Source organism: Odontesthes bonariensis, chromosome 15 (assembly GCF_027942865.1).
Source record: "Odontesthes bonariensis isolate fOdoBon6 chromosome 15, fOdoBon6.hap1, whole genome shotgun sequence".
Classification (NCBI taxonomy): domain Eukaryota; kingdom Metazoa; phylum Chordata; class Actinopteri; order Atheriniformes; family Atherinopsidae; genus Odontesthes; species Odontesthes bonariensis.
In genome coordinates, this window is record NC_134520.1 from 11,959,454 (window position 1) to 12,247,811 (window position 288,358).

General features: G+C 42.5%; 5 protein-coding genes and 1 long non-coding RNA gene across 11 annotated transcripts; 3 read left to right on the forward strand and 3 right to left on the reverse strand.

Annotated features, from left to right (window-relative positions):
* Positions 1 to 35,585: 35,585 nt before the first annotated feature.
* hyi (hydroxypyruvate isomerase) lies at positions 35,586 to 40,090 on the forward strand. Its single transcript, XM_075484998.1, has 8 exons — positions 35,586 to 35,834; positions 35,952 to 36,063; positions 36,278 to 36,392; positions 37,275 to 37,353; positions 37,854 to 37,903; positions 37,972 to 38,041; positions 39,132 to 39,266; positions 39,339 to 40,090. The coding sequence occupies exons 1-8, from the start codon at positions 35,636 to 35,638 to the stop codon at positions 39,395 to 39,397; spliced, it is 819 nt and encodes a 272-aa protein (XP_075341113.1). The 5' UTR covers positions 35,586 to 35,635; the 3' UTR covers positions 39,398 to 40,090.
* A 3,075-nt stretch (positions 40,091 to 43,165) lies between these two features.
* Positions 43,166 to 147,166, reverse strand: szt2 (SZT2 subunit of KICSTOR complex). Of its 5 annotated transcripts, XM_075484999.1 has the most exons (76): positions 147,004 to 147,166; positions 145,614 to 145,739; positions 141,983 to 142,156; positions 138,540 to 138,710; positions 138,020 to 138,142; positions 137,654 to 137,816; positions 136,991 to 137,097; positions 136,550 to 136,760; positions 136,025 to 136,195; positions 135,684 to 135,915; positions 135,458 to 135,587; positions 132,364 to 132,509; positions 132,081 to 132,233; positions 131,437 to 131,551; positions 130,780 to 130,985; positions 130,356 to 130,592; positions 129,118 to 129,196; positions 128,902 to 128,990; positions 127,684 to 127,852; positions 127,405 to 127,522; positions 127,017 to 127,130; positions 126,112 to 126,315; positions 125,803 to 125,900; positions 122,528 to 122,666; positions 122,101 to 122,424; positions 121,744 to 121,951; positions 120,341 to 120,388; positions 117,520 to 117,647; positions 116,576 to 116,843; positions 113,313 to 113,478; positions 112,132 to 112,224; positions 111,741 to 111,819; positions 110,812 to 111,102; positions 110,500 to 110,635; positions 109,171 to 109,287; positions 109,010 to 109,079; positions 107,137 to 107,322; positions 106,484 to 106,702; positions 105,689 to 105,926; positions 104,852 to 104,926; positions 102,940 to 103,078; positions 102,460 to 102,595; positions 100,040 to 100,160; positions 99,750 to 99,902; positions 97,119 to 97,221; positions 95,699 to 95,813; positions 95,105 to 95,192; positions 92,336 to 92,454; positions 92,085 to 92,249; positions 91,448 to 91,532; positions 87,274 to 87,324; positions 80,015 to 80,194; positions 77,998 to 78,183; positions 77,309 to 77,517; positions 77,054 to 77,220; positions 76,559 to 76,656; positions 76,289 to 76,421; positions 74,844 to 74,974; positions 73,473 to 73,520; positions 72,418 to 72,539; positions 71,400 to 71,585; positions 67,780 to 68,035; positions 67,598 to 67,677; positions 66,310 to 66,435; positions 62,514 to 62,716; positions 62,046 to 62,142; positions 60,546 to 60,626; positions 59,567 to 59,641; positions 54,556 to 54,621; positions 51,188 to 51,401; positions 50,655 to 50,832; positions 50,438 to 50,560; positions 47,146 to 47,662; positions 45,728 to 45,838; positions 45,160 to 45,228; positions 43,166 to 45,076 (listed from the first exon to the last, which is right to left on the reverse strand). In XM_075484999.1, exons 1-76 carry the CDS (start codon positions 147,025 to 147,027, stop codon positions 44,933 to 44,935), a joined length of 11,220 nt encoding a protein of 3,739 aa, XP_075341114.1. In that variant the 5' UTR covers positions 147,028 to 147,166; the 3' UTR covers positions 43,166 to 44,932. The 5 variants fall into 5 exon arrangements, with proteins under 5 accessions (XP_075341114.1, XP_075341117.1, XP_075341116.1 ...); XM_075485002.1 differs by lacking the exon at positions 87,274 to 87,324 and having other exon boundaries at positions 113,313 to 113,475; XM_075485001.1 differs by lacking the exon at positions 87,274 to 87,324.
* Positions 147,167 to 149,971: 2,805 nt separating this feature from the next.
* ddx10 (DEAD (Asp-Glu-Ala-Asp) box polypeptide 10) lies at positions 149,972 to 153,916 on the forward strand. The gene is made up of 2 exons (XM_075485004.1): positions 149,972 to 151,400; positions 152,181 to 153,916. The coding sequence occupies exons 1-2, from the start codon at positions 150,048 to 150,050 to the stop codon at positions 153,372 to 153,374; spliced, it is 2,547 nt and encodes an 848-aa protein (XP_075341119.1). The 5' UTR covers positions 149,972 to 150,047; the 3' UTR covers positions 153,375 to 153,916.
* A 4,062-nt stretch (positions 153,917 to 157,978) lies between these two features.
* On the forward strand, positions 157,979 to 182,308 carry LOC142400927 (transcription initiation factor TFIID subunit 4-like). Its single transcript, XM_075486171.1, has 15 exons — positions 157,979 to 158,450; positions 160,069 to 160,190; positions 160,293 to 160,409; positions 162,897 to 163,025; positions 164,712 to 164,834; positions 165,168 to 165,257; positions 166,958 to 167,111; positions 168,750 to 168,872; positions 169,479 to 169,563; positions 169,708 to 169,868; positions 170,884 to 171,014; positions 171,307 to 171,432; positions 174,541 to 174,597; positions 176,381 to 176,488; positions 182,174 to 182,308. Exons 1-15 carry the CDS (start codon positions 157,979 to 157,981, stop codon positions 182,306 to 182,308), a joined length of 2,133 nt encoding a protein of 710 aa, XP_075342286.1.
* An 8,716-nt stretch (positions 182,309 to 191,024) lies between these two features.
* LOC142400244 (BTB/POZ domain-containing protein KCTD1-like) lies at positions 191,025 to 212,244 on the reverse strand. 2 transcript variants are annotated; one of them, XM_075485005.1, is made up of 5 exons: positions 210,828 to 212,244; positions 200,337 to 200,506; positions 195,534 to 195,678; positions 194,938 to 195,243; positions 191,025 to 191,724 (listed from the first exon to the last, which is right to left on the reverse strand). In XM_075485005.1, the coding sequence occupies exons 1-5, from the start codon at positions 212,124 to 212,126 to the stop codon at positions 191,566 to 191,568; spliced, it is 2,079 nt and encodes a 692-aa protein (XP_075341120.1). In that variant the 5' UTR covers positions 212,127 to 212,244; the 3' UTR covers positions 191,025 to 191,565. The 2 variants fall into 2 exon arrangements, with proteins under 2 accessions (XP_075341120.1, XP_075341121.1); XM_075485006.1 differs by lacking the exon at positions 210,828 to 212,244 and adding an exon at positions 204,612 to 204,676.
* Positions 212,245 to 216,735: 4,491 nt separating this feature from the next.
* On the reverse strand, positions 216,736 to 217,420 carry LOC142401019 (uncharacterized). The gene is made up of 3 exons (XR_012773038.1): positions 217,351 to 217,420; positions 217,132 to 217,243; positions 216,736 to 217,030 (listed from the first exon to the last, which is right to left on the reverse strand). It is a non-coding gene; the product is annotated as an uncharacterized LOC142401019 (long non-coding RNA).
* Between the last annotated feature and the right edge of the window lie 70,938 nt (positions 217,421 to 288,358).

Here is a 288,358-nt window from a genome sequence, read left to right on the forward strand (position 1 = left end):
CCCACACCGGGGCCTCCCCCTGGAGTCAGGCCCGGAGGCGAGGCCCTGCAGTGAGCGCCTGGCGGCCAGGCCTGTGCCCATGGGGCTCAGTCGGGCACAGCCCGTAGACATGACACGGGTCCCCCTTTCGACGGGCTCACCACCCGTGGGAGGGGCCAACGGGGTCAGGTGCAGTGTGAGCTGGGTGGCAGCCGAAGTCGGAGACCTTGGTGGTCTGATCCTCGGCTACTGAAACTGGCTCTTAGGACGTGGAACGTCACCTCTACGAGAGGGTAGCCTCCCTCCAGCTTCGGGTGGGGAGACGGGTCCTGACTGTTGTTTGTGCTCACGCACCGAACAGCAGTTCAGAGTACCCACCCTTTTTGGAGTCCCTGGAGGAGGCACTGGAGAGTGCTCCTGTAGGAGACTCCCTCGTTCTGCTGGGGGACTTCAATGCTCACGTGGGCAATGACAGCGAGACCTGGAAGGGGGTGATTGGGAGGAACGGCCCCCCCGATCTGAATCGGAGGGGTGTTCTGTTGTTGGACTTCTGTGCTCGTCATGGACTATCCATAACGAACACCATGTTCAGGCATAAGGGTGTCCATATGTGCACTTGGCACCAGGACACCCTAGGCCGCAGTTTGATGATCAACTTTGTGGTTGTATCATCAGACTTGCGGCCGTATGTCCTGGACACTCGGGTGAAGAGAGGGGCGGAGCTGTCAACTGATCACCACCTGGTGGTGAGTTGGCTCCGCTGGTGGATCACCCTCAATACCTTTGAGACCAGGCTTAAAACTTTCCGTTCTGATAAAGCTTATAGTTAGGGATGGCTCAGGTGAGCCTGGAACATCCCATAGTTAAGCTGCTATAGGCCCAGACTGCTGGGGGAGCTCCCATGATGCACCTCTCCTCCCTCTGCTCTTTCCTCTCATGTACAGATGGCCTCATTGTTGTCATTAGCTTGTGTTTCTCAGCAGGTATCCCTGGCCTGGTGCTATGGTGGATGGACATTTGGAAAGTTTCAACTGTATTATTTGAGAAAAGAAATGCAAAAAATTCTGCTATGTTGTAAATCAGTGCTCGCCAGCTGTTCAACAGAATACAGAGAAAAGACCTTTTTGATCTGGTTCCCAGGTATGGATCAGGTCAAATGTTTCCCATATGGATTGGATTGCAATATACAAACCTAACAGCAGAAATATTAACTGATAATAACATTGCTAAAATCTTTAGTTTATAATTGTTCAAAAAGACAAGAAGATGGAATGAAGAAATGATGTAAAAAAAATAAATATTAATGTGAAAATACTTTTATGAACTAGTTTCATCATATTTATGTAGTATCCATCTAATTTCATTTGAAATTATTATTTTACACATTGTTTTTGCAATTGTATTTGCTCCAAATGACTTTTACTATTTCCCTCCTGTGTGTTTGTGTATGTATGTGCGAGCACTACCCTAAAATATTAAAAGGGCACTCGGCTGCTCCTGGTTGGGAACTTACATTTCAAAGCCTTCAAGTCAGTAAAGCTCACTACCAGACTATGACTACAAAGAGATAACCGACCGAGGTTGACTGTTAATTCACTGTTCACAACCGTTCTTCCTCCTGGCAAGAATTGGAGGTAACTGCTTGGAGTGTCCCACTTTGCTTGCAGCTTATAAGACAGTCTTACATTCTATTTTGCCGAGGTTACCCGACAGAGGAAACAGGGTTCACATTAACAGAAATTTAAGAGCCTACCTACTTTAAGACGGAACATGCCTTTATTCCACAGATGTTTTACATAATTATGCTTTCGGCCTTATGGGGGAAATCTAAATTAGAAGGATCTCACCACCCATTTTACGGGCATCTGCCTTCTTTCTGTTGGCTGAGTAGAAGTCTGTGTTAGTTTTAATGAATTATTTAACAGAATATGATATAGATGAGAAGACATAGTTTGTGTGTGAAAACAGCATTATGTTGAGGATAAAATAACAGCACAGTGAAATAGCCACTTAATATTTACTTTACAGTGTAAAACATGATCAGAATGAGGTACCTCCATGCCGAGGTCTCACCTGTTTGAACAATGTTTTTATATTTCATCTTAAGCTGCTGCCAAGTGCGCTTCTCCCCCGCGAGATTGCACCTAAATGAAATAAATGAATGGGCTACCATTCAAGCAGTTTCCCCTGTAATATTATTGTGATTGCAAAGGACTACATTTAAGCTTACGCTTTTGCTGATGCAGTGGTGGTGCACTTATTTCTAAAAACGTATTGAAACTCGCCGTATGAGCGCATTAAAGCAATACAATGTAACTTCTCAAAAAGCCCATTATGCAGCTCCCCCTACAGGCTTGGAAGTAATGTACGGTTACACTGTCGTAAATACAACACCCTTTCGCTTCCACGTTTCACGTTTGTTGACGAACCGGCAAGGAGTCAGAAGGTGCAAGCTATGTCGACCGAGAAGGTAAGAGTAATCAAATGTACCTGGGAGCGTGAGAGGGGTCTATTTGTTTTTGCGGTAGGTGTGCCAGAAAGCAAGTCGAAGTACTTCCGCTTAGCTCCCGGGCCGGTCCAGCAAAGTTACATAGCGCAGTTTTTCCAACTCAGAACCCCGAAGGGCATAGGGGACAGGCCAATCGTAATATTAAAACTCATTCTAGCCGCACAATTTTTTTCAAGCTGTTATTTTAAGGTAGAAATGTTACATAGTATTGCTTTAAGATTTCCAATTCGAGGTTGGTGAAAAACGTAGCCCCTCCTCTTCCCCGTTGCCATGGTGACTCGTCGAATCGGGGCTCCATTGATGCTGGCTTTTTAAAGTTGTGGTGCACGCGCAAAACTCAAGGTGAACCTACTCAGAGTTGATTAAACTCACTCAAATCAGCGTTTCTGGAACCGAAAACTCAGAATTTTCTATCTCAGAGTAGATCAACTCAGAGTTCAGGAATAGACTCAGAGTTTGTTGAACCTGCTTTGTGAAACGGACCCCAGGAGAAACTCATCCATGCATTCATCTCCAGTAGACTCGATTACTGTAATGCTCTTTTAACTGGACTTCCCAAAAAGAGCATTAAACATCTGAAGCTCATCCAGAATGCTACTTCTAGAGTTTTAACCAGGACTAAGAAATCTGAACACATCACACCAGTTTTAAAATCTTTACACTGGCTTCCAGTCAGTCACAGAATAGATTTTAAAAGCCTGCTGATGGTTTTCAAATCCCAGAACAGTTTAGGCCCAAAATACATCTGTGATATGTTCAGAGAATATAAACCTAGCAGAGCTCTTAGGTCCAAGGACTCAGGTCAGCTGGTCCAGTCCAGAGTCCAGACTAAACATGGAGAAGCAGCATTTAGCTGTTATGCTGCCAACAAGTGGAACAAACTGCCAGTGAAGATTAAACTTTCACCAAATGGAGACATTTTTAAATCCAGGTTAAAACATTTCTTTTCTCATGTGTCTATGCAAGAAATCTGCACGCTGTCTTTGAACTTATCTAGACTGTTAATTGTTTTTAAATTAATTTAAGTGATTTTATTTGTTTCTCTTTACATTCTTTTATGTATTTTTAATGCTTCTTCCACTCCCTGCTGCAATGCTTTTATTTTATGTAAAGCACTTTGAATTGTTTTGCACATGAAATGTGCTATACAAATAAATTTGATTTGATTTGATTTAATAGTGAGCATTTAAAATTGAAGGGCAGGCAATTGAGGGAGCGCGGCTCTCCGGGTAGCCTACATACCCAAAGAGCCCCGCCCAGCAGATACCACTCAGTGCTACCACCCCCCAAGACCTAATGTGTGTGTGTGTGTGTGTGTGTGGGTGTGTGTGTGTGTGTGTGTGTGTGTGTGTGTGTGTGTGTCTGATGAGTAGTGATGTCTAAGGTGTAATTAAAACGGGCGGGGGGCTGCAGAGTACAGCAAAGGGGACCACCTTCGTGGTCCCCTTTGCTTCACCCCGCAGAAAACACACACCCTCAAAACCCTATGTGTGTGTATGTGTGCTGTGTACAGGAGCCAGAAGGGAGAGGGGCATGGGGATCTAATAGACCGGGGGAGAGAGGCTCCCCCGGAGAAGGCAGCCAAATATTGCCCGCAATAGGCACCCCCGTTTCCCGGGACCTGCCACAGGGCAGGAGGGCCCGATGTTCCGCAGAGGGCCCGAGGCCCGCAGCGTATTCGGGGAGCTACTTGGTAACCAGAAGGCACCCACCCACCCCACCCCAGACGGCCCCTACAAATAAAGAAAAGAACAAAAAAAAAGCTGGAGTGCGACAGAGGCCAGTGCTATCACCTGCTTGCAGCTTCCTCGTCCCCACTGGCCACACAACATATTGCTCTGACACACAGATACACAATTGCTCACTTACACAAAATCTGTGTGCTACTTGCGGCCACGCATGAGCCACCAATACATCCATAATGTCTTTGGCCTTCATTACCGTCACTGTGCCCGAAGGTTCATTAGTGACACTGAGGCCAATTCAATGGGAACAGCACTTTCAAAGCATAGTCCACACACACAAACTCTCTCACACACACACACACACACACACACACACAGAACCTCATACACAGTTTGCTGATTCTATTTAAGTACACACATCTTCATACCCATACTGTGTATACACATATCTGTGCCTTTGAGTTAACATGTGTACCAGGATAAAAGAGTACTTGTTTCTGGCCCTTCATTGCAAAGTCCATGTGACTGCAGTAACATGCAAAACTTCATACTGTAAAAAATGATGTCAGAATCAACAATTCAGAAACTAATTACTTCAAGGTCAATTAAAACGGCACTCTGCTTTGAAATTTTGCAATGGAACATCAAAGGTGTTGTTTTTCTTTCCTTCTTTTTTTTTCACCACATTCATTTAAAGCAGCAAGAAGCCATGGACTGATGTTACAAAAAACAAGGACATGAATATGGGGCTATACATTTTGGTCAGGTGATTTTAGTGCATAACTAAGGAAGGGGGAACTGGAGAAATGTTTTTGATTAAATATTCCATGCGAAATGTTCAACACAATGAATGAGGTTTATGTCGGTTTCAACACCAACTGCTTATAGACTTTTCTCAAGAACAGGCAAACGGTGTAATCCTGTCTGAGCAAAGGCACAATTGGAAGTTGTGAAGATGGATTAAATTACCCTGCTGTGATCAATTATGACATAAGAGCCTTAAGTAACATTGCTTTTTGAGTTTTGGTTTGTAGTACTCCGCTGATGCCTCACTGAGGACTTTGAAAAAGGAACTGCGAACCTCACAATTTGGAGTTATTCAGTAAAACACATAATGAACCATGTAAATGACTGCAATTCGGAACAAGAATTCATTACCATAAGACCTATTAAGGAACTGGATTTGTACAAGTCCTTGACTTTGGACACTTCCCCTTTTATTAAGACTGAAATATAATTTGTCGAATAGCTTGTGAGACACAGTTACCACACCAAACACAATAGGAAGTAACCCAATTGCTGTGACTCTCCACGCACACAACTCAAACAGCGTGTGATGAAAGAAGTTAGTGTCCTTGTGAACATCATTTCAGTCTGAAATATTCAGTTCTTCTGTGTGCTGAGGGCCAAATATTAACTTTATATTCCTAATATCGTCCAAGCTTAATGAAAAAATATTCGCTATTGTGCAGTAAATTACAAGTGGTGTTGTAACGTCTTCATCCATCGTCTAATAAAGTATTTTTCTATTCTTCTTCTATTCTATTCTATTCTATTCTACTCACCTAATCCAAGTCTGGGTCAAGGGGGAGGGGGTGGAGCCTATCCAGCTGTCGTCGCGTGAGAGGGAGGGTACATCAGGCAGGTCAAATATCAGAATGTAACATTTTGATAAGAAAGGGGGATTCAAATCTTCCTAAGATTGCTAGTATATACATTTAATTGAAGTCATTTTGATATTTGATCACTTGCTTGCATATTACAAATATCTGTAATTCTGTTCTTCCTCATTAAAATGAGCATCTCAGATAGCCACAGTCTCATTTTTCCTAGAACACATTTTTATCATTTTATGCACGCATGCGCATGCGATTTCTCATTACAGACATCTGAAATTACCTTCCAATTGTCCTCAACTGGCAGTGGTGATAGCTGCAAATGAATTATGACTAAATGTAATTTCAGTTGACCAGATCATTGATTCCACTAAATTCAAGATATTTACAGAAACCTTTGTATTGATCTTAAACATTAAAGTTTCTTTCTTAATGGGTCAGAGTGGCATAAATCTTCTAACTTTCATTCAGAAAAGTTCACATTTATTTACAGAAATCCCTGCTTAGAATTTAGGGAGAGTTACACTAAGGAGGAACTGGTAAGAAACAGGAATAAAAGAAACATATGTACTGCGGGAGCTAATGATAAATACAAAAAGTAAACTAAGAACAGGTAACCGGAGTACAGAAAAAATAACTTCCCATCATATGTTCTTAAGCCCCCTCTCCTTGAAATCGTTGGAAAATGCCATGGAGTTAAAGAAAAGTACATCATGGTGCAATAAGAATCTAATTACACTAAAACTAAACTGTGATGTGGGTCAGCAGCATGAAACTACAGCTGTTCAGTAAATATTCTTAAAATGGTGCAGTGGATATTTCATCCAATGCAAGTTTACCACATAGACACTAAATCTTGATAGTAGTATGATATATAATTGTATCTTAAAGTCCATACTTAAGAAAGAAAAGAAAAAGGCACAAAAGTGAAAGATGTTGGATGCTCACTCTCACTGTTCTGCCCTGTTATATATTGATATGAATCACAGTTTAAAAAGAAAAAAGAAAAAACACAGTAAGTAAATATCATCGAGCATGAATCCGAAAGTTGTTGTCGCAAGGAACTGTGTGAGAAAATTGCCTCAAAATGTTTTGATTCATAAAGGATGGCCCAGTGTTTCCTTTAGTAAAGGAAATATTAATGGGAGCTCTGAAGCTGCGTTTTTGCTATTCAGGGAATTCAAACCTCTCTTATTATGGCTGCTACTTATACTTTTGGGTAATTTCATTCAGTTAGAAAGTATCTAAGCAAAACAGACTAGTCAACCAGATCCCATGTGATCAACTATGATGGGAAACAAAAGTAAGGAGAATGCACAGTTGAACAAGCAAAAGCTAACAAAATAAAACAACTAACCAAGGTGCAAAAGGAAAACCAATAAAGGTTAAACAGAAATAAAGTATCTGGGCATATAAAAAAAAATCCAAACAATGAGATTATCACGAAAATAAAGGAAAGATAAACATAATAAAAATCTTTGCATGAACAAAGCAGCTGTGTACACAGCAAAACAAGGCCTTGCAGGCCTTTTGAATGATAATGTGCTCATTGGAGAAGCCAAGCTAAACATCCTACTCTGATGCAGAATTATGGTTCATGTTTTGTATAATAACTGCAATTAAATTATTTAGTTGCTCGAGTCAAATGTCAAATCTGAGTATTAAGCTTAATGATTTATCTTGAGTATGTTTTCAGGGACAGCCAATTATGTAATTTGTGATTTATTTGTATCATGTTTTTTTATTGGCTGATAGGATATGAAGCTAATCAAAGTGTGTGAACGCAATACACATTTTCTCCTTAAAATCTTTGGCATTATTCATCATATGTGTAATGAATACCAGGTCAATGTAGCCACCGCTTAATGTGTAGGGGATGTCTGTAGCTAGGAGGCTTTATGCTTCACCCCACCCCCACCACGCACACACACACACACACACACACACACACACACACACACACACACACACACACAGACGCATAAATACACACATACAATGATGAATGTCAATGAAGAACAGCCAACTGCTTTGTTACCCTCTTCATTAGCAATCACACAGAGAGCAAAGGAAAAAGAACTGTACGCTGCATCTGGTTGTGAATATGTGTTTCTGTGCTGTGTACTGTACGATCTTATTTATGCAGCACGGTAACCATATGGGTCTGTGAGGGCTTGTGTGTGTACAGGATAGTGATGAGTTCCAGTGCTGTTTATTAGAATGCAGCTGCTAAATAAAGTTGGGGGGGCTATGCATCCTTTACATGACGATGCAGATGAGACACCCTTGGAAGCCAGCAGCACTTTTCTGACTTTCCCTTTTTGCCCTTGTGTGTGAGGTCTTCAGGGTCTCACTACAGGTTCCCGAAGCTCATGCTATCATACCTAGTGGTGCACAGTAACACGATCCCAGAAAGCCCAGATTGTCGCCTCTTTTCTGACCGCTCTCGTGTTTTCCAGTATCCATCACCCCTGACCCTCCAATTGGCACTTTAAAGCACCTTCCCACAATGCAGCAGGCCTTGATGAATAAGAATGTGTCATAACACTGCATATGGTGGCTGATATCCAGTGAGCCACCACACTTGTGCAGATCCTTGGCTGGAAAATTCTAAAGAGATACGTATACGATTTCAAGAACAGTGAATTCTTGATGTCGCAACACGGTCAAAAATTTGGCATTGATTTCTTGTTGGGTGAAAAATGTATGAACATTTTTTGTTTGTTTTAAATGATTACATAGAAAAAGAGCAAAAGAAGTGAACATGGACAAAGTCTTTTTCTGGGAAGTCTTTGCACACATCTGCAAAACAATTCTAAACGCTATACTGCATCTATTACAACACTTAAGCAATCTGCATATAATTGGGAAGACTTTGAACACTCCACCATCTACAGTACATATTGTGCGTAATAGATTCAGAGAATCAATACCGGATGCCTGTGACCTTCCGGCCCTCAGGCAGCATTGCATTATTAACAGATAGGATTTTGTCAAGGAAATAACTGTATGTCCTCACAAACCCTTCGAGAAATCACTGCATGTGAACACAGTTCACCATGTCTTCCACAAATGTAGGTTAAAGCTCTATCATGCAGAGAAAAAGATCTATGTGAACACAATCCAGAAACGCTGTCTTCTTCTCTGTGCCAAAGCTTATTTACAATGGACTGAGACAAAATGGAAAACTGTGCTGTTGTCATACGAAGCACTCAAAACTGTTATCTGTTCATAAGCCTGCATCTCTGATGGAATGGGGATGCATTCGTGGCTATGAAATAGGCAACTTGCATCCCTGGACAGAAGATGTCAGCAATGAAAGGTATATGCAGGTTTTAGAGTGACATATGTACGGTGGCCGACACGTGCAAACGCGCTGCAAACGCCGAAACAAATCCAACAGTAAAATGCTGCAAGAGAAAAATGCGGCAATCACAAAAACGACCGGAGCACACGCGCTGCAAATCCCAAAACACATGCAAGAGAGAAACGCTGCAAACTTCTAAACACATGCAAGAGAGAAACGCTGCAAACTTCTAAACACATGCAAGAGAGAAACGCTGCAAACTTCTAAACACATGCAAGAGAGAAACGCTGCAAACTTCTAAACACATGCAAGAGAGAAACGCTGCAAACTTCAAAACACATGCAAGAGAGAAACGCTGCAAACTTCTAAACACATGCAAGAGAGAAACGCTGCAAACTTCTAAACACATGCAAGAGAGAAACGCTGCAAACTTCTAAACACATGCAAGAGAGAAACGCTGCAAACTTCTAAACACATGCAAGAGAGAAACGCTGCAAACTTCTAAACACATGCAAGAGAGAAACGCTGCAAACTTCAAAACACATGCAAGAGAGAAACGCTGCAAACTTCTAAACACATGCAAGAGAGAAACGCTGCAAACTTGTTGACATTTTCCCTCCCGAAAGCTACACCAACTAATTAAAAATGTTTTATTTCAAAGTTTTAATGCCTTAATGATACATGTAGTGGTTAACCAGAATTAACTGTGGCCACCAACAGACATATATTACTTTCAGAACTTTAAAAAAAATATATATATTTTGTGAAACCAACTATTCATCCTGCATTATTTGTTATTTTGACACTTATACAACTTATATATGTAAGTTACACAACATGACCTCTGCCTAAAAACATCCATCCATCCATTTTCTATGCCCACTTAATCATATTTAGGGTTGCCGGGGGGCTGGAGCCTATCCCAGCTGTCATTGGGTGAGAGGAAGGGTACCTGGACAGTTTGCCAGTCCGTCACACGGCCACACAGAGAGAGAAAACGAGACTCAGAACCATGTATGCTCACACTCACTGCTCGGGACAATTTAGAGTCACCAATTAACCCAATATGCATGTTTTTGGATGGTGGGGGGAAGCCGGAGTACCCGGAGAAAGCCCACGCATACACAGGGAGAACATGCAAACTCCCCACAAAAAGGCCCCAGTCAGGATTCAGATTAACATCTGAGCTGAGATGAAAAAAGGTTAGACAGAAAGATGCCCTTAAACACATTGCTGTATGAAACTTTTTGTGCCGTCTTTAAATACCACCTGAAATCTGTTTCGTTGAGAATAACCCAATTGAATACAAAAAACTAAATATAAACACCAAAATTATAGTAGAAAAAACAAGACAGGATGCAGGAGAGCTGCTTATTTGGATATAATCACAGAAGTTTTTCAGGTGGACTTGATCAAATTTGACAAAATATAAGTAATATATGAAAAACACATTGTACCAGAACTTGTACCTAACATTTTGTCCATATCTGTGAGAACACCAATGCTCAAAATGGACCTCAAACATTCTAAGGTTGCCAAGGTTCCTCCTCAGGTGCATCTTTTAGTTTGCATCATCATTTGAACCCAAACAATTCTATCTGTGAAGAAACGCGTTTCTCACATTTCACTTGAAGATTTCCATTGATTAGGATCACTTCTGAAAACTTCTGAAAACCTGCGACCACTTCTGAAAACCTGCGACATTGTGACAACAACCAAAGACTATCCAAGACTCCCATTGACAGGAACCAGTAACTACCCAAGACTGCCACTGACACCTCAAACTTCCAACATGGAAAATGTAAGACCTTGTAGATGACTGTTTTCTTTGTTTTTTATTGTGGTGGCTTTACTAAAAATCAGTGAGGTCACATTATACAGTTAATGTAACACAGTAAAAGTCAAAGTTGGAACAAATTTGTAGGGAAAAAACACGAGTATTTGAAACACGCATTTTCTTTTTAGTAGTCCAACGTTAAAGGAGAATCATTTTTACTATAATTATGTTGACTGTCAGACCTGAGTCAGGAGTGTTTGACAAATGTTATTCTAATTGTTGTTTTAATTCTGAAACTTTTCTTTTGAGTAGTTCACATCATTTGTCCTTTTAATTAGTTTCATGAACTCCTCCGCAGCCAGACTTTAATGTGTTATCATTTCAAATTTCCATCAAAAAAGTCACATCGTACAGAAAATACAGTAAAGCAAAAGTCAGGAAATAACTGATTCAAAGGGGGGAAAGGTGTATTTTAAAAATATGCCTTTTTACTGTAATACTGTCGACTGTCAGACCTGAACGTCAAAATAACGTGTGAAAATGAGAGTTTGATAATGGTTAGTCTCAGGCCGTTTTAATTCTGAAAAAAGAAATTTGTTTAAGTAGTTTACATAATCTATCTTCTGAAGTACTTTCAGAAAATGGTCTACATGACAGATTTTACAGTGTTATTACTTAAAAGTTGAAATGTACAGGTTAATAACTTCAGTGACTTAAAGTGTAGAAGCATGTAAAAAAAATTAATTATATGTCAATACATGCAGGAACACTTAAAGATGTTTAATGCTCAGAGTTTTATATTTTTTGAAAATATACAGCTCAGCAGAAACCATAACAACTGTTGTTATTCAATATGTTCTGGAACTCTCTGCTGCTATGTCACATTTGAGATGTATTTTTCTTCAAAAGTACAATATTTTGATATCAAACGTGCTGAAATGTGAATGTGAAGCATTAAATGCACTTAGATTGCCTACCACACATTAAGTAACTGAGGTTGTTAACCTGCGAGTTGTATTTTTTTTGTACCAATTCATCTGAAGCAGGAAAGGGTAGTTTCACATGTTCACCATCTTAGGAAAAGTCATTTTACTGATATCAAACTGCAGGCTGTGATCCAGAGAGAACGTAGAAGTGCATTAACTCTGTGCCAACTGAACAATAAGTTGGTATACTGTGTGCACTCTGAACTGCAACACTGGGGATGGCACGAATAATATAAGTGTGAACATTACAACAACTCAGAAGTACTCGATCACTTGATCAATAATTCCAAACAGACATGTGACATGTAAGAGTTTCCATAAACTATTAGGCAGCAAAACTCAATAAAAAGGGACATGACAAAGATCTACAGATGAATCCTTCTTGATTGGATTGTTGTACAATGTTCTAATGATCTCATTTGGAAGAAAGAGTCTTATGCGCGTTTGTTTTTCACTTTCTGTTGAAAATACCAGAATTCATTCAATTCTTTGAGTTTAGAAAATAAGGAAACATCTACTTTTCAAGCGAAGACATACATTTGCAGGGTCAATAGGGAGAAGGAGGTCATTTGTTTTCTTTAAGAAATTACAGGAATTTGTACAACTCTGGGGCAATCTAATTTCTTGCATTTAAAGTTAATTTAAATCCTTTCTCTAACATGTTGGTGCTTTGTTGCAGTGTGACGTGCCAAACAACCATCATGGCAACCGGAGATCCGGCAGGATCCAAAGAGGGGCTCACAGGCAGTGTTCCTGCTGCAAGGACGACCAGGTCCCCGACCAGGTCCCCGACCAGGTCCCCGACCAGGTCCCCGACCAGGTCCCCGACCAGGTCCCCGACCAGGTCCCCGACCAGGTCCCCGACCAGGTCCCCGACCAGGTAACACGTCTGACTCTCATAAATGGGAGATTTCATCTGATCATCATTGTGCCAAATAATAATCAGACATGTTTAAAATTGTTGTGCGCAGAACAGTTTATGCTTTTGTTCAAATTCCACTGTACAATTGTACAGAGCTGCTGCACAGCTAAACTGAATGAATTCCAAAAAAAAAAAAACAATTCCATATTTCATGAAATTGCCTTCTTGAATAAAGTGTAATAAAAAGAAAAAAAGTTGGATGAGTAAAATTTGATGTCATTGACAAAATCCATATTAATTCTTTTATTTGGCAAAGTGGCTACAGTGAAATGTTTGTAAATTTCCTGTGTAGGACTATGAAAGCATGTTGTGATTCAGGATTTCCTCGTATCTGAACTGCTCCTCTGTGTTATTGACCTATTCTAGGTGAACACATTGCAACATAAACGCAAGCGCTCCTCGAGTAGTGCAAACCCTACGAGGAAGAGGAAGCGCACTGCGGTGGTCAGTCCTTCACAACCTCCTGTTGAGGCAGTGAATTTAGTGCCAAGGCCTCGAGACCCCATCCCACCTGAGGATCTCCCAGCAGTCTCATCTATGCCCAGTCTCCAACCCTATACTGCTCCACTACAGGACGACGGCCCCCTCAGAATCCACAACCACTCTGTAGAGGAGTACCAACACATCTACCATGAAGTGGTTGATGATATGTTGAGGTCCGTTTCTGTCAAATTATGTCAATTTTTCAGATGAATTGTCTTCATATTTAAAACTTAACAAAAAAAATTTGAATAAGATATCTTCATGATGTCATTTTTGTTTCCTCTGATTGTTGCAGGTACAAGAATGGCCGCGCTCGTCCTTATAGTTTGGCACTGGGACGTCAGATTAAGCAAAAGCTCTGGGAGAGATTAAATCGCCCAACTATGACGACGTCAGTGAGTCAAGACGGGCTTCTGAGTATAAACGAGTCTTATGGGACTGGAACGAATCCTCCCCTTTATCTCGTGGACGTATCAGACGAACCAAAGCCTGAGAATCCAAAAACCACTAAGAAATCTAACTAATATCTATTAGTCTAAAAGTTCCAACCTTCATCTCCACCTGCAGCCTCGACCATCAGGCTGCAAAAAACAACCTTTAACTCCATCTCCACCTGCAGCCTCGACCATCAGGCTGCAAAAAACAACCTTTAACTCCATCTCCACCTGCAGCCTCGACCATCAGGCTACAAAAAAAAGCCTTCAACTCCATCTCCACCTGCAGCCTCGACCATCAGGCTGCAAAAAACAACCTTCAGCTCCATCTCCACCTGCAGCCTCGACCATCAGGCTGCAAAAAAAAAACTTTAACTCCATCTCCACCTGCAGCCTCGACCATCAGGCTGCAAAAAACAGCCTTCAACTCCATCTCCACCTGCAGCCTCGACCATCAGGCTGCAAAAAACAACCTTCAGCTCCATCTCCACCTGCCGCCTCGACCATCAGGCTACAAAAAACAACCTTCAGCTCCAACTCCACCTGCGGCCTCGACCATCAAGCTACAAAAAACAACCTTCAAGTCCATCTCCACCTGCAGCCTCGACCATCAGGCTGCAAAAAACAACCTTCAACTCCATCTCCACCTGCAGCCTCGACCATCAGGCTGCAAAAAACAACCTTCAACTCCATCTCCACCTGCAGCCTCGACCATCAGGCTACACAAAACAACCTTCAACTCCATCTCCACCTGCAGCCTCGACCATCAGGCTGCAAAAAACAACCTTCAACTCCATCTCCACCTGCAGCCTCGACCATCAAGCTACAAAAAACAACCTTCAACTCCATCTCCACCTGCGGCCTCGACCATCAGGCTGCAAAAAACAGCCTTCAACTCCATCTCCACCTGCAGCCTCGACCATCAAGCTACAAAAAACAACCTTCAGCTCCATCTCCACCTGCGGCCTCGACCATCAGGCTGCAAAAAACAACCTTCAGCTCCATCTCCACCTGCGGCCTCGACCATCAGGCTACAAAAAACAACCTTCAGCTCCAACTCCACCTGCGGCCTCGACCATCAAGCTACAAAAAACAACCTTCAACTCCATCTCCACCTGCAGCCTCGACCATCAAGCTACAAAAAACAACCTTCAACTCCATCTCCACCTGCAGCCTCGACCATCAGGCTGCAGAAGATTGATTCACCCTCCATCTCAATCTCCACCTTCAGTCACCTGAGAAGAAGGGGGGGTCATTTTTTTTGTCGCCTGATCGTAGAGGCTGGAGGTGGATATAAAGATGGAGGATGGATTATTCTTCCATAGCTTGATGGTAGAGGCTGGAGGTGGAGCCTCCATCATCTACCGTTACCGTGCATCATCCTACAGGCTCCATCTCCACCTGCAGCCTCGACCATCAGGCTGCAAAAAACAACCTTCAGCTCCATCTCCACCTGCAGCCTCGACCATCAGGCTGCAAAAAACAGCCTTCAGCTCCATCTCCACCTGCAGCCTCGACCATCAGCCTGCAAAAAACAACCTTCAACTCCATCTCCACCTGCAGCCTCGACCATCAGGCTGCAAAAAACAACCTTCAACTCCATCTCCACCTGCAGCCTCGACCATCAGCCTGCAAAAAACAACCTTCAGCTCCATCTCCACCTGCGGCCTCGACCATCAGGCTACAAAAAACAACCTTCAACTCCATCTCCACCTGCAGCCTCGACCATCAGCCTGCAAAAAACAACCTTCAGCTCCATCTCCACCTGCAGCCTCGACCATCAGGCTGCAAAAAACAACCTTTAACTCCATCTCCACCTGCAGCCTCGACCATCAGGCTACAAAAAAAAGCCTTCAACTCCATCTCCACCTGCAGCCTCGACCATCAGGCTGCAAAAAACAACCTTCAGCTCCATCTCCACCTGCAGCCTCGACCATCAGGCTGCAAAAAAAAAACTTTAACTCCATCTCCACCTGCAGCCTCGACCATCAGGCTGCAAAAAACAGCCTTCAACTCCATCTCCACCTGCAGCCTCGACCATCAGGCTGCAAAAAACAACCTTCAGCTCCATCTCCACCTGCCGCCTCGACCATCAGGCTACAAAAAACAACCTTCAGCTCCAACTCCACCTGCGGCCTCGACCATCAAGCTACAAAAAACAACCTTCAAGTCCATCTCCACCTGCAGCCTCGACCATCAGGCTGCAAAAAACAACCTTCAACTCCATCTCCACCTGCAGCCTCGACCATCAGGCTGCAAAAAACAACCTTCAACTCCATCTCCACCTGCAGCCTCGACCATCAGGCTACACAAAACAACCTTCAACTCCATCTCCACCTGCAGCCTCGACCATCAGGCTGCAAAAAACAACCTTCAACTCCATCTCCACCTGCAGCCTCGACCATCAAGCTACAAAAAACAACCTTCAACTCCATCTCCACCTGCGGCCTCGACCATCAGGCTGCAAAAAACAGCCTTCAACTCCATCTCCACCTGCAGCCTCGACCATCAAGCTACAAAAAACAACCTTCAGCTCCATCTCCACCTGCGGCCTCGACCATCAGGCTGCAAAAAACAACCTTCAGCTCCATCTCCACCTGCGGCCTCGACCATCAGGCTACAAAAAACAACCTTCAGCTCCAACTCCACCTGCGGCCTCGACCATCAAGCTACAAAAAACAACCTTCAACTCCATCTCCACCTGCAGCCTCGACCATCAAGCTACAAAAAACAACCTTCAACTCCATCTCCACCTGCAGCCTCGACCATCAGGCTGCAGAAGATTGATTCACCCTCCATCTCAATCTCCACCTTCAGTCACCTGAGAAGAAGGGGGGGTCATTTTTTTTGTCGCCTGATCGTAGAGGCTGGAGGTGGATATAAAGATGGAGGATGGATTATTCTTCCATAGCTTGATGGTAGAGGCTGGAGGTGGAGCCTCCATCATCTACCGTTACCGTGCATCATCCTACAGGCTCCATCTCCACCTGCAGCCTCGACCATCAGGCTGCAAAAAACAACCTTCAGCTCCATCTCCACCTGCAGCCTCGACCATCAGGCTGCAAAAAACAGCCTTCAGCTCCATCTCCACCTGCAGCCTCGACCATCAGCCTGCAAAAAACAACCTTCAACTCCATCTCCACCTGCAGCCTCGACCATCAGGCTGCAAAAAACAACCTTCAACTCCATCTCCACCTGCAGCCTCGACCATCAGCCTGCAAAAAACAACCTTCAGCTCCATCTCCACCTGCGGCCTCGACCATCAGGCTACAAAAAACAACCTTCAACTCCATCTCCACCTGCAGCCTCGACCATCAGCCTGCAAAAAACAACCTTCAGCTCCATCTCCACCTGCAGCCTCGACCATCAGGCTGCAAAAAACAACCTTTAACTCCATCTCCACCTGCAGCCTCGACCATCAGGCTGCAAAAAACAACCTTCAACTCCATCTCCACCTGCAGCCTCGACCATCAGGCTGCAAAAAACAACCTTCAACTCCATCTCCACCTGCCGCCTCGACCATCAGGCTACAAAAAACAACCTTCAGCTCCAACTCCACCTGCGGCCTCGACCATCAAGCTACAAAAAACAACCTTCAAGTCCATCTCCACCTGCAGCCTCGACCATCAGGCTGCAAAAAACAACCTTCAACTCCATCTCCACCTGCAGCCTCGACCATCAGGCTGCAAAAAACAACCTTCAACTCCATCTCCACCTGCAGCCTCGACCATCAGGCTACACAAAACAACCTTCAACTCCATCTCCACCTGCAGCCTCGACCATCAGGCTGCAAAAAACAACCTTCAACACCATCTCCACCTGCAGCCTCGACCATCAAGCTACAAAAAACAACCTTCAACTCCATCTCCACCTGCGGCCTCGACCATCAGGCTGCAAAAAACAGCCTTCAACTCCATCTCCACCTGCAGCCTCGACCATCAAGCTACAAAAAACAACCTTCAACTCCATCTCCACCTGCGGCCTCGACCATCAGGCTGCAAAAAACAACCTTCAACTCCATCTCCACCTGCAGCCTCGACCATCAGCCTGCAAAAAACAACCTTCAGCTCCATCTCCACCTGCAGCCTCGACCATCAGGCTGCAAAAAACAACCTTCAACTCCATCTCCACCTGCGGCCTCGACCATCAGGCTGCAAAAAACAGCCTTCAACTCGATCTCCACCTGCAGCCTCGACCATCAGCCTGCAAAAAACAACCTTCAACTCCATCTCCACCTGCAGCCTCGACCATCAGGCTGCAAAAAACAAACCTCAGCTCCATCTCCACCTGCAGCCTCGACCATCAGGCTACAAAAAACAAACCTCAGCTCCATCTCCACCTGCAGCCTCGACCATCAGCCTGCAAAAAACAACCTTCAGCTCCATCTCCACCTGCGGCCTCGACCATCAGCCTGCAAAAAACAACCTTCAACTCCATCTCCACCTGCGGCCTCGACCATCAGCCTGCAAAAAAAAACCTTCAACTCCATCTCCACCTGCGGCCTCGACCATCAGGCTGCAAAAAACAGCCTTCAACTCGATCTCCACCTGCAGCCTCGACCATCAGCCTGCAAAAAACAACCTTCAACTCCATCTCCACCTGCAGCCTCGACCATCAGGCTACAAAAAACAACCTTCAGCTCCATCTCCACCTGCAGCCTCGACCATCAGGCTAAAAAAACCAGCCTTCAGCTCCATCTCCACCTGCCGCCTCGACCATCAGGCTGCAAAAAACAGCCTTCAGCTCCATCTCCACCTGCGGCCTCGACCATCAGGCTGCAGAAGATTGATTCACCCTCCATCTCAATCTCCACCTTCAGTCACCTGAGAGGAAGGGGGGGTCATTTATTTTGTCGCCTGATCGTAGAGGCTGGAGGTGGATATGGAGATGGAGGGTGGATTATTGTTCCATAGCTTGATGGTAGAGGTCGGAGGTTGAGCCTCCATCATCTACCGTTACCGTGCATCATCCTACAGGCTCCATCTCCACCTGCAGCCTCAACCATCAGGCTTCAAAAAACAACCTTCAGCTCCATCTCCACCTGCAGCCTCGACCATCAGCCTGCAAAAAACAACCTTCAACTCCATCTCCACCTGCTGCCTCGACCATCAGGCTACAAAAAACAACCTTCAGCTCCATCTCCACCTGCAGCCTCGACCATCAGGCTAAAAAAACAACCTTCAGCTCCATCTCCACCTGAAGCCTCGACCATCAGGCTGCAAAAAACAGCCTTCAGCTCCATCTCCACCTGCAGCCTCGACCATCAGCCTGCAAAAAACAACCTTCAACTCCATCTCCACCTGCTGCCTCGACCATCAGGCTACAAAAAACAACCTTCAGCTCCATCTCCACCTGCAGCCTCGACCATCAGGCTAAAAAAACAACCTTCAGCTCCATCTCCACCTGAAGCCTCGACCATCAGGCTGCAAAAAACAACCTTCAGCTCCATCTCCACCTGCCGCCTCGACCATCAGGCTGCAAAAAACAACCTTCAGCTCCATCTCCACCTGCAGCCTCGACCATCAGGCTGCAAAAAACAACCTTCAGCTCCATCTCCACCTGCAGCCTCGACCATCAGGCTAAAAAAACAACCTTTAACTCCATCTCCACCTGCGGCCTCGACCATCAGGCTACGAAAAACAGCCTTCAGCTCCATCTCCACCTGCGGCCTCGACCATCAGGCTACGAAAAACAGCCTTCAGCTCCATCTCCACCTGCGGCCTCGACCATCAGGCTACGAAAAACAGCCTTCAGCTCCATCTCCACCTGCCGCCTCGACCATCAGGCTGCAAAAAACAGCCTTCAACTCCATCTCCACCTGCAGCCTCGACCATCAGCCTGCAAAAAACAACCTTCAACTCCGTCTCCACCTGCAGCCTCGACCATCAGGCTGCAAAAAACAACCTTCAGCTCCATCTCCACCTGCAGCCTCGACCATCAGGCTACAAAAAACAGCCTTCAGCTCCATCTCCACCTGCAGCCTCGACCATCAGGCTGCAAAAAACAACCTTCAGCTCCGTCTCCACCTGCCGCCTCGACCATCAGGCTGCAAAAAACAACCTTCAGCTCCATCTCCACCTGCGGCCTCAACCATCAGGCTGCAAAAAACAACCTTCAACTCCGTCTCCACCTGCGGCCTCGACCATCAGGCTGCAAAAAACAACCTTCAACTCCGTCTCCACCTGCGGCCTCGACCATCAGGCCGCAAAAAACATCCTTCAGCTCCATCTCCACCTGCCGCCTCGACCATCAGGCTGCAAAAAACAGCCTTCAGCTCCATCTCCACCTGCGGCCTCGACCATCAGGCTACGAAAAACAGCCTTCAGCTCCATCTCCACCTGCGGCCTCGACCATCAGGCTACGAAAAACAGCCTTCAGCTCCATCTCCACCTGCAGCCTCGACCATCAGGCTACGAAAAACAGCCTTCAGCTCCATCTCCACCTGCAGCCTCAACCATCAGGCTACTCAAAACAGCCTTCAGCTCCATCTTCAACTGCAGCCTCGACCATCAGGCTACGAAAAACAGCCTTCAGCTCCATCTCCACCTGCGGCCTCGACCATCAGGCTACGAAAAACAGCCTTCAGCTCCATCTCCACCTGCAGCCTCAACCATCAGGCTACTCAAAACAGCCTTCAGCTCCATCTCCACCTGCGGCCTCGACCATCAGGCTGCAGAAGATTGATTCACCCTCCATCTCAATCTCCACCTTCAGTCACCTGAGAGGAAGGGGGGGTAATTTTTTTTGTCGCCTCATCGTAGAGGCTGGAGGTGGATATGGAGATGGAGGGTGGATTATTGTTCCATAGCTTGATGGTAGAGGTTGGAGGTTGAGCCTCCATCATCTACCGTTACCGTGCATCATCCTACAGGCTCCATCTCCACCTGCAGCCTCAACCATCAGGCTTCAAAAAACAACCTTTAACTCCATCTCCACCTGCAGCCTCGACCATCAGGCTACTCAAAACAACCTTCAACTCCATCTCCACCTGCAGCCTCGACCATCAGGCTGCAAAAAACAGCCTTCAGCTCCAACTCCACCTGCAGCCTCGACCATCAGGCTGCAAAAAACAACCTTTAACTCCATCTCCACCTGCAGCCTCGACCATCAGGCTGCAAAAAACAACCTTTAATTCCATCTCCACCTGCAGCCTCGACCATCAGGCTACAAAAAACAACCTTCAGCTCCATCTCCACCTGCGGCCTCGACCATCAGGCTGCAAAAAACAACCTTCAGCTCCATCTCCACCTGCAGCCTCGACCATCAGGCTGCAAAAAACAACCTTCAGCTCCATCTCCACCTGCAGCCTCAACCATCAGGCTACAAAAAACAACCTTCAGCTCCATCTCCACCTGCAGCCTCGACCATCAGGCTACGAAAAACAACCTTTAACTCCATCTCCACCTGCAGCCTCGACCATCAGGCTGCAAAAAACAGCCTTCAGCTCCATCTCCACCTGCAGCCTCGACCATCAGCCTGCAAAAAACAGCCTTCAACTCCATCTCCACCTGCAGCCTCGACCATCAGGCTGCAAAAAACAACCTTCAGCTCCATCTCCACCTGCCGCCTCGACCATCAGGCTGCAAAAAACAACCTTCAACTCCATCTCCACCTGCAGCCTCGACCATCAGGCTGCAAAAAACAACCTTCAGCTCCATCTCCACCTGCAGCCTCGACCATCAGGCTGCAAAAAACAACCTTCAACTCCGTCTCCACCTGCGGCCTCGACCATCAGGCTGCAAAAAACAACCTTCAACTCCGTCTCCACCTGCAGCCTCGACCATCAGGCTGCAAAAAACAACCTTCAGCTCCGTCTCCACCTGCCGCCTCGACTATCAGGCTGCAAAAAACAACCTTCAACTCCGTCTCCACCTGCGGCCTCGACCATCAGGCTGCAAAAAACAACCTTCAACTCCGTCTCCACCTGCGGCCTCGACCATCAGGCCGCAAAAAACAGCCTTCAGCTCCATCTCCACCTGCCGCCTCGACCATCAGGCTGCAAAAAACAGCCTTCAGCTCCATCTCCACCTGCGGCCTCGACCATCAGGCTGCAGAAGATTGATTCACCCTCCATCTCAATCTCCACCTTCAGTCACCTGAGAGGAAGGGGGGGTAATTTTTTTTGTCGCCTGATCGTAGAGGCTGGAGGTGGATATGGAGATGGAGGGTGGATTATTGTTCCATAGCTTGATGGTAGAGGTTGGAGGTTGAGCCTCCATCATCTACCGTTACCGTGCATCATCCTACAGGCTCCATCTCCACCTGCAGCCTCAACCATCAGGCTTCAAAAAACAACCTTTAACTCCATCTCCACCTGCAGCCTCGACCATCAGGCTACTCAAAACAACCTTCAACTCCATCTCCACCTGCAGCCTCGACCATCAGGCTGCAAAAAACAGCCTTCAGCTCCATCTCCACCTGCAGCCTCGACCATCATCCTGCAAAAAACAACCTTCAACTCCATCTCCACCTGCTGCCTCGACCATCAGGCTTCAAAAAACAACCTTTAACTCCATCTCCACCTGCAGCCTCGACCATCAGGCTACTCAAAACAACCTTCAACTCCATCTCCACCTGCAGCCTCGACCATCATCCTGCAAAAAACAACCTTCAACTCCATCTCCACCTGCTGCCTCGACCATCAGGCTTCAAAAAACAACCTTTAACTCCATCTCCACCTGCAGCCTCGACCATCAGGCTACTCAAAACAACCTTCAACTCCATCTCCACCTGCAGCCTCGACCATCAGGCTGCAAAAAACAGCCTTCAGCTCCATCTCCACCTGCAGCCTCGACCATCAGCCTGCAAAAAACAACCTTCAACTCCATCTCCACCTGCTGCCTCGACCATCAGGCTACAAAAAACAACCTTCAGCTCCATCTCCACCTGCAGCCTCGACCATCAGGCTACAAAAAACAGCCTTCAACTCCATCTCCACCTGCAGCTTCGACCATCAGGCTGCAAAAAACAACCTTTAACTCCATCTCCACCTGCAGCCTCGACCATCAGGCTACAAAAAACAGCCTTCAACTCCATCTCCACCTGCAGCCTCGACCATCAGGCTGCAAAAAACAACCTTCAACTCCGTCTCCACCTGCAGCCTCGACCATCAGGCTGCAAAAAACAACCTTCAGCTCCATCTCCACCTGCAGCCTCGACCATCAGGCTACAAAAAACAGCCTTCAGCTCCATCTCCACCTGCAGCCTCGACCATCAGGCTGCAAAAAACAACCTTCAGCTCCGTCTCCACCTTCCGCCTCGACCATCAGGCTGCAAAAAACAACCTTCAGCTCCATCTCCACCTGCGGCCTCGACCATCAGGCTGCAAAAAACAACCTTCAACTCCGTCTCCACCTGCGGCCTCGACCATCAGGCTGCAAAAAACAACCTTCAACTCCATCTCCACCTGCGGCCTCGACCATCAGGCCGCAAAAAACATCCTTCAGCTCCATCTCCACCTGCCGCCTCGACCATCAGGCTGCAAAAAACAGCCTTCAGCTCCATCTCCACCTGCGGCCTCGACCATCAGGCTACGAAAAACAGCCTTCAGCTCCATCTCCACCTGCGGCCTCGACCATCAGGCTACTCAAAACAGCCTTCAGCTCCATCTCCACCTGCAGCCTCGACCATCAGGCTAAAAAAACAGCCTTCAGCTCCATCTCCACCTGCGGCCTCGACCATCAGGCTAAAAAAAACAGCCTTCAGCTCCATCTCCACCTGCGGCCTCGACCATCAGGCTACGAAAAACAGCCTTCAGCTCCATCTCCACCTGCGGCCTCGACCATCAGGCTACTCAAAACAGCCTTCAGCTCCATCTCCACCTGCAGCCTCGACCATCAGGCTAAAAAAAACAGCCTTCAGCTCCATCTCCACCTGCGGCCTCGACCATCAGGCTGCAAAAAACAGCCTTCAGCTCCATCTCCACCTGCGGCCTCGACCATCAGGCTACGAAAAACAGCCTTCAGCTCCATCTCCACCTGCGGCCTCGACCATCAGGCTACTCAAAACAGCCTTCAGCTCCATCTCCACCTGCAGCCTCGACCATCAGGCTAAAAAAAACAGCCTTCAGCTCCATCTCCACCTGCGGCCTCGACCATCAGGCTAAAAAAAACAGCCTTCAGCTCCATCTCCACCTGCGGCCTCGACCATCAGGCTGCAGAAGATTGATTCACCCTCCATCTCAATCTCCACCTTCAGTCACCTGAGAGGAAGGGGGGGTAATTTTTTTTGTCGCCTCATCGTAGAGGCTGGAGGTGGATATGGAGATGGAGGGTGGATTATTGTTCCATAGCTTGATGGTAGAGGTTGGAGGTTGAGCCTCCATCATCTACCGTTACCGTGCATCATCCTAGAGGCTCCATCTCCACCTGCAGCCTCAACCATCAGGCTTCAAAAAACAACCTTTAACTCCATCTCCACCTGCAGCCTCGACCATCAGGCTACAAAAAACAACCTTCAACTCCATCTCCACCTGCAGCCTCGACCATCAGGCTGCAAAAAACAACCTTCAGCTCCATCTCCACCTGCAGCCTCGACCATCAGGCTGCAAAAAACAACCTTCAACTCCGTCTCCACCTGCGGCCTCGACCATCAGGCTGCAAAAAACAACCTTCAACTCCGTCTCCACCTGCAGCCTTGACCATCAGGCTGCAAAAAACAACCTTTAATTCCATCTCCACCTGCAGCCTCGACCATCAGGCTACGAAAAACAACCTTCAGCTCCATCTCCACCTGCGGCCTCGACCATCAGGCTGCAAAAAACAACCTTCAGCTCCATCTCCACCTGCAGCCTCGACCATCAGGCTGCAAAAAACAACCTTCAGCTCCATCTCCACCTGCAGCCTCGACCATCAGGCTACAAAAAACAGCCTTCAGCTCCATCTCCACCTGCAGCCTCGATCATCAGGCTACAAAAAACAGCCTTCAACTCCATCTCCACCTGCAGCCTCGACCATCAGGCTGCAAAAAACAACCTTCAGCTCCATCTCCACCTGCAGCCTCGACCATCAGGCTGCAAAAAACAACCTTTAATTCCATCTCCACCTGCAGCCTCGACCATCAGGCTACAAAAAACAACCTTCAGCTCCATCTCCACCTGCGGCCTCGACCATCAGGCTGCAAAAAACAACCTTCAGCTCCATCTCCACCTGCAGCCTCGACCATCAGGCTGCAAAAAACAACCTTCAGCTCCATCTCCACCTGCAGCCTCGACCATCAGGCTACAAAAAACAGCCTTCAGCTCCATCTCCACCTGCAGCCTCGATCATCAGGCTACAAAAAACAGCCTTCAACTCCATCTCCACCTGCGGCCTCGACCATCAGGCTGCAAAAAACAACCTTCAACTCCGTCTCCACCTGCAGCCTCGACCATCAGGCTGCAAAAAACAACCTTCAGCTCCGTCTCCACCTGCAGCCTCGACCATCAGGCTGCAAAAAACAGCCTTCAGCTCCATCTCCACCTGCAGCCTCGACCATCAGCCTGCAAAAAACAACCTTCAACTCCATCTCCACCTGCTGCCTCGACCATCAGGCTTCAAAAAACAACCTTCAGCTCCATCTCCACCTGCAGCCTCGACCATCAGGCTACAAAAAACAGCCTTCAACTCCATCTCCACCTGCAGCTTCGACCATCAGGCTGCAAAAAACAACCTTCAGCTCCATCTCCACCTGCAGCCTCGACCATCAGGCTACAAAAAACAGCCTTCAACTCCATCTCCACCTGCAGCCTCGACCATCAGGCTGCAAAAAACAACCTTCAACTCCGTCTCCACCTGCAGCCTCGACCATCAGGCTGCAAAAAACAACCTTCAGCTCCATCTCCACCTGCAGCCTCGACCATCAGGCTACAAAAAACAGCCTTCAGCTCCATCTCCACCTGCAGCCTCGACCATCAGGCTGCAAAAAACAACCTTCAGCTCCGTCTCCACCTGCAGCCTCGACCATCAGGCTGCAAAAAACAACCTTCAGCTCCATCTCCACCTGCGGCCTCGACCATCAGGCTGCAAAAAACAACCTTCAACTCCGTCTCCACCTGCGGCCTCGACCATCAGGCTGCAAAAAACAACCTTCAACTCCGTCTCCACCTGCGGCCTCGACCATCAGGCCGCAAAAAACATCCTTCAGCTCCATCTCCACCTGCCGCCTCGACCATCAGGCTGCAAAAAACAGCCTTCAGCTCCATCTCCACCTGCGGCCTCGACCATCAGGCTACGAAAAACAGCCTTCAGCTCCATCTCCACCTGCGGCCTCGACCATCAGGCTACTCAAAACAGCCTTCAGCTCCATCTCCACCTGCAGCCTCGACCATCAGGCTAAAAAAACAGCCTTCAGCTCCATCTCCACCTGCGGCCTCGACCATCAGGCTGCAAAAAACAACCTTTAATTCCATCTCCACCTGCAGCCTCGACCATCAGGCTACGAAAAACAACCTTCAGCTCCATCTCCACCTGCGGCCTCGACCATCAGGCTGCAAAAAACAACCTTCAGCTCCATCTCCACCTGCAGCCTCGACCATCAGGCTGCAAAAAACAACCTTCAGCTCCATCTCCACCTGCAGCCTCGACCATCAGGCTACAAAAAACAGCCTTCAGCTCCATCTCCACCTGCAGCCTCGATCATCAGGCTACAAAAAACAGCCTTCAACTCCATCTCCACCTGCAGCCTCGACCATCAGGCTGCAAAAAACAACCTTCAGCTCCATCTCCACCTGCAGCCTCGACCATCAGGCTGCAAAAAACAACCTTTAATTCCATCTCCACCTGCAGCCTCGACCATCAGGCTACAAAAAACAACCTTCAGCTCCATCTCCACCTGCGGCCTCGACCATCAGGCTGCAAAAAACAACCTTCAGCTCCATCTCCACCTGCAGCCTCGACCATCAGGCTGCAAAAAACAACCTTCAGCTCCATCTCCACCTGCAGCCTCGACCATCAGGCTACAAAAAACAACCTTCAGCTCCGTCTCCACCTGCCGCCTCGACCATCAGGCTGCAAAAAACAACCTTCAGCTCCGTCTCCACCTGCCGCCTCGACCATCAGGCTGCAAAAAACAACCTTCAGCTCCGTCTCCACTTGCCGCCTCGACCATCAGGCTGCAAAAAACAACCTTCAGCTCCATCTCCACCTGCCGCCTCGACTATCAGGCTGCAAAAAACAGCCTTCAGCTCCATCTCCACCTGCGGCCTCGACTATCAGGCTGCAAAAAACAACCTTCAACTCCATCTCCACCTGCGGCCTCGACTATCAGGCTGCAAAAAACAACCTTCAACTCCGTCTCCACCTGCGGCCTCGACCATCAGGCTGCAAAAAACAGCCTTCAGCTCCATCTCCACCTGCGGCCTCGACCATCAGGCTGCAAAAAACAACCTTCAACTCCGTCTCCACCTGCGACCTCGACCATCAGGCCGCAAAAAACAGCCTTCAGCTCCATCTCCACCTGCGGCCTCGACCATCAGGCTGCAGAAGATTGATTCACCCTCCATCTCAATCTCCACCTTCAGTCACCTGAGAGGAAGGGGGGGTAATTTTTTTTGTCGCCTGATCGTAGAGGCTGGAGGTGGATATGGAGATGGAGGGTGGATTATTGTTCCATAGCTTGATGGTAGAGGTTGGAGGTTGAGCCTCCATCATCTACCGTTACCGTGCATCATCCTACAGGCTCCATCTCCACCTGCAGCCTCAACCATCAGGCTTCAAAAAACAACCTTTAACTCCATCTCCACCTGCAGCCTCGACCATCAGGCTACAAAAAACTACCTTCAACTCCATCTCCACCTGCAGCCTCGACCATCAGGCTACAAAAAACAACCTTTAACTCCATCTCCACCTGCAGCCTCGACCATCAGGCTGCAAAAAACAACCTTTAACTCCATCTCCACCTGCAGCCTCGACCATCAGGCTACAAAAAACAACCTTCAGCTCCATCTCCACCTGCGGCCTCGACCATCAGGCTGCAAAAAACAACCTTCAGCTCCATCTCCACCTGCGGCCTTGACCATCAGGCTACAAAAAACAACCTTCAGCTCCATCTCCACCTGCAGCCTCGACCATCAGGCTGCAAAAAACATCCTTCAGCTCCATCTCCACCTGCGGCCTAGACCATCAGGCTGCAAAAAACAACCTTTAACTCCATCTCCACCTTCAGCCTCGACCATCAGGCTACACAAAACAACCTTCGACTCCATCTCCACCTGCAGCCTCGACCATCAGGCTGCAAAAAACAACCTTCACCTCCATTTCCACCTGCAGCCTCGACCATCAGGCTAAAAAAAACATCCTTCAGCTCCATCTCCACCTGCGGCCTCGACCATCAGGCTAAAAAAAACATCCTTCAGCTCCATCTCCACCTGCAGCCTCGACCATCAGGCTACAAAAAACAGCCTTCAGCTCCATCTCCACCTGCGGCCTCGACCATCAGGCTACACAAAACAACTTTTAACTCCATCTCCACCTGCAGCCTCGACCATCAGGCTAAAAAAAACATCCTTCAGCTCCATCTCCACCTGCAGCCTCGACCATCAGGCTGCAAAAAACAACCTTTAACTCCATCTCCACCTGCAGCCTCGACCATCAGGCTACAAAAAACAACCTTCAACTCCATCTCCACCTGCAGCCTCGACCATCAGGCTGCAAAAAACAACCTTCAACTCCATCTCCACCTGCGGCCTCGACCATCAGGCTGCAAAAAACAACCTTCAACTCCATCTCCACCTGCAGCCTCGACCATCAGGCTGCAAAAAACAACCTTCAACTCCATCTCCACCTGCAGCCTCGACCATCAGGCTACGAAAGAATAATTCACCTACCATCTCCACCTCCACCCTCTACCATCGCCCTGCAGAATAATCCACCATCCATTTCCACTTGAAACTAACATCCAACTTCCTGCATTAGTAGACATTGTTTCAAGTTTCACCTGGAACCTATGAAACTGCTCCATCCCTTCCACCCCCTTTTCACAACCATCCTTAAACATTTCCATTTATCTTCCTTTACTGCAGGTAGATCTAAATTCCTACTCGTCTTTTAGTTTGGATGATGTAGTCTATGTTTACCTTTTGACAACCACCATCCTCTTGCAGACAAATGCAGCTCCACCTAAAATCTCTCAGTCAACACTCAGAAAAAGTCAATCTTCCAACTCCACCTGCTGTTTCTAGGAAACAAAAATGCAGCCTCAACCTCCACCTCACACCATAAGAAAACGTTTTCCAGTTCTAAATTCCAACTGGTGGATCCTGGTGGTTTTCTTCCAGACCCATCTGGACTTTACAGATATTCAAGTCAAGCAGAAGCTGAACAAGTGCCTTTGCCCCTCAATGACTCGCCCTTCCGTCCACACTCGACATCACCACCTCCTTCCATCATCTGAAAGGGCTCCTACATTCTGGACTTTAAGAAAAACCAAACCTTCCTTTCACATCTTTCAAAATAAAAAGTCCTCTGAATTGTAATAACTGTAAATATTTTTTGTAATTCTTCCACAAGTACACACTGGAAAGAGAAGCCTTAATGAATTACATTTTGTGGGTTTTCAAATACTTTATTCTGCTTTATTTAACTGTTCTGCTGATGCTATGAGGGAGCTGAAAATGGTCAAGAACTTTATTTATGTTTCAGGGTGAACAAATCTGTCACTGAGTTGATGTAATTCACAGTTTAGTCTTAAGCATATAAAGCACAACATATTCATTAATATTAGTGGGAAATTATATTTGAACAGTGTTTAATGTTTTTCTCAACATTCTATTTGCATTATGTTCAATCGTTATGTAGTGATAGTATATCTAAATGAATATATGAGTTATATTGATGACTGATAAAGAGCTAAACAGCATTTTGTGACCAGGCGGTCAGGATTTAGAGAGGAAATAGAATTGGTAGACGTCTTACCAGTCGTATTCCGTGACTATAACTTTAAATGTTTTGCTTTGTCCACGAGCTGCAGAGGAGCTTTAATTCATCTCCACCTGCAGCCTTGACCATCAATGCTTCACACTGGTCTCCAAGGTTTTAGGAAAAAATGAAAAAAATATTAAATCACAGTCCATGTTTGAAATCTATAACAAAAAAATGTTATTGGTTTTAACCTTTATTTACCTTTATTTATAGTGCATGGAGTGCAGTGCAAACAGTATCAATGTGGATAATTCCACACAGTTAACATTTCTGAGATGACGCTAACTTATTGTGACAATCCAAGACATTCTCACCTTTAGATTTGAGTTATTAAGTAGCAATGCTTGACAATTGGCTGTCCTCAAGGATGTTCCACAGTCTTGTACAAAAAGAGAAGCTTGGCACTGTCCCACGTGCTGATTTAAAGCAACAAAAAAATGAAAGGTTTAGTCAAGAGATCAACTTTTAATCTAGTACTAATGTCATGTTTTGTTTCAGCTGCTGTCTTCTTTTAAATGATGAAAAATATGTGAATAGCAGGTGGAAAAGCACTTTAAAGAACACTGCGCCTCAGTCTCATATGGTATGGTGACGTGGAACACCTATAAGAAAAGATCTTTGGAAGCAGCACAGGAAGGTCCAAGATGCCAATAACAGAAGGAAAGGAAATGTGAAAATGCGCCTCATTTAATAGCCAATACTCTTTATCTGGCAAGACAGGGTATGCATTTTGGAAAAACAAGACATCCTCAAGTCAAAATTATGGGAATTTCCTGCAAGTTTGATCATGTGATTAAATCCCACCTTGATGTCATAAAAAAAGAAGCAGGGAACTAAAACAAGAACTCATGCACCTTGATGCCAGCAATGCACAAACTTGCTGCAAGAGCAGTTACTGTTGACCATTCCAACTATTGTACTGCACCAAAGGGCATTATGTGTTTTTGGACACAATAACACAGGTACTTTAGAGATGCTACAAAGGAGGAGAAATTCCATGTGGAAAATCTTGAATATCATCAATTACCTGCCAAAGAACTAAAAAATTCAGAGGCACTCTGAGCTGTAAAGAAGCTCAGATGGAGCTCTATGACATTGAATGTGGAGTTTGATAGATTGCAGACAAAACTTAAGGTCTTCCATGCCTCATTCTCATGCCCCGAACTAGTCAGCGTATGCGTCAGCTATTCTTTCAGTGTTCAAAGAAGATAAAGCACATCTGGTTTTCCCAGAAGAATGAGCTACTTAAAATATATGGCATGCTTCAGGTATCTACAGCAACTGTGGAACCTTCTTTTTCTAAACTAAAGCTGGTGAAAACACAGCCTATGTAAAGAGTAAAGGCATGGCGTGTTTCCACTATACAGTTTGGTACGGGCCGGGTCGGAACAGTTCGCTTATTTCAGTGTTTCCATTACCACGAAAGCGCACCGATCCGTACCGTACCATTACCTTTTTCGTAACCCTTCTGCTTGGGGTACCTAGCACACAGGACCGGTTCCAGGCTCTTCTCTCTGTTGTTGGTCAGGAGGCTGTGCAGCGGGAGCTCGATGGCGCTGTGCGAAACAAAAACTTTTTCCAGATGATTGCCGCAAAAATGGCAGAGAGTGGTTTCAACCTGTTCGCGAGCCAGTGTCTCATTAAGCTGAAGAAGCTTGGAGGTGATTCGAAATTATGGATGTTATTTGTTATTTGCTGTTATTTGCTATTTACGCTTCGGCACGCACTCCGCCCACCCCTGAGGGTCCCCTTTGTACAGTGGGAACGCAAGCTGACCCCAAAGCGACCTGACCGGTACCATACCTTTCCGAACCGACCTGTACCGGACTGCATAGTGGAAACGAAGCTTTAGTGATCAAGAAGGATATCCCTATCGAAGACAATGGCAAGGCAAGGCAAGGCAATTTTATTTATAGAGCACAATTCATACACAGGGCAATTCAAAGTGCTTTACAGCTACATAAAATCACAAGAAGGCAATAAAACCATTAAAAAGGAATAAAAAAATAAAAGAAAGAAATTAAAAAAGAAAGAATATTTAAAACCTATTAAAATAATCATTAAGTAATTAAAAAGTGAAGAGTGCAGATAAAATACTTTCAGGTGTTATATGCACAGCTAAATAGAACTGTTTTCAGCCTGGATTTAAACATTGTCAGAGTTGAGGCCTGTCTCACATCTTCTGGAAGACTGTTCCAGATTTTAGGGGCATAAAACTGAAACGCAGCCTCACCTTGTTTAGTCCTGACTCTGGGCACCAGCAGGAGACCCCTCCCAGAGGTTCTCAGAGCCCGAGTTAGTTCATATGGCTCTAACATGTCAGAGATGTACTTTGGCGCTTGACCGTGAAGAGACTTGTACACGAGCAGAGCTGTTTTAAAGTCTATTCTCTGAGCGACAGGAAGCCAGTGCAATCAGGTCATTGAAGTTTTTCAGCTTATGACAAACATAAAGTTACTTCTACAAACCAACATGTTTGCTGCCTGGAGATGTGGTCTACATCAGGAACAACACACTCAGGTCCCATCCACTTACAGGTAGGTGTAATGCTAGTCTGGGAAATATAATAGTTGCCCTCAGAACACAGACTCATGGATGAAGCAACCTTAACCTCTTTTGTTTCAATGGATGAGATAAAAATGAACAGTATGAGGAAGTTTGTTCTAAGATTCCGTGTTTACATTCAGTTTAAACATTGGCTACCCTAATGCTGTATGTTATGCTGTAAATCACACTGCAGTATGGCATTTTAAAATTTTGTTCCTTATAGCCCTTTTTAGGCTATTTTTACTATCAGCACTTACCCTTCTCGGGAAGCAAGGCCCTGCTATGCATACATTATCCACACCTTCACAGGTGCAGCCAGTGAAGCTAATTAAAACAATTAAGCCCATAAACTCTTGCACTTCTACGGTAAGACCATTGAGGATGCAGAGGAGTGTTACACTTATCAGAAAAATGAGTAATTGTAGAAAGGCTTTGGTTAGATAGGTTATCAGTAGGCCAATGGTCACCAAGGACAACCACCAGTGCCCTTCACCTGTCCACATTTACATTGAGAGTAGCTGAACAGAGGCCAATCATTTAGTAATGGGCACACGAAAAACCACTCGGTCAGGGTAGAATGAAGTATGATCCCTCATATATTGGGAGGAACTTCTTGATCTTATTTCTAATATTACGTGTGCCTTTAACTAGATACCACACGGTATCTCCCACCTGATACTGTGTTCTGCAGTAGTTCTTGTCATATTGTCTCTTGGCACGTTTCACACACACACCAAGCGCATCTCTTGCTATCTGGTGTGCTTGCTCCAGGTGCTCACGGAGGCACTGAAAATATTCAGAAGCTAATGGGGCTCCATCTGGATCTGGGCTCAGACCTGCTACAAGGTCCAGTGGCTCACTCAACTCTCGGCCAAATGTCATGAAGTTGGGGATAAATCCTGTGGAACTGTGCTTTTTTTGCCCTGTTGGCCATCACAGCATGTGGGATTATGAGGTCCCAATCCCAGTGACAACGCTCTGCAGTTGTAGCCAGGATCTTCTGCAGTGTTGTATTAAACCTTTCCACCTGGCCGTCAGACTGTAACCAAAAAGGAGTGGTGTGTGTCTTTTCTATACCAAACAATTAACACATTTCCTGGAACACCTCAGACTCAAAGTTGCAACCTTGGTCACTATGCAGTGCCTGAGGTGTTCCATAACGACACGCCCACTGTGAAGCAAGCACTTCAGTAACAGTCACAGCTTTACCATTGGGTAAGGGAAAAGATTCAACCCATTTAGTGAAATAGTCCTGTATCACAAGAACATAATGGTTGCTTCAATCCGTCTCATTCAGGGGCCCCATAATGTCCAGGGCGACCCCTTTCCATTGGGGCGCTAACTCGAACAGTCCCATGGGTGCTCCTAGTGTTTTCAGGGCTCTGGCCTTAGATGTGCAGCTGGAACAGGTTTGACACCAGAGTGAGACATCCTCCTTCATCCGGTACCAGTGGTACCGTGTCTAAAGACGAGTCATAGTGCGCTCCACTCCAAAATCTCCACCCGCTGGCCCTTCATGCAGCTGTCTCATGACACTAGGTTGGAAAACAAATGGCAGAATAACTTGTGGGTAAATCATGGGTATCATTTAGATGAAATGGATCTCTTCAAAAGATTGTTAAATTCTGCACAAGCCTGCTAATGATGAGGGGCCATACGCATGTCCCATTTCCTCAACAAAGCGACAGTAGTTCCACTTAGAAGACCGGAGATTTCTGTGAATGATGGCCCCTGCAGCACAAACTTAAGCTGGACAGCCATGGTCTTTTCAGACCAGCTTTTGCATAACGTTCAAAGGAATGGAGAAACTCCCTCCAGGGAGTGGTGCCATCATAATGTCCTGGTCGTAGAGTGGGTACTCTCTCACGTCCTCCTCATCGGTCTCAGAAGAATGCTGGCCATCCCGGGCATTTGTCCACAATTGGGTGTTTTCTGTGGACTAAAGCAGAGGGAGTGTGTCTCTGGATGGTAACCAGGAGCAGGTGTACTCTGAATAAAACTTTGTGAGTGCGCAGGCAGGAAGGGGTTTAAATGAGGGGGAACCACAGTGGTAGCTGGAGGCTGGCGGATGCAGATTTAATGTCTGAGCATAGATTTGATGGTTGTGCTCACAATATTGTGGATCTGCACTCCAGGTTCCAACTTCACAGCTTCCAGTACAGAAATCATCCTCGGAAGTATTAACAAAGGGGTTAGTGCTCGAAAACCTTGGCCGCGCAGGCATGCAACATGGCTGGGTTGCTCCTTCCCTCGTCTTATTTGGCTGTTGCTCAAGTGTTACAATGTCCACGGCCGTCAGGCCTTCCACTGGCACTATCTGTTTTCATTCCAACATCATTTTCATCAACTGCATTAGCACCATAAAGGGGTTGGAGTAGCTGGTTATCGGTCCAAAGACACCACGTGTGTCTGCTGCCGCATGTTTGTGGGGAGCTTCCATCTTAGTAGCAAAACGGAGTGACAGGTGTCCCCACGGGATCTGGCCAACAGTTTTCGGTTTATTTCACCGGTTTGATGCTCACCACTGTGGTCACGTGCGGAGGGTCCCTCCGTGGCCAGTGTTAACCGTTCCTGCCGGGGTCGGAATGGAAGACACAGGGTAGAGGCTCTCCCTGGGCCGAAGCTGCTGAATAAATAAATAAGCAGTACCTAGGCATCAAGAGGATCTTTATATTCATAAAGCCTTCCTTGGCAAAGCAAATGTGTTTGGCACAACAAGGTATTTAGACTAGAATTCTGCTTGCCATGATGCTGAACAGGACAAGGAAAAAAAAAAAAAGTATCACCAATTAGCCTAACTTCCACTTGGTCAGTGGAAGGAAGCCTAAGTGCAATCTCACACAGAAAGGCCAAAGCCAAGACCAGGAACCTTCTTGCTGTGCGGAAACAGTAGCTACCAACATGCACACTACCGTGCAGCTTGCCTGCAATTATGTTTAGATGAATTGACAAAATGAAAAATGAGGAATATTTACCCAGTAGAGGTGATCCCTGGATCATCAACCAGATGCCTCACTTTATCTAAAGATAAAGATTGAATAAACACCTGCTCTTTTCTTGTAACTTCAGAATCTTTTGAAGAGTGGTTTATTCACAGATGTAGATTCATGAAACCCAGAGCCATGTTTCTTTAACTTTAGTTCAGTTTGTTTGCCTGCTTTCTTCTTTTTAAAATTTTTTTTTTTACAAATCTTCCTGAATTGAATAATTTTTATTGAAATATAAAATATATCATTTTTATTGGTTTTATTAAACTAAACAAGCGGAAAGAATTATTCCTGAGCGGACCTCTCTTCTCACTTTGCCATTTGTTGCGACATCACAGAGATTGTAATGTCTACAATTCAATTCTAAATAAAGCTGTTTGAAGAAAAAAAGGAAGATAAACACACGCCCACACACGTACGCACGCGCGCGCGCCCGCCCCGCTGACGTCTATCCGCCTCAGCCCGCCTCAGCCCCAGTCTGACCGTCCGGACGTTGCCTTCTGCATCATGGCACCGCTGAAGTTCGCTGCCAACATTTCCTGGCTGTTCACGGAGCTCCCGGACTTCAGTAAGAGAATCTACGCCGCTGCTTCGGCCGGTTTTCAGGCCGTAGAGGCCGCCTGGCTCTACGACTCCGACCTCCAGGAGCTTCAGAGAGCCAGAGAGGCGACAGGAGTGGAAGTGGTGCTCATCAACACCCCGCCCGGTAAAAGCGAGCCATGGACTCTGCACTGAGCACACAGCATGGAGCAGCATCATGGTGTTCCATGGTGCTGCATGGTGATGATGGCTGAGCTGATGTTTGATGTGGCCTGTGTTGCAGGGGACCTAAAGGCAGGGGACCTGGGCCTTGGAGCAGTTCCAGGGAGAGAGGCAGAGTTCAGACAGGGTTTGGATCTGGCTCTGAAGTATGCAAAAGCTCTGAAATGCAACAGGTGAGCTACCAGTGGAGTACAGTTAAACAGATCTATGTTTGTGTACTGCTCACCTCTAAACCACTGTCTTAATGGAAAAAGTTCAGTTTTAAAATATTTGCAGAGCATGTGCATATTTTTTGGAGATCCAAAGCACTTATATCTGTTGGAGTCCAATCGGTTGACTTGTTGTAAAAGAGGCAGTGTGTCTCCTCCTCTTGTGTTCACTTCCTAGGATTCACCTGATGGCGGGGAGGCTTCCTGTGGACTCTCACAGAACAGCAGCTGCCAAGGAGATGGAGGCCGTCTTTGTGCAGAACCTAAACTATGCTGCCGATGTCCTGTCAAAGGTAGGTCTATGTGCTCAAATGAGTGTCATATGTATTTTGAAATATCACATATAGAAGAGAAAACTGTGGAAAACTCAGTGCTTCCTTGAAAGAGAAAGTTGTTATAAGTCAGTTTTCAGTCAGGCCAAAACTTAGAAAGTATGATCAGTGTCTGCAGACTGAGCTGCAGACTGAGCTGCAGGCTGGGCTGCAGGCTGAGCTGCAGGCTGGGCTGCAGGCTGGGCTGCAGGCTGGGCTGCAGGCTGGGCTGCAGGCTGGGCTGCAGGCTGGGCTGCAGGCTGAGCTGCAGGCTGAGCTGCAGGCTGAGCTGCAGGCTGGGCTGCAGGCTGGGCTGCAGGCTGAGCTGCAGGCTGGGCTGCAGGCTGGGCTGCAGGCTGAGCTGCAGGCTGGGCTGCAGGCTGGGCTGCAGGCTGAGCTGCAGGCTGAGCTGCAGGCTGAGCTGCAGGCTGGGCTGCAGGCTGAGCTGCAGGCTGAGCTGCAGGCTGGGCTGCAGGCTGGGCTGCAGGCTGAGCTGCAGGCTGAGCTGCAGGCTGGGCTGCAGGCTGAGCTGCAGGCTGAGCTGCAGGCTGAGCTGCAGGCTGAGCTGCAGGCTGAGCTGCAGGCTGAGCTGCAGGCTGAGCTGCAGACTGAGCTGCAGGCTGAGGGGCAGGTAAACAGGAGATGGAGCTGGCAGGCCATCCCAAGGCTGACCTTTTTACCCATATCCAAACAGACCTACACCATGGATTTGTTTCTAACGCAAATGTATTGATCACTGTAATTGAGACGGTCGACACAGCTGACTGAAATAGCAGTTAGAGAGAATCAGAAGCTGTGCCTTTAAGCTGTGAAGCTCTGTGGAGAGCGTAATAATGTCAGTGTTAATCCCAATGTTCCTCACAGGAAGGAATAACTGGATTGATTGAGCCAATCAACACAAGGATCACAGACCCCAGGTATTTTCTGGACTCCCCCCATCAGGGTAAGACCGTCCCACTGAGGCTAACCTGCTACTCGTTAGTATGTCCAGACCGCTGACTTTCAGTGAAAAAGCTCGATAACTAAATGGAGCTGTTTTAGTCTTTGGACCGTCATTCCTTTGGTTCCAGCTGTGGGATGCTGTACATTGTGATCAGCTGTTCAGTCAACTGATCAGTACCAGATGAGCCGAAATGGTTTTAACAGTGTTGGACACTGTTTATAGTTTAGATGTCTTCAGTATTATTTACACAAACACATATGAGATCACGTGGAAAACCAAACAAACTCAATACATTTGTGTTCAAACTTCTGAGCTTTCGTTGCACTATTGGATGGGAGTGCCTTACAATTTGTAGAAGATGTCCATTCACTGCCTTTTAAAGACAACGTGTAAATGGAGTCAGAGAATGAGGTGTCATGTTGTGCCTCTGTTTCTGACCTCGGTCCTGTGGACTGCATCACACGTTAGGCCTCACTCCATCTTTATTGTTCCATCTGCAGCAGCTGCAATACTGGAGGAGGTTGGGAAGCCAAACATCAAGCTGCAAATGGTGGGTGATCTGGAAAATGTGTCGGCTTGGAAAAAGCAAAAAGCTGACGGCTATCTGAACTGTTTCAGGACGTCTTTCACTGGCAGATAATGGATGGAAACCTGAGCCAGAACATGCACAAGTATTTCCCCATCATTGGTGAGTTGGATAAAAACATTTTGTACATGAAATTATTGATGACATTGAAAAATGTTAAATATTGCAGCCACAGTAACAGTGGTTCTATATTTGAAGGGAATTTGCCAAAGTTTCCTCCCTCCGCCCTGTTATTTCTGCTTAACTCAGACCTCCCCCAGGTTTTAAGAGTCTTTGAAGAATGTGCTTTCACGGGACTGTGGCAGAGGAAGCGAAATATATTTTAAATAGAACTCTTAGCTGTGTCTCAGCTGCTAAAGTGGGCATCCTCTTGCTATCTGCCATCTGTTCTTAAGCCCTTGAGAATTTCTACCAGCATCCTTCCAGAAACTCATGACCTTTTCCAGTCAGGGAAAAAGAAAAAGATGATAAGAGGTCATTTTCCTGACTATTCCATCAAATCCAGGGTTTCCTTTGTTATTTCTTCAGCATAGGAATGTCAAGTCGTGGAGGAGCGGCAGGTGGAGGACCCGAATGCAGGATTATTAGGAAGGAGGCGAGGGTGTAGAAAACATGAAATAGAACTAAAGAGGGAGGAATTGACTGAATATGTATGCATATGTTTTTATATATATATATATATATATGTATATATGTGTGTGTGTGTGTATGTATACATATACATATGCAGCATATAGTATTCATGTGGCATGGAATTGTAGGCTTTCTCGTAGTCCCTCCAGGCGATGCTCAGTTTTGAGTGACAGTTCTATCGATCAGTAGCTGGTGTTTTGCTTAGCTTTTAATTCCAATTTTTAATTCATGATTAGTGTCAAGTAGCTTAAAAAAGAAAAACACATTTTTCTGAAAATGGTCGGGTACAAGGCCTGGACCTCTTGGCCTGGAATATAATGAGTTATTCTATAACTTTTCTCTCATTAAAGCCTGGGAAAAGGTTCAGAACCTTAGAAAATATGCTGCTTGGAGCAGAACCACGCTTTGGTAATGACATACTATCAGTCATGTCTGCGTAATTATTTGAAGCAAAGTGATGTCAACTAAAGAGTACCCTCAATCTTAAACAAAGCAAAAATGAGAAAACCATAAAGCAAGAAGGCATGTGCAGCAGAGTAAGAAGCCTCCTGTTCCTCAGACCACATTCAGATCGCGCAGGTTCCGGGCAGGAATGAGCCCGACAGTGCTGGGGAGCTGAACTACACCTACCTCTTCAGCACCCTGGAAAAGCTGGGCTACCAGGGATACATTGGCTGTGAATACAAGCCACTCGGTAAGAGATCTTTATAGTTCAAACATCAAGTATGAAAATATCAGGAATAATATCAAAATATTTCTTGTGCAGGCTCCACAGAAAAGGGTCTCGGGTGGATCCAGGAATACTGGACACACGGACGGTGCTGATCACAGGTGACCCAACACAGGAGCCCCTTATTCTACCAGGAGTCATTCTTTTAATTCTCCAGAGACCCTCTTCAAATTCCTGCATCCATACGTGTTGCCTTTAAAGGCGCTCTGCCACAACATGAAAGCCACAGACGGTAACATGTTCCTCAGGACAGCCGGGGCCGGGGGGGGCCGGGGCCTCACCAAGCAGGACACTGAAATAAAATCTGCCTAAACTCATCGTTAGGAACTCAAGCAAGATCCCAAATGAGTTGCTGTGAAAGGATTTTTCCTTCACAGCATGACACTGGAGGAAGGAGTATTTGAGTTCTCTCAGAGAAACAGAAAATCAGATCCCAGAAGTCTGAATTTGGACCATTGTCACAACTTCTACATTAGTTCAATTCAACATTAAAGCAAACGATTAGGTTTGATTTAAGTTTCCATTTAATTTCTGCAGATATGAATCTTCCATTCCAAATTAACACAAAGCATTTCTATGACTGACGTTGGTCGGCTACTTTGAAAAAGATCCCTTAGGTTGTGGCCTGGGAAGTATCATCAGTATTTCACAGCACTGCAGGAAATGGATTTTCACAAGTCTGCCACACCTTTGACCTTGTTGGTTTTCTTTGATCACAGCTCTGATGTATCATGCCAACAACACTGTAAGAAATGTTTTTATGTGAAATAAATCAGTTTCATAATCAAGCTATATGTCCTGCTTTGGGATGGTACTTCAGAGGCTCAACTCTGAAACATTTGGTGAACTAAAGAAGCAGTCATTTTGGCTCCTTTTGGGGTTAAAATGATTAGGTTTGGTAAGTTGAAACTTTGAAGAGCTTTAATTCTTGTTAAGATGATACAGTGATGCTCAGAGGGCAGTCCTCTGAGGCAGCTTCCTCTGACTGAACACGCCTGAAGGAGCTGAAGCTGAAGGAAGTCCTTTTCTCACACCGATTCAGCTTGGAGCCACAGCTTTTCTTGATAACATCGATTCATCCCAGTTAGTCAGCACTCATGGTAACGGCCCGGGCGCATAATAACAAACTGGGACATGAGACTTACGTTACTTTAAGAATATATTCTCTTGTCCTTCCATGAGCAGGATCAGGGGCAGCAGCCGTGTGTCTGCTGTTTGGGTGGAGCAGGGATGCAAGCTTCTAACCTTTATACATAAAATTACATAACATCACAGCAGTCATGAGCTCTTCTAACACTGAAAATGAAAGGGTTTGGTAACAACTCCACATGGGCAGATTCAGTTTTCAGGAAGCGGTTTCCTCGGTTCAAAATGACAAACAGTACTGAGGGCATTAAAAGGTCAACTTTAAAATTGCTTTTGGGATAAACATAACCCGTTTTTTTTTTTTTTTTTTTTCCTTTGTTGTAACGTCCAGCCACATTGGCTCACATTTAACCTTCATTAAAGAGTCGGTTATCAGAGGAAACCCACACATTCATCGTAGGGGCTGCATGGTGGTCAGCACTGGGACTCAAAGGGTCCCAGGAGCTTCTCCTGTGGAGTTTACATGTTTCTACAATGTTGGCCACAGTCCAAGAACATGCATGTTAGGTTGATTGATGATTCTAAATCGACTGTGTGTGTGTGTGTGTGTGTGTGGTCATGTGTTGCAGTATCGGTCCGGTGATAGATTGGTGACCCGTCCATGGTGCTTGATGGCAGCTGGGGTAAGCAGCGACCATGAATAGGATCAAGCAGCAAAAGGTTTTCAGATGAACAAGTCAAGAGACCTGCTTAGTTTAGGAAATGAAGTCTTTCATTTCTATGGACTGATGAAGAGAACTCTAACGAAAGCAAATGTATATTTGGTGTGGACGCTTTAACAGTAAGAATACCGACCCTAAAGCATTTAAAAGTACCATCTCAGAGGCTGAAGGTTTAGCCATGGCGCTCATTCCTCAGACTAAAAAAGGCCCTGAATATAACGGAGGTGAACTATAAATTTCACAACTTGAAGCCTTTTGAAGGGAAGAATGAACAAGATATACTCGGTACAGACGAGATCTGAAAGTGTTCACAGGGCATGATTGAGTGGTGTGTGTGAGGATATACTGACCCGTCAGAACTTCTGGGCTTTCCCATAGTTAAGGGGAAAAAAATGTATTTATCTTTTAGTTATTCAAAGCAATATACAGGCATGCAAACTGGTCAGGGGTGAAAAAGGTGAGAAGGGTACACGGACACACGGCACGCGCGGAAAAGCGGAAACATGAGACGCATTAAGTTGTAAATTATACAAAATATATATTATAAAATATACAGTATGTCCCATTTGCATTAAGTAGAGAACAGCTGTGCAGCATAAAAGATGAATTTATAGGTACAGTAGGCCTATCAATTGCATTTACTGTACTATTATGTGTTTGATATATAACATCACAGGTCTTCAAAAGCATTTAACTGTAGTATCATACATTTAATTACATTAAATTTAACGAAAAATTTAGTCCCATGGTCCTTAAAGGGATACTACAAGTATGTAGGATTAAACGTTTAATTAATTACTGCCCCAAGACAGCCTATGCTTAGTAATAGCCTGAACGATGACTCTCCCGACCACTTTCGCGGTCCGCTGTCATTAAACCACGAAAGTGAACGTTTGGCATGCCGAGCCAAACGAGCTCCACGGGAAAAACTTATATCAGCAATTCACTTGACGTACCGCCAGAGACAAATTTGTATCGACAGCTGGCACTCTAACAGAAAAACATTCTCGCGGCAAGCTTAGTTAAACGGCATTTTTCATGACAGTGTAAGTTTTGAGACATGCATGCCACGAGCACTACGTAATCCTACATTGTGCCCCCTTTTAACTTCGATTGATGGTGCATCATACTGGATGAACACGAGTGCACCTGTAGGCTGTCATCATCAACGGGGGTATCAACGGGGGTGTGGGCGAACAGCGAGGGGATGGGGGTCGCACTCTCAAATACGACCTGTGGCAGAGCTCTCCGGACTCTGCATTGATAAACTCACGACGAATGAAACGACCTCCTCAAATGGGCAAAATGTTCCCTTTCCGTGATTATCGGAGGGTATTATGAAGGGGCATACCTCGTTAAAAAGCCAAGTCCGGCGACAATTAAGGTCTCCATTGACGTTGGCTAAAAGTATTAGCAAAGCCCTGAACTTGTGTGGAAGGCGCTAGTTAGCCACTCTACAGTTACCTCGAGTAGCACTAACACAAACAGCGTTCTGTGAGGCGGTGAAATATCGAGGAATTGTAGACTATTTCAAGTCTGTTATCAAGACATTTAGCTGACACTTGTATCAAAGACACTATTAAAAGCACATTAATTGATCTAACGACACAATTCGTTATGAAGACTATTTCAGGACATCAGTCAAATTGTAGCAGGGGGGTGGTCCGGGGGGGGGGGGGTGTGAATAGGGGTTCGCCCTCCTCACTTCTGATTGGTGATAGTGGTTCTCTCACACGCCACTCTTGTCAGTCATTTGTTGTCACATAGGTCTAGTGTAGTTTTGAGGTTCACAGTTCCACTCGCTAGTTGACATGCTCACCCCCCCCCCCCCCCCCCCCAATTTTTTTTTCTCCTCGGATCTACGCGATTCAGAAGAATGACCCATTTTGATTTCAAAACGGCGAATTTCGCCGAAAGGTGGCAAGTTTGCATGCCTGAATATAAAAGTAGACTTTTGGAAGTTTAGAGAGGTGCTGTGAGAGTTTCCAGGTCACCCATGACTGGGCTCTGGCTCAGATTCTTAAATGGACTCTTTTCTAAACAGTTCAACCTTGGTGTGACTGCTTTATTCAATATCTTACATACAGTATCAAGAGTTCTGTATATACACAATATACATCATACAGTTAGTTCAGTGTTTAGATTACAGTGATACAACGTTCATTTTGCATGATGAATATCCAGTTTAACACTCGGGTTGTTGCAGATCCTCAAAGAGACTGAACATGTCTGCCTTCCTTCTGATGAAAATGTGCAGATCCTCCAGGGCTGCTGGATCAGATGAAGGCTCTGCAGTGAATATCAGCCTTTCTCTGACACAACAGTCCCATTCCCGGCTGGTGGAGTTCCCACTTCCAAGTCAAACTCATTACCTCACATTCTATGGATACACTAATGACAGGTGGAACTATGCCAAACACCAAAGCTATTATCACCCATCTTTTTTTTTAAAATCCCTTTCTTAAATACTGACTCACCCATTAAATCACAAAACATTGGGTGTTTGTCTCCACAGATCCGCTGTGCAGAGGTGATGGGATGGCAACAGCATCCCTTCACAGGCTTTAAGGACACTTCAGGGAACCGAACATGGCAGTGGGCTTCAAGTGGATGAAAGACATTTGAAAACATATAGAAACCTTCCCACTCTTCACACTGACGTCTCAGCTTACTTATAACACTGGTTTAGCATGCGAAGACAGTGAAATCCTATCAGAGGGCACACGATCTGCCACAGCTTCAGCATGTTACTGCGGCTTGTACAGTTCTGTAACCAAAAGTGTGCATCATTGCCAACATGTGACCAACTTGGATTGGATTTGGTTCAAAAACTCACCTGTTTTCCTATTTTTAGCATGTTTGTCTGCCACAGATGATGCTAGAGAAATAAAAGAAGATCATTTTCACCCAAAACATCCTGTATATTTAGCTTGAGAACATAGTATTCTTGTAGCTTTATTCAGATATATCTCCAGCAACCCAAAGAACGATGGCTCTCAAACGTCAGTGGTGAGGTGTGGACTTTTTGTTGGATTACACTTGCTGCATATTAAGCCAGTGACAGAAAATAAGTGGCGAGCAGTTTGAGAACTCATGGCCTGATTGTCTGAACAAGCACAGAACCGAGAGACAAATGATCAGTTAAAGCTGTGATGCTTTACAGCATGAACACTTTCATTTCCAGAACTGGTAGCAAGCTTGCTGAAATATTATGAAGCAGTCTGGGACTGTTGTAAAGTAGCAGAGGGTTTCCCGCTTGCCTCTCCTTAACAACACTGTGTTAAAACATCATCTTGTTAGAATAAACTTCATTTGACAAGCACACAGCAAAACGAAAGTGATCAGATCTGTGCTGGTGCTCAGCGTGAGCTCCATGTCGGGATACAATGCATGTGGAAATATCGCAGGACCTCTGAGAAGTGGCTTTAATCATGAGGTGAGTGAGAGAATCCTTTGCTTTGTGTCGCAGCTAAAAGTGAAGAGCCGTTTCATTTTTTAAACAGTCCAAAGCCGTGGAGGCATGGGTCAGCTAACTGATATAAGAATTAGAAACTAGCTTAAAAAAAAAAAGCAAATCTGGATTTTCTGGGAGTGTGTTTCTGTCAGGCCCATCAGGGTGTTGCATGAAGCTGTAAGTTTTGCTTTGATGATGCTCTGTTGCAGGGTAGAAGGTAGAAATGAGCTCCATCACATGAGCAGCACAGAGCTTTTCAAGTATTTCCCTCAAATAAACCAATTAGAAAAACATGTGCCTTGCTTTCTCTCTTCACTTCCTGTTTCCTTGTGCTAATTGTGTACACGAGAGCTAAGTCGAGCGCGGGTCTATAGCAGTCCTGTCCAGAGGTTGTAGCAGGCAGTGTTGATGACAGACTCCAGGTGATGATACATGGACGTCAGCTGAGGAGGGGGGCTGCCACTGGCCTGTGGCTGAGAGGGCAGCAGCTCCCGAAACACCACTTTTAAACTCTGTGGCAGGAAGAAAAAGAACCATTCTTAAGAAGTTTGTATCATAGCAAAGTGAAATAAGTCAGTTTAGAATCAAAACTCACCGTTTTCCCAGCTTGGTTGTCCAAGAAGACCAAAACAAAGCAGTCGGTGAACTTCTGGTTTAGGACAGCCTTCAGAAAGATCACAGATATTTAGTTTAACTACATATACTCAGACCTAACTTTACCACATTCAGGATATCTTTTTTTATTAACATGTTTTCTGTCTCAGCATGCAACGGGGGCTCTGAACTCTGAACTAGTGATATTCCTTCATCATGGACACACAGTATGTTATTGTGCCTCAATCCCACATATACTGTCCTGTTGCTGGGAGACAGACATTTCCAGAAAAGCTGGAACATTTTCGAAAATGCAATAAAAAGTTATATTAGCTCATTTATTTGATGACCAAAGAAGTGATGTATTCATTGAATTATTTACGTGTTTTTGTATTCATTTGAGATGGCATTTTAAAGTTTAAAAGTTTAACCCCCACACAAATAGACAAGTAAAGAACAACGAAATGTTATGTACCAAAGCTCCAATAAAAACTTACAGATCCCCCTCTGTGTTATCTGATATCTACCTTCCACTTCAAAGAGATTAGAAACAAAGGCCATCCTCTCACCAGATATTGGATGCCATTGTCATCAAAGTGTCTGCAGCTTTGAGGGAAGCGGTTCAGCAGGACTTTGATCAGACTTTGGTACCAGGCTGGGCTCATGGTAAGGAAACAGTCCTGCAGCAACACATCACAATCCTATCAGTCATCACAGTGTTTCATCGCTTTTCAAAGTAAAATATGACAAACTTATGACAAAGTAGAGTTTTCATTAAAGCATCCTGAAGAACCCTGGCACAGTTCTGTTGGCACTGTTATCTGGACCCTGATATAGGGGGCTGAAATAAAAACGAGAGCCTCAGCTCCAAAGATCACAAAACATCCTTTGTGTGCGTTAGCACCAATAAACTAAATTGCACTGGGTGGAGAGATTCTAGCTGCCAAATGACTTGGAAACTTAAAGAACTGGAGGATGTGGCTGGAGACAGTAGGGATCAACCCAGAGGAGTGGCAGAAACTCATTCCTCTCAGTTAAATCTGTACTTCACTGCAGCGACACCACATGTTGCATATATTTACACCCTTTCTTCTTATTTTGTGAAGTTCAGGATGTAAGCACTGTGAAAACATCTAGAAATGCTTTGTTCAGTCACCGGGGGCATTCTGTCTCACTCTGGACAGGAGGGGAAAGTTGGAATATTGTGTTTAGTGCTCAATAACCAACAATTCTGTAGAGAGAAGTAAGTATGTTTAGGATTTAACTTGGAACAGCTTGTTCAGATTCTTTGACTTTCGCCTCGGTCCATCTGCTCTTGGCTACAGACCAGACTTGAGACTTAAGTTAAGTGACTGTTGACACGGGGCTTGATTTTTCCACCAAAGCTGTTTCAGTGCTGGTTTGGAGCCGCAGTCTAACTTTAGTTCCGTTTTCCTGCCAAACCACTGGCTCCAGTCCAGAGGAAACAGTGCCATGCTGGCCACCAACTCTTTGCTGGGCCAGGGCAAAGAATCGCTAAGAACAGGCTTTTAGAGACCAACTAGACTAGTTGAAATGTTTTTACTTCCATGTTCAAAAATCCAGAGCCAGTTTAGCATCTATTCTGCTCAGTTCAGAGGAAACAATAAAGACTGAGTTGTGAAGGCGAATGTAAACACACGAGTTCCTCTCATTTCCCTGCTCTTTAATGTTTGAATATGTTAACAGACAGAAAATGGATGGATGTCTGCAGCTCCAAAAGTCAGAAAACGGTAAGGGAAGGCAAACATCTGTTGGAAGAAACCTTTAAGGTGACTCAATGACTTGGCTCTGTGGTGGCTCTCTAGTTGTGAAAAACAAGAGTGTTTAGATCCAACGGCTTTAGCACCAGGCTGAACCAGCACTGGAATCACTTTGGTTGAAAAGGAGTAAAACTGGAATGGTCATTTACAAAAGCCATTCAGGCTCACATTTTGACCACTGAAGTCTAATAAAGGTGGGATCTTACCAGCTGCGGGTCGATTTCAGCCACTGAACGGCTGTGCACAGCCTCCAGTAGTTCCTCCAGTTCGGTAAATGACAGCTTGGCCAGCTTTAGCTTGTCCAGAGCCACATGCTCTCCATGGAACAGCCTTCTCCACAGGTTATCCCTGCGGCAGTGACCCATGGCCTGCTCCACGCTGGTCTGGATCTGCTTGCGGGCTGAAGCCACCTCATTGTTCAGCAGGGGGAACAGAGGCGAGGCGTAGAGCAGCCCCTGAGCCTCGGGTCTACTCCTTGCCAGAGGATAAAACTCGCTGCCATCACTAGAGGCTGAGGTGGCTGCAGCCTCAGAAGAAGTTTCCTCCCAAAGGTCCTGGTCATCCCCACTGGGACCAGTAAGCTCTGTTCGATCCTGAGGTACCCGACTCCCCAGCTCATTGGGATCCCGGTATATCTGAGGAAGCTTCTTAAAGCGCCGCATGTCAGCAGTGAGGCGGGGGAAGAGCTCCCTCTGACTGGTCATAATTACGTAGAACTCCAACCTACACAGAAAGGTTTATCAGCATTTAAAAGTACGTACAGCAGCTTATTGGATTGTTAAAGATACATTTGTAATATGAAGAAAAGTAACACAGAAGATCTCTCTCGCCCTGGTCTCTGTTAGTAAATGATGATCATCATATAGATTTATTCTCTCTAACACAAACCTGACTGCAGCAGGATTGCTACTCCGTCCTAAACCTGAGATTATTGACAACTCTTCTGAATGCCTCGCACAAAAAAACAATCTTATTGTTTGTTGTTGTGTATCGTCCAGCTGGCCCTTATTCTGAGTTTCTGTCTGAATTCTCAGAGGTTTTATCCCAGTTAGTGCTGAGTACAGATAAAGTCATTGTAGTGGGTGACTTTACTATTCATGTAGATGTTGGAAATGTTAGCCTAAATATGAACTTTAATTCTATATTAGACTATTGGATTTTCTCAGAGTGTTCACAGACCTACTCACTCTCTTCATCCTGTTCTGGACAATTAACACCATTTCCTCCTAATCCTGTTTTATGACCCTAACCACTCTTTAAATAACCTTGGAGTTTACGACAGAAGGTAGCTACCTCAACTTTACTGCAACACAAGTTGATTATCTTGGTGACTGAGTTATAGTTTCAATGCGTACAGCACTGGACAATGTTGCCCCTCTGAAAAGGAAGGTAATCAGTCAGAAGAGGCTGGCTCCTTGGTATAATTCACAGCTGCGTGCTTTAAAGCAGACTGCAAGAAAGCTGGAGAGACAGTGGCGTTCCTCTAATTTAGAAGAGTCTCAATAAGTCTGGAAAGATAGTTTAACAATGTATAAGAAAGCCCTAAATGACAAAGTAATGTAGATCCAGCTCTACTGAGTGAGTGCACGGTCCCATGCAGGGAATACACTTCCTATAAGGGGCAGCTACCTTGGCACGACTCCAGCATGCTCTTACAAAATGCAATTCATTAGGCTTTGTCTCTAGTCTAGAGATATGGCACAAGTGGCCAAATGGACCTACAGTAGATGCATCTCTTCAACTGGCACATTGTTAATGTGATTGAAGCAGCCATAATGGTTGAAACTCAAATATATCTACAACCCCAATTCCAAAAGAGATTAGGATGCTGTGAAACAGAATTTGGTGATTTGCAAATCCCACAAACTAATATTTTACTCACAATAACACAGAAAAAGTATTTCATATTGAAAGTGACAGATTAGGATGGTTTGGGCATGTGGTTGGGATTTCTCCCTTTGGAGGCATTTGGGCACGTCCAACTGGGAAGAGACCCTTTGGTAGGCCAAGAAGCCAGCTGAAAGGATTATACAGTCTTCTGGCTTCGAAACACCTTGGGATAAGCCAGGAGGCAAAGGGGCGTGGTGTTGAGGAGAGGGATGCCCCTCCTGGATCTGTTGCCTCCATGACCCCATTTCAGATGAGGAAGATGATAAATGAATGGATGTACACATCTCGAAAAACGAAAGTTAACAAAAGGCTAGCTAAAATAAGTGGTACTAAAAATGAAATACATGGAGGAGCGTGTGTAATATGGTTAAATGGCACATTCAGCATTTTCAGAATCATTTTCTTCATCGTAAAATTGTGAGGACTTTTACTATTTCATCATCTACATTGCATAATATTATGACAAGATTCAGAGGATCTGGACACATTTCTGTGTGCAAGGTGCACAATAAAAAAATCAGTATTGGATGCCAGTGATCTCCGGGCCCCCAGGAAGCACCGATTTAAAACCAGACATGATTCTGGCATGGGAATCATTGCACAGGCTCAGCAATACCTGTCTGTGAACTCAGTCCACAAATGTAGGTTAAAGCTCTATTATACAAAGAAAAGCCACGTTTGAACATCATCTCTGGTCCAAAGCTGATTTAAAATGGACAAAATAAAAAAAACTTGGAATTTGCTTTTGGAAATCATGCACACATGATGAACCATCTGGCTTGTTATCACAGCTCGGTTAAAAATCCAGCAGTTCTGATGACAAGGGGGTGCATTAGTGACTATGGAACTTACACATTTAGAAAGTCTCCTTCAATGGTGACTGATGTATAAAAGTTTCAGAGTAACATGTGCTCCCATATAGTTGATATCTTTTTCAGGAAAGGTCTTGCATATTTCAGCAAGACAATGCCAAACTGTATTCTGCATCTATTACAATAGCCTGGCTTTGCAGTAGAAGAGTCCTGGTACTGGACCTTAAACGGGCTGGAAACACGCATCAGAGAGTACTGAAAAGACTGTTGAGCAGCTAGAATTCCGTGCTATCAACAGTGGGATGACACTCCTCTCCCAAAGGTCCAGCAGCTGGTCTCCTCAGTTCCCAGATGTTTACAGATGTTGTAAAAAGAAGCAAACATGGACCTGTCCCAACTTTTTCTTTTGAAATTGGTTGCTTCCAAGTTAGAGATGAAGTAATATTTTTCATAAAATACAAAAATGTTTCACTTTCAACGTTTAATAAGTGTTTTCTATTGTGAATAAAATAATGGTTTATGAAATATGCAAGTCTGTTTTTATTCACTTTTTACGCAGCATTTAGGCTAAATTAGTTAGAGAAGAGCTGATACAAGCACCTCATCTTTCTGTCAACAGCAAATCAATCAATGAAGTGATGGACTCCCACTGAGGTGTTCAGAACTATTCAAGCTAAATCAGTCTCTTAACACATTTCTAACATATGAGGAGACATACACTGTTGTGGCTGCACTGTGACCTGCTTTCAACAGTAATTTATTGTCTTCTTACATCTTTGCTCTTATCAATTCCTACCTCAGCAAATGTCTCTCTCCATCTGACTGCTCCTCAAATGGAGCTGCATTATGGCACACCACAAGGGACACATCAAAATCATCGTGGTGGTGTAGGCCCTCCAGATCCCTGTAAGAGCCCGAACTACACGTAAAGCAGAAAAAGGGAAAGAAAGGGAAGTGAAGCATCGTGTGCAGGAGAGCAGATTTGTTTAAGGGTTGATGGGATGTAACTTCACCTGTTCCACAGAGCCACTAGCGCATACTCGTGGAGGTCCGGCATCCCCTTCTTGTTGTCAGCAGAGACTGTGGCCTTGGACATGCGGAGTGGCTTCATGCCGTAAGTGCTGGCATGATCAGTGATGTAGTTGTAGAGCTGGTGGGCCGTTATCATGCCCGTGGAGATGGAAAAGCTTCCTGATTTAAAAAAGGATCAGAAACTCTCAGGGAGATTATCATAGATGAGCTCTTCCTGTCTAAGTAGAACCTTAAAATCCTCAGTATAAAAAAACATAATGAAAACATTTTCATCCTGGTAAGGTTCAAAAAGTGATTTAAGAAAGATATTAGAATTAAAGCACCAAGGATTTGAATCGCTTACATTCTGTTGCAGTGATGAAAAGTCAAAACTCACCTACTTTACCAATTCATTACATAGTAACATTACATGTAGCTGTTAGGAAAACTATGAGCTTTAGCCAAGGTAAACCTATTATTTATGGTTTTAGATGTCAATAGCACCTGTTGAAGTACTACTTAACACCAAAGTCACCTTGAAAGACATGATTGCGGCCGAATTTGGGAATATCTGGATGGTGGGAGATGAAGTCGTCCAGGAAGTCAGTCAGCTGGTAGCCTTGGCGAAGTGTCATGTGGCAGCCAACCAAGTATTGGTGAACCACTCGCAGGTGGAAGTCATAGCTGAAGGAGTGAACATGCATCAGGTCCCGCACCTTATCACACTCCTCAGTGAAGAGCATGGAGAGCTACAACACAGGGGTTGACACAGTCAGTCCCAGTAAAAAGGCAAAAAAGCTCACACCAACATTACATACAACCATATGCCCCAGGCAGCATGAAGTATTCCTACTCCATACTCAAGCCAGACCATGTTCATTACATGGGTCTCTCCAGAGTATTAGTGAAACAGAAGAGCTGTCAGTATAATCATCCATCAAACCTGTTGACATTTGAAGAAAAAAAAAAATATTGACTGCTTTGTGCAGTGCATCTTAAAGCCATGTTGCTGTTTAACTCCCATCAGTGTCTTGGCAGCAGCCTTTAAGCTTTAATATCAACCAGATTAAATAGTACAAATGTATTCAAATCCAACATCAAAAGGAGTGTGGCAAAAGCATCCCTGAGGAATGAAAAGGGCTGCAGTAAGATGCAGTTCTTAACGACACAATAAGAGGAAAGCTTCTCCTACATTTACTTTCATCTGGACCACTTACTTGGAGCATAGAGGATAAATCAGAACAAATAAGAAACAAAAGACTGCAGTGTTGTCTTCGGCAACAGAACACTCACTTATGTGCAAGTGTCAGAAACCGTTCCACAACTTGTCCTGTCTTAACACTCGCTGAGAGAATAGCAAAAGGGAAGAATACTTTCCTTGCTACCCTCACAACCCAGAAAAGAGTGAGGAGGAATACTGTTTTGACAGAGTAATGACAAATATGAACATTAACTTACAAAAAGCTTGTAGGAATTACAATGGCAGGGCTATAATGTAGAGTTCCTCCTCAAGGTGATGAAACACCCAGAGTTTTGAAAAGAGTGAATTGCTTTTTTGAGTTGTAGAACTGCAGCTTGTGTCCTTTCAACTGATCTCAGCATGACATTTAAGACAACATCAATGGGAAAAACTGCAATCATTAAAGTCATACAAGATAAAAAAAAAGAGAACATACAGAGCAAGTCGTGGTGGGAAAGGATTATTGGCTGAAATTAGCTACATATCAAGTTTGAACATGTAAAATCAATATTCACAAATGATTCCAGAGTTCGTAGTTGGAAGTAAAGTTGTCAACTTTACAAATAAATCTGCCTGAGAAATCCAAGTTTGTACATTTGCAGGAACAAACTACTGAGAAAAGTTCTTTGTGAGCATTTCTCCAGAGTTAAAATGTAGAAAAACCTGTAAAACTCAGCGCTCACAGTTAATATAATGTGTGGGAACCTCAAAACTGATTGGACGATGACAGCAAATCAAACTTTCCAATCAGAGGGAAAATGGTTTAGTTGTCTACAATAGATGAATGTCCCCAAAGTGGAGTAGATTTTTAAGATGGCCGACGGTGCATGTACAGGCTTAAACTGCCCCAGGGCACCAACAGGCTGAGACACCGTTCAGACTGGTTTCCAGCCCTGCGCCACACTTTTGATGTCACCTTTGTGGCCTCTTTAACAACAAATTCACGTGCATGGCTGTACATTTACAAGGCTCACACAGAGATTTATAAACTAGTTGCTCTTTTTGAACCCAACTAGTTCACAAGGAAGACAATGTGTGACATAGCTGTTAAATATTAGTTCTATTACTGTAGATGGCAAACATTTTGGGTCTCACTAGTAATTTTTTCAGCTTTCGATTTACCTATTAAAATCAAAATCAACTTCAGCTCGATCCCCACTTGTCAGGTATACCTTGACAAGTTCATATGTAAGCACCATTAGTTCCCAAGCTGTGGTTTCACAGGCGTACATGTTAGCTCGTGTAATACATGCAAATGCAGTGGGATGGATATTGACAAAGTCCTCCATGCAGATTAGTTGCATTACATTACATTACATTACGGTCATTTTGCAGTTGCAATATTCCATTTTGACATAATTTACTTTGAGCACCAAGTTTTACATGAAGTTTTGCGTCTGTGAACAAATAGCCTACTCACAATACTATATTCTTGTAAGCTCTTTTTTCTCTCAATGAAAACAAATATTGTGATTCAAATACAAGTGCAGAAACTTCAGTTTCATTTGTGAACATGAATTTAAAAGTTCAAACTTTCTGTCCTAGAAAAGTAGACAGGAACTATTCGTAAAATATTTAAAAAATTTACACTTTACACACGTAAGCACAGTATACTTTAGGCGGAAAGCAAATGTTAATCTTTGTATTGTATGTATACACTGCTAGTACAATGACTTGAACTCCAAGTTGTGCAATACTCTTGGATTTAAGGTGGCAAGATTCTAAATGAGTTGCAAATACCGGCTATTAAAGATGCCACTAAATAACATTTATGCTGTAAAATGTAAAAGAAGAAGCCCATATGCTGCTTACATGATTTAAGCCAGGCATCTGGGATACCTTAAGCATTACCACATATTGAAAAATTTGATCATGAATGGTTTTTAATCCATCCATCCAATCCAGTAAACTCAGACAATCCCATGTTTAATCTTCCTAAAAGGCGAACAGGTAAAAGAAGAGGGACAACTACAGTCCAATTTATTAGTTTTCTATAAAACAAAATATGAAAACAAAAATTGTTAGAGCATTTAAACATGATTTGAACCAGTTGGACAACATATTTGTCTATAGCAAGCACAGCAGCAGTAGTTGATAAGCCCAATGTTATTTGAAGGATAACACTTTATACCTGAGGATATATAGGAACTATTCATAGAAGTAGACATGGTCCCTGCCCCCCAAACACCAATCCCCCTCCAACTTAATAAAAATGCAAAAGAAATGTACACTGAGATTCCCACAGAAAGGGCAGACAGAACAGGAACGAATGCACAGACATTTAGCTAAGACACCCACAGAGGCCAAACCGACAAGCACGGAGACAACAGCCTGTTGAAAGTCAGGAAGGAATAGAAAAATCACAGAGGAGCTTGGCTCAGACCTGAATTTAACTTTTTTTTTTTACCAGTACCTTAAAACCCTACATTCAGCTTAGTTGTCTTGCTTAAAGTCCGCTTGCATGTTGGAGTTACTGTAGCTCCAACAGGAATAGCAGTAGACTTCATTTAACAGAAACCCATTCATTCCCAAAGAAATAAAAAGACAGACAAGTAGATTTTGAAAGGAAGAGATCAAGACTGATGGCAGCAAGCAGCTTGGCAAGGAGGGGTGAGGCCTGATTGTAGTGAGACACCCCTCCCTTGAGAATGGCTGGGACATACCGCACAGTCAGATACTGGTGTGGCATCTGGAAACGGCTTGCAACGAAGTTTGGTGAGGAGGTTGCCCTGATGAAGAGATGACATGAGGTGGGACTAGGCAGACACAGAGATACATAAATATGGATGGAAAGGAAGACTGATGATACTCAAGAGAAATTTGAAATAATGTGCTTTCAGTCCAAAAGTCAATAACAGAAAAAAAATATTTGCAGTAGATGGAATACTTTATCATTTCACTGTGTGAAATATTTGACCCCGTTGACTTTACAAATCAATATAATGGGTACAGTGGGCAGCAGTCATCTTTACAGTGGTGTACAACCAATCAGCAACAACATGAAAACCACCTGCCAAATACTGTGTAGGCCTCTCCTGTTGAGGAAAAGGTCACAGGACGACACACTGAAGGTTCAGGAACCATCAGCACGGGGTCCTGTGACCGCTGCCTTAACAGGAGGGACCTCTGGGCCTCAACTGATTAGGCATTCCTCTGGCACCATACACAAATGCTTGATTGCATTGAGAATTTAGGAAAGTTCAAAACTTTGATCTCCTTGTTCTGTTCCTCAAACAATCCCGGAGCATTTTTGTAGTGTGGCAGCGTATATATTTCTATTCTGAATGAGCCCACTGGCCTGGGGGCGTAGGCGGTCTGAAGCAAAGTTTCAGTAGATTGTAAGCATCACAGTATCATCAACATGAGTGTCCAGATTGGAGTTCACCCAGCAGAGAATTGTCCAAAGCATTACCTCTGCTGGCTTCTTTTCTTTGTACAGTGCATTCTGTTACCATCTCCTCCCTATGTAAAGAATGGAAGAAAATCTAGCTGTCCCGATGATGGAACAGACAGCGTTATTTCTCAGATCTGGTTCTCCCTCTTTCCACGTGTCCATGTTCATTGGTGGAAGAGGTTTGCATGGGCACTCTGGGTACTCGATGTCTATAAAGCACCATCTGCATCTATGGCAGCAAACTTAAGCCTTGTATTTCCACATCTTTCTTGCACAGCCAGAATGAAAGCATTCAGAAACATGTGCTGCAGTAACTTGCTCACAAGAACAGAACATGGAGGCAAGTGCTCATGACCAATTAGCCTATTGTCCATTTTTTAATCCACTTTTGGTAGATATCAATTCTGCAACAATTGATAAGACCAGCTATATTGGTGACGCTCTGACCCAGTTGTCTGGTCATTATAATTTGGCATAATTATGCTTATGCATTCTACCACTTCTAACACAACAATTAAAAGAAAATTGGAATGCTAAGTGCTTGCTCAAACTAATGCGCAGTAAAGAGGTCTGTGTCCCGGTGTAGGTTGCACCCACAGCTAAAAGGATACAGTTCTGTGATATTTTTTATTCTATTATTATTATTATTATTATTATTATTAGTAGTAGTAGTAGTAGTAGTATTATCTTATTGAATTGTATGGCTTATGTTGTGTTGTATTTCTAGTATTGTACTCTTCTTACTATGATTGGCAGAGCATACGAATTAGCAGGACATGCTAAATATGAATAGCAGCTAAGTCATTTCAACTGACTATCTGGTGTGTGTTATGACTGGCCATATCCATGTGCAACAAACAAATTGACTGAGTCATTTTGAAGACTTTTTTTAAATATGTGGATTACAACATGTACAAGGAGCACGGGATGTACCAAGAGTAAGATGCTACATAGGGGTGTTTCTAGTGCGAAGCAACATTACCCTTTTGGAGGATTTAGCAATGTAGGGAATCTGAATATATTTCACTGCCATGACAATTTATTAAGGATTTTATATTCATGTGAATGTTTTGCTTTAGTTGTATGAATGACTGCCAATTAATGTTGCTTTGTCTTGTAGGAGGGGCTTCTAATATTAGGCCTGGAGCAGAAGGGATCCGTCTAGCATGGGCCTGCAAAGGCAGCAGAGACAGAGCCCTATGGCTAAGGGCCTGTTGGTTCATTTTGAAGACTTTTGTAAATAGTTACCGTAGTTGTTTTATTTGTTTCTTCCCCTACAATGTACCTTTGTTACTTTACTGGTGAAGGAAATAAAAATCAATCACCAGGTGATGTCTTGAGTCACTCCTCCTCCTTCCACCCCTCAGCCAAATCCTACAGCCTGACATGTTTAGATTTAGCTGCATCTTATCGGGTTCTCAAATCATGGTTCCAATGGCAAATTCAGGTTTTGTTTGGATTCTGGCAGTGTTGAGCAAACAGTCAAACATTTAAACGGTTAACAGTGAACAAAGTTAACGTCAGCTGTGTTTGGATGCACACTTGTTTTTGTGCAGATACTCTTGTTCCAGCTGTAAAAGAAGTAGTGTGTGACGGCTCTCACAGATAATGTGTTAGCAGAGCAGGAGACCTTTCCAGAGGTCCTGAGCTGACCTTCACCCGTGAAGGAAGGAACACATAGAAGACGCTGCAGTTCATCAGTGTGGAGGATTAGTAAAGGTGGAATTCAGCGAGTGTCTGGAGAAAGGTGGGGCACCTTGTACTTAGAAAGATGATGCCCCAATGCCAGGAAGGTCATTGGTCTGTCAACAGACATGGTCATAGTGGAGCTTTCATGATTTGAAACAAACGTGACGTCAGATCTGGCCCATGACTGTCTGAAAAGTCTCTCCCATGTTGTTGAAATGCTCACTGAATTGACCTCTGATAGACCCTTTAAAATCACTGAGGAAGGGTCTCTTCACCATACAGAGGCATGTGTACATACAGTATTCTATCCCTCTCCCTGGAACTCTCTACCAAAAGAACTCGGGTCTGCTTCAACCGCAGAGTGCAAATACATCTGTTCTCCCAAGCTTTCAGCTGGGCGAACAGTGTGTAATTAACTTTCAGATTTTCATCCTATTTTCTGATTTTGTACGTAGTCTTATATTTTTATGAATCCGCTTCTTCTTGCTTTGATCTGTGTGTAAGCATATCAAGCGTGTGTCTGGTGTATGAAATGCGCTGAACAAATAAAACTGACTTCACTTTATTTTTACACTTTGGTACTCCCACTTTTGCTTATGTGATCGACCTAAATGCATGCATGCAGATCTTTGCACACATGTAGCACACATCATTTCATCAGTGGTGTTGGCCACATATGATACAAACATAGACAAATTGATGCAGTGACCTGGGTACCTATTTTAGGCTTCTGCTCCTTTTTGTCTTGTTTCTACAGATCTGGTTATTTGTTTCTCTCTTTAAATCAAGCTACGTCGAAGACAGTACTTTGGCTGGATGGGAGAGATAGAGAGAACAGTGATGGTCGAACAAGATAGAGATGATTCCAGGACTGCATTCTCCAGCAACCAAGCAGTGAATAAAAGAAATAAAACGGCTACGTTCTAAAGCACATGGCTTATTTTCTGTGAATGCAGCCAAGGTCTACAATAGCTTAAGTCTATCCATTGTGGCTTCTGTGCTCTCAATGTATCTACTGTTCCACAGACACACAGCCATTCCTCTGATAAAGCAGATCGTTCCTGCTTTTTGCCTGCTATGCTGAATCTGAGCCGGCTCCAACAGAAACATGCTGAAGGACCAGCTGTTAAACTTCTAACCCCGTCAGCAGCAAACGAACCATTGAAATAATTACATCTCTGTCAGCCATCTCATCATACAAAAATCTTTGCTGGATCTGGTTCTTTAAGAGGTTTTGGATCTTTCAGTCTGTAGGTTTCGCCTCATCATAATATCCACTGTAATTTTTCCATGCTCTCCAGGAAAGCACTTATTGAAGCCATTTTCACACATGAACTGCAGCCAATATGAAATATTGTATATTATATATTATGATATTCTTAATCTGGAAACTGACTGTAGAGGAAACCCAAGTGGAGAGCACACAAAGCACGACATAATGCAAAAACTGTTTGCTGATTTAATGAGAAACAATGTGTCCATTGAAATCATTACTACATGTATGTGAACATATTGAAAAATACAGATATTTAGGAAGCAGCAAAAATCCTCCTCCCTCTTGCTGGTCGGGAATCCTCTGGACAGTTTCTGGCTCTAATCACAAATGTGCATTCATATATTTTCAGGACTTTATTTTTGGGAACTAGCAGGACAAAGTACAAACAATGCGCAGTTTGTATGATATCAGAACTTACTTCCTCATATACAGCTCATGTAAATAATGCCATGACATTTCAGGTCAGCAACACACGTGTGAAAATGGCTTCAAAGACATTTAAAAAAAGCCTTTACATGCACTGTTGTGCTCTGGGGTTGAAACATTGTTGGATTTATTTATCTTTTTCTTATTTCCCTACAGAGTGTCACACTTTCACTGGTGGAAACATCACTGAAAGATAAGTTAAGAGACAACATGCTACTCTTCATACTGACTTCTACAGCAAAGACTATCTGCCCACCAAATATGTAGAAAGCAAAAACATTCCATTACAATTATATCCGACTGCAGCACCAACAACTAAAGCTAAATAACACAGAATACAGCAATGAGCAAACAGGTCCACACTGGTCTGACCAGCTTCTTCTGGGGATCTGCTTGTTTTTGGCTTCATTTTCAATTGTGTTTCAAATCTAAATCACATTCTTAAAAGTATTCCTGAAGTGCCCTGAAGTATGACATGCAAAATGGGACTTTTTACACCATGTCTCTCAAAGCAAATTTTACAAACAATTTAGGATTTTTTCCTACAGTATACATAACGAGATTACAGATTATTGGGAGAACGCAAAGCCATTTTATTCAACTCAACTGTCTTGTTAAGCTCTGAAGTTGAAACAGAGCCCTAGGACTGTCGTCTACCTATTTTATTGTACTGACCACTGGAACCACCTTCAAGAAACCCTAAACAACATGCATAGCACCAAAAGCTCTACCACAACCCTTCTGAGTGCATAGACCTTATTGGACTCCACTGGTTTATACAAAAAGATCATCATCCCTGCCCTTGTTCATGCTCAAACCCAGGAGGAACCCATAAAAAGTGAAGTGCTGTGCTTTCATACAGTAGTGCAGATTAACATCACACATTTACCTGGGAGTTGACAGTCAGTCCCATTGGAATGCGGGAACACTCCAGCGCATACTGCTTCACACAAAAGTAACACCCCTGTCAGAAGGAGAGGGCACATGGACAACACCAGCTGTCATTCCTTCAGTTTGTTAAACCAATCAATGGGGGAGGAAATAAATTCCAACTAAACATACAGTAAGTGTTAAATGACAAATTAGGAAACAAAACTCAGACGACAGGAAACTTAAAATGATGAAGCCAGACATATAAAAACAAGTTGTAAAATATCAGGTCAAATTTGGTGTGCTAAACAAAAAGAAAACCTAAACATTTGTTATTCAGCTTTATTTTACCTGCCTAAGTCTGGGAAATCGTTTGTATTATGACTTCTATGGCTCCATAGTAGATTCTGAGAGAATTATTTCAGTGAGGTCAGGATATCTGCTTCAGACTACATTTTTTTGTGACCATTCCAGCAGCGAGGCTTTAGGAATAACATCATCAGTCAGTGGCTTCACCATTTATATCTAGCTATGGGATGCACTTTTTGTGGACGAACTGTAATAATTCTTGCATCCTCTGAATTTCTAACTTCTTATCTAGTATATACATTCACAACAGCCTCAGATGAACTTTGTGCTTATAGCTGCTGAGCTGACGGCTTGTTGCAACATATCCACAGAATATTGCAATAGAGTTGTACTCAATCGTGTTCTATTTCAATAAATGTTCTCTTAGTTACCGTCAGATGACGCAAGACTTGTAACTCTTATTTAAACTAGTCTTACAAGAATTTAAAGTCACATTCCGCGATCAAAGAATAAGGCTATCTACATTTAGACATTTCCTCTTTTATATCAAATGTGTTATCAAGTCTAAAAAGGTTCACCTTATTGGCACTGATATCCTCAGGATATTCGTATCCGATGTGATACTGAAAACAACTAAATAAGCTAGAGATCATAGTGGTCCTGAGTGCCCCTCATGATGTAAATCTCACCTGGAAAGCCAGTTCCATCAACACAATCCCTCCTGGCAGCGCTCTCTGTAGGTGATATGCCATGGCACCAGATGCTGCAGTCTGAATAACAAATTTGAAAAAAATCTTAAAATCACCACCAGAATTCGCTTGATACAGTATGAAGTCTTTTAAGGCAGAACCACTGTTTATTATACCACCCATATAATATTTCATGGTGAAACTGACCCAGACCACTTCTGTGAGTAGCAATGGGGATTTATTAATACTATTCAATACTCTCTTTGGTAAAAACACTAAACAACGAAAAATACGAAAAAAAGACACATCCATATATCTATAAGTATAAACATTTAAGGGATAAATTTCCCAGTCAAAGAAAATGAAGGGTTTGCAATGGTCCAGTAAAAGTCCAGACCTAAACCAAATTGAAATGCTGTGACTTGAGAGAGCTATGCAAAAACAAAACCTCAGTTCATTGAGGCAAACCTTAATGAACTGAAGCTATATTGTAAAGTCAAAAAGACTGAGAGACTGACAAAGTCATGTAAAAAACAATTAAGTCAAGTTACTTTTACTAAAAAGTGGTTTTACCAGCTATTAAGCCTTAAAGGGATAGTTTGCCTCTTTTGACATGAAGCTGTATGACATCCCATATTAGCAATATCATTTATGAACATTGACTTACCCCCTGCTGCGTCCTGTGAGCCGAGTTCCAGCCTCGTTTTATTGTTGACGAAGGTAGTCCGGCTAGTTGGCTAGGGTCCCGAAAATAAAGCGTCTTGCTTCTCAAAACAATATGCGTTCAAAAGAGTAATACATTTGCATCACAAAATCGTCCCTCCAGAAAAAGTCAGACCTCGCAATCGCTTGGCGCTATTTTTGCCTCCCTTCATATCAATGCGTTCAGCCACCTGCCAATAGCTGCACCTGTTACGGTGTTTCCTGCTCGGAAGCAGGGGACTCGTCGGTCTGCTCTTCGGTCTGCAAGGTTTACATAGCCCGCAGTGATACGAAGGGAGAGAAAATAGCGCCAAGCAATTGTGAGGTCTGACTTTTTCTGGAGGGACGATTTTGTGATGCAAATGTATTACTCTTTTGAACACATATTGTTTTGAGAAGCAAGACGCTTTATTTTCGGGACCCTAGCCAACTAGCCGGACTACCTTCGTCAACGCCAAAATGAGGCTGGAACTCGGCTCACAGGACGCAGCAGGGGGTAAGAAAATGTTCATAAATGATATTGCTAATATGGGATGTCATACAGCTTCATGTTAAAAGAGGCGAACTATCCCTTTAAGGTGTTCTTAATTTTCACTTGATTCTGCATTTGAGCTTATTTAGCCTTAATTAAATAAATAATGACATGGTATCATATGTCATGAGCTGTTTTTCCTATGGTGGTGTATTTACCTAATTTTAAGACCTGGTAAGAACCTGACAAGTTTGAATTTTTGTATGTATGTGTATGTATGCGTGTGTGGAGAAAGAGGCTTTTGTGTTTTTGGGATGAAAACTAACCTTTGGGCTGTCCTCACTCTTCTGCTTTACATAAGAAAAGGACATCCGTCCTTCCATTGACATAGAGTTCAACATTGCTGCTCGGTTCCGGGCAATGCTGTAAGAGGTGGTGGGATGGGTGTGGAGGAGAGAGGTCAGTGAGGATAAAGTTCAACCAAAAAGGACTAAGAGACCACCACTAGTATGTAGTTCACGCATAAGACATATTTCAGAGTTAAACAGATTGAGCTTTGGCAGTGACAGATAAGACAGGCAGCTGCTGTGTTTGCTTTTAGTTACATTAAACATAGGGCAGCACTGGTTGGAGGTGTGTTGGTGTAGAAAAAAAGATGATGACCAGTGTAGCAAAACACTGTGATGCTGTCTGCTTTGTGGGAGGGACTTGCAGCATTGAAAAACAACGTAAAAGACAATGTCAGCTATAAGCATCTAAAGTCAAGAGAATACAAAACTCTCGCCACCACAGACCTGCGGGCTGGAGACTGAGGCCGGACCTGAACCAAAATGAAGCCCATGCTCTGCAGGTACTGGACGTACTGCTGAAGGAAGTTGCTGGAAATCTCAAGCAGCCAGGGTTCTTCCTTCAGTCGGCTGGGAAGCATATCAGCTGAGTCAGTGCTGTAGCTCCGGTCTCGGCCTGAAGCTGTGGAGTCGCTGGAGCAATGCCTTTTCTGGCACACACATATCATCATTTCAAGAACAGAACACAGCATATCACTTAAACACTAAAAAGGCTCAGACCAGATCCTAACATGAGCTCTGGCTGATCCAATCACAAGGGGAGAGCACTAAGTACAAGTTGGAACCATTCAGGGGGGACTAACGGACGCTCATGCCACATTTTTTATAATAATGTTTATACAAATATCCCCTGAGCCGCTTTGAAGTACCATCTACTTATCTGACCTGATTCCATGAGTAAGAATAAGCTTGCCGGTTATTCCCTACTTCTGGCCGGACAGTTTTTGAAGGTCACCATATTTGTCAATATGTTTGGTTGTCCAAAGTATTTAAGACAGACCTAAGCAAATAAAATTGAAAAGTTTGACAAGCTCCCCCCATGAGGTGTCAGGGGTTCGCATGTCCCAATGATTCTGGGAGTTATGTTGTCCGGGGCTTCAAGCCCCTGGTAGGGTCACCCAAGGGAAACAGATCCTAGATGAGGGACCAGACAAAGAGCAGCTCCTAGGACCCCCTATGATGATCAACATATTTAGAGTCACAGGTCACCAGGGCCTTCCCCATGACCCAGGCCTGTGGGCGGGGCCCGGCAGCGAGGTTGGACTCACTCTGGAGTTGCCCATGGTGAGAGCGGGCGTGGGTATACTCATTGGTCCCCGGCTGTGTGCCTGCACATTGGGGTTTACCTCGGTGGACGAGAGGGTAGCCTCCCTCCACCTTCGGGTGGGGAGATGGGTCCTGACTGTTGTTTGTGCTTACGCACCAAACAGCAGTTTAGAGTACACCACCCTTTTTGGAGTCCCTGGAGGAGGCACTGGAGAGTGCTCCTGTAGGAGACTCCCTCGTTCTGCTGGGGGACTTCAATGCTCACGTGGGCAATGACAGTGAGACCTGGAAGGGCGTGATTGGGAGGAACGCCCCCCCGATATGAATCGGAGGGGTGTTCTGTTGTTGGACTTCTGTGCTCGTCATGTACTGTCCATAACGAACACCATGTTCAGGCATAAGGCATCAGGCATCCGGGCACGTCCCCCTGGGAGGAGACCCCTGGGAAGACCCAGCACACGTTGGTGAGACTATGTCTCTCGGTTGGCCTGGGAACGCCTCGGGGACCCCTCGGAAGAGCTGGAGGAAGTGGCCGGGGACAGGAACGGCTGCTGCCCCTGCAACACGACCCTCGGAGAAGCAGCAGATAATGGATGGATGGAAGAGTGACAAGCTATCCATTAACCACTTTAGCTTGCAAAATGAGATGTGTAGCGACCACTGAATATGACATCAGTGTCATAGATATCACCCAAATGGAAAGAATTAGTCTGATCCCACATTTAAGTAAACATCTCTTGATCTGGTGTTTAATACCTTTTAAGACACTGTGGGTACGTTGTGGTGGCAGGCAGAATGTAGTATTATTCACAGCTGAGCATGGCATGACTTTGCTAAAGCAGAATGACCCCAATGCAATAAAAAACCCTTTGGAGGATGGAATTGGTGTTTGCAACTGGAAAGACATGGAGGGAGGTCCTGGCATTAAAACATCATTCTGAACAAGACAGTGTCAGAAAAATCACTCATAATCTATCATTTTTATCTAAAAATATTGGAAATGATGCAACATTTAGAAGGGAATTTCTGCCGAAACTAAGGGAGTAAATCCATGCTTATAGACTGCATTGATGGTGGTGAATTTAGAACAAGTCAAGTGAAATTTATTTATAAAACACATTTAAAAACAACCGCTCATTGACCAAAGTGCTGTACAATTTCTTTACAATTTAATTAATGTTAAAGGCAAAAAAGTGAATAAATTTAAAGCAATAAATAAGGGGGAACAAAAGAAAAATAATTGAATTCTCATAAGATATTAAAAGCCAAGAAATAAAAGTGTGTTTAAGAATAAGCCGGGAGGGGCACATTAAGTGTTGAAGCCTGCTGAACATGCCGTGGGCAGTCATTTCATACTTTTTGGGTTACGTTAGCAAAGGCTTGGTCTTCTCTGTGCGCAAGTCTTGGTTTAGAGACAACTAGAAGCATCTGATAAGAAGATCTGAGTGATCTAAAAGGTATGGATAGGTGCATATGGTTGTAAGAGGTCAGGAAGATAAAAAGAAGCTGGACCATTAAGTGCTTTAGAAGTCAACAATAAAACCTGATCCAAGAACTGTTTCAAATACGTGGGCCAGTCGTGGCCATCAAACAGGCCGGGGCAAGGTCAGGCACCAGGTAGTTCCTAAAACAGGAGCCAGTAAAAGGGAAACATGTACTGGGGAGATGAGCTCACACTTACACATTGGTGTTAAATAAATGAGCTGCAGTACTCTGCACCGACAGCAGCCGTGAAAGGGAAGTCTGGCTAACACCAACATACAGAGCGTCAGAACTGTCCAGCTGGGATGTTGTCAGTGTCAAATATCACACCCAGGTTTACATTTTTTACATCTGGATTCACATAATGTTTAAAGCCACCCAGATCCCAATTAGAAGCAAAACAACATTAAAAAAATGTATTATTTCAGTTCTGTCCTTGTTAAAATTCCAAAAGTTCAAAGCCATCCAAGCTTTTATTTCTGAGAGACACCAACAGTGGTTTTAGTGGTTTCGAAAACATGTAAATCTGGGTGTTATCAGCATAACTATGAATGAGATATCATAAGGGTGGTCACATGCTGCTGTGAGGTCTAAAAGCGTAAGAACACCTGAGTCCGTGACGAATAAGAGATCATTAAAAACTTTAAAAAGTGCAGTTTCAGTGCTAAGAAGGGCTTTAACACTAGAATTAAAGACTAATGATCAATCAGAAAAGAGTTCCACCAAAGTGGGATTTTCAAAACATGTTTGTAGAATGGTATCATGGTATGAACAAAGGACATTTCTGTGGATCTGAGAAAAAAAGTTGTTGCTCATCAGCGTCAGCAAGTTACAGTCACACAATGTGTACAAATGGAAGTGTTGACCATTGTCAAATCGACTCTCTACAAAGAGCTGTCAACCAACAAAGATCCTTCCAAGAGCAAGAACTGTTAGTATTCTACAAGGTTCCAAAGAAACTCATCTTCTGAGCAACTAAAAGCCCTGTCATATTAGCTCATTAGTCCACCATCTTATGTGCATGGCTGGGTTGCAAGGAGAAAGTCATTGCTCTCCAAAAAGAGCAAAGCTGCCCTTCTGCAGTTGGATATGCAAACCAAAAGGCTAGACAAGTAAAATACAGTGTGAGTGAGTGAGAAGTATTATGTTGAAGTATTCCAAAGTATCACCACTTCGTGGTTTGGGTACATCTGATCCAGGATCGCTTACAATGAAATTTTAACTATACATCTTTTAAAGAAAAACAGCACGATGAACTGAATCTTACCAGAAGACATGCTGATCAAAGAGAGAAAGTTTTTCTACCAATAAAAATGGTTAAAGATAAATACAGGTAATATTTTTGAATGGTCTGGAAATATGTCAAATTGTCAGGAGTCTTGTTTTCTTAACTGAGAGGGGCTAACAGCGTATGGGGTACAGTGAATAATACTGAACTACTCTGTCGTAACTAGATCAGTTTCTACAAAATGCTCAATTATTTCAGAACACATACCTTCACCTGGGGCTGTTTCATCTGTTCCTCTTGGATCTGCTTCCGGAAGATGGGATCAAAAAGCAGGGGGGTGGCACAGTAATGGACCAACCTTGATGACTGCTTTAGCGTCTCCAAATCAGTCCCCTGTTAAGATGTTTATTGTTACAACATTTTGAGACATTCAGTGGGATGACTTAAAAACAAAAGTCTAAACCAACTTTACAAACAAGAAGCAAGTCCACAGCCCTCCATACTGTAGATAATTAGGATCAAAGGGAGCTGCAAAATCAAATTTTAACAAGTGATCACTTGACTTGGAGTCATACAGATACAATATAGAACATACAATAATGTTGCTGTGTAAAATGTAAAAGAAAACCAGAATGCTATGACTTGTAGATCTCATAAACCAATATCTTATTCACATAAGAACATAGATAACACAACAAATATTAAAAGTGAGAGATTTAACTATTTCATAAAAAATATTAGATAATCTCGGAATTTTAAGGCAGCAAAATGTCTCAAAAAAAGTTGGGAAAAGTAAATGGTACTTTCAAGAAAAAGTTGGTGGAACATAGTTAATTGGCAACCTGTCAGTAACCAGGTTGGGTATAAAAAGAGCATCTTAGAGAGGCAGAGTCTCTGAGGAATAAAGATGGGGTTGAAGTTTAGCAATCTCAAAGAAAATAATTTACAAATTGTGAAACAATAACGAATTAATGCTACACATCATAAAATTGCAGACTTTGAATATCAATAAATCTGCACTGATTGACCAGGATTGAATCAATATTGGATGACTATGACATGGAAATAGCTGCATCAGTTGAGGAGCACGTTGGGTAATCATTGTCTGTGAGCACAGAGCTCTAGTTTTAGAGCAACTTATGCTGACATCCAAATGACCTCTTTTTTCAGGGAAAGCCTTGCATATTTAAGCAAGACAATGTTAAATAGTATACTGCATTTATTTCAACAGCATGGCTTTGTAGTAGAAAAGTCTGGGTGCTGGACCACCCTGCCTATAGTTCAGACCTTTGACCAATTGAATATACTTTTTGCAACATGAAAAGCAAAATATGGCAAAGAAGGAACTGTTGTAAAAAGAAGGCGAGACGGTGGTAAACCTGGCCCTGTCCCAACTTTATATGTGTTGCTGCTACCAAAGTCAAGCTGAGCTAATGTTTTTCATGAAATTGCAAAATGTTTGACCCTTAAACATATTACGTTTTCTCTTCCAACTTTTTTAGAATTGGGGTTGTGTCTGCTAGAATAACCCATAACTATGATTTGGGATACTTACTGAAATGGGCATATTTGACTGTGCTGACCTCTGCTGCCAAGTCACAAACAAGTTTTCAATCTTCATCTGTTTCTCCATTTCTGTCAGCACAAACACATAACCATTAGCTTACATAGCAGGTGTTTGATGGACTCACTAGATACAAATCATATTAAAATCATCACGATTAGAAGTCCTATTACCTCGCCGCTCAGCAGCTTTAATCTCCAAAAGCTGGCCACCGTGCCGGCCCACCACATCTCCTTCCATCAAGGGTCGGATGGTGCAAACATCCCTCAAGGCCTCATCAAAGGGAAGCAGCTCAGAAGGGAAGTGGAGTGGAGCAAGACTTCGGCCAGAACCTCCCAGCCTTCCCTGCTCTTTACTGGGTAAAGGAGGAACTGCACTTCGCAGCAATGCGTCAGGCTCCATGGAGGGATTAAGGAATGGGTTTGGGTCCTGGAAAAGAAAGATGGAGTAAAAGACATAGTAAATAGCTTTATTCCATTAATTCATCTATATTTCATACCTGCTTTATCCTATTCAGTATTGTGAGAGGACTGGAGCCTATCCCAGTTACTAACTGGAAAGAGCCAGGCACACCCTGGACTGGACACCAGTCCATTGCAGTATCAATACAGAGACAAACAAAACAAACAACCATGCATACTCGCACTCAAAATCACAAATTTTTTTTAAAATACATATTTCTAGAATGTGGGAGGAAGCCCAAGTACCCAGAGAGCATCAGTGCAAGCAAGAGGAGAACATGTGAAGCAATATTCAACATTAATGACTGAAAGTTAGTCTTCTCCGTTCAATAAAAAAGAAGAAATAAAACACATTTTAGGAGACTGATAAACACTGAGATTTGATTTAAACTGTGATTTTGGTTGTTATCAGCGCTCACTTCAAAGGCCTGTTTCTCTGCTGGGACAGGATTGCTCTTTGTGCCTATGGAACCGGCAACTTACACATTTGGAAAGAGCTACATGTGGTCCCATCCAGTAAAAATCTTTTCAAAGAAGGCCTTGTGTCACAGCCACTGCTGCTACTCCAGGGCCAGCTTAAGTGTTTCTTTTCTTTTCCTGGTTTTTCCTTCCACCAGCAGTAGGGAATGCCATGCTGCCCTGACACACCAGATTTATGTTGTTTGTTAATTATTCTTCCTTCTATAAATATTTTGTTGCTTCCCTTTTTCTTTGCCAGATTGTTTTTGCATTAACTTCGTTATCCTGGTCTTTCAGAGTCTTATCATCTTGTTTCATGTTTTTGGAATTTTGGATTGTTGGATTACGTCATCCTAAAATAAATATACTTTGGATTACCATCTACTTCACCTGTCTCTGTGTATCCGCTCCGGGGTCCACACTTCTCATCAAACCGTGACACCTTGTATGTTTAAGCAAGACGATGCTAAATCGTACACTGCATCTATCACAACAGAGTGGCTTCACAGTGGAAGAGTCCAGGTGGTGGACTAGCCTGCTTGAAGGTCTTTCACCAACTGGAAAGCATAATCAATTCACCTGCAATGCTTTTCCAACATTCTAGAAGTTCCAAGATATGTTAAATACTTGTTGGGTGCTTTGCTTTGACACTGTTGTCAAACTCCCCCTAAACCATCTCACTATGCATAAAGTTCGTGGGATTTGATCTCGTTGTGGTATTACCGCGGGTTAAGTGCTTTAATTTTGAAATAAATTACCATCAGCATCACCAGCAAAGCACCATCAGACCTTCTCCTCTATGCTTTATGGTGAGAACCACACATGTCGAAAAGATCTGCTCCCGTTTTCTGCATCCAACAAAGACATGATAGTCTGAGCCAAAATTTCAATCAGAAGACCAAACTAGAGATTTTATCTCGTCTGACTGACGTTGATTCAGCACGTTTCTTGGTCCAAGCAATTGAATTCCATTTTTGGTTTTTGCTGCAATGTAACCATTAATGGCTCATTTACGCACTCTCCTCTGATAAGCTGAAGTTGAAGACAAGCCTGCCAGTCATGCCCTGAGAAGCATTTGTGTAGGCTCTAATCTGAAGTGCAGATAATTGGCAATGTTTGGGCTGACTGGCATTAATGAACCTAGCCTGTGCAGCGGAGTGGAGTCCTGGTCTTTTTGTCCTGGACAGTCCTTGTAACAGCCAGTTTCATCAGAGTGTTTTGCAGTCTTCAGGACATACTGACCTTCATGTCCTTAATCAATATGTTTCCATTTATTTGATGATTAGATCTTTAAGTATGCATCGGTTTAGGGTGCTCAGTGGAATGTCTGCATGGTCAGAATTAAAGTCTTAAAGTTGGTCTGTTATTGGTTAGAGGGGAGGTCTGCTGATTTGATGTCTGTTGCAAAAAGCAGTTGCAACAAATTCCTTCTCAAGCCCTTTGAAAAACACTGCGCAACATTTCATCCTTATTTGTAAACTTACAATTGAAGTCAACTGCACTATGCACTAAATATTCAATTTTGAATTCAAAATGCCAAATCGCCGTTTGCACCGTCACCTAACAGCAAGAGGTTCCTGGTTCGAATCTCGACCTTTTTGTGTGGAGTTTGCATGTTCTTCCTGTGTATGCGTGGGTACTCCGCCTTCCTTCCACCGCCCAAAAACCATGCATGTTAGGTTAAAGGTAGGGTAGGAGATCCTGGATTTTGAGTCCAGCGAAGCTGCATTTTGAAAATACACAGGTAAAAAGTCCCAACCCTTTTCTTCACTTTCCCCCCGAAGGCACGCCTCTAGAGTACATGAACGCGCACGAGCACGAAGGTGCACGAGCGCTGTTCTGACAGCAAGCATCGATTGTTGCCGTATTTAGTATTTAGTATATGATAACTATACGTTTAATAATGCTAGGTGCTAGCCAAGCTGGCTGTAGTTTAGCTTCCTGCCAAGCTTCTGGACGCGTAATTCGTTCACGGAGCAGGGTACGCGCACAGGGGAAAGGAGGGGGAGGGAGGAGCAGAATGCAGTTTGATAGACGGCATCAGAATCCAATCATTGTTAACGGTCCGTTCAGTATGATTGGACAGTGTTTTTCCTAGATTGTACGTTCTAGAGGCCACTAAAACTTTTCATATTTGTGTCAAAATGTTTAATTAATTGGTTGCAATGGGGGTGTGAAGAGTATTTCAAGCAATATGTAAAAAAAATTTCCAGAAAAAGATCCCCTACCCCACCTTTAACTGGTGACTCCTAAATGTGTGTGTGAGGTTGAGTGTGGATAATTGTTTGTCTCTATATGAACCTGTGATGTCATGTTTTGCATTTCATAATGTACCAAGTGTCTTGAATTGGAAAAAGGTCTGGACTGCAGGCAATCCATGCAGTTATATAAGATGCATCACCTTTTTCTTTTTATATTTTATATAGTTTAAATTTTTGGGGAATTGGCCTTGTACATATGCAGATGGCTAGATGCAAAGATCACTTTGTCCAAGCTTGTTAAGCACTTAATTATCACTGTAACTAGTTAGTATGTACCAACAGTCCTTTTTCAATGCAAAAACAACTGATAGCAAATCGGCTGCTTAGACTGTTAATGGCTGTTTGATAGTTACCAGTATGTTGTGGCCTTTATAACAAAGTGAATGGAATGCAGTATCAGTTTGTAGGCCATGTAGCACTTAGAGCACTACAAAAGTTGAGAACATGCTATGTGTTTGCTCATGGATACAAGCCCAGAGGCTGAGTGTGAAGGTGCAATTCATAAGAACTTGCATCTTCTTTGGAAAATGGAAGAAAATAGGAAATTAAATAGAAAATAACAGGTACACGACATGGCAGCAGACCACTTTAGCAACTGTGTCGGTCTCTTACCTGTTTGGAGTCCATTTCGTGAATGGGTGCATCAGAGAAGCAGTAGTGATGGAAGAGGCCCATCTTCTGGTTGAACAGGCAGTGGACAACATGAGCCCTTGCATTCTGCCACTTCACAAGGCGCACCAGCTCACGATTCAGAGAGGCACCCAGGTCCACAGACCAGTTATAGCTGTAAAGGATCACCTAAAGAATTGGATACGATATATGATTGTAAAATGTCTGAATATCGGGTCCTAGCACTTACAGTAGAGATTAGGTTGATTTTTTTAGTGTTAGGTTAACATACAGTGGTAATAATACACATAATTCACAAAGAGTTCATGGGAAAGCACTGAATGAAGGATAACTATTATAGTTCCATTCGTATGTGCACAATTACAGTATCATACTGTAGACAGGTTCCTGTGCAACGGCATCACAGAGGTGCGCACACAACAAGGGGGCGGGCCAATAAAAGAGTGGACTGAGGTCCTGCCAGTCCAAAAATACTCTCTGTACGGCTCATCCTGGGTCTACAATTGCAAAACCTGATTGCATGTCCCAAGTATCTTCTCTTGAGGATTCGTGTGCACATAGATTGTTTTTTTTTTTTCTTTCTTGTAAAAACACTCAGTGACATTCTCAATAATGCGTATCAGACAATGCAATTACTCACTTAGAAATATGACAGATTCATCTGAGACAGTGGCTGGAACTGATTACATTTTTAGCTCAGACTGCATCATTAATGTCACTCAATCTATCATCATGGACTGCTTTGAAAGTTCGATATTCTTTGCATTGTGACAATTAAGGAATCTTGAATCATATATGCTGAGAAACTGAGATCCCAACACTGCTGACAATGAGTAGTTTGAGGCGTCTTGTTGAGTAGGTCTCATTTCTATTACATAGTTTTAGACTCAACTTTTGAGTCTAAAACATGTTCCTTACATCAATACTAAATGGATATTTTTGATTTGTTAGCAATGTTAGCTTGAGGGATAGTCACAAAAACTTCAATGAGCAACATCACCTTTTTGTCCAGGATGCTGAGGAAGATGAACCTCTGGCGGGGAGCCACACCTGTCCCTGCCTGGCAAGGGCTGACCCAATCACTCTGTTCCAGAGCCTCAAAGCGCTGGAAGCCCTTATGAGCTGTACATAGCAAAGAGAAACTCAGTCAAAGCAATATGAATGGAAAAAAGACGTCCCACTGTGGCACATCATTTTAAGAAGGCGCTCTATAACTCTACTGTTGAGTTATCCAGTTTCCTGTTAACTTCCAAACTGTAGAGACGTTTTTACACATGCACCGGGCTTCTGACACGTTCTGTGGTGACATGGGTGAATGCAAATGTCTGCTGTATTTGTTGGGGATTTCTCGTGGAGACTTCCCTCCAACCTCCAAACAAAACCCCCTAAAAGGCCAGCAAGTGAGATAATGGAAGCATCAACTCATCCAGAGCATTAATTGCCTGCGTGAGAGTGTGAAAGTTGCTGCTGCATTGTACCCTCACCCTGTTGCTTTGCATTCGCTCCTCACTATTTTGTATTCCTTAAGATACATGCATTACAAATATCAATGCAACAACCAATTTCAACATGTAAAGAAAACAGTGATTTTCAGTGTCCTTTCTGCAACACATCCTGCCTTCTCTGTGCCCCCACCCTGCCCCCCTGAACCCCCTTTCAAGCAGAGAGTCTCCCACTGTGAAGCACATGTGCAAACAGCAAAGGTCCAGCGTTTACGTGTAAAAACAGCTTATATCAGACAGCACAGGACCATTACTTTGAGATCAGCATTTTTGACACAATTCATTTTCATTTTGACTTTTACTGCTGCTCGGTAGATCTTTTAGAGCTGTGAGGTCAACTTAATCAAAGTATCTCTAAAGGTTTTAGGGGGTTGGTTGTTTTACTCGAAAAGAATACGTTGATGACGCGAGTTTTTCACTTCCAGAACAGGTTTGTTTGTTAATACGTGCATTTATTAAAGAAAAGACAAATATTAAGAAGTAGCTTTCTTTAAAATAGCAATTAGAAACGTCCCATCAGCATCAGTGTTGTTAAGCTCAGAGGCAAACTTACGTGTGAACCTATTTAGCACTGGCGTGTTTTCCTCATCTGAACTGTCTTCTGTAGGCAAACAGAGGTGGCACAAACAGCAAGGCAGCATGGACAGTGAAACACAGCGTGACACAAACTGATGTAAGCAAATGCTTGCAAAATAACACAAATATGTTAGATGGCTTGCATGGACAGAGAAACGGCATAAAAGAGCAGCGGCAAGGAGAGCATGTTGAAAGATATAACATAAAAACCTCAAGCTTGGTTCTTTTTACATGAACTCCACATGAGGTTGAAAGTGTTAGCAACATGCTGCAGAGAGAACTTTAAAGAAGACAACTAACTATCTGTATCAGCTCCACTGCAAAGCTTTTGGTCACAATTATGTCCTCTTTTGTCCTCCCTTTGAATTTCCACTGCATTGAATTAAATAACTTTAATGAATTGCTTTTACCATAATTCTATTTTGCTTTATTCACTGTCAATATCACATTCAAATCCAAAGGCTCCATTTCATTTTGAACAGTTATGACTTGAGAAGAGATAACACATCACCATCACCATAGACTATTTTCAATAGTTGAGCAGTGAGGTACAGTAGGCAACGTTCAGGGTGCCGGAGGAATCCCGTGGATTAGGCAATCCAGACTGATTTGATTCATTTGGAAGCTGTTAAACCCAAATTATTATTATTATTTTTTAAATTCCAGAAGTTTTGTCTTTAACTTCAACAAGATCTCAGAATATATTTCCAGGAAGTCAGAGTAGAAAGGGACATCACTGGTGGCAGCCTCTAATTCTGCATCATGTGTCTTTCTTCGATGACCACTAAGAAAGCCCACCTACAGTAACAGACCCACCCATCCAAGTGCAGTTTCATCTGAGCTGCACTTCCTTTATCGTCTATGATTCCTCCAGCTGGTTGTTTTCTGTAACACCACTTTACAGTGCAACAGTTGATCAATGTCACTGGTTCACATGCTCTGTTGGGTTTATTTGGTAGATGAGATCTGACACAAATCCACCCTTAAATTCCAAAATTGCAATGATGCCAAGAATTGAAGTAGAGTTAAAAAAAAAAAAGAAAAAAAAAAAAAAGGAATTTGATGATTTGTCAGTCACTCAAAATAATATGAAAAAGTTTAAATGAATTTGCAGCAGCCTTCGACTATATAACTATATATAACTACTATGACTATAACTATTGCGAAACACCTGAATATCTGGTCTCTGAGGTTATAATGTAACATTTTGTCATCCATCATGCAAACAAACAAAGGAAGTTAACAGCCATAACTCTGTACTGCAAAGAAAATGTCACTGACAACTGGAGATAATACTGATTGCTGAGCATTTAGGCAACAGTTGTGACTGGCTGGGACAAGCGGTTACCTTGCTCTGTGCTACAGTGCCACTGATGGAAATTGCGGCCAATGAGAATGAAGCTTCTTGTAGCATCTGCAGGCTGGCTGAGGTTCTGGACGAGTGGGAAAGGTACAAATACATCTCCAGAGGGAGGGCGGCTACAAAGGGTTTAAGAGACAGAGAGAATCATTTCTGAGGTGTGTGTGAAACAGTCCGAACAGAAAAATGGTGGCTCATATCTAAGACATGGGGATGAAGAAACCCTGGAGAACAGGTTTGTTTTCACTTTGACTCTTTTATGACCAGCAATGAAGTTGTTGTTTCCTTCAGACAGCACATCCTACAGATAGCCCAGCAGAGTTAATCTACCTCATCCTTCATGTTGGATCCCTCACTGGCTTAAGTTTAGTTCTTCTTTATGTTGGCTTGAAAGAGAAAAAGCAGGCTTATGCTGTAAACCCGTTAAGACTAAGAAGTGCTGGATGAGTCTGTGTAGAAGTCTGTAATCGGCGGATCCACCAAACATGGAGAAGGGTACAGAACTTTTACTCGGCCATTTTCATTTTAAAGTTCTTCCAGACGGCGGAGTCGACAGAACCAAAGTCATCTGTAAACTCTGCCAAGTTGAATTGTCTTCTCACCGTAGTAGTTCCAGTCTAAAATATCACTTAAAGGCAAAACACACAACTGATAGTAGCAAGTCATTTAAGGAAGCAGACAGTGGAGCGAGGCTTCTACATAGCGATGCTGATGTTAAAAGTGTGTTTGCACAGCAAATGTTATGGCACTTTCATTCATATGGCAGCACATTTAAAATAAAACTAAATGCTAAAGGCTATACACTACCTTTGAATTCATTTTTGGATTCTGCGTACAAATGTGATTAATCGTGATTAATCAGGGAAATCATGTGATTAATTAGATTAAACATTTTAATCGTTGCCCAGCCCTAATTTTGCTGTCTTGGATTAAATCATTTGGGAAATTTGTAAAAAAAAAAAAAAATACAAGCCTGTAAACAAAGTGCTTCAAAATGTGCATTTAAAGAAGTGAAAGTTTACATACTAAACTTTTTAATAGTATGCAATCCTATACTATACTAACATGTTGTGCCTCTAGTAGGCTTCTACCATAAGAAATGAGAGAGATTCAATTTAATTTGAAACTGTTAAGACACAATTAAAATTCAGTTCTAGGTTAAAAGATATTTCAGTCACGAGCTGAGAGTGACAGATATATTATATTGAAAGTAGGAGATGAAAGAAGATTAACTATTTGTTAAATCCTATTTAAACTAGCAGTGATCATCAACAATGCAGCTAAGGCTAAAAGGGCCTAAGTCTATGATCATTAAAAAGAAATATCACAGTAACATGTCTGCGGTACCGTTCTGGTTGTCAAAAGGAGGTTTACACTGAAAAGTGATGACTGATAAATGATGATTTGATTGTATAACCAGCACAAAAACTCACCTCGTCTTTTCAAATGCCTTGACTGTTGTATCACTGGCCAGCGAACTGACCAAACTGACAATCTCTACCAAGATGGAAGGCAGCAGGAAGTGGGATGCAACTTCAGCCATGCACTGCTGAATGGAGGGGCAGCCTGTTCAACGGCAGCCCGTCAGAAGGTTACAAACAAGAGATACAGGGAGGTATGTCAGCTCATAGAACAGACCTGGTTTTGTCCGTCCTTTGGAAACACGTTTTCAGAGTCAGTGCGGACAGAAGGTAGAAGCTTACCAAGTTTAGCCATGAAAATAATCCACGGCTGGCAGATATCCTGGTAGACAGGATGCAAAGTGCCCGCGTCTCCCTCCTCTAACTGAGACGCCTGCCTCCTGAACACACACCATATCGCCACACTGCATTAGAGGCTACTTTCACAGGTTTTCTGTGCCAGGAAAAGTGTGGACATAGATCACCATCATATCGTAAACTCAAACAAATTTGATTTTGATAAGTCAGAGTGTAACATGATTCAACACGATGTTTTTTTTCCCATGATGTTAGTTCCAACATCTTACAAAATCCTGCCTCAGTCAAAAACACCAACACATCATTTTCAGTAGATCTTTAGAAAGAAGATCCAGTGAGCCTGGAAAAGTACTTTAAAAGTAGTGATCCATTTTGCAGCAGTTCATACAGAAATGACACTTCTCAAAGCGCTCGCCTCTCCTTCTGTAGAAGCGATACTACCTGCTTGCCATAGACTGCAGCCTTATAGTAACAGCCCACCTCTGGACCTGCTCCAGCTCGACAGCTACAGCCTTCTCATGGCTCCACTGCTGCTTGACATTCTCCGTCTTGTGTCTTCGCCGTGCTACTCGACCCTCCTCTCCCTTCTCCTGCACAATGTCATCAGTCGTCTTGGGGCTCCCGATCTCTCCTGAGTCTGGTTTACTCTGAGAAAAGAAGGGGAAAAAAACCACCATGATCTCTGTCCACAGCATACGCTTTGGCATTTAGCTCAGAATGAACTAAATGACGAACCAGAATGTCCCAGAAGCTCCGGCGCGTGCTTTTGCTGGTGGGTGTGGTGGATTCGGGTGTGCTGGGCCCCGTCACAGGGGTGGCACCTGCAGCTGGGATTAAAGTGATGGGAGAAGGGCTGCTCTTAAAGACCCGCGAGCCGCTGCGCTGCCGGGGGCTGTCCTTCACCTCCTTTACCTCTGGCAAAGATATCAGCTGTCCTGCAGACACTTTCACAATAACACAGAGTTAAATCAAAGTTTGTGGACATTCGCCATTACCAAACACTTCACATAATCAATGTGGTGAGCTACTCTGCCACTGCCTTATTTTCAGTAGGGAAAACCAATAATAATTCAGGCCTGACCACTGGTAGCTTTCATCTCAGCTCCTCTGTTTAAAACGGGCAGAATGGACTGAACATATGGAAATCTGGCTGGTGCGGCGCAGCCCCACATTGAGCCCAGAACTGAACCTGGCAGTCTCTAAGGGCAATACATCCTATTCTTAGGAAAACTGAAAAACATTTCTTCCCAGATTTGGAAAATTGGGGTGAAAAGAGGAAAAACTTCTCTGAAAGAAGTCTATTTAAATCTGCGGTGGGGGACTGAAACAGGTGTTGTTTCTTAAATGCACCTTGGTTGCAAACGACAGTACACAGCACTTCCATTACAGTGAAATGATAACTAACCATTCAGTGATGATCTCACCTTTAGTCTCTTCATTCTGAAATTTGGGGGCTGGAACTCCGAGACAAAGAGGATTTGGCAGGACCCGCAGCTCCATGATGACATCACAGAGTGCATGGCGCAGTGCTCCCTGAAGTTTATCACTCAGTTGTAAGGGGCTGACGTTGCCCTGTTCCCAGATGTCAAAGCGCACATATAGCTGTGGGACTGTTCGATAGAAAGTAGACAAAATAGGTTTTTTTATTTAAAAAAAAAAATTGAAAAAATATATGAATAATGATCATAATAAAAAGGATAATAATAAACAGTAAAGAGAAAACGCTGTTTAAAAATCGATTTTGACGCCTGCCAAGAACACTGTTTGATTTCCTAAGCATGAAAACAACGTTTCTATTCTGAAACAGAACAACACAGTACCAAGGCCCGAGGCTTAGGTGGTTCCAGCATGTCAACGCACAAAGAGTGAGGGCTCGTATTCTGGGCAGAGTCACAAGAGCCAGAGATCAAGTAGGTTTGCTCACAGACTTGTATTAGTCTCAGCAGCAGTAATGAGAACAATGACTGAGAGCAATGCAACTTTGAGCTGCCCTTCACCTGTTGCCTATTTTTCCACTTTTTTTCTCTGTCCTCTTTCACTGGTTACTTATCTGGAAGTATCCTCAGCTCCTGTTGTTACGGCCCCATCAACCCTCTCAGAGTTTAACCTGCTGTCACACAAGCCTTTAGCTACAACTAAATGAGTCATTTTTGGTTGGCTTTCCGTCTGGTCTTTTGCTCCTGAAGCGCAACATTTATGTGACCATTTAGTAAGTTAGTCCTCATTGTGCTGGTAGAAACGTGGTAAGCAAGCTTCATCCCGCATAATCTGCATTCAACTTTGATGTCCAGTTGAGTGAAAGCCGGCCATGGCAAAGAGTCGACTCTGTGCACATCCCTAGTTCCAACCTCTTCCCATTCCAACAAACCCACGGTCCCACAATGCTGTTGATCTTGTGACTGGAATGACAGCCTCTCTAGGCAACACCATCATACTTGCCATGGTTGACACACATTCCCAGAGCTACCTATTTCATAGCATTACCGAAGTTCCCCTCAGTAGAAAAACAGCCTGTGGTGACTTCTTCTTTAAAGAAACAAACGACCAGACCAGACATTATCGGGAAAACGGTGCAACAGACAGCACATCCCAGAATAACAAGGGTTACGCACCCCCGCCACAGAGTGGAGGGATCTCCCTACATGGCCCAACTAGCTGGGTTAAAACCAAAACAAAGTCCCACAAGAATATACTACCCCAAAGTGGGCACCAGGTTAACAGTCATGCAGCTTACCTTACTCTAAAATGCTCACTTTATAACACAATCGATCCCCACGTAACTCGTGTTATTCAGCTGCATGGCACTTCCACTTCCAGCTCTAGAAATCCTTGTGACCACCTGAAGTCTGTAATCTGTATTCTGGCCCCAGTTATTGCTGCTGACAGCAATCAGCTGTTCTGTGCTGCAGCAGAGCTGAGGAGGCGTCTTACTGAACACGCTCTGTTGTTTCAACTCCATGTACAGCAGAGGGGGGGGTTGTATAGTCCATGTGTTTATTAACTTTTGCAGCATTTTTCTTTGCACAATCAGTGCAAGGGGCCCCAGAGCTGTCCCCAGCATAGAGCCAGCACTTCTTTATCAGTTTGTGCTTCTCTGGCTCTGATGCTGCTGCCCAAACAGATGGCTTCAAAGCAGGGTGCACTCTCCACCGCAGACTTCTATAGGATATGCAACATCTTGGTCCACACATTGAAAGACCTAAGTTTAACTATGGAGTACATTTAACAGTATGGGAACGAGTCAGAGATATATAGCGAAGTAAGTTTTTCTCAAAACAGACTGCTTCTTCTTCGGCTGTTTTACAGAACTCGTTTGAATTGAATGAACACTTAACATCTAACCTTGAGCCTTACATTTCTCTGCCTCAAAGCACATCACCAGAACCAGCTATGTCACAACACAGCTTAAACTAAGTGCGGCTACGTCAAAGTTGTGCGCACCTGAACCTGAGCTGATGTTGATGGTTTCCACTTTTACGACAGTTGTTAGCTCGTCAAAATGGTTGGGGTGAAGGGGGGTGGTGCAGTTCTGCGATCTCTGCTGTGTTAAACAGTCCTGAGCTGCAACCTGAAGTGGCCGGCCATGGGAATCCACATAGGACAGGGCAATGCAGGCAATACCTGAAAGAGATACAAAAATATGATCAAAGAACCTATCGGGCCTTCCCAACCTAAATCTTCTCCCCTTCCCTGAGTTTTCAGTTTCTATAAACCACTCAAATGAAAAATAACAGGCTCCCCTTCATAGTGAGCCCACAGTCCCTAACCGTGCAGCAATTAATTCAGATAAAACAAAGATTGATTTCTAAGCCTGATTATTGAATAAGAAAGTTATTTTATTGCAAAATAAGTAAGTTTATAAGTAAGTCTTTAATCCCCACGTGTGTTAACTTCGGCACACCACACCAGTAATGAATGGAGGTCGGTCAGGACACACTTTGGTATTTCAGACACACAAAGTCATTTTACCATTTAAACGACATGTTTCTTGTGTTCAGACTGCTCCACTGTTACCACCTGTATAATCAGGAAACATTTCACTTACAGACAGGAGGTTAAACACAAATACAAACTCATCAGACTTATACCCAAGCAAAATGAGAGGCATGCTACTTTGTATGGAATGATAGGACTGCTAAAAAAATCCATTCATCTGTAAAGGAATAAAAAAGCAAATAAATAAACAGAATAAAGAAATGTTAAAAAAAATAGGACAAATGATAACATTGTTAGAATTTCCCCACGGCGGGTGAATAAAGATTTTTCTATTCTAAAATGCCAATTAAAATCATTTGGTTTTGTTCACATTTATTTGATCGTTTTTATGTATATACTTCTATATATACATTTCTTTCTTTGGTTTGTTTCCGTTCTACTACACTTCATGTGTAATACTGTGTGACCCATCAGATTATATGATCCAACTAGGCATTTTAGTCACAACCCATAGTTTTACACAGTTCTGCACAAACTTTTAATCAAGACCTGGAAGATATGGTGTGAGTGAATATCACAATTTCAAGACCTAAAAATAAAATGTTAAGAGGTGTGAAAACCATACTCTTCTGGTATGACAGCAAATCATGAGACTTCAAACTGGAAATGTAGCTGCAGGTCGTGTCTTAATCACATCTGAACACACACATTTAGGCTTTCTTGAAAGTAGAATAAATTAAGCAGTCTTCTCCAACACCTTTTTTTTTTTTTTTTTTTTTGAGAAAGAGCCGTACAAGGGGTCATCTTATTTTGCATGTTTGAGCAGGTTTACATCAATACATTTAACCCATTACACCAATATAAGCTATTTTAATGGAATGGGAAAAATCAAAAAATTAACCGAGGAGAAAACAGGACAGAGTGAAACACATGATGAGATATGAAACTGAAAAAAGCAACAAGCTTCTCCTCTATTTAATTGGTTATCAGGGTGGTGAGTCCCCAGCTGCCCAAAGGACTGAAATCAAAAAGTTACAACAGCCACAAAGAAGGAAGAGGAAGAAGCAGTAGAAGAAGACAATGGAGTAACATCAAACAAAGCTTTTAACTCTCCATCAGCACAGATTTTATTGTGTTGGTAACGCCACTGTGATGTGTGGAGTTACAAGAGTTTGTAGCCGAGACCATTTTGAGTCCATTTTAGCAAGTTTCCGCCCCCAAGCTCACAAATTAACAGGAAAGCAGAAGACTAGAAGACTAGAAATACTTTGGTATAGGCCTACACACGTTTATTTCCTTCATGTGAATTAGAGCAACACATTAAAAACCAGAGAAAAACGCCAAATTTCACATAATTTCACACAGATCTCAAAAACCAGGCCAGTCATAATTTATTGGCACCTTTTCAAAATTGTGGGAAAATCGTTTTGTTACAAGCATATGATGCTCGTTTAAACTCAGCTGCGGCAAGAAACAGGTGCTGGCAATCCCACCTGAAGCCAGTTAAAGTGGAGAAAACTTGACTCAACTTTTCTTTTTTTTTTTGTTACTTTTTTTAAAATAACAGTTTTACTTCAGCAATAGCCTGAGTAATAAAAAAAACTTCACTAATTAAAAACAACATTGTTCATTTGGCAGCTGACAGATCAGCTTTGCAGAAGGGAAACTTGATACTGAAAAATGACTTCATTAAAATCAAACCTACTTTCAATTGATGGAATGATCAAAGTGTCAAGGATTTCATGGCACACCTGTTCATTTACACTAGAGGCCTCCCCATGTCCTTAACCTGACATGCAAACTTGAACTCCATCTTTATCTGGAATGCTATTAACTTCAATGAAAAGTTGCTTTTTCTGGCATGTCTCTTCCTGTTAAATGCACTAATGTTTTGTGAAATGTCACATTTTGTTAAAGGTGAAATTAGTTGTAAATAGTGATATAGCTTTTATTTTAGTCAAATGAAATTGTGTTTTGTGAAAAGCTAAATTTTGTGAAATATTATGTTTTGTCAAATGTTGAAGTTGCCTTTGGTGAAATGTTCTTGTTCTGTTCTGTGAAATGATCCTGCATTTGAACAATGTTGAGTTCTTTCAATGATTTTTGTTGTGGCTGCATTTTAAGAAATGTTGTGGTTTGCAAAGTTTCCTAACCTTTAGTCAAATGTAATTGCATGGTGTAAAAGGTCATTGCATTTGGTGAATTGTGTAAAAACATTGTCATGTATTCTCTTCTGCTGTTGTGTTTTATACTTCAGAGGTACTGTAAATAAAAAAAACAGAGGCAGAGCCTTCAGTTATAAGGCCTCTCTCTGTGGAACCAGCTGCCAGTTTGGGAGGCAGAGCCTTCAGTTATCAGGCCCCTCTCTGTGGAACCAGCTGCCAGTCTGGGAGGCAGAGCCTTCAGTTATCAGGCCCCTCTCTGTGGAACCAGCTGCCAGTTTGGGAGGTAGAGCCCTCAGTTATCAGGCCCCTCTCTGTGGAACCAGCTGCCAGTTTGGGTTCAGGAAGCAGACACCCTCTCTACTTTTAAGATCAGGCTTAAAAATTTCCTTTCTGATAAAGCTTATAGTTAGGGATGGCTCAGGTGACCCTGAAACATCCCATAGTTCTGCTGTTATAGACCCAGCCTGCTGGGGGACATCAGATTGCATTGTTCACCACAGACTTATGGAAGAGATCCAACATCTTGCTCCAAACACTGAATGAGCAAAGCTTCCTCAACAAGCAGCCTCTGCTATGTCCTTTCTGACAGCCTCTGTGTTCAGGTAAACTCCCAGGTATTAGTAGTCCTCTACCTCAATAGTCTTTTGGCTTATTCCTAATCCTAATAAAATCCTGAAAAATCTCCTTTTTTTTTAGTTTCAATTCAAGCTAAGACAATTATTCCACTCTCCATGCTTGAGTTGTACTGGGAGTCTGAGGTGTACAGAGTGAAGTGAAACGATGAGGGTACAGTCCCCTGCGGTGCTCCTGTGCTGCTGACCACCTTCTCAGACACACAACCCGTCAGGTTATGAATTTTAACTTTTTAAACCTGTGTCCTTGTGAGCTATTTCTTGGTCTCGGTCCTGCTCAATATCCATGGCAGTTCCTCCTCAACTCCTCTAAAATTTGGGGTCATTTTCCGGTTATTAGTTGGGATTTGAAAAGCTCAGTCAGCTGCTCCATTTGTAACCAACAACTTTTCATTTCAATCCCAACCAGACTGTTCAAGGAGGTTTTCCCCTTAATTGACAATTCCATATTGGATTTGATCAATCTGTCTTTGTTGACAGGATATGTACCTCAGACTTTTAAGGTTGCTGTAATTAAACTTTTACTTAAAAAACCTACTCTTTATTCAGAAGTGTTGGCTAATTATAGACCTATATCCAATCTCTCTTATTTTCTATGGTTCTTGAAAAAATTGTTGCAGCTCAACTTTGTGATCATTTCCACAGAAATAATCTGTTTGAAGAGTTTCAGTCAGGATTCAGAGTGCATCATAGCACAGAAACGGCACTGGTGAAAGTTACCAATGATCTCCTCTTAGCCTCTGATAGCGGACTTGTGTCTGTGCTTGTCCTGTTGGATCTCAGTGCTGCATTTGATACGGTCGATCACAGTATTTTATTAAAGAGACTTGAACATGTTATTGGGATTAAAGGAACTGCATTAGGCTGGTTTAAATCATATTTATCTGATAGATTTAAAGGATAAGACCGGTTTTTTGACATTGGGCCCTTGATTTCACATTATAACATGATGTTCTACTCACCCCTGCTTGTTGTTGAACATTTGGAGCTGTTCCGAAGATATTCGAGAGGCGTCTGGCTGCTCTCTTGAGATATTCGGCCATGAAACGGTTTCCTATGGGCAAGCTTATACAGGCACAAACTATGCTGTTTATAATTTATTAATTACTGTACATTAGCACTGATAACGTGGACGTGCGTCGCTTACTTAAAAAAATCCGGGTTACTGTAATTTTGATTTTTTTTTGTCGTAAAGTGGGTGTTACTGACGTCCTCGTCGTGCTACTGCCACAGACAGCCCACAGACCTGCTGCCTATTTATGCATTCGGCTAAAATTCAAAATTAGTAACCCGGATTTTTTTAAGTAAGCGACGCACCTGTACGTTATCAGTGCTAGTGTACAGTAATTAATAAATTATAAACAGCATAGTTTGTGCCTGTATAAGCTTGCCCATAGGAAACCGTTTCATGGCCGAATATCTCAAGAGAGCAGCCAGACGCCTCGCGAATATCTTCGGAACAGCTCCAAATGACCAACAATAAGCAGGGGTGAGTAGAACATCATGTTATAATGTGAAATCAAGGGCCCAATGTCAAAAAACCGGTCTTATCCTTTAAGTTTGTTCTTGTAAATGAAGAATCTTCCTCACACACCAGAGTAAGTCATGGGGTTCCTCAGGGTTCTGTGCTTGGAACAATTCTTTTCACTTCATACATGCTTCCATTAGGTAAAATTATTAGACAGCATGGCATAAATTTCCATTGCTATGCTGATAATACTCAGCTGTACTGATCTATGAAACCAGATGAACCCAATGGTCAAATTACAAGCATGTCTGAGGCCCCGTTTACACGATAGGAAGACGCAGATATTTTCCTGCGGTTTGGCCTCTCATTTACACCAAAACCCCGTTTTCATCACAGAAAACGATTATTTCTAAAACCTCCGGCCAAAGTGGAGATTTCTGATAACGCCAGTTATGTGTTGCCGTGTCAACTGGGAGAAACGGCGTTTTAGGTTCTTAAACGTCACATTATGCGCCAGAAAATGCTTAACGTCATGCGAGCGCCTTATGTTTACAGTTTGTTTGGCTACTGATCAGGATTATCATGGATGATGTTAAAGTTCTACTAATTTTTACGTTTGTGCAAACGATTTTGGCCTTATTGCATTTGCCACCCCAAACCTGCTCGCACAGTTCAAAATAGAGGAGCACCACTCTTCCGTGGCCGCTCCTGCGTCCAGTAGCCTATCCACTGACTGTCTATATTTCCCTCTTATTGCCTTCAGTTTTGTTGTGATATTTGCTCGCGTTATCTCCTCCTTCACATGAGGAAAGTCCTCGATTCTGAGGATTTTTATTGGCTTGCATGGCTTTATTCCTTTCTCTACACTGCCGCCAATAGGTTTGGCATAGTTATTATGGCGCTTGACGGCGTATTTATGCGGGTTGATGTTAATGACAAGTATTTTGATATAACGATGTTGTGTGCACAAGGTTATTATTGAAAACGGAGGGGGGGAAATATTTGTTTCTCTAAATACCCGGCTATGTGTAAATGTGGCCTCAAAGACATAAAGACCTGGATGACTCAGAACTGTCTGCTTCTAAATTCAGACAAACTGAAGTCGTTATCTTTGGACCTGAGCGCTTCAGGGAGAAATTGTCTAGCTATATAGTTACTCTAGATGGCATTTTCGTGGCTTCTAGTACTACAGTGAGGAACCTTGGAGTTATTTTTGACCAGAATTTATCATTTGACTCGCATATAAAACAGGTTTCTAGGACTGCCTTCTTTCAGCTTCGTAATATTGTTAAAATAGGAACATCCTGTCTCAGAGTGATGCAGAAAAACTGCTCCATGCATTTGTTACTTCAGGATTGGACTACTGTCATACTTTATTATTGGGCTGTCCCACATATTCTCTGAAAATGTCCCAGCTGATTCAAAATGCTGTCTCTTTTCTCTCTTCTCAAACCCCAGCTGGTCGAGGCGGATGGCCACCCTTCCTGGTTCTGGTTCTGCCAGAGGTTTCTTCCTGTTAAAAGGGAGTCGTTTCTCTCCACAGTCGCCTCAGGCACGCTCAGGACGGGAGATTGGACTGAAGACAAGTTTCATTCTGTTGGTTTCCTTAGCCAGGTAATTGTTTTTGAATTGGCTCTATGTGAATGAATTGGACTATTTTGGAATTTAATTGATTGGATTTGATTGGATTATGATTACAATGAATTTGACTCTAAACAGTTTGAATTGGACTGTATTATTGAAATGCCTTGAGACGACATTTGTTGTGATTTGGCGCTAAATAAATTAACTGAATAGAATTTGCATGGTTATTAATCATAACACGTGTTTAAAAAGTATCAGAGGTGCAAGAAATCCTTCAAGCAGAACAGCTTCTAAACCAGAGCACAAAAACTTCACAAAAATCTGTTTTGCTGGGAAATGGGTCAGTGGAAAATCTCAACAACACTGAGTACACTCAAAATGATCTCAGCTGTTGCAACTTGCCGTGACTATGATGTGGCACATTCTAAATAAATTAGTTAGTTGGTAGTTCTACATGTTTTTTTTTAAATGGAATTTGCAAATCATCACATTTAAATCATACATTACCTTAACATTTATATTTTACACAGTACAGTACACCAAATTTTTGGACCTGGGCTGTAAATATCCCTTGTGGTTGTGTGGTGTTCTTTGAAGCAAGGTGAGAAAGTTCGACAGCAGAGCAATCCTGGCTCTGAAACCAGTAACACACTTCATGCACCTCAGAGATCCATGCCAAATCTAAAGGCAACTCAAAGATTTATACAGCTTTCTGACAATAATAACAAACAATCATAATCATAAAGTACTCATTGAAGGAAGCCTTATGGGAAGCTGGAAGAGCACTGCAAAGAAAAGGCATGATGGAAAATAAGGCCAGGAGCAGCGCACATGGGGCCAGCAGCAGCATGGATGTCAGTCAAAACAACGGGCATTATTGGTTTAAAGCAGGCAGAAGACGGCACATGATGGTACCTTTAAACTGAGAAGGTGGGAAGAGTTGCTGAACCAGCTCCGACATGGTACCTGGTCCAACATTAGAGAGACCCAGAGATCAATATTAGGGATCTACTAATGCCATTTATCTTATCTAATGTAACACCAGTAAGCTCCAAACAGTTGGAGAGCACTGGTCTACTGAAGCCCACTGATAAAAATCCTGACAGGATATCTGTAGTTGGAGCCTGTGTGCGTTGTTGTCAATATCTGTGCATGTCTCATAGTCCTCTTCTATGTCAATCCTCACCAGTTACTTAAGAGAGATCAGCTTCGAATAATGGTTTCCTCCCTTTGCCCAATGAACTGCAAAGTAAGAGGGGTGCATATGAAAGCAGAAATCCCCCTTTTACTGAAAATAACTTGTTTATGGTCATGTCAAATATTCTTAGCCACATTGTGCAAAATTGTTAACAACTTTATTGTTGTTTAGCTGAGACAGAAAAGCGTTTTTCGGAAAAAAAATATTTAAATTCAATTTAAATCACATTTTTAGTATGTACAGGATTTGTGGCACAACAGCTACTTTGGAGGCCAGTACTGTTACGACTGTCTTTCCTCTTAAAGGGGAGGTTTATTTTTTTTAAAACCTGGACCTTATTTCTGGCCAAAAAATCCGTTCTACTCACCGATAACAGTTTGGTGAAAGTCTGCGTTCTTCGGACAATATTTAGATCACTAGAGATCCGTGTATATCCATATAACGGGAGAGAACAGGGCAGAGACAATACAGCCTCTGAATAAGGCATTATCTGTCTTTATATCACCAATACTATTTTGCACTGTTAGCTCAGAGCTGCCGTGTTGTTGTTATCCGGGGCTATCGGGGGGCTTAAGGGGGGTTTCTACACACGCGCATAGTGGGATGACTTCATCGATGCGCGCCGCTGCAGCACAGCTTATTCACTCCATCGCAATCAAAATTGTCATCCACGTCTTCAAAATCTGATAAATATCCTGCCATGTTGCACAAAACTAGCAGCAGCAAACTCCGTGTGAAGTTAGCCGACTGTCGCAGAGCACGGGGTGAATGAGCTGTGCTGCAGCAGCACATCGATGATGTCACCCCAGTAGACGCTGTGTTGAAACCCCCGATTGTAGTGATGGGATACTCGATTCCTTTTACTGACTCGAGTTTGTATGAGTCACTCCCTACAGTGAATGGGGTTTTCGAGTCACTTGGGTCACTTGAATCAATCACCCAGAGTGTGCACCACGGAATGTAAAAACAAGTTCTCCCCCATTATATGGATATATACGGATCTCAAGTGATCTAAATATCTTTCGAAGGACGCCGACTTTCACCAAACTGTTATCGGTGAGTAGATGAACGGATTTTATGCCAGAAAAAAGGTCCAGGTTTAAAAAAAAACAACTTCTCCTTTAAGGCCCTATCTGCGACCAAAAATGGGCATTTTACACGTCACGTGACACTTCTTCTGTCCTAATACGCTAATCTCCTGACATTAAATTATTCAAGCAGTTGTGTGAATATAGCGGAATGAAGATTATAAAAATAATCATTGAACCGTTGCTTGAGTTGAGGCAAGAGAGGAATGCTAAACTGTTATTTTTATGAATTCGTAAGCAAAATGTAAATAGACTGGGTTTTGTAAAATCCCTGAAACTATATAGCACTAGTATAGGGAATTTATATAGTACTCATTTAGTACAAAGCCACATGACAAAAAAAAACCACACACTTATCACATAGCATTTCTAAGTCAATCCAGTTTTTAGCCCTAACTCTACTTTTTTTTCCGTCTGTACAGACACCAGTGAACGCATCGGGGCGATGCTGGGTTCAGTGTCTTGCCCAGGTAAACTTCATCAGGTGGACTCAGGAATCCAGAGATCCACAGACCCTCTGATTGGCAGACTGCTCTCCCTCCTGAACCACAGCCGCATGACAGCTGCACACAAAGTTCTGCAACTTTTAACTTGATACTGGAATATAAATTTAGCTCCGATACAGTCCCACAATAAAGTGGACATCTTTGAAGTTACTGACCAAAGTCAAATTCATTTGTTGATAAAAGATTCTCTGATATACTGTGTCGCTTTCCTAATCCATGTTACATCCAATGTCACCTGAGTATCAAACAATTGTAAGCAAACTGAGGGAAAAATGTATTTAAAAAAAACAACGTGGATAGCCCCACCCATCTCACCAAATGAATGCAGGGTTGCCATGGTGACACAACACATAACCCCCGACTTATTTTAGCTGAACTGCAAACCCTCATTGGTGTCACAATGTAAGCTTTTATAGTTTCTATAAAAATATTGCCTCAGCTTAGAATCACGTGAGTTGTTAATTCAACATGGAGTTCTGGTCAAAAGCCTTGATGTTTGGTTAAGTTTAAAAATAATAAATAATAATAAATTCAATCCTTTTACTGCTGGACACTGAATGAACACTGCATTGTGGCTTATAATGCCAACATTTGATCAACGTCTAAATGTGACCAACGTAAGATGATTTTCTGTCAGTTAGTTGACGTTTAATCAACATCAATCAAAAAGTTTCAATTTTAAGATAAGATCCTCCAAATCAGCATGTAAACAACAGGAGAGCGGAGCCGATTGGAAATCTATTCACTGGAAGCTGATACTTTTCCAGATGTGCTCAAAGCAAACATTGACAATATATGTAACATTAGAGTTGAAATGTAAAACTCATGCAGATACAGAATTCAGCCTGGGAGGGTGATTGGTCCATCACAAACTAACACGACCATGTATGCTCACACTGTCTAAGTGGAAGGGCCGTGGGAGGAAACCAGAGAGAGAAAACTCACTGAAGCACCAGCAGACAGCTCAGCCTTACTGGAAGAGTTCCTGATACTAACTGGAGGCTCGTGTGTCGATTTGAAACATTTCTAGCACACACGATGATACTGCATCTATCCCATAATTCTCATTGCTTTTTTTTTCTTTCTTTTGTTCATATGTGTGTGTCCACCTGTCCTTAAACACGGGAACTCTTTTAGTCTCATGTGAAAACACCAGCTGAGCCCACTGTGAATGAGCGATGCCAGCTGAAACCTGCTTCTCCATGTGGCACTACAACATTACAGCAGGCGCACGGTCATGGAATAACTGTCATTCATTGTGCTGGTTCCCTGCCTCTGGGGTTCGGTTGAAAGTTCTGTTGAGGTGTGCGTGTTCGTCAGCTCGCTTGATGAGCGAGCACTGCTGAACTTTGTGCCAAATCATTATTTGTTTTAAGACAATAAAGCCCAGATTCCACAATGCAGTCCGGTACGGGTCGGTTCAGAGCGGTTCTCTTATTTCAGTGTTTCCACTCCCACCAAAGCGTACCGGTCCCATGGAACCCGTTACCGTGTCTGTAACCCTTCTGCTTGGGGTACCGAGCACACAGGACCGGTTCCAGGCTCTGCTCTCCGTTGTTGGTGAGGAGGCTGTGCAGCGGGAGCTCGATGGCGCTGTGCCAAACCAAAAAGTTTTCCAGCTGATTGCCGCAAAAATGACAGAGAGTGGTTTCAACCGGACCGCGAGCCAGTGTCGCATTAAGCTGAAGAAGCTTGGAGGTGGTTCCAAATTATGGATGTTATTTGTTATTTGCTATTTACGCTTCGGCACGCACTCCGCCCACACCTGAGGGTCCCCTTTGTACAGTGGGAACGCAAGCTGACCCCAAAGCGACCCGACCCGTACCGGACTGCATAGTGGAAACGAGGCTTAAGGCAGCATGTGAGAAATGACCAATACTTTCTCCAGACATTACACTCTATGAATATTTTTAGAGAAGCCATTAAAAACAATTTAAAGCCTTAATTATTTAATTAAAAAACTAAGACTGGTGCGTTTTTAACACATCAGTATTTTCAATTGCAGCAGTGAGCACCGTCGCCTGTTCACATCATGCATCACTAACGTTCTTTTAACAAGTTTCCAAAAATGATACTTAAGTGGATTTTATATTGTGGAGTAAAACAAGCACAACTGAGAAAAATGCCAAGCATCTTACACAGTTAAAAAGCTTATTACAGCAGGTTCCCGGATCTGTTCCTCCTCACATACAGCATCACTGTTTATACCTGGTTAAAGTTAGGGCTTAGAACATTCACTCAACGTGGTGATATGTGCCTAAAACACATGAATGAAGGGACAAAATGGATGCCATTACCTTTGCCGCCTGTTCCCTGGCCTCCCGGCTTATTGTAGAGGTAGATGTCACCATCAGCCAAATCACTGCTCAAATGAAAGTAGTGCTACCGAAACAAAAAAAGGAGAGCGGAAACAACCGAGGTCAGCATATATTTCAGACATCACAGTCACAATTTAGTCTCTGCCTCACTTCTGCAGAGCTGGGAACCAGTCATATCTAAAATGTGTGCATTTTGATCATTTAGATCACTTCAAAAGGAGCCGTTTGTACACATTGGAAACGGAAAGGGCGAAGCTGATGACATGTCCTTCTACAAATCCCGTAGTTTTAAAATGGCGGAGCGACATGGAGACATTCATTGTCCGTGAAATATTACACATTATAGCTTTAAAGTGGAAAAACTGAAATAAAACATATGCTATGAACAAAATTAATCCCTTTTAAATTCAAACTGAAATAAATATTGCTACACTTTTTAAAAATTTTAATAATCTTTTTTTCAAATGAACAAACATTATATCTTCAATGTTTCGATATCAATGAATTTTTGTTATTTTCTTTTCAGAGGATTTATAACCCATTTTAAGAGAGTTACATGTCATAGCTGCAACACTTTGAACAACTTCAGTCTGACAGAAGTCAGTCTGAGATGTACCTTGAAGTGGTGTGCTGTGTTGCTGTCAGTGTACTTGGGTACATGCAGGAAGATGAGGAGGTTTTGCCTGAGGTAGTGAGCCACAGCCGGCAGCCAGGGAAGACAATACTGCGGAAGGCTGAAGGTCATCACCTCTGTGGCTGGAGATCCGGATGGCTGGATGAACTAAAGAACACATCGACAGAAAAAGACGCAGCTTTTAGAAAACTTAAACTGCCACACCCACATTAATGGGAAAAACAATAGTTTACCTCCACATCAGCTGGTGTCAATTTGCAGTTCCTAACAAGCATTACAGTGATGATGTCCAGGGTAGTCTCATCCAGACGCTTACGCAGCACCTTGACCAGCTCGTCTGTGATCTCCGGACCTGAATAAATGGTTACAAAGGCCCAATAAGAGACGACCGAAAAAGTTTTAATAAACTGACCAAGTTAGAGGTTATCTTATTAAATGTTCCTCATAAAATATTCGTGTGCCTCTGTGTTGACGAATTACATCAGTGCTGTTGTCACTGTCTGAATTATCAAACCCAATTCACACACCAAAAACATATGAAAGTGAGTCTTAAACATAGAACATGGAACGTTTTAATGGTTTGAAAACTTAAAAAACCCTTTATAAGAAACTTCCTATGCAATGACTTGTTAATTTATCATATGGAGTTTTTAAATCAGGAGAATGTATCCAGTCAAATGTTTGAACACATTCCTTTTCTACTGTTTATCTGGGACCCTTGTTATGGGGGCAACAGTCTGAGCTGAGACCCCAAGACCTCCTTCTCCCAGCTACCACCGCCAGCTCTACTGGAGGGCCCCAAAAAGTCCTGGGTCTCCTGGTGGGACATGTCCAACACATCCTGACCAGACACACAAACCACAAAAACTGGCTTCTTTCGATGTGAAGGAGTTGAGACTATATTCCAAACCTCTCCCTTAGAACCGAGATCCTCTCCCTATTACTAAGGAGAAACCCAGACATCCACTGGAAGAAGCTCATTTCGGCCACATGTTTTTTGGAATGTTATTCTTACGGGCGCTACCCACAGCTTGTGATCATAGGTGAAGGTTTAAATGTAGATCAATGTTAAATTGACAACTTCACCTTTTGTCTCATCTCTCTTCACATCAAAAAACTGATATAGCATCTACATCTATACAGACGCCATCAAATTACAACTCCGACCTACCCAATCTAGCAACAATAACCCAAGACACAAACCCCTCCAACTGAGGCAGCACCTCACTCCCAAACTAATGTGGCAATCCACCCTTTTCCATCTGGGTATCACGACCCTCTAATTAGGGTTTTTTCCACAATCAGCAGCAAACTGCACCATTGGTGGTGGAGGTCTCTGCATGATGAAGCCATCAAGAACACATCATCTGCAAAGAGCAAAGACCAAGTCCTGACTCAACTGAACTGGAAATCCCATGAACCTGTAAACCTTAGTTATGCCTAAAATTCTGTCCATTCAGGTCATGGATAGAATAGATGGAAGTTTGGGAGATTCCTTAAAAACATTCTCCTCCTCCACCAGACTTTATCCTGAGTTGTAGTCAGTGGTACTACATCCTGACTGTAAACAATGTTGTTGAGGCACCACTTCCCCTGCCAAGGTTATCTAACAGTTTCCCCAAAGGCTGACTAAAAATCATGTTCCATATCCTCCTCAATCACTTCACTCAGCCATGGTTTTGCTTTATCAAGTGCCTAAGCCATATTCCGCTCGGCCCGTCTGTACTTGCTCCCAGGGTCTCAAAAGCCAACCAAGCTCTCCTAGACTTAATCCTTAGGTTAAGAGTTACCTTCTCCTCATCTGTCAAAAACTGGGTTCGGGGATTGCTGCCACAACAAGAACCAACCACTTTACGGACGCAGCATCACACAACCGCCTAAGCAATGGCCCACTGTTACTCAATGTCCTCTGCCTTCCTTAGAATATTGGAGAATCTCTGCCCTAAACAGGACTTGAAACTCACCTGTACTAGGGCCTCAACCAATCCTTTCCAGCACACCCTCACTGGATGCTTGGGTACACGGAGCCTGTTCGACATCCTGCCCCTCCCCCTGATCCAACTCACTCCTATGTGGTTAGTTCAGCTCGTCCCCTCACCAGCCATATGTCTTCAACACTGAATGCTCAAGACATATGGCAGGAGATTTGATTTATCTTTATTTAAAATTAGTCATCGACCTACAACCTAGGGTGTCCTGGAGGCAAGTGCACTTACGAAAACCCCTTTGCTCAAACTTTATGTTTGTTATGGACAAACCATTACTAGCACATGAATTCAACAACAAAATACCGACTGGGTCCATATTGAGCAGGCCATTTCTCCCTATCATGTTCCTCTGTGCCCAACCAGACCCCATGGCCAAAGACACAACCACCAGGCACCCCCAAACAAGCCTCTCTAGGCCCCGGTCTCTTTCACCAAAGAAAAACTGGAATCCTCAATTTTTACCATATTAAGGGTTTCTGAGCAAGGTCAATTTGCTTTGGGAGACCCGACTAGAAACAAACTTCCTCTGACAACATAGCTGATAGGATCAAAAGGCCACACAAACCTTTTACACCACAATAAGGTGGCTCTCCTAATGGAGTGGCTGATACTGTACATCACAATAATAGTTATTGATTTCTATGATGGTGATGCCTTAGCAACAGAAATGTTTTTTTTCCTGTATTTTCCAATTCAAATCAGCTCACAGTGTTCCAATACACCAGAAACGTACAGTGCTGGGAATGTGACAGTAGGTGGTGCTGCGCATAATACGGTAGGAGCCCATCTGTGCAATGTCAGAGTGCCCCTCTGCAAATATACATATCACAGCTGCCCAACTCTCTGTTCAGACCAAAACATGATCAATCATCGGTAGCAGGCAAAATTGTTCATAGTTATTGCAATTTGCATAAGCACAATGGACCCTTGGGGACCAGGTGGGATTCAAGGCCACCCCCACTAACATTAAGTCATTTTATTCATTCTTAGCCTTTCATATTTTTCAGAACTAACCTGCATTTCCCACTCCATGCACGAGAAGCAGGATGTGTTTGTCTACTTGTCCAACCGGTCGAGAGCCCTCCAAAGAAGACCTGGAGCCCTGAGGAGACACAACTAATATGTCAACAATGTGGAAGAAGAATTCCAACTTTAAAACGAATAAAAAAATAATCTTACACATGCGGAAACCTTGCTAAGTTTGAGTAAGTGTAGTTTCATTTCCATGGGTAATACAAGTAAAGGAACACATTATTCCTTCAGAAAATACAGAATACAATGAATGGAGAATTATCAACTAAATGTATGATTCTTAATTCATACAGTCAAACATTTTCATTAACAAGGTCAACACAAATACTAGAAAAGTGGTTTAATGATAAAAGCCAAAAACAAGATATGGACCGTGCTTTTATGTTGGGTAATACAGAACTATTACAGAAGAAGCATGTACATTTAAAGGATGTATGCTGCATCACCAGAAATCCCAACCCATCTACCATTTAGTCACTATTAAGATTGTTGAGACTTATTTTTGGTGCCTTTAACTATGAGGAAATTAGTCTTAGTTTCAGTCCAATTGGCAATACACTGCATCTAATTGCTTACCATAATGTCCTCAGAAAATAAAGGCTCCTGACTCCTGGTAAGCCCAATGGATCGAGTCAAGTAAAGATTCACATCCACATCTGAATATTTGCCTGTTAGTGAAGTTTCACAGAGTCTGAAAAAAAGGAACACAAGCAGCATGTTTGGAGGTTGCCATCATGAGCACACTGAGGTAAAAATTCAGCACGGTTTCATAAGCTGAGTCAAGCTACAGTTACACCTGAGCTTGGTTATTCATCTATACCATCTTTGTACACATGCACGATAGGGGAAACGAGTCACTGACTGAAGTATGTCCGATGCCACAATGCTGTGGCATGCTGCTACTTCTAACCTTTTCTGTGGGAGCTCAATCTACATGCAAGTACAGCTGAATTCACAGCACAGACTTCTTTAAGTTACTTGATCCCAATATTGGGATCCCTTAAAGGGAACATTGCAAATTAAAATTAGACCACAATTAAAGGCTGATAACATATAGATGCACACTAGGGTCTTATTTAGGATTGATGCATACGCACAAAACTGGGTATTCTAGTATTCTTGACGTTTCCTCCCTAATATTAACTGTAAAAGCCTCCGAGACATTTATTTTCAGTTCCAATCTCACGGCTGCTCCACTTAATAATAAACAAGCAGCAGCACTATTTGAATTTGCTTCCATTAGCAACTTTAATCAATATTGCTGATCTTGGTGTGAACATTTACTGGTTGACTTTGAAAAGAGGACTTTTTTTCTAGTCGACCACTCAAAGTGCTTTCACAGTACAAGCCACATTTATCCACACATACACACACACACACACACACACACACAACACTCTGGTTGTAGGCTCAATGACCATTGACCCTCGATCACTAAAAGAAAGGAACACCGTGCCTCCACAAACAGGATGGGAAAAGACCAACAAAATGTTGGTCTTTTCCCATCTTACTTAGGAATAGCGAGTTTTGAAAATCTAGCTTTTGTCTTTACAGTGACATGAATTGTGAACTCTGAGGATAAATTAACATTTCAATTATCCCATCAATTAACAGTGGGATCTGGTAGCTCCACAATCAGCAACAGGATATCAAAAAAACAACATTTACTGAGCGTAACGTGTGTGTCAGCAGTCCAGTTTCCAGACAGTCTGATTTAGCTTCTTCTCGGTTGCTACCTTTATGATATCAGTTGGGTTTTGCTTCTGGCAGAGAAAAATCTCCACAAATCTAAGTCTTGAAAATGTTATTTGCAGGCAAGATGTGTTGCTACAGTACCAAACTTGTATGTGACATGTGAAGGACAAGAAATACTGCATCTCTGGCAGAAAATGTTTGGAAAAAAAAACAAAACATGTGAATGACAGAAGAACAACACCAACCCCTAATAACTAGGAAGTACAGCAATGATGAGTGAATACTGATAAGAGAGTTTAACCTGAGGTAGAACACTGATTTGGTTGTGCGTTCCTGGTAGACAAACATGTTCTTCCTGTTGACCACACAGAAGGAGTTCAGCACAGAGCGAAGGGCCTGGATCGCTGTGAAAGGCAAGCAACAAACACACTGATGGGTTGGACATGTTTGGAAAATAGATCTTCATTCTAAAAACATGGTCATTACTATTTTCTACCTATTGACACGTCTATATAGCAAAGCTTAAAAGAATGAAACATGCTTCATAGGTGAAGTGAGGTCTTGTTGCGTTGTCACCTCAGATGGTGGCCTGTGCATCCAACTTTGTGATATCAGTAAACTTCCCACCATTACACAATGAGCTGCTCCATGAAGCCACACACCCGACTGATGCCCAGCAGCACTGCAGCAGGCAGGCAGCATGACATATTAATGCTGGGTCCATTTCAAATGTATCCAACTTAAATTGTCAGTTTTAAAATAGTCTTTTTCTATTCTAAAAGGAGGCATACATTCAGTAATTGATTCTAAAAAGTCTTCATTTTTACAAGCAAACACGAATACAGGTTGTCTAACAGCCAAGCCAACAAGTACAACTGCTGACAAAGAGAATTAGGTTGGAAATTTCTCCCGTTTAACTGAATCTCTTGTTTTTTATTTGACAACTGTTTTACTTTTCAGGTCATGTAAACTAAACTAGGAAGCAAAACTGTACTTTTTCTCAAATGTAAATTTCAATGTGCGTCAAAGTGCTCTAAGTGGATATAGTGAAGGATGGTCACCTTGTATTAATGGATTAATGTGACAATTGTGGATTAAACCATTTCTCACACACTTGATTACTTGTAAAACTCCTTTTAAATATTTACTACTGTGCGAATGTCCAGAATCACGTTTCATTTCTTTGTATATTTCCAGGAAATTGGGAAACAGGTGCTGCAATTTATTGGAATTGTAAACATAAATGTAAATACATCATTTTATTGTTATTTAAAAGAACATCCAGATAGCAACCACACACTGCTGCTAACGCTACCGCTGCGTCAACGTCACTTCCGGTAACTCCCGGAATATGATTTGCACACCAAGGCTATGTCAACTTATGTTATCTGACATGTTATCTGTCATCTGTATTTATAGTGTTGTTGTATGTGTGTTATGTAATCCTTTGTACTGTGTGTCTTGATGTCTTTTTGTTTGTATGGACCTCGAGTCTGAAGCTATAGCTTCTTGAATCTTGACACATACCGCCTGCCGTAGTTCAAGAAGTTGCAACGCACATTTGAAAACGCGAGGCGCTAGAGAGCAAATTCATTCGACTTTGCAAAATAAAATTGCACCACTAGATGGTGGAAGAAATTACATAATGTCCCTTTAAAGTGAATATCTGCTCTGAGCTCCTTTATCCTCCAACACAGCCTCAACCCTCTCAGACGAGCTTTCTGTCCTTTCTTTAAGGAGTCTTCAGGAATAGTTCTCCAGGCTTCTTGAAGGACATCCCAAAGCTCTTCTTTGGATGTGGGCTGCCTTTTGTTCCGTTCTCTGCCAAGATGATCCCACACTGCTTCAGTAATGTTGAGGTCCGGGCTCTGGGGAGGATTCATCCCTCCATCAGACCTGCTGCCACCGATTTTCAGTCCACTTCTTGTGTCATTTGGCACAGCTCAGCCTTTTCTCCCTGTTTCCCCTCCTTAAGAACGGCTTCTTGACAGCCAACCTTCCATGGAGACCATTTCTGATGAGGCTTGGGCCAACAGCAGATGGATCAGCCGAAGGTCCAGATGCATCTCTCAGCTCCTGTGTCAGGTCTTTGCTGGATTTTTTCCTCTTTCTTAAGAAAATCTCTTTCAGATCCTGTTTGTCATGTTTGCATTTAATATTTTCCTTTCATGCAACTTTCATTGTTTACACTTGTGGTAAGACCAATGTATCTATTTTGTTATTATGACTCTTATTATAAAAAACGATTTTGAGAGACTTTTATTTTGACGACTCAGTTGAATAGGAAGTTGTCAGAAGCTTAGTGACGGGAATCATTTTGACCTTACCTGCAGTGGAGACAGCTGCCTTTGTCTGCCACTCCTCATTTGCCACCTTTTATGTTTCTATGCTTGTTCAAGCAACGTCTGTAAGTACTTTGTTTTACATAATTGATCATACTTCTAGTTTATTTCATGCTGATAATTCATATGTTTATAGGTTAAAAATGCAATTAAAAACAAAGTATTTTCTCCATGACATAGCAAACACATGATGTAACTTAGCTAAATAGTAATTCATGTACTATTTTTGATGCATGTTTTGTATGTGTTTGTATTTCAGTTTCACAAAATGATGATTCAGTAAAAATCACAAGAAAGAATCTGCTTCTGTGGAGTTTCTGAATCCCTGTTTAGCTGCTGTAGATAGTTATTTAGGCCTGACACTTCTTCTTTTGTCCTCCACTGTCCAGTTTCCTCAAATGTTTTAAAGGACACACTGCACACCATGCTGAGATATGCCAAGTTTTCAGCTCTTGCTTCATATTGCAAACATACTAACTGTCATTAGAAATATTGTACATTATTACTCTAATTTTCTAATACCAACCTTGCAAAATTGATATTTTGCCCTGCTTAATTTTCAAAATAAAGAGCAAGGATCTAGAACTCACCCCTGGAAACTCCCATGCTGGGTCCCATCTTGAGGCGTGGGTGAATGTGGATGATCGTGCTCCACACCACGTCACAAGCAAAATGTCCTGGGATGAACTGCATGGTGGCTGCCAGATAGTCTCGGGCCGGATAGCTCTCCTCTGTATTGTACTCTGTGTGATAAAGAAAAAAGGTGTAAAGCAACTGCAAAAAACTGACCTTATAGTGTAATATCCCAGAAAATGAGTCTGTTAATGAATATTACCACCTCCATCACCTTACTTACAGTTACTATCTTCTTTGGACTTACCATCAGAGGTGTTGGGCTTCTGTCTGTAAAGAGACTCATTCTTCCAGATGTCTTCCTCACTCTCAGCCACCAGCAGAGTATTACACACATGGCTGTCATGTAAGTCCTGCAGCAGCATGCGCTAAAAATGAACAAAGTAGACAATGAGCAGCATGCACGACCGATTCATTTATTCCAAATCCTGTTAGGCACAACAGGCACATTCTGCACGTTCTCTCACGGCAACTCCAGTCAATTCTCACCAATGTGTGCAATGGATGTATATAAACCTGCTAAGTGAAGGCCTCAGGCAGCGAAAAACCAAAGACAAGGAAGACTGATAATCCTTCATGGAAGTATAACCCTTTACACATGGCATGTACCGCAGACACACCGAAGACTTGGCCTGTATAACAAAGTTGAGAAGTCCTATCAGTGGCTAGTCTTGATGACAGGACCAATGCACTAACCATGCCAGCACCAAAACAGGCACTTAACGCAACAGCAATAGAAGCCGGGGTCTTCCACACCAGATAGGACCCCAGGTGAAAGCTGTGCCAGAGTCCAGGACTGTCCAGCAAATAGTCACAAGGTGTTAGATGCAGGCAAGTACAGCTTACACTTAACACCATAACCAAGTGGCAGTTGTAGTGTATAGTACAGGAACATTGGTGCAGAGTATGGGAACGCAGTTCCAAAAGCAAGATGGATGAGAAATCCAAAGGTGGTGGATAATGATTAGGGATGGGAATTGTTAAGAATTTAGAAAATCCGGTTCCATTATCAATATCCCTTATCAATTCGGTTCCTTACCGGTTCTCGCCCAGTTATTCATAATACAAATGTAGTACAAATGGCTTTGGTTGCGTTCTGTCCAGGTACTCCGGCTTCCTCCCACCGTCCAAAAACATGCATGTTAGGTCTCTAAAATTGTCCTTAGGAGTGAGTGTGAGTGTGTGTGTGGTTGTTTGTCTCGTTTGTCTCTGTGTCGTCCTGTGATGGACTGATGACCCGTCCATGGTAAACCCCGCCTCTCGCCCAATGACCGCTGGGATAGGCTCCAGCCCCCCTGAGACCCGAGCGACGGATTCAGCGGGTATAGAAAATGGATGGATGGAAGGGCTTTGGTTGCAGTTAAACTTTAATTTCAAATATGCATCAACATTGTATCTATTTTCTCCTCTGTCATTTTACTTATCCCTGCCTCGATGAAAGGGGGAGCTACAGGTATGGGGGAGCCTGCCCCTGAGCCTGCCTCACTCTTGCAGTCCTCGTCAACTATATGTTAATATCAGATGGAAATTATTCATACAGTATGTCGCCAACATTATTACAATCAACAGGACCTGGAGGTTTTACGTTACCTGAGACTTTTGACTTTTGAGTTGCCACCATCGCTTAGCAGCGTGTCAAAGACTTTACATTCGTCACATTGGTCAAATGTTTCAGCATGTTGGAGGTATTTTCCCCCAAAATAAGCCAAAAATACTGTTCTGACAAAATAGTGACAGTGACGGTGACAAAATACGCAATCGCGCAAATGCGTCAGACGTTAGCAGAACCTATAAACGGGATCGTTAGGCAGGCGGATTAACGATTCCACGGAATCGAACTGCTGGGAACCGGTTCTTGATTCCCATCCCAAATAATGATGGAGCTAAAATCCTGTGGGACTTCCAGATCCAGACTGACTAACTGGTTATGACTAACCAACTGGACCATTGTGATGGTCGACAAACTACAAAAGAAGGCAGCAGTGATAGATGTAGCAATTCCAAGTGCACAGCAACACGAAGAAAAGGAAATATGAGAAGCTCGAAAAAAATACCAAGGGCTGAAGGAGGAAGTTGAAAAGAGGTAACTGACAAAATGGTCCCTGGGGTAAGTGTAGCACTCAGCGGATGACCCCAAACAAGGAGAATGCAGGTGCGAACGTATCTCAGCTTAACGAATACGTTTCCTTCTAGTTGTTGTTTAGTACATTTAAAATGGTTCACTTTGAGCTGAAAGATGTCTAAATGGAACGTTGGCTGTATAAGAATGTTATTTTTGCCAGAATAAACAGTTAAAAAAAAATAAAAAAGTAAAACATATTTTATGAAATTTAATTCAAACATATTATTTTAGATTATTTGTAAATGAGACACTTTAACACTTTTTGAGGTGTTGCTTTTCAGAATTCAGAAAGATGTTTTAACTCATTTTAAACCGTCTCTGACAAAAGTACCAATAAGGAGAGTGATTAAATCAGATATTATCATTATCAGAATTATCATCCTTATTATCATCAACAGTACTAGAAGCAGTTGTAGTAGTTAGAATCTATAATATATATTTACCTTTCACCAGAAATAAAGGATTATCATAAGGTACAGAAATAAAAAGGGAAACATGACATAACAATGTTCCTTAACTTGAGGATTTTCATAAGCAGAAGCTACCTGATTGACAGTTCTGCAGATTTCACCAATCTTCCCAACCACCATTTGATGCAGTTGTAAGTATTCAGGAAGCTCCTGTTCTTCCTCTTTCTTTCTCAGCTCTTCTGCACTGACATCTCTTCCTTCCGTGAAGCATCTGGAAGAACAAAATGAATTTGTTAAAATTACATCCCTTAATCAAACAGAATCAGTCCAAAAACTCTGCTAAAAAAAAGTCAATCCTGTTTGTTTTGTTTTTTTTCCTCAGAGAGAAATTTGATAGTAAAACACATCGAAACAAAAAATGATGATGAGTTCTCATATTTTCTCTAAATAGCTGAATAGAAAAGAAACCAAAAACTATTTTTCTTTCACTTCAAAGCGCAAGAAAAGAAATGTCGTTAACCTTAATGAAGGCATCAGAAATGACTCTTGACGCTGAAATGCTAGATAAATGTGGGCCACAGGACACCACAGAGAGTGTTCTAAGCTTGGCCTAACCTGGCGTGGGAGTAGACCTTCACTCTGTCCTGGTGGATCTTAACAATCAACCAGAAGTCTGGCATTAGTGGTGACTGACGCTCCTGTTCATCGGGGGTGGGGCTTTCGCACTCCGAGTCACTGCTCCCACCATCATAACCTTCAAACACACAGATACAAAACAGCATGATGGTGCTGTCATTGACAGTATTACGTCACGTTTAATATCTGCAAGAGTGCACAGATCCGGACTTTTAAAAAAAAAAAAAAAAAAAAAAAAAAACTGTTCAGCCCAGTTACTGTTCATCTGAAGATAATAACTGGAGATAAAAAAAAAAGTGGAGGAAGCACCTGGCCAACTAGTCCAAACCCCAGTTCTATGATGAGATCCTGCTCAGGAGGAGGATGCGGTCAGCAGAAACTTACAAAGAAAAGAAAAAATCTTGGATTTTCTTGGCATTTGGGTCTAATTATAAGTCTTTGCAGTTGAACCAAAACTGAAGGAGAACGTCATGACCAGCCACTGCTGAACAGCTACAATGTAATCCAGCGGCTCAGTCATCTGCAGAGCTGACAAAGTGCTTCCATATAAAAGCCAGATTAAAGGGATAATCCGGAGTAAAATGCACTTTAGGTCAATTTACGGGATGTTGGGAGTACATACGTTGAGTTGACATCAAAATCATTTAATTCTGATGTGTTTTGAGAATTTTGATTTGACCGTTTTCAGCCAAAAGTCGTTAGCCTGGAGGAGAGTGGGGCATATGGTATCGCCGCTACAAAACGCTATTTTTACACCTCTTCTACAGCTCCAAACAACATAACACTTACGTGGTAGTGAGTAGAGGGTCCCTAAATCCAAACAGAAGTGTCCCGAGGTCTTCGTGTGGTCGGATAGAGAGTCCAGAATGAATTTAATCAAGCCAGTATCTTTCTGGAAATGCTCCTGCTGCAGCTGGCATCTTCAGCGTAAAGTCCGTATAGTAGAGAGCCGAGTGTGGAGTAACACGCTCTGGAAATTCACAATTTCGTTGCCGTTTTTTTTTACAAACATAGTCCAGTATTTCTTTCGAAAGCCAGGATAGGAACAAACACGCACCATAACTCCAAAAGTTTGCTCCGCTGTTTGTTCAACAATCTGCTCACACACCTCTCCTTCTTCTGTGATGGTCACTCCAGTCACGCAAAAGACGTCTTCCGTAAACAGGAGGCTAGGTCACGCGAGACGTAAGGTCACATGACATTTTATAAAATTCCAACCTGTTAGTAAGCTAGGCTTTGCTGTTGCATACAACTTCATTTCACTTTCGAAAGAAAGACTGGACTATGTTTGTAAAAAAAACGGCAACGAAATTGTGAATTTCCAGAGCGTGTTACTCCACACTCGGCTCTCTACTATACGGACTTTACGCTGAAGATGCCAGCTGCAGCAGCAACATTTCCGGAAAGATACTGGCTTGATTAAATTCATTCTGGACTCTCTATCCGACCACATGAAGACCTCGGGACACTTCTGTTTGGATTTAGGGACCCTCTACTCACTACTACGTAAGTGTTATGTTGTTTGGAGCTGTAGAAGAGGTATAAAAATAGCGTTTTGTAGCGGCGATACCATATGCCCCACTCTCCTCCAGGCTAACGACTTTTGGCTGAAAACGGTCAAATCAAAATTCTCAAAACACATCAGAATTAAATGATTTTGATGTCAACTCAACGTATGTACTCCCAACATCCCGTAAATTGACCTAAAGTGCATTTTACTCCAGATTATCCCTTTAACATTATGGTGCCGGACAAATGTCAATTTCTACTGAATTCACACTAAAGGAAAAGTGTCATGCTTATTTGTGTTGAGCAGGCAAGGCATTTGTGGAAGACAAAAGTAATCTAACATTGTTCCATCAGTCGTCACTCCGCTGTGTAAAGAACTTACCCTGCATGTCTGAGTCCATACTGCCCTGACTGGAAACGACACTCTGGACTCGACTCGGCCTGAGTTTGCCACAGCCTGAAGAAAAGATCATTTTATTTTATTTTGCCTCACAACTTTTAATATCAGCAGGCTGACTAACAAACATCAGCAGCGCTATCACCACCTGAGGGCCTTTCTGCAGCCTGTCCTGAAAAGAGGATCCCTGAGAGCTATCAGTTCCTCGCTGTACTTAAGAAGAGAAATCAACCCAAAGGCAGATATGGAATGAAACTGAAACCATGACTGGGTACTAAGTTAACAAGAAAGAATACATCCATTGGACATATCCTTGCAGGAAGAAACCTTGTGGCAAATTCCTAATTATTTCATAACGTCAATTCATCAGGTTGTAGTTGCTGCTAAATGTAAAAACTTTGTTCTGCTGACAGTAAAACCCAATTCCTCTTATCCTCTTTATCTACTTGAAAAGGATGAATCGTGTGGAAAATAGCCAGCTTACCCATATCACCTGAAATCAGAATCATCAACTGTCACCTTAACTCTGTCATAAGTATTTGAACATGAATGGGTCGTCCTCAGCCTTCTGCAGTGCTTAAAGACCTGAGCCATTCATCTGAATCGGGTGTGCTGGAGCAGGGAAACATGGAAAACATGGAAAACATGCAGGGCGCTGTGCCTTGAGGACCAGGGTTGGGAAACACTGGTTTAAACAGCCTCCAAACTTTCCTGGATGGGATTTGATGGATTTGTTTACAGCTGTGTGTACCTGCAATAATACTTGCAAATGAAGACTTTAATACTGCAATTTATTTAGTTAAAAACCAAAAAAGGACTCACTGTGAGAGGCTGTCTGCACAGACTCAGCCAGGCTGACACTGGAGGCCATCTTTGGGGGTGAGCTGGGCTCTGTGCAGCCTTCGGTCTGGAGCTGGAGGGTAATGGGGGGACATCTGTCCCCCACCACGTTAACAGTGTCCTCTCCTTCAAGCTTCACAGCTCTGACTGGTTCAATGGCTTCTGCAGTAGCATCACCACAAGCTTCAGCAACAAGACAAATGGACCTCTTGTCCTCACCCTGCAGATGGACAGATTCCAAGTAAAAATCTGTGTAGTCGTCACACTTTTCATCAAAACACAATTCATTTATATATGTATATATATATATATATATATATATATATATATATGTGTGTGTGTGTGTGTGTGTGAGTATAAACGTATGTGTTTAACCATCAGGCATCACTAAATAGCTTGTGAGAAAAATGAATAAATAAAAAGAACTGTTCTGCAAAAGAAGGCATGTAGTGTTCGTTAGTCTTCCCCGAAACATTCCTTCTTGTCATCTGATGGATCTGATGTATCTGATGTATCTGATGGATCTGATGGATCTGATTGATCTGATTTATCTGATTTATCTGATTTATCTGATTGATCTGATTGATCTGATAGATCTGATGGATCTGATGGATCTGATGGATCTGATGTATCTGATTGATCTGAGGTATCTGATTGATCTGATTGATCTGATGGATCTAATTTATCTGATGGATCTGATGGATCTGATGTATCTGATCTGATGTATCTGATGGATCTGATTGGTCTGATGGATCTGATTGATCTGATGGATCTGACCTCGCTGTCTGCCTGGGCCTCTGCTTCACTCTCCAGCATCACAGCCTCCAGAGCTCCAGTATCACAGGGGCTTGTGTGTTGTGCTGGCTCTGCGGTGCTCTCCGACAACCTCTTGGCAGCCTGGATCCTCTGCTGGTGAAGTCTGCTCAGGGACATGTAGTAGAAGCTGTCCTGCTCTCCATTCAACACATAGCCAGAAAAGGACATTCTGCGGAACTCCTGCAGAATAGGACAGTGGCCTGTTATACATCCTGTTCATCTTTCTATATCCAAGCACTGATACGACCTCTATGCTCTTCAACAGCGAAGTTCTCTGCAGTTATTTACTGCCAGCAGATGATACTTTTGTTTCTACAGTTAGCAGCATGGCTACACTTTTAAACAGAAGAATCAACTCTTTCTAATAAAAGTTGCTGTGAATAAAGTAGCTCTATTAACGTGTAAAATGCAGCTGCATCAGTGCAACGGACACGTTTTACTCATCACATCGCTGCTCTGTTCCCCTGAGCAGAAATGCTTCAACTCACTTTGCTATCCTTGCCTTCACTGTTAAGAACAGTTAACACTTACTACACATAAAAGCCAGCCATAGACGGGAGGACCTGGTCGTGATTAAAGTGGCAGAAATGCATTTTGTTGGTGTGTGTTCTTGCCTCCTTGAATTTTTCCAGAGACTGCTCAGGCCCGAAGACGAACTGCAGTGGGACATCTTCACAGTGACAGTGCGGCCGGCCGCTGGAGCGTAAAACATGCTCGGCCACTTTCTGCAGCGTGGCTGAGCCGATGAAGCGAGAATGACGCAAAGCGGAAACGATCTCATCCTCCAGCAGCCAGCGGATCTGAACCAACAACCACAAAAAGCTAATACAGTTGTATAAAAATATGTGTGTGAACTCACCATGTAGGGGCCAAAAACATTAGGTGTCATGCACCATGCACCAACAGTACAGTAGTGAGGTTAAAGAAATAAAAAATGTATATATCAGCCTGGTGCTGCTAATCAAATTAAATCGATTAATTGATCATCAGCTCAGTAAAAGCCGAAGTTCTGGCAGTATATTCCGGTGTGTGTTAACAAGATGCCAAGGAGGAAAGCTGTGGTGGAACCCTGAGAAGAGATGTGTGGGAACACATGGTGTCATGTGCTTTGTGTGGCCGGTTTTTCTGTACGTCGTATTCACCTCATTTTTTAGACTTTTTTTTTTTTCATCATGTCCTGATAGAACTGAAAGAGGGTGTACTTCCTTTTTCACATGACTGTTCTGACACTGCCAGGGTTACATGCAGCCCGTGTAACGCCTAACATTTCAGACTGAGCACAAAGCCAGTTGCATTATTTCTTCAGTATAAAGAGAAATCTGTGTCTGATTGCTACAGAAAGGAGAGAGGATGTTTATGTTCATCTGAAAATGTAATATATCTCACCGACTTCACAAAACATCTGGGCAAAATAAATTACATTTGTAATACTAATAGAAATGGTGTGTTTTTATGTGACATAGCTTTTGTAAACTGTTAACAGGCTGTGAACAGGCCGTAAACAGGCTGTAAACAGGCTATGAACAGGCCGTGAACAGGCCGTAAACAGGCCGTGAACAGGCCGTGAACAGGATGTGAACAGGCTGTAAACAGGCTATGAACAGGCCGTGAACAGGCCGTAAACAGGCCGTAAACAGGATGTGAACAGGCTGTAAACAGGCTGTGAACGGGCCGTGAACAGGCCGTGAACAGGCCGTGAACAGGCCGTGAACAGGCCGTGAACAGGATGTGAACAGGCCGTGAACAGGCTGTAAACAGGATGTGAACAGACTGTAAACAGGGTGTGAACAGGCTGTGTACAGGCTGTGAACAGGCTGCGAACAGGCCGTGAACAGGATGTGAACAGGATGTGAACAGGATGTGAACAGGCTGTAAACAGGATGTGAACAGACTGTAAACAGGGTGTGAACAGGCTGTATACAGGCTGTGAACAGGCTGCGAACAGGCCGTGAACAGGATGTGAACAGGCCGTGAACAGGATGTGAACAGACCGTAAACAGGCTGTAAACAGGATGTGAACAGGCTGTAAACAGGGTGTGAACAGGCTGTGAACAGGCTGTGAACAGGCTGCGAACAGGCTGTGAACAGGCCGTGAACAGGCTGTAAACAGGATGTGAACAGGCTGTATACAGGCTGTGAACAGGCTGCGAACAGGCCGTGAACAGGATGTGAACAGGCCGTAAACAGGCTGTAAACAGGATGTGAACAGGCTGTAAACAGGGTGTGAACAGGCTGTGAACAGGCTGTGAACAGGCTGCGAACAGGCTGCGAACAGGCTGTGAACAGGCCGTGAACAGGCTGTAAACAGGATGTGAACAGGCTGTAAACAGGATGTGAACAGGATGTGAACAGGATGTGAACAGGATGTGAACAGGATGTGAACAGGATGTGAACAGGCCGTGAATAGGCTGTGAACAGGCTGATGACTGAAGCTGCCCTCCTCTCAGCACTGTATTTACTGTTTACTCCCTTAGAAACAAGCCTTACCTCATCCATTACGGCCAGAATTGCTAATTTGTGAGGAAGTGGAAGTTTGGATAAGGAATCACTGGAGACCCTGATGGAAGACAGTAACCAAACCAGAGGAAATATTCATAAATCTTTGGATCAAAATGAGAAAACAGAAACTTTATGTTGAATAAACGCACCCATCAACACCAGCTCCTCTCAGACTGTCCAACACCGCCATCAACTCCTCATCAGAGCGATAGGAGGAGGGCTGTCCCGGTGAACGATTAAGGGACACGCTGCTCTCTGAGGTGTACCTGAACACAAAAATATTATTCAGATCTTTATGAAGGACCAAGTTCAGGACTGGGACACATTGGTTTGTATATCATACACAAAAATAACTTCTGCCAACCGGGGCTACTGAATATCACTTCCAACAATGATTCATCTGATTCAGTCCATAAACAAACCAGAACTTCATTCATCAATAAGAGTGAAGGCCCAAAATTTCAAATCTTTTCTTTTGACCAAAAATTCTAAGAAATGATTAACTCCTATATAAAACAGAAAATAGCAACAATCATTACACTAGAAAAAGTAGGAAATGTATCTACTACTGAAGTTTGGAATAAACATAGCTGTTCCAAGTTCCAAATCATTTTTTATCGATAGACTGAGCAGTTCATTATTCTAGCTATAGCAGGAACATGGCAAATTCCCAAAGAGATGAAGGAGACCACACACAGGCAGTTAAAAACAGAGAGAAATAAATACAGATCATTTTCAACTGTGCTCTCATTCAGCAGCGAGGGTGAGACAGGAAGCTCGGCAGAGAGTGGGGAACAGGACATGAAGCAAGGTGTCACACAGGTGGGAATCTCCACTGAAGACAGCTCCAAAGAGGACTTCAGCCTCTCAACCAGGAGAGCTAAACCATGCCCCTATTTTCAAGCCCTTAAAGGAAAAATAGTGCAACCGTATGCACACATAGCTTCATGGTGGAAAAGGTGTTATGAGTTGTGTTGGGTATCTTATCTGAGTATCTTATCTGCAATGCCATCTGGAAATGTAGCACGGAGAGTTGCATATTTGACACAGAAAGACTTTTGTATTATTATTATCCATCCATGCATCCATTTTCTGTACCCGCTGAATCTGTCGGTCGGGTCGCGGGGGGGCTGGAGCCTATCCCAGCGGTCATTGGGCGAGAGGCGGGGTACACCCTGGACAGGCCGCCAGTCCATCACAGGGCCACACAGAGACAAACCAGACAAACAACCACACACACGCTCACACTCACTCCTCAGGACAATTTAGAGACACCAATGAACTTAGGTTTTTTTTTTGACGGTGGGAGGAAGCCGGAGTACCCGGAGAGAACCCACGCATACACGGGGAGAACATGCTAACTCCACACAGAAAGGCCCCAGCCGGGAGTTGAACCTATTATTATTATATATATTATTATTACTATTATTATATAATTATTTCTTCTTGCAAGCACAGCTTTTTGCACTTCCACTCACCTGTTATGATGGAAATCCCCCATGACTTCGATCTCCAGGGGCAGTGTCAGAACAAAAAGATCTAAAGTGATTGAGAGCTCACTCAGATCGACACACTGTAAGGCCTCAGCGTTCTCCAGGCAGGAAATAATCTCACCTGCAATGAGCACAGCAAAGCAGTCAGAATTCTCCATACATGTGTATATACATGTGTATATATGTGAAGGGGAGCACATCCCAGAGTGAGACTTTGAAATTCATGGATGAAAAGACAACTTAACCTGATGTCTGGTAACAACAACTGAACAGATTCGGTGTCCCTGCTGTACTCACCCAGGCAAGTAGGCAGAGTTAGGATGGGAGTGGAACCATGGCTGCTTTTCATATTGACGGAACAAGTGACATGAACAAAGAGTGGCGGCATGTCCAGGTGTGGCCCCTCAGGCTCCAGCAGGGAGTCTCCCTCCAGAATGCTGAAGGAATCCTGGTCCTGATTGACGGTGTTGGAGTCGGACAGAGATCGGTCTTCACCCTCTCCGTGGGAGCTGGTCCCTGAATGCTCCTCATACTCCACCACCAAGTCGGTGTCACTCTCCGTCATGATGCAGCAGCCCGACAGGTTTTCTACACAAAGAACAGCAGTTACACTACTTAGAGCACAAAAAACTGGTCACTTTACCACATCATATACAGCTCAACAAGCAACGTGATCCCTGTGAAGGGATGTGGAGCCACCAGTAGTTCATATTCAGGTGGAAAACCTGAAAAATGTGATCAGAACAACTGCTGTAGCGCTGCTACTTCAGAATAACTGCTGTAGCGCTGCTACTTCAGAACAACTACTGCAGCGCTGCTACTTCAGAACTACTGTAGAGCTGCTACTTCAGAACAACTGCTGTAGCGCTGCTACTTCAGAACAACTGCTGTAGCGCTGCTACTTCAGAACAACTACTGTAGCGCTGCTACTTCAGAACAACTATTGCAGTGCTGCTACTTCAGAACCACTCCTGCAGCGCTGCTACTTCAGAACAACTACTGGAGCGCTCAAACTTCAGAACAGGAGCGCTCCTACTTCAGCGCTCCGACTGCATTATCAGTGCGGAATGACAGTGGATGCATTTCTTTCTGAAAGCCAATGTGGCTCAAATGAAAAAAGCTCATTGTAACTCCCTGTGATTAGTCCAAAAATCCATACAGGTAATATGTGTCCCTACCTGCAACAACCTGATAGCTGTTTAGGCCTAAATCCGAATAACCCTCACCATCTTCAGTTGCAGGTTCAGCCTCCGACAGCAGCTCTTCGAAGGGTCTCCTCTCCATCTCATCATCGTCTGAGTCCTCCTGAGAAAACACATCCATCTAGTGTGATCTAAAGCGGCCCTCAGGTGGGCACGACACCCACATGGTAGGAGACACACACTGATTGTACAAGTTCAAATCTTGCTAAGACATAATGACTTATCCCTTAATCGCTTCAAGTTATTTTCACAAGGAAAACTCTTACAGATTATGTTAAGAATCAATTCGTCTGCTGTACTTAATGAAGAAACACATCAAAAGTAGTCCACAACCGCTATCCATACATCTTATGATATGTTATGATGTGAAGAAATGTGACATGACAGAGAAGAGTGAGAAATGTCAGAAGCTTACCTCTTTTTTGCATGACGGCGGACAATAGAAGTAGTAGTGTGGATTGGAGGGCACACATTTGAAATACTGGGACAGGATCTCCATGAATTTATCCTGTCAGACAATTATTTTGACATTTGAATGACATCAGTTGGAATTTTTCCCACTTTGAGAGGCATGTATCTCATGTCAAGATGTCTCTTTGAGGATGTTACTGCCATCAGATTTGTTCATATTTTCCAAATGAAATGAATTTGGAAAGAGAAGACAATGACAAAGATTTCTGTTCTGCTCTGTTCAAAACAAATGAATGATTGAAGCTTTTTCTACACTTTTCTCAACTGATAAAAGAGTCTAAAACCCTTTGAGGTATGAGATGGGTGCCTTTCATGGCTTCATTGACCTGATTCAGATAGAACATTCAGTATCGCCCATTACTCACAGGAGAAAGGACAGTGCACTGAGTAAGGTATGATAGAAAAGTTATGTCACGGTTTTAGCACAACCTCGTATTACATTACATTACATCGTATCATATCTCCAAAGCAGTTCAGCTCATTGAACAGCTGGAATGTTCCTTCTGCTCTACAGTAACAAAAGCAGTCGTTACAACCTGTGTATTCAAACTATTCATCTTCAGACTTTGTATTCAGATATCATCTGAATACACCGTCTCCACCGTTACTGCTATATGAAATAAGACTTTGTGCATAAAGTCAACATAAAATTGTCTAATTGCACAGAATAAGGCACCAGTTTTCCCAGAATAACTGCCATCTTGCCTTACAAGAGCACTCCATTGGGCTAAACAAATTGGTGGTAAATGGAAGCTGTGTCTACATAGAAAGCAGCAGTAGTTTAAACCCTCTTTAAGACAGCATTCCCTCATTAAATTTGCTCAGACACTGCAAAAACAGTCGGCTGCATTAGTTGTTGTAATTATCTTTGGGACTCGGTCTGATTGCTCCGAACAGCTGACCATAAAGCACAGACACACTGTGTGTCTGTTAATGTGATCTGAAACTGATGCACATATGTTACTACCCCAACCTCGTCAGACTGTCATCCCATAAGAAAAGCACCAGAGTACTGATTCAACCATGGCTCCAACACTGAAACGGGCTTTTGGTTGAATGGTCGAATGAATAACAAGCCTACTTTATAATGATTAGACTGTTTTTTGTCATTTCATAAGAGCATACCTGTATGATTTTGTGCAGATCTGGATATACTTCACACTTGGGCTGTGTCTGGAGCAGGGTCAGAGGGAACTCTGGGATCCTGGACTCATCCAGGATCAGTGGAGAAGCAGGAGCAGACACCTTCCCTCGAGATTCAGCTTCACTTGCATCTTCCATGTCTGTACTACTGCCAAAAATGTCATCAAAAGAATAATCATGTTAGCTCAGCCGGCCAATCACCACTGTGGCAGTTTGGCAGCTTTTATGGGAGTAACAGGTCATTTGATAACACTGACTGCACCTTTCAGTTGAAAACAAATAGAACTCAGTCATCTACATACATGTATATCCCAGAGTTAATAGATGTGTGGTTCATGAGAACAGAGATGATGCAGGTCCATGAAGGCATGTGTGATTTCAGCTTCACTGTCTAAACACTTATACCATCTGGTGGATGGTTTACATCACCGGAATTTATCACTATATAGTGACTATATTCATTATAAACTATTAAAAACATATATGAGTATAAAGAAACTAAGATAGCATTTTTTAAACACAGAAGATGTATTTAATGCACCTGTCATTTAATCGGAATGTGGTTTAGAAAACAGAAAAGAACATATATTACTTGGCAACAATTGTGCATGTCAGCTCTACCAGCTCTAATAAATTGTTCTGTAATTGGAGATATGTGATCCGAAGTAAAAAAAAAAAAAAAAAAAAAAAATGAAGAAAAGCTTAAACTCTTCTATTCTTCAGTCAAACTTTGGATATGCTATACTTTTGATGATACATCAGTGATAATAGTGGGAAGGAGTCCATCAATCTTCTCTCTGATAGAAACTATTTTATTGATAAAGAAGCTCATGAAATCATCACTGCTGAGAGTAGTGTGAATCAACTCAGTGCTGCATTTGATACGGTCGATCACAGTATCTTATTACAGAGACTTGAACATGTTATTGGGATTAAAGGAACTGCATTAGGCTGGTTTAAGTCATATTTATCTGATTGATTTCAGTTTGTTCTTGTAAATTAAGAATCTTCCTCATACACCAGAGTAAGTCATGGAGTTCCTCAGGTCTAATAATGTTACCTAATAATTAGGTAACATTATTAGACAGCATGGCATAAATTTCCATTGCTATGCTGATGATACTCAGCTGTACTTATCTATGAAACCAGATAAACCCAATAGGTTGGTCAGACTAGAAGCATGTCTCAAAGACATAAAGACCTGGATGACTCAGAACTGTCTGCTTCTAAATTCAGACAAACTGAAGTCGTTATCTTTGGACCTGAGCGCTTCAGGGAGAAATTATCTAGCTATATCATTACTCTAGATGGTATTTTCTTGGCTTCTTGTACTACAGTGAAGAACCTTGGAGTTATTTTTGACCAGAATTTATCATTTGACTCACAGGTTTCTATGACTACTTTCTTTCACCTTCGTAATATTGTTAAAATCAGGAACATCTTGTCTCAGAGTGATGCAGAAAATCTGCTCCATGCATTTGTTACTTCAGGATTGGACTGCTGTAATTCTTTATTATTGGGCTATCCCACATATTCTCTGAAAAGCCTTCAGCTGATTCAAAATGCTGCAGCCAGAGTTCTGATGAGAACTAACAGCAGAGATCCTCTTTCTCCAGTTTTAGCTTCTCTTCATTGGCTCCCTGTTCAATTCAGAATAGAATTTAAGATTCTTTGCCTCAGGCACGCTCAGGACGGGAGATTGGACTAAAGACAAGTTTCAGTGTAATCTGTTGGTTTCCTTAGCTAGGAAACTTTCTCGTCCCTCTTCCAACCCCCACCCTCTCTTCCCTCCTCCCTGATGATTTCGCCGACTTCTTTGACAAGAAGGTTAACGATATCAGATCTTCCTTCCCTCACCTCCCAGCTGTCCACACCACCCACACTTGTCGCTCTCCCACTTCACCCTCTCTACCACCTTCTCCCTCACCTCCCTCTCTGACCCACTTCTCTCCCCTCTCCGCAGATGAGGTCCTTCACCTTGTAACATTTAGCCGCCCCACCACATGTTCCCTTGACCCAGTCCCTTCCCCTCTCCTTCATTCAGCTGCACCTAATCTTCTTCCTTACCTGACCCACCTCATTAACACGTCTTTGACATCAGGCTCTTTTCCTTCTGCTTTCAGGACTGCCAGAGTCACTCCTCTTCTAAGGAAACCAGCTCTTGACCCTTCAGAGATCAAGAACTACAGACCGGTATCCCTTCTACCCTTCCTGTCCAAAACTCTTGAACGTGCTGTCTTTAAACAACTGTCCTCTTACCTCCACCAGAACAACCTCTTGGATCCCCACCAGTCCGTGTTCAAGGTGGTTCCACTCAACTGAGACGGCCCTCCTAGCAGTAACTGAGTCACTCCAAACGATTCCTCCTCTACAACATCCGGAGGATGCGCCCCTTCCTCACCGACAAGGCAGCGCAGGTGCCCATCCAGGCTCTTGTCATCTCCCGCCTGGACTACTGCAACTCCCTCCTTGCTGGCGCCCCGGCTTCTGCCATCAGACCTCTGGAGCTTGTTCAGAAAGCTGCTGCTCGTCTGGTGTTCAACCTCCCCAGCTTCTTCATACCTCCAGGCTACGGTCAAGCCCTACACCCCCGCCCGACCGCTTTGCTCTGCGGCCACCAGGCGCCTGGCTGCCCCGTCACTCAGGGGTCCCTGCGCACGATTAACACGGTCACGGCTTTTCTCTGTTCTGGCACCCCGATGGTGGAACGATCTCCCGACTGATGTCAGGACAGCTGAGTCGCTGCCCACCTTTGGCCGCAGGCTGAAAACCCATCTCTTCAGGAAACACTACCCTGATCCGCCCTCTTAGGACATCACCTGTTTCGTCCCAGCCCCTTACGCACTTATTTGTTTCCTAAATTGTCTTTGTTTTCTAAATTGTCTTCCCATTTGTCTAGGTACCTAACTTACCGCACTTACTCTAGCACCAGTTATGCTCTTGGTTTTGGAAGGAAATGCACTTAGGATTTCTTGTGACCTGAAGTTCTTTTGCCTACCGATGTGGAACACACTCATTGTAAGTCGCTTTGGATAAAAGCGTCTGCAAAATGACCGTAATGAAATAGTTTTTGAATTGGCTCTATATGAATGAATTGGATTATTTTGAAATTAATTATGATTACAATGAATTGAACTCCAAATGGCTTGAATTGGACTATATTATTGAATTGCCTTGAGATGACATTTGTTGTAATTTGGTGCTTTATAAATAAAGTGAATTGAATTGAATTGAATTGGTCTCACCTAAAGGAGGAGGCCAGAACTGCCCTGACATCTGCTTGTTCCTCCTCAACCTCTCCAATGACAAAGGTGGCAGAGCTTCTTAGACCTTTTGGATTTGCTCCCAATCCTGGAGCCTTACAGTTCTCTCTGAAGACCCTGATGTGTCCACAGAGTGTCTGCAGGAAAGCGGTGATGTCAATCTCCTGCAACGATTCTTCACAGTAGTCCATTGCCATCAGGACATCCTGGGAGCTGATGCTATAGGACTGCTGCAGGCTGCGATACACACCTTAGGAGCACAGGGAACAATCAGTGTCTTATGATGTGTTCCACAACTACATTCATTTGTGTTCTAAAATAAGGCATTTCAGGCAAAGCTCCGACTTAAAATACACAAGTAAAGCTGTGCACTGTACATTACGTCTTGCACAGGTCACAGCAACCTGACACAGGTTGTAAGGTTTGGGTGCAATGCAACTTCCTTCAGCTCTGTCAAGTCCAACTGACCCAGCTGCTCAGAAGTCACAACAGAACATGATGCTGAGCCCACAATCATACTTCAGTATCGGAATAACATTACTCCTCAAGTTTTCCTCATGTGAATTATGTAAACTCCCATAACACACAGATGGATGCTTTTCTGAACTAGATGCATAGAATTCAGTAAGGTATAAATATAAATAAATAAATAAATAAATAAATAAATAAATAAAAAAATAAAATACAATTTGGAGCCAAAACTCAGAGTGAGAAAACCTCTATAAATAAGAGATTTAAATATTACTAAATCTGCTGAAGGTTGTAATGACAGAGAGCAAGAGTTATCTTGAGTATAGTTATCACAGAAAAAATGTCAAAAATCTCATAATGACATTTACATAACGATGAAGTAAGCAAAAAGCTGAACAGTTTCTGAAGCAAAAGCTCAAATTCTTCAGTGTTCTATGTTGCCGAAGGGAGGCCACCTTTCACGTAGCTCTGGTGGTAGTGCTCCTGCAGTAGGCTGCAATAGTTGGCCAGCTCTTTATGTTTGTGAGGCTGAGCCAGAAGGTCAGTCCACGGGGATGGACTGCTGCGGTCCTGAGAGAGCGATCTGCCAAAGGACAAAAACAGGGGGATTCACAGCTAAAACCACTCAGACATTTCCCCAGAAATGAAAAAACATGCTTATGTTGTACTCGTCTTAATAGGCATCAGAAGCAACATTCAAGAAGCCAAAAAGCCTGAAAAGGAAAGCTGAACCTCCACAGCAAGCATCAGATGTGTTAGATAAGAAAATCTAAATAACTGATCAGATCCACAGGAAGGTAGACATGAAACATGTTGAAGAAGACATCAGTTATCTAACGAGCTGCTTTTATAGCAAATTTGAATGGCAAAATGTCATAAAGTTACTGTGCTTATAATGACTCATGATTCATATTTAGACTATTGATAGAAACCATTGAATTTAATAAATTCATTTGTTACCTTATTAATTCCAAAAATGAAGCAAAAAATCTAATTAGCACAAGGAAATTTAATTTGTTATTCTATTTCCACTGCATGTGTGTCCGATAACAGATCAACACTTCCTTTCATTCGAATGCCTCTCGTTCACTTAAAGTGGACATATTCAAAAATAAGAATTACTTTCTCTGTTCTATCTGAATAACTGAAAAAAACTTGACACTGTGTTTTGTCTGAAAATCTCATTTAGTTCACATTTCCACAGGTAGCTGGTATCATTCGCATGCGTCTTACAACCTCAGAGGAAATCAGAGCCCAGTGGACAAACTATATCTGAGGGGAATGTTCCAGCAGAGTTAGAAAACACTGTGTGGAGCAACCACTGTTCAACCAACTGCTTTACCAACTTGTGCCCGTTAAATGCTGAACTTGTGAAGAAACTGTACCTTAAATAGTTAGCAGTTCCATCGCCTTTTTGGCTGAACTCCAGACAAGAGAAATTAAAGTATTTCAGTAATGATTCTGCTATTATGTTTATTATTATTTAGCCTTTTAGCACTTTCCAACTTGGGTCATTAACTTAACAGGCAGTTGTTACTGTTACGTTCTATAAGATGAACAATTATTACCTTTTAAGGTGAATGGACTGTACATGTATAGCACTTTTCTGTAGCTGACCACTCAAAGCGCTTTAACACTACATGCAACATTCACCCATTCACACACACATCTCTGTCAGTGCTTTATTCTCTACACATTCATTCACCAACGGATGTATTGTAGGCAACGTGGGGTCAGTGTTGATACATGTCTACATACAAATATACTGTATATTTACGTAGAAAGGCAAAGTCTATTCATTCCTAATGAAGGTAAAATGGTCTCAAAGGTTTTAAAAAGCCCTGCCATTTAAAGGGACACTATGTAATTTCTTCCCCCATCTAGTAGTGCAAATGTGCGTTGCAACTTCTTGAACTACGGCAGGCGGTATGTGTCAAGATTCAAGAAGCTACAGATTCAGACTCAAGGTCCATACAAACAAAAAGACATCAAGACACACAGTACAAAGGATTACAAAACACACATACAATAACACTATAAATACAGATGACAGATAACATGTCAGATAACATAAGTTGACATAGCCTTTGGTGTGCAAGCAATGCAATTAGTCATATTCCGGGAGTTACCGGAAGTGACGTCGACACAGCGGTAGCGTTAGCAGCAGTGTGTAGTTGCTATATGGAAAGTGTTCTTTTAAATAAACTCCCGGTAAACTTACAAACTTTCTAATGCCTCGTTTTGTGAGTTAAGAGCCTATGTGTACTACGGCAGAAGTTTGGTAACAATCAATGCATTATTAGTGGGATAATTTACGAGATAAAATCTATTTGCCATTAGCGCCAGTAATAAGCCATTCGGCGGACGTGACGTCAAAATGACGTCATTTCCGCTTCCAGGCCTGGCGTTGGGGAAAACGCGATTCGAAGTGCTTTATGTCCCTCTCGGCACTTTGTCGTTTTTCATAGACCGGAAGGACATGGCAGCCTCCATAGTGCTTGCCCGCTCTATGTAGATACAGACAAGTTATTCTTCACTCAGGAGGATAATTGAGATTTTTGACAGAGATAATTTTACACCAATGAGGACTAATTTATGAATGAATATGTTGATTTGAGCTAATAAATGACTTAATTTATTACATAGTGTCCCTTTAAGGCAGCTTTTTAAAACAAAGTGGAGGTATTAAAAGGCTCTTTTGAAATCCCTCTTTGGGCTTCACCGTAAACAGCTCCTCTTTGGAGAAGATCATGCATAATGGTTTGTTCTGACTGTCCAGAGTATGTTCTCAGAGAAGCTGTGGGACTTCTCCAAAACTATATGAGGTCACAACTTTGAGACAATGTGTCGGCTTAAGCACACAAGGGCTGCTCCGTGTCTGTAAAGGAGACGTACATATTAAGCATCTGGTCCACAGAAGAATTTACTCCACACACTCTGCACAAGGCAGGTGGACAGCAGAGCATTCCAGGCTATGTGAAGCTATGTTACTGTAACAGTTGCATAGCTGGAAGTTGACTTATTTAGCCGTGTATTGTGTTCAGTGTGTGGAAGCACTGCACCTGCTGTGTATATGCTGCAATACGAGCCTGAGGAAGAAGCACAGACAGGTCTAGAAAGGGAAGATGGCTTTAGAGCTCAGAGTATTATAAGTGCAGCACTTTCCCATTCTACAGAAGACAAGCATGTCCCTGAGATTAGAGGTGTCACACCAAAGCTGAGCAGCCCCTCAGCAGAAGAGAATGAGAGCAGAAAAACACAGTCAAGCTGGGCTACCTTAGCTTCCCGTGCTGATACATCTCCCAGGATTCAGCATCTTGGGTTCTATTCTCACCCGTGAAGACAACCAGAAACAAAAATGTTAACAGCTGAACTGCAACTTCTGTCTGACAAAATCCCAGAGTCAGTCCCACTTACCATACAGCAGGAACTTTGGTTTTAATTCAACACTGTGAGCACAGTTTCACCTCGAGTCACATTTAAAACTGCCTGAATGTTTAGACATAAAAGCTCCATTTCATTGTATTTAGTATGACGTGTACACAGCTGCTTGTGTGCTGCCCAGAAGGAAACACAATTCCCTGACTGGTTTAGCTGGTACCTGCACTGAGAGGTTAGTCTGACTACTCCAAAAGAGAAAAATATACCCTCTGCCTTGCCAATCTGAGCTTATACAAATGCTTAGTTAAATCTTTTTTTGGCCACGCAGTATATGTGGCAGTGTGTAGGGACCTCTTAATGGCTGAACATATACTGGTTGTAATAACAACCATGTTTATCCTGTTAGAAATTCCCTGTGAAATGAGCTCAGAATGTGTAAATGTCTTTAAACAGTGAAAGAAATGTTCCCATTTGAGCCTAATCTGACCTCTTTTCATATTTAAGTCTTCTTATGGTAATAATGCTTCCTGGTAAGACCTCATCATTTCCACCAGGTCATGTTTGGTGCAATCACAAAATAACAGCTGAAATCTGGGAAGCAAAACAACTTGTAACAACACAGGTTATTTCATCTCCATCTATGCCACAGCCTGTAGACATTATACTGAGGTACACACATCAGTGACTCCCATGGTGCAGGCTATATGTTCAAGTCGTTAAAGTCGCTTTCCAGTCACTTTTATGAGTATGTTTAAACTGACATCAGACCCAAAATGGCTGCATTATTTACCATGGTTTCCATCCCGCGACCCTGAGCTGCATTAAGCGGGTATAGAAAAAGAATGTCGGCCCCTGCTGTCACGGGGCCAGAGGCGGGGTACGCCCTGAACAGGTCCCTCACGGGGACAAATTTACACTGATTTGCAGTAGAAAAATGATAATGAAAAAAAAAAAACTGAAGGAATGTACAGAGATGTCCCATTTTCTATGGCTAAATCAATTCAATGTAATGTCAATGTGAACATACTTTCTGGTGATGTCACCGTCTCCATACAGAAATGAACTCATCTCTCGCGGGTAAGTTGCTATTATCGTTGAATCTAAACTAGAACTGTACAAGACCAAGTTGCAATAAATCAGATTCACCCTTTGATAATTAATCTTTACAACAAAGTCAGTTTAAACTATTGCCAAATTCTTATTGCACCAGTTGAACCCTTTTCAAACAGATAAGGGTCCCTGCTGGGCCATGATTGGGACCGTGCCGTTGCCTCTCTACCTGAGGGTGAGCTCCATACCTGAAGAAGATGTCCCTGGGTTGGCGGGTGGAGTTAGGGTGCACCAGTTGCTCCTTCAGGTTCTCCAGTGAACAGCTGTAGACATAAACTGGACACTTCAACTGGCTGTTGTCACTGCTGCTCTGCTGGGAAACCTGCCTGCTGAAGCTGATGTGCAAATCTGCCTTCTGTGGTTCAGAGAACTGGACTCTCTCTTTTTCTCCCAGATCTGCAATATGTGGAGAATACAACATTTCAGCAGATTGTTCAGTCCTTCCTGGGGTGTGTACAATGTGTGTTAGCTCTGATTAACTTTGATGCTTGGGCTAAACTAATGGGATTGGGATTATAACCCTCAGCAAGGGTCATTAAACCCACCTGAACCTGGTGACCCAGTCTCTTCCGCTAAGAGTCCACTATCCAAACTGTCCTGGTCCAATTTCAGGGAGTCAATGGACTCAGAGTGGCCCTCAGATAAAGGTGAGAGGAGAGGGGATTTGGCGGAAAAGTGTCCACTGCTGGAGCTCGTGCACAGCTTGCAGGCCGGACTGAGCCCAGTCTCGGACCTGTCCGCAGCACTGATGGAGCTCGACAGGGAGTCGGTCTGAGATCTGTTGCCGGGTGTAAGAGTGTTGTCTTCATGTGAACTGACGTCAGTCCGAGGCTCACTCTCCACAGTTGATGCCATCAACATCAGAGCATCTGTCAAAAAAAAAACAAACACAGAATCCAGATTTTATTTTGTTTCTTCATTCTGGGAATGTGCTTCCATTTCACCGACGAATAAACCAAAGTAGAGGTGTACCTGCAAAGGTGGCCGGGAGGACAGTGAGGAGAAGCTGCTGGGAGCTGACAGACTTGGCATAGCATCTCCACTGCGGTGTAGAGCGACTCCTCTCCACCATCAAGGGCTCTTCGTCTGCAAGGTCTGCGTTACTAAAGCTCTGTCAAAGATAGACAGGGCACCATGCAATTACTGAATGTGTTCCCAAATGTGCAGAATAACATGGAGCCGCTGTCACAGCTCCCACTGTAGACTTGGTTGGTCATGTAAAATGTAAATCTAATAAATTGGAATTATTGTTCTTCAATGTAAAAACTCAATTTTCCACCATTTGCTGTGCATGATATGTCAAGATTCCAAGAGTCTGGAGATGTCTGTGTGCACAAGTGACCCGACTGCAAATCAGTACTGGATGCCCGTGCTCTCTGGGCCTCCAAGCAGCACTGCATTAGCAACACTTCCAGAAACTTTCCGAACACCATAACATCCAACGAGGCCGCTTAAAAATCTATTGTGCAAAGAAGCCGTGCGCTTACATGATTTTGGCTTTGGGGCTTTAGCAGTAGAAAACTGTTCTTTTTGGAAATCATGAACACTGCGTCAGAACTAAAGAGTGGAAGGACCATCTGTCTTGTTATCAGTACTCAATTCAAAATCCAGCATCTCTGATGATATGGGGGTGCATTGCTGCCCATGGAAAAAGCAACTTGGAAAATCTGGAAAGGCACCAGCGGGTAATTCCGTCCCACACGGCTGGCATGGCTCGGCTCAGGGTAGACTGGCACAGTCCCAATCGGTTGGCCAGCTCCCTCTGGAATGCCCCGGTTGCTATAGGAACCCCAGTGTGCACATCACCTGTGAGCACAGGCAGCGCATGGCTCCTCGCTGTGTTGCGCTCCAACGCCGGCCGCAGCTCTGCGCACAGTTCCAGGAGGATTTCCCTCAGGAACCTAAAGCGGCTGATGAGCCAGTCGCCATTATGTTCACACACGCTCTCTTCTAATTGCACCATTTGCAAAGTCTTATAATACCGCTAAAGCAGCCATTGTTTTTAATGGTATGCATTGCACCATTTTGCGCTGCTTTTATATCCACTCGTGTAACTGCAGACTCATGGGTGTGTTAATTGTTCATCAGTATTAATTAGGGACCGAGCAGTGAAACTGCAAGGACCCTATTGTATCTGTAAGGTTTATTATTATTCCGTACGATTCTTTGCAAAAGGTATGCGAAAACTCAGGAAATTTTGCAAGAGCCACCTGCCAGTCGACGACATGAAAGAATCTAAACTTTATATTTTTGGGAGTCGCTCATTGACTCTGTAGCGCCCCCTACAATGCTTAAAAATGGTCCCCTTAATAGGATTAGTTTTGCGTAGGATAACGAAATTCGGTACACTCATTCATCATGCCCAGACGCACAAAAAAGTCTCATGCCGCCAATGTGCCACGTCCACAAGAAGGCGGCCATTTTGGATGGAAGGTGCGTTTTCGTGCCATTTTTGGCCGATTCCACGCCTTGCATAAGATCGAACTTGTCCAACAGATTTCATGCTACAAGCTTCAAACTTGGCCAGGTTACTCTTAAGACATGGGGGAATAATAATCTTGAGAAACTTTTCAGAACTCTGAATGGTGTGGGCGTGGCCAGGCGATTAAAATCGTGTGATGGCGTTTGTGATTTGAAAGCCTTATCATCATCGCAAAGTCATGAAACTTGGCACACACGTCTAGTCTCTCAACCTCGTACGTATGTAAAGGGTATCATGTGTGGGTGGAGCAAAATGGCTCAGTGGCGCCCCCTAGAAATTTTCAAAAACCCCTCTGCATTGGGGTTATTATGTGCTCGTACGTACGCAGAGGGTATCGTGCGTGTGGGCAGAGCTGCGGCTCCAGCGTCCAGCACATGCCCCAACGTACGCACACCTCGGTCCCGCTCACAGCTGCTTGCAGCTTTCTAGTTGTTCATGTATCTCAAAAGTAAACATCACTGTCTGAGGACTAATTGTTTTCACATTTATTTATTATAACAGTTTCTCAACATCACCTCTAAGTGTCTCCAAAGAATCAACAGCTGTAGAAAAGTGCGTACGCCAGCCCTGAAGCTGCCGTGAGGCACCGCACATTTCCACAGTCATTTCACTCTTGAGACATCTGATCGTTGATGTGAAAAGGTGCGTACGCCACTATTTTGTGCGTACGCACCCTTTGTACACGAGGCCCCTGCTCCACTGTTCAACAACCTGGGTGAAAACCATATGATCCTCCTGAATTCTGAGGTTTGACCATTTGTCCGAACCTCCTTTCAACACCTTGAAGTAAACTTTCCCAATGAGGCCGAGCTGTGCGACCTCCCTACAGTTAGACACTCTCTGGTCCCTCTTCTTAAAAACGGGAACCACCACCCCAATCTAACACTTCCGAGGCGTTGTGCCAGACTCGCGTGCAACATTGAAAAACTAAATTCCTTTTGGCAGGAATGACCCCCTGTATCTCAGTGTAGCCTCATATTGTTCACAATGTTGTTTCGACATTCTGTGTTTCCTCAAAGTTTACAGTTCCAGGGGGGCTTAAAAAGCTGTCATCTGGTGACTTTTGCTGCTTGTCAGGGGCAGGGTGTGCAGCACTTGAGCTCTTTTCTGGACTTGGACCCAGAGCAGGAGAGCAAGTGTTGCCACCTCTCAGAGTTCCACGTGGTGATCAGTGCACAGCAGCAACGTCCAGGATATATCGCTGCAGCTCTGAGGATATGACTACAAAGTCAATCATTAAGCTTTTGCCAAAGGCGGCACAGAACACAGAAGGGTTCGGACAAGGGAGGTCAGCCCTTCCAGGTCCCTCCGCCAAAGTCCCCCAGGAGAACCAAGAAATCCCGAGGTGGAAACCCCTCCAGGACACCACCTAGAGACTCCAAACGGACCCCCTTATTTAACTCAAATATGTTTGATCATATTGTAGATAAGGGATGGAATATTACAACCATGGGAATTCACCTGTCTAATCGTGCAGTAAAAAGTTGCCGCAGCATGATTTTGAGTTACTTTGCTGACACAATATTGTCTGCAGCCCTCGAGAAAAAGCACCAATTAGAATTCATTTATGAATAAAATTTGAATTTGTGTGGAACAAACAGCAGACCAGCATGGTGTTGAGTACAGATTGGAATTTCACTGTAAGTGCAATCTCTACCAGGTGATGGTGAAATGAACAGAAAATCTTCCTTGTAAAAGGGATTTGACATGTGACAGTGTAAGGAATGAATGCGAGTTTGAAAGTTTTCTGTATGCGTGACATTACCTGTAAGGTACTTGTGGATCCCATCAACTCTTTGCTGCTGCAGCTGGTGTTGAAAGATGTGACAGTGTCCTGTCGGTCCGGAGGCTTCTTAAATTCTTCTGACACACAGACAGCAGAGACAGAATCTGACTGATCTGAAGACATAGTGACTCGCCAAGTAGTCCCTTTCTGAATCTGATAAAACTGGACAACTGAGGGTACACTTCATCACTTAAAAAGTAAACCCTGTACGTCTATTTGAGCGTCAAGTTTTTACAAAGTCCCAAACAATGGCTAAATTCACAAATGAGACAATAAGGCAGCACTGACCTTTAACACCAGGTAGAGAGAAAGGAGCCACATGGCCATCTCTTTCTCGCTCTAAGATGTGGTGCATGAAGGCAACATGATCACTGGCAGCTAACGGAACCTCCCGGTCATTGAGCTCGTGCTCCAGGCTGCTGTGGAAGAGGCTGAGCAGGAGCTCATTGGGAAGACAAGGGGAGCTGTGAACCTGCTCCTCGTTCTCCACAGCTAAGCAAATGGAAACAAAGCAACAAGCAGAACTTTTTAAATGAGTCGCTAGCCCAGATTTTCATCCAATTGTATGCATTTTCAAACCTGGGAATTCCCATGCTGCTTTGCGCGCGATTTCATTCACACTGCAAAGGCAGCCTGGAAACCACCGCCCTTATTTTTGCCTGATTTAGGGAACCAATCACAGAACGGGGGGGGGGGGGGGCAGCAAGACGATGACGACGTCTATGCCCGACACCGAAGTTTGTAGAGTGTTAATCCAACATGGCAGCGGACACAACGTTACCGTTCAATGCAGCCTTAGAAAGTGTTTTAAGTAGCTTAGAACGCAAGTTTACTTTTAAAAAAGAGCAACGCGTCTTCTTCCTCGGCGAATTTCTGTCGCTCTACATACGTCATCTGGTATAAGTGATACAATTGACTATGAATCGCGCGCAAAGCAGCATGGGAAGAACCAGACGCCATTTGATAGACATTCGTAGCGCCCAATAAACGGCTCTAGGCATTCGTAAACCACGCCTCAAATACGAGAAAATGCACACCTAGTTCCCAGACCACCATCTCATCGAGATGTGGACGCGTCAGCCAGGCTATGCATTTTCCTTGTTTCAGAAAAACTTCAAAGCCACAAAGTCACTATTTTATGATGGATTGAAATGGAACTGAAACTTTGAGGAGGAACCGCAGGAATACAGTACCTGTGCTGAATGTAAGGAAGAAGAGCTCAGCCTGCTGGCAGCTGGGCAGCAGTTGAATGAGATCAAACTGGAAAGGAACCATGTGGATGCCATCCTCAGAGGCCTGGACCTCCCCTGAACACCCACGTGTTTCAACAACACAAAGAACAGAAATGAACAGCGCCCACGGCAGGAAGCCGCAGAAACTGAACAGCACAAACTGGGAAATATATTTAGGGTGACAGCATTCAATGAAGCGGGTGAACCTATAGAAAGCATGAGCCACGTTGAACCCATACAGTGGGAATGGTTTCATGTTTGGCTGGTGTTAGGTCAGCCACAGAAAGCAGGTTCGGGGTGGTGTGCTTATGGCTTTGGAATGCCCCATGTGTAAGCTATGTTCGGTTACCTTGCACGTCTTTGAGCTCAGCTGGCGGCGAGCACACCTGCTCCTTATTCTGACACAGTTGACTCAAATACTCAAAGGTCATCATGGTGGACATACAGGCCAGATCCCTTGGGAAGATCTGTGACAACACAGCAGGTCGCTTAAAAACCAAATCCTCTTCCATCAGGACATTAAGCAGCAAAACGGAGCTCTCTGCACGCACACATTCACACTTCTCAGAGAAAGACTGCGCACAGTGGCGCTCTTTGACCAACTGTTGCATGAAATTGTTCTACGCACTGCTTGAGGGATCTCCTGGTACTTCAGACCCTGGAAGTTTTGGTGCTGGTCCATGCAGTTCATCACTGTGCCGTTCTGTGGTTCTACCCAGCACTCCGTCACCAGGTTCAGGTCTGTGTCCAAGTCTACAGCCTCCACATCAGTGTCGTTATCATCGTCTGTGGAAAAGCTGGAGTCCCAGGAAAAATTCACAAATGATCAAGACTCAACTAAAAGTGCAAAACATTGTTCAAGGCAAGGCTGACTTAAAGGAGAATTCCAGCCATTTTACAAACATATCCCATCTGTTGGAGACCCAGGGAAGTTGGCCAAAGGGAAAACCGCGAGAAATTTTCATGCCCGCTGCGCAAAGTTGTCCAATTGCGCTGATTTCCATGAAAGCGGGCTCTTTCGGGCAAGCGTTTAACCTTTTCTGAGGCTCTTAACGTGTATCAAAATACTTTTGACCGAATTGGCCGTGGTGTCAGTAGCAATACAATTCAACCCAGGGGCTAACCATACCATTAGCTAGCACAGACATGATACATTTTGAGATTTCAAAAACAGCGCACCTATCTCTCTCAGCTTCCATGTTCCACAGGCGTGCGCACAAATTAAGTCATACACTATAGTATAGTATATATATAGTATATATATAAATAGTATTCCAAAATTGTCTTTTTGTCCACTAAAAACGACCCTCGGGAACCGAACTACACATTGCCATGTTTGTTATTGTTTCCTATCGAACAGCTAACTTGTTTCAACACCCATTTTCACCGTGATGTCATGACGTGTCACATGACTGCTGGAAGGAGCCCACCTTCGCCCATTATTCAGCTGCGGGAGATAAGAACCCTCGGGATTTTATTGTTTGCAATTTCAAGATGGATAGTTCGTCAGATTCTGATGTTGGAATGGAAGAGTTTGACAAGTTTGATGGACGTTAAGAGCCTCAGAAAAGGTTAAACGTTTGCCCGAAAGAGCCCGCTTTCATGGAAATCAGTGCAATTGGACAACTTTGCGCAGCGGGCATGAACATTTCTCACGGTTTTCCCTTTGGCAAACTTCCCTGGGTCTCCAACAGATGGGATATGTTTGTAAAATGGCCTGAATTCTCCTTTAATGACAAGTCAGTTCCACCGCTGGACTGATTCATGCTAATGCCTTCCGTTCACCAACACAATGACGATGTAATCAAATAAGATGCTCTGCTGAGAAACCTAGCATCAGCCCTACCTGTCCTTGGTGGAGGTCGAGTGAGGTGGAAACAGGATGTACTGAACAATGCAGGAGTGGCTCTCTCTGTCGGTGTCACCCGACATGCCCTGATGACAGATGCACATTTCGGTAGAAAGAAATGAAAGTTAATAATGCAAACATTAGACTCCTCAAAGTCACACCAAACAAGTGACAGCTGAATTCTGAGAGATGTGTTGTCCACCTGCTCTTTACCTTCATTGGCAGCTCCATCACCATGTTTACGATGCCGTCCCCACTCGCAGCAAAATGAAAACCATCCGATATGCGAATGCTAGAAAGTTAGAGAGAAACTTTAAGGAACCATTCCCATATTGCTGTTTTATCTTTCATTCAACCCACAGAGCTGTAACATCTGAGCTAAATAACACTGAAACAGATATATTTCTGGATTAATCACATAAGAAACATCTGAAAGCAGTTTCTACTGAGGAACTTTGTTCAGAATTCTTCCACAATGTCTCATATTTTCTATGTGGATGTTTGGTAACTGGTCACCCTTCTATTTCGGTATCATTTTCTGTCTGTGTATAAGCAGGTGGTGACCTGTCCAGCCTGCCCCCCCACCTCTTATCCAGCGTCTGCCACTCGGACCCTTTACAGAAGGGTCACAGAACTGACGCTGATCACCGGAACAATCCTGAAGCTGTTGAGAACAAATGTGTGTGCATCCCTACTGGTCGAACCGTTTCTTCCAACACAAACACGAGACAAAAGATCAGAATGAACAACTTTTGCTTTGAGAGGCCTCACTGGTGTTGTAGGGCATGAGCAGATTCTTTGAAGGCAAACTAAATTACATCACGACATACTCCAAACAGAAATTATTTTACCAATAATTTCTCAAATCCTGTGGCTCAGGCAGAGAGGCAGACAAGCCACCTCACAGTTGAGATGCCCGAGCCGTAGAATTCTGCTCAAAAAAGGATTCTAAACGTATAATACGATCACCATAACGAGCAGCTCCATCAGGCTGGGGGCTGCTGTCCACGTCCACGGACATCCAGACAGAGGTTATAGTGCGCTCTATTTAAAATTTAGAGCCTAGCCAAATACAAATAATGACTTATATAGTGAATGAATGTACATTTCAAACACACAGAGCAATGGGCTTACCTGAAGTGATTGAAAAATAATCTTATAAATAAGCTCAAAAAGTCATGAAATAAGGGATGTGAAAAGTACGCAAGGCAGCCGCAGAATAGATAGACCGGGTTCAGTTGTAAAAAATGTGTCAGAGTACACATTGGCCTGATGCAATAGTGACCTGCTGTTAAAAAAAAAGTCCACAATGTAAAGTTCGCTGAAACGTTCTCAGTAGCTGTTAGTCGCCCCCCCCAAAACAGAGAGCTCTGACCACTGCTGACAATGCTGTAAAAACACTGTTCAAACTGATAAATGAACATGCTTATAATCAAACCGTGTGAACTTACTCAGAGAGCAGAGACAGAATGTGTGCAATGGCCGGCATGGTGACGGCCGCTCCGTGGCTGCTCTGCACGGTCCACACCCACCGCCGGTGCAGGAAATAACGGGACAGTGAAGCCAGCGTTGAGGAGGCTGTGCGGTTGGCTGCCATGCTGAGGGGCACAGCACTACTGGAGGGCAGTGGAAAGTTCTCCATGTTGAAAATAAAGGGAGTCCTGAAGTCCAAAGGCAGCTTCTCATACCTGCAAATCCCCAGAATTAAACCACAGTTACAACAGGTGGTTAAATATTGGGAAATCAGGAATAAACTGGGAACATTGAGAATGTCATCGTAAGGAAAGCTTTATGAACCAAAGTGTCAGGTTTTTCATGCTTTATGACAAAGCATGGCTCTTGCTTTCGTAGTGATGGGTTATTTCATGCACTGACCTTATGAGCAGCTTCTCCAAAGGTTTAGTGAGCACAACCACACAGGGTCTGTCTGACAGAGCAGACTTGGCAGCAGGAATGGAGGCAGATTTGGAGGGAGAGGTATGGCCAACATTCTTCCTCTTGGTCTTTGGTGTTGCTTCTTTGTTCTGAACACGATGAGGGAAGCGAAGCTTGAGGATCTGCTCTCGCAGCTCATCCACAATCTGATGACAAAAGTGTGTGATGAGCTTCCAGACAAACGGGATTTCTGAGTGACTGTTCAGATGTATCCACCACCTGCACCAGCTGACTTTAATGGGTAAAGGAGCATGTAACACGTGCTTTACAAAAGCTTTAAATGTCAGTCCCAATCAGAAGATGATCATCCAAAGGAAGAAGAGAAATTAAGAGTATGGAGTAGATTCTGCATGGAAATGGTATATGTATTAAGACTTAAAACAAACATGCTAAGATCTAAGGCCCGCATGTGTGCAAACCTTTCACCGCTGGTTAAAACATCCCTGTATGCAATCCAATAAAATACATCATGACCCATAGAGTGGCAGTACCTGTCTCTACTACAGCAGACGCTCAACATTCTGATGTTAACATAGATCGAAGGAGCTCTGGTTTGGTTTTGATTGCTACGAACACTGTATAATTAACTTTCAGTACCTTATTTCTAACATGAGCTGGGGTGCCAATGGGGAAACCCAGGCGCAGAACCATGCAGGGGGTCTTGGAAATGAGACGGACGAGATAGAAGGAGGTGGGAGGCTGGTCAGACGAGCTGTTGAGTCAGAAATAACTCTGTATCAGATGTTCAGCTTAGCTGCCATCACACAAGTTTCCTGATTTAAAAGACCAAGAAGTGTGACAACATCAAACAGTAATACAAACGTTGCTTTGCTTGGGATGCTTTACACAACTCTACTAAGAGAGATATGAGCTGTGAGCACTTTCAGAAATCTCTTATATTATTGGATTCTGAGAAACAAGGGAAATAAAATCCCTTTGTTCGGCCATCCAAATGCTCTTGGGGTTCATGTGAGGTGGCCCGATTCTTGGTTGGGAACCAGTTAAATGTGTTTAATCCACCTTAGAGCACAGATACGTGGGAGAGCTTTCCATTTGCTCATTTATTTCGAGCACCATGATGATGATGACAACTACCACCAACTCCAAGCCAAATAAGATGTCATCACCATGAGAAACCAATTCTGGAATCCCGGTAATATCATGTTACATTTAAAAAACTCATTTTCTTTCATGCTCTTAATCCCCATCTGTACATAAACTACACATATCTGTTGTCATACCTATATATGAGTTTGACATAGGAGTAACCTTCCACCAACACAAAACTACTGCAGTCCTTCAGCAGGGAGGTGAGGGCAGAGTGGGAGATGCGACACTGGATGGTGCTGTACCGGCCATTGTTCCCCGCTGTGTGCAGGTGTTTGGGGACAGGCCTGAAAAGACACAATGAACCCGCAGCTTTACACTCACTGTTATTCCTTTACTTTTCAGACTTTATCCATCAGTACAACTTTTAGTTCAGGACAGTGCACATAGAGTCAGAGAAAACAATAAATTCCTCACAAGTCGTGTTCAAGGATAATGGTAATGCGATGCATGTGCAGCCATCTCTGCCAGAAGTTGGCATCCATGGAGAGGATGGGCTTCCAGTACGATGCAAACTGGGACTGAGACGAGTCTTTGGATCCACTGTGCTGCAGAGACAGGACCTGGAAAAAGGGAAAAGACAATGATATTTAACAGCTCATCTCATTTGTGTAACTTCAGGCCTCTGGTCTTTGAGCTCCGCCGTTCTCCTGCCTGTGGAGTACATCTTCACAGAGGTATCCTTCGCCAAAGTAGAAATACACACACACTACTCCTCACTCACACTTCTTTGAGGGCGGTACCCCTTCTTTTCAAGCTTGAGTCCTCCACCAGAGAACTGGGAGCTCAAGTGCTCCACCAGAGAACTGGGAGCTCGAGTCCTCCACCAGAGAACTGGGAGCTCGAGTCCTCCATCAGAGAACTCGGAGCTCGAGTCCTCCACCAGAAAACTGGGAGCTCAAGTCCTCCACCAGAGAACTGGGAGCTCGAGTCCTCCACCAGAGAACTGGGAGCTCGAGTCCTCCACCAGAGAACTGGGAGCTCGAGTCCTCCATCAGAGAACTGGGAGCTCGAGTCCTCCACCAGAGAACTGGGAGCTCGAGTCCCCTACCAAAGAACTGGAAGCTCGAGTCCTCCACCAGAGAACTGGGAGCTCGAGTCCTCCACCAGAGAACTGGGAGCTCGAGTCCCCTACCAAAGAACTGGGAGCTCGAGTCCTCCACCAGAGAACTGGGAGCTCGAGTCCTCCACCAGAGAACTGGGAGCTCGAGTCCTCCACCAGAGAACTGGGAGCTCGAGTCCTCCACCAGAGAACTGGGAACTCGAGTCCTCTACCAGAGAACTGGGAGCTCGAGTCCCCTACCAAAGAACTGGAAGCTCGAGTCCTCCACCAGAGAACTGGGAGCTCCTCCACCAGAGAACTGGGAGCTTGAGGCCCTTTACGCAGTATCTTAGCTCTTCTGGACAGAGATCTGATGTTGTTCCTGGGGTCTGCTGGAGCCATTCTCCCAGTTTGGGGTCACAGCCCTGAGTGTCGACCAGCACAATGCTGGTTGGTTGGCCATCATCCTTAGCCTGTCATTCTCTCCCATCTTGACTCTGGGATTTCTAACCCATACTCAGTACAGCTGTTCTTGTGCACTATCCCTGCTACTTGGTTATAGCGTTCCATGTATGCCGTACCTGCCTGCATGCTACACCCTGCTACTATGCACCACAGAGGCCTCTTTGCACAGCCTGCACCCGGGGTGCTGTCTGCTGTCGCAGCCTCTTACGTTCTTGTTCTCAGGGCCTGTTCTTGAGCTGCCATGATTAGCTCCTCTGTGCGCTCTTTCACAGCAGCCTTTTCTAGCCACTGATAGGACTTCTCAATATCAGCCACTTGGTCAGTCTGTCAGTGGTACATGCCACGCAGAGGCTCATCCTTCCATGGTAGTTCCTCCTCTTCCTCCCCACCTCCTCTTGGTTACCACAGCCTGAGACGCTCACTTAGCAGTTCATCAATGGGGCCGTCTTCCTGATTTATTCCTCAATCTTTCATTGTTTTGTGATCACCTTGCCTCTTTTTGATATAATTGATATAATTATTGAATAATTAGTGTTATTCTAATGCAAATAATGAATGAGTTGGCATGGTCAGTATGTTGAAATAATGAAATGGCAGTTTGTCAGTGCTTTTTTCCCCACTTTTTTTCACACGACTGCTATGTGGCTACAGCTCCTCAACTTTCTGATCTTCACTGTTCAAATCTGCAACAAAGAGGTTCGCGGATGCACATGCTGTGCAGCTGCTACCAAGCTGGCACCAAGCTGCTACCAAGCTGCTACCAAGTTGCTACCAGGCTGCTACCATGCTGCTACCAAGCTGCTACCATGCTGCTACCAAGCTGCTACCAAGCTGCTACCAAGTTGCTACCAAGCTGCTACCATGCTGCTACCATGCTGCTACCAAGTTGCTACCAAGCTGCTACCAAGCTGCTACCAAGCTGCTACCATGCTGCTACCATGCTGCTACCAAGCTGCTACCAAGCTGTTACCAGGCTGCTACCATGCTGCTACCAAGCTGCTACCATGCTGCTACCATGCTGCTACCAAGCTGCTACCAAGCTGCTACCATGCTGCTACCAAGCTGCTACCAAGCTGCTACCAGGCTGCTACCATGCTGCTACCAAGCTGCTACCAAGTTGCTACCAGGCTGCTACCAAGCTGCTACCAAGCTGCTACCATGCTGCTACCATGCTGCTACCATGCTGCTACCAAGCTGCTACCAAGCTGCTACCAGGCTGCTACCAAGCTGCTACCATGCTGCTACCATGCTGCTACCAAGCTGGGCACCAAGCTGGCACCAAGCTGCTACCATGCTGCTACCAAGCTGGGCACCAAGCTGGCACCAAGCTGCTACCAGGCTGCTACCAAGCTGCTACCAAGCTGCTACCATGCTGCTACCATGCTGCTACCATGCTGCTACCAAGCTGCTACCAAGCTGCTACCAGGCTGCTACCAAGCTGCTACCATGCTGCTACCATGCTGCTACCAAGCTGGGCACCAAGCTGGCACCAAGCTGCTACCATGCTGCTACCAAGCTGGGCACCAAGCTGGCACCAAGCTGCTACCAGGCTGCTACCAAGCTGGGCACCAAGCTGCTACCAAGCTGGGCACCAAGCTGCTACCAAGCCGCTACCATGCTGCTACCATGCTGCTACCATGCTGCTACCATGCTGCTACCAAGCTGCTACCAAGCTGCTACCAGGCTGCTACCAAGCTGCTACCATGCTGCTACCATGCTGCTACCAAGCTGGGCACCAAGCTGGCACCAAGCTGCTACCATGCTGCTACCAAGCTGGGCACCAAGCTGGCACCAAGCTGCTACCAGGCTGCTACCAAGCTGGGCACCAAGCTGCTACCAAGCTGGCACCAAGCTGCTACCAAGCTGCTACCATGCTGCTACCAAGCTGCTACCAAGCTGCTAACAAGCTGCTACCAAGCTGCTACCAAGCTACCAGAGCATCATGGCATTGCCAAAGCTCCCAACCGTTGGGTTAAGTATGATCAACAAAGGAGTGCACAGTACCGGGGTGGTAGAGCCAGGAGGGATGTAGAACAAAGGAACTCCATTTTTGGTGCTCTCTGGAATCATGTAGTTCTCAGGAATCGAGTTAAATGACTGGAGGTGCACCAACATCTGATCAGTCTGGTTGATGCTAGAAAGATACACAGGAGATGGAAATGTACAGCAGCTCATCCAGCATTAAAATCTCCTGGAAGCCCCGTTTCCCCTGCTGACAGGTGTGCAGTACCTCTGCAGGGTGTTCCAGAAGCGGCGGATGACAGAGGTGCGGAATGGGCTGGTAATGGGCTTCCTCTGGGTGCAGCTGATGTCATGAAGAATGTCGTAGCTTCCCTCCATGGTGACCTCCACCCGGGTGGTTCTTTTGGAGGGGTCCAGTGGCCAGGAGGCAGCTGCGAGGTACTCGATATGCATGTTGTGTTTCCACAACAAAACCAACTTTACCTCCAGCTGAGTCCCACCTTAATAAAGGAGAGGCTTCATTCTCAATAAAGAAAAACCCTTCATCACGTTGCTCAGATCACTGATGTTGCACTTTCTGCACTGTAAACCTTAAAGGCAGACGCTTACCTTTGGTTAGGCTGATATCTCTGATGGTGTAGCCCTCTCTGAGTCGCACTGACACCACGCTGATTAAATGAGCATGGACCTCCTTCTCTGTGTGCTTCTTCCTCCTCATCACCAGGGCAGGGTTACCACTGGCTGACACAAGGTGCTCATTGAACAGTTTGGGCTGAGAAACTACAAAAGCATCCAATAGTTAGTATGATTCCTCATTTTAATCCCATTACACTACTAACAAAGCCAATAACCATACAAAATAAAGGCAGTTGCATTCAGAAGCCAAGATTTGGATCAAAGAACTGCACGCACATGCACGCACCCATGTAATGTATGTTTTACATGTTCAACGTGTATACCATGCTGCTTAGAATTTATACACATGCAACTTTCAACTGTTCAGCTGACATCATCTGGGATTAAGCATTAAGCATAGACATAGAACAGAAGCAGGAGCACCAGAGTTCCAGTGAGACCAATCATTTCAAATACAGAGTCAGGAAGGGAAGAGTAGAGGATGCAGCGTTGTCTCACCACAGAAATACTCAGAGTTCATGGACTCGGGGGTCTTGAGGAAGGAGTAGGTTAGGAAGGCCTTGTGGTAAACATTCATCTCCCGGCTGTCTCGGTTTACCTCAGGACAGCTGGGCAAGTAGGAGCCAAAGGTGGCTAATGATATGAACTTCATCAGCTCCACATTTGGGATGTAGCCAAAACTGCAGTCATATGAGTATGCACCACCAACCTAGTAAGGGACAAATCCAACTTAAAAACATAGTTTATATGCAGCTTATAATTATCTCCTTTCACTATGTAATAACATTAGGAGACCACAGAATCCAGCTTAACAGTTCTTCCAGTACAAAGACATGCAAACCATCATCTTTAGAAATGATATCCTCGTTTTCAACATATTCAGGATGTGAGCTTGATGAAGAACTAGAGCTCAAAACTCAGAGGTCTTCTCCCCTGTACCTGCACAAAGGAGCATGCAATGGTTCCACTCCTGAGCTGGTTCAGCAGCGTTTCACACACAGCTACGTCAGGAACACTCGTCACTCCATCTGTGATAATGATGATGCCTAGATACACACAAGAAAAATCAGTGATGAGGGGGGATCATGTTAAATCATGCTAAAATAGAGCAAAAGCGATAAACTCATACAGTAACTCAGCAGTTATTAGAATGGAAGCCCAATCTAAAGAAAAATCCAGCCTCCATTTCAGTCTCTAATGAAAGCTGAACTTTGTTTTTATTCCTATTTGAGCTTTTAGCTGGCATCAGTGTGTCTGAGGCATGAGGACACTTCTCATCTTCAGTTCCTACTTCACTGTTTGGGACTGCATCTTAAGAAGGGAAACAGGTGGAGCTGCAGATTTGTTGTAGGGCTCCAGCCCCCCCGCGACCCGACCGACGGATTCATCGGGTATAGAAGATAGATGGATGGAATATCTAGACTTTACAAACTGGTTTTAAGAAATAATTCAGCACCTCAACACGGGAGGAATGCCTTTTTTTTTTAAGTTATAGCTTAAATTTATTCAAATAAATTGTTTGTTTTTTGAATGATAATAAACTTTTTGGCAAACACTTGACTGAGAGCATAACTGTCAGCTCGGGACATAACACAAACCTACCTGCACTGGAGTTTGGGGGCAGCAACTGGAGGGCTAAGATCCCCTGGCGCACCATGCTGACAAGACCCATGTCAGCTGACACCATGGACATACCCGGCTTCCTGTGGAGTCGGTCTTCCAGGTTATAACTATGATGGCTTAGGCTTTGTGCTGGCTCCATTGACTACAATGCAAAGTAAAAAACAAATTCATCAGGAATTAATTGAATCAATAATGCTAAAGCATTGTCAGGTATGTGGAGCTATCATGATATGACACACAGCATCTGTCACCTGGAATGATCAAAGCCCCACTGTCCATCATCGATGGGAGGTCCCACCTTTGCAACATATCTAAAGATAAGTGCGCGTGTACACATGCACATACCTTTTCCTGCTGCTGATGTAGGACTTCTGCTATGTTGCTCTCCAGTGCTCTGAGCTGCTGGTAGATGTGGTGTAAGAACTCATTAAGGTCTGTTCTATCAAGCTGGCACCCTTGGACCAAAACCTGGAAGAGAAATCCAGACTGTCAGAGAACTGCAGCATCTCCAGTGGCTTTACATCCTGTCGAATCAGTCCGCAGAACCTGCCATCTGAACAGTAGCAGTGCAGAAAACCACCACAACCATACCAGAATCACACCTTGAATTTCATCTCAGTTCAACTGCAGTGACGAACTGCGATAACCTCTAAAGTGTACCATATGACCCAGAAAATAGTTTCCTTTTGAATTATCGTACAGATATGATGTCACTGTTGGGCATGGTTACACAGAAGTGAAACGCACTCTTTCTCAGAGAGAATCGCTGCTTTTTATTTCATGTTATGTCCGTGTTAAAGGAATTCATTATTCCTTCTTTATTAGACTCGAGACAGGTGCACAAAAAAGGATGAAATAATGTAACCTGATGTGAAGTGAGGCCAATAATTGATGAATAGGCCAAAATGGTGATGAAGATCTTGGGCTTGAAAAGCTGATCAGTTCCAGGGACTTTGAATGGTTGAGCCAGCCCTGCGAGACACCTGGACAGTGCATGGAACACTTCATCAAAGATCATCTCTCCTGTGCCATCATCCTGCAGGACACAACACAAAACACGCTTCAGATAGGATGAACTATTATTGCCAGTTAGGGACACATCTCATGGCAGAGCTGTAGGCATCTTTCAAGCAGCTAAGTGTGTTAAACAGAGAGCGGACACCTTGTCCCCACAGCTGTAAGTGTACTGAAAGTATTTTTTTATTAAACACTACCATTACCCTGTTCTCCAACCATTTTTACAAAAAAAAAAAAAAAAAAAAAAAAAGACTAAACGCTCAGATTCATTTTGTGTATGGGATACTCCCCGGGGTGTGTAGCTCTGAGTGATTCATATATACATGGAAAAAGGAATAAACTACTGAGAGAAAAATAACATTCATTAAAAATATGACCTGACATGAATAACAATAAGCAACATTATAAAGTTGGCTTAAATTGATCAGCTTTTTTGAGGCAGTTGATCAATTCCTAGTGCTGAGATGATGGATTTGCATGCTGATGTCACATCTAATGCAGTATGCCCTCACTCAACAGGTCTCTAACATTGACTTTGGCTTTTTGACTAATTATTTAGTTTCATATCTATATATATATGAATTATAAAATGATCCATTTACATATTATACAAGCTTATTTAAAAAAAAAAACAGTTACTGTATCATCTGAATCAAATTTAGAAAAAAATTGAGATAATTTTGAATAAGATGCCAACAACATGTTTCATAAAGTTTGTGACAGGAGGGTGTTTATCCCTGTGATGGATGAACATTCCAGAAAGGTCTAAGAACTAAAGAGACAAATGGTTGTAGTTTTGAAAAGATAAGCCCAATAGTTTAGAGCAGGGGTGTCAAAGTGGTCCTTGAAAGGGCCGGAGTGGCTGCAGGTTCTTGTTCCAACCCTGCAGCAGCACAGCTGACTTGTTTCATCCAATCAACTGAACTGGTTAAGACCTTCAGTGCAGACAGTTCAGTTGATTGAATGAAACACCAGCCCTCTGAAAGGTTCCAGGGGCCAAAAATCTAAGGGTGGTGAGGACCTGGACGTGTGGTGGAATTGGGTTTGATCGGCGTGTTTCTCTCTGGAGTTGTGGCTCTAGCAAGCTGAATATTTGCAGCAGCACAGTCCTTGATAAACTAAATCGTGATGTCAGCCATTCGTCTGTCTCAGCAGGATATCTACACAGTCTCTGAACACACGCTCTCTTCCAAGAGCCTAAGGCATCCAAAAGTAGCAAGTCAGCCGCTGGTTACACTTCTCATTGGCCTTGTTATATACAGAGTCAAATTAACCTTCAATTAGTGCATAATTTAAGTCAAACAGAATAATGTCAGCATCATTATGGGGTATAATGTATATATTTATTTATGTTTGCTTCAAAGTAATTAACTATACAATCCATTAGTCAAGCAAACTTGATTGGAATAACAGCGGACTATTTTAGGAAACTCCTACGACAGGTCTGGATCACTCGTAAATTCTGTTCGTACCTGAATGAAAACGTAAATTACGAAAAGATTGGTGAATGCGCAAATTCTCTTAAATCACTCGTAGGCACGACTTAACGACCATAAATCAGGCTTAATGTGCGCATGCCACACAGAGGTGACTCAGCCCCGACCCTCTATGCCAGCATTACACCTCCAGACATGACACAAGGAAAAGGCTCGTCTGGAGTGTAAATAATGGACTATTCAAAGTCTTTCAATTTTATATTGAAGAACATTGGGCCTCATGCAGCAACCGTTCGTCCGCACAGATTTGTTCTTAATTATTCTGAGAGGGAACAACGGCGCGTTAATGAGGTTGGCTTTTGTTGCGGCAACAAGGCCCAACCAAACTGCCTTCTCTGGGCCAAAGCTCATTCAAACGGTCGGAGCCAAAGTGGAAAACTGTTCTGTGGTCAAATAATTGAAATTCAAATTAATTTTTGCATATCATGGATGCCGCATAAATCCGGACAAAAAAAGCAGTGGAACCATTTTGCTTGTTATCAGTACATGTGCTCTATCCCAACATTTAGTAAATGTGTTCAAGATGAGCTCATATTTTTCATGAAGTAGAGTAATACCTCACTCTCAACATTTGATGTGTTTTCTATGTTCTATTATGAACAAAATATTTGCAAATCATTGTACTCTGCTTCCATTTTCACAGATTTCCAATTTTTGGGGAATTGGATGAAATTTGCCGTTCAAAGTTGTATGGGTGCAACAAGAGTGCAACAATACACATTCCGCTCCCACTATGAGCAATTTACAAAGCAAAGCAGTGAACCAAAGCAATGGATTTATGTTTAAGGCTGAAGTTGTACTATGAGAAAAAGCTTCCTCCTATCTTTTAGTTCGCATAACATTGTCTGGCTAGTCAGGTTGTTTTTTTTTACTGTCTAAACTCAATTTCTCATAACATTGAATGGCTGGTAAACAGAAATAACATAAATAGCAATAGCATCATGTTTTGAAGTCAGACAACTCTGGGCCAGCTTCCTGATAGTTTTCTTGCTGCATGAATAAAGGTTTTGTGTTAATTGTCTCCAGCGACTCAGAGCCTAATTTTGAGAGAATTTTCTTATGGCGCGTTTCCACTAGCTCACTTCGGCTCGGCGCGCTCTTTGCGTGTTTCCACTAGCACGCAGTACCTGCAACCGGGTACACTTTTGGTATCACCTCAGCCCTGGTTCCAAGCGAGCCGAAGCGTTACTAAAACGTGACGTCAGCCGACTGCCTTCCACCGATTGGCTGATGAGTGTCGTCACTGGAAGCGTCATAACCGCGCAACGACCGACTAGAATGTAAATAAATACAAGACTCAAGACAAGACTCCACATTTTACTGCTTCAGTTTGTCCTGCTACGAGATGGCTTCGCAGAGGAAATCCACTCCTTGGTCGGTCGAGGAGGTTGTTCTGGTCTTCCGGATTTGTACGTTGCTCGGCGCCGTGTAAATGACGTCACGGAGGTTTAGCGCAGCCGTGTTACGACGACCCCGCCCACATCGAGGAGGCACGAAGTGATACTCGGTTGTAAAGGAAACACAACCAAACCGAGTCGTGCCAAGCCGTGCCGAGCTAGTGGAAATGTGCTATTAGACAACTTGGTTCTTCCTTCGAACTAAAGACCTCCAGCTGAATTGCTGTGATTCAGAGGCCAGCTTCCACTGGAAGGGGCGAAGGTGACGGGATCTCATTGTTTTTTTTATTTTTATTTATTTTTTTAAATCAGTGGCCAGACGTCCTCTGTGTCGTTACTGTTACACGAGATCATTCAGGTCGTAATCCACCAACCAATAGTGTGCATTTATATCTTACCACAATCCCTGTGGAGGGGCTGAGGTCCAGTTCAATGATGAAGCGGTACCTGCGGGCCAGGAAGGTGGCCCGGGTAGACGGCATCAGTATGCAGGGGTACATGGCAGGGGAGAAATCTGGTTGCCATCCTTTAGGTAAGATGCTCAACAAGTCCAGTTCATTCTCTGAGTTCAGCTGTAAAGAAGATGAGAGCGTCACAAGGCATCAGTTATTGTTCACAAAATTTACAAGAAGACCGTGATAAAAAAAAAATAAAAAAAAAAACATTTCAGCTTCCAGGTACTTTTTCACCCCCTTTATTTTCCTAGGTTTTGTTACCTTGACACCATTTGCTGGCGTCACATAGTTTGACGATGGCGTCTCTACATGGGGCACATAAAACTCACCACTGCTTCTTCAGCATATGTTGTTACTGTCACATGCCATAGTGCTTCATTGGCAGAAACCTTTTCATTCTTAACTGTCATACATAACAGGTTCTACATGCTGTAACTTTAGAATGAAAGAGAACCTTTTCTGGAGCAGTTTTCACAGCTGCTTTACTTCACTGGGGCTTAATGAGTTGTCACAACCAAAGCTACATTCAGAATAATCAGTCACACATTTGACTGTGAGGGCACCCTGTATGCCAACATGTAACTGGGAAAAAAAAACATTACACAATGAGAGTCGAGCTCAGTCTGCCTGTAGAATACAAGTAAGAAGCCAGAATTCATCCTGCCACTGCAGCAACACACCACAATCAGCGGTGTGATATGTTCTGTGGGTGGCGTAATCTATCCATCCATCCATTTTCCAAACTATCGTGTTCCAAAAGCAGTTTCCAAAATGTTGTACAGTCATGTGAAAACGGATGGGGTGTAGATGAAACCAAAAAATGTGTTCCGTAAGAGGCCTCTTCAACAGCACGGGTCATTTCTGTCAAAGCAGGAACAATACACAATGAATACGTAATGAATAATAACTAAAAGAAAAGCTAATTGTCTTTATTAATCAGTGATGGGAACTGAGAACTGATTCCACATGACAACCAGTTCCAACTGTTCCAAAAATGGAATGAAATCAAATGTAAATACTTATTTATCCCACTGGGAAATGATGTTGTTCCAATATATATATATTTGTTTCATAATGAAGAGTTTTTGCTGCTCGCAGGAAGGACCTCCCGTATCTCTCTGTTACAGCAGAGCTGAAGAAGCCTCACACTGAACTCACTCGGCTGCTTTTGTTTTTAACAGGATGTTATTGAGAGGAGGAGCAGTCTTCCTCTTTATGTTCATTAACATAGTCTGTCATTTCCCTTCTTTAAAGCCTTGATGTTGCATTTCCAGTCCAGTCTGCAGTCCAGCTGGACTCCCAGGTGTCTGCATTCAGGCTTCTGTCAGACTCATCCTCTTTCACCTTCAAAGCAGTGATCTTCTTGGTCCCTGAGGTGAGGTATAAGGTGTATATAAGGTGAGGTCCCTTCTCTCTCACCTTATCTTGCTGGAGCTTTCTTTTCAGCTTTTTTTCTGTACACCTCCTTGCACTGTGCTGTTTTTGAACAGTCCTCAATAACTCCCCGACTGAAGGCTTTTGGAATGTTCAGCAGCTTTTTCAGGTCGCTGGTGAGCCACGGTTTGCTCTTGAAGAAGTACCTCACTGTGCTTGTGGGAATAATAGTCTCCACATGAAAGTTATTAAATCTGTCACACACTGATATCATCTCCATGTGGCTCACAGAATGTGTTGCAGTCTGGACTCAAAGCATCCCCACATTTCATCCTCACACTTCATCCTCACACCTCATCCTCACACTTCATCCTCAGCCTCCTGAAACCACAGACCGTACTGTCACAGGTTAGAAACAATGGGCCTCATGCAAGAACATTTTCGTATTTTTATTCCAAATCTCTCTTACTTTTTTCATAAGAAGGTCTCGTACGAACACGCCACGTCAGATTCAACAAACGCTCTTAACTTCGGAAAAAGTGTGTAAACGACAGGCGTAAATAATGAATCCCACCTGTGCGTATTTAAGGGGCACGTGCACGAGGATAGTAAATTTGCCCAAAATTATACCATATAAGGCAGTGCTTCCTCTCTCCTGTAGCAGGAAGTGTTGAGTCATGAGAATGGCATCAAGGCGCAAAAAGAACAACTTTAGGGGCTCTGAGACTGAAGTTCTGCTTTCAGAGATCCAGAAAGGAAAATCTGTCATTTTTAGCAGTGTCAGCAGTGTATGTGTCTCGTGCTCCAATTATGTTTGGCAGTCCAGCCAAGGCATGAAAGTCCCTCTTAATTTGTACTTGTTGGACAGCAGTGTATGGGAAATTGATGTACCATGGGTGATAAACTGATGAGAGCTTTGATGACCAAGGGGAGCGCACGACTCACAGAGGACTGGGACACCCCCGATCTGTCTCCAATCTCCCTCTGAAAGGTTCCAGTGGCCAAAAATCCAAGGGTGGTGAGGACCTGGATGTGTGGTGGAATTGGGTTTGATCAGCGTGTTTCTCTCTGGAGTTGTGCCTCTAGCAAGCTGCATATTTGCAGCAGCACAGTCCTTGGCAGTCTTAATCGTGATGTCAGCCATTCGTCTGTCTCCACATGTGTATCTCTTCAAGAGCCTGACGCGCTAAGGCATCCAAAAGTAGCAAGTCAGCCGCTGGTTACGCTTCCCATTGACCTTGTTGTATACAGATTCAAATTAACCTTCAATAAGTGCATAATTTAGGTCAAACAGAATAATGTCAGCATCATTATGGGGTATAATGTATATATTTATTTATGTTTGTTTCAAAGTAATTAAATATAGAATCCATTAGTCAAGCAAACTTGAATGGAATGACAGCGGACTATTTTAGGGAACTCCTACGACAGGTCTGGATCACTCGTAAATTCTGTTCGTACCCGAAAGAAAACGTAAATTACAAAAAGATTGGTGAATGCGACAATTCTCTTAAATCCCTCGTACGCACGACTTAAGAACAAATCTGTGCGTACGAACGGTTCTTGCATGAGGCCCAATGTGTGTTCATGTGGAGGTGAGCAGAGCTACATTGTGGTTTGGTTTTCCTAATTGAGGAGGGGCAGAGGAGCTATATGCATCTTTGACATTAGCATAGAATAGATCCAGCTTTGGTTTTTTCTGGTGGAGCAGTTTACAAACTGTTGAAAGGTTGGAAGTGTAGCTGAGAGGGAGACTTGGTGGAAATCTCCAGAAATCACTATTAATGTGTTGAGATGTTGTGTTCGTAGCCTGGCAACGACTGAGCTGATGATGTCACATACAGAGTCGGCAGCGACTGCAGCTCACATATAGACCGCTACCAGAATGACACAGGTGAACTCTCTTGGTAGATAGGTAAACCGTGAGAGGTAAACTCACAGTTAGCAGGTCAATCCAGCACATGTGTTTCATTGTGATGTTATTAAGTGAAGGGAGAAAAGACTACATTACTACACTAAATGAGGCATTACCATTAATATGAGAGAAATCTCCTCTGCTGGAGACAATAACTGTCTTTCATGTGCACTTTGCAAATCTACAGATCTTTCACATTGAAAAAAAATCCACACAATGCAGTGCAGATAAGAGGGACACCCAGCAAACCTAACATGAGCTTTTTAACAGACTGCATGAACTCACCACTTCAGGCTCGGAGGCTGGCCAGATGACTTGATTGAGTTTACCCAGGAACCATGCCAGGCGCACATTCCTGGATATCCGATAGTCCTCCTTCATGAGCAGGAAGATCTGGTCCGCCTCCTCTACCTTCAGACGACAAACACAAGGTAAACCGAGGTGTTGTTAAAGATCTGCTGTGCTGACACCAAGCTTACTGCCAGCAGGTCAATATGTAAGGCATCAACCTGACAAGATCCGCTCCACTGAACAGGGCCCCACTGAACAGGGCTCCACTGAACAGGGCCCCACTGAACTGGGCCCCACTGAACAGGGCCCCACTGAACAGGGCCCCACTGAACTGGGCCCCACTGAACTGGGCCCCACTGAACAGGGCCCCACTGAACAGGGCCCCACTGAACTGGGCCCCACTGAACAGGGCCCCACTGAACTGGGCTCCACTGAACTGGGCTTCACTGAACAGGGCCCCACTGAACTGGGCTCCACTGAACTGGGCTTCACTGAACAGGGCCCCACTGAACTGGGCTCCACTGAACAGGGCCTCACTGAACTGGGCTCCACTGAACAGGGCCCCACTGAACTGGGCTCCACTGAACAGGGCCTCACTGAACTGGGCTCCACTGAACAGGGCCCCACTGAACTGGGCTCCACTGAACAGGGCCCCACTGAACAGGGCCAAACTGAACTGGGCCCCACTGAACTCACTTACATCAGTCATTCAAGTGAACGCTGGATTAAAAGTCTTTATTAAAGTCAATCTCTGTTAAAGACAACTCATAATTAACTGTCTCATTTGATTAAACTAAAGTTGAGCACAACAACAGGCTTCTGACTGCATGTTCACACGTAGGAACACCTTTCACTGAGCTTTAAGGTTGGTTTAAGGTAGTGTCTTCACCTTCATTACTGATCCGGAGAACCCGAACCAGCTGCACCCCTCTCACAGGGGGCCAGCGAGCTGTGGCTCTTCCACTGAACTGTGTCAGCTCGGGACTCTACAGCTCGGGACTCTGCAGCTCGGGACCCCGCAGCTCGGGACTCTACAGCTCGGGACTCTGCAGCTCGGGACTCTGCAGCTCGGGACCCCGCAGCTCGGGACCCCGCAGCTCGGGACTCTACAGCTCGGGACTCTACAGCTCGGGACTCTGCAGCTCGGGACTCTACAGCTCGGGACCCCGCAGCTCGGGACTCTGCAGCTCGGGACTCTACAGCTCGGGACCCCGCAGCTCGGGACTCTACAGCTCGGGACTCTACAGCTCGGGACCCCGCAGCTCGGGACCCCGCAGCTCGGGACTCTACAGCTCGGGACCCCGCAGCTCGGGACTATGCACCTCGGTTCCACTTTGAACAGGACTCTGTGGGCAGGATTGTGTCCCACCCTGGTGAATGTTACCTCATTGTCCTGTCTCTCCGCCATGCCTGGTGGAACATAGGAGCTGCGGGGATGTCCGCGGGCCTCAGTCGATGAATCTTCACTTCAGATGGGAAGAAATGATCCGTCTCGGTACTTGTTTACCATCTGCCTTGTCTGCTGGTCAGGTGCTCACACGGCGCTGTCATCTTGTCACATTCCTCTTCCGGAACTGTATTTCAAAATAAAATGAGCCGGCTCTCTTCGAATCAAACTAAACTCCAAACAGTTGACTGTTAAAGCCTGAAAGGGTTACCTTTATACTGGAAGAATCCGCTGGCTTGAATTCAGTTTGACTGCAAAGACATGCCTGACCTGCTAAAATATTTCAAGCAAGGTTGATTGCATTTTGCTTTATTAATTACATGTAACAATCGATTTAAACGCATGCATGGCTCAGATCAATTCATCTCTCTCAGATCCATGGAAGTCAGTTCAAATAAGTCCATATCTGATCAGAGTTTCTGTACAAACCTACTTCTTATAAAAAAATAATCGCTTTTAATTTAGGTACAATCTTATTTGTGATTTGTTCGATCTTGTTTATGTTTTATTTTGAAATTTTACTAAAGGGACTTCCGTAAAAAATAGGGTTTGTTTTTTTCGAGCGATATGTGACCCGGAAGTGTCACCGCTTCTTTGTCGGGGCTTGGGGGGGGGGGGGGGGGGGGGGAGGGTTGACCAAAAACAGTTAAGCATGAGAGCTGTTTTGGGTGTTGAGAAGTTCAGAGGCAGGAGCAGTAAAGTCCCTGCGTGGCTAAGGATAACAGCAAAAATGAGAAAATGCAAAAGAAGATGCAACAAACAAGATGTTCTAAATGTTGACCAGGGTTTTCCTGTTCAACTTTATCACCAATACAGAAATACAAATAGCGTAGATCCCCACTCACTGCATGGGGAACAAGTTGGGGAGTCAGGCCCCATGCATCAAGGCCGTGAGGAGTATTTTATACCATTTTTTTTAATATACCAAATTATACCATTTTTTATTATTACCAGATCAACATACTTTCACTCAATAACACATTGTAAAAAACACTTTAGTCACTTCCTTGTTGTCTTTGGGCAATAACATTTCTGAGGTTAGGTTTAGAAAACAATCGTGGTTCGGCTTAATGTCTGTTCTTTTTAAAAATACACTCATCTCTGGCATGGATGTCATTTTGCTGGCAACATCAAAACACAACATTATATGGTGGTTGGTTTTAAAAAAAAAATAGCATCACTTCATTAAGGCTAGAAATCAGAACTACCCGGTCAATATCCATTTTCACAAGGTACCTTTAATGCCGGCCTTCGGCTTTTCTCTACCTTTAAGCCTTATCTTAAGTGACAAGAAGCATTGGACTGTATAACAAAGCGATAAGTCCAACAGTATTAAAACCCCAGTTATGATATGGATCCTTGAGACAACCATGATAGATTCATATTCACTTGGAATAAGAGAAAGATTTAATAGATTAAAGATTTATTTAGTTGTTCCTAAGGTTCGAACAAAAACTTATGGTGAGACGTCGTTCCACTATTATGGACCTCATTTGTGGAACAGCCTGCCAGAGAACCTCAGGGCTGCAGAGACTGTTGAAGTTTTTAAAAAGAGGCTCAAGACCCACCTTTTTAGTTTAGCTTACAGCTGAATTTTATTTCATTTATTTATTTATTTATTATTTTTATATATTATTATTTTTTGTTAAATTATTTTACTATATACTTATTTATCCAGTGTTTTTCCTCATGGGGATCTTCCACACCGGAGACTATGCCCGCTCGGTCTGTGGGGTCATTATTGTGGGGACCGCCCTGGTTCGAGGTGGCTGGGGGATCCTGCACTGCAGCTCTGGCTGTGGTGTGGATGCCGGCCTGCCCTGATCAGGGCGGTTCCCCGTGGTGGTGGCCTCTGTGGTCATTGGTGGGCTGGCTCCCGGTGTGGACAGATCCCCAAGATACCGTTTCCTCGCTTCAGCGTCAAGCCAGATTTTAATGTTGATTTTAATGTTGATTGTTGTTGATTGTTGTTGATATTGCTCATGTTGGGGGTGGTGGGGGGGTAGTATGTGTGCAGTGTGGTTGTCGGTGTGATGTTGTGTGTGAGTTTATGAATTGAATTGATTTTATTACTGATTTTATTATGTAAAGCACTTTGTGTTGCTTTTTTCTTTAGTATGAAAGGTGCTATATAAATAAAGTTTGATTTGATTTGATTTGATTTAAAAGGAAAATGTTTAGAAAATGTAGCATGTAGTGGACAATACTGTGGACCATGTACAGATATTCACAATTCCATGGTACAAATTTAAAAAGGCATAGCTGGAAATAAGAAAGGTAGATAGACTAGATAATGACAAACTTTCAGTATACGCAGCAGAAATGCACTGTTGGCTAATGACACAACGCAAGATGACTTATTTTCTCTGACTGAAGTGCAGCCTTGCCCACAGCTGTTGCTCAGAAGACCACACATTCTTATAGAGAAACAAACATTATTCAGAGGTAATATGATGGGATTCAAAGTCATTTCATGAGAACCAGCACATTGTGGATTGAAAGGATATGACACTGCAGTTCCAGCTGAGAGGAGACAGCCATCACAGCACAGGACAGGCTGGTTTAATCAGCACATTTATCCCTGTGGGAAACATTACACTGGAAAATGGGATTACTGTGGAGAAGATAAGACCATAGATAATGATCTGTTACAGTGCCCAAATCATGAAGATGAAAGAGGACAACAGATTCAAAACTATAACAAAATCAAAGTTAGATTGGATGTCATTTTTTTATTCAATTTGATATGTTTAACTGGCATTGTGCTCCACATTCCATAATATGGATAAATACATATATATAAAACACATATATTATATATGTATTTATGTCTATGGGTGGCGGTATTGGCGGTAATAGACCACCCGCCAATAAACACGACGAAGAAGAAGAACACAGTGTCGCATCATGATGACGTTGTGCTGAATGCGACGTCATCTGCTCTCTCCATGCTGTCAGCTTTGACGCTTCTCTGGTTGTAAATGATGGAGAAAAGTAAGTTAAATAGCACCAAGAAGAAAGTTAAAACAGCGAAGATGGAAGACGGCGCTGACCCGGTGAAAAACTTCGAGAAGTGGAAGAAAAAGTACTGCAAGACCAAGGCACGAGTGAAGCGCGACAGGGCGCAGGATAAGAAACCCGAGTGGCAAGTCGAACGGGAGTACATCGACAGGCTTGTTAGCAGGTATGGAGACATCAACAACAAAGAGGCTATAAAGTTTTCAGACTTCCCCATTTCAAAGAAGACCTTGCTCGGTTTGCAAGAAGCTCAATACAGGCAGCCCACAGAGATCCAGAGGCAGACTGTCGGCTTCGCTTTGCAGGGGAAAGATGTCCTGGGCGCGGCGAAGACCGGCTCAGGGAAGACCTTAGCCTTCATCATTCCGGTGCTGGAGTGTCTGTATCGCCAGCAATGGAGCTCCATGGACGGCCTCGGTGCCCTCATCATATCTCCCACCAGAGAGCTCGCGTACCAGACCTTTGAAGTCCTCCGCAAAGTGGGCAAGAATCATGAATTTTCTGCGGGGCTCATCATCGGTGGGAAGGACCTAAAAAATGAGTCCGAGAAGATTCCCCGCACCAATATTGTCATTTGCACCCCGGGCCGGCTCCTCCAGCACATGGACGAGACGGCCACTTTTCATGCCAGCAGCCTCCACATGCTGGTCCTGGACGAGGCAGACCGGATCCTGGACATGGGCTTCGCAGATACAATTAATGCTATAGTGGAAAACCTCCCCAAGTCCAGGCAGACGCTGCTGTTCTCCGCCACGCAGACAAAGTCCGTTAAAGATCTGGCTCGGCTCAGTCTCAAAGATCCAGAGTATGTCTGGGTGCATGAAAAAGCCAAATTCAGCACGCCAGCCACCCTGGAGCAGAGCTACGTGGTGTGTGAGCTCCAGCAGAAAGTCAACATGCTGTACTCCTTCATCCGGAGTCACCTGAAGAAGAAAATCATTGTCTTCTTCGCCTGCTGCAAGGAGGTGCAGTACCTTTTTCGAGTCTTCTGCCGTCTCCGGCCGGGAATGCCCATCCTGGCCTTGCATGGAAAGCAGCAGCAAATGAAGAGGGTGGAGGTGTACAAGGACTTCCTGAGAAAGAAGAATGCGGTGCTCTTTGCCACAGACATAGCTGCCCGAGGCCTGGACTTCCCTACTGTCAACTGGGTGCTGCAGTTTGACTGCCCAGAAGATGCAGACACTTATATCCACAGGGTTGGTCGAACAGCCAGGTACAAGGAGGGCGGAGAGGCCTTGTTACTGCTGCTGCCCTCAGAGGAGCAGGGCATGCTGGCCCAGCTGCAGGAGAAGAAGGTTCCCATCAATAAGATCCAAGTGAGACATCACACATGCATTTCATTACACTGAAGCCCTGAAACACAGAGTCCAATACAATGTGGTCCGATTGTTCAACACCAAACATATGTTTAGAATATTCTGGCTCTCCTCTAATGTAAAAGCTTTCCTGAAAAGATTTTTAAAAAAGTATTTAGATAAGATGATTAAAAAGTTTACTTTAAAATGGGCATAATTGCTAGTTTTATGATAAACATCCCTTAAAAGGATGTGGAAGCATCTTGAAATGGAATGTGATGAACCTGCTGATGAACGATGCGTCTTCAACCTCAGAGTTTCCACTGATTGTTCCACTGTCATACCGCCACTGTCAGATGCTGCACTCAGGGAAAGTTCTGCACAGCCGCTGCAGGCCTGGCTGTCAAACCGTGGAAAACTCAAGATGATTATGACTGTTACACCAAATGATTGTGACCATCTAAAACCCTATTATCCAATGAGAGCGCAGTGATTGGGACAGGCCTGTTAAGGACAAATTTACTTCCACAAACAGTGGATTGTGTAAAATAGATCAACTCTTCTGAGATTTGAAGTGGCTGCCAACATAATTCAGTTTATCATTAAAATGAACCAAACCTCTACTTGATTTCAGAATGAATTTATTGTTGGATGAGCTTTAAACCGCTTATCTCATGATTTGTCAGGACGCATTTAATAAAGTTCAGGATACATTCTTAGTTCAAACTGGACAGGTGAATTAGAGCACACTACTGGTTTTTACCCAAAAGAAATGTATGATTTCTTTCTTTTTTCTTCTAGGTGAACCCTGATAAACTTCAGAGTATCCAACAGAAGCTCCAGGCCTTCCTGGCTCAGGAGAAGGAGCAGAAGGAGAGAGCTCAGAGATGCTTTGTTTCCTATCTTCGCTCAGTCTATCTGATGAAGAACAAAGGAGTGTTTGATGTTTTTAAACTCCAGATTCAGGAGTACGCCGTGTCCCTGGGCCTCGCTGTGGCTCCCAGGGTGCGTTTCCTGAATAAAGCTCAGGCTCAGGCACACAAAGCGGAGAAAGAAGGACAGGGAGAGGGGGAGCAGTCTGATGAGGAAGAACTCAGGAACTTTAAGGCCCAGCTGAGAGGAAAGGTGCCTGATGAGGAAAGCCAAAGCTCGGAGTCAGGGCTTACTGAGGATGATGAAAGTGAAACAGAGAAAGATATGGATCCTTCTAAGACTCTACTTTTAGGTGCAGGTTACAGGAATGATGATGATGATGATGATGATCTTCGAGACGTGCTGACAGTCAAAAGAAAGGATGTCTTTAATCTGACGGAGGGTCAGCAGAGTTCAGATGAAGAAATAACAGGCCATAAAACCACAAAAGGAAAAGAAACCATGTACAAAGAAGCTAAAAAGGTCCTAAAGAGGAACTTTCAGATCAACACCAAGATGTGCTTCACTGAGGAAGGAGAGTCTGTGCAGCTGTGGCCGCCTGTGCAGCGGGCAGCGGCTGATGAGGGAGAGGAAGACGAGCCTTCAGGGATCAATGTGCAAAAGGCCATGGAGCGACTGAAACGTGAGGATCAAGAGTTCGACAAGCAGGAGTACAGCCGCAAGGTGAAAGCCAAACACAGAGAGAAGAGGCTGAAGGCCAAGGCAGCCAGGCGGGAGGCCAGCAAGCGGCACCAGCCCCAGTCTGACCAGGAGGACGAAGTCGTGGCGTACCTGGCCGATCACAGCGAAGACGAGTTTGACCCCAGCACCCTGCCCGACCCTGACCAGCTCCACTCGTCATCGGAGCAGCAGAAAGAGGAGGAGGATAGAATAAGGTCGGCTAAACGGCAGCACAGCAGTGAAGACGAGGGAGGAGAAGAAGAAGAAGAAGGAGGAGCGTTCACAATGCAGAAGAGGAAAAAAGTGGAGCAGCTGGACGATGAGCACAGAGTTCTGAACACAGGTCTCTCTCTGGCTGAAGACGAGGAGTTAGTCTTACAGCTGCTGGGTGGACGGAGATAGTCTGATGCAGTTAAAGTTCGGACATGCAAGGAAAGCGAACAGATATCACATATATTTCAACAACCACAGGCTAAATGTATGCAGATCATGAGTCCAGTTCCTGCTGACGTGGGGAAAACGGCCATTAAAGGTGTTTCAGTTCTGCATTCTTCAGTGTCGGGTTCAACATTTCAAAATGTAATTTTTTTTTAACTGAACACATTGGAACAAGGCTGATTCGCTCTTACACATTTATAATCTAACTGGGAGCTGTTCGCTTCTGTTTTTCAGCTATTATTTAACATAGTTGAAGGTTTTGGCTGATATAGCAGTACAGATGTCCTTTAATTTGATTTGTATGATCTTATTGAATAAAATACTGCAGATTGGAAGAAAAAAAAGAAAAGCAAAAGACTTCCAGTGTTTTGCTGTGATTAACAAAATCTGTAGATAATGTGATGAATTTGATGTCTGTTTGATTAAAGTAAATATATGTAACGGATTGCTATCACGGCTTTGAAATAAACTTGGTTATTGATTTATTAAAGGATTTGTATTCCCCATTTTCTCTTCTATTGATTGAAACTGACTTTGATCAGAGATATTCATGATATCGCTGGATTCATTTCAAGGAACATTTGTAGGATAAGACAATGAATCAGTGTGTCTACCAGCTAAGGGGTCTCGCTTGAGGTTCACGGTCTTTATTCAATTCAATTAATTTTTATTTATATGGCGCCAAATACAACAAATATCATCTCGAGGCACTTAAATAATATAGTCCAATTCAAGCCAATTGGAATTCAATTCATTGTAATCATAATTATTTACAAAAAATCCAATTCATTCATATAGAGCCAATTCAAAAACAATCTCCTGTCCTGAGCGTGCCTGAGGCGACTGTGGAGAGAAACGACTCCCTTTGGACAGGAAGAAACCTCTGGCAGAACCAGACTCAGGAAGGGTGGCCATCCGCCTCCACCAGCTGGGGTTTGAGAGGACAGAAAAGAGGGGACAACAAACACTGTAACACCATTCAAAGGATACCTGTTGGAACAGGGAAACACGAGTTTATAACCACAATAATGTCACATGTACATAATATCATTTGAGAAATTAAACGGGGGGAAAAAGAGAGTAAAGTGAGGAAAGGTGGGACAGATGAGGCCCCCCAGCAGTCTGGGCCTATAGCAGCTTAACTATGGGATGTTTTAGGATTACCTGAGCCATCCCTAACTATAAGCTTTATCAGAAAGGAAAGTTTTAAGCCTGGTCTTAAAAGTGGAAAGGGTGTCTGCTTCCCGGACATTTACTGGGAGCTGGTTCCACAGAGAGGGGCCTGATAACTGAAGGCTCTGCCTCTCATTCTACTTTTAGAAACTCTGGGAACCTCAAGTAAACCTGCAGTTTGGGAGCAAAGTGCTCTGTTAGTTTATCTGGGTTCCTGTGAGGAACTGCGCAGTGGGTACAAGTGGTCAGGAAATGAAAGCGGTTGCTTTTCCATTCAGTGCAACTGCACCGACTTTTTGTGAGGGCTGAAGAGTCTCATCTGAAAGAGAAGTTCAAGCAGGGCTTTACTTCCACTCTGTTCCATTCCTGACAGTTCACAGCTTTAAGAGGTTATGGATATGACCCCAGATTCTGCTGCCAGGAACTTGTGTTTTATATGCTGTACTGATCAAACTAACTAATGGAACTGTTGCCACACTGTGAAATGTTAAAAGGAGCTTTTAATCTCAGCATGACAAAATGAGATGGTAAACTGTTCCCACCCAAAAGAAAACAGCTCATCTCTGTACAATGTGTAGTATTTGAATTTCTACTTGACTTGCTCTTGGAAACTCTGGCCATATTCCACATCTCTCAACAAATCAATGGAAATATCAATCACATGTTTATTTTTAACCAGCTCCTGCTACTTTCCAAAAACTCCTGTTTTCACTTGGACTGGCTCTTTCAAACAATCTTTTAAATACTGGAGGTGGTTGGATTTCTAACAAGCACAAGTAAAACGGATGGATAGAATACTTTATTTAACCCACGACAAAATGAATGAGATAAAGGAACTACATTTAAAACAGATTGTCATATATTACAATTCTAAAACACGAAAATACATGAGTATATATGATCATGCATCTATTCTCTGAGTTTAACCACACATCATGCATCTACCTGTATACTCTGAGGGACTAATCTGTATCCTTCGGAGCACTGAAACTGCCATAATCCAAAAATAAATACATGAGTATAGATATATGTGTGTGTGTGTATACACATATAAAGTTAAGTTAAAAGCAGCAAAGGATTTTCTCACATTCTATACAGTTAATATTGCATGTTTTCATTTTAACCTTAATTTTCGTAGCATCTATCCTCATATAAAAACATTTATTTAGCCATTTCTATCTTTTGCAGTTTCAGTCCTCCGTAGTATTCGGCAGGTGGAGCTAAAGAGACGCACTGACCTTCGTTTGAGAGGAACTTGCTGGTTTGTCTTCCTATCAGCGTTACCTCAAGAGTTTGAATTCTGGAGACACAAGTCTTATCTCATATCACTATCTGTGTTCAGGGGAGCCACGTGTGGCGTTGAAATTTTTTTTGAACAAGTAACCTTAAGGGCATATTTACACTAAAACAAAGAACCGACATCAATTTAATTTCTGCTGTAAATAAGACTGGCTTCCAGTTCACTTTCTCAATCACGTGAGCCATAGTGAGTTTGGTCTATCCATGTCTCCCCCACGACCCTGAGTTGGTGGATGGATGTCTTTTCATGGGAAACATTTAAATGCCTTACAATTTACCATTACAACGTAAAGCACTTTATATCGCCACAAGTGCACTTAGGATGTATTTTAAAAAGACCCTCTTAATTTTCAATTCAATTCAATTCAATTCAGTTTTATTTATAAAGCGCCAAATAACAACAAATGTCATCTCAAGACACTTCAATGATATAGTCCAAATCAACCCAAATTCATTGTAATCATAATTCATTTCAAAATAATCCAATTCATTCATATAGAGCCAATTCAAAAACTATTTCCTAGCTAAGGAAACCAACAGATTTCATCAAAACTTGTCTTCAGTCCAATCTCCCGTCCTGAGCGTGCCTGAGGCGACTGTGGAGAGAAACGACTCCCTTTGGACAGGAAGAAACCTCTGGCAGAACCAGACTCAGGAAGGGTGGCCATCTGCCTCCACCAGCTGGGGTTTGAGAGGACAGAAAAGAGGGGACAACAAACACTGTAACACCATTCAAAGGATACCTGTTGGAACAGGGAAACACAAGTTAATGACAACAATAATGTCACATGTACATAATATCATTTGAGAAATTAAACGGGGGGAAAAGAGAGTAAAGTGAGGAAAGGTGTGACAGATGAGGCCCCCCAGCAGTCTGGGCCTATAGCAGCTTAACTATGGGATGTGTCAGGATCACCTGAGCCATCCCTAACTATAAGCTTTATCAAAAAGGAAAGTTTTAAGCCTAGTCTTAAAAGTGGAAAGGGTGTCTGCTTCCCAGACATTTACTGGCAGCTGGTTCCACAGAGAGGGGCCTGATAACTGAAGGCTCTGCCTCCCATTCTACTTTTAGAAACTCTGGGAACCTCAAGTAAACCTGCAGTTTTGGAGCGAAGTGCTCTGTTAGGAAAATATTTTACAATGAGATCTTTAAGATATGATGGAGCTCGGTCATTAAGAGCTTTATATGTGAGGAGAAGAATCTGAAATTCTATTCTGAATTTAACAGGGAGCCAATGAAGAGAAGCTAAAACTGGAGAATTAGGATCTCTGCTGTTAGTTGGATCAGCTGGAGGCTTTTCAGAGAATATGTGGGACAGCCCAATAATAAAGAATTACAGAATTTTCTTAACTTTAACCAGCCTGAGTTTCCAGCTGGTGGCCAATTACAGTTGTTACATTTTGAGTTCACTTAGGCTTTACCACACTTTTCAACTTAAATATATGCAAGGAAAACACGAGATATTTGTTTTTTTTTTTTATTGGTAAGCTCTTCTTTCCCGTGTGCCTTAAATGCAGCACACGTCCCACTGAAGGTCGTGGAGTAGTATGCTAACCTATGCTAACAAGGAATGCACGCGAAGAATTTGAATTATGAGAATTATGGATGTGGCAGTAATTTGTATAAACCAACTATAAACTCTTTGGACATTTGGCAGCAGTGTACATATAAAGGTAACACATTTTATTCGTGTTTCCCCCCCACTGAAAGTTATTTCCTTTGAAGAACGTCCAATTTGGTTTTGCTAACTTGTTTATTGTGTGAAATTGTAAAAAAATAATTACTTGGAAGTTTTCTGCAGTAAACCTTGTTGATAACGTCTGTAGCTCGTATAGTTTGATTTTATATATTGTAAAGTGTGAATATTGCGAAGTCGAGCTAAAGTATTTAAACGTCTCAAGTAAACTGCTGATTGCATCACACAAAGTACGAGACTCATGATGGACAAGTACTTCTTTTAAAGGAATCATTCTTTTGGTGGATTGCACCTCTTCTTCTTTTTTTTTTTTTAGCACAACATTGTTAATGCTTTTCGTCTTTTGTTTTCATTACATAAATGACCAATTGTGTGATATTAATCCCACTTTCCTTTCAGATGGCCACAAATAAGGTGGTTAAAGATGCCCAAAAGCTTGACTCCAGTGGAGCATTGGATGGGAATGGGGAATCAGCTACTCAGGTCAGGATAATACAAGTGCCAGCCAAATGTGGGGCCAAAACTGCTGTCAACCCCCCATCTACTGCTGCAAGTAACTCGAGGAGCGAATCGGTTACTGGTCTTTGTAAAGTTATTCCGAGTATTCAGGAGCACCAGCACACCTCCTCTGCAGTTCCAGGGCCTCTCACTTCCCATTCCTCTGTCATGTTGGTTGCAAAGACGGCAGCAACCCCTGGAAGAGTGAGTATTGCCAACCAGCAGGTAGCAAAACAAGCTGTGAGTCAGGTCACAACCTCAGGAAGGACAGTGGTGATAACTGTGCCCAGATCAGCAGCTCCACAGCCACCTGCCCCTGCACTGCCGCAGGCTGCTTCCCCACAGCTACCTGCTAATATCCAGATACCGCCGGGTGAGTTGCAGCAGACCAATGACATAACTGTCTTCATTGCTGATATTTTCTACATGTCCATAGATTCAGTCTGCTGCATGTTAAACCTTTGTCACTCTTCCACTTCACGATTCAGTGTATCTAAGGATGCATCCTGAAGTAAGCATATATATAACCACATTGCTATACTTTCATTGATGAATACAAGCTGTCAGTTGAGTCAGAATGCATTTTGTATTAAGTGCTTTCAAAAGTCATAACAAGGCAAGGCAAGTTTATTTGTATAGCAGAATTCAAAAACAAGGCGATTCAAAGTGCTTTACAGAGACATTAAAACAGTAGAAATAAAAAGCAGGATTTAAATCTTAAATAAAAAAGAAAGAAAGAAGAACAATAGATCAAATCAGATAAAATCAGGAGTTAAAATGTGATTAAGTTTTGAAACTCAAGCTTCAGATTTGGAGCTTTATTCAAATGCAGCTGAAAATAGGTGTGTCTTCAACCTGGACTTAAATACACTGAGTGTTTCAGCTGTAATGACCTCAGAGCTGGACTGATGTGGTCCACTTTTTTGGTCTTAGTGAGGACTCGAGCAGCAGAGTTCTGAATAAGCTGCAGTTGTCTAACTGACTTTTTAGGTAGACCTGTAAAGATGCTGTTACAGTAGTCAAGCCGACTAAAGATGAATGCATGGACTAGTTTTTCCAGGTCCTGCTGACACATCTGATCTTTTAACCATGATATATTCTTAAGGTGATAGTAGGCTGACTTTGTTACTGCCCTAATGTGTTTTTCCAAATTTAGGTCTGAGTCCATCATTGCACCCAGATTTCTGGCCTGGTTGGTAGTTTCTAGGTGTATAGATTGAAGTTCTGTGGTGACCTGTAATCGTTTCTCTTTGGCTCCAAAAACAATTACCTCAGTTTTGTTTTTGTTTAGCTGGAGAAAGTTGTGGCACATCCAGTCATTAATCTCCTCAATGCATTTACCAAGGGCCTGTACAGGGCCTCGGTCTCCTGGTGACATTGTAATATATATCTGCGTGTCATCTGCATAGCTATGGTAGTTTATTCTGTTGGTTTTTATAATCTGTACATAATAACCGCAGTCTTTAATGTGAATGTTTTTTAAGTAACAGTACCTGTCCATAAATTACATGTTACTTATGAATAAGTTACCACAAAAGCTACTACATGTAATACACAAAAGTGTACGTGATCAGCTTCACTCACCAAGTCCTTTACCTGGGTTCTAGTTTGTCTGTGTATATTGTTTGCCTATGAAATATGGTTTCATATTTGGTAGAACTGTGCTTCTTTTTTACTGTTTCATTGTCATGTTAATTTATATGTGGTATTAACAATGACTTTGATATGGAAATAATGAATTAGTGGAATGTCTGCGTCCACTCAAGGCTACAAATGGAAGTGGAAATCAGGTCAATTCATGTGCATATAGTTTGTCAGTGATTGAGATTTGTAAAAGAGAACTACACATACACACAGCTATATGTGACAAAAAGTTTGGATGCTCATTTCTGCCTTTTTGCACACACGCATCCCAGGCAACTCTGTCTTGTCAGGGAAGACGATCAATGGTCATTAACTTGTTAGTGATTTTGAATTCTCACTTGTGGCAGGTATGATACTGATCCGCAGTGACAGTGGTCAGCTTGTGCTGATATCTCAGCAGGCTTTGGCACAGGCTCAACAGGGATCAAGAGTTGTTAGTGGTCAAGCACCCAGAATGCTGAGCCGACAGGTGTGTATGCTCCTGTTTTTCATTTACGTTGATTTTATTACAAAAAGCAAACAAACATTTTTACAGATTCTGTGGTTTTAACTGTGACTGTGTGCAATTCAGGTATCCACAGTCGCTGGAAGTAAAAGTAATGAGAAGGTAACAGTGATCAGGATGGCAGCCCCTTCCACTTTCCAGCCAGCACCAGTCCAGAAGAAGGCTGTGGTAAAGACTCATCAAGTCATTGACGGTTAAGAGTCAGTAGATCCTACAGTGTTGGTGTTATCTGTCCTGGGTTCTTTCATAGCTGTATGTACCCCTGGTAAACAACTGCTGCTGAGGATATACTATCAAACATGAACTTCAAATCAGAGATATTACTTGTTTCGATTCAAATGTAATGATAAAACTTCATCTGTCATTGCCAGTGGTTACAGAGAGACACTTAAATGGATTCTCTTCAAGCTCAGTAACTTAACCACGGCAGGACCATGAGAATGGATGAGTCATGTCTTTGACCCAGTTTGACCCAGCTTTCTTCAAACGGGAATGAAAATGAATATGCAGTCATATCAAAATGATCAGATGTTTGTGACGATCTCCCTTTTATGTCTAAAGTTCTTGAAAAAATAGTTGTAGCTGAACTTTATAATCATTTCCACAGAAATAATCTGTTTGAAGAGTTTCAGTCAGGATTCAGAGTGCATCATAGCACAGAAACAGCACTGGTGAAAGTTACCAATGATCTCCTCTTAGCCTCTGATAGCGGACTTGTGTCTGTGCTTGTCCTGTTGGATCTCAGTGCTGCATTTGATACGGTCGATCACAGTATCTTATTACAGAGACTTGAACATGTTATTGGGATTAAAGAAACTGCATTAGGCTGGTTTAAGTCATATTTATCTGATAGATTTCAGTTTGTTCTTGTAAATGAAGAATCTTCCTCACACACCAGAGTAAGTCATGGAGTTCCCCAGAGTTCTGTGCTTGGACTGATTCTTTTCACTTTATACATGCTTCCATTAGGTAACATTATTAGACAGCATAGCATAAATGTCCATTGCTATGCTGATGATACTCAGCTGTACTTATCTATGAAACCAGAACCCAATAGGTTGGTCAGACTACAAGCATGTCTTAAAGACATAAAGACCTGGATGACTCAGAACTTTCTGCTTCTAAACTCAACAAACTGAAGTCGTTATCTTTGGACCTGAGGGCTTCAGGGAGAAATTGTCCAGTTATATAATTACTCTAGATGGTATTTCCTTGGCTTCTAGTCCTACAGTGAGGAACCTTGGAATTATTTTTGACCAGAATTTATCATTTGACTCGCATATAAAACAGGTTACTAGGACTGCCTTCTTTCACCTTCGTAATATTGTTAAAATCAGGAACATCCTGTCTCAGAGTGATGCAGAAAAACTGTTCCATGCATTTGTTACTTCAGGATTGGACTACTGTAATTCTTTATCATTGGGCTGTCCCACATATTCTCTGAAAATTCCCCAGCTGATCCAAAATGCTGTCTCTTTTCTTTCCTCTCAAACCCCAGCTGGTTGAGGCGGATGGCCACCCTTCCTCAGTCTGGTTCTGTCAGAGGTTTCTTCCTGTTAAAAGGGAGTTTGAATTGGCTCTGTTTGAATGAATTGGATTATTTTGAAATTAATTATGATTACAATGAACTGAACTCCAATTGGCTTGAATTGGACTATATTATTGAAGTGCCTTGAGATGATATTTTTTGTAATTTGGCGCTATATAAATAAATTGAATTGAATTACAGGTTTGATAGTGACAGCACTTGTGTTAATCTGCATAGCAGTGCATGATCAGACAGCTGGTCATGAACTGTGTTGGTTTCCCTACATTTCAAGTAAAGAAGCGGAATAATTCTGTTTATGTATTCTTGAAATAATGTGGAGGTAACTGCAAGAAGCGCAGTAATATGATGTCTTAAAATAGAATCAAAAGAGTTTGAACTGGACTTCCTTTTTCTTGGTTCTTGAAGACATTCACCACTCATCCTTAAGGCTTCTTCAGTTCTTAAAATAGAACCTCTGCATTCAGTCAGTGTAGTGAGGTATGTGGACAGTGCAGTCGCTGGTAGCTTGTGTAATGAGCCAGTATCGCACACAAACACAGGAGATGTTCAGGAGAGTGTGTGGACTTTTTCCACAGTTAAAAGAACAAGAGGTCTGGAGAAAATGTTACAGACATTTTGTACTCACCTGCCACCACTCGTGAACATCTCAGGTCTTTAGGGTTGTTGTGTGTGTGTGTGTGTGTGTGTGTGTGTGTGTGCGTGTGTGCGTGTGTGTGAAAACTACAGCTGAGGGTTTGTTAAAAAAACCTACTTTATCACTGTTGCTGTTCCAGGCTGCTTCCTAACAACACATGAGCAGCATCACAGTTTGGGCTTATGGTGCGGCTGCTTGTTACCAGGAGCTTCATTTGTCCAAATGTATTAATTGTGTTAGTTCATGAAGTTCCAGGGTGTTCCAGTCATATGGTCAGAGTACACATGCTGACAGGTCCTACTTCCATCCTTTAGTGGCTTTGTTGTCTCTGCCTCCTCGTGCCACATTCAGGCACAGTTTAAGGCAGTCTTCTTTGTATCACGCCGCAGAAGCTGTTATTGGTGTGTGCATGCCTATAACTGTAAAGGTGAATATCTTTTCTCACCCCATGTTTATGGTTTTGGGTGAAAGCTTCCATTCCGTTCAGGTGATTGGGGTTGCTCCCAGACCAGCTGTGGTTCAGAACATCAGCGCTGTGTCCGAACGAGGGAGCCATTCTCACACTCAGGCTGCCCCAACAGACACCCAGAAGGAGCCACCAAGGACCTTCAGTCAGGTGAGTCATTCCCACCTCTGGCTTGTATATTCACTCTGGATAGGAAAATAATTCCGAATCCCATTTTAAAACGGTTGTCCTTAGTGAAACAACATGGGACAGACCAACAAAAGTGTCATCTGTTTTGCAGGTAGAATTTAAAGTTGGTGAAAAAACAAATGGCATAAGAGCAAGTCTTCTGTGACTAGTGAAAATCTGTGTATTTTATCAGTGTCGGTACTTCGGAAATCTGACATTATCTAATACAATCCATTTGTGGAAGTCTCCCTGCTGAACTGATCATATTTATCTGTGATTTATTTATTCCATGTGTTGATTTGTCAAATAGAATAACATTAAAGGGATATTCCGGAGTAAAATGCACTTTAGGTCAATTTACGGGATGTTGGGAGTACATACGTTGAGTTGACATCAAAATCATTTAATTCTGATGTGTTTTGAGAATTTTGATTTGACCGTTTTCAGCCAAAAGTCGTTAGCCTGGAGGAGAGTGGGGCATATGGTATCGCCGCTACAAAACGCTATTTTTACACCTCTTCTACAGCTCCAAACAACATAACACTTACGTGGTAGTGGGTCCCTAAATCCAAACAGAAGTGTCCCGAGGTCTTCATGTGGTCGGATAGAGAGTCCAGAATGAATTTAATCAAGCCAGTATCTTTCCGGAAATGTTGCTGCTGCAGCTGGCATCTTCAGCGTAAAGTCCGTATAGTAGAGAGCCGAGTGTGGAGTAACACGCTCTGGAAATTCACAATTTCGTTGCCGTTTTTTTTTTTTTTTGTTTGTTTTTTTTTTTGTTTTTTTACAAACATAGTCCAGTATTTCTTTCGAAAGTGAAATGAAGTTGTATGCAACAGCAAAGCCTAGCTTACTAACAGGTTGGAATTTTATAAAATGTCACGTGACCTTACGTCTCGCGTGACCTAGCCTCCTGTTTACGGAAGACGTCTTTTGCGTGACTGGAGTGACCATCACAGAAGAAGGAGAGGTGTGTGAGCAGATTGTTGAACAAACAGCGGAGCAAACTTTTAGAGTTATGGTGCGTGTTTGTTCCCATCCTGGCTTTCGAAAGAAATACTGGACTATGTTTGTAAAAAAAAAAAAAAACGGCAACGAAATTGTGAATTTCCAGAGCGTGTTACTCCACACTCGGCTCTCTACTATACGGACTTTACGCTGAAGATGCCAGCTGCAGCAGGAGCATTTCCGGAAAGATACTGGCTTGATTAAATTCATTCCGGACTCTCTATCCGACCACATGAAGACCTCGGGACACTTCGGTTTGGATTTAGGGACCCTCTACTCACTACCACGTAAGTGTTATGTTGTTTGGAGCTGTAGAAGAGGTGTAAAAATAGCATTTTGTAGCGGCGATACCATATGCCCCACTCTCCTCCAGGCTAACGACTTTTGGCTGAAAACGGTCAAATCAAAATTCTCAAAACACATCAGAATTAAATGATTTTGATGTCAACTCAACGTATGTACTCTCAACATCCCGTAAATTGACCTAAAGTGCATTTTACTCCGGATTATCCCTTTAACATGCATTACCCAGCATGCACAGTTGTTGTCTTCGTGTGGTTTTCAGAGCAGTTGGGTAGGGGGGCATCCTTATAAATGTTTCAAGTTTTAATATTTCAACACATATGTGCCTGCCCCCCCCCCCCCTCATTTCATCAACAGGAGACTCTGGAAAGTGTGAAAAAGTGTAAGAACTTCCTCGTAACTCTGATCAAGCTGGCTTCTAGTGACTCCAGGTCTGCCAACATGGCTAACAATGTCAGAGGGCTGGTCAGGAGTCTGCTGGTACTTTCATTCTTCTCATCACAGGAACCTGTTAGCTTAGTGGAATTACTGTTGTATCTTTGAATTTCTACAGAACATTAAATGTTGTACACACATGATAGTTTAAAGCCTGGGTAGCATGGCAGTGATGGAGCTCACACATTTCTCTACACTTTGATCTGTCAGCATAATGGAAGATTTAAAGAAAATGAACTTTTCTGCAAAATAGACAATATATTTTTATACTAGTTAGTAAATGGACTATGGTTGTTTGTCCTGTTGCACATTTCTGTCCATTTGAAACTTTGAGTTTTTATTTTCACATGAAGTATTTATAGTGATTGTAACCTGCAGGAAGGGAAGATGGAAGCAGAGGAGTTTACAGAAGAACTCTATGATGAGTTGAAGTCAACTCCACAGCCCTGCTTGGTGCCATTTCTGAAGGTGACTAGAAATTGAACAACACATATCTTTTACAGACTCCTCAGCTGTCTGAAAAGCCTGTAAAGTATCAGCTCTCTGGCCAACCTGTTAGATATTTAATTATTCCCGTATGAATGATCTACTTTCACCAAAGTGTATGAACCTGATCCTGAACAGAACTGGACTGTGCTTAGCTATGACTGTTTTTATGACAATAACATGCAAAAGTCTGGTGACACCCCTGAATTCTTTTCTAAGAGCTTGAAAAATGGCAACTGGACTTGTTCTTGGATCTTGAGGACGTTTCACTTCTCATCTGAAAGGCTTCTTCAGTTCTGAATTAGATGGTGGGGAGTATCAGCTTATACGCAGAGAGGGTCGTTCCAGTCACACGTGTCACTGAACCCCCTGACCAAAGGAGAGACAATGCTGCATGTAGGTGGTGATACCTGAGGCCACCTCCTCTGTTCAAAGATGGTTTAACAGAGATGGCTTCCTTGACTCCTCTCTAAAACCATCTGTCTTCTCTGTCCAGAATGTGGACATCACTGTCCTCAGAGTGTCCCTTTGCCTGAGTCTGGAGGTGGGGCTCCTATGCTTTGCCATGTTCTTCTGGAGCTGTTGTTTGGTCTCTCCTAGAGAGAGGTCTGCACACTCCTCGCTGCGCTGCGCTGCATACACAGCACCACCCAGTCTGTGTTTGGGTGTTTTGTCCTTTGGGTGAAGCAGTCTCTGTCTGAGGGTGTTCTTGGGTTTGAATGTCAGGTTTATGTTGAAGATTCCTTCTGAGTTTCTCTAGCTGTTTTCACACTGAGACCCGCTACCTTAGCGGGTCCAAATTGCCACTTCGTCCCGCGTCGAGCAATGTGAACGCTTAGCGTATTAGGGGATCCGTGCCGCCTGAAGCCGAGTTCCGGGGGCGTTGCCTAGTGGCAGAGCGCCACACGAAACACATAAAATGCTGGGCGTGTACAAAGACGTAGGCACAACCCATGCGTCGGAAGTAGGCCTAAATACACCTGTCTGCATCAAATTTTTCAAACCAACGATGGCGGGACACCTTGAGGACTTGTTTTTGTTGCTAGCTGTTTGTTCGGTCACGCAAGTGTATATGCAGTTCATGGAGATGTTATTTCACGGGATGTGGATGGTCACAACGTGGGATGCCGCCGAAGAACATATGCGGAGAATACAAGAGCACTATAATGTCCAAGTTGAGGAAATCCATCGACAATTTGAAGCAGAAGAACGCGAACAGCATCGACGAAGACGTTTAGCTGTCATGGCTCTGAACACACATGTGTCTGCAAGAAGAGTGTGGAAGATGGCAAGACCACAAGGGTTGGTGTTTTGATCCAATGCTCTGAACAGTTTTGACGACGACGAGTGGAGAAAGTCGCTGTTGTTCTGTTCTCAGTGTTAACACTTCCAGCCTCTTCAATGCACACAGCACAGTTCAGAAAGGGCAGCTTGTGGTCTTTTGCATCCTCCCTCATCCAGCTGCAATTCCAAAGAAGTTGGGACGCTGGACGAAATGGAAATGGAAAGATTTGAAAGACATGCAATGATTCACATGTAGAAACAATTTCTTATTGTTTTACAGAAACAGATTCTTAGTGGCACTCCTATCATTCCATAACTCCTAGCTTAATGTTGTAGGCGTACCCTGGTATTTGGCTGATTTCTTCTCTTTCCTCTCATCATCTCCTTATTGCTACCAGAAAAGTCTTCCTGCAGTGCGTTCGCTGACTGCAGACCCCCAGTTATTTATCCAGCAGGCTTCAGCTTCCACCCGCACCCCAACAACACTCTCCTCCAACACCAAGCAGTACATTCCTGGCTCAGGACAAATCCTGAAGACCTGCCAAAAGGTAACCCCAGGATATCTGGTACTGAGGTGTGGTGAGCAGTAAATGTTTCAGTACAAGGAAATGTGATCTGGAGATGTTAGAAACATCTGATTTGTCAACATCAGAAGTATTACATAATGCAGAAACTGCTGTCAATGTCAAGAAAGCAATGTGGCTGACGCAGCCTGACGTGCAGAAAATCAGGGGCTGAAGAAGAGAGGCCGACTTCTGTTTTACAGTAAAATAATCTTTGCACAGTAACACAATGTAATGATAATTATTGTCATAGATTATTAAGTAGAAATGAGGGAGTCTGATACCAGGGAGATGGAACCACAAGCCCACCCAAGTCAAGCAGAGTCAGAGAAAGAAGGAGAGGGGGACATTCAGAGAGTACCCAGCGTCTCCATGAGCGCTGGCTGTTCACTTCCAGATGGACCCGCTGTGCCCTGAGCACCGACTGGGTCGTAGTCATAGAATAAGACTAAGAATGACTAGACTATGAAAACCATTTGCAATGAGATATTGGAATGTTTTAATTGGAGATGGAAGTTGTTCACTGAAGAAAGTGATTTAAAATGCATGCCAAAGCTAAGATTAGCAGCTATTTATTTTCTCTGAATTATTTTACATATACTGCTAACAATTACTAGCAGCCGCATTTGGAAGGGGGAAGTCCTGTCTGGAGAGATTGATCTGTTCTTCTAACCTCTCAGTCATTTGACCAGAGAGAGCTGCTCAGATTACTGGCAGCCATAGTTGTGGCGAAGTGAATAGCAGAGTCGGCAATGGTCCACATATGTTCAGGACTGCTCATTCTCACGCCACCTTCATTTTTCTACATGCTGAACTTTGTGTGGAAACAGGCGTAACCTTATTAGAACATCGTATGGTTTATACATGGGGTCACAGGGTAGTACTGAAACACTCCAGGAGAATCCTGACCTCTTCGGCACGTATGTCTCCCAGTTAAATTGGAATGACCTACCTGCAGAATACTTTGAGAAACTGATTGCACAAGTACTAAAGACTCTGGCCATCATTTCAGCAGTTTGGGGTTGCCTGTAATGAGGCAGCGTTCGTTCATTCCTGCTCTGTGCTCGGCACATTTGGCTTTTGCAGTTCTGAAAAGACTCCCTCTGAATTAGCCAGCCTTATTCTCCATGTGTATCAGGTCTATTCAGATGCACCGAACAGCTTGACTACATTGTTATGAGGCCTCCTTGATTAATTTCCAGATTTAAATGAAGGGTATGAAAAGAAAAGAGAAGTATCTCAGACTGAAGTTGTTTGTTGTCTTTGTCACGCTTGCCTTGATTGATCCAGAGCTAACCCCAATTTCCCCCCTCGGCCCAACCACATGGCCACAACCTTCCATTTCTCAGAGCTATGGTGTATTTTTCTTTTAGGAAGCAAAGAGTAATAGTCATTTATCCCTATATTCTTTGACGCCATTGCTGCTTAATCCCCACAAAAGAAAGGAGTACCTTACTTATGTAAAAGCGAGAGTTATGGCCCAGCGGTGGAATTGAAATTGAGCCAAAATACAAAGAATCTGTTATCAGAAGGCTGGAATGTTAAGGTCAAGTAGAAATGCTGAGCTAGTGTTGTGTTTTTTTTCAGAGAATATAGTCTGTTTAATTGGATTTAAAAATGCATGGTGTCCAGCAGATACAAGGAGTGGCTCTAAGACCTGCGTTGATGACATTAGCCCAGTCCAGAAAGTACCTTTCTAAGGGACCCACCCCAAAATACACAGTGGTGCAGTCCGGAAAGCACCTTCCAGGTAATGCTCGTTAAATTCCAAATTCCAACATCATTATTCTATTTTGAAGTCCATATCTGATGCAGAATGAATTCCATATATTGAATTTTTTTTAATTTTATAGTCAGTAATTACTTTGAACAGTACCTGGCTTGGACTTAAACTCTTAATTCCAAATGGAAGCAGTAAAGAAGTACTTTGTTTTTCCACACATTGCTTCTGAATTTTGATTCAGATTTTGTTAATTAGTATAAATAATGACATGGTGTAATGTGCGTTGCCTTTAATCTGAAGTTGTATTTATCTCATTGTAAAAGCTGGAGAGGACCAGAGTATGTTTATTGTAGACGTTGTTTTCTACATCTGACCTTTATGCTATCATTATGCTACTGTGTGGTTGCACTGTTGAGTTCAGCATTTTTCATACATCACTTAATGTTCACAGAAAGATTTTTCAAAAATCTACAGCTTTCAAGTCAAAATCATTCCTACAGTTGTATGCAGTCAAATACTTTCAACAAGCCTTTAAAGTAGGATTTGTAGGTAAAATTTGAAACATGGTGGGGATAAATGTACAGGAAACTTTTGTACAGGACTTTGATAATGGGAAATGTCTTCTTTTTATAGGGGCTTTTTCTGTGAAGAACGCCATTGCTCAGGATCCATCTCGTTCTACGAAATTTATCTTCAAAGAAAGTTCAGGATCCTACAAGTATTCCATAAAGTTTTGACCTTTGAGCACAAATTTGCAGCATTTGCAGGCTTTCAGCTGTGTTAGCTGATGTTGGTGTAAAGAGTCAGGAAGTGCGCAGTCTGTAATTGTCTTCACAAATATAGCTCTGCCTTTGTTTCCCAGAGAAGATGATGATATTAATGATGTCGCATCTATGGCTGGAGTCAACCTCAGAGAGGAGAATGCTCGGATTTTGACAACTGCAGTGGGTTCAGTAGTGCAGTCATGCCACGATCAACTGTTTCTCTCACCACAACCGATGCTCGTCCGAATACTCCACACGGGTACTGGAGTCCTACTCCAACATAGTTTTGTGGCTCTGCCTTTCATTTCACATTTAATCAGTGATGTCTTTGTTAATATGACTGTATTACTGCTAGCTGGTCACATTAGACATTGTTTTAGAATGCACAACGAGGCATCATTTAATCTGTTTACTGGTACTGATGCACCAAGGCTGGAACTGCTTTCACCTTAGGATTCTGTGTGTGTCATTTAGGCCTGAGGCCTGTCCTGAATGCACCTTCTGTCGCAGAAAGTAGCACAAAGCTGGTATTTAGTACCCTGGCAGCTGCTTCTACAGTATGTCTGGAACAATTATGTCAACACGACGGCATCCAAACAGTGATAGTCTGTTTATATGGCCAAGATTAAAAAGGGCTAGTTTAAAGATGGCCCAAATTAACTGAATAAAGAGTGCCAGACGTCTGAGGGTCATTGGCCTCAAATATGTTACATGCGGCTGGTACATTGTGTTTGTATTCATAATTCCCTACATATAGCCCCTTTTTCTGGTGCTACACATAGATTAAACAGCACTGATAGAATAGTTGCTACTATTATCACCTCTTTTAATCTGTGCGTTGCCATGGCAAAATGCAGTACTGGAGACACCTACAGTGCTACAGCAAGGCTTTATTTGCTCTAAGTGGCTAAAGCTCGGATCGCATAATATGGGGATTATGATGATGTGTGATAAAGTAAATCACATTGTTGGCGTAGAAATATTTTTTTTTGCCTTTCAAATTGTTAACCTTGCCTTTTTGGCTTGTTTTGTTAATTATTATATATTTTTTATACTCTGCATCTTTATATTTTCCAGCACTGTGTGCTATTCTTTAGTCGTTTGTTGCTGTAACCTTGAAAAAAGTCTGGCTCCATATAAACTGAGGAGAATGTCAAGACTATTATACAGAACTGTGTATTTGAATCAATTCCCCACCAGGCTAAGCTGAAATGTCTACGCGTACACTTCTGAGGTTTTCACCAGATGATTTATGTTTGCGCATCCTCTCTTAGGACAGGTGCTTGGTGTAACTGATGTTGGTCCAGAGGTGGTAGCTTTGGTTTCTCATGCAACTCAAGAGTGTCTTCGTGGACTGTTAGAGAAGGTGACTGTAATGGCAGCGCATCGCAAAGCACCCCTGACGGTATAGTAATCATCATTTTGATCCTGAACATATTGCCTGGACTTGTGGTGGTAGACAAACAAAAGAAGGTAGCAGTGATAGATGTAGCAATTACAAGTGAGAGCAATATCAACCAGAAGGAACATGAGAGGGTCAAAAAAATAGTAAGGGATGTTGGAGGGGAAGGCAACAACAGCCGTGACCTAAGCTGGGAGAATTGTATGTGTTTATATGAACTATTTCTACATATAAATATGGCAATGCATTCTATATGTAAAGTGTATGTAAATATTGTCACCTGTGTCGACAACAGGAGGATCGGTGGCACATTAAAATGAGTGACGTCCGCTCTCAGCTTCGCTTCTTGGAGGAAAGTGAGAGACTGAAGAAGAGAAAGAAAGATGAAGAGGAGAGAGAGACACTACTCCGTTTGGCCAAAGTAAGCAGAGCCTTGGGGCAATAAATAACAGAAAGAAATACCACATGGTACCACCACTGTTGCAACATATCTGACTGATCTGATCAGGGATTTAAAATTATAAAACAATGCATACAACAGATGTATATGTGCTCAAGCAGTGGCATAAAATGGCTTGTGCACACAGACACACAACAAATTTTGGGCCTGTCGGGCTGAAATGATTCTTCACGTAACTCAAAAAGATCCTCAATGCACCAGCAGGGAAGCACTGCCTGCTGGTGCAGGTGTGCAGCAAGCTTTGTTAAAAGCCACCGGGACGCAGCTCAGTTTGTATTTCTGACAGCATTATTTGGACAACACGTCACACGTGCTTCTTATTATTTATTTGTCAGGATACGCTTTGGTTACCGAATTTTATTTCCCTATCGACTGACTTCATATCATCAGTCTGATGCATCTGTCTCACGGCTGTAATAGTTATGCATGACGCTTTATTTTATACACTGACACTTTAAACGGAGACATTTTTAAATTGTCTGTGACTATTTAGGGCTCCTAAATTATTCATATTGAATTCTAATTCTTATTTTCATGGTAGCAGGACAAGGAAAAATGTCACTGCACATTGTACTGTGTATGATTGTGTATGTGACAAATAAAACTGTTGAATCTTGAATGCACGGCACAATCTGTCGGCGATAAACAGAGTAGGATCATCTTGTGCAAGAGCTAGGCTACTTTTACTTTTATTAGGTTATTATTTTATTAGGTTACACATGGGAGAGTTTTCAGTAGGACTCCTTTCACAGGACCGAGTATCTCCAGGGGGACGATGAGCCTTGGGGAGTCTGTGTGAGCTCTGCTGTCACCTACATTCAAGCAATATTTAATATTAATTCACCTGCCAATCTGTTCCCACAAATGGGATGTTCTTCCTTTGGTGTGGTTATCTCTCTCTAAACTAAGCTGGATGACTTGTCAGACAGACGTGGAGAAAAGACGTTCTTCCGTGGTTGCTGGGAAAAGGCGAAGCACTTTGAATAAGATGCGAGGTGCAGCTCTTTTCGTGTTGGCGGCGCCACTCGGCTGCGTTCGCTCTCTCCTCATTGGAAAAAAACGAGAAAAGATGCATTGATTAAAAGCAGAATTGATTTGATGGCGTGAAGGAGGACAACATGGAGCATAATCAGGAGAAAAATGTCTAAAGTCTGTGAGCATTTCAAACAAAGGCAAAGCGAAAAAATAACAGTCCGTATATTGTAATATCAAATTAGTCTAAGACAATAGCACAAAGTCAATGCATCGCCGCTGAAATCCCACAGTAACGCATCCAGTCCACCGAGCGGAGCAAACAAAAGCTTACATTTCGCATTAGCATTTTGAATATTGCTATATCGGTAGGCATGTTAGTTGAAATAGACTCCAGGAAAGAACATATCCAATTACTCGAGTAATTGATGGAATAACCAGTAGATTAGTCAAGTCGTTTGCTGCAAACGTCAGCCTTTGTAATGCTGTAAAAATATTGGAAATGTTGAAGGCAGCCGAGCCAACTTTATTTATAAAGCACTTTAAAAACAGCAGCAACTGACCAAAGTGCTGAACAAATGGTACACAAAGCTTTAAGAACACATGGATACAAAAAATGAACACAGAGAACACAGAAAAGACGATATGAGACAAATGAAATGAGCCCTCTCATCTTGGTCAAAGGCCAATGAAAAAAGGACAGATTTAAAAATATGTCCTCTCTGAGCCGTCCTCTCTGAGCCGTCCTCTCTGAGCCGTCCTCTCTGAGCCGTCCTCTCTGAGCCGTCCTCTCTGAGCCGTCCTCTCTGAGCCGTCCTCTCTGTCCTCTCCTCTCTGTCCTCTCTGAGCGGTCCTCTCTGAGCCGTCCTCTCTGTCCTCTCCTCTCTGTCCTCTCTGAGCCGTCCTCTCTGTCCTCTCCTCTCTGTCCTCTCTGAGCGGTCCTCTCTGAGCCGTCCTCTCTGTCCTCTCCTCTCTGTCCTCTCTGAGCGGTCCTCTCTGAGCGGTCCTCTCTTAGCCGTCCTCTCCGAGCCGTCCTCTCTGAGCCGTCCTCTCTGAGCCGTCCTCTCTGAGCCGTCCTCTCTGAGCCGTCCTCTCTGTCCTCTCCTCTCTGTCCTCTCTGAGCGGTCCTCTCTGAGCCGTCCTCTCTGTCCTCTCCTCTCTGTCCTCTCTGAGCGGTCCTCTCTGAGCGGTCCTCTCTTAGCCGTCCTCTCCGTCCTCTCTGAGCCGTCCTCTCTGAGCGGTCCTCTCTGAGCGGTCCTCTCTGAGCGGTCCTCTCTGAGCCGTCCTCTCTGAGCCGTCCTCTCTGAGCCGTCCTCTCTGTCCTCCCCTCTCTGTCCTCTCTGAGCGGTCCTCTCTGAGCGGTCCTCTCTGAGCCGTCCTCTCTGAGCCGTCCTCTCTGAGCCGTCCTCTCTGAGCCGTCCTCTCTGAGCCGTCCTCTCTGAGCCGTCCTCTCTGAGCGGTCCTCTCTGACCCGTCCTCTCTGTCCTCTCCTCTCTGAGCCGTCCTCAGCACATCCAGGAGAAGCTGCTCCACTGACCTGAGTGACCGGGGGGGGGGGCAGCATTATGAGGAGGTGATGCACTCAACCAATTGCATGTTCTGTTGAAGTGTGCCTGCTTTACAGGGATTCTATATTTAAAATGATGACAGAGTAACATAGAGTAACAGCAACAGGATGAATGTGTCTGATGCAGGAATCTGCTGTTTATAATCTCTGTGCTCCCTCAACCCTCAGTCCTGCTTAAATTGACATAGTTCTTATTAGTGCCAGTGTAGTATATTTCATATTATGCAGGACATCAGGATGGGGGGGTTAAACTGGCACTTTAGAGGACTGAAATATTTGTCAATATTCGGAATGGCTGTCTGAGAAAGTGATAATCAGTCCTGTAAAAATGAATTGGAAGTCCTGTAAATGAACGGTTTATACTTCTCCCTTCCAGAACCTGTCACTTCATAGTTACAGTAAACCTTAAGAACTTGGGAGTCTTATCTCTGCATGCTAAATCTCTATACAGCCTTGGCACATACATTTCTATTCAAGATTTGGAGCCTCGAGGGTCTGTATGCTTACTGCACGTGTGTCTCTCATCACAGAGCCGCTCCCACACTGAGGATCCACAGCTTCAGCAGCTCGTGCAGAGAGCCAAAGAGGTGTGTATGTCTTTCATTCTGCTCTTGTTCTCTATCGGCTTAGTCAAACGTGTGGATTTAAAGTTTGGCAATAAACAAAATTCTATGACTTGATGTTTTTTTCATTCAAGAAAAACCGAGTGATTTGAGTTTCAATGAGAAACATCTAGTACTTTTTAGAGCAGCAACAGGCATATTCATTCTCCTGATCATTATCCTGATGTTTTTCTGCGTTCCTCTCACCACACGCAGGGTAAGGATTTCTGGATATTTATTCAGTGCCTCGTAAAACATAAAGGTGCATAGCCCTCAAAGATGCCGCTACGCTTAGGTTGAATGCTAATTGGTTGAAACTAGGCTTGAGACAAGAAGGGGCCCATAGCAACAATTTTCAAAGCAGATCATTTGACGAAAATGATGAATAATAAAGATGCACAAGAAAAAAAAAAACAGCTGCGCTGGACTTTTGAAATCGCTTTTTTTCCAAGCTAATTGTTTATTTAGTGATTGGAAAGTGTATACAATGTTTTCAGGCAGAAGACTGAAAAGTGTGGAAGACATGACAGGCAGTGGTAGCAATGTAACTTTTAAAGAAGGGAGAAAAACCTCACCTGGCTTGTATTTGCTTCTTATACTCCAATCCAACTCCCAGCTGTGCATCCCCAGATGTTTTTCCTGACAAATGTTTAATTAGATGCCTCACTGCTATAACCCCTACACACGTTTTTGGTTACTACACCATTTTTATTGACATTCTTCAGGAATAGTTCTCCAGGCTTCTTGAAGGACATCCCAAAGCTCTTCTTTGGATGTGGGCTGCCTTTTGTTCCGTTCTCTGCCAAGATGATCCCACACTGCTTCAATAATGTTGAGGTCCGGGCTCTGGGGAGGATTCATCCCTCCATCAGACCTGTTGCCACTGATTTTCAGTCTTGTGTCATTTGGCACAGCTCAGCCTTTTCTCCCTGGTTCCCTTCCTTAAGAACGGCTTCTTGACAGCCACCCTTCCATGGAGCCCATTTCTGATGATTCTCCAGTGAACAGTCAGAGAAGGGTCCAGATGTATCTCTTGGGTCCTGTGTCAGGTCTTTGTTGAATGTTTTTTGATTTCTTAAGAAAGAGTATGTCACTTGTCCAGTTTCTGTTTTTCTTTTTTTTTGTCAGGACACACTGCACACCTCACTAGGGTGTACAGTGTTAGGCTAATAGCTCTTTGGGAATCATTTTGTTAAAGCTTGAAATCCATTTTTACGTCTGTTGAACTTTGGTTTCTTTAGCATTTTTGTCAGGCTGGGTAATGGAACAATATGGGTGATGCTGCCAGAAAATAAAGTCTCTGATATTTTTCCCCCTTTTACTCAATGCTTGAACTACTAGCTCAGAGGGAGCGGCAGCAATGGAAGTTAAAGAGAAACATGATTTTTTTTTTTTTTTTTTTTTTAAAGAAATGGTCCTTAACCACAAAGTTGAATTAAACAATAACATTTTTTTTGCCCAGTCCTCCTTAATTTGTAGGTTTAAGTGCCTAACGATACTATTTTTTCTCATGTGTAGACACAACACAGTCTCATTCCTTTTATTAGGTACCTTTTATGCTGGAATGATTTGTAGGATTGAAGAGTCTTTTAACAGAAATGTCAGAAAATTTTATTCAATAAAAGCTGGTCTGAAAAACTGATCTAAGAACACAAGTATATGTTTTTTGGGTTTTTTTTGCCAACATATTATAAAAACTCTGTTTGAGAACAGAAATATAGTGTTGTGTAATTATTATACTGGTTATGTAATTTTCCTATTTTCACAGTTACAACAAATAGAGGAAGCACAGTTGCAGCACAGAGAGGCTAACCTCACTGCTTTGGCTGCCATTGGGCCTCGCAAGAAGAGACCCATGGATCAGATTGAAAATCAGGTTAGTAGTTCAGCCTGTCAAACACCTAATTACATAAATGCCTGGTCTATTCCTGGTAAGGAATAGCTATTAAAATGTGAATACATTTCAGGAGTCTTCTTAATTACTATATGTATGGTTTGTATTGTCTGAATTGGTTAAGAAACATCTGAAACAGCCTCCAGATCAAAGAATAATTAATATAAACCCAAATATTACCAAAACATTCATGAAAATCACATCGCCTCAAAATCTTTACACAACAGACTGCAACAAAACAATTTCAGATGGTATTTCACAAAATACCAGGACATTTCAGTTACAGAGCGATAGATCTTGAAATTTCAAGATTGGAAGTTTAGGTGTTATTTAATGAATGAAGAGTTAGAAAAAACAGGCGAAACTATATTTCTGTTTTTCAAGTGGATGCAAGGCATACAGCTTGCTATAATTTACATTTGTGAAATTGCTAGATTTGCTCATTGTATCTTTGATACTTTAAGCCATAGTACTGCAGGCTCTAGGATTAATGATGAGAATGCTCTTTTTTGCTTTTGTCTTTGAACTTCTTTGTCAAATGGATCTGGTTGTCTCCTTCCTCTGTTTCCCTTCTCTTACATTCACGGTGCTCCTCTACTATACTTTGGGTATGGTTGAGTAGTTAAAAAGAAATTGACTTCCATTGTCTCTTCCTAAGCACATTTTAGGGTAAGGGAAAACATACTGGAAAGCATCAAAGGTTTAAGATGATGTGGTGGGAAAAATTCCTTAGGTCTTAGGAAAAAATGGCCGCTCTGCGACAAGAATCCAAACTCACTTAACAATTTGCTGTGATGTGGGTCTGCAGTACTAAATAATATTACACAAAAAGCTCACTATACACCAAGTACGTACTTATGACATTTTATAGAAGCTGTTATATCAATCATCGTAGTATCAAAAGATTTTATACTACATTACATTACATTACGGTCATTTTGCAGACGCTTTTATCCAAAGCGACTTACAATAAGGTCACAAGAAATCATAAGTGCATTTCCTTCCAAAACCAAACAGCTAAGAGCATAACTGGTGCTAGAGTAAGTGCGGTAAGTTAGGTACCTAGACAAATGGGAAGACAAAGACAATTTAGGAAACAAATAAGTGTGTAAGGAACTAGGACGAAGCAGGTGGTGTCCTAAGAGGGCGGATCAGGGTAGTGTTTCCTGAAGAGATGGGTTTTCAGCCTGCGGCCAAAGATAGGCAGCGACTCAGCTGTCCTGACATCAGTCGGGAGATCGTTCCACCATCGGGGTGCCAGAACAGAGAAAAGCCGTGACCGTGTGGATGGTGCGCAGGGACCGCTGAGTGACGGGGCAGCCGGGCGCCTGGAGGCCGCGGAGCGAAGTGGTCGGGCGGGGGTGTAGGGCTTGACCATAGCCTGGAGGTATGAAGGAGCTGTTCCTTCCACTGCCCTGTAGGCAGGCACCAGAGTCTTAAACTGGATGCTGCAGCTACGGGGAGCCAGTGTAGAGAACGGAGAAGGGGAGTCGTGTGGGAGAACTCGGGGAGGTTGAACACCAGACGGGCAGCAGCTTTCTGAACCAGCTCCAGAGGTCTGATGGCAGAAGCCGGGGCTGAAGATGAGCTGCGGGGATGCTTTGAGACCCCAGTCATATCAATGCCATGGCTTAGTGAGTAACAGTAACTTCTGTGTGGAGAGTATTATTCCACAGATGTTGAAAGTGAATATGTTTCCTGTGTAAGGCAAGGCATCTTTATTTATATAGCGCATTTCATATCACAGGCAACTCGATGTGCTTTAACATAAAGACAATGCATTTAAAAGAACAGCATAAAGCAGCATTAAAAACAAGCAATTTAAAGAGAATAAAAAAATAGAATAAAAATTAAAACAGTCAAAAAAGAGGGGGAAAAAAGAAAAATGTAAAACAATTAAGAGGATTTATAGCATTATGCTTTAAAATTATTTAAAGGAACTCAACCATAAGCACACCAACAGGGAAATGTTTTTAACCTGGATTTAAAAGTGCTTACAGTTGGGGCTGATTTCAGTTCTGCTGGTAGTTTGTTCCAGTTGTGTGCAGCATAACAGCTAAAAGCTGCTTCGCCGTGTCTAGTTTGAACTCTGGACTCCACTATCTAATGGAATGGAAAATATTAGCTCAGCTCTAATTTCAGAACAGCCAAACATTTTGGAAATGTTGGGATGGGTGCAACAATTGGCTTGAAAAGTGGTAAAAAGAAATTGGTACGAAAAAGGAAACTGCTGGAGGAACATTTTGCAATTAAGTTAATTGGCAACAGGTTATCAACATGATTGGATGTAAATGGAGAACCTTTGAGAGGCAGTTTCTCATAAGTGAACATGGCCAGAGGACCAGTTGTGTGCAGAAAACTTTCAAAAATTGTCCACAATAATGTTAAAGTGCACCAGAAAAAGAGATCTGCAGAGATTGCCACGAATGAATTGGAGTAGTTTGACAACAAGTGCTGATCATATCACACACATTATCGGAAGCTAGCACAGGTGAACTCCGCTGTTTAGTCTGCCTGCAGATTCTGAAAGCTTCACTATATTCCTGTTTAAAGGGAATTTTTTTTAAATTTCGTATTGCTTTCTCTCCATTATTTTCTTCTGCATTCTAGATGTCTCCTCTTCAAATCCTCTTGACTTGATGTTTTATTTTAGACATTACTTAGGCTTTTAAAAGCTCAGTCACTTGCTGGTATGTTTATGCATTATGTTACATGTAGAAAGGTGCCAAACTTACCAGCAGAAATCATTTCAACGGGACACAAGCCAACCGATTTAATAAAAATAAATAAATAAAATAAAAATAACAATTAATTAATTAATTTAAAAAAAGGAAATCACTGTTTTACCTAAAAAAAAAATCTTATTATAAAATCTCAAGAATATAAAGAGAAGGACAATTTGTCCAGAGCTAATGCAGCTGACTACCACTGGCGCAGTGCCATTCTAGAACAGAATGGGCCAAATCTCTTTTAAGATTGAATGAGGCAAAATGGTTCTGTGGTCAGATTAATTGAAATTCGGAAAATTGTCTTTGGAAAATCACGGACACTGCGTCGCCCAAACAAAATAGGAGAGCAACTATCTGGCACATTATCAGTGCTCATTTCAAAAGCCTGCATCTCTGATGGTCTGGGAGTGCCTAAGTGCTTATTTAACTGCCATCTTTTACATCTGGAAAGATTGCATTGCTTATCATGTAAAATCTTAGCAGCAAACCACACGCAGGATTAGTTTTCCTGTTAACTAATGTGAACCCTTTAGTGTCAGAATAGATTTTCATTCAGAATGACATTGGCGTATTTTGTACCATACCTCTGACTACTTTGGCTTTTGAACAAGGTGCAAACTGTGGACCCTTTCTATTTGTTCTCTTTGTTCATTTTGAATTACCTGTGTAAGTTATCTTTCTCAACTTTGAGACTTTATAGTCTTCTTTCTGCATGAAAATGTTGTGGAGACTGTGGTAGAATGAACTTGGTTGGCTGTGTGTACTGATCTGAGCTCTCAAGCTTGATGCTTTCTTCTACAACATAACATGCCTTAGGGCTTATTTATTAATATTTGTGTCCAAAGTTACATTTACTTGGTTGCTCAGCTGTACAACTGATCTCAGATGGAAGGAAAGGGTTTAGAGTAGTCACCTGCCTCCTCTCTGTTAAAACTGATTACCATGAACAGATTTATAACTATTGTGACATATAGTCACCTTTAAAAGTCCATCCATCCAGCCACTGGCTTCTGCTTATACAAGGTCACATCGCAGACGCAAAAGATTCAGGAGAGAAACCCAAACAGCCTCTCCAGCTCCTCCTGGGGGATCCCAAGGCATTCCCTGGCCAGAATGGATATAAATTTAATCCCTCCAGTGTGTTTGCCTTCTGCCCCGGGGCCTTCTCCCAGTTTTCCCGGACGTGCCAGGAAAACCTCTAAAGAAAGGCGACCAGGAGGCATCCTAACTAGATGCCTGAGCCACCTTAACTGGCTCCTTTTGATGCAGAGGAGCACCAGCAACTCCAAGTTCCCTCCGGATGACTGAGCTCCTCAGCCTACCTCTGAGGCCGAGCACAGCCACTCTCCCTGGCATCCAACATGCCCCATAAATGAACTATACCTAGTGCCAAGAATGATACAGCTCTTGCTTTGGTTATACAACGACCAAATAACTTACAGAAGTGATTGCAGTACCCCATACTACTACAGCATCCCCCACGGAATCCCTTAGGGAACACGGCGGTCGTAACCATTCACCAAGTACACAATACTTGTAGACTGGATGGTCAAACTTCCATGACCTCCTCAGTAACTCTGCAAGGGTAAAGATTTGGTAAAGGTAGATAAAGGTCCACTGTTCCACGAGATGGGCAAAAACCACACTGCTCCTCCTGAATCCGTGGTTCCACAATTGGTTGGAGCCTTCTCTTCAGCACCCTAGAGTAAACTTTCCCAGGGAGGCTGAGCAGTGTGATTTCCCCCTGCAGTTACAACACTGTCCAGTCCCCTTTCTTAAAAATGGGAACTACCACCTAGTCTGCCACCCCACAGGCATCGTCCCAAACCCATGTGATATTGAAGAGGCAAGTCAGCCAAGACAGCCCCACCATGTCCAGAGGCATCAGCATCTCCTTTTTCAGTTTGACGGCTTCCCTCACTGCTGGCATCCGATCAGGGAGGCCGTTCCTCTTAATCACACCTCTCCAGGTCACTCCATCATTGCCCTCATGGGAATTGAAGTACCCCAGAAGAACAATGGAATCTCCAGGTGTCACCCGCTCAGGGACATAACGATCTGGTCCTTTGTTCCACGACCTGGTCAAAAATCCCACCGCTCTTCCTGGATCCAAGTGTCAACAGTCAGTCGGGACATCCTTACACCCCGAAATAAACTTTCCCAGGGATGATGAGTAGCGTGATTGCCCTATTCTTGGAACGCACTCTCCGATTCACTTTCTTAAAAACGAGGTCCACCACCCCTGTCTACCACTTTACAGGTGTTGTCCTGACCTCCATACGACCTCAAAGATATGTCAGCCAAGACAGCCTCGCACTGTCCAGAGCCATCAACAGTTACACTTTAAGTAGATTAATCAGTGACTAGAAACACATGGTGTCACAGTGTGTTAAATTAATAAGCTATCAGTATCATAGCTTTTGCACCGGAGGTACCAAGGCTTACTGTACATTGTATACGATTATTATTACAAAAACAAAATTGTAACTTAATTTTAGTAGTATTTATAATCATATCTTATTCATTTGGACATTTTAGATGATGCACAACATACTTTTTAAATTGAAGGGTTTCCCCTGCTGTTCACAGATGAAGGCTGGACAGAGCTTTGTATGCCATATAGGCTGAAGCACTAATAAATGCTAAATTACATGACCTTTTTGTGCATAGGGCAGCCATTTTTTAAATTTGTGGCCAGAGTTAAATTCAGTGATATCAAACTTAGGGACACACTTCACTGGAGCTTTGAATTTCCATAATCTCAGTGAAAATGGAGTAAATCACCAACTTACTGCACGTTTTAGCCTTAGTACACAAAACAGATTTGCACATATAAATATTTTTTGGCTGACACTGTGTGTGTGTGTGTGTGTGTGTGTGTGTGTGTGTGTGTGTGTGTGTGTGTGTGTGTGTGTGTGTGTGTGTGTGTGTGTGTTAGGTGTCCCTGCTGCCCAGGCAGGGTGTTCAAAGAGTGACTCGGGTGATGCTGAAAGATCTGCTGGTGTGTATGGAGCAGGAGCACTTCCTACGTCACTCTCTCACCTTCTACAAAGCAATGCTTTCACTATGTTGATGAAGAGTTTCAGTCTTCTGGCTCATGGTAATCAAAGGAACTTGGATAAGGGCAACTGGAGAGAAGAAGTCCACTTGCCCTTATTCAAGCTCTTATGAATGCTTTCACTAGTAGGACTTTATTTTCTGCAGTTATTGTTTAAAATGACCTGTAGTTTGTGTTTGCATGGTGCTCAATGTTGGGATATTCTCACGTTTTCTCCTCTGTTTGTGGCACTTTGTATTGGGAACTTGATCTTTGTTTAATTTGTTGGTCAGAGAGTTTAGTAGTGCTGAGCCTGTGATGGTAATTGGCTGCCCTCTAATAGTATTTTTATTTTGGTTTTGCTGTTGATTTAATTTATTTGAAGGGGGAAAAAAAGTGAAAAATCAAAGTGGATACTGTTGTTAACTGGATCATATTCTGTTAACAAAGTTCGGAGAAAAAAAAGTTCCAAGTTGAATTAGAGTTTTGTTATTGTTATGCTTGTTTATTTTCTGTTTATTAAATTTAAATCAATCATATTCAGCTGTGTCTTTTGTTCTGTTTAGCCTCAATTCAAGTGGCTTCAAGAGGGTATCGTCACACTGTGAGCGTGTAGCATTGGCTGAGTAATATCCCTGTGACTGAGCACATACTGAGAGGAGAGCAAAGGAAAGCTGAACCAATTTCACCGTTTATCGACCCCACAGAAGTCAAGGTTCGCTAGCTAAGTAAAAAAAATAGTTAAGTTTTATCCACGGTAGCTGTACAATCAGGAGACAAAGAGGCTAAATTGGTCTTCTGTTGACAGTAGTGTGCAGCAGGGTGCATTTATTTAGCCAACACCAGAAATACAGGCCAAACATACTATTGAGACAACTAACTGACGAGCTTCCACAGGGCTTTGTCTTTTCTACTCTATGGGGCTCCTCCCCAGTCTCCACCCAGTGTCCTGAATATTTTTTGACTGCCCATGAATTTATGCACCATTAAAAAATCAACCTTAAACTTTAACCGTGTATTGTTCCAACCGACTTTTGTTTTTCAAAAGGTATCCACATGAGTGTCCATGAGTGTTTAGGTTTTAAAACCTAAATGATCACCTAAACAGTATAATTACTATTAAAGTGACATTAGTAGGCTTAGCCTAGTAGCTTCTTTTTTATTAATTGGAGCCTTGCTAGTTTTGGAAATGAAATTGTATGCAAAATGTTTTGCAGGTTTGAGATTCTGCTCTGTCTCAGCTGGAATGGAAACAAGCAACTTGAATTTTCAAAATGAGCAATGGTGCTCTTGATTATAATAGTCATCATTTCAATCATAAATATCTGTTCTTATTAATGTTTAAAGCTGCCGTCGGCAACTTTTTTTTAGTCATATTAGCTTGAACTGTCATGGGATTCTGGAAGTAGAATATTAAATAGGCTGTTTAGGAAAAATCCCGAATTCTGTAGCTCCCTCTAAAGCCTGTAATCATGCTTGCAAAAATCGAGCGCTCCCGGCTGTTTTTAACCAATCACGTTAAGGTTGCCGCGTCTGCTAGCGCGAGCGGTGTTGATGACGTCACGATTTCGTGCCCAAATCGATGCGCCAATAGTTGCAATTTTCTCCATCATAGAGGTGGCGCTGCTACGTTAAAGCTGCAGTCTGCAACTCTTTTTCAAGCATAATGCCTGGAACTGTCCGGGGATTCTGAAAGTAGTACATTAAATACCCCAATACAAAAAAAGAGTTCTCTAGGTCCCCTATATGTCCCGCTAGGTCCCTCCAAAGCCAGCAGGTTTGTTTACAAAATTGCAGACCGGACCGGTAAAAGGTAACCAATCAGGTTATGAGCTGGGCTCTGTTGCCTGTCAATCACCGATTGTGCACGCACGATACAAGGTAGGCTCGTCCCCACGCTTATTTATCTGGACTATTGAACTTCATTACGGGCTAGTCTACTTACTGTGTCTTCCATGATTGCAAATGACAGGTGAGTTGATGAATGAGGAGTCGTGTAAGCGCATCTGGCGTGCACGTCTACGTGCACGAGTTCTCATGTGTTTTGATGGGGCGGGACAGGAAGTTGAATAACTTTTTATTTTTCGGTTAAAAAATAAGCATTTCTTGCATTTTGCGACTACGGAGGTCATCGTTTTCAACTTCAAGCGTTCTGATAGATCATGTAAACTCTTAAAATGCCAAAAATTAGGACTTTACGTATGACAACAACAAATCCTGCAGACTGCAGCTTTAAGGTTACCGCTACTCTACAACCACGAAAGTGGAGAAGAAAACAGTGAAGAGCAGGAATACTGTCATTAATTATACTGCTGCAGTATTCGGATAATTTTAATTTTTTAATTCAGTTAATAAAGGTGAAGGTTTGAAGCCCCCGGCATCAACAGAGTCTCTGCCCTCTTCTTTGCCTTCACGTATCTGTCCCGTAGCTTCTTCCACACATTCTTACAGAACTCTCCCTCTTTCCCCAAAGTTCTGCCCATCTCTGTCCACCAGTTTTGGGAGTTTACGTGCTCCCTGTGCTGTTTCTCTGCAGTTTCGTACAGCTGCCTGTACAAACGCACTTCCTCACTGAGCCTTGTCTCACATCGGTCCATCTGGTTTGTCGTTCTCGGCGCAGCCAAGTTACAAAAATCGACTGGTGCACGACAACGCGATGCGCCGTCTTTTCAAGGCAAGCGCCATGCCTGAAAGTTCATTTTGACGTCACGGTCCGCCACCGCCGTGACAGACGCGTCAACTGTAAATCCAGCTTTAGGGTGGAGGAATCGCTACCTGTCAATCACAGCTTGTGCACACGCTGCTGAGCGCGAGTCTGCCACAGCTTGTGTGCGCGCACACTGGTGTGAACTCACGTGCACAACCTCGTCCACAGAGGGGGAGGGGTTTGGGGGGCGGTTTGGAGCTTGTTAGAGGTTGGGGGAGGGACCTGAAAGTTGTATCAGTTCGAATTTTCCGACTTTAGACTCGGAATTTTTAAAAAAACCTGCCGACGGCAGCTTTAAATGTTAGTTAAACCCAGGGTTGGGGAGTAACGGATTACATGTAACGGCGTTACGGTAAAAGGATACAAAATAAAAGTAACTGTAATCCGTTACAGTACAAGCAAAAACGATGTACTCAGATTACAGTTACATTCAGTGAGAATGGGGGTTACTTAACAGGATTACAATTTGTGCGAGGTTGCAGTGACAGAAGTACAGAGCGGCAGGGTCGGACTGGGGAAAAAAAAAATCGGCCCTGGCAATTTTCCCCGGGACCAGCCCCCCCTCAGTATTAATTAGTATCTCCAATCTAATTAAATAAAAATAAAAAAAACGAGCACAGACCGCTCATACAGTCAATGGCATGTACCCATAGAAAAAATACACACTCACACACACGTCACACAACCTGACTATCGCCTGCTAACAACCATGATCAGTAACCTACACAAACCCAGACACATAATGGCTCGGCGGCCAGCAATCGGATAAACCAATGAAGTGAATCAATCCTGTGAAAGAATGAAAACAAGTGAATGAAACCTGCACTCACCCATTATGAAGTTAACTCTGCCAGCCCCATACTCTTGCCCCTGCTCAGCCAACTCCTTGACGTCGGGTATGGTTGGTAACGTTACGGCGGCTAGCATTAGCAACGAGGCTGCTAGGCATGCTAAATCGGTAAGCATTAGGCTACTGAAGAAAGCTAGTCTTTTTAGCTACGTTATATTATCATCTTTCTTCTCGGCTATAAGTTAACCTTTGTTTACGGCCACTGGCCCTAACCTGACGCGCTAGCTGTCAAATCACCGGAAGTTTTCACCGGAAGTACTGGCGCACACACACAAGCAAGGGTGTGCAAAGAAAAATAAAATGTGATGTAAAAGTCTTACTTTGCTTATTTATTACTAAAGTAGAGCACTTCATTGTCATTGCACATGTATTAATGAAATGCAGTTTGGCATCTTATCAAGTGTAACGCGTGCAGATTGTATAGCATGCAGTATTTAGAGATAAAATGCAGTTATTTACAGCTAGTGTAAGGAAAGATGGTTAATAGATATGTGCAGAATAGATCAATTACCTAGAGAAATGCATGTATGTGCAGAGAATGTATAATGTAGTTATGGCAGTACAATGAAAAGAAAAATATCATGGTATAAATAAATGTGATAAATACAGATGGAATCATACAGATAATATACAGATTATCCTATACCATAAATAGGTAAAAGTAATCCAAAAGTAATCCAAAAGTAATTAGTTACATTACTTTTTTAAGTAATCCAAAAAGTTACACTACAATTACATTTTAAACAAGGTAACTTGTAACTGTAACGGATTACATTTTTAAAGTAACTTCCCCAACACTGGTTAAACCTAGTTAGTTTTAAATAAATGTTAACTTGGGCTTTGGCATTTTACAATGAGGCCTGTTGGCCATTTTATTTAAAATTATAATCATCTGCCTTCATGCTAACACACGAGATGCCAGTTCTATTTCATCCCTACTGACCGCCAGAGGGCGGTGCTGAAAGCACTGAATGTCCCCTTCTCGCATGCGCCGTTCGAGTAGTAATACCAACAGTCACACCTGTGACATGTCGGATGATCAATCGGAGGCTATATAGCCTGACGTCATCCGGCGCCAGTGTTGTGCCAGTTCACAGCTTTTCTGAACTAGTTCAAGTTCAGTTCATACATGCTCAAAGTGAACAATTCACGTTCAAAGTTCACAATTTTAATTCTGAACTAGTTCAAAGTTCAGTTCATTTTACTTTTTTCGTGACATATTCAAATAAATACTTTTTTTCACACTACGAGCTAGAAATCACTATACGTTCTTTTAAACTGCTCATTGTAGACATTTGCTCATGACACTGTAATTGTGGGTTTCTTACCAGGTGATGAAACTTGCAGCAGTACAGACAAGGTAGACCAGTTCTATACTTAGTGCAATGAAATCTACCAGCATTTAATTAAAAAAAGAATATATAATATGAAATGCTGTCGGGGTCTTGGTTTGCAAGAGTGTAAAATTGTTTTAAATGTTCATAAGGAGAATCGGTGTCTGTCTCCGTGCCATCACTTCAACTAGCCATTTTTTTTTTTTATTGCAGCGCTTTCTCTCACTGTCGTCATTGGTCTGTCACTCTCTCTCTCGCTCTCTCTCGCTCCTCCAGCCCTCTGGGCTCTCGTCGTTGCCTGCTACGCGGCGTTGCTATGCCTACCCCGCTCTGCTGCGATTCATCATGGGTAACGTCGTGCGGAAGCCAGTATGTTATTCAAGTATTCTCAGCCGGACACTACGTTGCCCGCAATGCATTGCACACACAATGTCAAAACCATTTCTGTCTGGCGATACATGATTTAAGCGGCACCAGCGAGAATACAGGAGGGAGGAACTTTCTCTCGTTGCGTTTCAAAAGAGAAAACAGATGTCACTCAGTTTTCAATGGAAAACAAATTCCAACGTTCATTTACAGTGATGTCTGCCGTTCATGACGTGAACTAATTCACGTTCAAGTTCTTTATTAAAAAATGTGTTGCGTTCAGTTCAACGTTCACGAAAAATGAGCGTGTTCAATGAACGCGTTCTTTTGAACTCGTTCACGCACAACACTGTCCGGCGCTCTGTTCCTTTTTCATCAGCCTCTCTTGGTCATTTCACCGTCGTTGGACGCCCCATTGCCTGTTGGCTGGAGCAGCGATATTTCGCCCTCCTAGGGGCTGCGACGGGTTAATCTTCGGTCAATCTTCTGTGTGTTGGTGATGGTGGCGTTTGCGCCTCCCCTCCCGACTCATAGCTTCTAGTTAGTGTTGTGATATACACACTGGAGCTTGACTAGCCTCTTTACGGTTGTTGTTTCGCTTTAATTTGTGACGGTAGCATCTCGCCCCCTCTCCTAATTTTAGCCTACCGCTTATTCAGTTTTGAATTGAGCTACCTGTGGTAGCATCTGAGTTTGGTTGCTTTAATTGGTGACGGTTGCGTCTCGCCCCCTCTCCCAATTTTGGCTGACCTCTCACTCTTATTTTGAGTTAAGCTACCTGTGGTAGCATCTGAGTTTGTTTTCTTTAATCGGTGACGGTAGCGTCTCGCCCCCTCTCCCAATTTTGGCTGACCTCTCGCTCTTATTTTGAGTTAAGCTACCTGTGGTAGCATCTGAGTTTGTTTTCTTTAATCGGTGACGGTAGCGTCTCACCCCCTCTCCCGATTTTAGCCAGCTGATTATTCAGTTTTGATTTGAGCTACCTATGGTAGCATCTGAGTTTGTTTGCTTTAATTGGTGACGGTAGCGTCTCGCCCCCTCTCCCGATTTTAGCTAACATCTCACTCTATTTTTTGCGCTGAACTACTTGTGTTAGCCTCTACGGTTGTTGTTGCTTTAATTGGTAAAGGCAGCGTCTCGCCCCCTCTCCCAATTTTGGCCAGTCGCTTATTCAGTTTTGAATTGAGCTACCTGTGGTAGCATCTGAGTTTGATTGCTTTAATTGGTGACGGCAGCGTTTTCGCCCCCTCTCCCAGTTTTTGGGTTGTCATCCTGTATTCTGGACGTAGCTGACGGTGTCAGCTCCTCAGTTCTTTCTGCCTGCGGTTGGACTCGGGTCAGTTTCGAACATGGATGGCTCCCACTGTTGTGCGGATTGTGGGACCGTGCTTCAGGCAGATGATGGCCACGACCTGTGCCCTGCCTACCTTGGGCATGATCACCTGGTGGAGGCCCTATCAGAGAATTCCTGCATGAACTGCAGTTACATGCCCCGTGCTGTGAGGGTGACTCGGCTGGCCCAATTGCGCCCCGAGGTTGGCAATGACCTTCCACCTTCTGGGCAGGTGACCCTCCCTAGGCGCTCGAAGCGCCGGAATGAGGCCACAGCCTCTGTGGCTCCTCCTAAGAAGAGTCGAGCCAAGTCTGACCAGGGCCTTTCCACGAGAGTTGAGCGTTTGTCTGCAGAATTGGCAGAAATGAAATTCCTTTTTCGGGCACGCCAGCTCGATCCTTCTTTGGTTTGATTCTCTTCTCCCCCCATGCCTGAGTTGGCGCCCGAGGAGGACGTGTTGTCTTTGGCTGCCTCTGCCTCTCACTTTAGGAGTGAGGAGGGGGCGCAGTCATCTCGTGCAGAGTCTGGCTCACTCTCTTCGTCTGACAGCTCTATGCGGGACAAATTTATTTTTTTGTAGGTTTCCTCATCTTAGACCGAGTCTCAACAAGACTGGACCAATGCATGCCACCATTCAAACAGTATCTGTGGGTACCATAATGGCATGTAGCCACAAATTCAGAGCATTATTCTATGTTTTCATATTTGACATACCATTTCATCATGGTCGTGACTCCCTATAAGTGTGCAGGTAAGTCAAGGTCATAGAGTGTACAGGTAAACCAGTTCTGGACAGAATTGAAATGTGCAGTGGCCCACATCCGGTTGAGTGCTGGTTTATTTGGTCTGTTTTTGGCTGACATCTGGCATTGTGATGGCTTGGTTGTGGCCCACTTTTGGCAAACGTGAGCGGACCGCCCAAGTGCCATCAGCCAATGCTGTATGTGGGCCGGATATGGGCCAAAAGAGTTTTGCTATCTGGGGGTGCATTTATACGAGACTTGATTACACACAGGTGGATTCTATTTATCATCATCAGTCATTTGGGACAACATTGGATCATTCAGAGATCCTCACTGAACTTGAGTGAGTTTGTTGCACTGAAAGTAAAGGGGCCGAATAATATTGCACGCCCCACTTTTCAGTTTTTTTATTTGTTAAAAAAGTTTGACACGGCCAATAAATTTCATTCCACTTCACAATTGTGTCCCACTTGTTGTTGATTCTTCACAAAAAATTTAAATTTTATATCTTTATGTTTGAAGCCTGAAATGTGGCAAAAGGTTGAAAAGTTCAAGGGGGCCGAATACTTTCGCAAGGCACTGTAGTAACAAAAAATGTTATTAACTATTTGTTACGACCCCAGGTCTAGGGGATCAGGGTGGTAACATAAATGTGTCCAGATGGAAAAAGTAAAGTTTAAAATAATTTATTACAAAGAAAAAGGTTCCAAAAACAAGTCAGGGGGTAACCACACAAACTACTGATTGGAAGCACTAGAGTCGGCAAACTCAAACTGTTAAACCGAGCAAACAGTGGAAGTACAAATTCCATTGAAGTTTCCATAAACCGTCAAACAAAAGGCTGCAGCAAACAAAGTGGGGGATCAGCTGTACAAATTGTGTTCCTCAGGCTGTCCCCATGGGGAAATGAGTTCTGGAGCATTTTATAGAGTGCAGGTGGACCTCATCCTTCATTAACTGGCTTGTCATCTCCCGCTGGTCCAATAGGGTTGCTCTGCAGTTCCCAGGCAGGCAGCCAATCACCGGAGAGTGCTCCTACATTTGAATCTGCATAAAAATAAACAAAGAGACTGCAATCTAGAGGCCAGGGGCCGTAACACTATTGTAGATATCAAACCTGAGACTGAGGCAGAAAGGTGAAATAAAATGGTGGGAATACTGAACCAATCGGAAATGTTCAGTGCTGCAAGCCATGTCCTAAATGTTCTGGGTAGTCTCAAAAGTACTACCTCCCTACCAGGGCTGTTTTTGAGGCTGACATTTGTCTGCTGGAACTCCTTTTAGCCCTGGTTTCTCCGGTTGAGATGGAAGGAGCAAGGAAAAGGACCCCATAAGTTAGACCCTGGACATTGGAAATGGTTCCTGCAGTGGAAATGCAGCTAAAGGGTCACTTCAACACGTGGAGGGACAACGTTTTGGAGACATTTTTTTATTTGCCTTTTTGGAATTAAATGTACAAACAATTTAAGCAAAATGTAAAAGGGTCTGAATACTTTCTCAGGCAAATCCTTTTCAGTACTTGTGGATGTTTTACCATATTGTTTATACTTTTTCAGCTCTATATTTATATCTCTAAGGTAACAAAACCAGCGTGAGCCACTATGTAAATCACAGTTTTACATAATGCTTTCAGTAATGTTATGAAGACATTTAATTCAGTGGGTTGGCCAAAAGCTGGTTATGCTGTTAGATTTTGACCAGTTGTCTATAAATGTAGTGTAGTATGATGTCACAATGTAAAAACTACACTTCAAATGTGTATTTTTATCAGATGATGAACACAGAAATTTAAATGCTAACATTAGACCACATTTCAAATGATTCCCATCCTTTGGTGCCCTAGCAGTGTCTGTACTTATGGATCTGTTATTTATTCACTTTTAGTTATGAAACTGTATGTAAAGTAACAAAAAAGATTCAACATTCAACATAATAGTATGTCCATTCATAATGTCTCAGTTCAGTCCAGTATTTCCTGTTTGATTGTTTTAAGGATGAAGGAGTGTTGGCTGCCTGCGAGCTTCCTCTGTAGAATGTATTCACTGAACTGAGAACAGTCCATTCCACCTCCACCTGAGCCTGTGATGCAGAATCCCCTTTCCTGTAACCGCTCCAACACCTGCAATCACATACAAAGCAAATAACAGCCACGTAAGAAAGAACTTTGGAGCAAAAAAGTTTTTCTAATAAAGTGCTGAAGAGGAATACTGAATTAAGATTGGACTTGTTAAACATTGAATGGATTAATGTGAAGTAACTATGAGTAAATGTTTGCTGGTTTCTAATCCCAGCTGGGGCCTTTCAGTGTGGAGTTTGCATGTTCTGTCCATGCATGCGTGGATTCTCTCTGGTTACTCTGGCTTCTTCCCACTGTCTAAAAACATGCATGTTAGGTTGACTGGTGATTCTAAATTCTTTAAAAAATGTTTGCAAAGAGAAAGAAATTGTTTCTTTTTTCATTTACTGTTATTTGAGAAGCCAGGGGCTGGCATAATGCACTGAGCACCTGTCTTGTTCCCGGTTAAAACAGGATTGCTGATTTGAATAGACATTTAAAAGACAACAGTCAGTATGGTTGCATGCCCAGTTGAATTAAGAGATGTTATAGCTTGACCTGCTCATTTAATTTGGCCACCGTCCTTCAGCTAATAAGTTTACACTTGTGACGTGTAATCGAGTTATTAGCTGAAGTATGTCCAATACCACAACACAGTCGACTACGAGAGGACACATTTAGGACATACTGCTGCTTCTAACTTCTCTTTTTGAGATCCTGGTACATGAATACATCACTGAATCCACCGAACAGACGTCTTTAATTTGCTGATTTTGATTTTATTACAGCAGAACAACAAAGCTGTTTTGAGATGGATGCACACTTACACTTTAGTGTTCCTACAAAAAGGTGGAGCTCCAGAGCAGCTACTGAGTGCCTACACCCATTTCAGTCTAGTTGAGTGTATACATGCAGGAATGAGTCAAATCTCATCCTGGTGCGTTAGTCTGCTTTGACATTCTGCTGCTAACCGCTGGAACTGAGTTGTTCAGAAGGAAAAGCAGCCCAACACAGTGATCCAACAACAAAGTGTGTTCAGTCAGAGGCTTCCTCTGCGCCCCTGTGACAAAGAATGGTGCAGGAGGTCCTTCCTGCCCACAGCAGTAACTTCACAGTGTCTGTTTTATATTGACTGACTATGGATTTATAGCTATTCAGCACCATCTGGTTGTTTTGCCATGACCCGTGCTCACCTAATACAATCAGTTTATTTCCAAATATCTGTCCTTTTAATTAGCATCTTAGGGAATTTAAACAGCTGCAACAAACACTGATTTGAAAAATCTGGCTAAAAGTATGGTTGACATTAAAAACAGTTCCATCATCCCTGACTTCCATGCTGTGTCAGTGCTAAACATGTTTCACTTGGTCTCTGTAAGGATCTGGACACAAACACTTCTGGATTTCCTGATGCTGGACCCTAGGTGTACAGTCCCAACAACCATCTAGTCTGTCACACGCTCAGTCATGGAACTGGTGCTGTCTCCATGTAGATCCCAGAGTAAATCCCAGCCTGTGGTCTCAAAGCTGCTTTTCTTAAGCTTCCTGAGAAAAACTCTGCAAAGTCCTTTTGATCAAAGGTTGTTGCTGAACAATGGATATATAGTTGTAGATGAGGAGAATCAGGTCGTGGTCTGATTTTCCTAATGGAGGCTGGGCAGATGAGCTGCATGCATCTTTTCCATTTGCAAAGAATAAAAGACAATGTTTGGTTTGATTCTGGTGGAGCAGTTGACAAACAGTTGGAGTATTTGGAAATGAAGCAGGGAAGGACACAAATCTCTAGATATTCTCATGAATGCATTGGGTTGTTGTGTTTGTAACCTGGCAACAACTATGCTAATGACATCACATATGGCATCTCAGCAACAGAGGGTAAGATATACACTGATACTGTAATATCACAGAGGTGAATTCTTTTTAATAATAAGGATGTAAACTCACAGCTAACAGTTCAATGCCCAAGGTACAGATCATCTTCTTCACAGTGACATGTCCAGGATTATACCATCAATTATGAACAATACAGCCACCTTTACTTTTGTCATGAATTCAAATGTCTCTGTCTGTCTGTCTGTATTATCCAAAAGCCATTTAAATAGGCTTTGGAGTCCAGTTTATGCTCCTGCAGCCATGTGGAAGTGACACACAATAGTGCATTCCCAGAATTCCTTTTTATTCCACTCATTTGTGGTTGGGTATTTGGGGTCTTACTCAGGGCATTGGTTGGGTTTTGGAAAGCTCAATCAGCTCAATATACATATATATATATATATATATATATATATATATATATATATATATATGAAGATGCAATTGTGATGTAAAATTGCTAAGACTTTGTATATTGTCTGTCATCTACAGTAAATTTCATCCAAAGATTTGAGAATCTTCAGGCCCTCAAGAAGCACTGAATTAAAACAGGAAGGATTCTGTCATGGAAATCCCTCGCTCAGGAACACTTCCAGAAGTAATTGTCTGTGAACACAGACAATTATCATCTATCAGAAGGGGCCATATGTGAACGCCACCGTCTAATCTGGATCAAAGTTTATTTAAATGGACTGAGTCAAAAACTTGACTTTTCTATTCAGTGTAAAACTGGTCTGTTGTCATGCAATTGAAATATGAAATTCTTCTTTGTGTCCTCCAGACCAAAGAGGAGAGGGATCTGGTTTGTTATCAGCACATAATTCAACAGCCTGCAACTCTCATGGTATGGGGGTACAGTATTCCCCCTGGAACTGTAAATTTGCACATCTGGAAAGGTACCATCACAAAAATGGGACAACATCCTTCTGACAAAAGTCCAGCAACTGGTCTCCTCAGTTCCCAGATCTTTACAGACTGTTGTTAAAAGAAGAGGGGATGATCCAAAGGTAAACATGGCCCTGTCCCAACCTTTGGGGCGTGTTGCCATCAGATTCAGATTCAGATAGGCTAATATTTTACATGAAATATGAAAATGGCCCTATTTCAAAAATTGATATATATATATATATATATGTTTTAATTCTATTGTGATCAAAATAGTGGATCATTAAATTTGCATATCATTGCATTCTGTTTTTAATGATATTTTACATGGCGTCACAACTTTTTTGGGTTGCATCATGCGTCAACACTGTCAAGATATAAATCCAGTGAACTCCACTTATAATCTGATAAATAGAGAGAGAAGAGTTCATCCATGCTATTTTTGCACACCACTGAATGACAAAGACAAAAGAAAGAGAAAGAAACAGAAAGCTTCTTGGTGGAAAGCTAAAATCAAACCTGAGCTGAGCTGAGGTGGCAGTATCCATTGAGTGGGAAGCCAATGACGTGTGGGGAGTCCTGGTTCCAGCTGGAGCACAGGGAACTGGACATAATGTCTCTCACCTCAGGAAAAACCTCCGCTATCACAGCTTGATGGGTGTTTACATTTATCCTCTCACCAATCTCCGGAGAAACATGAACCACGACACACTCACACTCTCGACACCTCTGCTTGCACTCCTGCTCAGTCCGCCAGTGCTCCAGCTCAGCCTGCAGGGGTGCAAGCTGGTAGAACGTGGCCTCTTCATACAACAGGGAGTATTCCTGCACACATCAGGTACATGAAGACCAGCTCAGAAACAGACAAGAAAAATAAAGATAAAAATGCATAAACGTGACAAAGTGTGATTTGAAATATTTATCTGGTTCCAAAATTTCATTAAAGACTACAATATTCAAGCAACAATGCCTTTGTTTAGTGTTGTGCACCTAAGCAAGGCATTGTTAATTGAGTGACAGTGCATCACTACAACTTTACAAAGTGTGGAACATGTCATGCTGTTGTCTCAGGTCCTCCTCACACATCCATACACACTGCAGTGATACTGACTCACTTTAAAGTCCTCAGGGATGAGAAGTTTGGAGGTTCGGAGGAAGTTAAGAATGTAGCGGAACATAGGACCGTCCCGATCAATGAAGTAGTGCTGCTTCATGCTGTCCAACACTATGGGCTCTGATCCATCAAACAAACGGCCAATTCTGCCCAAAACAAAAAAAAAACCACAGTGGCTACTTCATTAACTGAGAAAAGAAGAATAGAATGGAATACTTTCTGAATCCCCAAAGGAGGATACTGCTGCACTATATCAAATGGTTTAAACAAAAGGAGAAAATGAATGAATAAAGAGAAGATGAAGAATTGGTCATCATAAATAAAAGATATCATGTAAGGCTACTGCTGTGGCCAGGAATGACCTTTTTCACCAGTCCCTTTTTGCAGAGGAGCTGAAGACCCATCTGCCTGAGGCACACACAGTGTGTAGTGATGTCTATGAAATGTATCAGCTTGGGCAGTGACACTAGACCTAAAGTAGGCCTATAAGAAGATCATCTGCATTGTCTAGTTCACATTCCAGATGAACTGACAGTTCCCAGACCATTCATCAAAGTGGTTCACAAGCCTCCTGTCCACCACTTATTCACCACAAAACTGCAGTCATCTGAGTATTTCTGCAAATGACAGCACTCTGAGTTATTCTGGAGGTCTGAGGTGGAGCCAAGGGAGACAGTTCAGTGTTGTCCCCAGCAATGCTGCTCTGCTAATGATACAAATGATTGTAAAACCAACTCAAATAATGGTATTATTACAAAATTATAGCATTTTTATAATGATATGAAATTAAATGGGGGGGGGGGGTCTGACCCACCAAATGAAACAAAGTACTTCAATCAAAGTGCCATAAGATTTTACCTTAGCTAAGATATGTTGCAATTTTGGTTCTTTTTTTCAATAGTTCAGGACCAAAGACAGCATCTATGAGTGAGATAATTATGAACCCCTTAAAATGAGAATAGTTGTGATTTTAGCATAGTAGCTATTTTAACCCCGGGCAGCAGCATAGGAGTTCAAGGGATGTATCAGTGTCACAGCCAGAAGCGGCAATGAAATGTGACTCTTAAGCAGATTTTTAAAAGTGTAACTGATTTATTTATGTAACAGGATAGTCCAGGGAAACAATGTTAGGAAACAAATTACTCTTAATACGGGAACACACTGCATAGGATTCTACATATTCTCTTACATTGTTTTCTAACACTATAAGAAAAGGATGGTTCTGCTCACTCCAGGGTGAAGTAAAGTAAAGCTAGCTGCATGGGCCCAGTGGAGCACTGGTGAGCATGCAGAGGGGACATAGTGGCGGTTGGGACGGCCATTGCCAGGGTCTGGGTCATCTATTAAGGCACGACAGATCGGTGTCCTCAATGCCCCATGTTATGCCTCCGATGGTGCAGGTAGTGGGTAGGATGTTCTCTGGGTCGGTAGTTTCATTCTCGGGGGAAAACTGTCGTGAGAGGGCATTGGGCTTGATATTTTTTTTAACCTGGACAGTAAGTAATGGACTGAGTTAAATCGACTGAAAAACAAGGACCAGCGTGCCTTCCTGGAATACAATCTTTTGGCAGACTGCAGGTAAGAGATTCTCATGGTCTGTCCAAACCACAAACTCCAATTTAGTCCACTCCAACTAACGTCGCCACTCCTTTAATGCTAGTTCTACAGCTAGCAGCTCGCCATTCCTGATGCCATAGTTCCGTTCAGCAGGCATCAGACGCCAGGAAAAGAATCCAAAGGGGTGCAGTTTAACTTCAGGATCAGAATGCTGAGGGAGGACTGCACCAATCCTGGAATCAGAGGCGTCCACTTCCGCTAAGAATCGTAATTCAGTATCCGCTGCTTAAGCTGACCAATGGAAAAGAATCTTGGATGAAGTCAGCCTTGTTACCTGACTGTTACGAATCAAGTGGTAAAAGCTGGCAAATCCATGGAAGCGCTGAAGCTGCGGTTAAAGGAAACGGGCCATTCAGCTCCTACCTTGATCTTATCCAGGTCCGTCTTCACCTGCCCACCTTTAACACATAGTGCAGGAAGGTTACAGATGGGACATGAAACACATTTTCAGCCTTGACTTAACGTTTTCTAGGATTCTTAGAAGGACCTTTCTCATGTGACAATGGTGCTCTTCAGGTAGACAAAAACATTGAAGATGTCCCTTAGAACATTGTTAACTAAGGTCTGAAATACTGCAGGAGCATTAGTCAGACCAAAAGGCATAACCAGAGACTCGAAAAAGGGGAAGAGGGTGTTGACTGTAGTCTTCCATTCATCCTCCTCACGAATTCTGACTACGTGATAGGTGCTGCGGAGATCTAATTTAGTGAACATGGTGGACTCTTATATTGGCTAAAAAGCTGAACTGATCAGAGGTAGCAGATATTTATTCTTGTCTGGTCGACTGCAAACGGCTGGATAAACAAAGTAGTCTCTAGCTCTCAATGTGTTTCTAAGACCAGTTGGATTATGTCTCTTAAGCCATGAATAACCAAGAATGTAGAAAGGGTTCAGTTTGATGTGTTGTTGTTGCTAAGGTTTGCCCATTTCCAGTTGAAACAGAGATTGGAGCTGATAATGAAACGGTGGGAATATTGAGCTAAGTTTGAATCTAATAGATTTTGTTCTGCACCAGTCCACCACAGCTTGGAGGGGCAAGGGCTCCTGATAAACAAAACGTTTATCAGTTTATCTAACGGCAGGTTAAATAGGGAAGATTTGTCTTGGAAGAGCCGCCTGCCAGTATCCCTGCTTTTACTTGCGGGCATGGCCTTTTGGCCAAACTGGGCAAGCAGCAATGAAGTGCCCAGTAAGGCCACAGTAGAGGCATTCATTTGCTTCCATTTGCCTCTGTCCTCCGGAATAAACCGGGCTCTACCTGACACTATGGGCTGAACAGAGTCTTCAGCCCAAATACACTGAGAAGTGGATCTGGAAGTGGAAGGCAGAGGTGAATATGCTGGAGACACTGGGGAAAAACGATGAACTGATGCCTGATGGGACTTGTAGTTTCTCTCACGACTTCTCTCTCAAAGTCAGTTATCAATTTTGATAGCTACTGTGAGCAGATCTGTGAAAGAGGAGGGTTTGTCCCGAGCAGGCAGCTCATAGACACCTTGCCAAGCTTTTACTGACCAGCCAGTAAAACTCAATCACATACTTTGCCACACTCTTATTTCCTAAATTCAGTAGTCTTAGTAGCATTACCTTCCCTTCGGGTGATCCAACGTATTTTTCCAACTCCTTTAGGAAAACAGTGAAAGGAAAAGTCTCAATGGAATTGGTGAGGGAAAAGGCAGGCTGGGGCTTTATCTTTGAGTAGATCAGGCATCATTTGGAAAAATCTTGGAAATTAGAAACTCTGCAGCAGAACCCCCCCCTCCCCCCCCCCCCCCCCCCATATGATACTGAAAATTTATTCCAAACGTTTTGATAAAACATTTTTCACTGGGTCCACGTGGACAGATTGTGCTGTGACAGCCGGAGGCTTTGTACTTTCAATGAAATGTGAACTCTTAAGCAAGACAGACTGTCAAAAGTGTAACTGGTTTATTTATGTCACTGGATAGTCCAGGGAAACAATGAATTCCAGGAACTTGTCCAGCCTCTGGGTCTGAGTCTCTGGAGAGAAGAGAGGCAAATTATTTCCAGTGAGTGAATCCAAAGAAAATCCAAGAATTGGTCCGTAAGTATTGCTGTTTGTAGATGGTGTGGGCTTACTAGTAGTGATTGACGAGGGTGCTTCAAGGGCAGCCACTGGTTGTCCTTGGCAGATGCTGGAGTCGTAGGAGGGTGGGCAGGCAGAAGAGTAGCAGAGGTAAGAAGTCCACAAGGAGTCTTCAGCTGGAGCCGACTCGAATGAAGAAGACTAGTAGGAAGCACAGGTAAGTGAGCCACTTCTGAACCAGCAAGGAACCACTGGAAAACATAGGAAAGCCAACGTTAACATGAGGGAAATCATGACTCAAAAGAGAGTCATGAAGCGGCCTTATTACCACGCTGCGGGATCAGACAGGCTGACAGAGACTGGGTGCACAAGCTGGTCCTTAAGAGCTGCTCAGTGATGAGGCTGGTGAGCAACTGGTGTGACAGCAGGAGAGCTGGAACCAGGATCCACAGCTTCCCCATCCCAACTCAGATCAAACCACGGACAGCCAATGCAGGACCATGACAATTAAAGCCTAACGTGTTGTAACACCGGTGAGTAAAATGTTTTAAAACTAACATTACAGAGGGGCCAGTTATCACGGAGCCTACTCTCTCCCATGTGATTTCTGTAGGCAAGTGCTATTCCAGAGAATGAAGATATGTCCAAATAAAACTGGCTGCTTTATCATCACTTAGAGCGTGTCCCGGTTATTTTGTTAAGTTTTCTGACAACAAAATGCGAATGATAAAACCCTATGCACAGAAGATATGGTAAGTTTAAAAAAAAAAAGCAGATAAATACTCCAAAGGTTGCAAAAAGTTTTCGTAAAGTTGTAGATGTCGTGAGGCTGTTATTATTTGATCTGTTTCATCTGATTTGATTCAGTATTGTAAAGTGCTTTGTTTAGAGAAAGAGAAGCCAAATATGCTAAATTATTCATTATCATTATTATAATAATAGTTGAAGGTCCTAGGTTGTAATAAATAAAATCCATTTTTAAAATGTGAGAATCGTTTCTTTGAATGAAAAAAAAATCAACGTAGAAGGGATGTCCACCACAATGATCTTAGAAAGCACGGTGTTGTGTGTATTTTCTGGTATTTGATCAACTTTAAGGATTGCTTTTTTTTTTTCTCAGACTGGGTTTGTTTCACTCACCTTGACTCAGGGTATCTGGTGAGGGTGGCCAGGCTGCTGGTGTACATGTGTCCCCCTACATCAATGTGGACTGGTGCGTTTGTCTTGGCCAGTTTGGCAGGTGTGGGGATACCCAGAGGAGACACAGAAGCCACCAGGTGAGTTGACATACTCCTGCCTCCCTCACTGTCCTAAGACAAGAAGAACACAAGAGCTAGTACACAAACACAGTGTTGGTGCACACACACATGCACACAAAACTTCCACTTGCTCATTTAGGTCCCTTTAGGGGCAAGTGGAACACTCTGTGCGGTATCATAGCTCTTCCAATGACTGCATTCGTTCCTGTTGCTTGGGATGGCTACAGCACTACTGCCTTCCTCTGTAGCATGTCCATCCATCCATTTTCTATACCTGCTTAATCCAATTTAGGGTGACGGGGGCGAGAGGAGGGGGACACCCTGGACGCGTTGCCAGTCCATCACAGGGCCACACAGAGACAAACGAGACAAACAACCACACACGCTCACACACACTCCTCAGGACAATTTAGAGACACCGATTAACCTGACGTGCATCATGTTTTTGGATGGTGGAAGCTGGAGAACCTGAGGAGAACCCACTCATACATGGGGAGAACAAGCAAACTCCCCCACCACACCACCGTGTAGCCCCCGTAGTTTGTTGGCTAGTACATTTTAAGTTAGTTTGCAATCCCCAGGTTTTTTGTCTGAATTAGGAGGTCCAACATGATCTTTGCTCCGTCACTCTACACCACCTTTGGAGTTCTCTTCCATTTTACTTTGAGGCTTCCAGTCCATACTCGGTACAGATGTTGCTGTAGATTATGCCTGCCACTTTGCCTCCTGACGGTTAATATATGCTGTCCTGCTACTTTGTAGTGGACAGCCTCTTTGTACAGCCTGCATCCTGTTTGATGTGGCAGACCCCAGCCTCTGCACTGATGATAGCTGATGATATCAGTCTGTTGGTGGTACATGCAATGCAGTTCCACACTGTTCTCTTTCTGCTTTCTCTGGGTTTAACCTTGTAGCACCTACAGTTGCAGATATGCAACAAGCTTTTTATTTATTTACATTATTTATTTACATTATATTTTCATTTATAGTTTTATTTACATTACATTATTTGATTTTTTAAATTTACATACATTATATACATTCATGTGTAATATTTTTTTACATTACATTTTCTGTGCCGACAGTTGTCACAGCAATCATTTTCTTAGGTCAGGGAATTACACATTTTTATTTACATTACATTTTTTGCATTTTATATGTGCTTCACTTTTTCACAACAAAGATCTGTGAAATCTGTTTGATTTGTTGTTGAAAGGAAAGTTTATAATGGTTGCGTTCGGCACTTTATATTAAGAATGTTCAATAAAGGTCTATTATATACATTTTATTGTGGTAGCAGCAGTTACTGGTGAACTTTCACTATACCTTTTTTGCCAAACGATCTGCAGAGAATGACTTGGTTTTGTGAACAAAATTAATCAGGAAAGCCCACAGCAACATTGCCTAAAATGATCAAAAATAGCCCAATTCCAAAAATTCCAAAAATATTGTTTTATTCCCACCCAAAAAGATGCAAGAAGAGCCAAAATGATTTTTTTCAATGATTATTCATATGCTTGGGTGCTACAAGGTTAAGCTCCCTGAGGCATTGACCTGAGAGCTCATCACTATACATAACAGACTTATTATCAGTGCACAGGTCAGCAGATACTTTTTCTAATGATAGTGGGTGGATAGATTGGTGAGCATCTTTAAAGCCACTATCAATGCTTAACGATACCTAGGTTATTGAGCAACACTTGCTGACATCGAGGTGATGTATTTTTTCACATCTGTGCACAGAGGGTGCATGGTCTTTCCAGGGAGTTTCTGTCATGTCTTAAGCTTTTGTCACGTTTGTGTTTCTGTCATGTTCAGACTCTTGGGTTTTGTCTCAGTCTTTCTTCCGCCCTGCCATCAGCTTCACTCACTTCACTTGTGTTTCTTCCCTCAGCTGACTTCACTCACCAATCACCCTCCTCAGTATTTAGTCTCCCAGTTGGTTCATGTTCCTTGTCAGATCCTCACCGTCACTGATTCTAAAGCCTGGTTTATAGTCGGTAACGCAAGACGCAACACAAGCCCTTGCGCGGTTGCAAGCCCCCCCCTTGCGTGCTTGCGTGTGTCACCTCAATTTTCTAAACTTCACGCAAGACGCGAGCAGAGCTATAGAGTAGCCACTCTGGAGGCTTTTCATTGAAAAAACTCGCTGCTCTACCTACTGTCCTGGCGGTGAATCGCCACGCAGCACACGCAAGCGCCGGCAAAAAGCTAAATGAAGCATAAACGTCTCCAGCCATTAACACAAGCCGCAAGACGCAAGCGCAAGGGTACTTAAAAGAAGTATAACTAAGCCTTAAGACGCCGTCATTCATGTTAAAGTCAAGCTGCTTATCAGGTTTGTCCTTCGTCACAGTCATAGTTCCTGTCAGGTTTTGTTTTGTTAGGTTTTTTTAATTCCGGCTCAGCCGCGCTTTTTGTTACAGCTCTGTGGAATAAATCCAGTTTTAGTTTATATATCTGCATCCGGGTCCTCTCTCACCACCACGCCACACACGTTGGTGACGGTTTCTTTCCACAGCATCAAGTCTGGCTGCAGAATTTCAGAAGGTTTGGATCTGTCACAGTGGTCAGGTCATTTTCTTGTAAAGTAACTGTTGATTTATAATACTGTCCTGTGTGTTCACAGGGTTAAATACTGAACATGTTACTTTTAATAGCACAGATTACAGTCCATGTGTGCTGCTGAGTATTGATTCAATCAAAATGTGTCAAATACTGTGCAGATCTGAGCAAGAGACTTAAAGAAGTTAAACTAAAAATAAATGACTTAATGGTGTGTGAAGAAAGAAAAATGCTTACAAACTAATAATGATATTTGATAGTGTCCTTATACAAAAAAGATGTCCTTCAGATCAAAGAAAAGATTTTTAAAAAAAAGAAAAAAACAGAAGTAAGACCCAGGAAGTAGTGCCAGCATGTTTATGGTAACAACACTAGCAGAACACAAAGCATCACTCTCTTGGATAAGTTCAGCAAAGCAGTCTGTAAACTTAAGGCAAAATTGGGCAATATCCTGACTATTAAATCACTATCTAATTCCCAACAGCATCTTCTGTAATTGGAATCATCCAGACAATACCAGTAATAACAAGCAAGCCATGAAGATACAGCCAACCATGAAGCCAAGGGTAATGGGACGCTGGAAGCTCAGCTTATAGACCTCGAAAACAGAAGTATCCAGAAAGATATATGAATTCTTGGCCTCCCAGAGGACACCAAATGTCTCCAGATAAATCTCAACTCCTGCTTTGAGGCAAGCACACCGTAAACCCTCAGAGCTGCACTGCACTTACCGCACACTAGCAGCTAAACAAGGTTGGAGTGAGAAAGCCAGGAGCTGGTTGTGCATAAAGCTCGGAAACTGTAGGGCAAACTGAAAAAAAGTGACTGACAAAAGAGATATCCTGATAACCACCTTTAAAAATGATTTCCCTGAGGTGCTGGAACAACTTTCTTTGTACGGCGATTCTATAAACGTGCTTTACAACTTAAGACTTCGGGCCAGCTCACCATTACCTGGTCATGTTGTTAATTATGACCATGGATGAGAAGAGACAGCGTCTCACATCCCCAAGACTGTTAGAGATCTCATCATCTACAGTTTGGAATCGGTAGGGGACCAATTTGTTCGTTGGGCATGAGGATGTTGGATCTGTGCCACAGCAGTTTGAACGTGTTTTAACCTTTGCTAAATTGTCTTTAGGTGCTAGCTGACTGGCATGAGAATATCTAAATAGTGAAAAACAACCACAACCACTAGGAAGCACGGGAGGTGGTTAACCAGTGAGTTGATTGGTAATTTAGTTTGTAACAAGTGTGTGCGCCAAAGTTTTCAAGAACATTGAAAACTATAGAGAGTGAGTTAACAGGATTTTACATTTACAGCAGCATATCATCTACATACAGGGAGACTTTATTTAGCATATCAGACTGTGTGATGCCTTCAAAGCCTTATTTTGAGCAAAGTGAGATGTTCGATCACAATAGCAAATAAAAGTGGTTGAAGTGAGCAACTTTGTCGATTTCTCTTTAGAGAAAGGACTGACGAGAATTGTTTGTTTGCACTGCAAACATCTGGGATGAATACAGTAGCCCCACCAAACGAATAATGTCATTGCCAAGGGAAAACCTGCTCATCACCTCACAAACGTACCTCCATTCAACCCTGTTGAAGGCTTTTTTTGGCATCAAGGGATACTACCATCTCCAAGGTCTGGGTACTCAGTGAGAGGATGATATTAAGAAGACGCCAGATGTTACGGGAAGATAGCCATCCAGACATGAATTCTGAAATGATGGAGAGCATCACCTGTTGAAGACAGAGCGCCAGAAGTTTAGGAAAATTTGGAGATCCACATTCAAGAGCAAGATGCAAGATCAGTCTACGGTTACTACAGAGCTGGGGGTCCCTTTTCAAAATGAAAGAGATAGTGACAGTGTGTCTGGCAGTTATGTGAAAATTAGGACTGGGCAACGATTACAATTTTTAATCTAATTAATCACATGTTTTCCCTGATTAATCACGATTAATCGCATTTGTACGCAAAACCCAAAAATGAATTCAAAAGTAGTGTATAGCTTTTAGAATTTAGCTTTATTTTAAATGTGCTGCCATATGAATGAAAGTGCCATAACATTTGTTGTGCAAACACACGTTTAACAGCAGCATTTTTATGTAGTTAGCAGTTAAATAAAATATTTAGTGTAAATCTCAACTTAAACAATGTTATCAAAGCAAATACAAGATTAAAGCTAATTGCCACTGCCAGGGCATTAATGTTATCCTGGCACACACACTGCCCACAAAATCCTGAGCCACAATCACAACATTAAATAAAATAAAAGCCTGTGAACAACAGACTTATACAATAATGAAATAAATAATAAAACCTGCGCTAATGCGCGATAAAATATTTGTCGGCGTTAAATAATTAATGAGTTAACGCGATAATAACGAGTTAACTTGCCCAGCCCTAGTGAAAATGCTTTTGAATAATCTGCTTTACCAGTTTTGAAAAAAGCTTTATTTGGATTGCAGTAGTTGCAGCTTGGTTTTGTTTGTAGGTCTGTTTGTAGCCCGAGACAGTGTTTGTGGAGCGTGTAATCTGAGATATCTTGGCTCTTTTTACATCCAAGACGAATTGAATAAGTTGGTCTAGGGAGGCCAGGGTACAACCGTGATTTGGGGCAATAGTCTATTGTCTAGTAGAGAAAAAAAAGTCTAAAAAGTCTGTTGTTAAAAAACAACATAAACATTTGGAAAAGTAAAAGAGTAAATAGATATTTACCTCATTTGATTAATTCCATATCTTAGTTAAAACCCTGTAACCCGTCATTCATCAGACAAGCCATGTGTATCATTTTTTCTTGTGTCAGCAGCATTTTGTGATATATATGCAGCCTTAAAAAAACACAGGTGACCTTTATGTATAAAACTAACAGCTAACCTTTCAGTGTTCAGGAAACAAATGTGTTCCCTCGCAGTCATGTTCTGGATAACATCTGTTGTAAACAATCTGTTGCAACCTTCCCTCCTTGTCTCTAACTTCTCTGTCTGTCTCTGTCTGATCTCCTACAAATAGTTACCAGCTCACTGGCATCAGGCATTTTTCCCAAGTCACTAAAGACAGCTGCCATTAAGCCACTCCTAAAGAAGAGAACTCTAGACGCCTCTATGATGAACAACTACAGACCTGTCTCTAATCTCTCTTTTATATCTAAGATTATTGAGAAAGTTGTATTTAACCAGCTCAACGACTTTCTGAATGAAAGTGGAAGTCTTGATAACTTTCAATCAGGCTTCAGACGTCATCACAGCACTGAAACAGCTCTGGTCAAAGTGTTAAACGACTTTAGGTTGAATACTGATTCTGGTAATGTTTCAGTCCTGGTTCTGTTGGACCTCAGCGCTACATTTGATACTGTAGATCCTGTTCAACAGGCTGGAAAACTGGGTTGGACTTTCTGGAGCGGTCCTTAACTGGTTCAGGTCCTACTTAGAAGGCCGGAGTTATTTTGTTACAATTGGCAGCTATGAATCTGAGCGAGTGGCCATGACTTGTGGAGTCCCCCAGGGGTCAATTCTTGGACCTCTTCTGTTTAACTTGTATATGCTCCCTTTGGGTCAGATATTGCAGAACTTTAACATCAATTATCACAGTTATGCAGACGATACACAACTTTATGTGTCTCTGTCACCGGACGACTGCAGCACAGCAGACGTACTGTGTCAGTGTCTGGAGGAAGTAAACACCTGGATGAAAGAGAATTTTCTACAATTAAATGAAGACAAAACTGAGATCATTCTGTTTGGTAGCAAAGAGAAGAGGGGCAGCGTTGGTAAATATCTTGAGACTCGGGACCTTACAATCACTGACCAAGTTTGTAACCTCGGAGTGTTGATAGACTCAGATCTGACTTTCAGCAGCCACATCAAAGCTGTCACCAAGGCAGCTTTTTACCATCTCAGAAACATCAACAGAATGAAAGGTTTCCTCTCCCAAAAAGACCAGGAGAAACTCATCCATGCATTCATCTCCAGTAGACTCGATTACTGTAACGCTCTTTTAACTGGACTTCCCAAAAAGAGCATTAAACATCTGCAGCTCATCCAGAACGCTGCTGCTAGAGTTTTAACCCGGACTAAGAGATCTGAACACATCACACCAGTTTTAAAATCTTTACACTGGCTTCCAGTCAGTCACAGAATAGATTTTAAAAGCCTGCTGATGGTTTACAAATCCCAGAACGGTTTAGGCCCAGAATACATCTGTGATATGTTCAGAGAATATAAACCCAGCAGAGCTCTTAGATCCAAGGACTCAGGTCAGCTGGTCCAGTCCAGAGTCCAGACTAAACATCGAGAAGCAGCATTTAGCTGTTATGCTGCAAACAAGTGGAACAAACTGCCAGTGGAGATTAAACTTTCACCAAATGGAGACATTTTTAAATCCAGGTTAAAAACATTTCTTTTCTCATGTGTCTATGCATGAAATCTGCACGATATCTTTGAACTTATCTGGACTGTTGCTTGTTTTTAAATTCATTTCAATGATTTTATTTGTTTCTCTTTATATTCCTTTATGTATTTTTTTCCACTCCCTGCTGCAATGCTTTTATTTTATGTAAAGCACTTTGAATTGTTTGTACATGAAATGTGCTATATAAATAAATTTGATTTGATTTGATTTGCAGTCTCTATCTGTTTGTATAGTCTAAAAGTGGTGCAAAGAGGCATTGGAGACCAGAATATGTTAGCTAGCGTGGCCTACAGCTATATCGCTGTGAAACACATGATACTGAGTTCCCAGTATTTAAGCTGTGCCCTTTTAAGTTATCCGAGCTTGTACATTTTATTTGCCATTAATCTTGCATTACATGTGATTATAAATGGAAGCATGGTTCAAACTTCTCTCTCTTTAGTCTCTGTTTTGCTCCTGCTTGTCTTATTCTGGACGTCAGTTGAGCCACATGTAACCCTTCAAGAATCAGTGTTTAAACTGAAAAGGCATGGATGAAAATCTAAAAAAAACACAATTAAACACACAATAAGACCAGAACAACCACAACAGGTTGCTACTATTGAGTGCCATTGATTGATTTTTCATACCCATTTTATCTTTTCATTTTTTGTGAATGTGCTGAAATGTTTCCAAGCTACCATCAAGCGAGAGGAAGGGCACACCCTGGACAGGTCAGCAGTCCATCACAAGTCCAGCACAGAGACAAATGAGACAAACAACTATTCAGGTATCACATTCATCTTTACAGTCAATTTAGAATCAACAATTAACCCTAAATGCATGGCTATGGACAGTGGGAGGAAGCTAGACTACCTGGTAAAAACCCTTGCTGGCATGTGCAAAACATGCAAGCTCCACAGAAGCCCGAGCCTGTGAAACAACGGTACTAACCACCACATCACCCTGCAGCTCTCCACATCACTTACCTTTATTAAATAGACTTTTTATAAAACTATTACTTCAAAAGCAAACAATTTATCACTCTTACTTTTCAATACACATACACTTAATCGCTTCCTATATTAGTTTGTAAGCATTTTCATTACTTCAGGTTTTATTCCATTTCATTGTTAATTCCACGCTTGTGGGCACATCCTGAAATAATAAATCAATGGCAGATTTTGTGTTACAGATGATACATTTTTAATTTTAACAAAGAACTAAATATTAAACATGGCACTGCTTTCATATATTCACAACTTCCTTAATTAAATGAGCTTTACATTAATCTAATTAACTGAAAATGTATCTATTTTTAAAAAAATTACATCCACAATCACTGGCCTATCTTTTTTAATTCACAGGCATTTTCATCAACCATTTTTCATCATGTCATCTTTTTTACTTCCACCATATTTAAGCAGTGACATCTTTAAATCATTTTACTGTACATTGGAAGCAAAAAAATACCACGATTAATTTCTACACAACTACTTTTTTTGTTCACAGTTCAGCCGGATACTGGCATGTACAAGATGTATGGAGCAAAACAGTTCATCTAAAACCACTTTGACATCAAATTTGATGTCAAATTCTTTGGCACTTTAATGGATGTAGTGCTTCATGGCGCGTCCAAGTACAATTATAAACTGTATTACTGTATGGCTATTAATGTATATATCATTTAAGTTTAACGATTGTGTACAGTGTTTTTTTTTTTTTCATTCTTATTTCTTTAACTGAAATAAATGTATTTCTGTCATTTGTTTCTTATCCCATCACTCAAATCAAGCAGTTTTTAAATCGCTAAGTTTGAAAAAAATAATCTTTTTTATAAGGAAATTTATGTTCTTTTACTTCAGAGACAGTGACGTACCAAAAAAAAAAAAAGTATGGTTAGCTGCCAGTACCTATCGGTCCAAATATAGTGCTAACATTCCATAATATTATTGAAAATAATAGTTTGATATAGTTTATTGTTCATTAAAGAAACAGAAGTTGTTCTGCTAGGCAAATCTGAGAGAATGGAAACTTGCATCCTGCCACTTTATAATCTCTATTATTGCATTCTGTACACCTAAGACTTCCAGCACAACTCAGAGTCCTGTCATCTCCAAAAAAACTAATATGTCACTGCAGTTTTTCAGTGATGGACAAGAGGCTGAGTACAGGGACTGCTGGTCGAATCCTTTGTGAGATTGTGTGAAAACAATCAGCTCATCTTTAAAAAGAGTTGTTGGTACTGTAAGCAGGCCAGTGTTTAGGGAATGGAGCTGGATGCTCCAGCTAATATGGCATTACAGCAGTCAAGCCTATATATTCCTATATATTATATTCCACAAATGAAAGAAAGCTGATCTAGAGACCTGTTTGATATGGGAACCTAAAGAAAAACCAAAAATGAATCCAAGGTTCCTCACGGTAGAACTGCAAGCCACGGTACTGTCATCCAGAGTAACTGACTGGCTCGAGAACTTCTCAAATGGACAGCATTTCTCATATAGCAGGTGCTGCATATCAGCACACAGTGTCTGCTTGTGAGACACCAAAGGCAGAGCCCAAATAAAGTTTCACTTTCACTGCAGTCCTCCAAAGGACCAAAGATAATGAATACCGAAGAACACCAGTAATGGATAAATAATGCCAAAGATTTGCAAAGGCTTAACATGCCCCGTTGCACATTGCTTTATGTTCTATCCTACATCAATCAGGCTAATAGGACACATTTTTCCTCTATGCAGCATGTTGAGCAAGTGTCACAATGTTACTCAGCAAGTTACATGCAGCTGAGTCAGCTTCTGTTAGCTTGAATGTGCCACCTAACCGGCCCACCATCCTTGTATACACTGCCTGGTTATTGTTGAGGTATGTTTCCTGTTTTTATCTTATATATACTGACACTGTCATTCTCTGAGGAAATGAGCCGCCCCAGTTTGAATAAAGGGGAATATGTTTATTCTCTTCCAGTGCCACAGCACCCAGTGTGCCTGTCTGTAAATACGCGTATTAATCTGGTCATCCTGCCCTCGCGATAACAGTGCCAGGAAAGGTTATTCAGTGCAACCTGTTTTTCAGCAGGGACTGTGAACACTTCCTGTAAGTCAGATTCCAATAGGGGCTGAGAACCCCAAAGGCCAGATTCTAAACTCACCTCTGGCCTACTTTTATAAAATTCTGAGATAAACACTATAGGCCTACCTGGACTGTACTGTCCAGTTAGCCTACTCAGTTTAAGTTGTTCAATAGTTTGACATTAACCTGTAATTTACCTTCATTACATTTGGAACGGGACGTTTACAAACAATAGAGAACTACTACCGATAATAATAATGTAGCTATATATAATATGTATGATGATAATAGTATGAATAAAAAGAGCAGCCATTAGGACGCGGCGCTGGTGTTACCTGTGTGTGCACGGCCGGTGGCACCATGTGGCCCTCCGTGGCTCGGGAAGGCTCCGCGCATCTCCTGAGGCGCGCACACGCTTTCTTGTCAGAGGGAGCGCTGGAGTCCTCTTCGGCGCCGACTCTTTTCGCGGCTGCTGTTGGTGACGATGAGCTAAATGCTGCTCCTCCTCTGTCCGTGGTGGTCTCCAGGGGATGGAGGTCTGGACCCTGTGGTGTGAGGAACTGGAGGCGGGACGGAGCGCGACCGTTGGCTGTTTCTGAGGCAGCGTGCAGCGCCGTCGGCAGGCAGCCCGTGGCCCCCACGGTGCTGTTGAGCGTTGCTATGGAAACGGCCCCAATGCAGTGGTTGGTGTACATCTTGGAGAGCTTGGCAGCGCGCGACAGCATTTGCATCCTTGTGCCTAACAGGTTCTTTCCGATGGCTTTGTTTTCGTACCACGTCACGTCACTCGTGGAGCAGTGGTCCCGCGGACGCTGGAAGAACGCGCTGCACAGCGGGTTCCGTTTGGATGCATACCGGACAAAACTGGCATAGGGACACTGCTCCGTGGCCGTTTCATACATCCGCGGCAGGAGCTCCTCCTCCGCGTCGGGACGCTTCTTACTCCAGGCGGCGGAGCGGGACCGGTGGTGCAGCCCCGCAGCCTTGAAATAGACAAACTTCCTTCCGTCCTCATCCACGGCCAGGCCGAACGAGTCCTCCCCCAGCTCCCGCTGATTCTCCCGGCCTCTGGTGCAGAAATACATGCAGGTTTCAAACCAGACTTTGTTCAGCAGGCCGAACGGGTTGTCGCTGTTGAACACAGATGACTGGTAGAGTTTCCGCAGATCTGAGTGCGTGATGGCTTGTTTCTGCACCACGGGACCGGCTCCCTGCTCCTCCAGCCTCCGTATGACCGCGGCCAGAGTCAGGTTGGCGCTGCGCAGCTCCGGGTCCTTGGTGAGGTCCAAGGTGCGACAGTAAGGCGGGTCGTTCAGGTACCGGTTCAGGGAACTCCTGATGCTGATGAGGGAGGACTTGCTGTACAGCTGCCCACTCTTGGAGCGCGCCTCGGCGTAGAAGGAGCGCAGAACAGCGCAGAGCGCATTCTTCTCCAGAGTTTCAAAGTCTGGACTCTGGGCTTTTTCACTGAGGTACTCTCTAAAGATTCTCACTGCATACCGGGTGGCCAGGCGGGTGTTTTCGCTCAGCCTGTTCCGCTCTGAGCGCTGAAAGTCTCCATCTGGGTCAGACCCCAGCCCGGAGGGTATTGGGTCCGCATGTCCCCCCCTCTGTCCTTGGTCCGTACTCCGCATAACGACTGCTTGTGTCTCCGCGGCAGAGCCACTTGAGTCCACAACTGTGCCCCCTGAATCCCACTGAAGCTCCACACCATCTCTTTCCGAGCCCTCGTGCTCCTCCTGCCCGCCGGTGAGCTCATCCTCCTCCTCCTCCTCCTCCTCCTCCTCCTCCTCCTCACCCTGCTCCCTGCCCCCCGCAGAGCTCTTCTGCTCCTGCTCCGTGTCCCTGCTGGTGGGCATTCTCGCCATATTGCGGTCTGTGAAGCAGTCCCCCGGCAGCGCGCATGCGCTGTATTGGACCGCAGCACGGAGAGCCTTTTGTTTTTAAGTGACCTTCAACTGCGCGCGCTTTCCTTAAGCGTGGATTCTGATGCTGCTGCTGCCTAAAGGGATGCATTGTTGGACTGATGTCAGAGCAGCAGCCTGATCTGTGGGGCAGGAGCTGCAGGAACTGTGGGGCAACAACTGTGGGGCAACAACTGTGGGGCATCAGCTGTGGGGCATCAGCTGTGGGGCAGGAGCTGTGGGGCAGCAGCTCCAGCTCTGAGCAGCAGCCTGATCACTGGGGCAGGAGCTGCAGGAGCTGTGGGGCAACAACTGTGGGGCAGGAGCTGTGGAGCAGGAGCTGGGATGTAGCAGCCCGAGTGAAGCACTCTGTTTCACACACATGAGAAGGATTATTTGATAGCTGCAACAGTGAGACAAAAAGAGTGATACAATCAGCTCAACCAATAAACTATGAAAGTGGTTTATCGTTTAGCTTCTTTTATGCACTTTGATGAATTAGTCATATCGTACTATACACGTGCATCCTTTGAGATGATTGTATGCTGCAGGTTGCCTGCAGTACAGTTGTTTTTGTGCACATACTGTATTTGAGATGAATTTGCCCCTTTAGATAGCCCACCATCTAAGAGCTAATATCTATTCAAACAGCTGTTGTGGCAGACTTAAAAAGCTCCAAAAGCATTTCTACAAGTAGCCTAAGATGAGAAGAAAGAAGGTCAAATGCACACGGCACACGCTGCATGGATCTGACACATTTAAGAAATGCTTAGTCAGCGCCCTTAGAGTTTGCATCACTAGTGAACCGAGGTAAATAAGAGGGCCTGACATAATCATCGTACGATGTACAATTGTATGAATTACAATAAACTAAAAGACAAAAATACTACATGTTTGTGTGTTTATGATAAAGCTCTCCCTGTGAGTATCTGTTTGTACTTTATAGAGGCAACATGGTGGTAGAGGAGAGGAACAGTCAGTGCAGATATCTGTGCCGGATGGCCCTCAGACACATGGACATAGACTGACATTTAAGCCACAGTATCTCACAGTGTCTCACAGACATTTCATACATCATACACTGCCCAACAAATGAAACTGATCTGAACATTCTCCGTGTCCTGGATGTGTTGTTGGTGTAGGCCTACCGTGTAACAACATAACAGTTGAAATGAATACTCCAACTGCCATGGGTCATCAGGGTTTGGTGAAATAAATACAGCTCCATAAGGTTTTAAGAAACTGAAATTATTTTTAAACCACCACCCAAGTGTTTTACACACTCTAAACACATTACATTACAAATAACTACTGACGCAACATCCATTCAGTAGCCTTTGCAGTTTTCATCCATCCATCCATTTTCTATACCCGCTGAATCCGTCGGTCGGGTCGCAGGGGGGGCCGGAGCCCATCCCAGCGGTCATTGGGCGAGAGGCGGGGTACACCCTGGACAGGCTGCCAGTCCATGACAGGGCCACACAGAGACAAGTTTTCAAACATATCAAATTATTTTCATCAACAAACAGAGGTTTGAAATTCCATGTGTTATGGGTAGAGCCTTCCAAATAAGACATCCAGTTCTGATTGGCACTTATTGTTGGAGTCATTTAGCATCTCATCATGCTATGTGCCTGTTCCCAGCTCAGAGCACTGGTTACTCCCCGGGGCAAATATGACTGGGATATACAGTGTGTACTCAATATATTGTTCTCCTAGTGGTTTTACTATATTGCAAACTCACTTTCTTTTAAAGTACTTAATTTACTGTTACTGATAATTACACGGAATGCATGTTCCTGCAGAAATGTTACACAGTCTCTTTGTGCTAAATGTAATGGAGGTATGCAATCTATGTTATTTTAAAGTTGTTAGATAAAAGCGAAGAATAAGGAAAGATCATTGGAAATGGTCTCAATCCTTTTTCAGCCAACTGTTTCAAACACTTTACCAGGACATGTCTGCTAAAGGTTTTTAAACAATGCTGAGGCTAAAAGACAAAGTACTAATTCTGCATTGTGCTGTGCTAAATGTGGGGCTCCTCTGAAGATCTGCTTGAAGAAGTGAACTACATATACTCCCACTTGGACAATGTCTGAGTATAATAGACTGATGTGTACCACAGCAGCAGTGATCCCATAAATGCTTGGCAACAAGATGAACAACATATGCCATAAAGAGCAGTGTTCGCATAGCAGAAGGCCGGAAGCCAAGATAGGAGGAACAAGGAGGAAAATACAGCAAACTGTTGTGTTGTATTTCAATTTGTTGCATTTCCTAAAAAATACAACAAACTGTCTGCACCTGAGGCACTGCAAAGTGTTCAACAAAGATTTGCACTTCTGCCCACTCACTTGTACTCTGCCATAGTCCTGGAGGGTGTTCCACGAACGTAGCTAAAGAAAGCCAGGCTGTATCAGGAAAGCCTCTCTTAAACTAACACCATCTCCCAATCAAGCCTCAAGTCGTTCCACAAAGACATTTCAGCTGCATCTCAGTGAGGCTAATTCAAGCGAGGCTTCCATAGCCTGGTTATGTGCGAGTGCACAAGTTATGTAGGAAGCCACGACGAGTGGATGGTGGAAAAGAAAAGGAGAGCAAGACAAGAGCTGTCATTTTCTCTGCAGCTGAACAAAGAATGCTGATGGAGCTGTATGAGGAGTTTAAAAGTGTCATCACCAGAAAAGGTAATAATAGTGATAAAAGGTGATAATAGTGGGAAGGACTCCATCAATCTTCTCTCTGATAGAAACAATTTTATTGATAAAGAAGCTCATGAAATCATCACTGCTGAGAGTTAAAGGAGTACCTGGCTCAGCAGAGCTCGGACTCTTTGTCAGACTGGCTACAGTGCTGAAGAGAAACCTGGGATTGTTCTTATTCTCTTCTATCAATGATGAATAATAAGCAGTTCTAGTTTCACGAAGGGCTTTCTTATACTATCTTTCTTATACTTTCTTAGACTATCTTTCCAGACTAATTGAGACTCTTCTAAATTAGAGGAACGCCACTGTCTCTCCAGCTTTCTTGCAGTCTGCTTTAAAGCAGCTGTGAATTATACCAAGGAGCCAACCTCTTCTGACTGATTACCTTCCTTTTCAGAGGGGCAACATTGTCCAGTGCTGTACGCATTGAAACTATAGTGCTGTCAACAAGAGAGTCAAGTGTTGCTGGAGTAAAATTTAGGTAGCCGTCCTCTGTCATATCCGCACATGGCAGTGAAGAAAAGGATGATGGAATTAATTCTTTAAATCTGGTTACAGCATCCTCTGATAGACACCTTCTATATGTAAATTTCTTCTCAGAAACTGTAAAGTCAAGTAATGTAAACTGAAAGGTTATCAGAAAATGGTCAGATAAGACAGGGTTATGAGGGAACACTGTTAACTGTTCACTCTCAATGCCATAAGTCAGCACAAGATCAAGGGTGTGATTAAGGCAGTGAGTAGGTCTGTGAACACTCTGAGAAAATCCAATAGAGTCTAATATAGAATAAAAGTTCATATTTAGGCTGTCATTTTCAACATCTACATGAATATTAAAGTCACCCACTACAATGACTTTATCTGTACTCTATGATGGTTCGTGAGCAGGGAGGACCCAAAAGGCAGATCTGGGGCCCGTTGCACAAAAGTAGGATAAGGGATTAAGCCGGGATATGTTGGCTATCCTGGATCAACTTATCCGTGATCCAGTTGCACAAAAGTGGGATAGAGGGAAGTGGGATATGTTCAGACGTAAGTTACCATGGAGATTTATTCTGTGAAGCTAGCCTGCTCCAGACCAGGCTAAGTTCCAGGATCTATTTAATCTCATTCCTTATCTCAGTCAGCGGTCGCCACAAATGGAAACCAATATTTATTCCACTGCCTAGAACATATTGTTAAAACATTTAACTATACCCACTATCATTATTGAAACATTTGTGATCATTAATTGAAATCATTTTAGATAACTGATGATTTTAGATGAACCACTAGATAATTTAGTTTCCCACAGACTACACATAAAGTACATCACCATATAAATATAAATACACATTAGAGAGTACCATGATGTTCCTTTATTGAACAAGGATGAATCAAAGCAAGTAAACCATCAGCTCCTTTAAAAACTGAAGTCAGACAGTGCTCTACAAGACAAAAAGCACAGAATCAAAGCATGCAGTTAGACACAAACTGATTTTAAAAATGGGCTATACAAATAAAACTGCCTTGCCTATACAGCACAAAAAACTAACAAAACTTCCTCTGCCATTGCAGGCCCAACTTAAATAAACATGCAATATTAATTTAAATAATTTAACACATATTGGTCTCTGACCAGCCGACCACAGTCGTCATCCGGGAAGATGGCAGGAATGTCCCAGTCTATGAGAGCTGGCACTCTGGGGGCCCTCTCCTTTCTCAGGCAGGCCACAATGATATCACATGCCCTGTCTGGGCTGACTCTCAGGTGGTTCAGACACTGAAAACGTGCCTTCAGTAGGCCAAATGTCATTTCTATCCGGGCCCTTGTTCTGGCATGGGCATGGTTGTATGCCAGTTGTGCCTCCAGAGGGTCTGCAAATGGAGTGAGCAGAAAAGGCTGGCAGGCATACCCTCTGTCACCCAGCAATACACCCAGGAATTCACCTGTGAATACAAAATGTTACCATCACAACCTCATAAATAGTGACATTCTTAACACAGCCATTATGTTAAAAGTGGTTGTCAATAGAGGTTCTGTGGCTCACCTTGTGATAGGCGCCGATAGATCTCCGAGTTCCGAAACACTCGGGAGTCGTGGACCGAGCCGGGCCACTTTGCCACAACATTACTGAACAAATAGTCAGCATTGCAGACCATCTGAAATGATAAGATGTTAAACCAATTAATGCACACTACAGGCAATGTGTGGGCAGGCACATTCTTAATAAAAAGTACACTTGTTCAGTATTTGTCAGGGGACTTACCATTCTGCAGGATGTTCTTATATTTCACTTTGACTTGCTGCCATGTCCGTTTTGGCCCAGTCATGTTAAATCTACACACACAAAAACACACGCACACACACACAATGAAACAGTGGAGGAGCATGGAGTTACATTTAGATAGTTTCACTCACATGCAGTCAATTTCAACTTATTCATAATCAAAGTATCTTTTCAAATATCGCCACCTTCCTAAAATAATCGCAAGTCATTTTTTCAGGTTTTTCAGGAAACACAAAAAACTCCCCCCAAAAGTTAAATTTTAGCATAAAATAATAATTTCAGTCAGTAAGTATGTATCAAAGGATGCTTGACATAAGAACACTTATTGTTTTTCATAAAAACTAAGATTAAATAAATGACTTAGGCATTTTTTGGACCACACCTTTGATGCCAAAAAATGACTTGGGCGATTATTTTAGGAAGGTGACGATATGTTAATTAACATTTTATTTGGATTGTAGCCTAATTCTGATAGTTTCAGTGGAGTGGTGAGTGTGATTTGTGCACTACTTACGCATTCAGGCGGTCAGCAATGGTTTGCCACGCTCGCTCCCCTTTTTTTTGACTGTGGCAGTATTTCCTTTTTGTTTTATTTTCTCCTTCACCTCTTCATAGGTTTCCATTAATAATTCTTGCTCCGCTGGGGAGAAATACGCCGCCCTTGTTGCCATGGTGAATCAGTGAATCTATGATCGATCGTGGGGTCTATTTAAGCAAGCTGTGTGCAGCACTTATCCGGGATCGGTTTCATCTGGCTTAATGAATCCGTGTCTGCTCATCCTGGCTTGGCCTTTGTGCAACCAACTAAGCCCGGGCGCCCATGTTTTGGATTCCTTGAACCTGGCTAAGTAACTCATCCTGGATGTCTAAAACCTACTTTTGTGCAACGGGCCCCTGCCCTGCAGGGCAGACAGGAAACAACCCCAAAACATACACAGCAAAACTTAATATGAAAACAGAAACAAAACAGAAAACCCCAGTCCACAACATACTCAGCACTAACTGGGATAAAACCTCTGAGAATTCAGACAGAAACTCAGAATAAGGGCCAGCTGGACGATACACAACAACAAACACAGGAGGTTTCTGTGATTTTCACTTTGGGAAAACTGAGAATCACACATTCAAAAGAGCTCAAACTAATCTTGGCTCTGGGACTGATTAGTAACCCTGATCTGAAGATAGCTGCCACTCCTCCTCCTCGGCCTGTGGTTCCAGGATGGTGAACATTTAAACAGTCAGAGGGAGTTGCTTCATTAATGCTAACATGATCCTCCTGCTGCAGCCAGGTTTCTGTAAGACTAAATATACCAATATGATGACCACACATCAACTCAACTCAACGTTTTTGTTTTCTTTATTTTTTTGCAGGGTGTAGCAGCAGGTGGGAAGCTGCAGTGAAGTGTGTCAGACTACAACTCTGCATCCTGCTCTGAGCCCTGGGTTGTCATGTTTTAGGGTGACTAATGAATTCGTCCATATTTCTAGAAACGAGAGCCGCTCCTTCCAAAGTGGGATGGATGCTGTCTCTCCTCCTCAGACCAGGTTTTCTCCAGAAAGTTGGCCAATTAGCTCTGTAGCCCACGTTGTCAGATTTGGCAGGGCTCCAGAGAAAACTACGGAGTCCCACATTGTTGTCTGATGTCACACTGTTGGTAACGCAGGAAGTGTTTCTGATTCAAATGGAGCAGAAAAACTGCTTGGAAGAAGCCTTTTTCAGATTTCTGAAAGATAACAATGGAACAATTGGATCTTTGACAATATAAAGAAGTCCATCAATGAAACTTGTTTTTGGGAAAATTGATATGTTAGAAAAACATCATGAGCTAATACTGTAAGAAAAGAAGTACTGTGTACTGGGGGAGTCCTCCTCCTATCTTATTAGTTTAACCTTGAAGAAGGCCTCCTATTTTTGCTAGTTCTATCCTCTGTATGAACCTTGATTTACTGAACAAAGAAGTCTTGGGCTCTAAACGGGCTGTAAGACAGCTGCAGTACATCCAGAACGCTGCTGCTCGAGTCTTGACTAGAACCAGGAAATACCACCATATTAGTCCAGTGCTCAGGTCTCTGCACTGGCTTCCTGTCGCTCAGAGAATAGACTTTAAAACAGCTCTGCTCTTGTACAAGTGTCTCTTCATGGTCTAGCGCCAAAGTACATCTCGGACATGTCAGAGCCAAGTGAACCAGCTGGGACTCTGAGAACCTCAGGGAGGGGTCTCCCGCTGGGGCCCAGAGTCAGGACTAAACAAGGTGAGGCTGCGTTTCAGTTTTATGCTCCTAAAGTCTGGAACAGTCTTCCAGAAGATGTGAGACAGGCCTCAACTCTGACAATGTTTAAATCCAGGCTGAAAACAGTTCTATTTAGCTGTGCATATGACACCAAGTATTTTATCTGCACGCTTCACTTTTAAATGAATTAATGAATGATTATTTTTTATGTTTTTTGGGGTTTTCTTTTTAATGATTTTATTGCTTTCTTGTGATTTTATGTAGCTGTAAAGCACTTTGAATGACCTTGTGTCCAAATTATGCTCTACAAATAAACTTGCCTTACCTAAACCCGCAGTTTGGGAGCAAAGTGCTCTGTTAGGAAAATATCTTATAATGAGATCTTTAAGATATGATGGAGCTCGGTCATTAAGGGCTTTATATGTGAGGAGAAGAATCTTAAATTCTATTCTGAATTGAACAGGGAGCCAATGAAGAGAAGCTGAAACTGGAGAAATAGGATCTCTGCTGTTAGTTCTCATCAGAACTCTGGCTGCAGCATTTTGGATCAGCTGGAGGCTTTTCAGAGATTATGTGGGACAGCCCAATGATAAAGAATTACAGCAGTCCAATCCTGAAGTAACAAATGCATGGAGCGGATTTTCTATTGGAAAATCCAATAGAGTCTACTATAGAATTAAAGTTCATATTTAGGCTGACATTTCCAACATCTACATGAATATTAAAGTCACCCACTACAATGACTTTATCTGTACTCAGCACTAACTGGGATAAAACCTCTGAGAATTCAGACAGAAACTCAGAATAAGGGCCAGCTGGACGATACACAACAACAAACACAAGAGGTTTCTGTGATTTCCACTTTGGGAAAAACTGAGAATCAGAGATTCAAAAGAGCTCAAACTAATCTTGGCTCTGGGACTGATTATATAATAATATAATCATAATAATATAACTCCTTGACTTAATTGAGCTACATCAACATTTAATTTCCCTCTGGGATAAATAAAGTATTTTTTAATTGAATTGAATTGATTAAAGTGCAAAGAATTTTCAGTCCTATTGTCCAATGGACAACACTATGATAAGAATAAAGAAATTTAAACTACAATCAAAGTATTAAAACAAACAAAATGCACACAACATTAAGTGCCCATAGGATACCCCAAATCAAACTAAAATGCCAAAGGATCCCACTATTCACAATAAAATGCCACAGGATCCCACATCTCAAAATAAAACAAAATGCTCACAGGATCCCACTATACAAAATACAGTGCCCACAGGATCCCACAAATCTGCCTATAATCTACAATTCTGGACCGGAAAAGCTCTTGTTCAATTTCAGCAGCAGCCGATTTTCGAAGTTTTTTGCTGTAAGTCTTGCTCTCTTTGCTGTGAAGAGCAACCCGGCTGAACTAAAAAGCCTCTCACAGGCAGCTGAGGCTGGAAGGCCTGCGTTGAGTTTCAGAGAAAGCTTCTTAATGTTTGGGAAGGAGTTCAGCAGGTCCATGCTCTCCGACACACAGGCAAGCTACCCCTCCAATTCCCCAGAACCCTCTGACCTGCGGGACTTCATTGTGGAATAACAATAAAAAATGTTTATGTTTTGATAAAATGCCGAGATCCAAATATCCAAATACTGACGTCGGAGCCCAGTCCACTGACTCGGTAGCCAACAACGCGCTGGGGCAGCCTTCAAAACAAAGCCCAAATGTAGCCCGTATTACATTACTGTTGATTGGCATTTAACAACATAATACTTTACTGCACTACTACAAAACAATTAGATTTGGCACATACCTTTGACGAAGTGGTCACCGCAGACACGAGCATTTGCAGATTCAGTTCCTCCAGTCTGTAAACGTAGGTTAACTATCCACTTTTTACGGCGTTGTTCTGTGAGTTTTTTCCATTTCTCACCTCTATGGGCGATTACCTTAGGTACTCGATAGTAACCCTTTCCCTTCTCTCGGTTAGAGCGATTGCAACATCCAAAAACGGCACAAAACTGAGGCATTTTGGGCAAAAAAGTGGCAGACAAAACACAGTGTTGTCAATGGGACCCAGCTCCAGTTGCCCACCATTTAGGTTCGCGCGCTTAGAAAACACAGAAGTGACGTCAAGTGAAACCCAGCTATTGACTTTCAGTTCCGGGACAGCTGTTTAAATTTCCGCCCGCATTTAATTTTTCACCATAAATATTTGTTTTACTCAGTAACGTGAGGGGTTTCAAATGTAGCAAAGTAAAAGTACTTGGGTCAAAAAGTACTCGAGTAAAAGTAAAAATTACACATTTCAAAAACTACTCAGAAAATGACAAATTACTCATAAAAAGTACTCAATTACAGTAACGCGAGTAAATGTAATTGGTTACTTTCCACCCCTGGTCTGAACACTATAGTGTGTCAGCTTTCGCTGGTGTGCCTGAAGATGTGCTGGGGCGTACTTCACTGTGGCTGCACGGCTGCACGGCGTGCTGATCAGAGCATGTGAACGGAGCGGAGCTGGAAAATATAGTTGGAGCATGGAGCCAGTTTTGATGAAATGCGCTCCAGTTCCGCTCCGATACTGCTCACACCACGAGTCTAGGGCATGCAGAAATCCATCCATAATTGAGCTGTGCCCATCACAGGACTATGGTGGGAAAGCGCCCACAATGGCCTTAACCATGGCCTGAACAGGCTAACGTTATGCCTGTTTGGTTCCTTAGCTAGCTAGCTGGTGGAGGAGGTGAAAGCCCTCCGTATCCAGAATGAGGAGTTGGATAGGAAAATCACCTTTCTTGAAAACAGGGTTGCCGACCTGGAGCAATACACTAGGATGAACGACATCATCATCACTGGGCTGTTTGTTTGGTTCCTTAGCTAGCTAAGTTTAGTTCGCCAACGCTAAGAGTCGTAGCAGTAATTAAAAGATATTAAGAAAGATACTTGGTTGATAAAGTATGTTTTCTTGTTATTTGTTAATAAATAAGAATGAGAAAAAGGCTAAAGAAGACGTGAGCATTTTCCAGTGAATTAAATGAAAAGAGTGATCTGAGCTGCTGCGGCTGGTTGACTGTTAGCTTTTCCGGCTAACACCTTGTCAAGCACCGCACCGCTGTCCCTCACAAGATAGACATCTGAGTTTGCACTGACTGGGGTGGACTTACATGGATGTATTATTTCTTTTTTTGTGGCACACTGCCACCCTGGACTTCGCGGCCCGAACATACTTAAGGTAGCGGGGGAAATGCCGCGTCAGAGCCACAGAGATGTCTATCTCCTGAGGGAGGTCGGTGTGGTGCTCCAGACAGCTAGCTCCAATCACCTATATAACCAATAGCAACGAGAACTATTTATAGTGCTCTCACCCTCTCTCGTTCACAGTGACGGTACCGCGGTCAACACCGCTCTATCGACACACAGCAGGAAAAAGGGAGGTGAGTAAGGTGCACAGGTGTTATCACAACGTCATTACAAGTGCATTAAAAAGGTCTATAGACCCATTTTGGGGGTAAAATTTCTCTCCCATGAGTCCTTGTTGCATTCCCTCTATGCTGATTGGTTCTGGGTTGGTCACGTGTTTCGTGGACGCCATGTTTGTCTAACAGTGCCGAGAGGTAGACACTACTTTAAACAATCAATTTTATGCAACTCAGTATTCCTTTAAATATACAACGATTGTAGGGGATAAATAACAGACGTCGGTTACAAAATTACAATTCTTCATTTTTCTTTGGTGATAAACAGGTAAATTACCGGCATTAAAATCACTCTCACACACACACACACAACCACACACACGCCGGACACTGGTTGGACACTCCAGTCCACCCTAGTGGAGCGGTTTCGACAAACAGGACCAAATGATGCAGAGGTACACAATTAACAAACAAAGCACTGCAAACGAATAATAAGAAAGCAAAATAAATCACAGCAAAACAATGAGGACGGCAAACAAAACACACAAAAGCAAAATATCCAGCACACCAGGTTCAACAGAGGGAATACACCGTTAACTGGCGGGTTACAAGTTCACTAAAAGCACATACAGCCAGCGCACACAGAGAAGGGCAGACGTTGACCAAACTGACAAGACAAACACTTAATCACGGGACAGATGATGCAGCCTAGCAGCAAGCTCAGCGCCATGCACACGCACCCAAACCTACAAGCGGCCAAGCCGCCGAGGCTAGCAAGCAATGGAGAGCGGCCGTTACCGTGAACAGACGGGAGGACACAGCGGCACTCTGACCGTTCTTGGTTGGAAGCCCCACGGGCCCGCTGTAGCTGGCACACGCAGTCCTGAGAGGCGACTCCGGTTACGGACTCGTCTCGTGGTGTATACTGAATAAAGGTAGACCGAGCGCGTCGGAGGGATAAAGATGGAGCCGTACGGCCAAACAATTTGCAACAATTAGCCCAAGCGAATAGCCAGGGGCAAGACGAGTTCCCTTCGGGGCACCAGCGACGAGGAGCGCACAAAACCAGAGCCGCTGACCTAGTCTGTTCCTCTCAGTATTAGGTTAGCCAAGGAAACGTTAAGCTAGTCATTTGCTTGTTTTTTTTTTTTTTTTAGCAACTCCTGAAAATAACATTCTGTATATTGTCAAATGTAGTTGATGGAAAGGTGGTAGTGAGAGGCTCGATGAGGAGGAATGAGGAGCCCCACAGACTACAGGTTTCTGCTCAGTTACAGGGCCCGTTGGCCGAAGTCTGTGTTTGTTTTGACAGTCTGTCTGAACTAACAACTGCAGTTGCAGATGCACTTTTCCCCTTTTTCTGTTGTTCAGATCATTTTCACTGTTCTTTCTTACAAACAGTACAGTAGCGTAATTAATTAACAGTAATTAATTCATGAATAAATACATAATTGAATCAGATCATAATGATATGGAAACATGAAATTAAAGGATATATTTTATAAACTCGGTATGCGTTCATCAAAAAAAGGGCAGCTTATTAAACATGACGCTAGAATCATCTAGAATGCGTTACTTTTTAATGTCCTGGATGGTGGGTGGTCCGTGGGGGGCATAGAATGCATTTAGTTTTTTGTCCCCACTTCACCGTTTTCCTATACGGCTTTTTAACTGTTCAGAAGTGCACATACTATGAGTTCTTTGTTCTGGGCAAGGCCTTCCTCCCTCACGCCACCAAACAATCCATGAATGGCGACCGAGCGAATCCTCCAGTTTTTCCATCGATATTCCAATAATGTCCGAAAGATCCAGATCCAAGGAAAGCGTTTTCTTTAATCCATAGCGCAGACTTTTCTTGGGAAGACTTTTTTCCTTAATCCAATTACTTGGGCGGGTTTTTTACTTGTTGTATTTGCCGTATGTCAAACAAATCAAACGAACACTTCAGGCACCATGGGCAGGTAACGTAGGCAGGACATAGTCCAATTTACAATTACAAAACAGGGTCTCTCTCGCACTGGTAAAAAACCATATGCCCATCACTCAGGTGCCTACACAGATCACCAAGGGCGTCAGTTTGGTTTTAGAAGTGGTGGGGACAAAAAACTAAATCCCCCCCACGGACCACCCACCATCCAGGACATTAAAAAGTAACGCATTCTAGATCGATTCCAGCGTCATGTTTAATAAGCTGCCCTTTTTCGATGAACGCATACAGAGTTTAGAAAAGATATTCTTTTTTTTCATGTTTCCATATCATTATGATCCGATTTGAAATTATGTATTTATTCATGAATTAATTACTGTTAATTAATTACGCTACTGTACTGTTTGTAAGAAAGAACAGTGAAAATGATCTGAACAACAGAAAAAGGGGAAAAGTGCAAGTGCAACTGCAGTTGTTAGTTCAGACAGACTGTCAAAACAAACACAGACTTCGGCCAACGGGCCCTGTAACTGAGCAGAAACCTGTAGTCTGTGGGGCTCCTCATTCCTCCTCATCGAGCCTCTCACTACCACCTTTCCATCAACTACATTTGACAATATACAGAGTGTTATTTTCAGGAGTTGCTAAAAAAAAAACAAGCAAATGACTAGCTTAACGTTTCCTTGGCTAACCTAATACTGAGAGGAACAGACTAGGTCAGCGGCTCTGGTTTTGTGCGCTCCTCGTCGCTGGTGCCCCGAAGGGAACTCGTCTTGCCCCTGGCTATTCGCTTGGGCTAATTGTTGCAAATTGTTTGGCCGTACGGCTCCATCTTTATCCCTCCGACGCGCTCGGTCTACCTTTATTCAGTATACATCACGAGACGAGTCCGTAACCGGAGTCGCCTCTCAGGACTGCGTGTGCCAGCTACAGCGGGCCCGTGGGGCTTCCAACCAAGAACGGTCAGAGTTGCCGCTGTGTCCTCCCGTCTGTTCACGGTAACGGCCGCTCTCCATTGCTTGCTAGCCTCGGCGGCTTGGCCGCTTGTAGGTTTGGGTGCGTGTGCATTGCGCTGAGCTTGCTGCTAGGCTGCATCATCTGTCCCGTGATTAAGTGTTTGTCTTGTCAGTTTGGTCAACGTCTGCCCTTCTCTGTGTGCGCTGGCTGTATGTGCTTTTAGTGAACTTGTAACCCGCCAGTTAATGGTGTATTCCCTCTGTTGAACCTGGTGCTTGTGTGTTTTGTTTGCCGTCCTCATTGTTTTGCTGTGATTTATTTTGCTTTCTTACTATTCGTTTGCAGTGCTTTGTTTGTTAATTGTGTACCTCAGCATCATTTGGTCCTGTTTGTCGAAACCGCTCCACTAGGGTGGACTGGAGTGTCCAACCAGTGTCCGGCGTGTGTGTGGTTGTGTGTGTGTGTGTGAGAGTGATTTTAATGCCGGTATTTTACCTGTTTATCACCAAAGAAAAATGAAGAATTGTAATTTTGTAACCCACGTCTCTGTTATTTATCCCCTACAATCGTTGTATATTTAAAGGACTATTGAGTTGCATAAAATTGATTGTTTAAAGTAGTGTCTACCTCTCGGCACTGTTAGACAAACATGGCGTCCACGAAACACGTGACCAGCCCAGAACCAATCAGCATAGCGGGAATGCAACAAGGACTCATGGGAGAGACATTTTACCCCCAAAATAGGCTATAGACCTTTTTAATGCACTTGTAATGACGTTGTGATAACACCTGTGCACCTTACTCACCTCCCTTTTCCCTGCTGTGTGTCGATAGAGCGGTGTTGACCGCGGTACCGTCACTGTGAACGAGAGAGGGTGAGAGCACTATAAATAGTTCTCGTTGCTATTGGTTATATAGGTGATTGGAGCTAGCTGTCTGGAGCACCACACCGACCTCCCTCAGGAGATAGACATCTCTGTGGATCTGACGCGGCATTTCCCCCGCTACCTTAAGTATGTTCGGGCCGCGAAGTCCAGGGTGGCAGTGTGCCACAAAAAAAGAAATAATACATCCATGTAGGTCCACCCCAGTCAGTGCAAACTCAGATGTCTATCTTGTGAGGGACAGCGGTGCGGTGCTTGACAAGGTGTTAGCCGGAAAAGCTAACAGTCAACCAGCCGCAGCAGCTCAGATCACTCTTTTCATTTTATTCACTGGAGAATGCTCATGTCTTTTTTTAGCCTTTTTCTTAAATAACAAGAAAACATACTTTATCAACCAAGTATCTTTCTTAATATATTTTAATTACTGCTACGACTCTTAGCGTTGGTGAGCTAAACTTAGATAGATAGATAGATAGATAGATATATTTTTATTCAGTCACACAATAATAACAATACAATCATAATAATAACCTCAAACATCATAAAGTGACTGAAAAGGCACAGGCTGAAGCATAATGCTTATATTAAAGCCCGTCCTATTTAACAAATTAACAAATTAATAAATTAATCTGCCCATCAGCGTACAGTATATATAGATACATACATACACACATACACATACACACACATACGTATATATGTATACTAATACGTATACATAGATATACATATACACATAATAATAACGATAACATAACAGAGTCAAAGTAGAAAAATTATAAAACAAAATACAACAAAATCATAAATAAGTACAACATCCTTCACAACTTATAAACACTTGTAGCCCTCAAAAATCGCCTTACAAACCATTTTTTTGAAAACCAAAAAAGGACAACAATTTCTTACTTTTATATTGGCATCGTTCCACAATGCAACCCCAACAACAGATACACATCTCCTTTTAATCTCTTTTTTGGCCATGGGCACGGCAAGTCTGCAGGTGTCTCTTAAACTATACCCTGTATCTTGAAGTGAGAAGAACCTTTGTATCCTGACTGGGAGTAATTTTGCATTAGCTTTATACATTATTTGCATTATTTTGTAATGTACCAGATCATTGAACTTCATAGCATGAGATGTTACAAACAGTGGGTGAGTATGTGCGTAATAATCGGCCTTATTAATTATCCGTATAGCTCGTTTTTGTAAGAGAACTATTGCGTTGATAGTTGTTTTATATGTCGAGCCCCAGACTTCCACACAATATGACAGGTAAGGAAGTATGAGTGAGCAGTAAATAATATGTAAGGCCTTATAGTTTAATATGTTTCTTGATTTATACAGTATTGCTATTGTCTTCGAAATCTTTCCTTGGATGTAATACACATGTGGTTTCCATGTTAATTTGTTGTCAATAACCACCCCTAAAAATTTTATCTCAGTTACTCTTTCAATTTCAGCATCACATATTTTTAATTTCATGTCCTTATCAATTTCTTTACGATTTCCAAAGACCATGAATTTAGTTTTTTTTATATTGAGTGACAATCTATTAGTGTCGAACCACATTTTGAGGATTTCTAGCTCTTTTTCAATAGAAGATAAAAGTTCCTGTAAATTATTGCCAGAACAGTACATGTTTGTATCATCTGCAAAAATAATGAAATTCAACAGATCTGTAACATTACAAATATCATTTATATAAAGCAAAAAAAGTTTCGGACCAATCACAGATCCCTGGGGTACTCCACAGGTGACCTTCCTGACTTGTGACACTGTGTTATTGATGTGTACACATTGCTTCCTATTTTCTAAATAGCTACTAAGCCAAGAATATGCTACACCTCTGAATCCGTACTTCTCCATTTTTGTCATTAATATGCTGTGATCAATAGTATCAAACGCCTTCTGCAAGTCAATATAAATTTCAACAGAATATTCATCATTTTCAATTGCCTTTGTTATTTCTTCTACCATCTCCATAACTGCATAGGTAGTCGTTCTGTTTCCCCTAAACCCATACTGGTGCTCACTAAGTAGTTCATATTTGTCAATAAACAGATCCATTTGTTTAGCAAATAATTTTTCTAATATTTTTGAGAATTGAGGAAGAAGGGACACTGGTCTATAGTTTTCCATACAATGTTTGTCTCCATTTTTGAATATTGGTATTATCTTTGCTGTTTTCATATTATTTGGAAAAATACCTTTTTGAAAGGACAGATTGCAAATATAGGTCAAAGGTTTTATGATAAATTCTAAGACTTCTCTGATTATAATCATATCAATGGAATTTATATCAGTTGATGTTTTGTTTTTTAGTTTTTTGACAATTTCAGTTACATCACTTTCATCAATCCCACAAAGGAAGATAGAATTTTTATTATCCTTAATGAGGTTATCAAACATATTAGATTTATTGTCACAAATTGGAATTTTTTTGGCCAAATTACTGCCAACACCCACAAAATAATCGTTGAACTCTTCAACAATACTTTGTGGACTGTCCACTGTATCACCTGAGCTATTTTCGAAAAGACTCGGGAATTCTGATTCTTTATGTTTGTTTCGAATAATATGATTAATAACTTTCCAAGTCTTTTGAATGTTATTTTTACTATCCTCTAATAATTTATTATAGTGCTCCTTCTTCTGCCTTCTCATAATAGAAGTCAATGTGTTCTTGTACTGTTTATACTTTTTTTCACTTTCGCTGGTTCTCATTAGTAAATGCTTCTTGTATAATACATTTTTCTTTTTACATGCCTTTTGCAGGCTCTTAGTCATCCATGGTTTTTCCTTATATTTTTCCTTCACCTGGCAGTTCCTAATAGGGCAATGTTTGTTATAGAACTCTGTAAATGTAGACAAAAATACATCATAAGCCAGATTCAGATCCTCAACATACACTTCATCCCACGTACAGTCTGCAAGATCTACCTTTAAAGCCTCAATTCTTTCCGGAGTCCTTATTCTCACTAGTTTGTGAGTAGGCTGACTCATTTCAACTAGAGATTTATCTTTTATAGTGTGCAAGACTCCAAATATGGGAAGATGATCAGTAATATCACTTAAGAATAAACCACTTGTTGCTGGACCATACACGTTGGTGAAAATGTTGTCAATAAGTGTGGCACTATCCTTGGTTATCCTAGAAGGCTTGTTTATAAGTGGCCTTAGTCCAAAGCTAAACATTGTATTGCAGAAATCATTTGTTGGTTTATGATCGTTACATTTCATCAAGTCGATATTAAAGTCTCCACAAACAAAATAATATTTGTCATCACATATTTTTCTAAAAATGTTGGTTATAGTATTCAGAAATTGTTCCATGCAAGACCCAGGCGCTCTGTACATACAACTCAGGACTATACTCTTACATTTTTTTGTCTGAATTTCAATTGTTATACTTTTCATGACTTCATCAACAACTGTGGTGCCAATAACCTTACATTGGAAGTCTTCCTGTATATACAATGCCACTCCACCACCCATTTTATCAATCCTGTTGACACTGTAAAAATCATATCCTTCCAACACAAAGTTGGCACCCTTTTCCTTTGTTATCCATGTTTCACTTATAGCTATTACTTGAAATTTATGTTTTAATGACTTTAAATAATCTTTTATTTCTTCAAAATTTGAGTATAGACTTCTGCTGTTAAAGTGAATGATAGAAAACCCTTCCAAATTAACATTAGTCAAATTCTCTGAATAATATTCAGAGTTGGCATGATAATCATCATAAAGATTTTCCTCAGGATCGATACTATATTCAAAACTAAATGGATTGGTCATTGATATTTGTCCAGGTCGTTGATACTTTTAACCATTTGTACTTTAGCCTCTCCCTGTGTTCCGTTTAGTGTAATGAATATTTTGCAGTTTGCAGTCCAGGTATGCTGAATTTTTTTCTGTTTCTTCAGGTAGCGTGCTTGTTTGGCGATGTCTGCGTTGCGTTTGGTCAGGTGTTCGTTGATGAATACGTTTGTCCCTTTTAGTTTCCTCCCCTGTTTCAACAGTGCAATCTTATGCTTTCTGTTTACAAACCTCATGATGACAGCTGGTTTGTCTTTGGCGTTTCTTCTGACCAGAGTGTGAGAAGCCTCGATGTTCCCACAGTCCAGCTCTATGCCTCTGGTCTGCAAGAAAGCGACCACCTGTTGTTCCGTTGAGCTGACATCCAGGTCCCCGGGTTCTTCCCTGTTGGTGGCGGCCACCGCACGAGCGTATGTCCGGGGTTTTATATCGAGCCCAGTGATGATGATGTCGTTCATCCTAGTGTATTGCTCTAGGTCGGCAACCCTGTTTTCAAGGAAGGTGATTTTCCTATCCAACTCCTCATTCTGGATACGGAGGGCTTTCACCTCCTCCACCAGCTAGCTAGCTAAGGAACCAAACAGGCATAACGTTAGCCTGTTCAGGCCATGGTTAAGGCCATTGTGGGCGCTTTCCCACCATAGTCCTGTGATGGGCACAGCTCAATTATGGATGGATTTCTGCATGCCCTAGACTCGTGGTGTGAGCAGTATCGGAGCGGAACTGGAGCGCGTTTCATCAAAACTGGCTCCATGCTCCAACTATATTTTGCAGCTCCGCTCCGTTCACATGCTCTGATCAGCACGCCGTGCAGCCGTGCAGCCACAGTGAAGTACGCCCCAGCACATCTTCAGGCACACCAGCGAAAGCTGACACACTATAGTGTTCAGACCAGGGGTGGAAAGTAACCAATTACATTTACTTGCGTTACTGTAATTGAGTACTTTTTATGTCATTTTCTGAGTAGTTTTTGAAGTGTGTAATTTTTACTTTTACTCGAGTACATTTTGACCCAAGTACTTTTACTTTGCTACATTTGAAACCCCTCACGTTACTGAGTAAAACAAATATTTATGGTGAAAAATTAAATGCGGGCGGAAATTTAAACAGCTGTCCCAGAACTGAAAGTCAATAGCTGGGTTTCACTTGAGTCACTTCTGTGTTTTCTAAGCGCGCGAACCTAAATGGTGGGCAACTGGAGCTGGGTCCCATTGACAACACTGTGTTTTGTCTGCCACTTTTTTGCCCAAAATGCCTCAGTTTTGTACCGTTTTTGGATGTTGCAATCGCTCTAACCGAGAGAAGGGAAAGGGTTACTATCGAGTACCTAAGGTAATCGTCCATAGAGGTGAGAAATGGAAAAAACTCACAGAACAACGCCGTAAAAAGTGGATAGTTAACCTACGTTTACAGACTGGAGGAACTGAATCTGCAAATGCTCGTGTCTGCGGTGACCACTTCGTCAAAGGTATGTGCAAAATCTAACTGTTTTGTAGTAGTGCAGTAAAGTATTATTAATATGGACTACATTTGGGCTTTGTTTTGAAGGCTGCCCCAGCGCGTTGTTGGCTACCGAGTCAGTGGACTGGGCTCCGACGTCAGTATTTGGATATTTGGATCTCGGCATTTTATCAAAACATAAACATTTTTTATTGTTATTCCACAATGAAGTCCCGCAGGTCAGAGGGTTCTGGGGAATTGGAGGGGTACCTTGCCTGTGTGTCGGAGAGCATGGACCTGCTGAACTCCTTCCCAAACATTAAGAAGCTTTCTCTGAAACTCAACACAGGCCTTCCAGCCTCAGCTGCCTGTGAGAGGCTTTTTAGTTCAGCCGGGTTGCTCTTCACAGCAAAGAGAGCAAGACTTACAGCAAAAAACTTCCAAAATCAGCTGCTGCTGAAATTGAACAAGAGCTTTTCCGGTCCAGAATTGTAGATTATAGGCAGATTTGTGGGATCCTGTGGGCACTGTATTTTGTATAGTGGGATCCTGTGAGCATTTTGTTTTATTTTGATTTGTGGGATCCTGTGGCATTTTAGTTTGATTTGTGGGATCCTGTGGCATTTTAGTTTGATTTGTGGGATCCTGTGGGCACTGTATTTTGTATAGTGGGATCCTGTGAGCATTTTGTTTTATTTTGATTTGTGGGATCCTGTGGCATTTTAGTTTGATTTGTGGGATCCTGTGAGCACTGTATTTTGTATAGTGGGATCCTGTGAGCATTTTGTTTTATTTTGATTTGTGGGATCCTGTGGCATTTTAGTTTGATTTGTGGGATCCTGTGGCATTTTAGTTTTATTTGTGGGATCCTGTGGGCACTGTATTTTGTAGTTGTTGGTTGTCATGTTTCTACTTTCTATAGGCATTAAGTAGGTTATTGTAAAATTAGTACTTTCACGCTTCACCGAGACCTGCGATGAAGCGACGTGATCATCACACGTGTGAACAATGGCAGAAACTGTTTGTTGTTTGGACCCTGACGTGTAATGTTACCGTCCCTGTCACATGGGGAAGGAGTAGTACTCAGAATTCAGTAGCTTTTCGTTGTATTTTTACTTAATGCCTATTTGATTCTCCCTCCATGTCTCATTGGATTTTTAATGATACTTTGCATTCCACTCGCCCTGTCCCTGACATGTTTTGGCTGTGTGGCCGTCACAGTAAGCTACATTCCAGTTTGCCTGCCAATTGGACTAGTAGGTGTGCCCATGTGATGTTGGTATATAATGTCCGTATTGCTGTTGATCCTTTTGCTCCTCAACCCACCCGCTCAGTATGCAAACGCTATATTCCTGGCAGTTTGGATGATCGTGTCTATGTTGATGCAATTGGAGTTCCCAGAGGTGTCCCAGACAAATACAAAGCCAGAAATCAGATAGCTGCTGGTTTTGAGTCCATTTTCTTATGGCCTACTATTAACAAAAATGTGGAATGGATCAATTATCTTTTTTATAACCAACAGCGTTTTATTAATTACACTCATGATGCTATTGAAGGACTAGCTGAACAGCTAGGCCCCACTTCACTTATGGCTTGGCAAAACAGAATGGCTTTAGAGATGTTGCTAGCTGAACGCGGAGGGGTGTGTGCTTTGATGGGTGATTCATGTTGCACTTTTATTCCTAATAATACGGCTCCGGATGGCTCTGTAACCAGAGCTCTGGATGGCCTCCGCTCCCTTAGAGAAGAACTGGCTGAAAACTCTGGCGTTGACACCTCCCTTACTGGTTGGCTTGATTCAATGTTTGGCAAATGGAAAACTCTTATTCTCTCCCTCCTCACAGGGTTGATTATTGGATTGTGTCTATTGGCTTTTTGTGGCTGTTGTATTATTCCCTGTGTGCGAGGCCTCATTGTGCGCGCCATTGATAAGTCTGTGTCTTACCAAATGATTCGACTGACTCAGCAAACTCCTTTGCTTTCAGGTTGTCCTTTTAGTGACTCTGATTTGGACATGGATGATGATGTTTCTGTTTAATTGTTGATGTTTTGATTGTTTATCATTGGACCCTTTATCACTATGATGCCTGCGTTTTAAACTCACGTTGTGTGTGAATGCAGACTGATGTTTACTGATAAAGTTATTATTTTTCTTGCTTCTTTTGGGTTGATTAATATAATGGTATTATTATAATCAAAAGGGTGGAGTGTAAGGGAAAAATTAATTCCTATATACATTGTATGAGTGTTACTCTGTATCACCCGGTAATAACTCATTTAAGAGACTTGTTTTTCTCTTCTCTCCCTCTTTCAATGAGGGTATTGTGCTCTTATGATTTAACAACTTTAAGAAGTTTGACAGGGAAGATGGCACGATACTGAGGGGCCTTGGCTGTAGAAAGGGAGGAAAGATATATAGCAGGTCTGGAACATGTCAAAGGAGTGACTACGCATTAACCTGTATATTAACTGACGTGTTTTCGCCTAAGAGTCAGAGCAACTCTGAACTTTGTTCTGTGTTGTTCTCTCTTGCAAGATATTATTAAAAGCATCTTATCTCCTCAGAAAATAACTGACTCTGTGCCTTACTAAAATTTCCCCAACAGTAGAATGCCTTTAAAGGATAAGACCGGTTTTTGGACATTGGGCCCTTGATTTCACATTATAACATGATGTTCTACTCACCCCTGCTTGTTGTTGGTAATTTGGAGCTGTTCCGAAGATATTCGCGAGGCGTCTGGCTGCTCTCTTGAGATATTCGGCCATGAAACGGTTTCCTATGGGCAAGCTTATACAGGCACAAACTATGCTGTTTATAATTTATTAATTACTGTACATTAGCACTGATAACGTGGAGGTGCGTCGCTTACTTAAAAAAATCCGGGTTACTGTAATTTAGATTTTTTTGTCGTAAAGTGGGTGTTACTGACGTCCTTGTCGTGCTACTGCCACAGGCAGCCCACAGACCTGCTGCCTGTTTATTCATTCGGCTAAAATTCAAAATTAGTAACCCAGATTTTTTAAGTAAGCGACGCACCTCCACGTTATCAGTGCTAGTGTACAGTAATTAATAAATTATAAACAGCATAGTTTGTGCCTGTATAAGCTTGCCCATAGGAAACCGTTTCATGGCCGAATATCTCAAGAGAGCAGCCAGACGCCTCGCGAATATCTTCGGAACAGCTCCAAATGACCAACAACAAGCAGGGGTGAGTAGAACATCATATTATAATGTGAAATCAAGGGCCCAATGTCAAAAAAACGGTCTTATCCTTTAAAGCCCAGAAGAAGCTTTTTTTTTTTTCTACTCATGTCTACTAAAGTGCTTCAAATTAAATTGTATCATCCAAGAGTCTGTAATTCAACAGGTTTTTCTTCAAGTTTCCTTAACAATGACATGACATCACAGCTCTTTCAGCTGCACCATGTGGAAATATTTCAGGGTTTTTTCCAGAGGGCTGGCTCAGTCTAATGAATTTATCTGGAAAAATGCATAGTACTGAGGAGGATGTTGTTTAAAACTCCTCTCTATTTATGACAACATCAACCAGCCATTTTCATTTCTGGATATTTGTTATAAAAATAATAATTTAAAAAAAATATGTATATATCTGAAAGGGTTTTAAAGGTTCTCCTGATTTACCTGGATGTTTATGCTCATCGTCCCAGTGCAGAAGCAACTGAATAATAGTGCTACCTTCTAAAACACAATGGCATGGGTCTCTGCAAGTTAGAGATATGGACTGAAAAATGCGCCTCTCATCACTGCCGAAGCTGCCACGAGCTTTTAGTAACTTAAGACAAAGTTGCTCATTATCTTACACATCATTTCTGCTACCACTGTAGACACATCTGAAACTTCCAACAGAATACTGAATTTGTTTGAATTTTGTCGTGTTTTATTCTGTTTTTGAACGTAAACTTGCAAGATTTTCTACAGTAAATAAATAGCAAAGGGTTTCCCTAAACTCAGTACACAATGCAAAATATAAAAAGTTAAAATATCGCCTAATATGCGATGATTATGTGTGAATTATGAGCGAAGAGCTGTTTTATGATAGCAGGAAAATGGATGGATGGATGGAGAGAGGGAGGGACAGTGATTGGTCAAAAGTAAGCCCACAGAGGGAAACATGATTGGCTAATGTGGGCTTACTTTGGCCAAATTGACGGGACACAGTAACATGAGAGCAAGCACTCTACCATCTGAGCTAATCCCCCGTGTGAACATAGCAAACCATCGTCTGGGGCTACATCATCAGTAGTGAAGTCAGGGGAATTTGATCGTCCTCCAAAGCTAAGTGGAAAATACGTCTATTCCATGTCTGCATCAGGTCAGGTTGTTAAGGAGAAAATGACAACGCCCATTGCATGTGTCACTCCGATGGGCTCTCCTTCAAGCACTCATTTTTGTTATCAGAGCTGTGTCCCATTAACCTGATGGGCCGTGATCTCATGTGTAAACTGGGCATTATTTTAACTTCCACACCAGAGGGTGTTAAGGTGATGTCGCAGCCGGAGAAAGTTTTCACAGCGGTGCAGTTTGACTCATCAGCACTTACATATGCTTATGAGTGGAAACTTCCCAGCTCTCCTTCCTCACAACAGCTCGTGGAGGAAGCAAAAGCTTTAGTTTCACCCCTTTCTGAGTTCATGCAACCTGCTGATCTGCACTGCACATCACACATTTCTTTGGGGCCTGACTATGACTATGAGAAGAAGTGGTTTAGCACTCCTTTTGAAAAAATATGTACGTCTACTTTATTTTGGAATTCACAAACTGCTGCACTGGCTGTGTGTCTCACTCCAGAGCAATTAGAGTTTTTTAATGTTTGTGGTACTCGCCCTCACATCTCCTTGGCCAAACCTACACATTGGCACTGGCAGGGTGTGGGAGAGTTTGTTGCAACTTGTAAAAAAGAAACTGATTGGACAGTTTCACCTGCTGATCCAAATTTGATGTTTTCTGAACGATTGTCAGCATACAAGAAAACCTTTTTGAGCACAATGCATTGTCAAAGAACTGTGGAACTAGTTCCCACTACAGAGTCACATTTTGAAGCATGTTTTTTATCTGAAACAGATCTGCCTCCTCGTAGCACTGAATAAACAAGGCAAGCTGCTATAAAATGTAACATGTTGTTTCAACTTAAAAATATGAGTGAAAGGGCTGCCTTAAAATTCTAAGTTAATTTAAAACAAATCATTTGTTATCTAAATGAAATATTCCTTGTTGTGTAAACATCTGTGTAAGTTTGGTTGATTTAGATTTCATAATTGATTTAACTCCTTTGGGTAGTTGTTTGAACTAGCAAAACAATTTCAGCTTAATTAAAATGGTCAGTTGTGTAAACCTTTTGTTTCAGTGAAGTTGACTTGGATATATTAATTGATTGAACTTTTTAGGATTGTTATTTGAATGTGAAAATCTAATTTAGCTCAATTAAAAGTGTCAGGTCATTTGAATTAAATTCATTAATCTATTGAACTCATCCAAGATTTCTTTGAACTTAAACGTCTATTTCAACATAACTATTGTAGCCTGTTGTAATAACTTTGTCTTAGTACAATAGATGTAAATTTGTACATTATTCAACTCCATTTCCGGTTGTTTAATCTTCCAACTCCATTGTCCATGCTTAGCAAAACCTGACCAAATTATTCTTATTTTAACAAAACAAATATTACAATAACCTACTTAATGCCTATAGAAAGTAGAAACATGACAACCAACAACTAACATGCAGCCAGTTACACGTTTATTGGGGCACACACTGTCAAGATTTACTCAACCACCTTAAAATTTACAGCATTGCAAGTATTATGTGACAATATTGCCATCGAAGAGAATGAATGGCTTTACGTATGCTCACCTGGCTGTCAATAAAAATGAAAATGCTGTCAGTGGAGGGCCAGAAAGATCAAGGATGACATTCACATCCAACAACACAGGACATATTTGAACGGATCAAGACTTGCTCAACCCCCTGCAAAATTAAAATCTGAACATTCCAAGTATCAAATTGTCAATTAAAAAAAAAAAAAGTAGCTTTACATATGTAACATATTCTTCAACTGCACATATGCCTGTCACCATAAAACTGAAAATGTTCAAATGCATACATGCACACACTACTCAGCATCTAACGTTTGTGAATGTGAACGTAAACTCAGCCAATTCCACAGGAGTAATTGTTCAAATTGTCTTGAATACAAAAAAAAAAAAAAAAAAAAATCTCTAAATGATCGTGAGGATACCGTATGGACCTGTATGTTCCTTTAAAGATGAACTTAGGAAATGTCATGGCAATAGGTCCATCTTTTGCCTTAAACATCTGTATGGAAGCCAATTTTTTATTTTTTTTTACTGGCGCAAATGGGATGCTATGTTTCCTTATTTATCAATGTACAAAACAGAAGAAATTGCATTTGCAAATAATACAACATAGGCAACACAATAAGAACTTCCCAGAACGCCACAAAGTTTTTTTTTTTTTTTTTTTTTCCCCATGTATTTTTATTGAGCTTTTATAATACAAGGATACAAACAAACATTCATTACAGAACGCTTAAACAGAGACAACAGAAACAGGTTGACAAAAAAAAAAAAAAAAAAACCCACCCCCCCACCCCGTGGAGAAGACCCGCAAGTAAAATATCACAAGAACCCTGCTATGCTTATAGGAGATCAGGTATCAAGTTGGGTTAGCATTAGCAAGGTACTGTATGAGAGGTTGCCAAGTTGCGTCGAAATGTTGGAGTCTGTCTTTTAGAACATATCGAATTCTTTCCAAGTGGAGTGTATTAGTTAATTCCCCTAGCCACATCTTAGCTGTTGGTGTGTTCACACTCTTCCATGACATAAGCATTTTCTTTGCTGTTATAAGACCATATGAAATAAAACATTGTCGTGTTTTGTTTAATTTTTTAAAGGTTTCAGACACCCCAAGAATAATAAGAATGGGTTCTGGCTTTATCACAAATTTCATAACCTCGGACATTATGTTAAAAACCCCAGACCAGAAAGAGGAAATCTTAGGGCATAGTACATAACTATGAAGATGGGTTGCAACGGAAGACTTGCATTTATCACACACAGGTGATACTTCTGGATATATTTTATGTAATTTTTCCTTTGAGAAGTGGAGCATGTGTATAATTTTAAATTGAATAAGGCAATGTCTTGCACTGTGTGAGCAGGTGTTGATCTTCTCAAGAGCACTGTCCTATAGATCCTCTGAGATCGGTTTGCCAAATTCTTTCTCCCATTTGTGTCTATGTGTATGGGCAGGGGGAGGACTTAATAACAGGAGATTATTATAGATACGTGTTATCAATTTTGGTTCATTTACTGGCAATTCCAGACACTCATCTATTAATGTTTTGGGTTCAGTCTGAAAATCCTCCAAATGCCTACGTATATAGTCCCTGATTTGCAGATATTGAAAGAAATTATTATTTTCCAATCCAAATTTCTGCTGTAATTGAGAAAACGAGGCAAGTACACCTTGTATATACAGATCTTTAATACATCTAACACCTTTCTGATTCCACTTAGAGAAGGCTCCACCCAAACCAGACGGGGCAAAAGTGGGGTTTCTATCTATGGGTAATGCAGAGGATAGGGATTTAAGATTACAACTGGATTTGATTTGTTTCCAGATACAAATCATATTATGAATAATAGGATTGTTGTTATATAATAATCTACTGACCTTGGTTGGTGCTAATAGAATTGTAGCCAGTGAATATGGATGGCATTCCTCCTGTTCCATCAGTAGCCAATTAGGTGGTGAGTTTGTGGTGTTTAGCCAGAAAGTAAAAGTCTTGATCGCTGAGGCCCAGTAGTAAAACAAGAAATTTGGAAGTGCTAACCCTCCTGCAGATTTAGGCTTGCAGAGATATTTCTTACCTATTCTGGGAGCTTTGTGTCCCCACAAAAAGGGAGTAATTAAGGAGTCTAGTTGTTTAAAAAAAGTTTTTTTAAGGAATATTGGAATATTTTGAAACAGATATAGTAACTGTGGGAGTAAGACCATCTTAACCGCATTTATTCTCCCGATCATCGAAATTGGGAGAGTATCCCAGAACAATAACCTAGACCGTAGTTTTTCTATTAAGGGAGGAAAGTTTAGTTGAAAGAGAGAAGTATATTGTCTTGTCACTTCTATACCCAAATAGGTGAGATTTTCCGAGGAGATTTTAAATGGAAAATTAATCAGGAACGTCAGATCATCCCTGTGGACTGGCATTAAGACACTTTTTGTCCAATTAATCCGATATCCTGCAAAAGTGCCAAATAAATTGATTTTATCTAAAAGTAGCGGAATGGTCATTTGTGGACGTGTTAAATAAAGAAGAATATCATCTGCATACAATGATATTTTGCTAACTGTTCCTTTAGTGGTGTACCCATGTATCTGAGGGTCAAGTCTAATACTTTGAGCCAGCGGCTCAATAGCAAGAGCAAAGATTAAAGGGGAGAGGGGGCATCCCTGCCTCGTCCCCCTACATAACTTAAATGGGGAGGATAGTGTTCGGTTCGTTAGGATTTGGGCTGTAGGGTTTTTGTAGATAAGTTTAATTAGTGACAAAAAAACATCTCCGAGATTGAATCTATTGAGAACTTCAAATAAATATCGCCACTCAATCTGATCAAACACCTTTTCAGCATCGAGTGCAAGTATAACAAGATCAGAGTTTGGTTCTCTTTTCGTGTACATGATATTAAAAAGGCGTCTCAAATTGAAAGTAGAGTTTCTGTCAGGTACAAAACCCGTCTGGTCAGGATGGATTAATCTCTCCAGCAGGGGGCTCAATCTGTTAGCAAGCAATTTGGCAAATAGCTTCCCATCAACATTCAGGAGTGAAATAGGGCGATATGCACCTACTTCCTGTGGATCTTTCCCTTTCTTATGAATTACAGTGATCACAGCTTCAGTTAAAGTCGGTGGTAGAGCCCCACTTTCCTGAGCGTGTTTAAATACCTTCAACAAATAAGGAGATAACTTTTCACTATACGTTTTATATAATTCTCCAGGGAGTCCGTCAGGGCCTGGTGATTTATTACCCTTTAATGAGGCAACAGCAGATTGAACCTCTTGGATTGTGAGCTCCGCATTTAGCGATTTACAATCTTCAAATCCTAACCTGGGTAGATTACACTTATCTAAAAACATATTAATAATCTCGGGCTCTGAGGTGGATCTAGAAGTATACAAATCTGTGTAGAATTCGAGAAATCTGTTATTAATATCTTTGGGTTTTGTGAGTATTTTGTTATCACAGGCTTTTACCTTATTTATTGTCCTATCATTCTCCATTTTTCTGAGTTGACGAGCCAATAATTTATGTGGTTTATCTCCGAATTCAAAGAACCTTTGTCTGGTATACAGGAATGCTTTACTTATTTTCACAGACACAATTTGGTTATATTCATATTTTAATGTTGTTATTTTCCTGTGCAGAACTGTAGATGGGGATCGAGCATTTTCCTGATCCATTGCTTTGATCGGTCCTTCCAGGTCTTTCAATTTGGACATGTTTTGTTTCTTCCTTGATGCTTCAAATGAGATGATGCTACCTCTAATGTAGGCTTTAAACGCCTCCCAGAGAGTGGAAGGAGAAGTCTCTGGGATATCATTCATCTCAAAATAAAATGAAATTTGATCTTTTAGGTACTCACGAAATATTTTATCTGTAAGTAGGTGAGGGTTTAGTCTCCAAGAGGTATGCAGTTTGTCTAAATGGTCTAAACATATTGAAAAGGAAAGTGGACTGTGATCTGAAATCACAATACTATGATAACGAGCATCCATTACAAAAGGTGCCAGTTTGGCGTCAACTAGGAAATAGTCTATCCTACTGTAAGAGTTATGCACAGGTGAATAAAATGAATAGTCCCGACCAGAGGGGTTCATCATCCGCCATATGTCTAGGATATTTGCGTTATTTATATATGTATTTAAGAATTCACTTGAGGCATTTCTGGGAGGTGTCTTTGTGGAGGATCTATCCAGATATGCATCCAAAACGGTGTTAAAATCTCCTCCGATTATCAAATTAGTCTGTGACATATCTGGAATTAATGCAAACATTTTCTGAAAGAATACAGGGTTATCAGTATTAGGTGCGTAGATGTTTACTAGGGTGAGGGAGATATTCTGAGTCTCTCCAATCACTATAACATAGCGACCCTCTTTATCGGTTATTGTTTTTTTCTGCAAAAAAGGTACACCCTTTCTAATTAAGATTGCTGCACCTCTTGCTTTGGAAGAAAAAGCCGAGTGATAGATCTCACCTATCCACTTTGCCCTGAGCCTGCCATGTGATTTATTATTCAGATGGGTCTCTTGTAAAAACATAATATCCGAGGCCAGTGTTTTAAGATGGGATAAAACCTTTCCTCTTTTGACTGGATTATTTACTCCACGCACATTCCAACTGGAAAAAGTGAGGGTTTTTTTCACCTTGGTGGTATCATTCATAGTATCTTGCATATTGGTAATCAGTTTTTGTAAGGTCTTCTGTCCCCAACCCAGCTCTCCCTCCCCAAGTCAACCTGACCCACATATTAACAAAACTAAACAAAACAAAATAAACTACTCTAGCCAGTTCAAGTGAATGGCGCGAGCCTTCTTAGGGAAGCCGAAAAACAAACAAATCGATAACTAAGGTTACTTCCACACCTATTGGTGGCCTGTTAACTTCAAAAACGGCTCCCGAGCTCTGAAACTTGATAATCAAGAACTTAAAATATTAGAAAGGGAACGAGCGATCGCACAGGGGGTGTACATGTGGGCACACACACCCCCATTTATACAAGTACATCTATCATCATGTATCACATGTACCTGGGAGACGCAGAGTAAAACACAAATGCACTCCCCAAACCTGAACATCTATTCTACAGGGTAAGAGTGGGTCACAATGGACATCACACTTAGACATAAAGCTGAGTCTAATCACAGAACTAAATAAAATGGATAAATGAATAACGCTTATACTGAGAAAAAGGGATTGTTGTCAGATAGTAACAGTACAGTATCTAAATTATAAAGGATATGGTGTAGTATCCCACGACTTTTACACCTTGCATATTTCTTCTCACCGTCATGCAGTTGTGTGTCCATTGTATGTTTTTTTGGCAGGTAACAGTTGTTGTGCTGATGTCAGCTGCCGAGGCAAACTAGCCAGTCACAGATAGAAAAGGAAAACAATTCCCAAGATCCATGTTTAATCAGTCCGCTGCTGCTGTAGATGACTCTGGTCCGAAGAGTCGCCCCGCATATTCTTCGGCTTTTTTCGGGTCTGTAAAGGATGTCTGTGTACCATTGTGTGTGACCAGGAGTCTCGCGGGTCGGGGGTTCTCCGGAGGGTCCGATGCGCTCGGTCAATAAGTGGCTTTTCATCCAAAGATTGCGCATCTTTTAGCAGGTCAGCTACGAAGTCCCGCGGTCTGGGTCCTTCTACCCCCTCGGGAACTCCGATTATTCTAATGTTGTGCCTCCTAGATCTGCCTTCTAGATCCTCACATTTTTCAGTCAGTTTCCCCACTTCGGAGTTCAGCCGTGTTACCTGGCGTTGGAGAGCGGTAACATCATCGGAGTGGAGTGAGGCTGATTTCTCCAGCTCTTTAATAGTCTTCTCGTGCGAGGCCGTGGCTCCTTCAAGTGTTTCAATGGATGTCTGAATTTCCTTTTTAAGGCGGTAGCATGGTTGCCGCGTCTGTCACGGCGGTGGTGGACCGTGACGTCAAAATGACGTTTCAGGCATGGCGCTTCCCTTGAAAAGACGGCGCTGCGCGTTGTCGTGCACCAGTCGATTTTTGTAACTTGGCGGCGCCGAGCACAACGAACCGGATGGACAGATGTGAGACCAGGCTCAGTGAGGAGGTGCGTTTGTACAGGCAGCTGTACGAAACTGCAGTGAAACAGCACAGGGAGCACGTAAACTCCCAAAACTGGTGCACAGAGATTGGCAGAACTTTGGGGAAAGAGGGAGAGTTCTGTAAGAATGTGTGGAAGAAGCTACGGGACAGATACGTGAAGGCAAAGAAGAGGGCAGAGACTCTGTTGATGCCGGGGGCTTCAGACCTTCACCTCTTTTAACTGAATTAAAAAAATTAAAATGATCCGAAAACTGCAGCAGTATCATTAATTACAGTATTCTTGCTCTTGACAGCGGCATTGTTTTCTTCTCCACTTTCGTGGTTGTAGAGTAGAGGTAACCTTCACGTAGCAGCGCCACCTCTGTGACGGAGAAAATTGCAACTACTGGCGCGCAACGACTTGCGCCACTATATAGGGTCGCGAGCAGACGCGGCAACCATGCTAGAGCCTTTAGTTGTAGCCAGCTCCTCTCTCAATTCTGTGCAGACAGTCTGTATGCGTGCATCTATGGAAGCACATATATCGTCCTTGATCTGAGTGACTTCATTTCGTAGGTTAGCGATAGCGGCTAATATTCCACGGTTAGGTGGGTCCGCCTCGTCACTCATATCCTCAGGTATGGGTGAGTCACTCGGGTCCGAGGGCTGGTCGGGGCCTGCTTCTTGTTGGTCGTATTTCCTCGTTTTCCCCTTTTTTGACATAGTTTTGTATACATTGGTCTTTATAATGCACTTTTGTGTGTCTTCTTACGTCGTTCCAAGGATCTTAAGAGCGGATTTGTAAAAGTTTAGTGTATTAATAAAGAAAAAGTTATCAGAGCTCGTGGGAACACGTCTTACTCCACCATTGCTCAACAGCGTCCCCCAGAACGCCAGAAAGTTTTAACACAGGCATGAGATGAGTCATCTGAGCAGTCTTACATGGTTTTCCGCAGGAGTCTGTTTCTTAAACCATGCACAAGTGAGGAACACTGTCCTCCACCAATGTTCATCAGGACCTTCTGAATGACCTCAAATGTGTACCTTAGTTCCTTTGGATAGTCTATGTTGAGGCAAAAAAGAAGACCCATCAGCAAGGCAATGGCACGTGGAATGTCCTTCAGATCAGACAGGATCACTGCTTCCTCAAGGACCACGGACGTGTCAATGATGTCTTCGCCGTCCTTCACTATCACAACACCAACTTTCATCTCCACTGTGAATGTGTCATCAGCTGTGGCCTACACAAGATTTCAAAGGAAGCAAAAATATCTCATCATCTTTGGTTGTATCATGTATATATAAAGGGATCTATAAGAACAGAACCAGGTTTACCATTTCAGACATGTTAATACCAATCACCACCCGACTAATGGGCCACAGAACAAAAAGTTCCATTTACTGATTTAGAACAAACCTGGTGTCAAATGTGAATCAATTTTATCTGAGCTGGACAGATCTTTTCAACCGTTTTTGTGATGGAATTGAGTGCATAGTTTTGTCTAACACCTACAGAAAGCATGTTTATTACATATATTTTAGTAGGTATGACTATGCAGTCCCTACATGCCATTTTAACTTAACTTATTCTTGACCACTGCAATAAAGAAATTAATAAATACAAACCTCGACAGTCTTAAAAAAAACGGAGGGATTCCTCCTTAAGAAAGTGAGGAAGGCCCAGCAGAGGAATTGTCCTCTTTCGGTGTGTGGAGCTCTGATTAAAAAGAAGAAAAAACATGAAAACTTAAACAATAACTGGTATTTGTTCTGTTTGCTTGTAAACAGTTATTTAAGACCTCTCACAAGCTAAAAGACATTAAGACACATATGGCCTTGCATTTTTAAAAGCTCAGCTTATGACTTAGTCTACCAGCTGTATGGGCAGAAACTCAATACACTCTTTCCAACCCTGATCACTACTGCACAGAATCTGGCTCCAAATAATGTCACCAGCACAAGATGGCAGCACTTGTATCTGGGATATTTAGGCTTCAATTAGGACAGTGGGAGGAAGTGGAGACGAGCTGTCAATCTTCATTCATGTCAGTGATTGCAGAGAACCCCCCTATTTGGGTTCAAATCTGAGGATAAAAAAAGCATCCAACACAGAAGAAGCTGTGTGCACTACTGCTGATCAGGAAGGATGTTTCACAGAGACGGTGTGGAAGATGCTAACAACAAATGTGGGAGGCATGGATGAAGACATTTTTTTTTAACACTTACGTCTTCATTGAGACATCTCATCAGCCTGGTCAGGTCCGCTATGCCACTCTTTGCTTTGTACAGCTCAAGGAACCTTGGCAGATACTGGTCCAGCCCAGTGAAGAAGGAGCCTTTCAAGTCAACAGATGTAAGGCGAGCAAATTCTGCTTCAATCTGTGGATGTGGATAAAAAAACAAAAAGAGTCAAAGAGTATGCCTTTAATTACTACTCTCAAACTGGACACTTTATTTAAGTTTAAAGAGATAGTTTTAATTATTTGAAGTGCGGTTGTATGAGTACTTATTCATACTCAATATAGTAGCTACAGTAGATGCTGGTCAGCACACTCCAAGTTTGGAGAAGCAGAGACAAGCACCAGCAACAAAGGGTGTTTAAAAGGTCCACCATAAAAACAAAAATGATTCACCTTGCCACCAGACAGACAGTCGGCCTTTTCTGATGGGAAAACCCACAAGTCATGGGTAAAGCAGATAAAGGGGTGAAAATATTCTTAAGTGTACATTGATTAGCTTCTGACACCGGCAGTACTGTATGCAATACAATGACTAAGAATAAATATTCCATACAATCAGACTTCAAATAATCCAAAGTATCCCTTTAATAGCTAAATTTAATTTGAGAAAACCACTCAAAAACTCTTTACCTGCCGTTCAAAGAACAAGGCTGGTTCATCTTCAACAATCTCTTTCCTCCGTAAAGGAAATGTGTTACTCATCATTTCAGCGATTTGCTTCCAGTCAACCTTGGACCTTGCATGCAAGTTTCAAGAGCACTTTATTACAACTCAGAGAATTCAAATTTTCTAAAGTGAGGTTGTACCAGGTACTTATCTATAGTCACCTTTCATAGATGGCGTTCAGCAGGGCCCATTACGGAGAAGCAGCAGGAGTACTGGTGCAGGAAACTCCACAATGTACTGCTGTGGACAGTCAGTAACAAAATGTATTTAACATCTGAAGATAGTAAGTAAAATATTTTAAAAGAGTTCTCAACTATGAAATATTCCTGGCCGCTTTTCCCCCCCATTAGCACATGCTGATTATGCTTAATTGTTTCTCCAAAGTCATTTAATTGACCGTTTTGATTCAGGCCTTTCCACTTCAGATTTTGCTTCCGTATCAGTCATTTTGTTACAAACGTGTGTTTTGAATAAAGTTCAGAATGCGTCAGTGAATACAAGCAGAAAGTGGGATGTTATCTTAAACAATGCCCTTTTTAAAACAAGCAATCCTCTTCATCCACACAGGTTGCCAATGCAGACCTTTTTTTATTGTGCTTTTTTTTTTATGAATGAGCGTGGCCTGGCGCGTAAATCAAACAAAGCGCGCAGCAGTCAAGGCGGTCGGTTTTTGAAAGTCCAAGCAACTTTTCAATAAGATGATTTCACCGTTTTCCTATACGGCTTTTTAACTGTTCAGAAGTGCACATACCATGAGTTCTTTGTTCTGGGCAAGGCCTTCCTCCCTCACGCCACCAAACAATCCATGAATGGCGACCGAGCGAATCCTCCAGTTTTTCCATCGATATTCCAATAATGTCCGAAAGATCCAGATCCAAGGAAAGCGTTTTCTTTAATCCATAGCGCAGACTTTTCCTGGGAAGACTTTTTTCCTTAATCCAATTACTTGGGCGGGTTTTTTACTTGTTGTATTGGCCGTATGTCAAACAAATCAAACGAACACTTCAGGCACCATGGGCAGGTAATGTAGGCAGGACATAGTCCAATTTACAATTACAAAACAGGGTCTCTCTCGCACTGGTAAAAAACCATATGCCCATCACTCAGGTGCCTACACAGATCACCAAGGGCGTCAGTTTGGTTTTAGAAGTGGTGGGGACAAAAAACGTAATGCATTCTATGCCCCCCACGGACCACTCACCACCCAGGACATTAAAAAGTAACGCATTCTAGATCGATTCCAGCGTCATGTTTAATAAGCTGCCCTTTTTTGATGAACGCATACAGAGTTTATAAAAGATATTCTTTTTTTTCATGTTTCCATATCATTATGATCTGATTCGAAATTATGTATTTATTCATGAATTAATTACTGTTAATTAATTACGCTACTGTACTGTTTGTAAGAAAGAACAGTGAAAATGATCTGAACAACAGAAAAAGGGGAAAAGTACAACTGCAACTGCAGTTGTTAGTTCAGACAGACTGTCAAAACAAACACAGACTTCGGCCAACGGGCCCTGTAACTGAGCAGAAACCTGTAGTCTGTGGGGCTCCTCATTCCTCCTCATCGAGCCTCTCACTACCACCTTTCCATCAACTACATTTGACAATATACAGAATGTTATTTTCAGGAGTTGCTAAAAAAACAAACAAGCAAATGACTAGCTTAACGTTTCCTTGGCTAACCTAATACTGAGAGGAACAGACTAGGTCAGCGGCTCTGGTTTTGTGCGCTCCTCGTCGCTGGTGCCCCGAAGGGAACTCGTCTTGCCCCTGGCTATTCGCTTGGGCTAATTGTTGCAAATTGTTTGGCCGTACGGCTCCATCTTTATCCCTCCGACGCGCTCGGTCTACCTTTATTCAGTATACACCACGAGACGAGTCCGTAACCGGAGTTGCCTCTCAGGACTGCGTGTGCCAGCTACAGCGGGCCCGTGGGGCTTCCAACCAAGAACGGTCAGAGTTGCCGCTGTGTCCTCCCGTCTGTTCACGGTAACGGCCGCTCTCCATTGCTTGCTAGCCTCGGCGGCTTGGCCGCTTGTAGGTTTGGGTGCGTGTGCATGGCGCTGAGCTTGCTGCTAGGCTGCATCATCTGTCCCGTGATTAAGTGTTTGTCTTGTCAGTTTGGTCAACGTCTGCCCTTCTCTGTGTGCGATGGCTGTATGTGCTTTTAGTGAATTTGTAACCCGCCAGTTAACGGTGTATTCCCTCTGTTGAACCTGGTGTGCTGGATATTTTGCTTTTGTGTGTTTTGTTTGCCGTCCTCATTGTTTTGCTGTGATTTATTTTGCTTTCTTACTATTCGTTTGCAGTGCTTTGTTTGTTAATTGTGTACCTCAGCATCATTTGGTCCTGTTTGTCGAAACCGCTCCACTAGGGTGGACTGGAGTGTCCAACCAGTGTCCGGCGTGTGTGTGGTTGTGTGTGTGTGAGAGTGATTTTAATGCCGGTAATTTACCTGTTTATCACCAAAGAAAAATGAAGAATTGTAATTTTGTAACCCACGTCTGTGTTATTCACCCCCTACAATCGTTGTATATTTAAAGGACTATTGAGTTGCATAAAATTGATTGTTTAAAGTAGTGTCTACCTCTCGGCACTGTTAGACAAACATGGCGTCCACGAAACACGTGACCAACCCAGAACCAATCAGCATAGCGGGAATGCAACAAGGACTCATGGGAGAGACATTTTACCCCAAAAAAGGGCGTATAGACCTTTTTAATGCACTTGTAATGACGTTGTGATAACACCTGTGCACCTTACTCACCTCCCTTTTCCCTGCTGTGTATCGATAGAGCGGTGTTGACCGCGGTACCGTCACTGTGAACGAGAGAGGGTGAGAGCACTATAAATAGTTCTCGTTGCTATTGGTTATATAGGTGATTGGAGCTAGCTGTCTGGAGCACCACACCGACCTCCCTCAGGAGATAGACATCTCTGTGGCTCTGACGCGGCATTTCCCCCGCTACCTTAAGTATGTTCGGGCCGCGAAGTCCAGGGTGGCAGTGTGCCACAAAAAAAGAAATAATACATCCATGTAAGTCCACCCCAGTCAGTGCAAACTCAGATGTCTATCTTGTGAGGGACAGCGGTACGGTGCTTGACAAGGTGTTAGCCGGAAAAGCTAACAGTCAACCAGCCGCAGCAGCTCAGATCACTCTTTTCATTTTATTCATTGGAGAATGCTCATGTCTTTTTTTAGCCTTTTTTTCATTCTTATTTATTAACAAATAACAAGAAAACATACTTTATCATCCAAGTATCTTTCTTAATATCTTTTAATTACTGCTACGACTCTCAGCGTTGGCGAGCTAAACTTAGCTAGCTAAGGAACCAAACAGGCATAACGTTAGCCTGTTCAGGCCATGGTTAAGGCCATTGTGGGCGCTTTCCCACCATAGTCCTGTGATGGGCACAGCTCAATTATGGATGGATTTCTGCATGCCCTAGACTCGTGGTGTGAGCAGTATCGGAGCGGAACTGGAGCGCGTTTCATCAAAACTGGCTCCATGCTCCAACTATATTTTGCAGCTCCGCTCCGTTCACATGCTCTGATCAGCACGCCGTGCAGCCGTGCAGCCACAGTGAAGTACGCCCCAGCACATCTTCAGGCACACCAGCGAAAGCTGACACACTATAGTGTTCAGACCAGGGGTGGAAAGTAACCAATTACATTTACTCGCGTTACTGTAATTGAGTACTTTTTATGAGTAATTTGTCATTTTCTGAGTAGTTTTTGAAATGTGTAATTTTTACTTTTACTCGAGTACATTTTGACCCAAGTACTTTTACTTTGCTACATTTGAAACCCCTCACGTTACTGAGTAAAACAAATATTTATGGTGAAAAATTAAATGCGGGCGGAAATTTAAACAGCTGTCCCGGAACTGAAAGTCAATAGCTGGGTTTCACTTGATGTCACTTCTGTGTTTTCTAAGCGCGCGAACCTAAATGGTGGGCAACTGGAGCTGGGTCCCATTGACAACACTGTGTTTTGTCTGCCACTTTTTTGCCCAAAATGCCTCAGTTTTGTGCCGTTTTTGGATGTTGCAATCGCTCTAACCGAGAGAAGGGAAAGGGTTACTATCGAGTACCTAAGGTAATCGCCCATAGAGGTGAGAAATGGAAAAAACTCACAGAACAACGCCGTAAAAAGTGGATAGTTAACCTACGTTTACAGACTGGAGGAACTGAATCTGCAAATGCTCGTGTCTGCGGTGACCACTTCGTCAAAGGTATGTGCCAAATCTAATTGTTTTGTAGTAGTGCAGTAAAGTATTATGTTGTTAAATGCCAATCAACAGTAATGTAATACGGGCTACATTTGGGCTTTGTTTTGAAGGCTGCCCCAGCGCGTTGTTGGCTACCGAGTCAGTGGACTGGGCTCCGACGTCAGTATTTGGATATTTGGATCTCGGCATTTTATCAAAACATAAACATTTTTTATTGTTATTCCACAATGAAGTCCCGCAGGTAGAGGGTTCTGGGGAATTGGAGGGGTACCTTGCCTGTGTGTCGGAGAGCATGGACCTGCTGAACTCCTTCCCAAACATTAAGAAGCTTTCTCTGAAACTCAACACAGGCCTTCCAGCCTCAGCTGCCTGTGAGAGGCTTTTTAGTTCAGCCGGGTTGCTCTTCTCAACAAAGAGAGCAAGACTTACAGCAAAAAACTTCCAAAATCAGCTGCTGCTGAAATTGAACAAGAGCTTTTCCGGTCCAAAATTGTAGATTATAGGCAGATTTGTGGGATCCTGTGGGCACTGTATTTTGTATAGTGGGATCCTGTGAGCATTTTGTTTTATTTTGAGATGTGGGATCCTGTGGCATTTTATTGTGAATAGTGGGATCCTTTGGCATTTTAGTTTGATTTGTGGTATCCTATGGGGACTTAATTTTGTGTGCATTTTGTTTGTTTTAATACTTTGATATTAGTTTAAATTTCTTTATTCTTATCATAGTGTTGTCCATTGGACAATAGGACTGAAAATTCTTTGCACTTTAATCCATTCAATTCAAAAATACTTTATTTATCCCAGAGGGAAATTAAATGTTGATGTAGCTCAATTAAATCAAGGAGTTATTATAGATGCTGATGGCTGTGGGCAGGAAAGATTTCCTGTAGCGGTCCGTTTTGCATCCAAACTGAAGAAGCCTTTGACTGAAGAGACTCTGTTTTCCGATAACAGTCTCATGGAGAGGATGTTCAGGGTTGTCCATAATTATGGTACAAGTTGTGACTGTCCTTGTGAGGAAGTATGTTTCTGAGCCCAGTTGATCTTTTGCAAGTGTGGATGTGCACTTTAATACACCTCGAAATAGATTAAAATAACTTGTACTGAATTTGAGTCATAACGCATCCTTTTTTGCATTAAGAAACTGAAAGTAATTAAGTAACTTTTACTCAAATTACATTTTAAATGAAATAATTTTTTACTTACTCAAGTAAATTTTGAGATGGGTAATTTTACTTTTACTCTGAGTAGAATTTAGGCAAAGTAAAGATACTTTTACTTAAAGGCGGGGTAGGGGATCTTTTTCTGGAACAGTTTTTTACATATTGTTTGAAATACTCTTCACACCCTCATTGCAACCAATTAATTAAAAGTTTTGACACAAATATGAAAAGTTTTAGTGGCCTCTAGAACGTACAATCTAGGAAAAACAGATGATGCCGTCTATCAAACTGCTATCTGCCCCCCCCCTCCCCCTCCTTCCCCCTGTGCGCGTACCCTGCTCCGTGAACGTCCAGAAGCTTGGCAGGAAGCTAAACTAGAGCCAGCTTGGCTAGCACCTAGCATTATTAAACGTATAGTTAGCATAAACTAAATACTAAATACGGCAACGATCGATGCTTGCTGTCAGAACAGCGCTCGTGCACCTTCGTGCTCGTGCGCGTTCATGTAGTCTAGAGGCGTGCCTTCGGGGGGAAAGTGAAGAAAAGGGTTGGGACTTTTTACCTGTGTATTTTTAAAACGCAGCTTCGCTGGACTCCAAATCCAGGATCTCCTACTCTACCTTTAATTACAAATTTTCAGTACTCTTTCCACCTCTGGTTCAGACATACAAAAGCACACACAAAGCAAAGTGTCATCTCAGATCACATTACAGCATTACAGAAAAGTCTTCTAATGAGCCTCAGAATCACTGGAGTCAGTTCAAAAAGCCTCCCCCCCCACAATTAACACAAGAGGAGCAAATCCTGTTGTGCCAAAAAATAAAGAAAATAAAAACTTTAACTGAACAAAAACATCAAACTATTAAATGTGGTTTGCTGAATATCAGATCTCCCCTTTCCAAGTCTCTGTTGGTGAATGAGTGGATGTGTGGTCATCATATTGATATATTTAGTCTTACAGAAACCTGGCTGCAGCAGGAGGATCATGTTAGCATTAATGAATCAACTCCCTCTGACTGTTTAAATGGTCACCATCCTGGAACCACAGGCCGAGGAGGAGGAGTGGCAGCTATCTTCAGATCAGGGTTACTAATCAGTCCCAGAGCCAAGATTAGTTTGAGCTCTTTGAATGTGTGATTCTCAGTTTTCCCAAAGTGGAAATCACAGAAACCTCTTGTGTTTGTTGTTGTATCGTCCAGCTGGCCCTTATTCTGAGTTTCTGTCTGAATTCTCAGAGGTTTTATCCCAGTTAGTGCTGAGTACAGATAAAGTCATTGTAGTGGGTGACTGTAATATTCATGTAGATGTTGGAAATGTCAGCCTAAATATGAACTTTAATTCTATAGTAGACTCTATTGGATTTTCCAATAGAAAATCTGCTCCATGCATTTGTTACTTCAGGATTGGACTGCTTTAATTCTTTATCATTGGGCTGTCCCATTGCCTTTTGCACACTCTATGATGGTTTTTTTAATATTTTTTGGGGCTTTTAATTCCTTTAACGGATAGACAGTTGGAGAGAGACAGGAAGCCGAGAGATGGGGAAGACCTGCAGGAAATCTGTCATTTGAGCACTTTATAGTCTGTAGTCTACTGTTTTCTTTTCTTTTTTACAGTGGAGGCTTTATCAACAATCAGTGAGGTGGAACTGTACTGAAAATACAGAGAAGTTAAAGTTACATTTTTATAAAAGCCAAAAAAAGACCAGACTTTATCATGTTGATATTTCAATTTCAACCTGCAGGTTAACAATGTGAGTGACTTAAAGTGTGGAAACAAGTCCACAGAAGTTTTTCTTTTAATACTATGTCAACTATTTGCAAGTAGGGCCCACAGGCAGTGTCCTTGCTGTATGACCAGGTAAGACATCTGATTCTCACATGTAGATGGAAAATGTAATGTTGCATTATGCCCAGTATTAATCAGACATGTTTGTGTATGTTCCAGACAGGATAGTGAATGCTTCTGTGCACAGTCCACTGTGTGGTTGTACAGGTCATGACTTAACTGAATATATTCCAACACCAAAGACAATCGCTTGTCTTCTTGCATCCAAACGCATAACAAAATAGATGTTGTATTTGTAAAATCTGAAGAAATGGACAGAATCCATGAGAGTTGTTTGATCTGGTAAAGGGGCCACAGTGAAACTTTTCTACATTATGCTGAGTAGGAATGTAAAAGCATGTTGTTCAGAAAGTGGGTTCTACTGACCTTCTCCAGGTGACTTAAGGACAAGCAAGCACTGCAAACCTTTCTCAGAAGAGGAAGCGTACTGAGATGGCCTGTCCTTCTCATCCTCCTTCGGTATTTGCTGAACCTGGTCCACAGGCCTTCAGCCACCATCCCACCTGAAGATCTCCCAGCAGTGTCATCTGTGGCCTGCAGCCTTCCAGGTCTCCGCTACAGGACCACGGCCCTCTCAAGATTCACAACCACCGGGTGGAGGAGTGTGTTGAAGAGGCCAGGGTACAGTGGGCTCAATAAAGCATCACCACAGATTGGTAAATTGAGGTTTGGGTGCAATCTATTAATTGATCAGAGGTTTTGTGTTCTTTGCAGGGATCATATTGTACCACCAGATGGCGCCACATAGCTGAAAGCTGTCTGATCTGAGTGTCATTCCTTACGTCATGTAAGACCCAAGCAAGACACAACACAGCAGTTTCCACATGTGGAACATTCTGTGTTTTCTCCTTTTTCTGTAACTTAGGAGCTGGTAAATAGTTATAGTTAAGTATTTGTAGCCCACGCTCGTGCATGTCAACACGTTCATACACATATAATATCGTGCGCTCACAAACAGGCTTTGATGGCCAGCTGGGCGCTGAGTCTCGGCTAACAGGGCAGCAGTCAGGCTCTTTCCATGCGTACAGTATGAGGCTGTAGCTGTCCATCTGAGCTTGTCATACATATGTTAAAGCCTGGTGAAGATTCATTTCTATGTCTGATCTTTTACAATGTTATGGCACGGCCATAACATTGTAAATTGTAGCAGAAATGATGTGTAAAATAATGAGCAACTTTGTCTTAAGTTACTAAAAGCTCGTGGCAGCTTCGGCAGTGATGAGAGGCGCATTTTTCAGTCCATATCTCTAACTTGCAGAGACCCATGCCATTGTGTTTTAGAGGGTAGCACTATTATTCAGTTGCTTCTGCACTGGGACGATGAGCATAAACATCCAGGTAAATCAGGAGAACCTTTTAAACCCTTTCAGATATATATGTATTTTTAATTATTATTTTTATAACAAATATCCAGAAATGAAAATGGCTGGTTGATGTTGTCATAAATAGAGAGGAGTTTTAAACAACATCCTCCTCAGTACTATGCATTTTTCCAGATAAATTCATTAGACTGAGCCAGCCCTCTGGAAAAAACCCTGAAATATTTCCACGGTGCAGCTGAAAGAGCTGTGATGTCATGTCAGTGTTAAGGAAACTTGAAGAAAAACCTGTTGAATTACAGACTCTTGGATGATACAATTTAATTTGATGCACTTTAGTAGACATGATTTGAAAAAAAGCTTCTTCTGGGCTTTAAAGGCATTCTACCAACAGCTGCTGTAAACTGCCTCCCATGTTTGTTCTGTCATATCTGTGGATATTAGTCAAAGAAAGACTAAATCAAATGTTATAGCTGATCATTTAGAATTCAGATGAGTAAAACATTCCTTATGTGTCTGACAGACTGCAGAAAGCTCTGTAGGGTCTGCTTTTAAGAGTGTTGCATCAGAAGATGGTCGTTCTCTGAGGCAAAGTTATTGTTTGGTGTTTCATTTAGCAGAGGAGAGGCTAAGTGTAAAAACTGTTCATTTTTATTGATTCCAGCACCAAAGCAGCATGTAAAATGTAAATGCAAACATGTTGTTTTAAATACATCATTTAGGAATAATGTCTTTAAAGAACAACACTGTCCCACTGGTTGTCTTTCAGTCCCAGTTATCTGCGTCTCGTCTCGACTGTTATTTCTGCAGGTGTAGGTGAGCAGATCTTCTTCTCTGTGTGTCTGTGAGGAGCTTCACACACGGAGACGGCTTCATCTGTACGGCTCGGTGTGGGATGCTTTTCATCGTTTCAGCTGGGGCCGATCAATAGTCCGGTGTCTGGGAGCAGATGTGGTGCTGGAGTGTGTTCAGGGGACGGCTGTGCAGCTGGAGCTTCCTGGGACTGGTCCATGTCCACTGTGAGGTCCTACAAGGAAGACAGAAAGAAAGTCCTGATTTAAGCTTAAGCATAACTTTGTGACAATTTGTCTTCTTTTGTTTTTAAAATAGCAGCTTGTTTCTTTACTTTTTTCTATAATATCAGCTAATATCATCTAAATGCAGTATATAATGTGCCTTTCAACTGATCACGACTTTGAGACACTAAAAAGGACCTACCCCAAGTCCTCCTTTACTGCTTTTTTTTAACACCAGCTTCTCTCATCCGGCTGGGAGCTCCTCATCGTCACGGAAACCCTGAGTGCATCACGGCAATGTCGGGTCCACAGTCTCTCTCCTTCGGACCTGCGCTGGAGTCTTCTCTCATCTATGATCACCTCGGTAAAACACAGCAGGAAAAGGAAGGAAAAACTGCACAAGTACCTAACATGTGTGAGCTAGCATACATTCATTTCTGTAGTCAGACGGAATCATGCACTCACCTGTTTCGCACAATACGATACCTGCGGTCAAGGGGAAATCCTTTAACTTCCCCTCGCAGGATTAATAAAGTACTTTGATTTGAATCAGGCCTGGATCAGAAGGAGGGACCCCCTCCTGAAACTTAGCCTGTAAGATAGTTCCACCTTCCTGTACTTCTATGACTGTGACATGACACAGGTAGCAGTGAAGAGAATGCTTACTATTATATCTAGTTTCCAAATGAATTACAAAGCCATGTCCTGCAGATAAACCGGTTTGTAACACTCCACAACACACTCGCTCACAGTGCTATCTTTTGCCTGAAAAAATTCCAAAGGTGAGTTCAGTGCGTCCCCCTCTTTCTCTCTGACATGCAGCACCCACTCAGTCAAAGCCATAACTACCAGGTGAGCACGACACCGTTACGCACTATGATGATTCCACCTTAGAACAGAACACAAGTTTTATAAACCATACGTAATCTTTTACATCCCTCAATATTTCCACTCGGCCCCCGAAGCGTTGTCCGACTCTAACCCAACATCAACACCAGAGTTTGGGTGCCTTGCCCAAGGACACTTCGACATCTGAACTTGAGGATGTGGGGATCAAACTACCAACCCTTTCTCCTGAAACACTGCCACCCCGTCTCTCACTCTCTTGCTTGCTGTCATTTAGCTCTTTGAGGTCTTGTTTCTCAATAAAATTCACAAGATCAATGAACATGGCTCTATGTCCTCTTCTTTCCAGCAGATCACATGCCACATTCCTCCATTTCTCTCTTAATTTGTAGGGAAGTTTCAGGATTCTGCTCCGCATGTTAGAAGGTATGTCCAGTTCACTCATGTACATCACTTGTTCCATTAAGTTTGAACATCCTCTGAGAAATAAAGAGAGTGATTGCAATCCTTTTACATCCTGACTTTTTACTGGTGTCCAGTTCATTATTTTTTCCATGTAAGCTGATGCAATTTTATGCTCATCTCCAAAGCGCTGTGCAAGAAGGCTCTTGGCTCTTTGATAGCCTTGATCTGGGGGAAGATGTTGGCAGCTATGCACAAGATCCCTTGGATGCCCCCTGGTGTACCGTTCAAGGAAGTGCAAACAGTCGCTGGCATTATTCGTCCTCATCTCCACTCCATTTCCAAAGGCCCTAATAAATGACTTATATTGGAGAGGATCTCCATCAAAGACAGGGAGATTTCTTGCTGGCAGAGCTGATGAAACATTTTGCTGAACTAACAATGCAGTGATTTCATTTTGTTTTTGCATAATGTTCACCATATCAATTTTGTTGTTTCCAGTTTGAGTTTGTGAGTTTAAACTGTTTCCCATTTGATGTCCGAGGCGAGCAGTATGAGTTACTTGTGGCAGCCATTTGCACACACTCATTTGCACTCGATGTGAAAGTACACCGCTCACACAGTAATTAGAAGGTAAATCAAGTAAATTAATTCACGTTGGGCGAAATATTTCGATTGGCGATATGATGGAGCTCGGTCATTAAGGGCTTTATATGTGAGGAGAAGAATCTTAAATTCTATTCTGAATTGAACAGGGAGCCAATGAAGAGAAGCTGAAACTGGAGAAATAGGATCTCTGCTGTTAGTTCTCATCAGAACTCTGGCTGCAGCAATTTGGACCAGCTGAAGGCTTTTCAGAGATTATGTGGGACAGCCCAATGATAAAGAATTACAGCAGTCCAATCCTGAAGTAACAAATGCATGGAGCAGATTTTCTATTGGAAAATCCAATAGAGTCTACTATAGAATTAAAGTTCATATTTAGGCTGACATTTCCAACATCTACATGAATATTAAAGTCACCCACTACAATGACTTTATCTGTACTCAGCACCAACTGGGATAAAACCTCTGAGAATTCAGACAGAAACTCAGAATAAGGGCCAGCTGGACGATACACAACAACAAACACAAGAGGTTTCTGTGATTTCCACTTTGGGAAAAACTGAGAATCACACATTCAAAAGAGCTCAAACTAATCTTGGCTCTGGGACTGATTAGTAACCCTGATCTGAAGATAGCTGCCACTCCTCCTCCTCGGCCTGTGGTTCCAGGATGGTGAACATTTAAACAGTCAGAGGGAGTTGATTCATTAATGCTAACATGATCCTCCTGCTGCAGCCAGGTTTCTGTAAGACTAAATATATCAATATGATGACCACACATCCACTCATTCACCAACAGAGACTTGGAAAGGGGAGATCTGATATTCAGCAAACCACATTTAATAGTTTGATGTTTTTGTTCAGTTAAAGTTTTTATTTTCTTTATTTTTTTGCACAACAGGATTTGCTCCTCTTGTGTTAATGGGGGGGGGGAGGCTTTTTGAACTGACTCCAGTGATTCTGAGGCTCATTAGAAGACTTTTCTGTAATGCTGTAATATGATCTGAGATGACACTTTGCCTTTGTGTGTGCTTTTGTATGTCTGAACCAGAGGTGGAAAGAGTACTGAAAATTTGTAATTAAAGGTAGGGTAGGAGATCCTGGATTTGGAGTCCAGCGAAGCTGCGTTTTAAAAATACACAGGTAAAAAGTCCCAACCCTTTTCTTCACTTTCCCCCCGAAGGCACGCCTCTAGACTACATGAACGCGCACGAGCACGAAGGTGCACGAGCGCTGTTCTGACAACAAGCATCGATCGTTGCCGTATTTAGTTTATGCTAACTATACGTTTAATAATGCTAGGTGCTAGCCAAGCTGGCTCTAGTTTAGCTTCCTGCCAAGCTTCTGGACGTTCACGGAGCAGGGTACGCGCACAGGGGGAAGGAGGGGGAGGGGGGGGCAGATAGCAGTTTGATAGACGGCATCATCTGTTTTTCCTAGATTGTACGTTCTAGAGGCCACTAAAACTTTTCATATTTGTGTCAAAACTTTTAATTAATTGGTTGCAATGAGGGTGTGAAGAGTATTTCAAACAATATGTAAAAAACTGTTCCAGAAAAAGATCCCCTACCCCGCCTTTAAGTAAAAGTATCTTTACTTTGCCTAAATTCTACTCAGAGTAAAAGTAAAATTACCCATCTCAAAATTTACTTGAGTAAGTAAAAAATTATTTCATTTAAAATGTAATTTGAGTAAAAGTTACTTAATTACTTTCAGTTTCTTAATGCAAAAAAGGATGCGTTATGACTCAAATTCAGTACAAGTTATTTTAATCTATTTCGAGGTGTATTAAAGTGCACATCCACACTTGCAAAAGATGAACTGGGCTCAGGAACATACTTCCTCACAAGGACAGTCACAACTTGTACCATAATTATGGACAACCCTGAACATCCTCTCCATGAGACTGTTATCGGAAAACAGAGTCTCTTCAGTCAAAGGCTTCTTCAGTTTGGATGCAAAACGGACCGCTACAGGAAATCTTTCCTGCCCACAGCCATCAGCATCTATAATAACTCCTTGATTTAATTGAGCTACATCAACATTTAATTTCCCTCTGGGATAAATAAAGTATTTTTGAATTGAATGGATTAAAGTGCAAAGAATTTTCAGTCCTATTGTCCAATGGACAACACTATGATAAGAATAAAGAAATTTAAACTAATATCAAAGTATTAAAACAAACAAAATGCACACAAAATTAAGTCCCCATAGGATACCACAAATCAAACTAAAATGCCAAAGGATCCCACTATTCACAATAAAATGCCACAGGATCCCACATCTCAAAATAAAACAAAATGCTCACAGGATCCCACTATACAAAATACAGTGCCCACAGGATCCCACAAATCTGCCTATAATCTACAATTTTGGACCGGAAAAGCTCTTGTTCAATTTCAGCAGCAGCTGATTTTGGAAGTTTTTTGCTGTAAGTCTTGCTCTCTTTGCTGAGAAGAGCAACCCGGCTGAACTAAAAAGCCTCTCACAGGCAGCTGAGGCTGGAAGGCCTGTGTTGAGTTTCAGAGAAAGCTTCTTAATGTTTGGGAAGGAGTTCAGCAGGTCCATGCTCTCCGACACACAGGCAAGGTACCCCTCCAATTCCCCAGAACCCTCTGACCTGCGGGACTTCATTGTGGAATAACAATAAAAAATGTTTATGTTTTGATAAAATGCCGAGATCCAAATATCCAAATACTGACGTCGGAGCCCAGTCCACTGACTCGGTAGCCAACAACGCGCTGGGGCAGCCTTCAAAACAAAGCCCAAATGTAGCCCGTATTACATTACTGTTGATTGGCATTTAACAACATAATACTTTACTGCACTACTACAAAACAATTAGATTTGGCACATACCTTTGACGAAGTGGTCACCGCAGACACGAGCATTTGCAGATTCAGTTCCTCCAGTCTGTAAACGTAGGTTAACTATCCACTTTTTACGGCGTTGTTCTGTGAGTTTTTTCCATTTCTCACCTCTATGGGCGATTACCTTAGGTACTCGATAGTAACCCTTTCCCTTCTCTCGGTTAGAGCGATTGCAACATCCAAAAACGGCACAAAACTGAGGCATTTTGGGCAAAAAAGTGGCAGACAAAACACAGTGTTGTCAATGGGACCCAGCTCCAGTTGCCCACCATTTAGGTTCGCGCGCTTAGAAAACACAGAAGTGACGTCAAGTGAAACCCAGCTATTGACTTTCAGTTCCGGGACAGCTGTTTAAATTTCCGCCCGCATTTAATTTTTCACCATAAATATTTGTTTTACTCAGTAACGTGAGGGGTTTCAAATGTAGCAAAGTAAAAGTACTTGGGTCAAAATGTACTCGAGTAAAAGTAAAAATTACACATTTCAAAAACTACTCAGAAAATGACAAATTACTCATAAAAAGTACTCAATTACAGTAACGCGAGTAAATGTAATTGGTTACTTTCCACCCCTGGTCTGAACACTATAGTGTGTCAGCTTTCGCTGGTGTGCCTGAAGATGTGCTGGGGCGTACTTCACTGTGGCTGCACGGCTGCACGGCGTGCTGATCAGAGCATGTGAACGGAGCGGAGCTGCAAAATATAGTTGGAGCATGGAGCCAGTTTTGATGAAACGCGCTCCAGTTCCGCTCCGATACTGCTCACACCACGAGTCTAGGGCATGCAGAAATCCATCCATAATTGAGCTGTGCCCATCACAGGACTATGGTGGGAAAGCGCCCACAATGGCCTTAACCATGGCCTGAACAGGCTAACGTTATGCCTGTTTGGTTCCTTAGCTAGCTAAGTTTAGCTCGCCAACGCTAAGAGTCGTAGCAGTAATTAAAAGATATTAAGAAAGATACTTGGATGATAAAGTATGTTTTCTTGTTATTTGTTAATAAATAAGAATGAAAAAAAGGCTAAAAAAAAGACATGAGCATTCTCCAATGAATAAAATGAAAAGAGTGATCTGAGCTGCTGCGGCTGGTTGACTGTTAGCTTTTCCGGCTAACACCTTGTCAAGCACCGTACCGCTGTCCCTCACAAGATAGACATCTGAGTTTGCACTGACTGGGGTGGACTTACATGGATGTATTATTTCTTTTTTTGTGGCACACTGCCACCCTGGACTTCGCGGCCCGAACATACTTAAGGTAGCGGGGGAAATGCCGCGTCAGAGCCACAGAGATGTCTATCTCCTGAGGGAGGTCGGTGTGGTGCTCCAGACAGCTAGCTCCAATCACCTATATAACCAATAGCAACGAGAACTATTTATAGTGCTCTCACCCTCTCTCGTTCACAGTGACGGTACCGCGGTCAACACCGCTCTATCGATACACAGCAGTGAAAAGGGAGGTGAGTAAGGTGCACAGGTGTCATCACAACGTCATTACAAGTGCATTAAAAAGGTCTATACGCCCTTTTTTGGGGTAAAATGTCTCTCCCATGAGTCCTTGTTGCATTCCCGCTATGCTGATTGGTTCTGGGTTGGTCACGTGTTTCGTGGACGCCATGTTTGTCTAACAGTGCCGAGAGGTAGACACTGCTTTAAACAATCAATTTTATGCAACTCAATAGTCCTTTAAATATACACCGGTTGTAGGGGGTGAATAACACAGACGTGGGTTACAAAATTACAATTCTTCATTTTTCTTTGGTGATAAACAGGTAAATTACCGGCATTAAAATCACTCTCACACACACACAACCACACACACGCCGGACACTGGTTGGACACTCCAGTCCACCCTAGTGGAGCGGTTTCGACAAACAGGACCAAAAGATGCTGAGGTACACAATTAACAAACAAAGCACTGCAAACGAATAGTAAGAAAGCAAAATAAATCACAGCAAAACAATGAGGACGGCAAACAAAACACACAAAAGCAAAATATCCAGCACACCAGGTTCAACAGAGGGAATACACCGTTAACTGGCGGGTTACAAGTTCACTAAAAGCACATACAGCCATCGCACACAGAGAAGGGCAGACGTTGACCAAACTGACAAGACAAACACTTAATCACGGGACAGATGATGCAGCCTAGCAGCAAGCTCAGCGCCATGCACACGCACCCAAACCTACAAGTGGCCAAGCCGCCGAGGCTAGCAAGCAATGGAGAGCGGCCGTTACCGTGAACAGACGGGAGGACACAGCGGCAACTCTGACCGTTCTTGGTTGGAAGCCCCACGGGCCCGCTGTAGCTGACACACGCAGTCCTGAGAGGCGACTCCGGCTACGGACTCGTCTCGTGGTGTATACTGAATAAAGGTAGACCGAGCGCGTCGGAGGGATAAAGATGGAGCCGTACGGCCAAACAATTTGCAACAATTAGCCCAAGCGAATAGCCAGGGGCAAGACGAGTTCCCTTCGGGGCACCAGCGACGAGGAGCGCACAAAACCAGAGCCGCTGACCTAGTCTGTTCCTCTCAGTATTAGGTTAGCCAAGGAAACGTTAAGCTAGTTATTTGCTGTTTTTTTTTTAGCAACTCCTGAAAATAACATTCTGTTTATTGTCAAATGTAGTTGATGGAAAGGTGGTAGCAGGGCTCTCAAGTTTTCAAGTTTGCTTGGAGTGAGATTCGGGCGGGGCAGGGGCCGGGCCATGTGTGTGTGGGGGGTTTCTTTCGGTTTTTTTTTTTTATTTTGGGGAGGGGGGGGTCCCTTACAGTATCCCATCGCCATAAACTAGCTACTTAAAGAACAAAGAAATTGTTTTATTTATACCAAAATCACAAATCTTCACTTTTACACTAAATTCTGCTATATTTTAAAATAAATTGTTTTAGGTATGCAAAGTCTTAACGAACAAAAAAACAGACAAATTAAATTAAGAAAAACAAACATAACCCCAAATGGGCCCCTTTAGCAGTCCCTCTCTGTGTGTGTTTGTTTATGAGTGTTGTTGTAAGTGTTTGTGGCAGATTTTGATGCTTGATGACTGATATTGGGGGCTCCCATTTAAAGCACTGTGGCTCAATGTCAGCCATTTCCCCAGTCATGATGGATGACAGAGTTCCATTTAGAGCCAACGTGTTCCTGGTCTTGGTTTTATTGAGCCCGACCATGGAAAAAACCCTCGCTGCATCAGCATTTCAGTGTGGCAGAACTAATAGCAGTTTGGCAATTGTAGATAGCCTTATTGGGAATCTGCTCATACCAGTCACCTTTGAAAAAAATTAACCACGGAAGCCTAATTACACTCCAACATATTTTTTATTTTTCATTAAGTTGCTCATGTCAAAGGGTGTGTGCTGAATATTTAGGTCTACTATTCCAACGAACACTTTAATCGGCAGGTATTGGTCTTTTACGAAGAGTAGGAAAACTATAGTAACTAATAAAAGATTAAAATAAATGAAGATATGACCTGCTGAAGATCCTGACGGTTCTCTTCTGTCATGTGTCGATGATAAGAAAAGGAGGAACCAAACCGTCTTGTTGGTAAAGAGCTGATTTATTACCCACAGGAGTTGCTACCTAGCCTGGCTGACGCGTCCACAATCTCGATGAGATGGTGGTCTGGGAACTAGGTGTGCATTTTCTCGTATTTGAGGCGTGGTTTACGAATGCCTAGAGCCGTTTATTGGGCACTACGAATGTCTATCAAATGACGTCAGGTATTTCCCATGCTGCTTTGCGCGCGATTCATAGCCAATTGTATCACTTATACCAGATGACGACAGAAATTCGACGAGGAAGAAGAAAAAAATGGAAAATAAAAGTAAACTTGCGCTCTAAGCTACTTAAATTGACAACACAGTAGGCCTATATGCTATATTCTACATGAATTTTTATGTTGTAGAGTTGTGAATTTATTTTAATAATGGAGAAATTGAGCAGCCTTGCTTTGTTGTCTACAGTAGTAGCTCAACCCTCATCTTACTTTGAAGCTCCCAGAAGTGACGTCGACGTAGCTTTAGCAGCAGAAAAGCTATCAGGCTTGTGTTGATGATAATAATAAACTCCTGGACTATGTACAAACTTCCAAATGCATCGTTTTGTGAGTACAGACCATATTTGTACTACTGTAGAAGTTTGGTTTCATGACATGTGATTTTAGTGTGGTAATTTTGGAGATACTGCCAGGGTCCGTTAGCGCTTGTACTAAGCTATTCGGGATAACTCAGTAACTCAGCTGATGTTCAGCCAAGATCGGAAAAACTTCGGGTGGGCTACTTGGCTGGATGTCACGGTTCAAATGACCCTAGGGTGAATCTACTCCGAAACACTTTCTAAGGCTGCATTGAACGGTAACGTTGTGTCCGCTGTCATGTTGAATTAACACTCTACAAGCTTCGGTGTAGCGCATAGACGTCGTCATCGTCTTGCTGCCGCCGCCCCCCCCCCCCCCCCGTTCTGTGATTGGTTCCCAAACTCTGGCAAAAATAAGGGCGGTGGTTTCCAGGCTGACTTTGCAGTGAGAATGAAATCGAGCGCAAAGCAGCATGGGAATTCCCAGGCTAGTTGCTACCGCTAACCGAGCATAATCCAGGCACGTACACCACATGTCCTGACGTACGCGCACGCTGGTGGCGTTACCTGCCGTGACTACGGCAACCTGTAGTTACATATCACAACACCAAGCAAACTTGAAAACTTGAGAGCCCTGCCTGCGCGCTTTGTTTGATTTACGCGCCAGGCCACGCTCATTCATAAAAAAAAAAGCACGATAAAAAAAGGTCTGCATTGGACACCTTTGTGGATGAAGAGGATTGCTTGTTTTAAAAAGGGCATTGTTTAAGATAACATCCCACTTTCTGCTTGTATTCACTGACGCATTCTGAACTTTATTCAAAACACACGTTTGTAACAAAATGACTGATACGGAAGCAAAATCCGAAGTGGAAAGGCCTGAATCAAAACGGTCAATTAAATGACTTTGGAGAAACAATTAAGCATAATCAGCATGTGCTAATGGGGGGAAAAAGCGGCTAGGAATATTTCATAGCTGAGAACTCTTTTAAAATATTTTACTTACTATCTCCAGATGTTAAATACATTTTGTTACTGACTGTCCACAGCAGTACATTGCGGAGTTTCCTGCACCAGTACTCCTGCTGCTTCTCCGTAATGGGCCCTGCTGAACGCCATCTATGAAAGGTGACTATAGATAAGTACCTGGTACAACCTCACTTTAGAAAATTTGAATTCTCTGAGTTGTAATAAAGTGCTCTTGAAACTTGCATGCAAGGTCCAAGGTTGACTGGAAGCAAATCGCTGAAATGATGAGTAACACATTTCCTTTACGGAGGAAAGAGATTGTTGAAGATGAACCAGCCTTGTTCTTTGAACGGCAGGTAAAGAGTTTTTGAGTGGTTTTCTCAAATTAAATTTTGCTATTAAAGGGACACTTTGGATTATTTGAAGTCTGATTGTATGGAATATTTATTCCTAGTCATTGTATTGCATACAGTACTGCCGGTGTCAGAAGCTAATCAATGTACACTTAAGAATATTTTCACCCCTTTATCTGCTTTACCCATGACTTGTGGGTTTTCCCATCAGAAAAGGCCGACTGTCTGTCTGGTGGCAAGGTGAAGTATTTTTGTTTTTATGGTGGACCTTTTAAACACCCTTTGTTGCTGGTGCTTGTCTCTGCTTCTCCAAACTTGGAGTGTGCTGACCAGCATCTACTGTAGCTACTATATTGAGTATGAATAAGTACTCATACAACCGCACTTCAAATAATTAAAACTATCTCTTTAAACTTAAATAAAGTGTCCAGTTTGAGAGTACTAATTAAAGGCATACACTTTGACTCTTTTTGTTTTTTTATCCACATCCACAGATTGAAGCAGAATTTGCTCGCCTTACATCTGTTGACTTGAACGGCTCCTTCTTCACTGGGCTGGACCAGTATCTGCCAAGGTTCCTTGAGCTGTACAAAGCAAAGAGTGGCATAGCGGACCTGACCAGGCTGATGAGATGTCTCAATGAAGACGTAAGTGTTAAAAAAAAATGTCTTCATCCATGCCTCCCACATTTGTTGTTAGCATCTTCCACACCATCTCTGTGAAACATCCTTCCTGATCAGCAGTAGTGCACACAGCTTCTTCTGTGTTGGATGCTTTTTTTATCCTCAGATTTGAACTCCAAATAGGGGGTTCTCTGCAATCACTGACATGAATGAAGATTGACAGCTCGTCTCCACTTCCTCCCACTGTCCAAATTGAAGCCTAAATATCCCAGAAACAAGTGCCGCCATCTTGTGCTGGTGACATTATTTGGAGCCAGATTCTGTGCAGTAGTGATCAGGGTTGGAAAGAGAGTATTGAGTTTCTGCCCATACAGCTGGTAGACTAAGTCATAAGCTGAGCTTTTAAAAACGTAAGGCCATATGTGTCTTAATGTCTTTTAGCTTGTGAGAGGTCTTAAATAACTGTTTACAAGCAGACAGAACAAATACCAGTTATTGTTTAAGTTTTCATGTTTTTTCTTCTTTTTAATCAGAGCTCCACACACCGAAAGAGGACAATTCTTCTGCTGGGCCTTCCTCACTTTCTTAAGGAGGAATCCCTCCGTTTTTTTTTTAAACTGTCGAGGTTTGTATTATTTCATTTCTTTATTGCAGTGGTCAAGAATAAGTTAAGTTAAAATGGCATGTAGGGCCTGCATAGTCATACCTACTAAAATATATGTAAAAAACATGCTTTCTGTAGGTGTTAGACAAAAATATGCACTCAATTCCATCACAAAAATGGTTGAAAAGATCTGTCCAGCTCAGATAAAATTGATTCACATTTGACACCAGGTTTGTTCTAAATCAGTAAATGGAACTTTTTGTTCTGTGGCCCATTAGTCGGGTGGTGATTGGTATTAACATGTCTGAAATGGTAAACCTGGTTCTGTTCTTATAGATCCCTTTATATATACATGATACAACCAAAGATGATGAGATATTTTTGCTTCCTTTGAAATCTTGTGTAGGCCACAGCTGATGACACATTCACAGTGGGGATGAAAGTTGGTGTTGTGATAGTGAAGGACGGCGAAGACATCATTGACACGTCCGTGGTCCTTGAGGAAGCAGTGATCCTGTCTGATCTGAAGGACATTCCACGTGCCATTGCCTTGCTGATGGGTCTTCTTTTTTGCCTCAACATAGACTATCCAAAGGAACTAAGGTACACATTTGAGGTCATTCAGAAGGTCCTGATGAACATTGGTGGAGGACAGTGTTCCTCACTTGTGCATGGTTTAAGAAACAGACTCCTGCGGAAAACCATGTAAGACTGCTCAGATGACTCATCTCATGCCTGTGTTAAAACTTTCTGGCGTTCTGGGAAGTTCTTATTGTGTTGCCTATGTTGTATTATTTGCAAATGCAATTTCTTCTGTTTTGTACATTGATAAATAAGGAAACATAGCAGCCCATTTGCGCCAGTAAAAGAAAAAAATTGGCTTCCATACAGATGTTTAAGGCAAAAGATGGACCTATTGCCATGACACTTCCTAAGTTCATCTTTAAAGGAACATACAGGTCCATACGGTATCCTCACGATCATTTAGAGATTTTTATTTTATTTTTTTTTTTGTATTCAAGACAGCAATTTGAACAATTACTCCTGTGGAATTGGCTGAGTTTACGTTCACATTCACAAACGTTAGATGCTGAGTAGTGTGTGCATGTATGCATTTGAACATTTTCAGTTTTATGGTGACAGGCATATGTGCAGTTGAAGAATATGTTACATATGTAAAGCTACTTTTTTTTTTTTTTTTAATTGACAATTTGATACTTGGAATGTTCAGATTTTAATTTTGCAGGGGGTTGAGCAAGTCTTGATCCGTTCAAATATGTCCTGTGTTGTTGGATGTGAATGTCATCCTTGATCTTTCTGGCCCTCCACTGACAGCATTTTCATTTTTATTGACAGCCAGGTGAGCATACGTAAAGCCATTCATTCTCTTCGATGGCAATATTGTCACATAATACTTGCAATGCTGTAAATTTTAAGGTGGTTGAGTAAATCTTGACAGTGTGTGCCCCAATAAACATGTAACTGGCTGCATGTTAGTTGTTGGTTGTCATGTTTCTACTTTCTATAGGCATTAAGTAGGTTATTGTAAAATTTGTTTTGTTAAAATAAGAATAATTTGGTCAGGTTTTGCTAAGCATGGACAATGGAGTTGGAAGATTAAACAACCGGAAATGGAGTTGAATAATGTACAAATTTAAATCTATTGTACTAAGACAAAGTTATTACAACAGGCTACAATAGTTATGTTGAAATAGACGTTTAAGTTCAAAGAAATCTTGGATGAGTTCAATAGATTAATGAATTTAATTCAAATGACCTGACACTTTTAATTGAGCTAAACTAGATTTTCACATTCAAATAACAATCCTAAAAAGTTCAATCAATTAATATATCCAAGTCAACTTAACTGAAACAAAAGGTTTACACAACTGACCATTTCAATTAAGCTGAAATTGTTTTGCTAGTTCAAACAACTACCCAAAGGAGTTAAATCAATTATGAAATCTAAATCAACAAAACTTACACAGATGTTTACACAACAAGGAATATTTCATTTAGATAACAAATGATTTGTTTTAAATTAACTTAGAATTTTAAGGCAGCCCTTTCACTCATATTTTTAAGTTGAAACAACATGTTACATTTTACAGCAGCTTGCCTTGTTCATTCAGTGCTACGAGGAGGCGCTCAACATACATGAGGCATTTATGGAATTGCTTCTACCAGAAGATGACTAAAAACTTAACACCAACAACCAAAACTTTGAGGATAAAATGATATCATGTCGGGCATTTACTGAGGAGGTGAAGGAATGGCTGTCTAAAAACGGTGAACCATACTCGCAGCCAAAAGAGCCTCCTGATACAAACTGTCGAGGATGGGGTAAACCCAAAGACAGCATTTCAAATGTTTTGAGTGTAAAATCAAGTTCTGTAAAATCAGGAGCAACTGGCGTATCAACTTCTTCATCCAAGGCGCGCGTAAAGGCAGCAGCCGAGAGAGCGGCTCTTATGAAACGTTCTGATGCGCTGAAAAGGAAACATGAAATTGAAGAGGAACGATTACGCAGAGAAAAAGAACAATTGGAGCTTGAAACAGACTTGGCAGCAACAACAGCAAAGCTCGAGGTGTTAGAAAATAACGCATCTCAGTGTGGTTCAAAACGGTCAGATGGAATGAACTCTTATTTGGAAAAGAGCAAAGCCCAAAGATCCGTCGGACTAAATCCCCAAGCCAACGTCTTTGTTCCTCATGAAAATGTTCTTGCCGTACCTGATCCTGCACCAGTAGTAAGGCCAAGACAAAGATCTGCTGCGCAAATGAATGCAAAGCTGCCACAAGTAACTCATACTGCTCGCCTCGGACATCAAATGGGAAACAGTTTAAACTCACAAACTCAAACTGGAAACAACAAAATTGATATGGTGAACATTATGCAAAAACAAAATGAAATCACTGCATTGTTAGTTCAGCAAAATGTTTCATCAGCTCTGCCAGCAAGAAATCTCCCTGTCTTTGATGGAGATCCTCTCCAATATAAGTCATTTATTAGGGCCTTTGGAAATGGAGTGGAGATGAGGACGAATAATGCCAGCGACTGTTTGCACTTTCTTGAACAGTACACCAGGGGGCATCCAAGGGATCTTGTGCATAGCTGCCAACATCTTCCCCCAGATCAAGGCTATCAAAGAGCCAAGAGCCTTCTTGCACAGCGCTTTGGAGATGAGCATAAAATTGCATCTGCTTACATGGAAAAAATAATGAACTGGACACCAGTAAAAAGTCAGGATGTAAAAGGATTGCAATCACTCTCTTTATTTCTCAGAGGATGTTCAAACTTAATGGAACAAGTGATGTACATGAGTGAACTGGACATACCTTCTAACATGCGGAGCAGAATCCTGAAACTTCCCTACAAATTTAGAGAGAAATGGAGGAATGTGGCATGTGATCTGCTGGAAAGAAGAGGACATAGAGCCATGTTCATTGATCTTGTGAATTTTACTGAGAAACAAGACCTCAAAGAGCTAAATGACAGCTAGCAAGAGAGTGAGAGACGTGGTGGCAGTGTTTCAGGAGAAAGGGTTGGTAGTTTGATCCCCACATCCTCAAGTTCAGATGTCGAAGTGTCCTTGGGCAAGGCACCCAAACTCTGGTGTTGATGTTGGGTTAGAGTCGGACAACGCTTCGGGGGCCGAGTGGAAATATTGACGGATGTAAAAGATTACGTATGGTTTATAAAACTTGTGTTCTGTTCTAAGGTGGAATCATCATAGTGCGTAACGGTGTCGTGCTCACCTGGTAGTTATGGCTTTGACTGAGTGGTTGCTGCATGTCAGAGAGAAAGAGGGGGACGGACTGAACTCACCTTTGGAATTTTTTCAGGCAAAAGATAGGACTGTGAGCGAGTGTGTTGTGGAGTTTTACAAACCGGTTTATCTGCAGGACATGGCTTTGTAATTCATTTGGAAACTAGATATAATAGGAAGCATTCTCTTCACTGCTACCTGTGTCATGTCACAGTCATAGAAGTACAGGATGGTGGAACTATCTTACAGGCTAAGTTTCAGGAGGGGGTCCCTCCTTCTGATCCAGGCCTGATTCAAATCAAAGTACTTTATTAATCCTGCGAGGGGAAGTTAAAGGATTTCCCCTTGACCGCAGGTATCGTATTGTGCGAAACAGGTGAGTGCATGATTCCGTCTGACTACAGAAATGAATGTATGCTAGCTCACACATGTTAGGTACTTGTGCAGTTTTTCCTTCCTTTTCCTGCTGTGTTTTACCGAGGTGATCATAGATGAGAGAAGACTCCAGCGCAGGTCCGAAGGAGAGAGACTGTGGACCCGACATTGCCGTGATGCACCCAGGGTTTCCGTGACGATGAGGAGCTCCCAGCCGGATGAGAGAAGCTGATGTTAAAAAAAGCAGTAAAGGAGGACTTGGGGTAGGTCCTTTTTAGTGTCACAAAGTCGTGATCAGTTAAAAGGCACATTATATACTGCATTTAGATGATATTAGCTGATATTATAGAAAAAGTAAAGAAACAAGCTGCTACTTTAAAAACAAAAGATGACAAATTGTCACAAAGTTATGCTTAAGCTTAAATCAGGACTTTCTTTCTGTCTTCCTTGTAGGACCTCACAGTGGACATCCACCAGTCCCAGGAAGCTCCAGCTGCACAGCCGTCCCCTGAACACACTCCAGCACCACATCTGCTCCCAGACACCGGACTATTGATCGGCCCCAGCTGAAACGATGAAAAGCATCCCACACCGAGCCGTACAGATGAAGCCGTCTCCGTGTGTGAAGCTCCTCACAGACACACAGAGAAGAAGATCTGCTCACCTACACCTGCAGAAATAACAGTCGAGACGAGACGCAGATAACTGGGACTGAAAGACAACCAGTGGGACAGTGTTGTTCTTTAAAGACATTATTCCTAAATGATGTATTTAAAACAACATGTTTGCATTTACATTTTACATGCTGCTTTGGTGCTGGAATCAATAAAAATGAACAGTTTTTACACTTAGCCTCTCCTCTGCTAAATGAAACACCAAACAATAACTTTGCCTCAGAGAACGACCATCTTCTGATGCAACACTCTTAAAAGCAGACCCTACAGAGCTTTCTGCAGTCTGTCAGACACATAAGGAATGTTTTACTCATCTGAATTCTAAATGATCAGCTATAACATTTGATTTAGTCTTTCTTTGACTAATATCCACAGATATGACAGAACAAACATGGGAGGCAGTTTACAGCAGCTGTTGGTAGAATGCCTTTAAAGCCCAGAAGAAGCTTTTTTTCAACTCATGTCTACTAAAGTGCATCAAATTAAATTGTATTATCCAAGAGTCTGTAATTCAACAGGTTTTTCTTCAAGTTTCCTTAACACTGACATGACATCACAGCTCTTTCAGCTGCACCGTGGAAATATTTCAGGGTTTTTTCCAGAGGGCTGGCTCAGTCTAATGAATTTATCTGGAAAAATGCATAGTACTGAGGAGGATGTTGTTTAAAACTCCTCTCTATTTATGACAACATCAACCAGCCATTTTCATTTCTGGATATTTGTTATAAAAATAATAATTAAAAAATACATATATATCTGAAAGGGTTTTAAAGGTTCTCCTGATTTACCTGGATGTTTATGCTCATCGTCCCAGTGCAGAAGCAACTGAATAATAGTGCTACCCTCTAAAACACAATGGCATGGGTCTCTGCAAGTTAGAGATATGGACTGAAAAATGCGCCTCTCATCACTGCCGAAGCTGCCACGAGCTTTTAGTAACTTAAGACAAAGTTGCTCATTATTTTACACTTCATTTCTGCTACAATTTACAATGTTATGGCCGTGCCATAACATTGTAAAAGATCAGACATAAAAATGAATCTTCACCAGGCTTTAACATATGTATGACAAGCTCAGATGGACAGCTACAGCCTCATACTGTACGCATGGAAAGAGCCTGACTGCTGCCCTGTTAGCCGAGACTCAGCGCCCAGCTGGCCTTCAAAGCCTGTTTGTGAGCGCACGATATTATATTTGTATGAACGTGTTTACATGCACGAGCGTGGGCTACAAATACTTAACTATAACTATTTACCAGCTCCTAGGTTACAGAAAAAGGAGAAAACACAGAATGTTCCACATGTGGAAACTGCTGTGTTGTGTCTTGCTTGGGTCTTACATGACGTAAGGAATGACACTCAGATCAGACAGCTTTCAGCTATGTGGCGCCATCTGGTGGTACAATATGATCCCTGCAAAGAACACAAAACCTCTGATCAATTAATAGATTGCACCCAAACCTCAATTTACCAATCTGTGGTGATGCTTTATTGAGCCCACTGTACCCTGGCCTCTTCAACACACTCCTCCACCCAGTGGTTGTGAATCTTGAGAGGGCCGTGGTCCTGTAGCGGAGACCTGGAAGGCTGCAGGCCACAGATGACCATGCTGGGAGATCTTCAGGTGGGATGGTGGCTGAAGGCCTGTGGACCAGGTTCAGCAAATACCGAAGGAGGATGAGAAGGACAGGCCATCTCAGTACGCTTCCTCTTCTGAGAAAGGTTTGCAGTGCTTGCTTGTCCTTAAGTCACCTGGAGAAGGTCAGTAGAACCCACTTTCTGAACAACATGCTTTTACATTCCTACTCAGCAAAATGTAGAAAAGTTTCACTGTGGCCCCTTTACCAGATCAAACAACTCTCATGGATTCTGTCCATTTCTTCAGATTTTACAAATACAACATCTATTTTGTTATGCGTTTGGATGCAAGAAGACAAGCGATTGTCTTTGGTGTTGGAATATATTCAGTTAAGTCGTGACCTGTACAACCACACAGTGGACTGTGCACAGAAGCATTCACTATCCTGTCTGGAACATACACAAACATGTCTGATTAATACTGGGCATAATGCAACATTAAATTTTCCATCTACATGTGAGAATCAGATGTCTTACCTGGTCATACAGCAAGGACACTGCCTGTGGGCCCTACTTGCAAATAGTTGACATAGTATTAAAAGAAAAACTTCTGTGGACTTGTTTCCACACTTTAAGCCACTCACATTGTTAACCTGCAGGTTGAAATTGAAATATCAACATGATAAAGTCTGGTCTTTTTTTGGCTTTTATAAAAATGTAACTTTAACTTCTCTGTATTTTCAGTACAGTTCCACCTCACTGATTGTTGATAAAGCCTCCACTGTAAAAAAGAAAAGAAAACAGTAGACTACAGACTATAAAGTGCTCAAATGACAGATTTCCTGCAGGTCTTCCCCATCTCTCGGCTTCCTGTCTTTCTCCAACTGTCTATCCGTTAAAGGAATTAAAAGCCCCAAAAAATATTTAAAAAACCATCATAGAGTGTGCAAAAGGCAATGGGCTTAACTTTAGTAAGAATACACCCTCTGCTATGTTACAAACACAAGCATGCTTCTAGATCCTCTGGATGAGAGAGCTGCAGAGATCTTTATTCCTGCCAAGGAGTTAACATTATTTTAGAGTTATTTCCAAAACTCAGCAGGTTCACTTACTAAGACTCCAGTCTTGTGTCACATTATAGACATAATATAAGTATATTATGTCTATGGTTCTCATCTTTCCATCTATTTCGCACTAAGGTAAGTCATGTTTTATTCTGTTATTGAATGTAAACTTGCTAGCTTTTCTACGATAAATATATAGAAAACGGTGTAGCTGCACTTAGTATAAAATGCAAAATATAAAAAGTTAAAAATATCGCCTAATATGCGATGATTATGTGTGAATTATAAGAGAAGCGCTGTTTTATGATAGCAGGAAAATGGATGGAGGGATGGAGAGAGGTAGGGACGCTGATTTGTCAAAAGTAAGCCCAAAGGTGAAACGTGATTGGCTAATGTGGCTAATGTGGGCCTACTTTGGCGAAATTAACGGGACACAGTAACATTAGTTAGGCAGAACCATTCACGTTGCTTCATATTTCAGCTCTGCAGACTTTAGATGGAGTCTGAATTATGACAGCTCCCAAGACATCAAGCCAAATATTCCTGAAATGTGCTCTGCCATCTTGCAAACGTGTCTTTAGCAACCAGAAGCTGTCGAGGAGGGACTGAATGTGTGTTTGTGTAAATATATGCTCCAAGAGAATTAACACAATGTACAATCTGCCCTTTACTCAGAACTAAACAGATCCCACTTGACTAACAGAAGGTGAACACTGTTGTCGTCTGATTTTCTAATTCGATTTCAAATGTTTTTTTTAAAGATTTCTAATTATGAGTAGAAGCAGGATGATAAAGTTTATTTGACTGTTTTAAGAAGTCTGAATGAAATTTGTGTAGTTTTTGCCTTTTTTTATATATTCTCAAGATTAAAGGGTTTTGAGTTGATATGCCATACTTGTCTGTGTCGTTTTATGTACTTATTTTATTCTTGTCATGATTCAAAGCTGGTGCAAGGAGGAAATGGAACACTAAAATACAGAATCAAAAACACAGACCATAACTCATCCCTTAAACAAATGGGGGAAAGCAATGGCAGGGAAGAGTTTAAAGATGACTTTTAAATGTTGTCAGTGTTAGCTGTGTAATTTCAGAGGGAAATGGGAGAAGCTTTGTGTGTTTTTTCACATGTAGCAGAAACTTAATCATGCATCCAAAGCAATGTCACACTTAACTTGTATATTATAGCTTAAAGAAAAGCTCCAGTGGCCCAATCGGTCAGCCCGCGGTACTTATAAGACAGTATGTTGTAGAGCAATGCCGAGGTTGTGCGTTTGAGCCTCACCTGGAGCATTACTGTACTTTAGGCAGAACCATTCACATTGCTTCATATTTCAGCTCTGCAGACTTTGGAGTCTGAATTATGACAGCTCCCAAGACATCAAGCCAAATATTCCTGAAATGTGCTCTGCCATCTTGCAAACGTGTCTTTAGCAACCAGAAGCTGTCCATGATTGGCTGAATGTGTGTTTGTGTAAATATATGCTCCAAGAGAATTAAAACAACGTACTTTGTTGATCCTGGACTTTTCATTTACCATCAAGTTGTTTCTTGTGATTTTGAATGAATTGTCTAGAAAACTACATAATGGACTATCATAGATACTGGTACACAAATTCATGGCCCCAAGGCTTGTGGCTTTAAAGAGGATTTAAAGAACTGATGGCATCTCCATCAGCCCATCAGCTGTTCTTTGTGTTTGTCTATTCATCCTCCAGCAAAACTTTGCAGCAGCTGATAAAATGCTATTCAAACATTTGCTTTTGTGTTGATAAAACATCTGTTTTTAACTCACATTATAAAGGAGCACATTTCTATCCACGCTCATTTTGGACACTGATTTTCCCTGTAATTACTTAAAGCTCCTACTTTATGTTTTTCATCCGGTTCACTGAGTAGTGCCAGAGTGGAGTTGAGGCCCTTTATCCTGCCTGGTCTAAATACTACACACCACTTGACCTCAAAGCCTTTGTAATCTTAATGGATGGAGTGTGTTTATCTACTGTGGATGCCTGCCATGGCTTTACCTTTATCAGTATTTGCAATGCTGAGGCTGTCAGTTCATGCCTCACCTGGAGTTCATGCTTTAGAGAAACACAACAAGGAGCCAGTCAAGATGTACCCTTTCCCCACACTGTGGATTTATTCTGCTCCCACGTCATTGAATCTGTTTTCATTTTTTCCCAAGTGAAATGAAGAAACTTTTCAGGATTAGCCTAAAGGCAAGATTGCAGTCAGTGTTTGAGCTTGTTGAGGTTGGATTTTGTTTATAATGATGGCAATAACAGTAGCAGCCTCTTTTGTTTCATTTTTTTCTTAATGGTATAATGTACGCCTCATTTTCAGCACTGACCTTACTTGAAGAAGAAAAACTTAAAGGTTTATAAAGTTTGTATTTTCTGTCTAAACCTGGTCTAAATTTTGCCTGCACTTGGTTGTGTGTAGATTTTAAGTGTATTTGACTTTCAAAGTTTACCAAAATATTAAAAATGTCATTCAAGCTGCACTTGCCTTGTTTACTTTTTACTTATACTTTTCATTACATTACTTAAGTACATCTATTTTTATAGTAATTCTCATACTTAAGTACAAGACGTTTCGGATACTTTAAGACTTTAACTCAAGTAACATTTCAGTCAGTGACATGGACTTTTACCAAAGTCATATTTTGGAGGGGTACCTATACTTTACTTGAGCCATTTGTGATAAGCCGGGAGAAAAAATAAGAGGTCAACCTCCTCCCCTGCGTTCCATATTAAGACAAATCAATCTGTGGTCAATTAGCCAATCACGTTTTCACACAGATTCACAAAACGTAGCTGTCATGCATTCGCTGAGCCTCCCCTCTTACCTGCCCTTCCCAAGCCCAAGTGGCTGTTAGCTGTGTATGCCAGGGATGTTCTAAGGCGACTGCATGAGGTGAAGGCCAAAATAACCAGCATCTTTGGCTCTGGCCTCAAGATTGACTCCACAAAAAAAGTATCACAGCCCTGCTTATATGCAGAGTTTTGAGTGTAAACATAATGAATACAGATTTGAACTCTTTTTAAAAAAAAAACCTAATGAAGCGGTACAGGGTGGCAGGAGAGGCGCCACCAAGAATGATGTACGTGGACAGAGACTGCTGCCGTCAGCATGGCCCTTGTCGGGTGAAGGCCATGTTTGCAGAGTGGGACGGGCTTCAGGTGCACCTTGATATCTGGCGGTTTCATGCGGCGGTTTGCTGCAGGCGTCACAACAGAGGCTCACCGCATGTACAGCATCTTCATGGCACGCCGGTCCACGTGCATTTTTGAGCGGGATCCAGAGGATGTTGCTGCTCTTCGCCGTGCCACGGAGGGGGAGCTGGCAGCAAAGAGGATCGGCCACATCTCGGAGGAGGCGGTGGCCACTCGCATTACCCGGAGGGAGTTGGTGCTGCACTGCAGGAGGGGTGGAGGAGACCCCCAGACTGATTGGCTCACTGATCTGTCTGTTTGACAGTGCAAGTGGGAAGGACACTGTATAGGCGTTCCTCTGCTGGACCATGAACGGATCCAGCAGATATGGCAGGAGCAGAAGAAACACGTGGGCTGCATCCAAGACCCAGAGGCTCTACATTAAGACTGGAGCTGTGCTGCTACAGGTGTGCCCGTGTCTCTACTGCCCTGGAGTCCTTCCACCTCCGCTTAAACAGATTTATTCCACGAATTGCATACATATGGGTTACTCCCCATCTGGTTGTAATGACATTTATTTTTTAACATAATTCTATGACATGTTACAGATACTTCATAACATATGTATGTCAAATGTAGTGAATATCTTGTACTAATTTATTTATTTATTCTTTATTTACCCTTCAGGAACCAGTGCCAGTGATGCGCATTTCCAGCCGTATCTTCTTGAAGGGCTGATGCGCTGGAAGGATGAGCGGATGGAGGACGCCGTTAAAGGATCACCTTCTTTCCGCTCTTATGGCGGTGCTCTGAGAGAGGCAGTGGACCAGCTCAGCCAAAGGGTGCGAGGGAGATGCTGGGATGAGCGCTGTCACACGCCTGGAGCATACACAGGCATGAAATGATGCCCCGTTCAACATGAAAAAGAACAGCATCATTCATTTGATCTTGAATAACACTATTTATTAATCAGTTAAACCTTTAATGTATTAGAATAGAATAGAATAGGATAGAATAGAATAAACTAGCTCACTGTACACATGTACAATGTGATTAAAAGCAACTGCTGGATGTAAAAAAAAATAACATAAGCAAATACAGCAACATTAAAAGAACTAGTTCAAAGAAAAAAGATGGATTAGGTGCACAAAGCACTATATACATTATATACCTTTACACTTCCTGCTGAGGCAGCGGGGAAGAGAAAGTGTAGCTGCTGCTGAGCCTTCATGATGACCGCTGTGATGTTGTCTGTCCCAGAGATGAGGACAACATATTAGATAGATATTAGATTAGATAAAATGTTAATTACTTTCTTTTTCTGTTTTGTTTTTGTAGGTGAACTGCTGGGAATGGAGTATTTGTACAGCCAGACCAGCAATACACTGACTCCTGAGCTCCAGAGCCCAGAGGAGGAGGACAGGCTGGTGGAGGAAGTCAACGATGAGGATGTACAGGATGAGGGGTTTGATGGAGAGACCGTGGACAACATCACAGTTCCTGTGCTCCATGAGGATGACCCCTCTGTGATCCGGAGAACAGGCCCTCATTGTTGATGACAAGTCCTCCATCACCTGCGGATCTGCCTGCAGATCACATCACGTGATGGAAAGAGCAGCAAAATAAGTTCTTAACAGTTTTGCTGCTATATATTGTGTGCTTGCATGTACAGTTCCTTGTATAGGATGTATATAGTTTTTCTGAAGTGTGTGTGTACATTATTATCATTACACAGAAATAAAGATTTACAAGTCATTGGGGGACATGTGACCTTAAAGGGGAACTCCGGGGCATTTGAAGCGCATTTCCATTGCCAGAGGTTGTCAAATACTGACGGTAGGACACAGACCGGTGCAAATCGGCGCTCTCTGTGAAGCGATCAAGCTGTTTGCGCAGTTTGTCATGCTAACCAAATAGTGGTGGCTAAGGGGCAAGAGCTAACCCTTCGACGATAATCCCATATACAAAACAATTATCTTCTCTGGAAAAACTGCATTCAAGTATTTAAAACATTACAACAATACATGCCCAGTAATATTGTTGTAATGTTTTAAATACTTGAACGTAGTTTTTCTAGAGAAGATAATTGTTTTGTATATGGGATTATCGTCGAAGGGTTAGCTCTTGCCCCTTAGCCACCACTATTTGGTTTGGTTAGAAACTGCGCAAACAGCGCGATCGCTTCACAGAGAGCGCCGATTTGCACCGGTCTGTGTCCTACCGTCAGTATTTGACAACCTCTAGCAATGGAAATGCGCTTCAAATGCCCCGGAGTTCCCCTTTAAAGCCTGTAAGAGCCAGTTTTCCTTTGGTCCATATCATACCATTATTGTCCACTGGGTGGCACCGTGATGTAATTGGGTTCACACCAATATATGGGGGAACCTTTGTTCAGGTGACAGGTGGGCGACGACTGTCGTCTGTCCTGAGCTAGCTGGTCGACGGACGTGACGTGGTGGGGATTTGAATTCGTAGTTCGGAGGAGTTGGAGGTTTGGAGTGACGTGGCGGTTGGCATAAACTGATTTGTGACTGGATTGTATGGCGTCTCAGGGTGAAGACGAGGGAGATGATGAAATGGATAATGGAGATTGGAGTCATGTATGTGGTAGTGGTAGGTCAGGAAAAGAGAGAAGGACAAAGGAAGATAATATGAGGGGAACGCAAAGTAGTAAGCGAAGTCTCGAAGGAAATAGCTCAGACGAAAATAATATAGTGTGTAAGAAGGTTGTCAGGGAGGAAACCAAAATAATTATAAAATTTAGGAAAGAAGATGAGGGTATTCAACTAAGTCCAATAAATTTATCGAGGGAACTAAAAAAGAAGTTTGGTGAGTTGATTCTGGCTAAGATTCTAAGAGATGGAAATCTGTTGATTATAGTGGGGAGTGAAGAGCAGAAAAACAAAGTGATGAATAGTCAGAACATTTGCAAAAAAATGGTGAATGAGATAAAGATAATGGGAGAAGCTAAAATAGCTAGAGGAGTAATTTATGGAATACCGGTGGATGAAGATCTAGAAAAGTTCAAACGTAGTATTAGTGGAAATGAGATAAGCAACATTAAAAGATTAATGAGAACAGTGGAAGGAAAGAGAGTGGAAAGCCTGTCAGTGATGTTAGAATTTCAAGGAGAAGTTCTTCCAGAAAAGATAAGAGTTGGATGTATGGTCTTTCCTGTTAGGCCATACAGTTCTCCTCCGCTAAGATGTTATAAATGTCAGAGATATGGACATGTAGCAGCAGCATGTAAGGGGAAACAAAGATGTCCAAAGTGTGGAGGGGAGCATGGATATGAAGAGTGTAAAAATGAAAAGGATATTTGCTGTAACTGTGGAGGGCAACACAGGGTGACTTATGGAGGATGCGAAGTTAGAAGAAAAGCAGTGGAAATAGAACAAGTTAAAGTCACTCAAAATATAAGCTATGCAGAAGCTGCAAAGAGAATGAAGAAGCCAAGAGAGGTGTCAGGGGAAACTATTATAAATACAACATCAGAACAAAGACAGATGAGAACAGATACAGTGATGACAGCTGAGAGGAATACAACAGCAGAACAAAGACAGATAAGAACAGATACAGGGTTGACAGCTGAGAAGATTATGTTGTTCATTGCATATGTAATTAACTGTACAGAGCAAGTAAAATATAAAACAGAAAAAATCAAAATAATAGTGAAAGGAGCAGAGAAATTCTTTGGGATAAAGGACATATCTTGGGAGCACATAAATAAAAAGTTGGGGGGAGAAGGGAAGACAGGAGGACAGGAAGACAGAATATAATGTTCATCCTGCAGTGGAATGCCAGGAGTTTAATTGCTAATGGACAGGAGTTTAAGGGATTTATTAAAGAATTTAAAAAAGAGTTGGATATTATATGTATTCAGGAAACTTGGCTTAAACCAAGTTTAGATTTTGTTATTAAAGGATATGAAAGTGTTAGAAGAGATAGAGAGGGAGGGTCAGGAGGAGGCTGTATAATATTTATAAAAAATGGAGTTCAATTTAGAGTAGTAGCTAAAGGAAACGAATTAGAATATGTTATTATTGAAATTTGGACAATAAATGGGAACATTAAAATAATAAATTTTTATAACCCATGTAAAAAACTATCTTTAGAGGTAATGGAGGAATTTGGGAAGTATTTAGAGGGTAAAGTGATTTGGTGTGGGGACTTTAATGGGCATAACTCATTATGGGGTAGTTATAATGATTATAATGGGGAAGTAATTGAAGAAATAATGGATGTTAAAAATGTGGTAGTATTAAATGATGGAAGTGGAACAAGAATTAATTTTAGAAATAATACAGAGTCAGCCATTGATTTGACAATAGTGTCAAATTCTTTAGCAGGTAAAAGTTTATGGAAAGTACTTAATGAAACAACTATAGGAAGTGATCATTACCCTATTATGATAGAAGTTAAAATGCATATAGAGAAATATTGTATAAATTAGATGAAAAAATGGTGTTTTAGATCTGCAAATTGGAAAATTTTTAGGAATAATACTGAATTAAAAATACGAAAAGTGGATGTAAATAGTAGTATTGAGGATTTGAATTTTAATATATGTAATGCTATAGTAGAAGCGGCTCATCAAACTATAAGGATAAAAGGAGGGAAAAAGGAAAGGAAGTTGGTACCATGGTGGACAATGGAATGTACTGCAGCTATTAAGAAACGAAATAAAGCGTTTAAAGTATTAAAGAAAAATCATAACCCTCAGAATTTGAATGAATACAAAAAATTACAGGCGATGGTAAGAAGAACTATTAAAAATGTAAAAAGAGATTATTGGAGGAGTTTTTGTAACTCAATAGGGAGGGAGACAGAAATATCTAAGGTATGGACAATGATTAAAAGAATGAAAGGAATTAAAAGAGTGACTGGATATCCAGTATTAAATAATGGAGAAATAGCAGCAGTGACAGATAAAGATAAGGCAGAGATGTTAGCAAAAGTGTTTGTTAAAATTCATAGTTCTGAAAATATCAGTGTAGACAGGAAAAAAGGGAGAGAAAAAACAATTCTGGAAAATAAGGAGCTATTGGAAAAAATGGTAGAATCGGATGATGTATTGAATATGGCATTTACAATAATGGAATTAAATAGGGCACTTAAAAATGTAAATTAACAGCACCAGGGAAAGATCAGATTTGTTATGTAATGGTAAGTAATTTAAGTGAATTTTCTAAAAACATTTTATTGGAATTGTATAATCGAATTTGGGAGGAGGGAGAAATACCAAAAAGTTGGAAAGAAGCTGTGGTTATACCAATTAGAAAGCCAGGGAAAGATGAATCAATACCAGAAAATTATAGACCCATAGCGTTAACATCCAATATATGTAAAATAATGGAGAGAATGATAAATGAAAGATTGATATATTATATAGAAAGTAAAGGACTTATAACAGAGGTTCAAAGTGGATTTAGAAAAGGGAGGAGTACAATGGATCCAATAATAGGTTTAGAGCATGAAATTAGGAAGGCTCAAGTAAATAAAGAGAGTGTAGTAGCAGTATTTTTTGATATTGAAAGAGCGTATGATATGATGTGGAGGGAAGGGTTATTAGTTAAAATTAGAAGAATGGGTATAAGTGGTAACATGTTTAAATGGATTAAAACATTTTTAGAAGAAAGAAAAATACAAGTGAGAATAGGGAAGGAATATTCTGAAAATTGTAATATAGAAAATGGGACACCACAAGGAAGCATAGTAAGTCCAGTATTATTTTCTGTGATAGTAAATGATATGTTTAAGGAATCAGAAGGAGGAATGGGTTGTTCACTGTTTGCTGATGATGGAGCAATGTGGAAAAGAGGAAGGAATTTAAAATTTATTGTAAAGAAGCTACAGGAAGCAATTTCAATGGTGGAAAAGTGGTCATATAAATGGGGATTTAGGTTTTCTGTGGAAAAAACCTAAAATAATGTTTTTTACAAGGAAAAGAGTGGATGGAGAAATTAAGTTGAAAATATATGGTCAGGAATTGGAAAGAGTTAAGCAATTTAAATTTCTCGGGTTATGGTTGGATGAAAGAATGACTTGGGGTGTACACATTAATAAAATAATATATAAATGTAGGAAGGTGTTGAATATAATGAGATGTTTAGTTGGTACTGAGTGGGGGGCTGATAGAAGGTCATTGAAAGCTATTTATACAGGTTTAATTAGGTCAGTATTGGATTATGGGAGTATAGTGTATAATTCAGCTGCAGATACAAATCTAAAAAAGTTAAATACTATACAATATCAGGCTTTAAGAATATGTACAGGTGCCTTTAAAACATCTCCTATAGCAGCAATACAGGTGGAGATGGGTGAAATGCCTAAAAATGAGAAGGGAACAATTATCCTTAAACTACTGGTCAAAATTACAAGGTCAGAAAAAAGATAATCCAACAGTAAAAGTGTTAGAAACAGGGTGGGAAAAAGGACAAATTAAAAGTTATGGAACAATAGTAAATGCTAAAAGTAGGGAAAAATATTTAGATAAAATAGATATAAGTCAAACGATTCCATTACATACAGTTCCACCATGGATAATACCTGAAGCAAAAGTAGATTTATCATTATTAGAAAAGAAGAATAGAAATAATTTTAGTTTGAATAAATATATTGTACAGGAACATATAAATCAATATTATAATTATGTACATATATATACTGATGCATCAAAAACTTTAGATGATAGGATAGGGATAGGTATGATTGTACCGCAATTTAAAATTAAAGTGGGGAAAAGGGTAAGTGATGGAGTATCAGTATATACTGGAGAAATGATTGCGGTAATTTTAGCAGTTCAATGGATAGAAGAGGTTAAACCATTAAAGTCAATTATATGTTCAGATTCAAGTTCTTCATTAGTTAGTATTCAAAATAGTAAGTCAGAAAGTAGACCAGATGTATTAATAGAAATAGAACAAACACTATATAGAATTAATATGATGGGGCTTATAGTTCATTTTATATGGGTACCAGCGCATTATGGAGTTGAGGGAAATGAAATGGCAGATAGAATGGCAAAACAGAGTGTAAAACGAGTAATGATTGATATTAATGTAAGAATGAGTGTAAAAGAGGTAAAGGGTATTATAAAACAAAAAATGGAAGAGAGATGGCAAAAGTTATGGGAGGAAGAAAGAAAAGGACGTTGGTTGTTTAAAATACAAAGGAAAATAGGGAAAATGAGAAGAACAGAAAGAAGTAGGAGAGAGGAGATCATTATAACAAGACTTAGAATTGGACATAATGGATTAAATAAAAACTTATATATGATAGGAAAACATCAATCAGGGAAATGTGAGTGAGGGGAAGATGAGACAATAGAACATGTTATGATATATTGTAGGAATTATCAGGTTCAGAGAAATAATTTAATTAGAAAGCTTAGTAGGATGAAAATGAAATTATATATAGTAGATTTATTGCAAAAAGAGTGTGTGTGAATATATATATATATATAAATAAATAAATATATATTGAACGGGTATATATAAATATAGGGATATAGATAAATGTCATGTGATCCACACTCCATATCAGTAGGTGGCGGTAATGCTACTAAAAGTTGTTTGCCAACCGCCAATATAAAATCCGAAAGAGAGAGAGAGAGTTTGGTCAACGTCTGCCCTTCTCTGTGTGCGCTGGCTGTATGTGCTTTTAGTGAACTTGTAACCCGCCAGTTAACGGTGTATTCCCTCTGTTGAACCTGGTGTGCTGGATATTTTACTTTTGTGTGTTTTGTTTGCCGTCCTCATTGTTTTGCTGTGATTTATTTTGCTTTCTTATTATTCGTTTGCAGTGCTTTGTTTGTTAATTGTGTACCTCAGCATCATTTGGTCCTGTTTGTCGAAACCGCTCCACTAGGGTGGACTGGAGTGTCCAACCAGTGTCCGGCGTGTGTGTGTGTGTATGTGTGTGTGTGTGTGTGTGTGAGAGTGATTTTAATGCCGGTATTTTACCTGTTTATCACCAAAGAAAAATGAAGAATTGTAATTTTGTAACCGACGTCTGTTATTTATCCCCTACAATCGTTGTATATTTAAAGAATACTGAGTTGCATAAAATTGATTGTTTAAAGTAGTGTCTACCTCTCGGCACTGTTAGACAAACATGGCGTCCACGAAACACGTGACCAACCCAGAACCAATCAGCATAGCGGGAATGCAACAAGGACTCATGGGAGAGATTTTACCCCCAAAATGGGCCTATAGACCTTTTTAATGCACTTGTAATGACGTTGTGATAACACCTGTGCACCTTACTCACCTCCCTTTTCCCTGCTGTGTGTCGATAGAGCGGTGTTGACCGCGGTACCGTCACTGTGAACGAGAGAGGGTGAGAGCACTATAAATAGTTCTCGTTGCTATTGGTTATATAGGTGATTGGAGCTAGCTGTCTGGAGCACCACACCGACCTCCCTCAGGAGATAGACATCTCTGTGGCTCTGACGCGGCATTTCCCCCGCTACCTTAAGTATGTTCGGGCCGCGAAGTCCAGGGTGGCAGTGTGCCACAAAAAAAGAAATAATACATCCATGTAAGTCCACCCCAGTCAGTGCAAACTCAAATGTCTATCTTGTGAGGGACAGCGGTGCGGTGCTTGACAAGGTGTTAGCCGGAAAAGCTAACAGTCAACCAGCCGCAGCAGCTCAGATCACTCTTTTCATTTTATTCACTGGAAAATGCTCACGTCTTTTTTAGCCTTTTTCTTAAATAACAAGAAAACATACTTTATCAACCAAGTATCTTTCTTAATATCTTTTAATTACTGCTACGACTCTCAGCGTTGGCGAGCTAAACTTAGCTAGCTAAGGAACCAAACAGGCATAACGTTAGCCTGTTCAGGCCATGGTTAAGGCCATTGTGGGCGCTTTCCCACCATAGTCCTGTGATGGGCACAGCTCAATTATGGATGAATTTCTGCATGCCCTAGACTCGTGGTGTGAGCAGTATCGGAGCGGAACTGGAGCGCATTTCATCAAAACTGGCTCCATGCTCCAACTATATTTTGCAGCTCCGCTCCGTTCCCATGCTCTGATCAGCACGCCGTGCAGCCGTGCAGCCACAGTGAAGTAGGCCCCAGCACATCTTCAGGCACACCAGCGAAAGCTGACACACTATAGTGTTCAGACCAGGGGTGGAAAGTAACCAATTACATTTACTCGCGTTACTGTAATTGAGTACTTTTTATGTCATTTTCTGAGTAGTTTTTGAAGAGTGCAATTTTTACTTTTACTCGAGTACATTTTGACCCAAGTACTTTTACTTTGCTACATTTGAAACCCCTCACGTTACTGAGTAAAACAAATATTTATGGTGAAAAATTAAATGCGGGCGGAAATTTAAACAGCTGTCCCGGAACTGAAAGTCAATAGCTGGGTTTCACTTGACGTCACTTCTGTGTTTTCTAAGCGCGCGAACCTAAATGGTGGGCAACTGGAGCTGGGTCCCATTGACAACACTGTGTTTTGTCTGCCACTTTTTTGCCCAAAATGCCTCAGTTTTGTGCCATTTTTGGATGTTGCAATCGCTCTAACCGAGAGAAGGGAAAGGGTTACTATCGAGTACCTAAGGTAATCGCCCATAGAGGTGAGAAATGGAAAAAACTCACAGAACAACGCCGTAAAAAGTGGATAGTTAACCTACGTTTACAGACTGGAGGAACTGAATCTGCAAATGCTCGTGTCTGCGGTGACCACTTCGTCAAAGGTATGTGCCAAATCTAATTGTTTTGTAGTAGTGCAGTAAAGTATTATGTTGTTAAATGCCAATCAACAGTAATGTAATACATAAACATTTTTTATTGTTATTCCACAATGAAGTCCCGCAGGTCAGAGGGTTCTGGGGAATTGGAGGGGTACCTTGCCTGTGTGTCGGAGAGCATGGACCTGCTGAACTCCTTCCCAAACATTAAGAAGCTTTCTCTGAAACTCAACACAGGCCTTCCAGCCTCAGCTGCCTGTGAGAGGCTTTTTAGTTCAGCCGGGTTGCTCTT

Coding starts and splice junctions, on each gene's coding strand:
- hyi (XM_075484998.1), top strand. CDS start 35,636: ATGGCACCGCTGAAGTTCGCTGCCAACATTTCCTGGCTGTTCACGGAG. Junction 36,393..37,274: donor CTGCCGATGTCCTGTCAAAG/GTAGGTCTATGT, acceptor TGTTCCTCACAG/GAAGGAATAACTGGATTGAT. Junction 37,904..37,971: donor CAAACATCAAGCTGCAAATG/GTGGGTGATCTG, acceptor GAACTGTTTCAG/GACGTCTTTCACTGGCAGAT.
- szt2 (XM_075484999.1), bottom strand. CDS start 147,027: ATGGCGGAGAGACAGGACAATGAG. Junction 135,588..135,683: donor TTCTGGAACACCCTGCAGAG/GTACTGCACACC, acceptor GTATCTTTCTAG/CATCAACCAGACTGATCAGA. Junction 80,195..87,273: donor CCCACCTTCTCAGTTTAAAG/GTACCATCATGT, acceptor TATCTCTTTCAG/GTATTGCCTGCATTGCCCTG.
- ddx10 (XM_075485004.1), top strand. CDS start 150,048: ATGATGGAGAAAAGTAAGTTAAATAGCACCAAGAAGAAAGTTAAAACA. Junction 151,401..152,180: donor TTCCCATCAATAAGATCCAA/GTGAGACATCAC, acceptor TTTTTCTTCTAG/GTGAACCCTGATAAACTTCA.
- LOC142400927 (XM_075486171.1), top strand. CDS start 157,979: ATGGCCACAAATAAGGTGGTTAAAGATGCCCAAAAGCTTGACTCCAGT. Junction 167,112..168,749: donor GAAGACCTGCCAAAAGGTAA/CCCCAGGATATC, acceptor AAATGCATGGTG/TCCAGCAGATACAAGGAGTG. Junction 176,489..182,173: donor TGGATCAGATTGAAAATCAG/GTTAGTAGTTCA, acceptor TGTGTGTGTTAG/GTGTCCCTGCTGCCCAGGCA.
- LOC142400244 (XM_075485005.1), bottom strand. CDS start 212,126: ATGCGGAGTACGGACCAAGGACAGAGGGGGGGACATGCGGACCCAATA. Junction 195,679..200,336: donor ACCAGATACCCTGAGTCAAG/GTGAGTGAAACA, acceptor TGTTTTGGGCAG/AATTGGCCGTTTGTTTGATG. Junction 191,725..194,937: donor GCCACCTCAGCTCAGCTCAG/GTTTGATTTTAG, acceptor ATGTGATTGCAG/GTGTTGGAGCGGTTACAGGA.